General features: G+C 38.1%; 1 protein-coding gene, 2 long non-coding RNA genes, 3 other non-coding genes and 3 pseudogenes across 15 annotated transcripts; 6 read left to right on the top strand and 3 right to left on the bottom strand.

Moving 5' to 3' along the window:
* Positions 1-17,458: 17,458 nt before the first annotated feature.
* Positions 17,459-17,562, top strand: LOC112423377 (U6 spliceosomal RNA). The gene has a single exon (XR_003013851.2). It is a non-coding gene; the product is annotated as a U6 spliceosomal RNA (small nuclear RNA).
* Positions 17,563-17,864: 302 nt separating this feature from the next.
* On the top strand, positions 17,865-20,456 carry LOC105500022 (N-acylneuraminate-9-phosphatase pseudogene; annotated as a pseudogene).
* Positions 20,457-21,364: 908 nt separating this feature from the next.
* On the top strand, positions 21,365-21,928 carry LOC105500021 (cation channel sperm-associated protein 2 pseudogene; annotated as a pseudogene).
* A 394-nt stretch (positions 21,929-22,322) lies between these two features.
* Positions 22,323-45,410, bottom strand: LOC105500023 (uncharacterized). 3 transcript variants are annotated; one of them, XR_011624751.1, is made up of 6 exons: positions 43,789-45,410; positions 38,017-38,123; positions 29,280-29,443; positions 27,416-27,475; positions 23,082-23,202; positions 22,323-22,568 (listed from the first exon to the last, which is right to left on the bottom strand). It is a non-coding gene; the product is annotated as an uncharacterized lncRNA (long non-coding RNA). The 3 variants fall into 3 exon arrangements; XR_011624750.1 differs by lacking the exon at positions 43,789-45,410 and having other exon boundaries at positions 38,017-38,652; XR_011624752.1 differs by lacking the exon at positions 43,789-45,410 and having other exon boundaries at positions 22,323-23,041; positions 23,130-23,202; positions 38,017-38,652.
* A 7,304-nt stretch (positions 45,411-52,714) lies between these two features.
* LOC139363789 (uncharacterized) lies at positions 52,715-67,669 on the top strand. Its single transcript, XR_011624749.1, has 3 exons — positions 52,715-52,777; positions 58,984-59,076; positions 67,553-67,669. It is a non-coding gene; the product is annotated as an uncharacterized lncRNA (long non-coding RNA).
* A 12,672-nt stretch (positions 67,670-80,341) lies between these two features.
* Positions 80,342-80,440, bottom strand: LOC112423385 (small nucleolar RNA U13). The gene has a single exon (XR_003013858.2). It is a non-coding gene; the product is annotated as a small nucleolar RNA U13 (small nucleolar RNA).
* Positions 80,441-82,048: 1,608 nt separating this feature from the next.
* LOC105500026 (Dmx like 1) lies at positions 82,049-257,835 on the top strand. Of its 8 annotated transcripts, none has more exons than XM_011772923.3 (46): positions 82,049-82,161; positions 82,619-82,720; positions 107,484-107,609; positions 111,105-111,176; positions 114,068-114,146; positions 119,074-119,206; positions 123,375-123,441; positions 125,053-125,231; positions 128,042-128,231; positions 130,156-130,324; positions 137,242-137,454; positions 141,742-141,995; positions 142,104-142,788; positions 142,878-142,999; positions 153,066-153,155; positions 153,765-153,867; positions 156,089-156,208; positions 156,499-156,720; positions 158,176-159,858; positions 161,362-161,469; positions 174,063-174,232; positions 174,749-174,846; positions 176,161-176,326; positions 177,129-177,390; positions 179,523-180,613; positions 181,416-181,607; positions 184,788-184,864; positions 186,896-187,023; positions 187,514-187,762; positions 188,095-188,208; positions 199,416-199,594; positions 203,887-204,023; positions 206,426-206,511; positions 207,802-208,003; positions 213,329-213,446; positions 216,505-216,567; positions 225,386-225,472; positions 229,245-229,366; positions 229,713-229,854; positions 233,485-233,545; positions 242,136-242,263; positions 246,539-246,631; positions 248,277-248,368; positions 249,691-249,743; positions 253,104-253,321; positions 255,729-257,835. In XM_011772923.3, the coding sequence occupies exons 2-46, from the start codon at positions 82,634-82,636 to the stop codon at positions 255,951-255,953; spliced, it is 9,255 nt and encodes a 3,084-aa protein (XP_011771225.2). In that variant the 5' UTR covers positions 82,049-82,161; positions 82,619-82,633; the 3' UTR covers positions 255,954-257,835. The 8 variants fall into 8 exon arrangements, with proteins under 8 accessions (XP_011771225.2, XP_024642897.2, XP_024642896.2 ...); XM_011772924.3 differs by lacking the exon at positions 82,049-82,161 and adding an exon at positions 82,176-82,321; XM_024787128.2 differs by lacking the exon at positions 188,095-188,208 and having other exon boundaries at positions 82,153-82,321.
* On the bottom strand, positions 134,941-136,473 carry LOC105500025 (septin-7-like; annotated as a pseudogene).
* Positions 147,483-147,590, top strand: LOC112423391 (U6 spliceosomal RNA). Its single transcript, XR_003013863.1, has one exon. It is a non-coding gene; the product is annotated as a U6 spliceosomal RNA (small nuclear RNA).
* Positions 257,836-280,704: the final 22,869 nt, after the last annotated feature.

Genomic DNA, 280,704 nt, shown 5'->3' with positions numbered 1-280,704 from the left:
GACACCAGAAAGGGAAGTAAGATACCCTTTATGGGATACAGCCAACTTACTAGTGTCAAGATAATGTATTGAGATGTTAATGTATGTTTTGTTTGTCTCCCAACTTCAGGTAGAAAACCAGACTTTTATGTTCCTTTGCCTCAGGGGAGTTTGGGTAGTAAAGACTGAGGACAATCTTAGGACCATGCCTGGGAAAAGGACCATCCTGGGAAAAGGAGATCCTGTTACTGGAAGAGGAAAGGGCCTCAGTAGTGTAAGGGATTGAATATTGTGCCAGGCCTGCAGTATGAGGATTCGGCATTGTATAAGATTTGATTTAAATGAAATAAAAACATGGTATTTCTTGCTGTATTCATTTTCTATCACTGTGAAACTAATAACCACAAATTTAGTGGTTTTCTCCTTTTTTTTTTTTTGAGATGGAGGCTTGCTCTGCTGCCCAGGCTGGAGTGCAGTGGCGCGATCTGGGATCACTGCAACCTCTGCCTCCTGAGTTCAAGCAATTCTCCTGCCTCAGCCTCCCAAGTAGCTGGGACTACAGGCTGCACACTGCCACACCCAGATAATTTTGTATTGTTAGTAGAGACGGGGTTTTACTGTGTTGATCAGGCTAGTCTTGAACTCCCAACCTCAGGTGATCCGTCCGCCTCGGCCTCCCAAAGTGCTGGGATTACAGGAGTGAGCCACTGCACCCGGCCACTTATTTTTCTTTTAAGTGAAAACCAAGTTTATTAGGAAAGTAAAGGAATAAAGAATGGCTACTCCTTAGGCAGAGCAGCAGCTTAGGCTGCTCCACCAAGGATAGTTATTTCTTGATTATATATTAAACAAGGGGTGGATTATTTATGAGTTTTCTGGGAAAGGGGTGGGCAATTTCCAGGACTGAGGGCTCCTCCCCTTTCCAGACCATATAGGATTACCTCCTGACATTGCCTTCGCATTTGCAAACTGTCATGGTGCTGATGGTAGTGTCTTTTAGCATACTAATGCATTATAATTAGCATATAATGAGTGCTGAGGACGACCAGAGGTCACTTTCTTGGCCACATTGGTTTTGATGCAATTTGACCAGCTTGTTTATCACATCTTTATGATCTGTACCTTGTGCTGACCTCCTGTCTCATCCTGTGGCTTAGAATGCCTAACCTCCTAGGAATGCAGCTCAGTAAGTCTCAGCCTTATTTTACCTAACCCCTATTCAAGATGGAATTGCTCTGGTTCAAACGCCTCTGATATATTTCCCACCTCCCTTTTATAAGAGAACCCTTAATGCTAAGCATTGTAGAGGGACAAAGATCCATCTGTAGCTTCTTCAGGCTGAATAGGGGTGATGATATTCCTGCCTAACTACTAGGATCTCTTATATTTGGGGTAGAGAGGAGCTCAGTCAGAAAGCATCAGTATGGTGAGGGCCATCCATAACTCTGACAAAAGGTGATATCTGGAAGATTAATAAGTGTTTGCTTTAAGATAACATTGAGTAAACTTATCCTGAATTCTTACATGGAGAGTACAGCAGCAATATATTCCACAAGAGTAAAGCAAAATAAGCAAAATTATCCCAAGTAAACTAGATAAAAAAGCTTTCCATGAACTGGGCAATTTGAAACCAAGCTGATATAGTGTCACTACCTGATTCCAGTATATGCCCAGAATTAGAATATTGATCTAGATTTTTACATTATCCATCCCCCTTGTTTCATTTGAGCAGCAGCCAGAGATCACTGATTGGTTCACAGGAATAAGCAGTCAGTCTAAATTTCAGGGGAAAAAAATTCTCAAAAAGAACTGATGAGGTTAGAATCTAATAACAATTGTACCATAGTTCTTGAAACATAGTTTTTCTCTCTTCAGTCTCCCATTTTTACTAAATACAAATTATGGTAAACCGATTTGCCTTATTATACTTGGCCTGATTATTTGTATAAAGTGCAGCAAGAAGAATTATTTGCCACATAGGCTTATTTTAATTTGTTTTGATGGAACTTTTATTCCATCAAAGAAATCTTAGATAAGACTTTTTTTAAAAGCCCAACCCAGCTATGGGGTTGTGCTGTCAAATACCTATGAGTTGGGTAAGTTCCTCTTCTCTTGAAGTCACAAGATAATCTGGGGCTCCTGGGCCTGTCAAAAACTGACATTCTTTACTTATCACAAGTCCGGAACTCTATACAGGTACTATATAGACAAGGTATGAGGTGAGGGCAGTTTCCCAAGAGGCTTTTATTGGCTTTGTAAGTCAAATTTGATTCCTTAAAAGAAAGCATGCCATTCCAGTCAAAACCTTGGTAAGGTAACCAGTGTCTCCAATTGTGTCCTATTACAAAAGAAAACAGATACTTATTGCACTTATGCAAATAACTATATTGCCATAAGTTCAGAATGCTCGCAAATAATTTCCAATTCTGGAGAAATCAGGTAGAGATAAATAAATATGCTCCAAATTTTGTTTACAGGAATAGACTTTACTCAATTGTTAAAAGCTGTAAGTAGCTTGAAAGTTTTCTTGGCTCTGAAAAACAAAACAAAGTATCAGCAATGTTTTAAGCAAAAAAGTCAAAAAGATTACTTCAGTCTTCTATTAGTTCAGTCTATGCAATTAACTCCTGTTCTGCTTGATATTCATGAACATTTCAGCTCTCCATGAGAGTCCTGAAAGTTTTTTCTTCTACTCTAATGTTACAATATCCAAAGTTATTAGAAATGTGCACTTAAGAGCACCTGTCAAAGTCCTATAGCTGATTATAAACCATCTTTTGAAGAGGATCAAAATAAGACAATTGTCTGTGGATGACAAAGTCTTAGGACAGCCACTATTAAAAACCACAGTTGAAAAGAAAATTTGGTTACTTCTGTAGCATACAACAATTTTACATAACAATTATAACTATTAATAATATACACTAAGTCATATTAGAATTATAAGAGTTTACATGATTTTGGAATACATACCAATTACATTTATACAAGTACAGCCTGAAGAAAGCCAAACACTATTTTATATTTGATAACACTTCCTGTATGATTTTTATTTTTATTTATATTTTTGAGACAGAGTCTCACTCTGTCACCTAGGCTGGAGTGCAGTGGTGCAATCTCAGCTCACTGCAACCTCTGCCTCCTGGGTTCAAGTGATTCTCCTGCCTCAGCCTCCCAAGTAGCTGGTATTACAGGCACACACCACCACACCCAGCTAATTTTTCTGTTTTTAGTGGAGACAAGGTTTCACCATGTTGGCCAGGCTGGTCTCGAACTGCTGACCCCAGGTGATCCATCTGCCTCAGTCTCCCAAAGTGCTGGGATTACCAGTGTAAGCCACCATGCCTGGCTTTACATGATTTTTATACCAAATAAGCCAAATATGTCTCTGTAGAACTTTAGGGGACCTAATATCTAAAAGATTAATTGGGTCAGAAAAAGACATAATTTAGAGTATGATTTTGGAAAGTTTGTCAGACATCAAAGGTTTAAAACACAATATCACAAAATAGAATCCCAGGCCACCATAAGTTATTCATTCAGGCAAAATGATGACTTAAAAATATTTTTAAAGGCAAAAACCTTTATTCATTAAGAGGGAAGACTTAGCTTTCTAAACAATCTGAGTCTTCTTTTTCTTTCCTTTCTTTTTCCTATATTTTATTTAAAAGGCAAACAAAAATCTTTCTTTTTTCTTTGATAGTATGTGAAAATCTTGTTCAAGAGAGAAAGCCAAATTTTACCCTTTGCATTAGTGTACTATTAATGTCAACCCCAATCTTTAATAAAACTTTACAGACAAATCTATCCAATTTTCAGGTCTGGCCATAAGATAAGATTCTCATAAACCTTTTATAAATCTTTACAAATTTTTGTTAAAGAACAGATTAGTGCTATAAGAAAAACCTATCATGCTTCTATTCCGATGTTCAAATTATGAAAAAACTGAATACCCTTTTAACTTTAGCCAATATGTTCACACATAGAATTTCTTTTACAAGATTAATCTTTCACAAACTTTCCACAACTTACTCAAACCTTCAGCTTTATTTTACTTAACTTAAGACAATCCTTTAACCCTTTAGGCACACACAAAAAAGCTACATTCCCATGACATCTTATAATCTTTTTTTTTTTTTTTTTTTTTGAGATGGAATCTCACTCTGTCACCCAGGCTGGAGTGCAGTGGCACAGTCTCGGCTCACTGCAAGCTCCGCCTCCCAGGTTCATGCCATTCTCCTGCCTCAGCCTCCCAAGTAGCTGGGACTACAGGTGCCTGCCACTACGCCCGGGTAATTTTTTTTGTATTTTTAGTAGAGGTGGGGTTTCACTGTATTAGCCAGGATGGTCTCAATCTCCTGCCCTCATGATCCACCTGTCTCAGCCTCCCAAAGTGCTGGGATTACAGGTATGAGCCACCGCGCCTGGCCGACATCTTACTATCTTTTATAAAAAACACATTTCACTTTCCTTACACGTCTTGCATGTAAAGCTGTTTTTATTTCCAAGATTCAACACTCCACTGTCAACATTAGACAGATCAACGAGACAGAAAGTTAACAAGGATATCCAGGAATTGAACTCATCTCTGCAGCAAGCAGACCTAATAGACATCTATAGAACTCTCCACCCCAAATCAACAGAATATACATTCTTCTCAGCACCACATCGTACTTACTCCAAAATTGACCACGTAATTGGAAGTAAAGCACTCCTCAGCAAATGTACAAGAACAGAAATTATAACAAACTGTCTCTCAGACCACAGTGCAATCAAACTAGAACTCAGGACTAGGAAACTCGATCAAAACCGCTCAACTACATGGAAACTGAACAACCTGCTCCTGAATGACTACTGGGTACATAACGAAATGAAGGCAGAAATAAAGATGTTCTTTGAAACCAATGAGAACAAAGATACAACATACCAGAATCTCTGGGACACATTTAAAGCAGTGTGTAGAGGGAAATTTATAGCACTAAATGCCCACAAGAGAAAGCAGGAAAGATCTAAAATTGACACTCTAACATCGCAATTAAAAGAACTAGAGAAGCAAGAGCAAACACATTCGAAAGCTAGCAGAAGGCAAGAAATAACTAAGATCAGAGCAGAACTGAAGGAGATAGAAACACAAAAAACCCTCCAAAAAATCAATGAATCCAGGAGTTGGTTTTTTGAAAAGATCAACAAAATTGACAGACCACTAGCAAGACTAATAAAGAAGAAAAGAGAGAAGAATCAAATCGACGCAATTAAAAATGATAAAGGGGATATCACCACTGACCCCACAGAAATACAAACTACCATCAGAGAATACTATAAACACCTCTACGCAAATAAACTGGAAAATCTAGAAGAAATGGATAATTTCCTGGACACTTACACTCTTCCAAGACTAAACCAGGAAGAAGTTGAATCCCTGAATAGACCAATAGCAGGCTCTGAAATTGAGGCAATAATTAATAGCCTACCAACCAAAAATAGTCCAGGACCAGATGGATTCACAGCTGAATTCTACCAGAGGTACAAGGAGGAGTTGGTACCATTCCTTCTGAAACTATTCCAATCAATAGAAAAAGAGGGAATCCTCCCTAACTCATTTTATGAGGCCAACATCATCCTGATACCAAAGCCTGGCAGAGACACAACAAAAAAAGAGAATTTTAGACCAATATCCCTGATGAACATCGATGCAAAAATCCTCAATAAAGTATTGGCAAACCGGATTCAGCAACACATCAAAAAGCTTATCCACCATGATCAAGTGGGCTTCATCCCTGGGATGCAAGGCTGGTTCAACATTCGCAAATCAATAAACATAATCCAGCATATAAACAGAACCAAAGACAAGAACCACATGATTATCTCAATAGATGCAGAAAAGGCTTTTGACAAAATTCAACAGCCCTTCATGCTAAAAACGCTCAATAAATTCGGTATTGATGGAACGTACCTCAAAATAATAAGAGCTATCTATGACAAACCCACAGCCAATATCATACTGAATGGGCAAAAACTGGAAAAATTCCCTTTGAAAACTGGCACAAGACAGGGATGCCCTCTCTCACCACTCCTATTCAACATAGTGTTGGAAGTTCTGGCTAGGGCAATGAGGCAAGAGAAAGAAATCAAGGGTATTCAGTTAGGAAAAGAAGAAGTCAAATTGTCCCTGTTTGCAGATGACATGATTGTATATTTAGAAAACCCCATTGTCTCAGCCCAAAATCTCCTTAAGCTGATAAGCAACTTCAGCAAAGTCTCAGGATACAAAATTAATGTGCAAAAATCACAAGCATTCTTATACACCAGTAACAGACAAACAGAGAGCCAAATCAGGAATGAACTTCCATTCACAATTGCTTCAAAGAGAATAAAATACCTAGGAATCCAACTTACAAGGGATGTAAAGGACCTCTTCAAGGAGAACTACAAACCACTGCTCACTGAAATAAAAGAGGACACAAACAAATGGAAGAACATACCATGCTCATGGATAGGAAGAATCAATATCGTGAAAATGGCCATACTGCCCAAGGTAATTTATAGATTCAATGCCATCCCCATCAAGCTACCAAGGAGTTTCTTCACAGAATTGGAAAAAACTGCTGTAAAGTTCATATGGAACCAAAAAAGAGCCCGCATCTCCAAGACAATCCTAAGTCAAAAGAACAAAGCTGGAGGCATCACGCTACCTGACTTCAAACTATACTACAAGGCTACAGTAACCAAAACAGCATGGTACTGGTACCAAAACAGAGATATAGACCAATGGAACAGAACAGAGTCCTCAGAAATAATACCACACATCTACAGCCATCTGATCTTCGACAAACCTGAGAGAAACAAGAAATGGGGAAAGGATTCCCTATTTAATAAATGGTGCTGGGAAAATTGGCTAGCCATAAGTAGAAAGCTGAAACTGGATCCTTTCCTTACTCCTTATACGAAAATTAATTCAAGATGGATTAGAGACTTAAATGTTACACCTAATACCATAAAAATCCTAGAGGAAAACCTAGGTAGTACCATTCAGGACATAGGCATGGGCAAAGACTTCATGTCTAAAACACCAAAAGCAACAGCAGCAAAAGCCAAAATTGACAAATGGGATCTAATTAAACTAAAGAGCTTCTGCAGAGCAAAAGAAACTACCATCAGAGTGAACAGGCAACCTACAGAATGGGAGAAAATTTTTGCAATCTACTCATCTGACAAAGGGCTAATATCCAGAACCTACAAAGAACTCAAACAAATTTACAAGAAAAAAACAAACAACCCCATCAAAAAGTGGGCAAAGGATATGAACAGACATTTCTCAAAAGAAGACATTCGTACAGCCAACAGACACATGAAAAAATGCTCATCATCACTGGCCATCAGAGAAATGCAAATCAAAACCACAATGAGATACCATCTCACACCAGTTAGAATGGCAATCATTCAAAAGTCAGGAAACAACAGGTGCTGGAGAGGATGTGGAGAAATAGGAACACTTTTACACTGTTGGTGGGATTGTAAACTAGTTCAACCATTATGGAAAACAGTATGGCGATTCCTCAAGGATCTAGAACTAGATGTACCATATGACCCAGCCATCCCATTACTGGGTATATACCCAAAGGATTATAAATTATGCTGCTATAAAGACACATGCACACGTATGTTTATTGCGGCACTATTCACAATAGCAAAGACTTGGAATCAACCCAAATGTCCATCAGTGACAGACTGGATTAAGAAAATGTGGCACATATACACCATGGAATACTATGCAGCCATCAAAAAGGATGAGTTTGTGTCCTTTGTAGGGACATGGATGCAGCTGGAAACCATCATTCTTAGCAAACTATCACAAGAACAGAAAACCAAACACCACATGTTCTCACTCATAGGTGGGAACTGAACAATGAGATCACTTGGACTCAGGAAGGGGAACATCACACACCGGGGCCTATCATGGGGGGGGGAGGGGGGGAGGGGGGAGGGATTGCATTGGGAGTTATACCTGATGTAAATGACGAGTTGATGGGTGCAGCACACCAACAAGGCACAAGTATACATATGTAAGAAACCTGCACGTTATGCACATGTACCCTACAACTTAAAGTATAATAATAATAAATAAATTTATAAAAAAAAAAACACACACATTTCACTTTCCTTACACATCTTGCATGTAAAGCTGTTTTTATTTCCAAGATTTGTAAAGTCATGTGAACTAAAAGGCATTACAGTTTTTACTTTTCTGACAAAATATTTGAGTTAGGCATGTATTATTTTTAAAACAAATAAAGCTCTTTCATATGTAAACATCACATACACAGCCAGGCACGGTGGCTCATGCCTGTAATCCCAGCACTTTGGGAGGCTTAGACAGGTGGATCATGAGGTCGGGAGTTTGAGACCAGCCTAGCCAACATGGGGAAACTCCGTCTCTACTAAAAATACAAAAATTAGCCAGGTATGGTGGTGGGCGCTTGTAATCCTAGCTACTCAGGAGACTGAGGCAGGAGAATGGCGTGAACCCAGGAGGTGGAAGTTGCAGTAAGCCGAGATCATGCCACTGCACTCCAGCCTGGGTGACAGAGCAAGACTCCATCTCAGGGGGAAAAAAGATAAATAAATAAACATCACACACACATCACATATAAATATAGACAGAAGAAGATCCAGTAATTTTAAGATTTTTCATTTGCCAGTTTTTTAATTACTGACTCCAGGGTGGAGCCCTTGGGAGGAACAGGGCCAGGAAAACATGAAGTTTCTATGGCCTGATAAGCAGGCACAGCTGAAAGGCAAAACATCTCTCAGAATTAAGGGTCTCCTTTTTTACCAGATCCTGTATCCCAAAGAAAGAGAAATGCTATGGAATATGTGCAGTGATTTTTGCCATGCATTTCATTGCAAAGCAATACAAAACCAATCAGCCCATTCTGTGATTAGCTCATCTTTCATGAGAGCCTTATCTCTCGGTAGGGTGTAGGGACATTTTCATTTCTTTTAGGTAGCTAAAGGCATGTTTCTCTAATCCAAACACGCAAAGAGCTATCTCCCCATAACCGCCATTAGCCAGCCCCAGAAGTACATTTCCTATCTGGTTATTATACACCAAAGCTCTCTCATAGTGCGAAGTAATTTCTGCTTCCCCCAAAAGTCAAAACCATGAGATAAGGCAATGCAAAATAGAACAGAGCTTTAGATTTTGAGAAGGATTTATCTGCTTTCAATTCCAGGGATTTCATGAGGACAACAGAGGTTTTTCCCAAAACAGTGTCTGTGGTGCCTCCTCTGTTTTTCCCAAGGAGTCCCAGGCTGTTAAAGCTTGAATATCCACTTTTAAATAAGCTGATTTTTAACCATAGTGCTCTTTAAAAAATCTTTTTAAGTCTCTTATTACATGACTTTAGCCAGGCCAAACAGCCAATATTTTTGTGCTCAGAGAAAGGAAAATTCAAGACAGTTAGTAGAGGGGAAGAGAATCAACAAATAGTGAAGGTCACACAGACAAACCAGAAAGGACTCATTCCCTAAGCCGGGAATTGAACCCTGAACCTCGGCCACCATTAAGAAAAGATAAAGCCTTAACCGCTAAACTATAGCACTGGGCAGTTTCTGATGCTTTTTCCCAGAAGGAGCCTAAAGCAGCCAATTTTGTGCTTGCAATGGGTTTTAACTGCTCAAGACAACTTTTAGAGCTAACTATGACATGAACCCCAAAATTCCTGTTCCCTGGAAGGGGGAGACCAAGCAAAAGTACTGCCACATGGTTACAAGGTCAGGCTCCCAAGGACATTTTTCAATGTGTGGTCTCTGGGCAAGATGTTTGTCCTGAGTAACAGAAAAGAAAGGGAAAGGAAAGGGAGAAAAGCATTGCCTGAGACAGGGTGGGGAAGGCAAGGCACCCAGGGAGGCCAGAGAAAGACCCACCCAATGCAGTGACACTGAATCAAAAATTCAGGCAGCCACTTGTCAGTTGAAGAGGGATCTTTTCCAGCAGCCCCATCAGCTCTAAAGTTTCTCACTTTGGGGAGGAAAAAGCTCCCCATGACCCACGGTCCTGTACATGACTAACCCTGTCACCCATAGCCTTCAGCAAAGAATGCAAGGCAGATTAATCCGAAGAGAATAGTGGTTAACTTCCCATAATACCAAATCTATTTTTAACCAAAAGGGACTTTACTAAGAGGGTGGCCTCTAACCCCATAAATCTTAGGAAGGAGTCTAACCTTCCTAAGTTCAGCCTTGACTCCAAGTTTGGTCAAGCATCCTTGCCTTTTATTAAGAGGGGCTTTTAACCCACTCTGTCTTAGGAGAGACTCTAACTCCCCTAAGTTGGGCCTCTAACCCAATCCTATCCTTTACCCAGTTACCCCACCACTCACCCAAAGTCAGCCAATCCGGTGCTGCAGTCTGTTTCCTTTGAGTCCAGGGTCTCCTCTTTGGGGTTCATCAGGAAGATGTTACTGGAAAGGGGTCCTGATCCAGACCCCAAGAGAGAGTTCTTGGACCTCACACAAAGAAGAGTTTGAGGCAAATTCATAGAGTAAAGTGAAAGCAAGTTTACTAGGAAAGTAAAGGAATAAAGAATGGCTACTCCATAGGCAGAGTAGTCAATTTAGTGGCTTTTTAACAGATACTTTTTTCCTCCACCCCCTCCTACATATACATACATTATTTATCTTACAATTCTGTTATGTCAGAAATCTGACATACATCCCACAGGACTAAAATCTAGATATTGGCAGGCTGGATTCCCTTGGAGGCTCTAAGGGATAATCTATTTTCTTGCTTATTTAGGTGTTGGCAGAATTCAGTTCCCTGTGGTGGTTATTTTCTTGGTGACTGTCAGCTAAAGGCTAGTCTCAGCTTCTAGAGGTAACCCACGTTCTCTGGCTCATGGCCCCCATCCTCCATCTGTGAAGCCAGCAGGGGCAGGTTGAGTCCTTCCCATGTTCGGAATCTCTCCTGCCCCTTTTTCCATCACATCTTTCTTTCTTTTTTTTTTTTTTTTTTTTTTTTTTTGAGAGGGAGTCTCGCGCTGTCGCCCGGGCTGGAGTGCAGTGGCCGCATCTCAGCTCACTGCAAGCTCCGCCTCCCGGGTTTACGCCATTCTCCTGCCTCAGCCTCCCGAGTAGCTGGGACTACAGGCGCCCACAACCGCGCCCGGCTATTTTTTGTATTTTTTAGTAGAGACGGGGTTTCACTGCGTTAGCCAGGATGGTCTCGATCTCCTGACCTCGTGATCCGCCCGTCTCGGCCTCCCAAAGTGCTGGGATTACAGGCTTGAGCCACCGCGCCCGGCCTCCATCACATCTTTCTAACCAACTCTCTGCCTTCCTTTTCCACTTCCGTTTCTACCCAGATAATCCAGGATAGTCTCCGTATGTTAAAATCAAATGGTTAGCAAACCTAATTCCCTTTTGCTGTGAAGTAGCATATTCACAAGGTTTTATACCAGAGGACAAAGATCACAGGGCTCAAAATTCTACCCACCATAAATTTGCTCACCGGAACTCCTGCTTGCAAATTCATACAAACTACGTATGAAAAAAATGGAAATACATATACCAAAACAATCAATATTTCTGTCAAGATACTGAGATTAAAGGTCTGGGTGTGGTTTTCTTATATCTTACAAATATTGTACACAATGACATGTAAATACTACTTTTAGAAGAAGAATATGGAACATTAACTAGACATCAAAATCTAACAATGGTCTGATTAATACCAAGTTATGTAAGTAGAAGATAGTTTCTATTAATTCCATTATTTGGTTTACTTGCTGACCTTTCCTTAATAATATATTTCTATTTTTTTTTTTTTTTTCTTTTTTGAGATGGAGCCTTGCTCTGTCACCCAGGCGGGAAATGCAGTGGCATGATCTCAGCTCACTGTAACCTCTGCCTCCCAGGTTCAAGCCATTCTCCTCCCTCAGCCTCCCAAGTAGCTGGGATTACAGGTGTGTGCCACCATACCTGGCTGATTTTTGTATTTTTAGTAGAGACAGAGTTTCACCATGCTGTCCAAGCTAGTCTTGAACTCCTGACCTCAGGTGATCTGCCTGCCTCAGCCTCCCAAAGTGCTGGGATTACAGCCATGAGCCACCATGCCCAGTCATATTTCTAATTTTTTAATGTGAATTAGTAGTGAGTCCAGTGATGCTAATATTTAATGCAAGGTCCTCACATATACCTATCGTGATTATTTTTATATATAAATTATTCTTAAGTGACTTTGTTGCTGATAGAGAGATGTCCTTCTTTCTGTCAACCTCCAGGTTGAGATAGTTTTTCTCAGGGCAGGGACTTCCTTCACAGCTTCATGCCTTTCACCCTTTCACCCAAATTGTCACCAATATGTCCTGAACCATTTCTTCATTAGTTATACCATTGGTATAATTCTTGTCTTTTTGTTTCTTTAAGTTTCCTGACACTAGCTATCTATAAAAATGTCTTTTTCTGCCTGATTTTCCTCAGGGATCTGTTCTAATTTTTGTATTTTTTGGCTGTGCAGTGTTGCTTTTATATTTTCTTAAAATTCTAGGTTAATTAAATTGGATATTTATTACTTCTTCTTTTCACATGTGAAGACCCACTATATTATTTCTTATCCATACATAGAATATATAATCTTAAAATAATCTTAGTTTTCTGCCTGCAGGAATTTTTTTTAGATGAATGTTTCCTAGGCTGAACTAGAACTCCTGGCCTCAAGCAATCTTTCTACCTCCTGATTAGTGGGAATTATAGGCACCGACTGCTGCACCCAGCAAAGGATTTTTTTTTCTTTTTTTTTTTTTTTCTTTCTCTATCTTGGTGAATACAGGGATTATTTTTTAAAGCACTTTATTTGCTTGGATTTGTTTGTTTCACCAATCAGTTTTATAACAGGATATATATAATATTATGTAATTATATATTATATATTATATAAATTTATATATTATATGTAATATAAATTTATATATATATATATTTTTTAGGCAGCGTCTCACTCTGTCACCTAGGCTGGAGTGCAGTGGCTTGATTTCCTCTGCGGTCAAGCCATTCTCCTGCCTCAGCCTCCTGAGTAGCTGGGACTATAGGTGCACACCACCATGCCCAGCTAATTTTTGTATTTTTAGTAGAGACAGGGTTTCATCATGTTGGCCGGGTTGGTCTTGAACTCCTGACCTCAAGTTATCTGCCTGCCTTGGCCTCCCAAAGTGCTGGGATTACAGGCGTGAGTCACCACACCCAGCCAATTTTATATTTTGAATTAAATATTCCTACTGGGAGTTAAATAATTAAAATTTTAAAACCAAATTCTGATGACTAGGAATTTAACTTAACTATCTGAATGAAATACAAATTAACTCCATTACTAGAATCATCTAATTCTCAAACAAGAATGGAATTTAAAGATTGCGTAGCACAGTAATCCTCTAGCCTGGCTCACATTGGAATCACGTGAGGAACCCCCAGGCCAATTAAATTAGAACCTGGTATGGGGGAAACTTGCAGGCATCAGTACTCCTAGGAAATCTGTCTTGTAGCTTGAATTGGAAACCACTGATGTAATCTAAGATTTTACTTCTACGGATGAGAAAGCTAAAACTCAGAGAGGAAAATGACCAGGTAGAAAATTCAAGCCTCCTGACTTCAAACCTACTGAGTTTTCTACTCCACAGATTGTTCTCCATCTTTGAGGTGTTTGAAGGTTTCTCTAGAGCATTCATAACTGTTCATAAAGTTCTAGGTTCTACCTCAAACCTAATGAAACAGAATTTGTCACTCCTTAGGTAATCCAGATGAGCACCAAAGTTGAGAACCATTGCAAGTTACCTAAAGTGATGAGGTTTTTATCATATGAAAACAATATAACTTACATTTCTCTCTTCCATTTTTTAAATTGATGGCTCTTTGTTTTTGTTAGATTACATATTGCTACTGTTTTTTAATGTACCACAATCCAATTTGGGGGACATTTTCAACACAGCAGTAATTCATTACAACAACCATTCTTCTTTCCTTTGTTTTTCCTCCCCTTTTGTAGTCCTAAATTCTACAAGATGTTGAACTGAGGCAGTAAGTAATTGAACTGGAAAAATATGATGCAAAATGATTAAAACTAGAATGTCTAAATAGCTACAAAGGCCTTGGCAGATATAATTGTTTAATTAGTCTAGAAAAATATAATTTAATTAATAGTTCAGTAAGTCTTAGCAAGAAGAACATTTATTGAAAACTTTCGCCGGACACAGTGGCTCATGCCTGTAATCCCAGCACTTTGGGAGGCCGAGGCGGGTGAATCACGAGGTCAGGAGATCGAGACCATCTTGGCTAACATGGTGAAACCCCGTCTCTACTAAAAAAAATACAAAAATTAGCCGGGTATAGTGGCGGGCACCTGTAGTCCTAGCTACGCGGGAGGCTGAGGCAGGAGAATGGCGTGAGCCCAGGCGGCAGAGCTTGCAGTGAGCCGAGATCATGCCACTGCACTCCAGCCTGGGTGACAGAGCGAGACTCCGTCTCCAAAAAAAACAAAAAACAAAAAAACTCTCCATTTGTCAGGCACTATACTAACCACTTTACATGTAATCCTAAGACTATCTCATAATCTCAGGATTAACCCTATAAGGTAAATATTATGTTTACCTCTACAAAGAAAAAGACTAAAGAACAGAGAGGTTAAGTAACACCAGGCACAGTGGCTCACACCCGTAATCCCAGCACTTTGGGAGCCAAGGCAGGAGGACCACTAGAGGCCAGGAGTTTGAGACCAGCCTGGCCAACATGGCAAAACCCAGTCTCTACTAAAACTACAAAAATTATCCGGGTGTGATGGCAGGCACCTGTAATCCCAGCTACTCAGGAGGCTGAGGCAGGATAATTGCTTGAACCTGGAAGGTGGAGGTTGCAGTGAGCCGAGATCTTGCCACTGCACTCCAGCCTGAGCGACAGAGCAAGACTTCATCTCAAAAAAAAAAAAAAAAAAAAAAAAAAAAAAAAAAAAAAAAAAGAGAGATTAAGTACCTTGGTCACGGTCACACAATAGTAACTTTCAGAATTTATAAATTGGAATCATTAACAAAGATGTCCAATGCCAAGGAACTTGTCTGTCTCCTTAAAAGCACTGAATAGACACAAATAGTTCTAGAAGTTAGTAGTATTGAGTACAAAGAAGAACTGCTGAGAAGGCACTGAGCTACTTTCATTTCCTATACTTTATATTAACTCAATTTTTCAAGAATTCTGGCTCTCCTCATGATTTTCTGGAAATTTTAGCTTCAAAACTTGACACAGGAACAAAATAGAAGCCCTGAATAGACCAATACCATGAAAAATGTGTCAAAGAACTGCCTCCAGTATACTCTAGGCTCAAGTAATTCTGCAAATGCATAATTTCAAACATTAAAAGATTAAATGTGATTAAAACTGTCTTGGAAACATGGAAAGCTATTTAGTTATTTATTTTATTTTATTTTATTTTATTTTTGAGGCAGAGTCTCACTCTATCACCCAGGCTGGAGTACAGTGTCATGATGACGGCTCACTGCAGCCTTAAATTCCTGGATTCAAGTGATCCTTCTGCCTCAGCCTACCAAAGTGCTGGGAGTACAGGCATGAGCCACCATGCCTAGCTCAGATCTTGGTTTCTAATATACTGAAATATATTAGTTTATATTTAATGCTGCTTAATTAAAGGAACAAGGGTTCTTTGGAGAAATGGTCAATTCTAAAAATGGGACAGGAAATAAACAAGATAAGGCTTGAGAATCTTGTAGTGCCAGAAAGTAAGAAAGTATAAAAATAAAGATAATTTTAAATAATTCGTAAGCATAATGATGGAGGTACATCAAAGGGACAGAGAAGCCAATGGAAAGAGCTCCCAGTGACCAATGCTGGAACAATTTGAGCCACAAAATGGCTTAATAAATACTGAGTCTGGGCACAGTGGCTCATGCCAGCACTTTGGGAAACCAAGGTAGGAGAATTGCTTGAGCCTGTGTTCCAGACCAGCCTGGGAAACATAGTGAGACCTTGTCTCTACAAAAAATTTTAAAAATTAGCTGGGTATAATAGCATGCACCTGTAGTCCCAGCTACTTGGGAGGCTGAGGTGGGGGGATTGCTTGAGCCCAGGAGGTTGAGGCTGCAGGGAGCCATGATTGCACCAGTGTACTCCGGTCTGAGCAAGACCCTGTCTCAAAGAAAAAAAAAAATGGAAAAATTGGATTATAACCCAATGTGTAAAATGAAAACCCATGAGTTTATAGTGATATAAATAAATAATTGAATAAATAAATGTGGGAGGAAAAACAAACCTCCCATGCAGAAGAATCCCAAGTAATTTATGTAGGTCCTCCATTCTCAAGGAGGGGGAACATAATTCCTCACTCCCTAAGAGTGGTCTGTGCATGGTAACTTTCTTCCAAAGAATACAGAATGGAAAGGGGGTGGGAAGAGAGTAATTTTTCAGTGGAAAAATTTGACAAACACTAACTCATGGTCAACATGAGCACTATAAGTCATGATGGTAGTGTGTGCCCTTGTACCATGTGATGAAAATGGCAATTGGTCTCTGTGGTCTTACTTCCAAAACCCATAACCCCAGTCTAATTATGAGAAAAACACCAGACAAATCCCAATTGTGGGGTATTCTATAAATTATCTTATCACTACTGCTCAAAACTGTCAAGGTTATTAAGAACAAAGCAAAACAAAAGTCTGAGAAACCATCACAAACAAGAGAAGCCAAAGAACACATGATTAGCAAATACAATGTGGTACCTTGGATGGAATCCTGGAACAGAAAGAGGACATTAGGTAAAAACAAAGGACAACTGAATAAAGTATGGATTTTAGTTAACAATAATGTATTAATATTGGCTCATAAATTATGATAAATGTACAAGACTAACTTAAGATGTTTATAATAGAGAAACTGGATACTGGATATGTAGTAACTTTCTGTACTACACAATTTTTCTGCAAATCTAAAACCAATCTGAAAAATATTTATAGTTTTAAAAAAGATAATTGTAGGCAGTTAAAACATAAACTAAAACAAAAATTAGCCGGGCGCGGTGGCTCAAGCCTGTAATCCCAGCACTTTGGGAGGCCGAGACGGGTGGATCACGAGGTCAGGAGATCGAGACCATCCTGGCTAACACGGTGAAACCCCGTCTCTACTAAAAAATACAAAAAACTAGCCGGGCGCGGTGGCGGGCGCCTGTAGTCCCAGCTACTCCGGAGGCTGAGGCAGGAGAATGGCGTGAACCCGGGAGGCGGAGCTTGCAGTGAGCTGAGATCCGGCCACTGCACTCCAGCCTGGGCTACAGAGCGAGACTCCGTCTCAAAAAAAATAAATAAATAAAATTAAAAAAAAAATAAAACAAAAATTATCTTCCATAATAGAAACATGAAATACTTAGGACTAATCCTAATAGGAAATTAATAAGACCTATGGGATGAAAAGACATAAAACTTCAGAGTGTGCTCGCTTCAGCAGCACATATACTAAAATTGGAATGATACAGAGATTAACATGGCCCCTGCACAAGGATGACATGAAGGAATTAAAAATTAAAAAAAAGAAAAACCAACTTCACTAAGTGATGTGAACATTTTTAATAACTAAAGTGTATAGCATTTGCCTCTATAGAAAACTGAATATCACTACCACGTTGTTTCTTCCCAAACTATATAATGTTAATTCAATCCTAAAAGGGGTTTATTCACTGCTGGTGAAAATGTAAAATGATAGTACTATGGCAGTTTCTTAGGATTCAAATATATACCTACCTTTGGACCCAGCCCTTTTACTCCTCTTCAAAAGAAATGAAAATACATGTTCACACAAACACTTGTAATTAAATGTTCATAGTAATTTTATTTGCAATATCCCTCTCAGTGGGGGCTGCTACAATAAAAATACCATATACTGCAGAAATTTATTCCTCACAGTTTTGGAGGATGGGAAGTCTAAGATTAAGCCACAGGTAGATTCAGTTTTTGGTGAGGTCCCACTTCCTGGTTCATAGACAGATGGCCATCTTTTCATTGTTTCTTCACACAACAGAAGAGGCAGAGGAACTCTCTGAAGCCTTTTTTATAAGGACAGTAATCCTATTCATGAGGCCTCCAGCCATATGACCTATGATCTCCAAAGGTCTCACCTCCCAACAACCATATGACCTATCATCTCCCAAAGGCCCCCACTCCAAACACCGTCACATTGGGGATTAGTTTTCAACATATGAATCTTGGGAAGACACAAACATTCAGCTTATAGCCATCTTAAAACTGGGGGAAAAATCAGAAATATTCATCAGTAGATCAGTGGATAAAGAATATGGTATATCTATACAACTGGAATAATACCCAATAACAAAAGAGGAATTAACTACTAATAACTGCAACAATATTGTTGAATCTCAAAATCGTTGTGCTGAGTGAAAGAAGCCAGACACACCATATAATTCCACACATAAAAAGTTCTAGACAATGCAAACTAGCATACACTGACAGAGAACAGATCAGTGGTTGCATAGAGCCAAGGGCAGAAGTGGGGTTATATGCAAAGTGGCTCCAGAAAACAGAGGTGACAGAAATGTTCCATACATTGTGTAATACAAGTTTCACAGGGGTTATACATCTGTCAAATATCGCCAAATTTTACCTTTTAAATATATGCAAGTTATACATACATTTGTATGTATGTAAGTTATACCTCCAAAAAGTTTTTTAAAAACCTAAATCAGGTGGGGGCCAGAGATGGCAAAATAATTTTTTCTTATTTGAGAATAGGAAAGAAAAAAATTTTATAAAAGGTAACGAGTGGGTCCTGTCAAATGAAAAGCAAATCCAGATTTAGTAAGGACACACTTTGCTGGAAGGATTATTATAAGAGAAAAAGGGTCTCTTTCAATAGGAGAAGGAGAGCTATTGCAATAATAGGAACTATTTGACCATAATACCTGCAAGCTTCTCAAGAGTTAGGTGAAAAGAGGTTTTCTCTTACAGAGAGGAGTAAACTAGATTAGAAAGATTTGGATGTGGGCAAGTGGGATAAGAGAATGGGGTTAAAGAATGTTTTCCCCTGAAGTCAGCCTTCTCTCCAGAGCTGCTGTTGAAGAGGGGTTACATGCTGACTCAGACTGAGGATGGGCCAAGGTTCAAGGACCTGGGGAATAGACAGAATAACTTAACCAAAGTGTGATTAACAAGCATTTTGTTCCCACTGATCATTAGTACAAACAAGTTTAGTTAATCATTTATGAGGCAAAGAGTGGGAATTTGGAGTCTGTTTCTGGCCTTGTCATAGGTGAACAAGGCAGTATACACGAGTTTTATCTAAATTATATGGGAAAAGGTGCTTCTTTTCAGCAAGGCCTTTCTGAAACACAAAAGGGTGGGGGATTTCTCCATCTTTGCTCTTTTCCAGGAGCACAGAACTTAGGTAAAATTCAACACTGTCAGTTTCTTCTAGACAAGGCTTCCATGTTGCACAATTCTAGAGGGCATTTTATTCTTTCCCAGATAGGCATATAAAGATATGGTAATTAAGACTAATCAATTTAAAAAAAATAGATAACTCTTGAAGAGAATTTATTACAGTACACAGAACAACCTAAAACATGATTTAAAAAAATTTAATACCCATCAATGAAAAAAAATCACATATTATTAAAAGTATGACATTGCCGGGATGCCCGCTTCACATGTGCAAGGGTGACAGGAGCCATGGGGGCTACGGGGATGAGCCACATGCTGGCCTCTTTCTTTGACCTAGACAACATGCTCATCGACATGGCCGGGGCAAGCAGGAGAGACCTGTCGGAGGTGTTAAAGTTCTTACAACCAAAATATAATTCTAAGAAAAGGCTGAAATCATCTGTGATAAAATTCAAGTTGAACTCAGGAAGGAATGTTTTCATCCTTACAGTACATGCATTACTGATCTAAGGACTTCAATTGGGAAGAAGCAATCCAGGAAACAAAAGATGGTGCCGCGAATAGAAAATTAACTGAAGAATGTCACTTCCTTGGGAAATCTACATGTTTACAGCTTATGACACTAGCAGAAAATATCAAAGTCATGCTCTCCGAACTTCGAAAGGAGGCCCGCCTACTTTTATTAAGGAATGGGGACAGACAGACCCAGAGAGAGAAGATTGAGGCTTGTGCCTGTCAGTCGTATTTCCACACTATTGGAGGTGGAGAGTAGAGAGAGAAGCCAGCACCATCCATATTTTATTACTGCTGCAGTCTTCTCAAAGTACAACCTGGGGACTGTGTGACAGTCAGTAACACATTAGAAACCGACGTCCAAGGAGGCCTCAGTGCAGGATTGAAAGCAATGGTCTGGATCAATAAAAATAGAACAGTGCCACTGAAGTCTTCCCCGGTTCTGCATTACATGGTTTCTTCTGTGCTGGAGTTACCTGCTCTCTTACAAAGTATACACCACAAAGTCAGTACGTCCAGTTAAAGCACATAAAAGGGCATGATTATAAACTTTAGAATCAATTTGCAGAGTTTGAACTAAGAAAAGTTAGGGCATTCCACTTACTATGGTCCAGAATAACTGTACTTATGATTTAATGATGAATATTGCAAAGGTCCTCCCAACCCTATTGCTTTTAAGTTTTAACAAACAACCATTGACTGGTATTTACATCTGAAAATTCAGATTGCATTAATAGAAAGTAGTATAGCCCAGAAAATTTGAGGAAATATATTATTTGTTAGTCTGTAACAGATTTTTAAAATAATTTTATTAATCTTTTAGTATCTTGGCTGCATGATACCAAGCAGGCTAGCTTACACATGGATGCACAAATGCCAAGTTTATCTTCTGGCTTAAAAATACATATTTTTTAAAAATAGATTTTCTAAAACACATAATAGATTTATCACAGCAACTGAATCTGGTTAATATGAAATAAGTTCTAAGTCACATGCAAATCAAGGTATTTCATCATGAAATTATTTTGCATGTTTTTAAAACATAAAACATAATTTTGCCTACTTTGGAGGTATACTTCCTTTTCTATTATGAATCTGATTTTTTGTCATGACCTTTTTTTTTTTTTAGAGGAGGACACAATTTTTTTTTTCTGGTGTGTGATAGATTTCTCCAGTTAAAAAAAAAAAAAAAGAAAAAAAAAAAACTTAAAATCTACACATGGTCGGCTGGGCGGAGTGAGGCGGCTCACCTGAGCGTGGCTGGGCCCAATCCTGGGCTAGGGCTTGGGCTGGGAATGGGGTGCAGTGAGGCTGGGGGCCGGCTCTGAGCTCATCCTGCGTGTGGGAAGCGGGGCTCAGGGGGTGCCAGAGCTGGAGGCGGAAGCGTGAAGCTAGCACTGAGTGGACCAAGAGAACCTGGGCTGAGCAGACATGGCCAGTTATCACCAAGAAGGGCAGATGCAGCTGCCCCTAGTTGACGCCATTGGTTCATGTCTCATCGATACTTTCTCATCTAGCATTTGCAAGGCTTGAGTCAAGCTGTGCCGTGGCACGCTATCAGCGAGTTACTTGATCCTTCCCGCCAGAAGAAACTTATGTTGGGAAATCAACACCAGCTAGTGTGCTTCTCTGTAAAGGCTCAACGTATACGACAGATTTCACATGCGCAGAGGCTGTTGAGCAGGCTTCATGTGCGCTGCAGTCAGAGGTCACCTCTTTCTTTGTGGATCAGATGGGTCCTTGGGTGTCCTCTCTTCACAAACTTCATCATCTTCCTCATCTTTTTGAATACGATCGTATTGATAGTTGAAATAGAATTGCTGGAATCCGCAAATACCTAACTGTGGCCATTGAAGCTGACCTTGGAGGTGGTAACTTGGTTATCTTGTTTATTTTCATCCTGGTGATCCTTCTTATGTGGCTATCCAGCTTTTCCCTTTTCTGGAAGAGTGGAATGTCTTTAACTTTGTTGTTACCATGTTGTGCAGGCACTGATGAACTTGGAAGACAAGTAAAGCGATGGATGGCTTCAATATCCTTGGGTCCAGCAAAAGATAATGAAGGGAATTGTTGGAAATAAAGAATTCAAAACATAAATGTCTGTTCAGATAGAAAAATAATCTACAGATGGTCCTTCTTTCTCACCTGTGCACAGTGAGCTTGTAGCTTCCCTGTAGTCTTTACCTCTCAAGGAAATGTTTTTACTATCTTTTCCTAGACACACAATGGGGTTGAGGGAGCTAGGCTGTCTTGCTGGAGAGAAGTGCAAGCCACATGGCACCAAAGGTCTTTTTTTCTTCAGCGTATTCATAAAAGCAAAATGTCTTTGGTGCAGCCTAACCATGCGGCCCCCCTTCTGTTCTCTACTGACAGTGGTTTCACCCATATGATGAACAGAATAGAAAATTCAGTTTTGCTATGAGCCATTTCCAGAATTGGAAATTCCATAGTTATATGGATGATTGCTCTGGTAGACTGGTTGGCATGTGTGATGCTGGGGCTCATTCTTTTAGCTGTCCCACAGGATGGATGTAGGCAGTGTCACATTCATTATGCTTAGGATAAAGGTTCATCCCTTTTACATAGTGGTGACAAATCTCAACAAGATTGTTCCTAGGATGTTAAGTGAGCAGTTCTTCAGCAAAAATGATGTAGGAGGAAAAAAAATGGAATTTTTTAATTTCCTTGTCTTCACAGTTTGTATTCTACATAGTACAGTAAGACAATGTTAAATTCCATTTGCACCCTTCCTTAGGCAAAAACTTTGTGGTTATCTACCTGCTGAGTGGAATGTTACTGAAGATATTTTCAAATATTGAAATAAACCTATGATTTTATTAATTTTTTTTTGTTTTAGACTAAGATTCCTTAAAATTAAAAAATTTTAAAACAGTGAAAAAAAAGTATGATGTTGGGAAAATGGAATCTTTGGATAAAAAGCAAGTTAGAACTAAACATGACATTAAAAAAAAAAAAAAAACAGGTCACAGAGAAAAAGTTGAATTTAAAAATGATACTACCAGGCCAAGCATGGGAGGTTGAGGTGGGTGGATCACGAGGTCTGCAGTTCGAGGTCATCCTGGCCAACGTGGTGAAACCCCATCTCTACTAAAAATACAAAACATGAGCTGGGCATGGTGGCACACACCTGTAGTCCAAGATACTCAGAAGGCTGAGGCAGAAGAATGAGTTGAACCTGGGAGGTGGAGGTTGCAGTGAGCCCAGATCATGCCACTGCAGTCCAGCCTGGCAACAGAGTGAGACTTCATCTGAAAAAAAAAAAAAAAAGATATCATATTTTGTAAATTCAGAAAAAATATACCTTAGTATTTGTTTGATATCTCTATAGGAAAGGTCTTTATAACCATAAAGGCAGTGCAACAAAAGCATAAACAAAAAATGTTTATTTGATTAATAAAACCATAAAACATTTGTATCCAAGACCAATGTAAACAAAATTTTAAAACACCTGATAAAATCTACTACTAAACCAGGCACCATGGCTCATGTTTATAATCCCAGCACTTTGGGAGACCAAAGTGGGATGATCGCTTGAGCCCAGGAGTTCAAGATGAGACTGGGCAACACAGCAAGATCCCATCTGTATTTTCAGTAAATTTTTTTTTAAAGATTTTTTTAAAAATCTGCTACTACACTCCCACCCATAAGGAGCAGATATATCTTTAACTTGGAAGTGGTTGCTGATATGGAGGAAGAAAAGATTTGGAGAAGTTACATCTTGAGACCATTGAACACAGACCTGATAATCAGCGAATGTGCACAGATGTGACCAAAAACCTGATTTGCAGTATCTCCTGCCTGGAGCCCCACTTTTCCTACTTTTGATCCAGCACCAAAGAGGAAAGGTTAGCACAGAAGGAGGCCTCTAGAACCCTAATCCAGCCCTGCTATTTGCATCCACTACAATTGGTCAGATGAATCCTAAGTGGTACTGATTCTTAAATGTTTTAATATTACCCTTGATTGTATAGCTATCACTCAAGAGCATTTTTAGGACCAGTAGGAAGAACCATCTCCTCCTTCTCTTTCTTCCTCCCACTTGTGCTATGATAGAACTATGTTAAAGAAGTTTACTTTTGTAATTACCCAGAGGGATGAGAATGAAAATTATTTACTGAAAATGTTTGGCATTAGGAGACTGGAATAATAATAAAATAATTATCTATTGTCAGGGGAAAACCCCACCCCTGATATTTATTGTGGATTCTTTTCTATTTCCTGAGTGTCTCGGCTGGTTTGAGAAATAAAGGGAAAGAGTGCAAGAGAGAAATTTTAAAGCTGGGTGTCCAGGGAAGACATCACGCGTTGGCAGATTCCGTGGTGCTCCCTGAGCTGTAAAACCAGCAAGTTTTTATTAGCAATTTTCAAAAGGAGAGGGAGTGCACGAATAGGGTGTGGATCACAGAGATCACATACTTCACAAGGTAATAAAATATCACAAAGCAAGTGGAGGTAGGGCGAGATCACAGGACCTCCAGATGGAGCGAAATTAAAATTGCTAATGAAGTTTCGGGCACACATTGTCATTGATAACATCTTATCAGGAGACAGGGTTTGAGAGCAGGCAACCTGTCTGACCAAAATTTATTAGGCAGGAATTTCCTCATCCTAATAGACCTGGGAGCACTACAGGAGACCAGGGCTTATTTCATCCCTTTGGCTTCGACAGTAAAAGGTGGCCGCCTTGAGGGGGCCGTCTATAGACCTACCCTCAGGGCGCATTCTCTTTCTCAGGGATATTCCTTGCTGAGAAAAAGAATTCAGTGATATTTCTCCTATTTGCTTTTGAAAGAATAGAAATATGGCTCTGTTCCGCCTGGTTCACCAGCAGTCAGAGTCCAAGGCCATCTCCCTTGTTCCCTGAACATTGTTGTTATCCTGTTCCTTTTTTCAAGGTGCCCAGTATTGTTCAAACACACATGCTCTACAAACAATTTATGCAGTTAACGCAATCATCACAGGGTCCCGAGGTGACGTTCATCCTCCTCAGCTTACGAAGATGACGGGATTAAGAGATTAAAGTCAAGACAGGCATAGGAAATCACAAGGGTATTGATTGGGGAAGTGATAAGTGTCCATGAAATCTTCACAATTTATGTTCAGAGATTGCAGTAAAGAGAGATGTAAGAAATTATAGAAGTATTAATTTGGGGAACTAATAAATGTCCATGAAATCTTCACAATTTATGTTCTTCCACTGCGGCTTTAGCCAGTCACTCTGTTCGGGCTCCCTGACTTCCCGTAACATCTATAATGCTAAATAAAACATTTGTCAATAGGGGTAAGAAATGAGGAGCGAGTGAGAGAAAAGCAAAGCTCAAAGACAACAGATGGGAAGGCACCACAAAGAGGTAATGGAAGATAGCCTCCTATTTGTCTGTGGCAACTCACACTACCTCTCATCAGGGATTCCAAAGCTGATATCAATAGTCTAGGCTTATGGATATTGTTCTGTATGTTAAACTATCTAAGGAGATAAAAATCTCAACCTTGGAATTCCTTGAGGAACATCCCCTCTTGAAATTTTGAGCCCTAGGAAGCACCTTGGTCTAACATGTCATCTGTTATCTCCTCATTCTAGCCAATAACTAAAAGTCATAAGCCCTGAATTTATCTCTCCTTTTGAATTATTCTGTTTTGAATTGAAGTGTAGACAGAAGTATAACTTCATTTAAAAGCATCCTGGCAGTTGCCTTTTGCTTTTTATCCTTAAAGCCTTGAGAGAAAATGTTGGAAAACAATTATTAGTAGATTTTGGGTTTTAATGTTCAAGTTCCATAATCAGTATACACAGAGTCAAGATCCTTGAGCAGAAAGAGGCACTTTTGCTCATCTGCTTCCTCCAGAGCAACAACCCTGTATGTGAGTTTCTATGGTAGCCTGAAAGAACCTTAAAATTAAGAACTGTCTTCCAACAACCCGCCCTTCATGTAGTGAACCTAACTATTAACAAAGAGCCTCAGAATGGTGCTAGAATTCAGTCTGAGACTAAAATATGGGGACACAAACCATCCTTATATAATTATGAAATTCTAGAACCACTGGGCTCCTCAGTGATAATCTTGTATAACCTTATACTTAAAGAAGCTAAGAACCAGATATTTTAAGTTACTAGTGAAAGATTTGACAGAAGGCAGTGGTATATAGAACCAAGCCCCCACGGTATAACAGAATGTCCTTGTATTTGGGAATTAAACACTGAAGTATTTTGGGATAATGAAGTAGCATGTCTGCAACTTATTCTTAAATGGCAAAAAGTTTGTGTGTGTGTGTGCGTGTGTGTGTGTGTGTATAGGGGGAGAGAGAGAGAGACAGATATTGCTTTGTAATAGGATGAAAACAGATGGAAAGAAATGCACAGATTAAATATGTTTTAAAGTCAAGAGATTAGCTGATGGTTTAAACATATAGGCTAAATGAAAGAGAATCATGGGAAACATAGATTTTGGACTGGAGTAACTGAGTGATAATGGTATCATCACATGAGATAGAGAAGACTGGGGTGATCAACACGTCTGGAGGAGAGGGGTGGCAAAATGGGATACCAAGAATTCTGTTTTGTTCGTGCTATGTTTAAAGTACCACATCAAGGTATCAAGTACACATTCATATATATGTGTATAGGTATGTGTATATACATATATATATATATATATATATGAGAGAGAGAGCATGGCTATATTATGAAAAAGTCAGAGATAAAAACAAAGATTTTAAATAAATGGTGGTATTATTCCATGTGATTTTGATTTTTTAAAAAACAGGCATTCAAGTGTGTCTTACAAATACCTACTGTTTGCCTGATTTCAGAAGGGGCAGCAAATAAAATGAGCCATCATTTTCCTATATATAGCCTTTACTAAAGCTGGAATAGCTCCATGAGATCTTTTCAAATCCCTTTGATTGTACTGTAAACTTTTAACAGATCTGGAACACAAAAATGACCATTGGTTCTTCTATAAACATCTGTTTTCAGAGCCGGGTGCAGCGGCGCCTGCCTGTAATCCCAGCACTTTAGGAGGCGAGGGAGGAGGGTCACTTGAGGCCAGAAGTTTGAGACTAGCCTGGGTAACTCGGCAAAACCCTGTCTCTACAAAAACCAAAAAATTAGCTGGGCATGGTGGCTCGCACCTGTGGTACCAGCTACTCGGGAGGCTGCGGCAGGAGGATTGCTTGAGCCCAGGAGGTCGAGGCTGCAATAAGCCAAGATTGCACTACTGCACTCCAGTCTGGGTGATAGAGTGAGAGCCTATCTCATAAAAGAAAAACAAGAACATCTGTTTTTAGTTTACTATTTGTGGGGGTGGGAGTTGGTGGAGAAAGGAATGGAGAACAAATGAATTAGGGGAAAATCTAGTAATTCTCAAAACAAAAGTAAATCATTGAAATAGTATATGTATGAGTTAACAGAAATGAGTCAGAATTCTAAAATAAATATCCTTTGAATTTCATCATACCAACCTAGAAATTCCTGCAGAGATGAATATGATATAGCCTTGCCACTGGCATACCCCTTTCAATCTGAAAGAGAGCAGCATTATGTTGAATTCCATGCTGTAGCAAATGGTACTATATCAAAGCCCTGGTGTTATTTCTGAAATTATAACTTTGCAATTTGTAAAGTCCTTTTACCAACACTATTTAATTTTGTACTTCCCTACAGCCTTAAGATAAAAATAAGATATGTATTATTACCTGTATCTGATAGATGAAGAAAATTACAGTCTCTGAAAAATGAAATGGCTTGTCTAAAGTAACATGGCAATCTTAAGTGAAAAGACTAAGTTTAGAAGTCAGATCTAATTCCTGGCCGACTGCTCTTTCTGTGACATCATAAAGCCTTTTTCATCCTTCCCACATTGTTGAATAGTTATTTACTAGCAGTTTCCCACATTTTATGAGATACAAAATCAAAATAACGTAGAGTAAAATGAATGGCTGACATCATGAAATTACATCAGAAATAGCTAAGATTAAAGTTTATATTTCCTGAGTCACTATTTCTTAACTAATCCATTAAATATTCACTGTTGATTCAGCTATAGATGTTTACCATTGTTTCTTTTGGCAGTAACTATGGAATACCTTGAGCTAAAACTATGGGGAAAATATGCCTGGCATTCCCAGCACTTTGGGAGGCCGAGGCGGGTGGACCACCTGGGGTCGAGAGTTCAAGACCAACCTGACCAACATGGTGAAACCCTGTCTCTACTAAAAATACAAAATAGCCAGGCGTGGTGGCACATGACTGTAATCCCAGCTTCTCGGGAGGCTGAGGCAGGAGAATCGCTTGAACCCCGGAGGCGGAGGTTGCGGTGAGCCAAGATCGTGCCATTGCACTCCAGCCTGGACAACAAGAGCGAAACTCTGTCTCAAAAAAAAAAAAAAAAAAAAAAAGAACAGAAAAAAGAAAAAGAAAAAGAAAGAATGCTTGGGCTGAGGGTGGTAGCTCATGCCTGTAATCCCAGCACTTTGGGAGGCCGAGGTAGATGGATCACCTGAGATCTGGAGTTCAAGACGAGCCTGGCCAACATGGTGAAACCCCTTCTCTACTAAAAATACAAAAATTACTTGGGTGTGCTGGCGTGCACCTGTAATCCCAGCTACTCAGGAGGCTGAGGCAGGAGAACCTCTTGAACCTGCGAGGCGGAGGTTGCAATGAGCCGAGATTGTGCCACTGCACTCCAGTCTGGGTGACAGAGTGAGACTACATCAAAAGAAAAAAAAAAGAATGCTTATAATTCCATTTCTCACTAATTTTACTATATATTTTTCCAAGTTTCCAAAGAGATAATGGTTATGTTGTACAAGCAACATACATGTTTTTACAACCTTTTTGCAGGAGGAAGTTTAAAAATTGCTAAAGCAGAAAAAAAAAAGGGGGGAAGTTTAAAGAAAAACTAAATATAGAAATAATGTTAGACTATCAGATGTTAGAATGCATGAGTAGAGTTATTGTGGCAGCCACACATGGGAAATCTTAGCTTTTACATTTTGGGACATGTTCTACACAATACCCCTATTCACTGAAAATGCCATTATATGAGCATATGATGGTTGATTGATTTTGTTTATTTTATGAGAGATGTGAGTGCAGTTTAAGTATAGCCCAAAGAATAGTAAGTTGAAATGTTTCTCTTCTAGATATCATGTTTCTCTTCTAAAATAATCTTTTTTATTAAAAAAAGCATTTATTCTTATATTCATATAATAGCTTTTGAATACAAGCTCCAAAATTAAAATTAAATATGGTAACAAGTCAGCTGCCAACAGTTAATTTTGCCCCAAGTCATATAATTACAGTCTCAATTGACTTGTTATTTACCCTTAGAAAGTCACTCTAAGCCGGCTGTGGGGATTCGTCCCTGTAGTCCCAGCTACTTGGAAGTCTGAGGCAGAAGAATCACGTGAGTCCAGAAGTTGGAAGCTGCAGTGAGCTGTGATTGTGCCACTGTACTCCAGCCTGGGCAACAGAACAATACTCTGTCTCTAAAACAAAAAAGTTACTCCTATACTAAAAACACATACAGTGACCCATAACTGTTACATAAAACAGACTAATAATTGAAGATTTAAAAGATTCATAATCTGCTATGCATATATTCAGTTAAACCAGAATTATTCTAAAACAGTATAATCCATAATGTGGAAGATCAGTAGTGTATATATAATCCAGAATAGTCCATAACCCTGAAAGAGAAATTAAGGACATGGATTTTGGTAAGATATGAATATTTGACATCCTGATAGTTCATACCTCCTTAAAAAGATGAAGGTGTATTATGAATACTAAAGATCTGACTAGATAAGAGCTAAGTTTTATATTCTGGCTCCTAACTACAATATAACTACAATATTTATTTTCTTTATTTTCTTTCCTTCCTTCCTTTCTTCCTTACTTCCTTCCTCCTTCCTTCCTTCTTTTCCTTCCTTTCTTCCTCCCTTCCTCCCTTCCTTCTTTCCTTCCTTCTTTCCTTCTTTCCCTTTCTTTCTTTCTTTCTTTCTTTCTTTCTTTCTTTCTTTCTTTCTTTCTTTCTTTCTTTCTTTCTTTCTTTCTTTCTTTCTTTGTTTCATGGAACCTTTCTCTGTCACCCAGGCTGCAGTACAGTGGTGTGATCTAGGCTTACTGCAACCTCCGGGTTCAAGTGCTTCTGCCACCTCAGCTTCCTGAGTAACTGGGATTACAGGCCCCACCACCATGCCTGGCTAATTTTTGTATTTTCAGTAGAGACAGGAATTTCACCATGTTGGCCAGGCTAGTCTCAAACTCCTGACCTCAGATGATCCACCTGCCTGGGCCTCCCGAAGTGCTGCAATCACAGGCATAAGCCACCGTGCCCAGCCATCCTAATTACAATATTTCAAATAAAAAAATTATGATAAATAATCTTAAAGAGTCTGAAATCAGTTCTGCTATAGATAATTCATAAAGGCTGCCCAGCCCATTTCTGGCTCCCAGTCTAGTTTCCTGTCCCCATACTCCAAAGTCCTCTTCCCAAGAGAGAAGTTCTTGATTCCCTGCCTGGCTCCAAGCTTTGGAAACAGTGCTGCCTTTCCTCAGGTAGGACAGCCCAAAAGTTATTTTTTTATTGTGCTTTTTCATATTTTCTGAATGTTCTATAATAAAGAATTTTAAAAATCAGTTTTTAAGAAGCAATAAAAATATTGTAAGGGATTTACATTCAATATGCTAGTGATTCAGTAATAAGTGATACGTGATGTTGTCATTTGTTGCATCCTTGTTCTGATTTCCCATAACAATTACCATATTCATAACCTAGGCCTTCCTGGTTGGAAATTGTCTTGTTCCCTCTGCCACCACAGAGGACTTAGAGCCCTTCACTGAGCCCTGCCTCCTGCCACTCTCATCCGTGGAACTGGGTCCCTGTTAACTGCTGGCTTACTTTTCCCATATTGCATGCCATAACAACACTCATGCTCAGGTTACTCCTGTTACACCTGTGTGAACCTTCCTGATAGGAACCATTTTCTGGCTCACCACTACTACCTGTTGCTGTTTTCCCTAGAGACCAAGTTCTGTAAGTCTTGAGGAGGTTGCAAACCGATGGTGGGTAGGGCATATTTAGCCCGCTAACATATTTGGTTTGCAACATTCAATGTTTGAAATGTTTACATTTGAATGTCCTTAGGCCAGACATATATTCCCCAGTTCTCCATAGTCTCTAGTACTCCCTACTGTATATCTGCCCCTTTACTGGTTTACTTACTTGCCTGGAACGTGAAGTCATTTAAGTTAGATCCTTACGGAGAGAGTCCCTCCTCTATCCCTACAGAACTTATCATCTCAGTTGGGCTCTACTTACCTAGTGCCTCAATAGAATATCTAATTCTAAGTCTCAATTTTGCCTAGTCTTTCCGGCTCCGTTGATGTCAGCAAGTCCATTGTGGGAAATAACAATACTGCCTCAGTTGCAAGAAGGAGAGCCAGGAAGATGGTAGATATTGGATGCTACTCTAGAATTACTGACTTGTTTACTACGTCCCTCCAAATTACAGCTTTACAGCTGCTCTCAGAAGAAATTAAAAAAGAAAGAAAGAAAGAAAGAAAGAAAGAAAGAAAGAAAGAAAGAAAGAAAGAAAGAAAGAAAGAAAGAAAGAAAGAAACTCACCAGAAGAGGGAAGCAAAGAACAGCCCAGATTTGCATAAACATACAAATCTGATGACGACTGAAGTAAGCATTACTGCACTTATTGATGACCTTTAGCAGCTATCACAAGGATGGATGTTCATTGCCCAACCTTTCCATATGTAGTAGGTCCCGAAAATGCACCCAGTCCCAGGCCCACATTCACTATGAATTTAATCCTTTATTCTCTACTGCATATTGAGAATTTGTTGAGTTTGAGAAAACATAGCATGTCAGTTAGGGGGAAATTTGGAGGGGGAAAGAGTCCAGATAGGGGGAAGATTGAAGGAGAATCAGAATAGAATAAGAAACAAGCAAGCAAGCATGCGTGGAAGTAAAGAGGAAGGTGGGGGCCAGGCATAGTGGCTCACAACTATAATCCCAGCATTTTGGGAGGTCTAGCGGGTAGGATTGCTTGGAACCAGGAATTCAAGACCAGCCAGGGCAACAAAGCAAGACTGTATCTCTACAGAAAGAATTTTTTTTTAATTAGCCAGGCATGGTGGAACACACATGTGGTTCCATCTACTCAGGAGGCTGAAGCAGGATGATCCCTTGAGCTCATGAGTTCCCAGGAGTTCAAGGTTACAGTGAGCTATGATCACACCACTGCACTCCAGGCTGGGTCACAAAGTGAGACCCCATCTCTGAAAAAAAAAAAAAAAGAGGAAGGGAGGAGGAAAGGCAGGGGAGCAGGAAAGCAAGTTAACAATTTATTGAGCATGTACATGTGTGTACTTGATCCTTTTATAGACATCATTTCATTTAATACTCACACCTTACTAAAGGTCACAGGGGCTCAAAACAACAAAGTTGGAATGTATGTGAAGCCAAATACGTGACTCACAAGTCCATACCCTTTTGATAACACAACAACTCTCTCAAAGGTGATTTATTTTAATCTGTGCAGCAAACTTTTACATAAGAGTTAACCAAACACTAGTTGAATGAATAGATAAATTTAACTTTGAAAACAATCCTGTGAGGTACAGTTGGCCCTCCTTATCTGTAAGTTTCACATCCACAGAGTCAACCAAACATAGATCAAAAATAGTTTTAAAATGAAAAACAATACAAATGTTAAAGACATATATATATAGAACAACTATTTACACAGCATTTACATTGTATTATGGATTATAAGTAACCTAGAGATGATTTAAAGTATACAGGACCATGTGCATAGGTTATATGCAAATACTATGCCATTTTATTTATATGAGAGACTCATTTATTTATATGAGAGACTTAAGCATCAGTGGCTTTTGGCATCCACAGGGGTCCTGGAACTAATCCTCCCCCTGATATGAGGGAAGACTGTATTGTATTTTTCATTTTCACAGATGAGGAAACTAAGGGTCACAAAAGTAAAATGTCATGCTGCCAGCCAAGGGCTCTTGCAAACATCTGCAGTATCACTGGGTGTGTATGCCACAGGCAGAAGGGTTACCCTATTCTCTGGGCATCTTGCAAAGAGGTGAGTGAGCTAAGTAGGGCCAGGGTGCAGCTGGATGCATAACAAGGCTGTGCTTAAAGAGAGGAATCCACCTTTGTTCCTCTCCCCTTTATAGGGCAAGATGAAAGTGGAATTATAAGCAAGGGACATAAAGTCTGGTCTGAGACACTAAATGGTCTGAATTTAGGTGCCAGTCATCTGGCAACACTGCTCATTAGTTCCTATGGAAAGTTGATTTTAGTCACAGTTCTGCCCACTGGAAGAAAGGGAGCAACAGGTACCAAGAGAAGTTGTTTCAGACATAGCCGCTTTCACTGGCAAAAGGAGAGGAGGCCCCAGCTTCAGCTAATTCATCCAAACAACCTAGAGAGAACTTCTACTGTCAAGATGTCTTTAATCATTCACCAAAAGTAGTGACAGAGCCAGGACTTGAATCCAGGTCTCTTTATCTCAGAATCCAGGTAGGAGCTATAAAGCTAGTCCTTCATGAGTGAAGGACAACAGCCATATCCAATAGCTATAGCAAATTTGAGGTTGTTTCACATGACTTATTTGAGATTTCAGTTGTTCAAATGGCAGGTGAGAGTCAAACAAGGAAATGGTTCCAAGAGAATGATCCATTCATAACACCCCAGACATGGCTAGGGACATGAAGAGGAAGAACTGGGAGGAAAAGGGTACCTCAGAGATTAACAAAGGAATCACTCAATTTTCTTATTTATTTATTTACTTACTTTATTTTTACTTTAAGTTCTGGGATACCTGTGCTAAACGTGCAGGTTGGTTACATAGGTATACATGTGCCGTGGTGGTTTGCTGCACCTATCAACCTGTCATCTAGGTTTTATGTCCCCCATGCATTAGGTATTTGTCCTAATGGTCTCCCTCCCCTTTCCCCTCACTCCCTGACAGGCTCCAGTGTGTTATATTCCCCTCCCTGTGTCCATGTGTTCTCATTGTTCAACTCCCATTTATGAGTGAGAACATGTGGTGTTTGGTTTTCTGTTGCTGTGTTAGTTTGCTGAGGATGATGGTTTCCAGCTTCATCCATGTCCCTGCAAAGGACATGAACTCATTCTTCTTTTATAGCTGCATAGTATTCCATGGTGTATGTGTGCCCCATTTTCTTTATCCAGTCTATCATTAATGGGCATTTGGGTTGGTTCTAAGTCTTTCCTATTGTTAACAGTGCCACAAAAAACATACGTGTGTGTGTGTCTTTATAGTAGAATGATTTATAATCCTTTGGGTATATACTCAGTAATGGTATTGCTGGGTCAAATGGTATTTCTTGATTTATAATCCTTTGGGTATATACTCAGTAATGGTATTGCTGGGTCAAATGGTATTTCTGGTTCTAGATCCTTGAGGAATTGCCACACTGTCTTCCACAGTGGTTGAACTAATTTACACTCCCACCAATAGTGTCTTCTTTTGAAAAGTGTCTATTCATATCCTTTGCCCACTTTTTGATGGAATTGTTTGTTTTTTTTCTTGTAAATTTGTTTAAGTTCCTTTTAGATTCTGGATATTAGACCTTTGTCTGATGGATAGATTGCAAAAATCTTCTCCCAGTCTGTAGGTCGTCCGTTCACTCTGATGATAGTTTATTTTGCTGAGAAGAAGCTCTTTAGTTTAATTAGATCCCATTTGTCAATTTTGGCTTTTGTTGCAATTGCTTTTAGTGTTTTAGTTATAAAGTCTCTGCCCATGCTGATGTCCTGAATGGTACTGCCTAGGTTTTCTTCTAGGGTTTTTATGGTTTTAGGTTTTATGTTTAAGTCTTTAATCCATTTAAGTTAATTTTTGTATAAGGTGTAAGGAAGGGATCCAGTTTCTCTTTTCTGCATATGGCTAGCCAGTTTTCCCAATACCATTTATTAAATAGGGAATCCTTTCCCTATTGTCAGGTTTTTGTCAGGTTTGTCAAAGATCAGATGGTTGTAGGTGTGTGGTGTTACTTCTGAGGCCTCTGTTCTGCTCCACTGGTATATATACTGTTTTAGTACCAGTACCATGCTGTTTTGGTTACTGTAGCCTTGTAGTATAGTTTGAAGTCAGGTAGTGTGATGCCTCCAGCTTTCTTCTTTTTGCTTAGGTTTGTCTTGGCTATATGGGCTCTTTTTCGGTTCCATATGAAATTTAAAGTAGTTTTTTCTAGTTCTGTGAAGAAAGTCAGTGGTAGCTTCATGGGAATAACATTGAATCTATCAATTACTTTGGGCAGGATGGCCATTTTCACAATATTGATTCTTCCTATCCATGAGCATGGAATGTTTTTCCATTTGTGTCCTCTCTTATTTCCTTGAGCAGTGGTTTGTAGTTCTCCTTGAGGAGGTCCTTCACATCCCTTGTAAGTTGTATTCCTTATTTCCTTTGCAGCAATTGTGAATGGGGTTCATTCATGATATGACTCTCTGTTTGTCTATTATCGGAGTATACGAATGCCTGTGATTTTTGCACATTGATTTTGTATCCTGAGACTTTGCTGAAGTTGTTTATCAGCTTAAGGAGTTTTGAGGCTGAGATGATGGGGTTTTCTAAATATACAATCATGTCATCTGCAGACAGAGACAATTTGACTTCCTCTCTTCCTATTTGAATACCATTTATTTCTTTCTCTGACTTGACTACCCTGACCAGAACTTGCAATACTATGTTGAATAGGAGAGGTGAGAGAGGGCATCCTTGTCTTGTGACGGTTTTCAAATGCTTCCAGCTTTTGCCTATTCAGTATGATATTAGCTATGGGTTTTCATAAACAGCTCTTATTATTTTGAGATATGTTCCATCGATACCTAGTTTATTGAGAGTTTTAGCATGAAAGGGTGTTGAATTTTACCTAAGGCCTTTTCTGTATCTATTGTGATAATCATGTGGATTTTGTCATTGGTTCTCTTTATGTGATGGATTATGTTTATTGATTTGCATATGTTGAACCAACCTTGTATTTTAGGGATGAAGACGACTTGATTGTGGTGGATAAGCTTTGTGGTGTGCTGCTGTATTTGGTTTGCCAGTATTTTATTGAGGATTTTTGCATTTACACTCATCAGGGATATTGGCCTGAAATGTTGCTTTTTTGTTGTGTCTCTGCCAGGTTTTGGAACCAGGATGATGCTGGCCTCATAAAATTAGTTAGGGAGGACTTCATCTTTTTCTATTGTTTGGAATAGTTTCAGAAGGAATTGCACCAGCTCCTCTTTGTACCTCTGGTGGAATTTGGCTGTGAATCCGTCTGGTCCTGGGCTTTTTTTGGTGAGTAAGCTATTAATTACTGCCTCAATTTCAGCATTTATTATTGTTCTATTCTGGGATTCAACTTCTTCCTGATTTAGGAAATCACTCGATTTTCAACCTTTTCAGTTAAACTCATTGTTTGAATTAAAAGACAACTTTGTAAATAACTGTACTCACTGTTCTTCACCAAAAGTCTCTTTATGAAGAAAATTTCTGTATAAACAAATATAAGAGCTCAAAGAGCGTTTCTACTCTACAACACTTGGCTCTCTCTCACTCATTTATGTCATTTTTGCTTTTAAAATAAAGTTGACTGTATATAAGAAGTCTTATTGTGAATATGCTTGTAAATACGTATTCCATAAATTTTTTAATTTCCAATACTTTTGCAAATACCTATCCTGTATATATCTATCTCATATATATGTATATATATATATTCTTTTTTTCTTTTTTTTGAGACGGAGTCCCTCTCTGTCACCCAGGCTGGAGTGCAGTGGTGTCATCTCAGCTCACTGAAACATCCGCCTCCCAGGTTCAAGCGATTCTCCTGCCTTAGCCTCCCTAATATGTGGGATTACAGGCACCTGCCACCATGCCCAGCTAATTTTTGTATTTTTTGTAGAGACAGGGTTTCATCATGTTAGGCAGGCTGGTCTTGAACTCCTGATCTCAGGTGATCTGCCTGCCTCGGCCTCCCAAAGTGCTGAGATTTCAGGTGTGAGCCACCGCACCTGGCCTTCAATTAATTTTGAAATCATAATTGAGCTCTTAAATACAGATTTCTTTATATTAGGCTCACAGAGTTCTATGACTATTATAATAGTGATTTACTTCTGTATAGATTTGGAGCAAAGACTTGCATTGTTTTTTTCTTTGAAAGGTTGAGAGCTGTTTTGTTATGTCATGTGAAGAGCTGTTCTTACTAAACTGGTACTGATCTAAGAAATCTCCTGTTTTTATTCCTTTCTATCCCAAAATTGAACCAAAGATGACAGGAAATCAAGTTTTTTCAATTCATTTGTTTATTCACAAACAGCTCATTTGATGAAGTCATATTACCTCCTTTTTGCATGAGATCAAAATCAGGGCCTTAGCATTCATTTATTCCTACATTTGCTCCTTGGAGGCACGGATCTGTGGATCAAATGACACATTGCTAGTGTTTATGAATCACAAAGGCCACTTAAAAACAGAACATTCACCCTGTAGGTAGATTTATTTTTTCTCTCCCTTCTTGTCTTCTATTTTCTCACCGCTTCCTTTCTTGCTTTCTTTCATTTTTTTCTTCTTTTAGCTGTACACACTATAACTCATAAACAAAACTAATATTAATACAATTATGTTTTATGATAACTGGAAATAACTGAGTATTAAAATATGATCATGAGAAAGTAAAGTTTTTCTTCCTAGATTTGTACTATATTTTACTGTCTAGATATATCTTATTATATTGCTAATGTAATATTATGCTTTGAATATTATAGTTTTTACAAGACCATTTGTATATGTGTAGTTTTTACAAGACCATTTCTTGGTACTTGGGATCAGTAGGTTAGTGAGTAGGGGGTGTGACTTACATGGTGTTTCCCCAGAAGCATGTACTGAGACAAGAATTTGAATATAGGTAGTTTACTTGGGAATTGAGTCCCAGAAGCACCAGTAGAGGAATAGAGCAGTGATCCAGGGAAGGGAAAAAAGAAAACCGATAATGTTACCTTCATCAAGCAGATTATAGTTGTGGACAGTTGAGGCTCAATTCTGTTGGATAACTCTGGCAGACGGGTAGAAGTTGTAGCTGAGTGATCCCACTGAGAGCCATGGTCTCCATGAGGGAGAAGAGAGATACAGATATGGAATGAGGGAGAATAAGAAAGACCCTGTGGCATGTGAATGCAATTATTGATATTTGTATGAACTCAACATTTTTTAAAAGCGTGTATGTGAATGTGTGTGTATGCATACACTTACATGTGCACAGAGCATAACTAGTGGGAGATTCAGGGTTTTGTCAACATTTGGATTAAAGTTTTAAAGGAAGGCGCCTATCTCTGAAGGAAACAAGGTAAATGGTAGTGACCTGAAACAATGAGAAATCCCCAAAGGGGAAAGCTACAGGTAAAAAGTTTTCTCCTCCTTTTTGGACAATATACTTTAAGAGGTCTTCTCTGCACTGAAGAGGAAATACTTTGCATTTTTATTTAATGAGGAGATCACTTAAGAAGTAATTTTATTTTCTTTTTTCTTCTTTTTATTTTAATACCACTATACTAATGAGGAAGAAATCACTTTTTTCTTAATCAGTTCAAGAAAGTAGGGTAACATTTGCCATAAAATAAAGTTGTCTTCACTTTTATAAAATAAACATAAATTTGCAAACTTAATATTTGATTTTTTTTTAAAGTGGGTTGTGGGAAGAGGGGGTGTAGCATTAAGTGAAAGATTCAGGCCAGGTGCAATGGCCCACACCTGCAATCCCAGTGCTCTGAGAGGCCAAAACAGAAGGATCACTTGAAGCTAGGAGTTCAAGACCAGCCTGGACAAAACAGCAAGACCCATCTCTACAAAAAATAAATTCGCCGGGCATGGTGGTATGCACCTATAATCCTAACTACTTGGGAGGCTGAGGCAGCAAGATCACTTGAGTCCAGGAGTTCAGCTATGATCTATGATTGCACCACTGCACCCCAGCCTGAGTGACAGAGTGAGTCCACATCTGTTAATAAATCAATCAATTAATTAATTAAAAGATTCGGGTCAGGCATGGTGACTCATGCCTATAATCCCAGCACTTTGGGAGGCTGAGGTGGGTGGATCACCTGAGGTCAGGAGTTTGAGACCAGCCTGACCAACATGGTGAAATCCTGTCTCTACTAAAATTACAAAAATTTGCTGGGCATGGTGGTGTGCGCCTGTAATTCCAGCTCCTCAGGAGGCTGAGGCAGGAGAATCACTTGAACCCAGAAGACAGAGGTTGCAGTGAGCCGAGATGGTGACACTGCAGTCCAGCCTGGGCAAGAGAGCAAGACTCCATCTCAAAAAAAAAAAGAAAGATTTGATTCTTTTTTTAAAAAAAACACAGTGTGGATATCTGATTCCAATAGTGGCAGACAAAGTGATATAGTTGACTGTGTCCCCCAAATTTCATGTGTTGAAAACTTAACTCCCAATGCAATAGTGTTGGGAGGTGGGGCCTCATGAGGTTGTCAAAAGACGCTAGAGAAAATTATCTCTAAATATGTTGAGTTTACTTGGGCATAGAAATAAGGATTATAATCTGGAATGCATGACATGGCAAATCACCAGTGCATTCAGTGAAGAAAGGGTAAGGAGAGCCTTTACTAGAAAAAAGATTTACATACGCTGCTTAGAAATGGCTCATTGGTCATAGAGTTTCTAAGCCAGAGTTGCTGTTAGTTCATTGATAGAAATGCCATTACTGGGCAAATGTTTTTCCAGGAATAGCTTAACTTAATCACTGCAGCCTTAAAGAATGTCTTGTGACAAATCTTTTTTTTTTTTTTTTTTGAGATGGAGTCTCACTCTGTCACCCAGGCTGGAGTACAGTAGCGCGCTCTCAGCTCACTGCAACCTTCACCTCCCAGGTTCAAGCACATCTCTTGCCAAAGCCTCCTGAGTAGCTAGGATTACAGGCGCATGCCACCACACCTGGCTAATTTTTGCATTTTTAGTAGAGACGGGGTTTCACCGTGTTGGCCAGGCTGGTCTCAAACTCCTGACCTCAAGTGATCAGCCCGCCTCAGCCTCCCAAAGTGCTGGGATTATAGGCATGAGCCACAGTTCCCGGCGGTCTTGTGATAAATCTTATCAAACGATGTATGAAAGAAGTGAAAGGAGTTTTAGAAAGTTCTTGGAAACAGTTGTTATCTCAGATATGTAAGCATGAGCCTCCTCTCCTTCAGGACTTGCTGTCCCTATTTTGCCCTGTGGGGATACAGAGCTAAACCATATCAATCCACCCCAGCCTCTCCCAAATCTCATGTCATTCTCACATTTCAACACACAATCATGCCTTCCCAAAAGTCCCCAAAATAAAAAAAAAAAATTTAAATAAAAAAAAAAAAGAGGCCGGGCGCGGTGGCTCAAGCCTGTAATCCCAGCACTTTGGGAGGCCGAGATGGGCGGATCACGAGGTCAGGAGATCGAGACCATCCTGGCTAACACGGTGAAACCCCATCTCTACTAAGAAATACAAAAAATAGCCGGGCGAGGTGGCAGCGCCTGTAGTCCCAGCTACTCGGGAGGCTGAGGCCGGAGAATGGCGTGAACCCGGGAGGCGGAGCTTGCAGTGAGCTGAGACCCGGCCACTGCACTCCAGCCCGGGCTACAGAGCGAGACTCCGTCTCAAAAAAAAAAAAAAAAAAAAAAAAAAAAGAAAATCATTGCCAGTCCCTTGGGCAGATGATATAACTCATACAAATACTTGTATAGCAGAAGCATATTCTGAGTATTCAAAATTGAATCACAGACTCAGAGGTAAAAAGATACAGCCTCAGAAAATGTGGCATACCTAAAATATCCGTGAATCTTCTTACTCATTTAAATAAACTAAATTTGAATATCAAATTCACTGACTTTTCCTACTTCTATGATGTGAGACAGGAAGCATCCTTCAAGATTTATACTTTTAAAAAAATAAATGACTACTATATGCTATTTTTCAACAGGACGAATGTTACAGGAAATGAGCATACAAAATAAGAAACAGAAAGTGGAGGCGGTTAGCAATGGCTTTAATTTAGCTCCTTACTTTCATACAGACAAAAACACCTGCTGAGAGCTTCAAATACTATGCATGTGCTGAGGATTCTCAAATTTACAACTTCTGAAAAAATCTTTTCTCTGACACCTCCATGTCCTCCTGTTCATTCTTCAGATCTCAGCCTAAAAAAGGTCAATTCCCAGAGAATCCCTTTCCTGAGATCCAAGACTAGGTCAGTTTTAAGACAGGGGTTTTCAATCCTTTTGACCTTGATCCACCATAGGGAATATATTTCATATCATGATCTGGTGCACATACATGCAAATATGCATTCTTAGACGATTATGTCTATCTGCCAGTCACTATTATAAAGCATTAGGGATACAAAGTGAATAAACGTATAAAAACTTAGTTTTAATGGAGTTTACATTCTAGTAATCCTAATTCTGCCTTTGCCTTCCTTAAAACTATTCTCAATCCTGCAGCCAAAGTGATCCTATTAAAACATAAATCAGATGTCACTTTTTTGCTCAATGCCATCCAATGACTTCCCATCTCAGAGTCAAAACCAAGGCCCTACCTACTACAAAACACATAGCCTTACATGATTTGCCCTGCCAACCCTGACTCACCCTCTTTCCCCGTCACCTGCTAGTCCTCCCCATGCACTCCCCTTCAGTCATGTTGGCCTTGCTTCTCTTCAGACTGGCCAGCCACACTCAGGGCCTTTGCACCAACTATTCCTTTTGCCTGGAATGTTCCTCCTCCAAGTATCCATATGGCTAACTCCCTCAATTCTTTAAGATCTTTAACCACAAGGTGCTTTCCCAAATAAGTCTCCTCTGGCTACCCTTTTTAAAATGTTAATCCCCACCCTTCACATTTTATATACTCTTCTTCCTTGTTCTTTTGTTTTTCAGTTTCTTGTCATCTTATAATATATTCTATGCTTTATTAATTTATCTTGTTTATTGTCTATCTTTCCTCTTGAAAGCATACTCTATAAGCCCCTGGATTTATATGTTTATTCACTGACAATGTAAATGGAAATCAAAGCTTCACAAAAGAATACTTATCCTTATTATCTGTGATTTACTAGGACTTTTTATTATTTATTTTGTTAAAAATACTGGTCTTAAGCCACTAGATAGATTTCATGACCCACTCATAGATCATGATCCACAGTTTAAATTACACTGCCTTAATGAAAGCTTTCATTGTATCTGATAAATTTGTTTCATAGCACATCACAACTCTGTGTGTGTGTGTGTGTGTTTATTGCCTGCCCTACTGTGGGTCCTATGAGGGGCTGAAAAGTCAGGGCTGCCTTACTCACTGCTGTTTCCAGCACCTAGCATAGTACCATAACAAGTCCATGTCATGTGCACACAGAAGTTAAAAGGGAGCAGAAACTGTAAGCGGAAGTCAGCCACCAGGAAGACAATGAACAGAAACACAGAGGGAAGTAGAAACCAACCCATGAAAGAGAGACACAGAGCTGTACTTCCAGTTCTCAGCCCATAAGTTTTTTTACCCCTGTTCTTTTAGACTGAGTTTTTGTTTTTTGGAACTAATGCTACATTAGTAGCAGATGAATTAAACATCTTGATCAATCAGAGCAAACAATCCAAAAACTTCAGTAAAATAAATATCAATAGTTTCTAAATTTTAGGAAAGTGATATTGGGTAAATGGAAGGATTAATTTTGTAGTCTGGAGACGGGGAAGACAGAAAACCATGTTTGCTTCTGTAGCCTGCATGTCCCTCTACCACCTAGCCAACTGGCTTTGCTCTGCGGCTTAGCTCTGCCACACAGAAGGGCTCTTGCCTGGCCCCTCACCCTATAGAAGGAAGGATAATCTACACTGTTTTAGGAAGATGCTTTCAAAGGTAAATGGAACTCATCGGAGTGATCTCTCTCTCGGTGTCCTCTCTTTTAGGAGGCTTAGGTAAAATAGGTCTGATCCTCACTCAGGGAAGTGTCTAGGTTAGTAATCCAGGCCAGCTCAAGTTTAGGTATTTGGACTTGCTCTTTTCCACTCTAGCACATTTCTCTCTACCTCATTTTGTATAAGAATTACAGGCCAGGCACGGTGGCTCACGCTTGTAATCCCAGTTCTTTGGGAGGTCGAGGCAGGCGGATCACAAGGTCAGGAGTTCGACCAGCCTGGCCAATACCCTGTTTCTACTAAAAATCCAAAAATTAGCTGGGTGTGGTGGTGGGTGCCTGTAGTCCCAGCTACTCGGGAGGCTGAGGCAGGAGAATCGCTTGAACCCAGGAGGCAGAGGTTGCAGTGAGCTGAGATGGCGCCACTGTACTCCAGCGTGGGTAATTGAGTGAGACTCTGTCTCAAAAAAAAAAAAAAATTGTATAATCTGAGATTCAAATTTGACCATTTAGATGGTCCAATCTAACTCACTACATTCTATATAGGAGATAGGAGACAAAACCTCAGACAGAAATAGTGTTCCTATGAATATGTTGTTTTTTGTTTCTCATATATATATATAAATATATATATATATGAAACCACACACACATATAATATATATTTTTGGTATTATTTTACATTCATTAATTATTTTACTTTCATAAATTTCCTTAGTAGTGACAGACTTATCCATAAAGCTAACAAATGTTAAGCTTCAGTGCTTCACATTGCTTGGGCCCCTTCTAAGAAATGAAACTAATTTTGTCTATTATTTTGAAGAGGGCCTCTCAAACTGCATAATCTTCACGCTCCATAAAGTTTGGATCTAACTATACCTTCACGAATGTTATCGGTTGTATTGGCTGAGTAGGGTTAAAGGTTTCAGGAACTCAGGTTTGACCAGCAGCGCTAGCTCTCATAAGGAAAAAAAGAGACAGTATAATAATAATATAATAATAATATATAGGCCAACAACAGAGAAGTCCAGTCCTTTAATGCTTACTATATCTAAGAACCTTCAAATCTGCAAGGCTATGTCTTTCTTTCTGAAAGCAAAAATTGGGGTATAATGTAGGGTTGCTATTTATCCCATCTATTACAAACTTTTGGTGGCAGGATAAAAAAAAAAAATCCTTGCCTTTCTCAGGAATGGAACTGTTCTGTTCACTAAGTTTCCTTCTGACCACAGCATCTCCAAAGCCTCTGCAGCATATGTGCAGTGAGCAGCCCAGAAGAAGGCTGAGTACAGTGTATGAGACTGCATCAATGCATATAAATTGACTTGAATGATAATTCCAGAGTCATTACAAGCTTCGTCTTTTTTTCAGTCAGTAAAGCTTAAACAGTGAGTTCTTACGTGGTCTTACTATCATGAGACAGCAGCAGAGCTGCCCTCAGGCTCAACACAGAGTCACCCAAGGAACCAGCAGCCTCTTGGAATCATCGAATATCAAATGGACCTTTCCTGCACATACTCAACCTTCCAAAGTAGTGTTAGATACCGGCAAGAAACACATAGTAGACCCAGGATGCACCACAGGACTTTATATTTATCTCTGGCCGTCTTTAGCCTGAACATTAAGGTTAAAACAAGTATGTTGGCTGGGTGCAGTGGCTCACGCCTGTAATCCCAGCACTTTGGGAGGCCGAGGCGGGTGGATCACCTGAGGTCAGGAGTTCGAGACTAGCCTGGCATGGTGAAACCTCATCTCTACTAAAAATATAAAAATTAGCCAGGCGTGGTGGTGGGTGCCTGTAATCCCAGCTACTCAGGAGGCTGAGGCAGGAGAATTGCTTGAACCTGGGAGGCAGAGGTTGCGGTGAGCTGAGATTGCATCACTGCACTCCAGCCTGGGCAACAGAGTGAGACTCTGTCTCAAAAATAATAATAATAATAATAATAAAGAAACCAATGTGTCAGGCACTCTGCTACATACTTTTGCTTATATTAATGCATTTAATATCATTCTTGCCATTTGTGAAAAGCCTAATATTATCTTGTTTTCCAGGCTATGACAGTGCTTTATAGCCTAAGAAATGTTCACATTTACTTGCATTCTTATAGACAAAATTATTCAGCTTTCTATGGTGAAATTGCAATTATCTGTGATGGTTGGGCATTTGAGTGTTTTATATACAACATTTGAGTTAATATTTTTTAAACGTAGACTATAGTATATAATATTAAAATTATACTTAACTGATGCCTGTAATCCTAGCACTGAGGCTGAGGTGGGAAGATCCCTTGAACCCAGGAGTTTGAGACCAGCCTGGCCAACATAGTGAGACCTTACCTCTACAAAAAAAAAAAAATTAAAAATTAGCATGGCAGCATGTTCCTGTGGTCCCAGCTACTCGGGAAGCTGAGGTATTAATAGGAGGATGGCTTGAGCCCAGGAGGTCAAGGCTGCAGTGAGCTGTGATCACTCCACTGCACTCCAGCCTGGGCAACAAAGAAAGATTCTGTCTCAAAAAAAAAAAATATATATATATATATATACACACACAGACACACACACACACACAAACATATACATATATATAATATGTTTAAATCTTTGATTCAGAAAACTTTTGAGGTTCTTGTCCAATCTTGGTCATTATTATAAATTCTACTATAGGCTGGGCATGGTGGCTCACACCTGTAATCCCAGCACGCTGGGAGACAGAGGTGGGCAGACCACTTGAGGTCAGGAGTTCGAGACCAGCCCTACTATAGGCCAGGCATGGTGGCTCACGCTTGTAATCCTAGTACTTTGGGAGGCTGAGGCGAGCGATCACATGGTCAAGAGAACGAGACCATCCTGGCTAACATGGTGAAACCCTGCCTCTACTAAAAATACAAAAAAAAAAAAACTTAGCTGGCCACGATGGTGGCAGCCTGTCATCCCAGCTACTTGGGAGGCTGAGGCAGGAGAATGGCATGAACCCGGGAGGTGGAGCTTGCAGTGCCTCCAGCCTGGGCGACAGAACAAGACTCTGTCTCAAAAAAAAAAAAAAATTACAGAAAACTGATTTGAATGCAAACTAATTTCATGATTATCTTGTAATATTAAATGCAGAAAAAATAGTTATTTGGATAATCTGATAGTTTGGATGAGAGATAAATAAAAGTGTATTATAATGGTCAATTCTCCTAATTAACAAGATATTAAAATACATATTTTTAATAGTGTGTTTATTTTTATTGTGATAAAATATATATAACATAAAATTTGCTATCTTAACTATTCTTAGATGTACAATTCAGTAGTGTTAAGTCCATTTACACTGCTGTGCAACCAATACATTATCCATCTCCAGAACTTTTTTATCTTCCCAAGCTGAAATTCAGTATCCATTAAACACTAACTTCCCATTCCCCCTTCTCACAGTCCCTGGAAACCACCATTCTACTTTCTGTCTTTGTGAATTTGACTACTTTAGGTACCTCATATAAGTGGCATCATACAGTATTTGACTTTGTGAATAGCTCATTTCACTTAGCATAAATGTCTTCAAAGTTCATCCATGTTGTAGCACGTGTCAGCATTTCCTTCCTTTTTAAGGCTGAATAATATTCCATTTTCTGTAATACCACATTTTGTTTATCCATTCATCTGTTCATGGACATTTTGAATTGCTTCCATCTTTTGGCTATTGTGAATAATGCTGTATGAATGTGGTTGTACAAATAGCTGTTTGAGTCCTTGCTTTCAATTATTTTGTGTGTATACCCAGAGGTGAAATTGCTGGGTCATGTGGTAATTAATTTTTAATTTCAAGAGGAAACACCATACTGTTTTCAACAATAGATGCAGCATTTTACATTCTCGCCAGCCATGCACAAGGGTTCCAATTTCTCCACATCCTAGCCAACACTTGTTTTCTTTTATTTCTTCCTTTTTTTTTTTTTTTTTTTTTTTTGAGACGGAGTCTCGCTCTGTCGCCCAGCCCAGGCTGGAGTGCAGTGGCGCGATCTCGGCTCACTGCAAGCTCCGCCTCCCGGGTTCACGCCATTCTCCTGCCTCAGCCTCCCGAGTAGCTGGGACTACAGGCGCCCACAACCGCGCCCGGCTAATTTTTTGTATTTTTAGTAGAGACGGGGTTTCACCGTGGTCTCGATCTCCTGACCTTGTGATCCGCCCGCCTCGGCCTCCCAAAGTGCTGGGATTACAGGCGTGAGCCACCGCGCCCGGCCCTTTTTTTTTTTATAATAGCCATCCTAATGGGCATGAAGTGGTATCTCAATGTGGTTTTGATTTGCATTCCTCTAATGACTTATGATGTTGATTATCTTTTTATGTGCTTATTGACCATTTGCATATCTTCTTTGAAGAAATTTCTATTCAAGTTGTTTTTCAGTTAAGTTTTTAATAGGCATTCTCTTTTTACTGATACAAAACATTTTGTGTATTTATGGGGTACATGTACATGTTAGTATTTGTTATATGCATAGAGTGTGTTATAGTCAAGTCAGGGTATGCCAGCTATCCATTACCTTGAATATTTATCATTTCTATGTATTGGTAACATTTCAAATTCTCTCTTCTAGCTACTTTGAAATATACAATACATTGTTGATAAATATAGTCACCCTACTCTGCTACATTGGGGCTTATATCTTCAAATGTATGTATGTGCCCCACTAATCAACCTCTCTTTATCCCCTCTTCCACCCACATCTTTATCCCCTCTTCCACCCACACACTCTTCCCAGCCTGTGGTATCTATCATTCTATTCTCTATATCCATGAGATCAACATTTTTAGTCCCCACATATGAATGTGAACATGTGGTATCTGTCTTTCTGTGCCAGGCTTATCTCCTTAACATAATGACCTCTAATTCTATCCATGCTGCTGCAAAGGGCATGATTTCAAAGAAGACATATTTTTTGAATTTGTCAGTTATGCCCAGATGACCCTGGAGCATCTTGAAGTGTCATAAAGCAAGGAAATGCTGAAACTAAACAATGAACAGATGGGCGCAGGGCTCTCACCTGTAATCCCAGCTACATAGGAAGCTCAGGCAGGAAGATCCCTTTAGGCCAGGAGTTCAAGACCAGCCTGGGTAACATAGTGAGACTTTGTCTCCAAAAAAAAATTTTTAATTAGCAGGAGGCCAGACATGGTGGGTCACGCCTGTAATTGCAGCATTTTGGGAGGCTGAGGTAGAGGATCGCTTAAGCCCAGGAGTTCCAAACCAGCCTGGGCAATATGGTGAGATGCCCCCCATCTCTAAAAAAAAAAAAAAATTGCCAGGAGTGGTGGCATGCCCCTGTAGTTCTAGCTACTCAGGAGGCTGAGGCATGAAGATTCCTTGAGCCCTGAGGCAGGATTCCTTGGGTCCAAAGCTGCTGCACTTCAACCTGGGCAACAGAGCTAGACCTTCTCTCTAAAAGAACCAAAAATGAAAAAATAAACAACAATGTAGGTATGTCAAAGCAACATTGGAGCTGACTGAAAGAATTTCCAATGGCCAAAGTTGAAACAGTTTGAGCCACAGTATAAAATGGCATTGGATTATAAACCAATGTATAAAATAAAATCTATGAATCCATGCTGATATAAACAAATGATTGGATAAATAAATGAGCAAGGGAGAAAAGACAAATCTCTCATGCAAAAAAAATTCCAGATAACTTATATAGATATTCCACCCTCAAGAAAGGGGAACTTAACTTCCAACTCCATAAGTGTGGTCTGTGAATAGTGACTTCTTTCCAAATAGCACAGTATAGGAAGGAGGGAAAAATAATAACTTTCCAGTGGAGAAACTTGACACAAACACTGTGTCAGCCAGGTGATCAAGGTCAACATGACCAGTGATAAATCAGTTGGTAAATGTAGCCTTAATATTATGTGACGAAAATAGTACTTCAGCCGGGTGCAGTGGCTCACGCCTGTAATCCCAACACTTTGGGAGGCCAAGGCAGGCAGATCACCTGAGGTCAGGAGTTCAAGACCAGCCTGACCAACATGGAGAAACCCCATCTCTACTAAAAATACAAAATTAGCCGAGTGTGGTAGCACATGCCTGTAATCCCAGCTACTCAGAAGACTGAGGCAGGAGAATCGCTTGAAACCTGGGAGGCAGAGGTTGCAGTGAGCTGAGATAGTGCCATTGCACTCCAGCCTGGGTAACAGAGCAAGACTCTGTCTCAAAAAAGAAAATAGTACTTCACCTCTGTGGTCTTCTCCCAAAATCGTATAACTTCAGTACAATCATGAGAAAACAATCAGAGAAACCCCCATAGAGGGATATACTATAAACTACTTTACCAGTACTCCTCAAAACTGTCAAAATAATCAAAAACAGAAAATATCTGAGAAAGTGTCATAGGCAAGAGGACCCTAAAGACACATAATAACTCAATGTAATGTGATATGCTTAATGAAATCCTGGGACAGAAAAAGCATATCAAGTCCAAGAAATATAAATAAACCATGGACATTAGGAAAGAACAATGTATCAATATTGGTTCATTAATTTTAACAAATATACTTTTTTTTTTTTTTTTTTGGAGACAGAGTTTTGCTCTTGTTGCCCAGGCTGGAGTGCAATGGCACGATCTCAGCTTACCACAACCTCCGCCTCCCAGGTTCAAGCGATTCTCCTGCTTCAGCCTCCCGAGTAGCTCAGGTTACAAGCACGCACCACCACACCTGCATAATTTGGTGTTTTAGTACAAAATTAGTACAAAATTCTCCATGTTGGTCAAGTTGGTCTTGAACCCCCAACCTCAGGTGATCCGCCTGACTTGGCCTCCCAAAGTGCTGGGATTACAGGCATAAGCCACTGCATCCGGCCTACAAATATACCATATTAATGAATGTTAATAATAGAGAAAGCGGTATGGGGTGTATGGGAATACTGTACTATCTTCTCAATTTTTCCGTAAATCTATAAGTGTTCTTTTAAAAGTCTATCATTTTAAAAAAGTTTTCAGTTATTCTAATAAAAGCATATCATTTACACATTAAATCATATTTTCTGTTTAGTTGAAGTCATTTTAGGAGGCTAATATTTGTGAATCTTTAAAAATTTATGCCACAAATAGGCTTCATTCTACTTTAAAGTGAAATAAGCAACTGATTTGATTAATCTAATTTATGGTATGCTTTTGATATTGTGTGGATTTTTTTTAATTAGCAAAAAAACTAAATTCAACAAGAAATCCTTCTTTCAATTTATTTTATTTGACAAAATTACCAGAAACCTACAGAAGCTATAAAATTTCTTAACTAGATATTTCATATGGAAGGGAGGAAAAGTTTTTATCCCTTACACAAAAAGGTTATTTCAGAATTGATCTATACCAAAATTAAAACATCTTTTGAAGTTTTATAAAACAATATGTTAACATACAACTCTCCAACCTTGTAATTTTCTAGCACCTTTTATCTGTGCAGTCAGGCATTTCACAGCACCTTACGATACATTTACAGTGACTTTTCCTAAATGGGAGAAGCAGAGGAGTCAAATGACTTATACTAGATTCTCCATGAGTCAGAGGTACAACTGTTCCAATGAGTCATTACCTATTAGTTCTAAAGTAATTGTCAGGAGAATTGTTTAAACATAAACCCCACAAATCATAGAAGGAAAGAACATTTTAAAACATAGCTATTTTCCTACCAGTTTTTAACAATAACTGGTTTGAGAATAAATTTAGAGGGATTCAAATACCTAAAGACATTGTTAAAATGAAATGCAAAGATATAGATTTTCATTTGTTTGTTTGTTTTGAAACGGAGTCTCACTCTGTCACCCAGGCTGGAGTGCAGTGGTGTGATCTCGGCTCACTGCAACTTCTGCCTCCCGGGTTCAAGCTATTCTCATGCCTCAGCCTCCCAAGTAGCTGGGACTACAGGTGGATGCCATCACACCTGGCTAATTTTTGTATTTTTAGTATAGAAAGGGTTTTGCCACATTGGCCAGGCTGGCCTCAAACTCCTGACTTCAGGTGACTCGCCTGCCTTGGCTTCCCAAGATATACTAATATCTGTTACATTTATGATAGCCTACATAGGAAGTACATTAGACAAGTCAATAGTTTTCTTTTTTCGTTTTTTTTTTTTTTTTTTTTGAGACAGAGTCTTGTTCTGTTGCCCAGGCTGTAGTGGTGCAGTGGCATGATCTCGGCTCTCTGCAACCTCTGCATTCCGTGTTCAAGTAATTCTCCTGCCTCAACCTCCTGAGTAGCTGGGATTACAGATGCCCGCCACCATGCCCAGATAATTTTTGTATTTTTAGTAAAGATGGGGTTTCACCATGTTGGCCAGGCTGGTCACGAACTCCTGACCTCAGGTGATCTGCCCACCTCAGCCTCCCAAAGTGCTGGGATTACAGGTGTGAGCCACTATGCCTGGTGACAAGTCAATAGTTTTCTACTAATTCCGTCATTACTATCTGGTATCCTGGCTTGTAAGATAACCACCTGATAAGTAATCTAACAACACTGTGGCAGAAAATATAATTATACAATTATTAGATGGTATAAAACAAGAACATCTGATCACAGAGTTTTTGCTACTTTGTCCTTTAGTGATAAAGTTTCTTATGAAAACACACACCAGAAATAAAGCACTAATATTTTGTATACAAGTCTAAACTTTTATAATCATTAGTTCTCACATAGACTAAAAAATAGGTTGGGCCCAGATACCCTTGTTTTCAAATGATGAAATGTAAGATTGTGCTATTAAGAGACTGTATTTCAGACAACCCATTTAAAGCAGTGTGGTTTTAAAAAGTGAATAATAAGTAGGAAAACACTTGATCTAAAACTCACTGGGAAAAAGGTACGTTAACATAAGAGATCCAATAATTCTAGAACGGTATGACATTGGCACAGGAATCTCTAACCTTGTTGGTGGAGGCCTATGAGGTCAGTAAGATTGTGTGCCAAGCAAACAGCAGATTCTAGTCAAATTCCTGGTTACCTGGTTACAGTATTTGATAATGAAAAATGAAAACCTTGTTCTTTTTAGTTAGTACATGTTCTGTTAGTATAAATTTATAGTGACAGTGAGACACAGGACTAGCTGGATTTCCCAGGCGGACTAAGAATCCCTAAGCCTAGCTGGGAAGGTGACCGCTTCCGCCTTTAAACATGGGGCTTGCAACTTAGCTCACACACGACCAATCAGATAATAAGGAGAGTTCACTAAAATGCTAATTAGGCAACAACAGGAGGTAAAGAAATAGCCAATCATTTGTTGCCTGAGAGCACAGCAGAAGAGACAATGATCGGGATATAAACCCAGGGATTTGAGCCCGCAAGGGCAACCCCCTTTGGGTCCCCTCCCTTTGTATGGGAGCTCTCTTTTCAAGTGCACTCTTCCGGTCCCTGTTGGTTACGGTTGGAGCTGAGCTTTCACTCGACATTCACCTCTGCTGTTTGCCACGGTGGCAGACCCGCTGCTGACTTCCATCCCTCCGGATCAGGCAGGGTGTCCGCTGTGCTCCTGATCCAGTGAGGCGCCCATTGCCGCTCCCGATCAGGCTAAAGGCTCGCCGTTGTTCCTGCATGGCTAAGTGCCTGGGTTCATCCTAATGGAGCTGAACACTAGTCACTGGGTTCCACGGTTCTCTTCCATGACCCATGGCTTCTAATAGAGCTGTAACACTCACCACATGTCCCAAGATTCCATTCCTTGGAATCCATGAGGCCCAGAACCCCAGGTCAGAGAACACTGATGGCTTGCCACCATCTTGGAAGCTCAGCTCTGGGAGCAAGGACCACCGCCTCCCCAACCCCCACCCCCTCCACCCCTTCCCCGCCCCCCAATAATAAAACTCTGGGACCTTGCGGTAAGAGTATATGTAACATAATATAAGGTAAGTAGATCCAGCAAAATGGTATTAACTACAGGAAATACCCAAAAGCCTTCATTAGAAAGGAATCTTGGCCAGGCGCGGTGGCTCACGCCTAGAATCCCAGCACTTTTGAAGGCCAAGGCTGGTGGATCACCTGAGGTCAGGAATTTGAGACCAGCCTGGCCAACATGGTGAAACCCTGTCTCTACTAAAAGTACAATAATTAGCTGGGCATGGTGGTGGGCACCTGTAATCCCAGCTACTTGGGAGGCTGAGGCAGGAGAATTGCTTGAATCCCAGAGGTGGAGGTTTCAGGGAGCCGAGATCGCGCCATTGCACTCCAGCCTGGGCCACAAGAGCGAAACTGAGTTTCAAAAAAAAAAAAAAAAAAAAGCAATAACCTTATCTTTAGCCTAGCTCCTCTATCCTGCCAGCATTTGCGTTTTACACATTTTTAGAGTTGCCCAGTGGGTCTATTCCTGTTTACCTCACTTCTCTGTTCTTCTTCCCTGTTTTCCAGTCCATCAAGGTCCCAGCATACAAACACAGAGCATAAATAATTAATTCCAGAGCAGTCACGTTGGATATTGCGGTGTTTGGGAACAAAACTTTTATATGGCACTTTCCATTCAGTATACTTTGTTGAACCACGTAAACTGCCTTACTATTCATGGGTAATTTGTTTGGATATGGGAATTGGTTCATAAAATAGAAACTTAAATTGAACAGGCATTTAGTGAAATTGCATTTTCCTTGATGATGCAGGTCTGTCTTAGACTCTAGTCTCGACAAGCTAGTCTCGAACTTCTGACCACAGGTGATCCACCCGCCTTGGCCTCCCAGAGGGCTGGGATTACAGGCGTGAGTCACCGCACCCAACCTACGATGATTCCTTTTAGAGTGCAGGGAGATGTAGAGATAAAAGAAGGGATAATGGGCTGGGTGTGGTGACGCACACCTGTAATTCCAGCACTTTAGGATGCTGATACAGGAGAATCACTTGAGTGTAGGAGTTCGAGACTAGGCTGGGGAACATATTGAAATCCCTGTCTCTACAAAAAATAGAAAAAATTGGCTGGGCACGGTGGTTCATGCCTGTAATCCCAGCACTTTGGGAGGCTGAAGTGGGTGGGTCACCTGAGGTCAGGAGTTCTAGACCAGCCTGGCCAACATGGTAAAATCTCATCTCTACTAAAAAATATAAAAATTAGCCGGGCGTGGTGGCAGGCACCTGTAATCCCAGCTACTCGGGGGGCTGAGGCAGGAGAATCGCTTGAACCCAGGAGGCAGAGGTTGCAGTGAGCTGAGATTGCGCCATCACACTCCAGCCTGGGGGACAAGAGCAAGACTTCGTCTCAAAAAAAAAAAAAAGAAAAAAGAAAAAAAAAATTATTTGGGCATGGTGGTGCATGCCTGTAGTCCCAGCTACTTGGGAAGCTGAGGGAGGAGGATCACTTGAGCCCAGAAAATTGAGGCTGCAATGAGCTGTGATCATGCCACTGCACTCCAGCCTGGGTGACAGAATGAAACCTTGTCTCAAGAAAAAAAAAAAAAGGCCGGGCGCGGTGGCTCAAGCCTGTAATCCCAGCACTTTGGGAGGCCGAGATGGGCGGATCACGAGGTCAGGAGATCGAGACCATCCTGGCTAACATGGTGAAACCCCGTCTCTACTAAAAAATACAAAAAAAAAAAAAAAAACTAGCCGGGCGCGGTGGCGGGCGCCTGTAGTCCCAGCTACTCCGGAGGCTGAGGCAGGAGAATGGCGTGAACCCGGGAGGCGGAGCTTGCAGTGAGCTGAGATCCGGCCACTGCACTCCAGCCTGGGCGGCAGAGCGAGACTCCGTCTCAAAAAAAAAAAAAAAAGAAAAAAAAAAAGAAAGGGCACTGTGCAAATGGATTAAGCCTAATCTGACATGAATTTTGTCCCACGTGACAAGATTAAAGCAACGACAAAGAATTTCTTGATATAAAAGTCATCTTCTTCACTAACAAACCAACTCAAGAAGACACTTGCTTTATTTTTTATATATATATATATATATATATATATTTTTTTTTTTTTTTGATAGGGAGTTTCGCTCTTGTTACCCCAGGCTGGAGTGCAACGGCACAATCTCAGCTCACTGCAACCTCCGCTCCTGGGTTCAAGCGATTCTTCTGCCTCGGCCTCCAGAGTAGCTGGGATTACATGCACGCGCCACCATGCCCGGCTAATTTTGTATTTTTACTAGAGACAGGGTTTCTCCATGTTGGTCAGGATGGTCTCGAACTCCTGATCTCAGATGATCTGGCTGCCTTGGCCTCCCAAAGTTCTGGGATTATAGGCAAGACCCACCACACCCAGCCATTTTATTATTTTTTAAAAAAACAGGCCGGGCGCGGTGGCTCACGCCTGTAATCCCAGCACTTTGGGAGGCCGAGACGGGCGGATCACGAGGTCAGGAGATCGAGACCATCCTGGCTAACACGGTGAAACCCTGTCTCTACTAAAAAATACAAAAAACTAGCCGGGTGAGGTGGCTGGCGCCTATAGTCCCAGCTACTCAGGAGGCTGAGGCAGGCTGAGGCAGGAGAAACCCGGGAGGCGGAGCTTGCAGTGAGCTGAGATCCGGCCACTGCACTCCAGCCTGGGCGACATAGCGAGACTCCGTCTCAAAAAAAAAAAAAAAAAAAATTTTGTAATCTACACTTTGAGCAACTGGCTTCTTTTAAACATTATTTAAAACCAACAATTTTAACATTCTATTAAGTTTGTTCAAATGGGAGTTTAACTATACCGAATTTTTCCATTTCATAAACTAATTTATAGCAAATGGCCAGTGGGGAGAAACAACTCTTCTAGGAAAAAACTGAATCTGGCATTTACGGGCTGAGCCAAATGTCTGCTTAGATTAAATGAGATGTGACAAAAATCAGTATGAGTGCTTGTCCTTGTAGTGAGAAAAAAATAATTTAAAAAAAATCAATCCAGGCATGATGGCTTATGCCAGTAGTCCCAGTTATTTGGGAGGCTAAGATGGGAAGATCTCTTAAGCCCAAGAGTTTGAGTCCAGCTTGGACAAAATGCAAGACCCCATCCATAAAAAAAATAATAAATCTAAATAAATAAAATGAAAATCAGTATTAGAATATGTCTAGCCCAGGCATGATGGTTCACGCCTGTAATCCCAGCGTTTTGGGAAACCAAGGCAGGCGGATCACAAGGTCAGGAGCCCAAGACAAGCCTGGCCAACATGGTGAAATCCTGTCTCTAGTAAAAATACAAAAATTAGCTGGGTGTGGTGGTACATGCCTATAATCCCAGCTACTCGGGAGGCTGAGCAGGTAGGAGAATTGCTTGAACCTGGGAGGCAGAGGTTGCAGTGAGCCAGGATTGCGCCACTGCATTCCAGCCTGGGGGATAGAGCAAGACTCTGTCTCACAAAAAAAAAAAAAAAAAAAAAAAAAAAAAAATTCGAATATGTCTAGAAGAATACCCAAAACACACAGTGATCAGCTCCAGGAACTGGGTGGCTGGAAGACAAGGGCAGGAGAAAAACATCTCACTATATACCCTTTTGAATTTTTGAATTTTAAACCATATTAATGTACTATCTATTCAAAAAAGGAAATATAATTTTTAAAAAATTAAACTAACAGTTTCCCTTGAAATATTATGAAGACCGATAACATAATCTACTGGGAAAACCCTATTCTTAAAACAGTAAAATACACAGCAAATGCCACCCTATCCCTCAGGTTAATGAGCTGTGCTATCTTGCAATCAGGAAGAATGCAGTCAATCAAGTGTCTTTTAGAGTCAAAGAGCAGTACTCCAAAAAGCCATATCCATAATTATATTTCATTGTGTGCCATCATATGTTATTTAATATGCTCATTAGGGTGAAAAATGGGTGTGGTTCCAAAATTAAATCTTTCAGCTTTATGGATAAAAGGGTAAGTTAAAGTACAAAGGGAAAATAATGTTAAGCTTCTTTTTCTTTTTAAACCTCAGAAGGTTTTATTAATCTCAAGACTGACAGACACAAAAACCAAACTTTGATAAAGGAGATGGACAAGAACATACACAATAGATTATGAATTATTCAGTATAGCCTATTTTAAATCCTGCATTTAAAAATACTTCTGACAGGCGCAGTGGCTCACACCTGTAATCCCAGCACTTTGGGAGGCTGAGGCGAGCGGATCACGAGGTCAGGAGTTTGAGACCAGCCTGACCAACATGGTGAAACACCATCTCTACTAAAAATACATAAAATAGCCAGGCGGGGCGGCGCAAGCCTGTAATCCCAGCTACTCAGGAGGCTGAGGCAGGAGAAATGCTTGAACCCGGGAGGCGGAGGTTGCAGCGAGCCGAGATCATGCCACTGCACTCCAGCCTGAGCAAAGAGCGAGACTCCGTCTCAAAAAAAAAAAAAAAAAAAATATATATCTATATATCTATATATATATGTACTTTCAGTATTGTTACTACTGATGGGGATTAAAATGATTGAATCTGCTAGTAACAACAAAGAAAATATCTTGGAATTACTTTTCTTTAATACTAGTATCAAGAAATTTGATAGAGACAAAACTGCAGGCAGCCGGGTATATGTAAGAGGCAGGAGAACATAATGGCAATAGCACTTTTTTAGGCCCACTTCTCTGACCCTATCTCTAGCTCTATGCCAACACACTTTTCTTCCCTTCCTTCCAATAGATTGTCCCAGGCAGCAGGAATTGTAGAAACTGTCTCTGGACAGGTATACAAATAACTAAACAAATATCATACAGCTAATAAATGATAAACACCAGGAGCAAAGTGCTATGGACGCACAGAAGCATAGCTGGTGGTATTCTGACCTGGCCACTTTCTAGTGCTATGAGTACTGGCGTTGCCATAGCAACATCCTGGTAAATGAAGATAAAGTTTAGATTAAGGGCTGTGGTAGAGGAAACAAAATTTAATAAACAATCTATTGTAAGTACAGTATATGAATGGGTACATATAACTTTGCTTCCCCTTGGGAATTAATGGCAATTTTTTTTCTGCTAAAATATTTTGTTTTCTCATCTTGGCACACATAGAGGAAGTAAAAAAATAAAAGAATATAAAAAAAGAAAAACAAATTTGTTAACTTATTACAATTTTAAAAAATGTTTCTCTCTTTAAATGATGGGTGGCAGTGCTATGAGTATTTGAGTGCAATTCATAATGTAAAACCTCTGTTGTGCTTTGGAATGCATTTGAGGAAGAAGGGAGTTAAATCTTCACCTTCCTTATTGCATTTTGCTTAAGCTAATACTACAATTAATTTTAATCTATTAAGACGTTAATGATGTTTAAACTGAGTAAATTGGATGAAGGAAAATGCTAACTAAAATTTCAGAGTTGGCCCATAGAGAAGGTAATTCAAACTCCAACATACATGTGAGGCATTTATGTCCAAGGAAAGAATATGTTCTTCTTTTCTTTTTTTTTTTTTTTTGGATGGAGTCTCGCTGTCTCACCCAGGCTGGAGTGCAGTGGCGTGATCTCAGCTCACAGCAACATCCACCTCCCGGGTTCAAGTGATTATCCTGCCTCAGCCTCCTGAGTAGCTGGGATAACAGGCGTGCACTGCCACACATGGATAATTTTTGTTTATTTAGTAGAGATGGGGTTTTGCCATGTTGGCCAGGCTAGTCTTAAACTCCTGACCTCAGATATTTGCCCACCTTGGCCTCCCAAAGTCCTGGGATTACATGCATGAGCCAACGTGCCTGGCTTCTTTTCTTATTACTATTAAAAATGTTTTCCTAAATCCTCCATACTTTCTCGATGTCTACTCTAACGCCAACTTGCTATACTTCTTTCAGCTGATTCTAACATTGAGCTAAGACGAGATTAGATACAGCAGGATCTAGTGATAGCATAAACAACCTCCCTCAGCTAAACTGGCTTGAAACAGTAAGGTAAAACAAAACAAAAATATCTTAGAGACTGAGCTGTGAGGTTCACAGAGAAAAGTTAAACATTCAGTGTACCAACAGGGGCATTCATCAACAATATTTATATGAGTGTCTACTATGGACCAAACTTAGGATTGTTCTAGGATTGTTTATAAATGTCTAAATCTACAATGAGAGGCCCTAATTCTGACCACATTTAAATTTGATAATGATAGTTAAAATGAGGAAATACCAGAAGGGACTTATATGCCTTGTTATTTTATTTATTTTTATATATTTTCTTTTGTCAATAGAGAAGAGATCTCACTATGTTGCCCAAGCTAGTCTAGAACTCCTGAGCTCAAGTGATCCGTCTGCCTCAGCCTCCCAAAGTATGAGGATTACAGGTGTGAACCTCTGCCTCAGCCACCTTGTTATTTTATTTAAAATAACAATGACAACCATTAACATTTACTATTAGTAACATAATATTAAGTATTTACTGTTAGTCAGAAACTGAGCTAATCACTTCACTTATCTAAACCTCTCTTACCTCTCTCTTATCTAACTCCATGATGAAGGCACTGGTTTTTGAGACAGAGTCTTTCTCTGTTATGCAGGCTGGAGTGCAGTGGCACAATCTTGGCTCACTGCAACCTCCGCCTCCTGGGCTCAAGTGATTCTCCTGCCTCAGTCTTCGAGTAGCTGGGATTACAGGTGCTCGCCACCACGCCCAGCTAATTTTTGTAGTTTCAGTAGAGACAGGGTTTCACCATATTGGTCAGGCCGGTCTCCAACTCCTGACCTCAAGTGATCCGCCCGCCTCAGCCTCCCAAAGTGCTGGGATTACAGGCGGGAGCCACTGCGCCCAGCCAAAGGCACTGTTTTATCATTTTACAGATGGGGAAACCAAGACGAGGACACATAGTACCATGGCTGACCAAAAAGCCCATGTACTTACCCTGCTGTACAAACTTTTGGGATTTTACTGATGAAGAGGAACAGATTGGTATGATCTATATGACTATGAAGTGATACACGCCGGTGGGGGTGACTCATGCCTGAATCCCAAAACTTTGGGAGGCCAAGGCGGGTGGATCACCTAGGACAGGAGCTCAAGACCAGCCTCCCAAAGTTCTGGAATTACAGGTATGAGTCACCACAACCAGCTCATATGCAAAATTCAGAGAAAATGAACTCTTAGAGATGTCAAATCATTTTTGTAAGATTATATGTTGATTAAGTGGCACAGAACCTAGTCTCTCTGACTCCAGAGCATTTCTAGGATTTCATTTTGATCTAAACCCTAGGGAATGGGAGAACACATGTAAAATATTTCTCTCACCTAAAACGTAAAACAAATGATGGCAATGTGCCATGAACAAGGAAGTTAGCTTAACCCTCTAAACCTGAGATCCAAAACTAAAAGGAAAAAAAAGGATATGACATGTTTCTGTTTCCACCATTAGGTTTTTCATTGCTCATACTCTGAAATTAATATATTTATACTCTTTATAATATTTATTTATATTATTTATATTAATATGACAATATCTTTGTATTACTCAGTAAAAGTACTGAGTAAGGCTGGGCGTGGTGGCTCCTGCCTGTAATTCCAGCACTTTGGGAGGCAAAGGCGGGTGGATCGCCTGAGGTCAGGAGTTCGAGACCAGCCTGGCCAACATGGCAAAACCCCAGCTCTACTAAAAATACAAAGATTAGCCAGGTGTGGTGGCAGGTGCCTGTAATTCCAGCTACTCAGGAGGCTGAGGCAGGAGAAGTCCTTACACCTGGGAAGCAGAGGTTCTGGTGAGCCGAGATTGTGCCATTGCACTCCAGCCTAGGCGACAGAGTGAGACTCTGTCTCAAAAAAAAAAAAAAAAGTTAAAAAATACTGAGTAAGGGCATTGAATTGTGGTTCAGTTGGCTTAGTGTAATACTTCTCTTCATGTACAGTGTTTACTAACAACAGTGCTCCATAACAATAATTAGAAAACCATCAGATGATAGCATGGAATGTTGGGTTTAGGTTACAAAATGATACTACAAAAACAGAAATGATATTTGTGTATACACATCCACAGATACAAGCACATACCCAGACACATAAAAAAACACATATTTGTTATTCAAGTATAGGAATACAGGCAGCCAGGCGTGGTGGCTCACGTCTGTGATCCCAGCACTTTGGGAGGCCAAAGAGGGCAGATTGCTTGAGTCTAGCAGTCCAAGAACAGCTTGGGCAACATGGCGAAACCCTATCTCTACTAAATATATATAAATTCGCTGGGCATGGTAGCATGAGCCTGTGGTCCCAGCTACTCAAGAAGCTGAGGTGGGAGGATTGCTTGTGCCCAGGTGGTGGAGGTTGCGTTGAGCACCACTGTACTCCAGCCTGGGCGACAAGTGAGAGACCCTGTCTCAAAGAAAAAAAAAAAAAAAAAGAATACAGGCCATCTTTGTAAATATTCTGAATATCCGAACATAACTGCTTTCCAATTGAATAACATCTGGTTAAAAGTAAACACATTCTCATGAATTTATGCTTATCTACAATCTAGAATGAGGTTTTAAAATACTGCAGCAACTGGGTTATGGTGGGAGAAAGTATGTCATTAGAACTGAATATGTGGCATGATTCTTAAGCTAAGTTTTAGGGCAATTAAGAAATAAGTAAGACTATCAGAATTAAGATACATTTATAATAGTAAAAATCAGAAGCTTTTCAGCTAAAACATTCTATGTACTAATACAAAATTATGCTTTTACCAAATCCTTCCCCTTACTCCAAATTTCTTTATTTAAGGTAGGGATCAAGGTACACATATTTTCCACATTTGGAAATTATGTTCTTTGGTAACAAAGAAAAGATAATACAAACTGTTTGTAGATCCCTGGACCTGCCACACAAAGTTTGCAGGTCCCTGGACTGGCCGAGCTGCTTCATAAACCTTGCTTAAGCTGCCTTTGCTTACGCTACCCACTTTGCCTGGAAAGCCTTCCCTTTCCAGAACAGTCCAGAAGAAACTGTTCCATATCCATTACTGTTCCCTTTCTCAAGAACTGATAATTTCCTTCATATGGCAAATCCTGTTTGCCTGACAGGTTACTTCTGTAAGATTATTTATATTGGTTACTGCATTTACTTGATCACATGCTTCTCCCACATAACTGGATTGTGAGCTCTGTTGAATGCTGGCATTTTGCAGACTCCTTGATTCTCTTCAAATATGTAGTTTTTGAAGTATCATGAGGGCTAAGATCTTAGTTAAGTGCCAGAGCATTCCTACTTTAACAATAGCTACCTCCTTAGGAAACACTACAATACTCAAAATTCTTTAATTAGCTGACCATTCTTTTTGTTGTTGTTAAGATAGGGTCTCATTCTGTTGCCCAGGCTGGAGTGCAGTGACATGATCATAGCTCACTATAGTCTCAAACTCCTGGACTCAAACAATCCTCCCACCTCAGCCTCCTGAGTAGCTAGGATTACAGGTGCATGCCACCGTGCCCAGCTACTTTTTGAAACAATTTTTTTTTTTTTTGTAGAGACAGGGTCTCACCATGTTGTCCAGGTTGGTCTTGAACTCCTGGTCTCAAGGCATCCTCCTGCCTCAGCCTTCCAAATTTTGGGATTATAGGCGTGAGCCACTGAATCCAACCCAGCTGGCCATTCTTAATTGGGCTCCTCCTGAGGTCAAGAACTCAGGAGCACTTTAATTAACGAACTATCCCCAAACATATCTACTTTCTCTGGAAATGTTAACATTCTAATCTAGCTAACAAGCTCTAGTGAGCACAGTGAGTTTAAAACTGTCCTTACAGGGTTAACAAGAATTCTGGAGAGAAATATAGTTATAGTTAAGCATTATCAGGCTGTACTTTGACCCACTTCCTTATACCCAAAAGTCATCTAACACTAGATGCTGACAATTTGCATTCCCATTTTTCCTTTCAATAGGATTTCTGATGTTAGAATCATAAGCCTTTGTTTAAGAATTGCTTAAGCAGGCCACGTGGGTGGTCACGCCTATAATCCTAGCACTTTGGGAGGCTGAGGCGGGCAGATCACCTGAGGTCAGGAGTTCAAGACCAGCCTGGCCAACAAGGTGAAACCCCGTCTCTACTACAAATACAAAAATTAGCCGGGCGTGGTGGTCGGTGCCTGTAATCCCAGCTACTCAGGAGGCTGAGGCAGGAGAATCACTTGAACGTAGGAGGCGGAGGTTGCAGTGAGCCAAGATGGAACCACTATACTCCAACCTGGGTGACAGAGCAAGACTCCATCTCAGGAAAACAACAACAACAACAAAAGGAATTGCTTAAGCACATCCTGAATTCCAGCAGAACAGCTGATGCCAACCACTTTAAAGACCCCCAGGAACCACAGAGGACTGAATCAGCATGGTAATACAGTTTCTTCATCTGTCGCATGACTTCACCCTGTATTCTTTGACCAATCAATGATATCCATATTTCAGCCCAATCTACAACCCTTAAAATTCCTAGCCCCCTCTTGCCTGCCACCATGTAAAATGTGACTGTGCCCCTCCTTCACCTTCTGCCATGACTGGCGAAGCCTTCCCAGCCATGTGGAACTGAGATTGAGTGCTTTGTGGGAGCAAGCCCTGCTTTTCCCTTCGGTTTCTGAACTGTACCTCCTTGGCAGATTAAAGCAATGAAAGGGGTCAGAATTTATTGGTGTTAAGAAGTCAGCCTTAGCACTAAGAGAAAGAAGGAAGGAAGGAAGGAAGGAAGGAAGGAAGGCAGGCAGGCAGGCAGGCAGGCAAGCAGGCAGGCAATGAAAGCATTGTAAGAAATATTTATATGGCAAATGTTATAGAGAAAAACCTCAAACCAAATTGTATTTCAAAAAATGTCGGAGGAAGTGTTATGTATTTTTATGTGCTTAGGAAAACAGTTAAAAAGAATTTCACAGCATTGGGTCTATTAAGTACATTTATTCCAGTGATTTCCTGGATATTTCCAAGTTCTATTTAAAATAGACATCTCCTATCAAGCAATCCTTTGAAATTATTTATTCTTTTATGGTTGTAAAGAATGGAAATGTAGTGCTTTTAATGGAAACCCTAATAAATGGAAGAAAAAAATCCTAGCCTCAAGCCCCTTGAGGAGATGGATTTAAGTTTCCTCCAGTCTCCTCATTTGGCAGCCTTCTGATTAAACCTTTCTCTGCTGCAACATAGTGTCTCAGCATATTGACTTGCTGTGTGCATGGGGCAATGGATCTATTATGGTTACAAGGTCTGCCACTTCTGGCAAGGGGTTATATTCTAGGGGTGAATTTAGTTTTTTTTTTTTTTTTTTTTTTTTTTTTTTTTTTTTTTGAGACGGAGTCTCGCTCTGTCGCCCAGGCTGGAGTGCAGTGGCGCGATCTCGGCTCACTGCAAGCTCCGCCTCCCGGGTTCACGCCATTCTCCTGCCTCAGCCTCCCGAGTAGCTGGGACTACAGGCGCCCACAACCGCGCCCGGCTAATTTTTTGTATTTTTAGTAGAGACGGGGTTTCACCGTGGTCTCGATCTCCTGACCTTGTGATCCGCCCGCCTCGGCCTCCCAAAGTGCTGGGATTACAGGCGTGAGCCACCGCGCCCGGCCGAATTTAGTTATTTTTTTAACAGTGTAGTGTAAGTGACATTTTTCTGTTTTAATATTAAAATATGACCCACCAACAAACAAGGTTAAGTCTGGATTTTCTAAAGGAATTTCTAATCTATTTAATGCACAGATATTTCACAAACACAGGTTAGACAATCAAGAGTTTCCTTTTCTTCAGGTGATGGAAGGAAAGTAATAGGATTTTCCAAGATTATAACAATGATTAGAAATACGTAACAGAGAAGGTAATAGGATTTCATAAGAGATAAGCTTATTTACTAAGAAATGTTGTATATATTCAGTGAGAACCAAAGATTATACAGCATGAAGGACCATGACATTTAAAGGAGACTCCAAAAACAAAAACAATTGCTGAAGTTTCTACTAGTTTAGCTGCTGTGGCTACTGTCAGACAAACCAAACAAAGCTGCTAAAGGGCTTTTTTTTTTTTTTTTTTTGAGACGGAGTCTCGCTCTGTCGCCCAGGCTGGAGTGCAGTGGCGAAATCTCGGTTCACTGCAACCTTGGACTCCCGAGTTCACGCCATTCTCCTGCCTCAGCCTCCCGAGTAGCTGGGACTACAGGCGCCCGCCACAATGCCCTGATAATTTTTTGTATTTTTAGTAGATTTAGGTTTCACCGTGTTAGCCAGGATGGTCTTGATCTCCTGACTTCGTGATCCGCCCGCCCCTGCCTCCCAAAGTGCTGGGATTACAGGTGTGAGGAAGGGCTCATTTTTAACTCAAGAAAGACTTGTTCATGTTTAGATTCCCAAAGAAGAGGTTTGTACAAAGACTGGTTAAGTCATATAGCTTCTTTGAACAGACACTTGTTGGAGCTCAGAAAATAATATCTGAGCTAGGAACGATGGCTCACACCTGTAATCCCAGGACTTTGGGAGGCTGGGGCAAGATGATTACTTGAGCTCAGAAGTTTAAAGTTTAAGACCAGACTGGGAAACATAGTGAAACCCTGTATCTACAAAAAATAAAATAAAAATTTAGCTGGGTGTGGTGGTATGTACCTGTAGTTCCAACTTCTTGGGCGTCTTGCTCTGTCACCCAGGCTGGAGTGCAATGGCACGATCTCAGTTCACTGCAATCTCCGCCTCCCAGGTTCAAGTGATTCTCCTGCCTCAGCCACCTGAGTAGCTGGGATTACAGGCGCCTGCCACCACACCTGGCTATTTTTTTTTTTTTTTTGTATTTTTAGCAGAGATGGGTATTTTCTGAAAATACATGAAAAACATGTATTTTCACCATGTTAGCCAGGCTGGTCTCCAACTCCTGATCTCAGATGATCCACCCACTTCAGCCTCCCAAAGTGCTGGGATTACAGGTGTGAGCCACTGTGCCCGGCCATTAGTGCCTTTATAAAAGACACACAAGATGGATGCAGTACCCTCTTAGGTACATCAATGGGGACCTTTCTTTTTTTGTTTTTGTTTTTACTTTTGCTCTACAGGTACAGAGAAGCTTCTCTAGTAATGATCTATAGAAATTATTCCTGGTAGCATAGTTTTAGGGTCTTTCAATTAGTATTGATCTATAGTAATGATCTCTAGTAATGATGTATAGAAATGATCATTTCTATAGTAATGATTTCCAGAAATGATCTATAGAAATTATCCCTGATAGCATATTAATGATCTATATAAATTAGTAATGATCTCTACTAATGATGTATAGAAACGATCATTTCTATAGTAATGATTTCCAGAAGTGATCTATAGAAATTATCCCTGATAGCATACTAATGATCTACATAAATTAGTAATGATCTCTAGTAATGATCTATAGAAATTATCCCTAGTAATGATCTATAGTAATGATCTACAGAAATTATCCCTGATAGCATAGTTTTAGGGCCTTTCAATTAAACTGACAAAAGGCAGATTACTACGGGGAATGAGGCTGGGTATGGTGGCTCACGACTGTAAACCCAGCACTTTGGGAGGCCGAGGCGGGCAGATCACCTGAGGTTGGGAGTTCGAGACCAGCCTGACCAACATGGAGAACCCCTATCTCTACTAAAAATACAAAATTAGCCAGGCTTGGTGGCATATGCCTGTAATCTCAGCTACTCGGGAGGTTGAGGCAGGAGAATTGCTTGAACCAGGGAGGCAGAGGTTGTAGTGAGCTGAGATCGCACCACTACACTCTAGCCTGGGCACCAGGGTGAGACTCCGTCTCAAAAAGAAAAAAAAAAAAAACGAAACATCATAGGCTAATGTGTTTCAGATGCAGATATCCAGGCTCTTGGCCTCCTGAGCATCTGGGAGAATTCCAGGAAGAGTTAGCCACTACTACAAAAAATCTGCAGTCCTCCCAAACTCAGTAGAAACCAAAACACAGAGCTACCTTAATCAGATTTATTTTCATAACCAGGTTCATGTTTTGGTTTTTGAAGTTTTGCTTGCTATTCAAGTATGCTACTCAAATCTCAAATCATTGCTCTCAGCTTCTGAGCTTTGTGAGTTTAAATGAAATCTGCTCATATCTGAGGTTCCTCAAGCAAATATTTCTTGGTTTTATTATCCTTTTTCCCAGTGAATTATACAGCAGACAGTTTGGTTGCCTACCCAACAGCCATTTCCAGCCCCTCCTTTCATGCACTCCTTTTTTTTTTTTTTTTTTTTTGAGACAGAGTCTTACTCTGTGGCCCAGGCTGGAGTGCAGTGGTGCAATCTCGGCTCACTGCAAGCTCCGCCTCCCGGGTTCACGCCATTCTCCTGCCTCAGCCTCCTGAGTAGCTGGGACTACAGGCACACGCCACCACGCCCGGCTAATTTTTTGTATTTTTTTAGTAGAGATGGGGTTTCACCATGGTCTCAATCTCCTGACCTCGTGATCTGCCTGCCTAGGCCTCCCAAAGTGCTGGGATTACAGGCTTGAGCCACTGCACCCAGCCCATGCATTTCTTTTTCTAAGGCTAAAAACGCTAATTTTCACTTCCCCAGCCACCCTTGAAACTAGGGGTTTGCAATGTGGCCCACTTCTGGCCATTGATATATAATAGGAAGTTTGCTTGGTAGCTTTCTAGAAAGATTTTTCTTCCTGATAAAAGAAAAGTAGAAAGTGAGAAGCATGCCTTTTTCCTTCCCCACCTTCCTGCTTTTCTGTATGTTGTCTGGTGAGAACAAAACATTTGGTGTTTCTATAGCCAATGTGTGCCCATCAGGGGAAAGCCTACACTTTGCTGCTGAACAATTCTGGAACTATCATTGTTGTATGGCTCAATTGTATGTCTTTATTTTTAATTTTTCAGAGACGGGGTCTTGCTGTGTTGCCCAGGCTGGCCATAAACTCCTGTCCTGGGCTGAAGGGATCCTCCTGCCTCAGCCTCCTCTAGCATACACAGCTGGGAATATGGGCACATGCCACAGCCTAATAATAAATATTCATAAAATATATATTTAATAACATATTATAATAATATATATTTAATAATAAATATTTTTTATTTAAGCCACTGCTAGTTGCCTTGTCTGTTATGTACAGCCTAACACAATATAAATATTATTTATGCATTAGAATATTTAGTATAGCCATCACATTTGCATTTGTTGATTAGTAAACATATGGTTAATGCTTCATTTGTTCCTTTTCTGGAATGACTGCTAGAAAGTTGAACAGTATATGGAAACCTTTGGAGCAATCTAATATTTCAATTAAAAAGGAAGAGAGAAACATACAGACTACTACATTCACTCTGTATAGAAACATCATTAAAGAGACCCATAACCAGGAATTGCCATCGTAATATGAATGTGATTTTTAAACTCAATACTTTTCTAATCCTATTCCATCTCTTACATTCTCTGCTTTTTAAAAATAGCTTTATTGAAAGATAATTCACATACTATACAATTCACAGTTCCTCTTTAAAAGGAATTTGCATCATACTTTGTAGAATGAAGACTATTAAGTTTAACCTTTCTGTCTAGATAGTCTCTATCTCTACATTTACCATGTCCAAGACCAACCCCTCCACCCTCGATTCCTTATCTCCTGGGTGTTTACTCCATTAAGAGTCTTTAATGTCCTTCCATTTATATAGGGAGCTACTTCTTAAATAGGCCTTTCCAAAGGAGGCATAGCAGTGGGGTGTGACACAAATGGGGTTAGCTAAGCCCTGTGGTCAGACAGTAAGAGGTCTGGGCAGAGCAAGATTGCTGACTAGACCCAGGCAGCAGGGCTTGGCAAGTTTAGGAGACCAAGCAGGCTTTAAAGCTTCTTTTAAAGGTAGCAATCAAGGTCAGAGAAGCAAATTAATTAGACTTTTCAAAACAGTGGTCCTGAGCCACTGCTAGAAAGGACTTGTTCTCTGCAGCCTAGGAAGCCACCGCCTTTTTATCTACTGTAGTGTAGGTATTCTCCAGTCATCATCTTTCCCTGTGACAGCCTTGTAGATATCAGGGCAATTTAAAAACTTCTTAGTCCCCAAAAAGCAACCAAACAAATAGATTTAAAAAAAAAAAAAGATTGAAGGAAAAAAAAAAAGATACTGTCTTCATCTATTCAAGGGTTCTCAGTCTCCAGGTCAGATTCAAGCCTCCAGTTGAGTCCCTCCTGGCGAGTTAATTCTTCAGAGTCTTGTCATTTTTTTCATAGATTTCCTACTTCAGGATCCTGCTTGAGAAAAGGACAGTAAGTAAGTAAAAGGGCAAAGACAATTTACACAATGAAGGTCTCTTAATGTCTTCATCATCTAATCTAACATTGATAACCCCCACTTTACCAAAGTACATTTCTGACAGTCACTAATGACTTTCTAAAATCCTAAATCCGATGTTCTCTTAGACTTCAATTCTTTTTACTCTCTGAGCAGCAACCTTTTTTCCCCACCAGGCCCTTCCTAAAACCATTGTTCCTCAATGCCTCTCCTATCCACCTGACTGCATTAGAAGAGTTGATCCCTCGACTACTAATATTGGGTAGTCACTAAGCTTTAGTTCGTAGTTCTCTCTTTTTTTTTTTTTTTTTTGAGACGGAGTCTGGCTCTGTCGCCCGGGCTAGAGTGCAGTGGCCGGATCTCAGCTCACTGCAAGCTCCGCCCCCCGGGTTTACGCCATTCTCCTGCCTCAGCCTCCCGAGTAGCTAGGACTACAGGCGCCCGCCGCCTCGCCCGGCTAGTTTTTTGTGTTTTTTTAGTAGAGACGGGGTTTCACCGTGTTCGCCAGGATGGTCTCGATCTCCTGACCTCGTGATCCGCCCGTCTCGGCCTCCCAAAGTGCTGGGATTACAGGCTTGAGCCACCGCGCCCGGCCAGTTCGTAGTTCTCTACTCCACTTTCTTCACTGTCTACCTTGGAAATCTCCATTCCTGAGGCTAAACTTTTGACAAAAGATAACTCTTGGTTTTGTATTACCTGCTCTGAGAGCATTCCTGAGTCCCAATTCCATCTGTCCAACTATCTTCTGTAATAGATGCCCCATGATTACTTCAGATTCTAATGCTAAAATTAGTCTTAGCCTTACCTACCCAAAATGGCTTATCCTACTATTTTCTCCCTATCTTACTACATTAGTAAAATATCATTTCCTTAGTCATCCAACCGTGCTAATACAGTGGCTAGTTTCCACTACTACTTTTCTTTTCTCTCTCTTTTTTTTTTTTTTTTTTTGAGACAGAGTTTCACTCTTGTTGTCCAGGTTGGAGTGGAATGGTACGATCTCGGCTCACTGCAACCTCTGCCTCCCAGATTCAAGCATTTCTCCTGCCTTAGCCTCCCGAGTAACTGGGATTACAGGTGCCTGCCACCATGCCCTGTTAATTTTTGTATTTTTAGTAGAGACGGAGTTTCACCACGTTGGCTAGGCTGCCGTCAAACTCCTGACCTCAGGTGATCCACCCACCTTGGCCTCCCAAAGTGCTGGGATTACAGGTATGAGCCACCGCACCCAGCTTCCATTACTTTTCTAAAATAAATCTTCAAAATGTTTTCCCTGCTTTTTTCCAAGACAAAACTTTTCTAGAAAAAATATTAAGCAAACAAATGTAATATGTCAGACACCAGACTGCATTATCGATAATAAAAATTAAAAATATGTAAAAATACCATTATATATTTTAACATTTCATTTTTAAAAAAATAGAGATGAGGTCTCTCCCTATGTTGCCCAGGCTGGTCTTGAACTCCTGACCTCAAGCTATCCTGCCTTGCCCTCCCAAGTTGCTGGGATTATAGGCATAGGCCACTGTGCTTGGTCAAAATATTTCATTTTAAAGAACACAAGCTTGAGGGTGAGATTTTTTTTCTCCCCAGAAATATATGCAGTAGAGCAACAATTACTTTTTCACTTATAGCAAAAGATATTTCTTTTATCTACCTTTAGCTCTTTAGATTTAGAGAGCAAAAGACCTACTTACTGAAAATCCATTATTGTTTAATTAAAGCAGTATGTGCAAACCTGGAGCTTTCCCTATACGGACGCTTTAAATCCAGGAACTGTAATCAAAAGCCTCTGCACAGAGAATATGGAAGTGTTCTTCTAGAATACAGGGAAAGGTATTGTGGATATTTGAATTTCTAGCAATTTCAGTGACAGAAATGAGTGTTTTCAGAAAGCTGCTTACTGAAATTCTTTCTTAAAAAAAGTTATCTCTTTTTTTTCCTTTCTGCTATACCAGGAATGAAAACTCAGCAGGCGATCCATCCTGGCTAACATGGTGAAACCCCGTCTCTACTAAAAAATACAAAAAACTAGCCGGGCGAGGTGGCGGGCGCCTGTAGTCCCGGCTACTCGGGAGGCTGAGGCAGGAGAATGGCGTAAAAACCCAGGAGGCGGAGCTTGCAGTGAGCTGAGATCCGGCCACTGCACTCCAGCCCGGGCGACACAGCGAGACTCCGTCTCAAAAAAAAAAAAAAAAAGAAAACTCAGCAGGCGAAAGATTAAGCAATTCACCCATTCCTCAACTCCGCTTTCTTCTATTCATTGAGAACTCTGTTACATATTTTTCTGTAGAATTTTCACCTTGTGTCTATACTTTTATTTTTAAAAATCCTTTTCCGGCCGGGTGCAGTGGCTCACACCTGGAATCCCAGCACTTTGGAAGGCCCAGGCGGGTGGATCTTGAGGTCAGGAGATCGAGACCATCCTGGCTAACATGGTGAAACCCATCTCTACTAAAAATACAAAAAATTAGCCGGGCATGGTGGTGGGCGCCTGCAATCCCAGCTACTTGGGAGGCTTAGGCAGGAGAATGGTGTGAATCCGGGAGGCGGAGCTTGCAGTGAGCCGAGATCGTGCCACTGCACTCCAGCCTGGGCGACAGAGCAATAATCTGTCTCAAAAAAAAAAAAAAAAAAGGTTTAAAAAATCCTACTGCTGGCAATTAAAGTTAGTTTTGTTAAGTCATGTATTAAGCACCTTTCAGGAATCATAATCTTGCTTTTCTCTAATCTCTGGTGTTCTTCTCTCTGTTAATTCACATGCTTAATATTTTCTAAAGATGCAGGAAAACGAACTCTCATGTTGGTGGGAATTTAAGTTATCATGTATTAATCTTGTGATCCAAAGTGACAGAAATAGAATTCAAGCCAACTTAAGAGAAAAAAAAAGTAGGTAGAGGTTGGGCATGGTGGTTCACACCTGTAATCCCTAACACTTTGGGAGGCCAAGGTGGGAGGATTGCTTGAGGTCAATATAGCATGACTCATCTCTCTCTCTCTCACTAGATAGATATATATATATATGTAAAGTAGGTGGGGAGGATTTTGTGCTCACATAATTGGGTAGAATGGACATTAAACAGGACTGGACCAAGAGTTCAAGTGAGGTTGTCATGGCTTCCTTTTACTCCCTATCAAAAAGTTCAGCTCTACTTTTCTTTCTTTATTCTTCCTAAAACACTCAGGGGTCATTTATGTTCAGGCACAATGTTTAACTACTTCAAAAATGCAAGAGTTCCCTGCTGGATGCAGCAGAAAATCCTGGAGAAAGATTCTGATTGACCCAACTGGGGTTCTTCCCTGAGTCAATCACAGTAGCCAGGGAAACAGAGTTGAGGCAGTATAGCCCTGATTGGGAAAGGGCATGTGTTCTGTGTTGCCGGACATAATGGACTTAAATCCCAGCTAGCTGTGTGACCTTGGGAAATTACTGACCTTTACTGTTTTCATTTCCTTATCTGTAATCTAGGGATTACATTGTAAAGATTACATTCTGTGTAGAAATACACAGAACAATCCCTAAAAAGCAGAATATACTGCATAAATCCTACTGAGTAATTTTATTATTGGTCATGTGTCTTTCCTTGTGGTTTGCGTGGGAGGGGTTGCTATGAGTAGGAGGTGGTAGTGGAGATGGAGAACAGTGTAGAGTGGTGGGCAACCAAAATAGATTAGCTGCTAAATACCTTTCTGAAAGGTAATTTGAAAATATTCATCAAAAACTGTAAAAATAGGGTCAGGCCCAGTGTCTCATGCCTGTAATCCCAGCACTTTAGGGAGTCCAGGAGTTCAAGGCTGCAGTGAGCTCTGAGCAGCACTGCTCTCCAGCCTGGGCAACAGAGATCCTGCCTCAAAAAAAGGAAAGAAAAACATTGTGAAAATATGCACACCCATTAGAGACTAGCTGCATAGTGTATGTTATATACACATAATGGATTACTATGTTGTCATTAAAAATGATGCTAGAGAAGTATATTTATTTATAGGCAAAGATGTTCACAACAAATTGTTGCATTTTAAAAAAGATTATAAAATGATTAAGCTATAATCCCATTTTTATTTTTTGGTAAAAAATGTGTATAACAGACATACAAAAACCTATTAATAGTAGTTACCTTTAAGTGGTGAGATTTGGATTATACTTTGTAATAAATAAATAAAGATGAAGTCTCACTATATTGCCCAACCTGGTCTGGAACTCCTAGCCTCAAGTCATCCTCCTGCCTTGGCCTCCTAAAGTACTGGGATTACAATTGTGAGTCACCATGCCCAAGATTTAAATGAGTTTTACCTGCTTTTTTTCTTCTGTATTTTCAGATTTTTTTGATAATGAACATATTTACACATACATTTTTTTAAAAAATTAAGTAAATATATTCCATCATTTTAAAGTAATTCTCTTCTTTCCAAGAATTACACTCCCACTTTCCACTTATAAGACAGATAATACTAATTTTTAAATTCACAATTTGTATATTTATTATTGTTCATATTTATTTTATCTTCTTCATTTGCTATCATTAGTTATTTTTGCAATTTCATAATTATTATAAATTTTCCTTTTACACCAGAAATTTTATTTTCAGCCTGGCACAGTGGTACAAGCCTGTAGTCCCAGCTACTTGGGAGGCTGAGATAGGAGGATCACAGGAGTTTGAGACCAGCCTAGGCAACATAGCAAGACTCCATCTTAAAGGTAGAGATAAAGATAAAGAAAGAAAGAGGTTTGATTTTCAGCCACACCTGTGTATTTCTTGCTCTAATTTAGTAATGTTGTAAAATTATGTCATTAATTTATTTAGTTCTGAAATCTTCCTTCTCTTCTCATTTTATTATCATCTCATCTCTGAGGTTTTAATTGAATTTGTATCATTACAGTACCATGCAAAGCTACCTGAGAAAATTTTCTTCTTTTGGGAGAGCTATGCTTCGTTTGCTTCTGGATTTTGCATGCTAGATTTTTTTTCTTTCTTTCTTTTTTTTTTTTTTTGAGACGGAGTCTTGCTCTGTTGCCCAGGCTGGAGTGCAGTGGCCGGATCTCAGCTCACTGCAAGCTCCGCCTCCCAGGTTCACACCATTCTCCTGCCTCAGCCTCCCGAGTAGCTGGGACTACAGGCGCCTGCCACCTCGCCCGGCTAGTTTTTTGTATTTTTTAGTAGAGACGGGGTTTCATCGTGTTAGCCAGGATGGTCTCGATCTCCTGACCTCGTGATCCACCCGTCTCGGCCTCCCAAAGTGCTGGGATTACAGGCTTGAGCCACCGCGCCCGGCGATTTTTTTTCTTTTTTAACCCTCCTCCTTCCCTTTCTTTTTTCTCCTCTACAGAGGCAGTATAGCATAACAGTTAATAACTTCTGCCTCTACCCCTTACTATGTGACTTGGGCAAGCAAATTTACTCTGTCTCAGTTTCCTTACTTGTACAAGGAAGAAAATAATAGAGGAAAATAATTGGGGAGGAAGGAATAATAGTATCCATCTCTTCAGATTGACATGAGGATTAAATGAGTCAATACAGAATGCTTAGAATAAATAGTACTTAGTTTACTAAATATTCACTTAATGTTAATGATGACAATGATTACATAATTGGTATTTCTTTTTAATGTGCCTATGGTATCTAACTGGCGTCTATACTGCTAGACTTGGTTCCCATGTCCCACTTTGTGAAATGTGTAGGATTTATGTAATCTACTTCTAATGAACTCTCTAATACTTGCCAGACTCATAATCCTCTTCACATGGGAATTACCACTGGAATTTGGACCATTCCGTTAATTCAGAGTAGGGCCCTGGAGCCTATGTGTCTGCTAACGAGAGGTAGCCCAGGTTGTGGTTGTTCATTTCTCTTTTTATTCATCTCTGTTGTCAAACTAAAAGAAAAGAAGCTGAGGCAGAATTAATATAGAGTTTATTTGGGCCAAAGTAGAGAACAGCTGCCTGGGACACACTTCCAAATTGTCTTGGGAAGTGCTCCGTTCAGACCTTTGCTACAAGCAGATTTTTGAAGGCAAAAAGGGGACAGGGAGTTGGCTTATCCAAAGTCATTTGTCAGGAATTCTCACCAGTTCACAGAAATAACATTGATTAGTGATTGGCTATATACTGTTGAGCTACAGTGTGTGGGTTATACTGTCCAGAATGCAGCATTGTTAGATTAATTTATAGTTACTTGTAGCAATAGCTAGTATAGCTGGTAGTCTTTTCTTTCCTTTTTTTTTTTTTTTTTGAGATGGAGTCTCACTCTGTCCCCCAAGCTGGAGTGCTGTGGTGCGATCTTGGCTCACTACAACCTCCATCCTCACCATAACCTCCAGCGGGTTCAAGCGATTCTCCTGCCTCAGCCTCCCCAGTAGCTGGGATCAAAGGCGGCTGCCACTACGCCTGGCTAATTTTTGTATTTTTAGTAGAGACAGGTTTCACCATGTTGGCCAGGCTGGTCTTGAACTCCCTACCTCAGTTGATCCGCCCACCTCGGCCTCCCAAAGTGTTATGATTACAGGCGTGAGCCACCAACCCCAGCTGTGAAAGCAGTTTCAAGAGATTACACAGTTCAAGGAGAGAGATAGGATATGAATGCTGTCTCATTTTAATGCCTTTCTGGGCCTGATAATTTAAAAGCGCTTACATTCCTCATATAAAAAGTGTGTGTGACCAGGCATGGTGGCTCATGCCTATAATCCCAACACTTTGGGAGGCCAAGGTGGGTGGATCACTTGAGCCCAGGAGTTTGAGACCAGCCTGAGCAACATGCCAAAACCCCATCACTACAAAAAATACAAAAATTTGCTGGGCATGGTGGCATGTACCTGTGGTCCCAGCTACTTGGGAGGCTGAGGCGGAAGGATCACCTGAGCCTGCCAGGAGGTCAAGGCTGCAGTGAATTGTGATGGTGCCACTCCACTCCCGCCTGGGTGACAGAGTGAGACTCTTCTCAAGAAAAAAAAAAAAAAAAGTATGTGTTTGTGTGTGTGTACGTGTATATAATTCTTTCTTTGTCCCTCTCTAGCAGCTATTTCCACTTCCCTCAGGCAGAAGACATAAAAAATAAGAATATACAGTAGTTCCTGTTCACATCTTTCTAAATTTGGATTATTTGTACAAATTCTTTTTTTTTCTTTTTGAAACAGGGTCTTCCTCTGTCATGCAGGCTAGAGTGCAGTGGTGCCAATCATGGCACATCGCCGCCTCAATCTCTTGGGCTCAAGCAATCCTCCTACCTCAGCCTCTAAAGTAGCTAGGACTACAAGCATGCATCACTACCCCTGGCTATCAAATATCTATATAATCTATACTATTCCTGATGAATTTTGCTGTAGGCAAGGTTGCTTTTGGCAGTAGAGGCAAGTTTCCAGAGTAACTAACATCTTCATTGCACAGAGACCCTCATATTATTTTTGTGAGATAATGAGGTTAGAATGCTTGTGAAATTCAAGCAACATACTGCCCTTGATTTAGGCTTAGTTATGAGACTAAGAAGTTCCCTTACTCCTAACTTCCCTCATCTATCAGTATTGGCAGTGGAGACCAAAGCCCCTATAGGTGGATCTAGTGACAGAGGCCCTGGGAGAATAGGGATTTTTTTTTTTTTTGAAACAAAGTCTCACTCTGTCGGCCCAGGCTGGAGTGCAGTAGAGCAATCTCAGCTCACTGCAACCTCCGCCTCCCAGGTTCAAGTGATTCCCTGCCTTAGCCTCTCGACTAGCTGGGACTACAGGCACGTGCCACCACACCCTGATAATTTTTGGTTCATTTGTTTGTTTATGAGACGGAGTTTCACTCTTGTTACCCAGGCTGGAGTGTAATGGTGTGATCTCAGCTCACTGCAACCTCCACCTCATAGCTTCAAGCGATTCTCCTGCCTCAGCCTCCAGAGCAGCTGGAATTATAGGTACCCGCCAGCACTCCTGTCTAATTTTTTGTATTTTTAGAAGAGACAGGGTTTCACTATGTTGGCCAGGTTGGTCTCAAACTCCTGACCTCATGATCCACCTGCCTCGGCCTCCCAAAGTGCTGGGATTACAGGCATGACCCACCGCCCCCGGCCCTAATTTTTGTATTTTTTAGTAAGACAGGGTTTTGCCATGTTGGTCTCTGGACCTCAGGTGATCCGCCCACCTGGGCCTCCCAAAGTGCTGGGATTACAGGCGTAAGCCACCGCCCCCAGCCAAGAATAGGGATTTAGATTGGTCTCTTTGGGGTAGGGGAGGAGGGTAATGACAAGGATTTCAAGAAATCAAGAGTGGGCAAGAGGCATGATTATTTCCCAATCTGACCTATCTTCCTATATGCTCCTTTTCTTTCCAAGAATCTCAGAATTTGGCCTGCTTGAGTTTCTTTACACTATCACTACCCACTGACTCTTACGAAACTCCCCCTCCTCCCGAGATCGCACCACTGCTCTCCAGCCTGGGCGACAGAGCAAGACTCTGTCTCAAACAAACAAACAAACAAAATCCCCTTCCTCTTGAAGACTAATATTGAAGACAACATAAGTTATCTTTGGCTTGCCAGTCTCAGAAACCACATAGCACTTCGGTTATGTAAGAGATCTTGCTGCTAGTAATAATGCAAACTATATAAGAAAAGACTTCCTTTATTTTATTTTTAATTTTTTATTTGGTTTTTAGAGACGTGATCTCACTGTTTTACCTAGACTGGACTTGAACTCCTGGACTTTCAACTGATTCTCCTGCCTCAGCCTCTTGGGTAACCGGGACTACTGGCGCTGCACGCAGCAAGACTTTTTTTTTTTTTTTTTTTTTGAGCCATCCTTTCTCTCTTATTTTTTTTAGAAACTAAAAAAGAAAACCACCGAAGTACACAGTCAGTGAGCATTCAAAGGATGGATTGATACAATTCAATTATAGTTGAGGGGATAATTAGACTCAATGATTCTCCAGGATTTTTTTTTTTTTTTTTTTAAAGACAGTGTCTGTTGCTCAGGTTAGAGTGCAGTGGTGTGATCATAGTTCACTGCAACCTGGAACTCCTGAGTTCAAGGATCTTCCTGCCTCAGCCTCCCAAAGCGCTGGGATTGCAGGCGTTAACTACCACACCAGGCCCTTCTCCTGGATTTCTTGGATTAGCAGGTGGATTTGTGAGCCTTGGGTAGAAGTAAGGTGGAGACTGTGAGCAAGTAGAATGGAGGCATGCAGTGCTGTTTTCTAGACCCGCAGTAAGGAAACAGGAAGGGAAGGATGAGGAGCAAACAACCTACAGTTTACTTTCACCTCCTCTACCTTCTTATTAATATTCCCATAAGGTCAGAATTCTGTCAAAGTCGCACAATAAATCAGGAATAGATTTAGGATTCGACAGAACCTTATTAGGGGAGTTTTACGACATTAGGAGATGATCCATGAGGAGCAGCAGCTTGGAGGCAAAAGGAATTTTGTTTGTTGTTGTTGTTTTTTTTATTTTTATTTTTTGTGAGACAGAGTCTCTCTCTGTTGCCCAGGCTGGAGTGCAGTGGCACAAACTCTGCTGGCTGCAAGCTCCATCTCCCAGGTTCACGCCATTCTCCTGCCTCAGACTCCGGAGTAGCTGGACTACAGATGCCCGCCACCATGCCTGGCTAATTTTGTTTTCTGTATTTTTAGTAGAGACGCGGTTTCACCGTGTTAGCCAGGATGTTCTTGATCTCCTGACCTTGTGATCTGCCCACCTCGGCTTCCCAAAGTGCTGGGATTACAGGTGTGAGCCACCGGGCCCAGCCTGTTTTTTTTAAAAAAATAGAAATAGGGCCTCACTATGTTTCTCAGGCAGGTATCAAATTCTTGGTTTCAAGCCGTCCTTCTGACTTGGCCTCCCCAAGTGGGACGGATTAGAAGAATGAGCCACCTCGCCCACCTCATTTTTGTTGTTGTTGTTGTTATTTTGTTTTTGAGACAGGGTGTCTCTCTGTCACCCAAGCTGGAATGCAGTGGCACCATCACAGCTCACTGCGGCCTCAAACTCCTGGGCTCAAGCGATCCTCCCACCTCAGCCTCCCAAGTAGCTTGGACTACAGGCATGCACACAACACACTTCATTTTTTAAAATCTTTTTTTTTTTTGTAAAGATGGGGTCTCCCTTTGTTGCCCAGTCTGTATTTTTCATAGAGCCGGGGTTTCACGATGGTAGCCAGCCTGGTCTGGAACTCCTGAGCTCAAGTGATCCTTTTGCCGCAGCCTCCCAAAGTGCTGGGATTACAGGCGCAAGCCACTGTGCCTGGCCAGTAATTTAAATAAACACTAACAGATGCACAGAGCTGTAGAAATGGCATTGCTAAACAAAATGTTGTGAATAATCAAGTTAAACTCCCTAATTTTACAGATGAGGAAAGTCAGTCTTAAAAATTAGACAAGCCGGGCGCGGTGGCTCAGTCCTGTAATCCCAGCACTTTGGGAGGCCGAGGCGGGTGGATCACCTGAGGTCAGGAATTTGAGAGGAGCCTGACCAACATGGAGAAATCCCGTCTCTACTAAAAATACAAATTAGCCGGGCGTGGTGGTGCATGCCTGTAATCCCAGCTACTAAGGAGGCTGAGGCAGGAGAATCACTTCAACCCAGGAGGCAAAGATTGCAGTGAGCCGAGATCGTGCCATTGCCCTCCAGCCAGGGCATCAAGAGTGAAACTCTATCTCAAACAAACAAACAAACAAACTTAAACAGGCTTTTTCATGGTCACACAGCTAGTTACTTTGAGAATCAGGAATGGATCATAGATTCCCTGACTACTCTTGTTGCTCAGTTTTTTTTTTTTTTTTTGAGACGGAGCCTAGCTCTGTTGCTCAGGCTGGAGTGCAGTGGCGTGATCTCGGCTCACTGCAAGCTCGGCCTCCTAGGTTGACGCCATTCTCCTGCCTCAGCCTCCTGAGTAGCTGGGACTACAGGCGCCCGCCACGACGCCCGGATAATTTTTTGTATTTTTAGTAAAGTCGGGGTTTCACCGTGTTAGTTAGGATGGTCTCAATCTCCCCTGACCTTGTGATCCGCCCGCCTCGGCCTCCCAAAGTGCTGGAATTATAGGCGTGAGCCACCGCGCCCGGCCTCTTGTTGCTCAGTTTCATTCTCATATATGGAATGCTCTTCAAAACTAACAACTAGGCAAAATAGAATGAGTAAACATGTAAATTATGGGCCAGTCACAGAATTTATGTGGGACCCACAGAAGTACATACAACAATCCTGATTCTGGTTCTAAAATATAAAATTAAAAAGCACTTGAAGTATAATTTGAAATAATAAAAGACAAGTCAAACTGTAGGTATATTAGACCTCAAAAATATATCTATTCTTAAAAAAGACAAATTAAGTTTTGTCCGTCATCTTATGAAAAGCCTGGAATACATAATGAAATTCATTATTTTTTGTAAGTTTCGGGATTTCCCCTCCCCCCACATCAGATGGGTAATGTGCAGATGGCACAAGGTTTGAGGGAGGGACATCTCACACAAGTGTGAACACACAATCATCACACTTATGAACTACAAAAGTAACTCGTAAGTAGCTTTTTATTACAAGACAAAGTAAATGTACATTGCAAAAAATGCAGTACAAATAAAAGGAAATAAAGTTACTAGTACTTGTCCCATCCAAGTATTATTATAGTTTGAAGTCTTTATACTACAAAAAAAAGCATATAAAAAACAAATTTAGTAAAATTCTAAAAACCACTTGTTTCATTTGGGGAGTTTCTTTCTTTCTTTTGTAGTTTCTCTCTTGTTGCCCAAGCTGGAGTGCAATGGCGCAACCTCGGCTCACTGCAACCTCCGTCTCCCAGGTTCAAGCGATTCTTCTGCCTCACTTTCCCGAGTAGTTGGGATTACAGGCGCATGCCACCACGCCCAGATAAGTTTTTTATTTTTAGTAGAAACGGGGTTTCACCGGCTGGTCTCGAACTCCCAACCTCAGGTGATACCCTCCCCCGCGCCCGACTTCCCAAAGTGCTGGGATTATAGGTGTGAGCCATCATGCCCGGCCTATCTGGAGAGTTTTTTGAGGGTTTTGTTTGTTTGTTTGTTTTGAGATGGAGTGTCTGTCACCCAGGCTGGAGTGCAATGGTATGGTCTTGGCTCACTGCAACCTCAGCTCCCGGGTTCAAGTGATTCTCCTGCCTCAGTCTGCCGAGTAGCTGGTATTACAGGCGGGAGCCACCACACCCGGCTAATTTTTGTATTTTTAGCAGAGATGGGGTTTCACTATGTTGGCCACGCTGGTCTCGAACTACTGACCTCGTGATCCGCCCTCCTCGGACTCCCAAAATTCTGAAATTACAGGTGTGAGTCACTGTGCCCGGTCTATCTGGAGAGTTTCTATACACATTCATGCAACGTTTACAGAACACCTTGAATGGGTGGGACTGGTGCGGTGCTAGACATTAGGGGCACACTTGTGTCCTGTTTCTCTCTATCCCAAAAGGGCTTACGTATACAGGGGGAGACATAAACAGATGTTTGTCAATTACAATACAAAACTTGTGTCAAAATACAATGAGAGTTGAATCTGTTTGTAGCTGTGACTCTGATCATTCCGGAATTCCTAGGTTCTTTTCGAAAACAAAAGCTTAATGCTGGGCTGGTGTGTTGTTATTGCCAGCACTATTTCAAATCATGTGTTAAGGTAACTTAGGCTAAGAAAATACCACTTTACTACTTGTCAAGTAAGTGTTCGAGCCTTTCAAAAACCATCCCGTTTAGGCACTTGGAAACACGCGCAAAGCTGGAGAAACCAATAAGCTGCTAACGTAGACGTTTCAAGGGTCACATTTACTTAAGAGACACTCGGGCCGCCAGGGGAGCGGTGCATATTGGGACTTGTAGTCATACCAGAACCGAGGAAACTGCAACTCCATTTAGGATGCACTTCTCCCCTTCAAATTTTCTGGCCCAACAGTTAGATTAAGCCCTAACCTAAAGCACAACTTACCACATCTCACTCATTCTGGGTTCATCAGGCTTCTGCCAGGTTTATCATGTTCAAGCTCAAACGCACGGCGTTCTCCTGTACAAGCCTCAAAGAGATTGGCTTATCCTCGGCGGTGGGCGGAGCCCTAGATGGACCGGGGATCGGGATTGGCCAGTTTCTGACTAGAAGAGGCGTTTTTAGGTTCACTTGCTGATAAGTATACTGTGGTAAAAAAGTGAATCCTTTACCACAGTAACAGCTACGTCGAGCGAAGTCTCGCGATATTTCGGCCGCAGGGATCCACAGTCGCGTAGTGAGTGGCGGAGGACTGCGGGGGTGGCGGGCACCGGAGCCGGGAAGGGACAGGTCAGGCGGGGAGTGCGAGCGCATTCTGCCTCCGCCACTCGGGCTGGGTCAGGAGTGGCTGCCCGAGGTCCAGAGGAAGTCTGTGGAGAGCGCGGCCTTCCTGGCCAGTGAGTCGGCCCCGGGTCGTGGCTGGTGAGGGGACCCTGAGCTTCACCTGGGCCAGCGCGGGCAGTGACAGGTGCGCTAAGGAGCCCGGCGCTCCGCCCGCTCGCCGACCCGCCCCCTCCGGGCCTCGCCCTCCAGGGCTCGGGATGAGTCGCGGGCCCCAGCTGAGCGGCTCCGGCTCCAGGCGCCTGTCGCTGCTTCTGCTGTCGCCACCGAAGAGCGGCCGCCGCCCCTGAGGGAAGGAGGGAGGGAAGCGGCCGCTGACCCGTGGCATGAGCTGGATGCGGTGTCCGTTGCAGGACTAGGGCGCCGACATGAACCTGCACCAGGTGCTGACCGGGGCTGTGAACCCTGGCGACCACTGCTTCTCCGTGGGCAGCATTGGCGACCAGCGCTTCACGGTGAGTGAAGGAGGCCCTCGCGTCGCCCGTGGCCCGGCCTTTGCCCGTCATTCTGGGCCAAGCTCGGCCCAGAACGACGGGCAGAGGCGCGAGCGACTTGTCGCCCCAGGGTTGTCCCTACCACCCAGAGCCGGGCAGACCTGGCCCTTGAGAACTAAGGAAGCAAAACCATTTCGGTCAGTGAGATACCGTTTGGAGCCTGAACTCAACTTAGAGAGTGTTTTGTAGGATTTTTAAAGTTTTTGGTCTGACTTCCTTGGACCGGGGTGCTTTGCCAAAGTCGTTTATCCAAAAATCTTTGTTGAGTAACGAGTTGGAGGCTTTTTATACCATTCTGTAGGTTCAAATTATTAAATTTAGGAATGATGGGGATTGGTTTCATTTTGTATTCTAAGTTAAGGTCAAGTATCTTTGTAGTTAAAAAAAAAAGTGGGTGTCTCAAAACAATTACCAATTGTTTGCTATCAACAACTAGCTTTGAGAACAGTGCTTTTCATTTATTTTCTTTTCAAATTCCCTGAGAAATAACTTCGGAAAGCAAAAAGCCTTTTCATTTTTAACAATGTTTCTTGGATATTTTACAGTAACCCGGTAATCCCAGGTTAAGGTTGCTTAACTTGCTTTTCATTGGTCACATATTGACAAGAAGAGAGCACCAGACTTCGGGCTACTTGTCAGTATAGTGGCATTTTCTGCCTTAACTATAGTTTTTTTTTTTTTTTTTTTTAAAGGTAACAGTTTCAAACTATAAGTCAGTAATTGCACATGATACTTTTGTCTACATAAATTTATAATGCTAATGATTTTTGCTACAATTTGTGTAGATACCTCTTTAGTTGTGATTAAAAGTAAAACTTGTTACTGCCTGGGAATACTGAGTGCTGTAGGCTTTTTTCCTTTAAAAAAAAAAAAAGTAAAACTTAATTTTGTATAAGTGACACAAAGTAAACAACGTAACCAATGCCCCAAGTTTAGGAGTCTTAAATTTCTAATCTTTTTCTCTGCTTTTAATTTTTCTGTGGTCTTCGTTGCTCAGAATAAATAATACTCAGCATTTAACATGGTGCAGGCATTTAATGCCTGAATTGTACTTTTAGAATTGTGCCAACAAGCATTTTGCTTTCAAATAGAGACTGTACCTCTCCTTTAGATTGACTTATACACATCTTAATTCATCGGGATTCCGATTCTAAATGTTTGCCCAGCCTGAATACTTGGGAAAAGAGTGAGCTCTGAGGGTCCCAGTGAGCAACTATAATTTCCTTACAGCTGGGCATTGCTCTCTGCTCTTGCTACTTAAGAGGGAAATAAAACATCATCCTTAGAAGGTTTTCCTACTGGGAAATTATAGGATAATAATGTTGCATTCTCTGTCATTTGCTAAAGTTATATGAATTCTTTCTCCAGTGTAAATTCTAAGAACTTTTGCTTTTTAAAAACTTTTGAAATGAGGGCCGGGCGCAGTGGCTCAAGCCTGTAATCCCAGCACTTTGGGAGGCCGAGACGGGCGGATCACGAGGTCAGGAGATCGAGACCATCCTGGCTAACACGGTGAAACCCTGTCTCTACTAAAAATACAAAAAATGAGCCGGGCGAAGTGGCGGGCGCCTGTAGTCCTAGCTACTCGGGAGCCTGAGGCAGGAGAATGGCGTGAACCCGGGAGGCGGAGCTTGCAGTGAGCTGAGATCCGGCCACTGCACTCCAGCCTGGGCGACAGAGCGAGACTGCGTCTCAAAAAAAAAAAAAAAAAAAAAAAAAAAAAAAAAATTTGAAATGAGGGCTCCCTCTGTCACCCAGGCTAGAGTGCAGTGGCATGATCACAGCTCACTGAAGCCTCGACCTCCCTGGCTTAAGCCATCCTGCCACCTTAGGCTCCTGAGTAGCTAGGACTACAGATGTTAATGACCACGCCTGGCTAAGTTTTCTATTTTTTGTAGAGAGGGGTCTCCTTATGTTGCCCAGGCTGATTTCAAGTCCCTGGGCTCAAGTGATCCTCCCACTTATGCCTCCCAAAATGCTAGGATTAGAGGTGTGAGCCACCATGCCCAGCCCTAAGAATTTTTTCTAAGAAGGCATTCACAATCTGTGTAAGCAGTGGTGTGAACTTCAGAGCATATACAGTATGATGGCCTATTTATATACCTGGATGCATTCCTCTATAAAACCTTGGTGAATGTCTCTGTATTATTTTTAAGGAGAGATCAGTTAATATGCCAAGGATTAGATAGATGGTCATCCTGTACCATCACGTAGCTTGTTGGTCAGTTCTGCTGAATTTTAAAGTTCATTTCCATAGAGTAAGATTTAATCTCCCACCAAGCCTACTGCAGATTTCTTCCAGGTCTCTGGAAGCATTCAGTAAATAAAGTAAAAATAATTTTTAAGTATAAAGAGAGCTCAGCTCTCTTTAGTTTTGATGGAATTTTAAGGATTTGACAGTCATGGTTTTCCTTTGCAGCCTATCCATCCCTGACTCTTTAAGTTGATTATGCTCATTATCCTGGACACTTATATACACCTTAAATTTATCTCTCTTGAAATCACCCTTTTTTTTTTCCTCTCGTTAAAAGGCGGAATCTATTGTTTACTTCTTGAGTAGTTTTTTTTTTTTGAGATGGAGTTTCACTCTTGTTGCCCAGGCTGGAGTGCAATGGCGTGATCTCATCTCACTGCAACCTCCGCCTCCTAGGTTCAAGAGATTCTCCTGCCTCAGCCTCCCGAGTAGCTGGGATTACAGGCATGCACCACCATGCCCGGCTAATTTGCATTCTTTAGTAGAGGTGGGGTTTCACCATGTTGGTCCGGCTAGTCTCGAGTTCCTGACCTCAGGTGATCCACCTGCCTCGGCCTCCCAAAGTGCTGGGATTACAGGCGTGAGCCGCTGCGCCCAGCCTTGAGTTTTGTTTTTAACCTCTTTTGATTTTGACTTTTCTTTGATAGGAAAATAGCAAACATTAATGGTAGATGGTATGTGAAGACTAAAATATCCCTCAGTTGCATTTTACTTGAAGTGGAGCATGACATCTTCCTCTTGTAGTTTCCCTTGAAAAATTCTTTTATTCCTTCTGGTACTTTGTGCCTTCTCTTAGGACAGTCCTGTTTTTGTAATTCCTCCCTTTGCGTGTTTGCAGATATCTTACCTGTTCTTGGTTTGAAAGATTACAAGATGTGAGATCTTGATTTACTCATAAAGTCTGACAGGTTTTAAATGGAAATGAAACTGAATGCCACTTCTCCTATTTTCTAGATTTGAAAATATGAAATTACCAGTGCAGGTTAATCATATCTAAGTATTAGATACTTTTTTTACTACCTCAACAGGCATCAAGCTGTTTTGACTTTGCTCTTAGTGAGAAACCCTCTTGTGGGCAATGACTATCTCTGCTGTGCTTTCAGAGCACTTTCTTTGCATCTTTATTATATCATTAACCAGTCTTGCCTTGTGTATTGTATGTGTGTGACTTCCCAGCCTTCATTGTGAGCACTTAGAACAGTGACTGAAAGAGTGTTTAAACCTAACAGTAAGGTCATTACTTGGAGTTGATTTCCAGTGTGGTCCCTTATAATTAGCTGTTTATCCCTTAGCAAGTTCTACTCTTTGAATTTCTTTTTTTCTCTGTGTAAAATGGGACTAAAATAGTATTATTCATAGAGTTGTTACATGAAAAAGTGCTAAGCTGTAAGTCTGTGGTTTAGCACATGAAAAACTCTCAAAAATGTCAGTTTTCATAAAATTAAGGTTATATTGTAATGCCTAACAACAGAAAGTACTTCATAAGTCATGGTCGAATTAATGAAAAATGGATAGAGAAACCTTACAGTAATATAATTAATAATTGCTGTATTTAAGAATAGCTTTAATCATTTAGATTTGAGTCCAAATGAATATTCCTGTTAGTTTCTTTTTTTTTTTTTTTTGAGATTGAGTATCACTCTATCACCCAGGCTGGAGTGCAGTGGCGCGATCTCAGCTTGCTGCAACCTCCGCTTCCCAGGTTCAAGCTATTCTCATGCCTCAGTCTCCCAAGTAGCTGGGATTACAGGCACACACCACCACGCCCAGCTAATTTTTGTATTTTTAGTAGAAACGGGTTTCATCATGTTAACCAGGCTGGTCTTGAACTCCTGACCTCAAGTGATCTGCCTGCCTCAGCCTCCCCACATGCTGGGATTACAGGCGTGAGCCACCGTGCCCTGCCTGTTAGTTTCTTTTTCAAAGTCAGTTGTTAGGCATTTTATCATCAACATCAAGTGAGCAACTAGGGGAGACTTCAGGTATACTAAGCAAAAATTCCTTATTTTTTCCTTATTTACTGGAATGCTTCCTTCATGCCTTTTTCCTTGTTAATTTCCTACTGCTCTTAGTAGGAAATTTTTTTAAAAAAAAATTAAAAAAAAAAAAAAAGGAGACAAGGTTTCCTTATGTTGCCCAGGCTGGTGTCTAACTCCTGGGCTCAAGTGATCCTCCCACCTCAGCCTCCCAGGCTGCTGGGATTACAGATGTAAGCTTCCATGTCCAGCCTACAATTTTTGTTTTTAGAATTGAATATATTCTGTTTCTAAAAGGCAGCAAGTTAAAAAGAAGACTAATTAGAATCTACATTTCTAGATTCTATTTTTATGCGTACTGTTGATATGATACATTTTTTTTCTTTTTCTTCTGTAGTTTATCCATACTTAGGGTTGAAACTGTGAATTGAATGACATGGAAAGGGAGATAATTTCTGAGACAGAAAGATTGTGCCAATATATAGGACTTCCTATCTCTGATTTGGAGTTATACCTTGGCTATGGGAGGGAAAGCAAATATGTTATAGCTCCAATTTCCCTTTAGTATTAGAAAACTCAATGTTTCCAGCTAAGGGAATCTAGATTAGAAATCAGAAGACTGCAATTATGAGAGTGTCATTAGAGAAATAGGGCTGAATAAGCAGTCTTCTTCATCAGCTTTCTGTAATAAGCACCCTTGAGTTTAGCTTTGTTGTGTTCACTTTAAGGAAACTTTTATTGGTAGCGGTGTGATTGTCAAATCAGGAGGGTGGGAAGGTTTTTTTTTTTTGAAAGGGGACATGTGAGTCTTTGCGATTGGGGAGAATATAGAAGGGGAAAGATTGCTACTGCTCATATGTGAAGAAAGAGAAAGATGTTTGTGGTGCATATAATAGTACAAGTACTAAATTGGACTTTAAAATATGTTGGCCTGTTTTAAAACTTAAAGTTTTTTTTTTTTTTTGAGACGGAGTCTCACCATGTCGCCCAGACTAGGGTGTAGTGGCGCCATCTGGTTCACTGCAAGCTCCGCCTCCCGGATTCAAGCCGTTCTCCTGCCTCAGCCTCCTGAGTAGCCAGGACTACAGGCACCCACCACCACGCCCAGCTAATTTTTTGTATTTTTAGTAGAGGCGGGGTTTCACCATATTAGCCAGGATGGTCTCGATCTCCTGACCTCGTGATCCGCCCGCCTTGGCCTCCCAAAGTGCTGGGATTACAGGCGTGAGCCACCGTGCCCTGCCAAAACATAAAGTTTTATAGTGTTAAAGTACCTTTAAAATAATTGAAATGGTACTAGTTCTCAATACTTTATTATATTTTAAAGATAATAATTACTGCATGCCAGACTTAAAACCTGTGTCATTTAAACAGGACATATACCAAAAGGATTTTTTTGGGGGTGTTTACCTGGTATTGTTGATTAAAACTAGAATGCTGACTGTTACAGCCTTGAATTTTAGAAATTTAGAATATTTGAGAAGATTCTCTGCCAAAATTTAAAGTTGAAAGTTATATTTTGATTATATGCTTGATAGCACATATGTGACTCAGGTTGAAAGTTACATTTTGATTATATGCTTGATAGCATACATGTGGCTCAGTTCTTCCTGTGCATCGTGTTTAGTTTTTTTTTTTTTTTTTTTTTTTGAGACGGAGTCTCGCTCTGTCACCCAGGCTGGAGTGCAGTGGCCGGATCTCAGCTCACTGCAAACTCCGCCTCCTGGATTCACGCCATTCTCCTGCCTCAGCCTCCCGAGTAGCTGGGACCACAGGCGCCCGCCAGCTCGCCCGGCTAGTTTTTTGTATTTTTTGGTAGAGACGGGGTTTCACTGTGTTAGCCAGGATGGTCTCGATCTCCTGACCTTGTGATCCACCCGTCTCGGCCTCCCAAAGTGCTGGGATTACAGGCTTGAGCTACCGCGCCCGGCCGTGTTTAGTTTTAAAGTTGATAAACCTAATGCTGTATGTGCCTAATAGAAGGATTTTCTTTTGTCAATTTAATTTTATTGGTTAATAATAGATTATTCTGATTACAGATCTTTTATTATTATTATTATTTAATTAAAACATTTTTAAATAAAAAGAGATGGGGGTCTCACTATATTGACCAGGCGTGACCAGGAACTCCCGGCCTCAAGTGATCCCCCCATCTTGGCCTCCCAAAGTGCTGGGGTTACAGGGGTGAACCACCAGGTCCAGTGCTATTTTATTTTATTTTTTTGAGGCAGGATCTTGTTATATTGCCCAGGCCAGTTTGGAACTCCTGGGCTCAGGTGAGTCTCCCTGTGATGACAGGTGTGCCCTACTGTGCCCAGTAGTTATAGATCTTTTGACAGAAGCAGCTGGTGACATCGACAGTTTATTTGATAGGCTGGTGCTCCTATTATTGTTTTGATAACCTCCTACATTATAGTCGGGGCACCTTGAAATGAATTTTTGTGAATAATTTATTTTAGACAGATCTGTAAAACCAGTTTTACATTTTGATTTAGAAGTTTCATGTGTTGTATTACATCTTAGGTTTTTTTTGTTTGTTTGTTTTAAGACAGGGCCTCACTCTGTCACCCAGGCTGGAGTGCAGTGGATCTCAGCTCACTGCAGCCTCTGCCTCCTGGCTGAAGTGATCCTCCCACCTTAGCCTCCCAAGTGGCTAGGACCACAGACACGTGCCACCATTCCTGGCTATTTTTTTTTTTTTTTTGTATTTTTTTCGTCTCCGTCTCTCTCTCTCTCTCTCTCTCTCTCTCTCTATATATATATATATATATATATAAAATTTTTATTTTTTTAATTTTTTTATTTTTTTTAAAGTACAGATAGGGTCTCATCATGTAGCCCGGGCTGTTCTCAAATTCCTGAGCTCAAGCAGTCCACCTGCCTCAGCCTCCCAAAGTACTGGGATTACAGGTGTGAACCACCATACCTGGGCTGTTTTAGGTTTTTATTTAAAATCAGGTAGACAGATTATTTTTATTTAAGAATTTAGTGGTACAAGGATTATTTTAAAATCATGCACAGCCCATTCTGTTTCATTTATTTATTTAAAACAATTTTTTAGAGATGGGGTCTCTTTGTGTTGCCAGGGCTAGTCTAGAACTTCTGGCCTCAAGCGATCCTACTGCCTCAGCCTCCCAAGTAGCTGGGACTACAAGCCTGTGCTGCTGCACCTGGCTCATATTTTCACTTTTATTTTCACAAACTTTCTAGTATTGAGAACATGGAAACTGGAGATTTAATATGTCCTTTTCTTTTAGAAACGAGACCACTTACATGGATTTGGAGCATGAATTATTTGTCCGGGCACTGATTCCTCTGTTCTTAGCACATATTTGTGAGATATTTATTTTATTTATTTTTTTGAGGCAGAGTCTTGCTCTGTCACCCAGGCTGGAGTACAGTTGTGGGATCATAGCTCACTGCACTGTCAACCTCCTGGGCTCAATCAGTCTTCTAACTTCAGTCTCCCAAGTAGCTGGGACCACAGGCGTGTGCCACACCAGGCCCAGCACATTTTTGTTTTTATTTTATGCGGAGATGGGGTCCCACTATGTTGCCCAGGCTGGTCTCAAACTCCTGGCTCAAGTGATCCTCCCACCTTGGCCTCTCAAAGTACTGGGATTACAGGCATGAGCCACTGCACCCAGTCTGTGAGATCAAGGAGTTCATATCATGCTTGTGTCGCAGGATGAAGATAACTATATGGAAATCAGACTTTAATTCTTGAGCTTATTACCTGTTGTTTCACAGTTATTGCTACACATTTTAACTTCCTAATTTATATAATTTAGCATGAGTTAATTTAGCAACACTCTTTGTTGCCAGTATCCTTTAACTCTCTTGACCCTTTTTATTTACACCAGTCTGATAAAATTCCACACACTTGATCAGTCTCATGTTCCTGTATATCTTGTGAGCACTACTAGACGATGTAAAGAAATTCCTGTGGAAAACAAAGTCATGTTTGCCAACCTCAGATGGGACCTCAAAGCTTTCCAGGAATCCTCCCACCCATCTGCTCATTTTTCCTTTCTTGCACCTTCTGAAACCTCCCACCCCAGTGCTCTCTTAACTCATGTAAACTTGTTGCCTGGAATCATTCAGATAGCAGCTCCCTCATTTTTGACTACAAGCCGAAAAATCGACTTACATCAGCATCCATTCTTTCCTTCTCTTCTCCTGGTACAGTAAAATAGATGTCCCCCAGAATTGTCCAGGGTTAATCCGTCTTCCTGGTGCCCTGGATCTTATCTCTTCAGGCTGTCTCTGGGATCTCAGCCCTAAAGTTATCTCCACTTTTTTCTTTCCAGAGGTTCTAAGACATGCTTTAAACTCTCATCTTGAAAAACAGCCAGCCAGAAAATCCTTTGATGCCACGTCCCTCTTTATCTTTGACTTCAGAGTCAAAGTCCTTGAGTTGTCTGTATTTGTTGCCACTTTTATGTCCTGCTCACTTCTTAACTCACTGTACTTTGGCAGCTTTTGTCTGCTTAGTCACCGGTAACCACATTGATGCTAATTTGAATCAACAGATCTCCTCTGTATCTTGCTTTCTCTTTGGCATTTGTCATGTTGATCATTTTCTCCTTCACTTTCCTTGGCTTAGTTATACCATACTCGCCCCCCAACCCCACCCTCTTAGTCGTTCTCAATGTTCTTTGCAAGATATCTTTCTTGTCTATACCTTAAATATTGGTGACCGTCAGGCCTACCAGGCCTTGGTCCTCTTCTTGTTTCATTCTACATGCAGCTCCTGGTGTATAGTCTGTGATGGTGAGATCCCTGTCTTGAGCTTCATATTGATAATTTTAAATACCTTTTGGATTGTTCCACTTGAAGTTACTACAAATAATCAATTTTAAAATGTTTTGCACGCCCATAATCCCAGCACTTTGGGAGGCTGAGGCAGGTGGATTGCTTGAGGTCATGAGTTCTAGGCCATCCTGGCCAACACGGTGAAACCTTGTCTCTACTAAAAATACAAAAAATTAGCCAGGTGTGGTGGTAGGTGCCTGTAATCTCAGCTACTCGGGAGGTTGAGGCAGGAGAATCGCTTGAACCTAGGAGGCAGAGGTTGCAGTGAGCCAAGATCGTCCCGCTACACTCCATCCTGGGTGACAGAGCAAGACTTCGTCTCAAAATTAAAATAAAATAAGTAAAATGTTCCATACTCAGTCAACTCCCCTACCTTGGTGCACCTTGCAACCCACACCCCCATTTGTTTTGTTTGTCCTCCTGTGTTCATTATCTCTGTGAATGGTTCCATTATCCAGCTATTTTTTTTAAGCCAAAGATTTGGAAATATCCTTAACACCTAATCCATCTACATTTTTCTTATACAATCAGTCAAGCCCTGTAGATTCTGTCTTCTGAGTAATTTTAATGTATTTCCATTTGTCTTTTCAGTAGTGCTGTTACTCTGTTGAAATAGCCTTTTAACCTGTGTCCCTGTATTTAATCATGCTTGTCTTCAACTTAAACAATACTGCCAGAGGGACCATTTTAAAAGGCAGATTAGGATAAAGTGTGAATTCTTCCCAATGCATTTTACTGTACTTTTCTAGTCTCTCATCACTTTTCCTCCTCCCTGCAGTAGTTGCCTCCCTAAACTTTAGCTGTATCTAACGTCTTTCCATTTATACAGTAAGAAATGCTTTCTTATTTCCAAGCCATTTCACAAGCTGCTCAGGCAGCGTTTCAATTCCCCCTCCCTATGCAAAAAAGGCGTAAATCTGGCTAACTGATCCCTAAAACCTTGGTTTAGATGTCGCTATTCAGACTAGATGATCTTCCTATTTGTAGCCTATCTTGTAATTGCTTTTTCAGTTGTTACCCACTAGAATTGTACTACCTCTAGGGGCAGTGACTTCATGTTGCATTCCAAACAGCTGGCAAGGTAGGGCCTAGTAAATACATGAGGACAAATGGGACAAAGAAAACCTGTGCTGGAATCAGAAGAGCTCCAAGGACTAAGCTGTCTGTTGTGGGCAAGGCAAAGAAGACAGCTGCGTTTGGGCTGCCTCCCCTTCTTCACTCCCAGCTTAGAATCCTCAAAAAGTCAAATCCAGATGACTTCTTGGAAGGCCTTGGGGTAAGGAAGTGTGATTTCAGCTTTCCATTCCCTCCCCACAGAAATAGCACTCTTTCTTGATTCATTTAACTAACATTTATTGATGCCGTATGTGTGCGAGGCATTGTTTATTGGTAGCTAAAATCTTTACCTGAGTCAGAACCTTTTTAAAATAAAACATATTTTAATGTGTAAAAACTGCTTGAGAACATACTTTGACTCAAACGTCTTCAGACTTAAGTCAATTAACAGGTATATATAGTTGGCGTCTGGTTACGTTTTGTTTTTATAGGAGGAATAAGAACCCCTAAGTATTGGATGCAAGAAGTGTAGATGAGAAGTTAATTTGAAGAAGATATAGAGCTGCAGAAACAAAGATTGAAGACCAACTTACACTTTACCAATTTTAACCAGAGGTGCCCTTGCTTAACCTTTTCGTTTTAACTAATGGGGACAAATTGAGTCTGTACATGGAGAATTTTGTTCTTGTGTGTATTCGAAGGTAATTTTTGTCCATAAGTGATAAAGGATTTAAGAAAAGAGTTCCTTTGGAATTAAAAATTGAGTTTTTACTGCATTTGGGGTCCTGCTATCTAAAAATATGAGAAAGAATTATGAATAAACATGATTCTTGCCCTTCGGGAGCCTAAGTTTATTGTTGTCTGAATTGATTGCTGACATAATTATTTCCCAGAGAAAGTTTTAAGATAACGTGTGTGTGTGTGTATGTGTGTGTGTATTAATATGTTCTTAGAATGCTTTATAAAATCAATTTTTATTTTTTTTATTTTTAGTTTTTTTTTAGAGACAGAGTCTTACGGTGTTTCCCAGGCTGCAGTGTAGTGGCGCAGTCATAACTCACTGCAGCCTCAAACTCTTGAGTTTAGACAGTCATGCTTCCTCAGCCTCTTGAGTAGCTGGGACTACAGACATGTGCCACCATGCCTGGCTTATTTTATTTTTCTAGAGACAGGGTCTCACTCTGTTGCCCTGGCTGGAGTGCAGTAGTGTGAACACAGCTCACTGCAGCTTCAACCTCCTTGGCTCAAGTAGATCCTCCCACCACAGTGTCCCAAGTAGCTGGGACAACAGGCACGTCCCACCATGCCTGGCTAATTTTTAAAATTTTTTGTAGAGTGGGGTCTCATTGTGTTACCCACACTGGTCATGAACTTCTGGGCTCAAGCAATCCTCCCGCGTTGTCCTCCCAGAGTGCTGGGATTATAGACGTGAGCTACGATGCCTGGCCTTATTTTATTTTTTAATTGATGAATAATAGATGTACATGCTTTCAAAGTGTGATAATTTAATACATTCATATAATTTGTAAAGATTAAATCACTGTACTTGGCATATCCAGCACCTTAAATATTTGTGTTTATGCTAGAACTATTCGAATTCTTCTAGCTATTTTGAAATATACAATGGATTATTGTAAACTACGGTTACAGTACTGATCTGTCTGACACTAGGTCTTATGACTTCTATCAAACGTTTATTAGTACCAATTATTCAATTTCTCTTCGTCCTCCCCACCAACACCCTTAGCCCTCTGGTAACCATCAATCTACTCTCTATGAGATCCACTTTTGTAGTTCCCACATATGAATGAGAACATGTGATATATTTGTCTTTCTGAGCTTCGCTTATGTCACTTAGAATGACCTCCAATTCCATCCTTTTTATTGTTTGTTTATTTCTTTATTTATTCATTTGAGTCAGAATCTCAAAAAGGCTGGAATGCAGTGGCCTGATCTTGGCTCACTGCAACCTCTGCTTCCCAGGTTCAGGTGATTCTTGTGCCTCAGCCTCCTGAGTACCTGGGATTACAGGCATGTGCCACCATGCCTGGCTAATTTTTTTTTGTGTGTGTGTGTATATATGTGTGTGTGTGTATATATATGTGTGTGTGCATATATATATGTCTGTGTGTGTATATATATGTCTGTGTATACATTTAATAGATATGGGTTTCGCCATGTTGACCAGGCTGGTCTCAAACTCCTGGCCTCAAGTGATCTGCCCACCTTGACTTCCCAAAGTGTAGTTCCATCCTTATTGCTGCAAATGGCAGGATTTCATTCTTTTTAATGGCTGAATAATATTTCATTGTGTACATATACTACACTTTTTTCATCCATTGATGGGCACTCACTTAGGTGGATTTTATTATCTTGGGTACTGTGAGTAGTGTTGCAATAAACATGGGCACATAAATGTCTTTTTGATGCATTGAATTCCATTCTTTTGGATATATACCCAATAATGGAATTGCTGGATCATATGGTTGTTCAGTTATTAGGTTTTTGGTTTTTTTGAGATAGAGTCTTGCTCTGTTGCCCAGGCTGGAGTGCAGTGACACAATCTCGGCTCACTGCAACCTCCGCCTCCTGGGTTCAAGGGAGTCTTCTGCCTCTGCCTCTGAGTAGCTGGGATTACAGGTGTGCACCACCACGCCTGGCTAATTTTTGTGTTTTTAGTAGAGATGGGGTTTTATGTGAGACAGGCTGGTCTCAAATTCCTGGCCTAAGGTGATCTGCCTGCCTTGGCCTCTGAAAGTGCTGGCATTACAGCCCTGAGCCACCGTGCCTGACCAGTTACTAGGTTTTGGAGAACCTGCATACAGTTATTCATAGTGGTTGTACTAATTTACATTCCCACCAACACAGTACAATGGTTCCCCTTTCTCTGCATCTTTTGAGAACATCTGCTGTCACCAGTCTTCTTGTTAAAAGCCATTTTAACTGGGGTGAGATGATATATCTTTGTAGTTTTTATTTGCATTTTTCTGATGATTTGTGATGTTGAACATTTTTTCATATATCTGTTGGCTATTTGTATGTCTTCTTTTTAGAAATGTCTGTTCATATCTTTTTCCTTTTTTTTTTTTTTAAGACAGAGTCTTGTGCTGTTTCCCAGGCTGGAGTGTGGTGGCTCGATCTCGGCTCCCTGCAACCTCTGCCTCCTGGGTTCAAGCGATTCTCCTGCCTCAGCCTCCAAGTAGCTGGGATTACAGGTGCGCACCACCATGCCTGGCTGATTTTTGTATTTGTAGTAGAGATGGGGTTTTGCCATGTTGGCCAGACTAGTCTCAAACTCCTGACCTCAAGTGATCCGCCCGCCTCGGCCTCCCAAAATGCTGGGATTTCAGGCATGAGCCACCGTGCCTGCCCTTTTCCCCAAAAGGGTTCTTTTTGCTTAAAATTGTTTTGGCTATTTGGGGTGTTTGTGGCTCCACATAAATTGTAGGGTCATTTTTTCTATTTCTGTGAAGAATGTAATCTGTATCAGAATACCAAAGACAGTCTTCACAGAAATAGAAAAAACGATCTTTGGCCGGGTGCTATGACTCACGCCTGTAATCCTGGCACTTTGGGAGGCTGAGGCGGGTGGATCATCTGAGGCTGGGAGCTCGAGACTGGCGAGTGACCAACATGCAGAAACCCCGTATCTCCTAAAAATACAAAATTAGCCAGGCGTGGTGGTGGCACATGCCTGTAATCCCAGCTACTCGGGAGGCTGAGGCAGGAGAATCGCTTGAACCTGGAAGGTGGAAGTTGTGGTAAGCCGAGATTGCACCTTTGCACTCCAGCCTGGGCGACAAGAGTGAAACTCCATCTCAAAAAAAAAAAAAAATCCTAAAATTGTTTTCGGTATGGTCATTTTAACAATATTAATTCTTCCAGTCCATGAGCATGGAATATCTTTCCATTTTTTGTGTGTCTACATCAATTTCTTTCATCAATTTTATAGTTTTCTGTGTAGAGATCTTTCACTTCTTTGGTTAAATTAATTCTGGCTGGTCACGGGGGCTCATTCCTGTAATCCCATCACTTTGGGAGGCTGAGGAGGGAAGATCACTTGAGACCAAGAGTTCAAGACCAGCCTAGCCAACATGGTGAAACCCTGTCTCTACTAAAAATACAAAAGAATTAGCCGGGCATGGTGGTGTGCACCTGTTGTCCTAGCTACTCGGGAGACTGAGGCATGAGAATGGCTTGAACCCAGGAGACAGAGGCTGCAGTGAGCCAAGATTGGCACCACTACGCTCCAGCCTGGGTAGCAGAGTGAGAATCTGTCTCAAAATAAATAAATAAAATAGTAATAATAATAATAATAAATTCCTGTATTGTTTTTTGTTCTTTGTAGCTGTTGTAATGGGATTGCTTTCTGATTTCTTTGGCAGATTGCTCACTGTTGGTGAGCATACAATGGTATATGCTGTTCTGTACACCATTGATGTATAGAAATGCTGCTGATTTTTGAATGTTGATTTTGCATCCTGGAATTTTACGGAATTTGTTTATCCATTCTAACAGGTTTTTTTGGTGGAGTCTTAAGGCTGTTCTGAGTATACAGTCATATCATTTGTGAACAAGGCTAATTTGACTTCTTTTCCAATTTGGTTACTCTTTATTTTTTTCTCTTGCTTAACTGCTCTGGCCAGGACTTCTAGTACTGTATTGAATAAAAGTGGTGAAAGTGGGCATTCTTGTTCCATATCTTAGAGGAAAAATCTTCAGTTTTTCCCTATTTAGAATGACGATAGCTGTGGGTTTTTCATAAATAATCTTTATTATTGTGAGGAATGTTCCTCCTATGCCCAGTTTGTTGAGGATTTTTATCATCAAGGGATGTTGAATTTTATCAAATGCTTTTCCAGGATCTATTGAAACTATCGTATGGTTTTTGTTCTTGTTTCTGTTAAGGTGATATATCACATTTATTGATTTACATATTGTATTCGTCTCTTTTCATGCTGCTGATAAAGACATACCCAAGACTGAGCAAGTTACAAAAGAGGTTTATTGGACTTACACTTCCACGTGGCTGGGGAGGCCTCACAATCATGGCCGAAGGTGAAAGGCACATTTCACATGGCGGTGGCAAGAGAGAGAATGAGAGCCAAGTGAAATGGGTTTCCCCTTATCAAACCATCAGATCTCGTGAGACTTATTCACTCCCGCGAGAACAGTATGGGGTAAACCACCTCCATGATTCAATTCTCTCCCACCTGGTCCCTTCCACAACACATGGAAATTATGGGTGTACAATTCAAGGTGAGATTTGGGTGGGGACACAGAGCCAAACCATATCACATATGTTGAAACATCCTTGCGTCCCTGGTATGAATGCCACTTTATCATGGTGAGTGATCTTTTAGTGTTGTTCAATTTGGTTTGTAGGTGTTTTATTGAGAATTTTTGTATCTGTCTTCATGTGTGATATGGGCTTGTAGATTTTTGTTGTTGTTGTTTTGTCTGGTTTTGGTGTCAGGATAATGCTGGTCTCCAGATGAGTTTGAAAGTCTTCCTTTCTCTTCAATTTTTTTTGAAGTGTTTGAGTAGATTGGTGTTAGTTCTTCTTTAAATGTTTGATAGAATTCAGCAGTGAAGCCATCAGGTCCTGAGCTTTCCTTTGATAAAATACTATTTATTATGGCTTCCATCTCATTACTCATTATTGATTTGTTGAGGTTTTCTATTTCCTTGTGGTTCAATCTTGGTAGGTTGTATGTGTCCAGGAATTTATCCACTCACTTCTGGATTTTATTGAATTTGCTGGTATATAGTTGTTCATAAGGATTCTTTTTATTTCTTTGATCTAGTTGTTATGTCTTCTTTTTAATTTGTTACTTATTTGGGTCTTCTGTTTTTTTGTTAGTCAAGCCAAAGGTTTGTTTATTTTCTTTAACTTTTCATTAAAAAGTTTCATTTCGTTGATCTTTTTGTCTCAATTTCATTTATTTATGCTCTGATCTTCATTTTTTCCTCGTATGAATTTGGGTTTGATTTGCTCGTGGTTTTCAAGTTCCTTGAGGTGCATTATTAGGTTATTTGAAGTCTTTCTACTTTTTTTCTTTTTTCTACTTTTTAAATATAAGCATTTATTGCTTTCAACTTTTCTTAGTACTGCTTTTGCTATATCCTATAGATTTTATGTTGTATTCCCATTTTCATTTGTTTTAAGAAAGTTTTAATTTCCTTCCTAATTTTGTTACTGATCCATTGGTCATTCAGGTGCATATTTGTGAAGTTTCCGAGGGTTTTCTTACTTATTTCTAGTTTTATTCCACTGTAGTGAGAAAAGATACTTTATATGATTTCTCCTTTTAAAAAAATTGTTCAGACTTGTTTTGTGACCTCAGATATGTCTATTTTTGGCAATAGTCTATGTGCTGATGAAAATAATATGTATTCTGCAGCCGTTAGGTGGATGTTCTTTAAATGTCAGGCCTATTAGATCTAGTGTATCGTTTAACTGATGTTTCTTTTGTTGATTCTTCTGTTAGATGATCTGTCTATTACTGAGAGTGGGGTGTTAAATTCTCCTACGTTTTGTATTGCATTCTATTTAGATCTATTCACGCTTGCTTTATTTTTATTTATTTATTTGTTTGAGACAGAGTCTCATTCTGTTGCTCAGGCTGGAGTGCAATGGCACGATCTTGGCTAACTGCAACCTCTTTCTCCCAGGTTGAGGCGATTCTCCTGCCTCAGCCTCCCGAGTTGCTGGGATTACAGGCACCCCCACCGTGCCCGGCTAATTTTCGTATTTTCAGTAGAGAGAAGGCTTCACCATGTTGGCTAGGCTGGCCTCTAACTCCTGACCTCAGGTGATCCGCCAGTCTCGGCCTCCCAAAGTGCTGGGATTACAAGTGTGAGGCACCATGCCCAGCAGTGTTTGCTTTATATGCTTGAGAGCTCTGGTGTTGGGTGATGGAGATATTTATAATTGTTATATCCTATTTCTAGATTGACTGCTTTATCATTATATAGCAATCTTTGTCTCTTTATAGTCTTTGATTCGTAGCATATTTTATCTGATGTAAGTATTGCTAGTCTGGCTATTTTTTGGTTTTCAGTTGCATGTAATATCTTTTTCCACCCCTTTACTTTCAGTCTATGTATGCTTTTATTGGTGAGGTGGGTTTCTTGTGGACAGTATATAGTTGGCTCTTTTTTCTTCATTTATTCAGCCACTCTGTGCCTTCTAATGGGAGAATAAAGCCCCTTTACATTGTGTTATTAGGTTGGTGCAAAAGTAATTGTGGGTTTTCCTTTTAAAAAAAATATTGGTAAGTAAGGATTTACTACTGGCATTTTGTTGTTTTTCTGGTTGTTTTTCTACTCCTCTCTTCCTTTCTTACTGTCATCCTTTTTGGTTAAATGCTCTTCTCTGATAGTGTGTTTTACTTTGTTACTGTTTATTTTTAAAGAATTTATTATTGGTTTTGGCACTGTGGCTACCATGAGGGCTCACATAAAACATCTTATTGAAGTGCATTATTGTCTTAAAGCTATGACAGCTTATATCTCAAAGAATAGAAACAAATAAAAATAAAATTCTATATTCACATTTTTGGCTTTCAGTTATCTTAATTTGCATGTTTTTATATTGCTTATCTCTTAAAAAGTTACTGTAGATACTGTTTTTGATAGATTTGTCTTTTGGGCTTCATAATAGAGTTATGAATAGGTTACACACCACAATTATAGTATTCTTCTAAATTTGTATGTGACTTAATTTTTCTATTGAGTTTTATATCTTCCAAAAAAATTTTTTTTTGCATGTTAATGGTTTTTTTGTTTCATGTTGAAGAACTCCCTGTAGCATTTTTGCAAGTCTTGAAGGTGGTGGATTTTGTCACCCTTTGGGAAATACTTTATCTCTCCTTCATATTTGAAGGATAACTTTGCTGGCTACAGTATTTGTAGAAGACAGTATTTTGTCTTTTAGCATTTTGAAAGTGTCACCTAGCTCCTTCCTGGCCTATGTGGTTTCCCTTGATGAATCTTTTGCCAGACAAATTGGAGCTCCTTTACACATATATATATTTTTGAGACAGAGTCTCATTCCATCACCCAGGCTGGAGTGCAGTGGCATGATCTCAGATCACAGCAACCTCTGCCTCCTGGATTCAAGCAATTCTCATGCCTCAGCCTCCCAAGTAGCTGGAATTACAGGTGTGCCCCACTTCACCCTGCTTATTTTTGTATTTTTTAGTAGAGATGGGGTTTTGCCATTTTGGCCAGGCTGGTCTCAAACTCCTGGCCTTAAGTGATCCACCCACCTTGGCCTCCCAAAGTGCTGAGATTACAAGCATCAGTCTTGTGCATAGCTGCTTCATTTTTGGTGCTGCCTTTTTTTTTTTTTTTTTTTTTAAATTTTGAGACAGAGTTTCACTCTTGTTGCCCAGGCTGGAATGCAATGGCACAATCTTGGCTCACCACAACCTCTGCCTCCTGGGTTCAAACAATTCTCCTGGCTCAGCCTTCCTGAGTAGCTGGGATTACAGGCATACGCCACCGCACCTGGCTAATTTTGTATTTTTAGTAGAGACGGGGTTTCTCCAGATTGGTCAGGCTGGTCTTGAAATCCAGACCTCAGGTGATCCGCCCGCCTTGGCCTCCCAAAGTGTTGGGATTACAGGCGTGAGCCACCGCACCTGGCTTTTGTACTGCTTTTAGAATTTTCTCTTTGTCCTTGACCTGTGAGAGTTTGATTATTTTATGCTTGGGGTTAGTCTTTTTTTTTATTTTGGAGAAGGAGTTTCGCTCTTGTTGCCCGCCCCCCCCCCCCCCCGCCCATGCTGGAGTGCAATGGCTAGATCTCGGATCACTGCAACCTCCACCTCCCGGGTTCAAGCGATTCTCCTACCTCAGCCTCCCAAGTAGCTGGTATTATAGGCGCCTGCCACCACACCTAGCTAATTTTTGTGTTTTTAGTAGAGATAGGGTTTCACCATGTTGGCCAGGCTGGTCTCGAACTCCTGACCTCAGGTGATTCGCCTGCCTCAGCCTCCCAAATGCTGGGATTACAGGCATGAGCCACTGTGTCTGGCCACTTGGGGTTAGTCTTATTTGGGTCAAATCTGTTTGGGTTTTTCTGGCCTTCATCTACCTGGATATTTATGTCTTTCTAAAGTTTTGGAAAGTTTTCTGTTATTTCTTTGGATAAGCTTTCTACTTCTTTCTCTTGTTCAAATCCCTCTTGAATGCCAATTCTTAGATTTCATTTTTCGAAGTAATTTTTTATATCTTGTAGGCAACTTCATTACTTTTCTTTTTTGTTTTTTTGTTCTCTGTATGTTTTTAAATAGCCTGTCTTTGAGCTCACTGATTCTTTCTTCTGCTTGATCCTTATTCTGTGGAGAGCCTCTAATGAATTTTTTAGTTCAGCAAATGTATTTCTCAGTTCCAAGATTTCTGTTTGAGTTTTAAAAAATATTTCAATATCTTTATTAACTTTTTCTGATAAATTTCTGAATTGCTTGTTGTGTTATCTTAGAGATCACTGAATAGTTGTTTCCTTAAAACTATTTTGAATTCTTGGTCAGAGAGCTCACATATTGCCTACTGGTTAGGGTCAGGTACTGGTTCCTTGCTTTGTTTGGTGAGATCATGGTTCCGTGTTTTCTGCATGCATGCATGTGTTTATTTATTTATTTATTTATTTGACAGTGTCTTGCTCTATTGCGTAGGCTGGGGTGCAGGGGTGAGATCACAGCTCACTGCAGCCTTAATTTACCAGGCTCAAGTGGTCCTCCCATCTCAGCCTCGTTAGTAGCTGGGACTGCAGGCACGTGTCACCACACCCAGCTAATGTTTTTATTTTTGTTTTTTGTAGAGGCAAGTCTTGCTGTGCTGCCCAGCCTGGTTTTAAACTCCTAGGCACAAAGGATCCTCCTGCTTTGGCCTTCCAGTTTTGGGATTATAGGCGTGATCCACTGTGCCTGGCCTGCTGTTTCTCGTGGATGCGTGCACCTGTGTCTTTGCATTTATGGATTAGTTATTTATTGTAGTCTTTGGCTTGTTTTGGTTTATATTGGGTATCTTTATTTAGAGATTCTTCACTGCTAAGCCACTGCCCCTTTTTAGGCTCCAGGTGTTGGCCTTAAGTCCAGGTTCACCGTGGCTGTAGTAAACCGTCAAAGGGCTGCGCTTCCTAAAGTGAGGAGATCCCACAGGAGGTATCTCAGCAGAGTGGGAATGCTGGCTAAGGGTTCATGTGCTGGAAACCTGTGGGACAAACCTCCTACAGGGTAGTGTTACAACTGAACAGCCTCTCTCTTGTGGCATGTCCTTTGGCTGAGTTATGGAGCAGTATTTTCAGGGATGCGGATAATAGTGCCTGCCCTCTTTGTTTCTCCCTGTCCTCAGAGATATTTCTTTAGGCACTTGTGATGCTTCTTATGGGTTAGGGCTGTTACAGATATCCTGCTAGAGAACCCAAGATGGTGGGGAAGCTAGCTGTTCACCATAATCTCACTTTTTCCAGTATAGAAACAATGTTTGGGGAAGTTTTCTATGCCCTAGGTGCTGGGCAGAATTGGGGGAGGGGTGTTGTGAATGTGGAAGTCTCTGTCTTTTTTCATTTCTGAAAATTGTCTTTTTTCTTTTTTTCTTTTTTTTTTTTTTTTTTTGAGACAGAGTCTCGCTCTGCCGCCCAGGCTAGAGTGCAGTGGCGTGATCTTGGCTCACTGCAAGCTCCGCCTCCCGGGTTCACGCCATTCTCCTGCCTCAGCCTCCCGAGTAGCTGGGACTACAGGCGCCTGCCACCTCGCCCGGCTAGTTTTTTTGTATTTTTTAGTAGAGACGGGGTTTCACCGTGTCAGCCAGGATGGTCTCGATCTCCTGACCTTGTGATCCACCCGTCTCGGCCTCCCAAAGTGCTGGGATTACAGGCTTGAGCCACCGCGCCCGGCCGAAAATTGTCTTTTTTCATTCCTGTGGCCCCAGAACTGTCTTGTCTTCATATTTGAGTTCTGGGTTATTTCTCGTGATAATTTCAGCACTGTATATTTGTTTTGGATTTTCTTTTTATTTAAGAAAAATTCTTTTTTTTTTTTCCATATGGGGTCTTGCTGTGTTGCCCAAGCTGATCTCAAACTCCTGGGCTCAAGTGATCCTCTCTCCTTAGCCTCCTGATTAGGCGGCATTACAGGTGCGACATTGTATGCATCTATGTTTCATTTCCTTTGGAGGTGAGTGAAACACCACCTTTTTGGAGCCACAATTATTATATTTTAAATAACAGCTTTTTTGAAATATAATTTACATACCATAAAGTTTACCCTTTCAAAGTGTCAATTTTGGTGGCTTTAGTGTATTAACAATGTCTATTGCCACAATCTGATTATAGAACATTTTCCTCACCCCCAAGAGAAATCCCGTGTCTATTACCAATCACTGTCTATTTGCCACTACCCCTAGCCACTGGCAGCTGCTATCTTACAGCCACTTACATTGCTTGTTTGCTTATTTATACCAACTGCCTTACTGACTCTATGAATCTGTCTATTCTGGAAAGTGAAATAATAAAATATGTGGTCTTTTGTAAAGTTCATCCATGTTCTAGCTTTTATTAATACTTTTTATGGCTTAATAATAATCCTTTGTAGGGATATATACTATATTTTGTTTAGCTATTCACAGTTGATAGACATTTGAGTTGTTTCCCTTTGTGGCCATTATGAATAATGCTGGTATGAACGTTGATGTACAAGTTTTTGTGTGGACATTTGTTTTCAGTTTTCTTGAATACAGTCATATCTTGTTTTCTTGCCGTTTCCTTTATTGCACTTCAAGTATTATGATTTTTACAAATTGAAGTTTTATGGCAACCCTTTGTTGAGCAAATCTGTCAGTACTATTTTTTCCAGCTGCATGAGCTCACTTTGTGTCTCTGTCGCATTTTGGTAATTCTCAAACTATTTCACACTTTTATTATTATTATTTTTGAACAGAGTCTCGCTCTGTCACCCAGGCTGGAGTGCAGCAGCACGATCTTGGCTCAGTGCCACCTCTGCCTCCTGGTTTCAAACAAGCATGTCTGGCCAATTTTTGTATTTTAAGTGGAGACGGGATTTCACCATGTTGGCCAGGTTGTTCTTGAACTCCTGACCTCAAGTGATCTGCCTGCCTTGGCCTCCCAAAGTGCTGGAATTACAGATGTGAGCCACCATGCCTGGCCTCTTTTAAAATTATTATTATACCTGTTATGGTGATCAGTGATCTTTGTTACTATTGTAATGGTTGTGGAGTGCCAATGAACTGCGCTCCTGTAGGACAGTAAACTTAATATATGTTTTGTGTATTGTGACTATACCACCAATTGGCTTTTCTCTCATATCTCTTTTCTGCTCAGAACTCCCTATTCACTTAGACACAATGATATAGAAATTAGAATAGTTACAACCCTACAGTGTCTTTTAAGTGTTCAAGTGAAAGGAAGAGTTGCACATCTCTTCCTTTAAATCAAAAGCTAGAAATGATTAAGTTTAGTGAGGAGGGTGTGTCGAGATGGGCCAAAAGCTAGGCCTGTTGTGCTAGTTAGCCGTTGTAAATGCAAAGGGCAAATTCCAAAGGAATTAGAGCAAATCTAAATTATAAACATGTAAAATTCAACACAATATTTTGAGAAACAGTGACAATTAGTATTCTCAAAATTTAATATCAAGGAGAAAAATTAGTTTCTAAATTATTTGAAAGACAACTTCTCTTAAAATTAGCCTTTGGAATTTATTCTTGCTAATGGTCTTATGACAAGTCCTATGATCCCATCATGGATATTTATATAGGAGAGGAGATCATCATGTGGTTTTTTTGTTTGTTTGAGCCAGTTCTTTTCACTTTGTGATACTAGTGGAATCATACTTGATTATTCTTTCTTATTTGTAGGTAAAATTCCAGGCAAACATGTTAAGTAGGGAAGGCCCTGTTGGTGCCATGGAAATAGCAGGAAACCAAGAATCAAGAGATCAGGTTCTGAAGCCCACTCTGCCGTTAAGACGCTATCAACTTATTTGGGCCTTGATTTTCTTTTCCATATAGCACATTCATTTGTATGTTCTCTCAAGTGCCATTTTAAATATTTTTTTGATAGCATATACAGAATAATTTTGGTTTTGGTAGGAATTAAGATAAAGTATATATGAAGTTTTTTTTTTTTTTTTTTTGAGATGGCGTTTCGCTTTTGTTGTCTAGGCTGGAGTGCAGTGGCATGATCTCAGCTTGCTGCAACCTCCACCTCCTGGGTTCAAGCGATTCTCCTGCCTCAGCCTCCCAAGTAGCTGAGATCACAGACATGCATGACCACGCCCGGCTAATTTTGTATTTTTAGTAGAGACAGGGTTTCTCCGTGTTGATCAGGCTGATCTTGAACTCCAGACCTCAGGTGATCTGCCTGCCTCCGCCTGCTAAAGTACTGGGATTACAGGCGTGAGCCACTGCGCCCAGCCTGAAGTATAATTTTTAAATATATGTGCTTGTGCAGAAATGAGGAGCAAGTAGAGAGTTGATAAAAACTTTATGAACTCAGGTTGGAAAACAGTTTGTGTTAAATGTTTTATTATTGTAACGTGTTCCAGCCTATAATATGAATCCTAGGAGAACAACCATGTACCTGTAATGGAAGAAACTCCTGTGATCAAAGAAGGTGGTAGGGAAAAGGATACACACAAAAAGAGTTCTAGTTGGGAGAGTTATGTTAACTGTTGTAAAATTGAAAAAGAGCTATGAAATGCCTGCCAACAAGTCTTGAACTGTGTATACTTTCTTTTGTTGTGGTGACTGTTTTTGTAAAATCAAATGTTTCATTTGTTCCATTTATAAATTATTAGCTGCATTCTAGGCCCTTGTTTTAGAATTGAAGACTAGAGTAGAGAAGATGAACTTGAATCCTTCCTTTTTGGAATTTAACTTTTAATAATAGATATGGACAATAAACAAGACATTTAAAAATTGTGATATATGCCATGAAGAAAATAAACCGTAATGTGATAGAAAGTAATGGGAGAGATAGTGGTTGGGAACTGTGACCTGAATGTTGGAAAACAGCTAACTAGAAAAGACCAGGCAGATAAACACCTTGAGATGGAAAAAGGAACAGAAACAAGAGCCAACTGAGAGAAGGAAAGAATAGCCTGAGATGGATTTATGGAAGGACCACCATTTAGGATATTGACCGTGGTAAGGTGTTGAGATTTTATTCCAAGTGCAGTGAAAAACTATTGAGGGGTTTAAGCAGGGAAAATTACTTGGTGCAATAAACATTTTTCAAATATCACTCTTTGTGGAAATGCATTAGAGGGAGGCAAGAATGGAAGTTCACTATTAATAGTAGGAAAGGAGAGAAATATCGTGGTTTGGTTTAGACAAGGGTCATTCATTGGAGATGAAAAAAGTGGACAAAGTTGATGCATATTTTGCAGATAGGACTGACAGAATTTGCTAATAGGCTGTATATTGGGAGGTAAGGGAAATAGTTCCAAGTACAGATTTTTTTTGAAGAAAACATCTAAAATTGGTCTTTTAAAACATTTATTCTCCCTGCCTTAAAACATGATAGTTAATACTAGTATTCTACATGGTAAATGTTTCCTTGACACTTCTATCATTTTTATTTTATTTTGTTTTTTAGGCTTATGCATCTGGATGTGACATTGTAATACTGGGAAGCGATTTTGAAAGATTACAGATAATCCCAGGAGCTAAACATGGAAATATTCAAGTGGGATGTGTAGACTGTTCAATGCAACAAGGCAAGGTTTGTAATCTTGTAATACACAAATTTGTTTGGAATATGGTTTTTGTCAGGATAATCTCTGAAGTATGTATTTCCTGTTGAATTAGAGACTTGGCTTTGTTTCAAAGATAGTGTAGCTAGAAAAATTTTTGGCTCTCTAAGATGCATTCCAAGAGTGCCAGAAATTCTATTCTTATATAATTTTAAATTATAGCATCATCTTCTCTGAGAAAGAAATATAGTACTTACTGATATAGAATGAGTCTAAAGCTTACGTATTTAAAAGGTGATTGGATTGGGGGAAAGGAGTAACAATAAATCTTCAACATTTACAAATAAACTAAAGGAAATGATTTAGAGTTTGTTTGTTTGTTTGTTTGTAAACAGGCAGTTATCTCCTTGTAACTTCTGTGTAACAAGGGCTGTGTAACTTTGTGGAAATGAAAAACTCTTCTAGAGTTTATAATATTCTAAGGCCATAAGAAAAGTGAAAAACTTTATCTGGACTTCTATTTGCATATGAAAAGTAAAAAGGTAGCCTTGAAAGTAAAATAGTAACAACAAAAACAGAGGAAACAAAGTATAAAATTCTTCTAGATCAGGTTAAATACAGTTCCTATAGTACCAGAATGAGAAAGTCATACTAGTAGGCAAGGCAGCATAATATATAGCTTAAAATAACTCCATGTAGGCATAGATGGTAAGGCCTATGTATAGTTGTAGCAAGACTGGACTGAACTTTGCAAATATACTCATATGGTTCCACTAGAACATTTTGTGTAAGGAATCAAAATCGTCATGTAAGAGTCCGTGAACCCAATCATTTGTTTTTAAATCTAATCTTCATTTGAGGTAAACCTTCTAGTATTAAAAGTTGCTTCCTGGGACCTAAAGATACTAATTATAAAAGGAGTTTCTGTTTTCTCAATCTTTACCTATTTGTTGGACTACTATTCTTTTTGTTACATGGTATTCCTTCCCTTTAATATAGTTACAAGTATCTCCTATCTTTTGTTGAGGCCTCTGATGACTTCTTGCTATACAACAAAAATGCTCTTTATTATGGAATGCTGAAAATCCTTTATTTTTTTATTTTTTTTTCTTTGAGATGGAGTCTCACTCTGTTGCCCAGGCTGGAGTGCAGTGGTGCAATCTTGGCTCACTGCTGCCTCTGCCTCCCGGGTTCAGGTAATTCTCCTACCTCAGCCTCACGAATAGCTGGGATTATAGGTGCCTGCCATCATACCCGGCTAATTTTTGTATTTTTAGTAGAAACGGGGTTTCACCATGTTGGTCGGTCTGGTCTCAATCTCCTGACCTGGTGATCTGCCCTCATTGGCCTCCCAAAGTGCTGGGATTATGTGAACCACGGCGCCCAGCCTATCCTTGAGATTTTTATTTTCATTCTCTTCATGTTTGTTTGGTCTCCTAGCTCTTCTGTTCTGTAATCTTTCTTAACTGTATAAAAACTTGCTTAATACTATCTAGACTCACATGGAGTTGGTTAATGTTAAAAATCTAATTTAATACTTTCCAATATGGGCTATCTTTTTGTAATAGACTATATGACAGTCCAGGTTAGAATGAAGAAATCATGGCCAGGTGTGGTGGCTCTTGCCTGTAATCCCAGAGCTTTAGAAGGGTCAAGGTGGGCAGATCGCTTGAGACCAGGAGTTTGAGACCAGCCTGGGGCAACCCTGTCTCTATAAAAATAAAAATAAAAAGTAAATAACCGGACGTGGTGGTATGCTTCTGTAGTCCTAGCTACCCGGGAAGCTGAAGTGGGAGAATCACTTGAGCCCAGGAGTTCCAGGCTGCAGTGAGCTCTGATTGCACCACGCACTGCAGCCTGAGTGACAAAGCAAGACCCCATCTCTAGAAAAACAAAAAGAGGAATTAAGAAGTCATTTGGTTTTATAATCATTCTAATGAAGAAATATTTTCTTCATTTACAGATATCGGTATTATCAGAGTGGTTCCTTAAAGTATCAGGAAGAAAATTGGCAGGTTCTGGTACCCGGGGACTTTTGACTGTTTGCATTTAAGAAGGAAATGTTCTTTGGGAAGCCAAGGCAGGTGGATCATGAGGTCAGGAGTTCAAGACTATTATGGCCAAAATAGAGAAACCCTGTCTCTACTTAAAAAAAAAAAAAAAAAAAAAAAATTAGCTGGGCATGGTGGCAGGTGCCTGTAATCCCAGCTACTCAGGAGACTGAGGCAGGAGAATCGTTTGAACTCGGGAGGCAGAGGTTGCAGTGAGCCGAGATCCCGCCATTGCACTTCAGCCCGGGTGACTGCGTGAGACTCTGTCTCAAAAAAAAAAAAGAAAAAAAAACAAAGGAAATGTTAACATCATAGGCACTTGTATTTTTATTACTGCTGTTTTTTTCTTCGTACTGTACTACCACCTAATTCATTTTTCTGAGAAAATTAATCCTCATTTATCCTGTTATTCATCAGCTTCAAAATATTCTTAGCCCATTACCTTGGAAAAGTTCAAATTGTTCACCTTGGTGTGAGGCATTTTACAACCTGATTCAGACCTGCCTTTTTAGTCTCAGGTACTCTATTCTGTTAGAAGGAGCACTCTCTTCTTGGTGGGATGGTGGTCATTCACCTCTAAACATATATTACCTCTTTTAATGTTTACACCTGTGTTCATACTATGCCCTATTTATAAAGTTGAATACTTGCTGCTTTTTGAAATCCCACCCATAATTAAAGGCCCAAATTAACACTTCCTCCAGATCAGTGCAGCACAAGTGAGATCTATATCCTAAGAACTCAGAACGCTTAAATTATCCATTCACGGTTTTTTTCTCCATATGTATGTTGTGTCCTCATACCTTCCTCTTTACTAGATCATATGTTCTTTTTTCTATCCATGATCCATTCATTTAATCTCTCTCTGTCTGTCTGTCTCTCTCTTTTTGATTTCTGATATTTTGATGTTCTTCATATGAGACTCACTCAAGTTTTAGTAGTAGTGACCTTATAAAACAGAGCCAGGAAAGGTTATGATCCATCAATTTAAAGAGTAAATTCAAAGGATAAATAAAGTAGAATATGTTTTAAAATGTACTCAGGAGTTTCCAGAGGAATAGACCTAAGTTATATTTTTGAAACGTTAATGTACACTGACAGAATTATGAATTTTGAGGATGGATGACAACAATTAACATTTACTGTGCATATTGTATATCACTTATTATATGCTAGGTGTTTTACAAATGTTATTTCAACCCTCAAAATAATGCTGTTAGGAAGATAGTGTTGTGCATATTATGAACACTGATATGGAAACTAATGTTTGGAGAGATTAAGTTGCTAGTTACGTAGTAAGTAGCAGTTTAGGATTCTAATGCAGATGTGATAGTCTTCAAAACTGACATTCTTAAGCATCAGTGAGTGAAATTGTGTGTATTGGCATAAAGTTACAGTATTCATTTCTTTGCTTTTTTTGATTCATAAGTAAGTTAACATATCCCTGATAAGTTCTTTTTTTCTTTTTAAAAGATTGCAGCATCTTATGGAAACGTTATCTCCATTTTTGAACCAGTTAACCTACCGAAACAAAAGAAAAATTTGGTCAGTAATTTATGATTTTTTCTTTTAGGAATTGAAATGTGTTAAGTATTAAAAGAGCATAAAATCAGAGTGATCATCGAGTACATCGGTATAACTTATATACTATAATTGAACCTACATGTTAAATTCCATTTTGATATTAAAAATATATTTAAATTTTTCATTGGAATAGTTAAAATAAATCGTGCTGATGAATTGTTAAAATGCTTTATTATTTTATTTCTGAAATTTTAAATTTTATAATATTTCAAGAGTCAGTAACCTAAAGTTTGGCACTTACTTTATTGCTAGTATCAAATACCCTCGTCCAGCCATATGTAGTACTTTTTCTTTGTTTTATAATCTACCTTTATACAGGTTTTTTGCCTCTTCAGGGCTTAACTTTCTTGCATTATTTAGATCATGTAATACAATCGTTAATAGGTCAGTGAATGTTTTTCTTTATAAGGAAGCTGTACTCAGAAATAGTTCTGAAAACTGGTTACCCAATAGTTTATAAATATTTGGATCATGTTAGTAGATTTTATAGGTTCTTTAATGCTCATGCCTGTAATCATCTCTACTTCAGAGGGTGAGGCAGGAAGATTGCATAAGGCCAAGAGTTTGAAACCAGCCTGGGCAACATTTTTAAAACAGTTTAGCCAGGCATGGTGGCGCATGCCTATAGTCTCAGCTGCTCAGGAGGCTGAGATGGGAGGATCATTTGAGCCCAAAAATTTGAGGTTGTGGTGAGCAATGATTGCAGCACTGCATTCCAGCCAGGGTAACACAGAGAGACCCTGTCTCTAAAAATAAAAATAAAAACAAACCATCTGAAAGAAGATAAGTATAGTGTCATTGAAAGAGCAATGTTTTGGGGGTCATAGGACTGATTTCTATTTCTGGGTCTGTCTAGCTAGTTGGTCTTAGGTAAGTCAGCCTTAGGAAATTCTTTGCTCAACTCTCAAATTGATTAATATCTATTCAGTCTTGATAGGAATATTATTAGGCTAACATGTCAAAGACCATTTAGAAATACATTAATTATAAAGGACTAAACTGTTTTAATAGCAGACATACCTTTATATATCTTTTGATAGTTTTCATATCATCTTCACTTAGCTCATTAGTATTTTACAAATTACTTCAAACCTAGTTTGTACAGCTATTATTTCTTCTTTTTACGAATAAGGCAGTAGAGTAGTCTCAAAGAATATAGTGACTTGACCAGTGAAACAGCTGTTAAGCCACAGAACTAAGAGTAAAACCATCTGTATTGATTCCTAGGTGTGAGCATCCTTTTCTTACCTTGTGTTGATGAAAACTATTTTCTGAGTTAATTGATATTTATCTTTAAATTTCACAGTAGTGTTCACACTTCTGATTTCTATTTGTTTTTACAGATTGCCTAGTGAATCCAATATTTGAGCCTCTTTAAGGCTTAAGAATTAGTAATTGGCAGTACTAAAAAGAAATTTTTTAGGTGATTACCCCACCCAGCCCAATTGAACAGTGTATTTCAATACTCAATAAATATTTATTAAATAAAATAAGTGGCTTTTGAAAATCACTATGTTATGTTAAAATGCCTTTATTGGGAAAGATAAAATAGAGAATTTCAGTGTTTGCCCATTTTCTCCTTTACTAATTATGAATATAATGTATAAAACTCAAAAAGAGGCTGGTTTGTTGGCTTATCAGCACTGACTTTGCAGAAGGGATAATAAAAACTTTAAGAAGGGCTAAAGTGGATCAAATGGTAAAGTTACAGACTTGAAAGATGTATAAAATATATGATTCTAGAATATAGTCTCAGAATCTTCAGATCCTTGTAAAAATATTTCCTTTTCTTTGTATATTACAGAGTATTCTTTTAAGATGGTGGTCTTCATGAGAATTGCACATCACAACTACTGTTGGGTATATGTGCCCAGATCCTGCCCTGGGAATTTCTAAATCTGTAGCTGTAGGATTGTGTCAATGCACTTATATGTCTTGTTCTAGAGAGGGTTCTGGTATGTACTGTGATTGGAAGACGTTCCTGCAAGACAGTGTTTCATGAAAGCATATTCTGTAGGTCACCTATGTCAAAATCACCTGGGGTGTTAAAGTACAGGTTTCTGTGCCCCATCCTGAAACTTTTGAACCTGAATTTTTGGGCACAGGTCTTGGAAATTTGAATTTTTAGTAACATCTCAGGCTATTCTTTGTTGTACCAAAGTTTGAGAGCCACCACATTAAGAGAGTATGAATCTCAATCTGTAATTGGGCTGTGAACTTAGCTTAGTGTAGGCCACAACCTGAATTTAAAAAGAGAATGAAAGTATCAGAGTATGTCACATGTAATAAGGATAAACGTAGGTTGTATTTATTTGTATGTGTATGTGTTCTGGGTCACAATACATTGTATATTTCTTACTGATTTGCAGGCAGAACAAAGGGGAAAATTTTGCTTTAAGAAGTTGTAAGGCGATAAATTATATAGTAGTATCAAAACGTTACATCTTTTATTCTGAATATTCCCACATACCATTATGATCTCAGATAGGGATAAAACAGTAAAGGAGAAGAAAACATCAAATTGTAAAGCCACAGACACATTTAAAATTAAATTTTTAACTGTAACTGTAGTAATAATAAATCAATAATTAAATCTGAGGTTAATAAGACTGTTATCCAAGGTAGCATATGGTTATTGGCTGTTTATACTAAAGATAGAATTTTGACCACCAGTAATGGATATTCTCTCACATGTCTTCTTTATCATATATTCTCTATTTTTGTTGACTGAATTGAACATTTTGTTATCTTTAAAATTGTGTTATTGTAAGAATAGCAAGCGTAAACGTACACATTTGACAGAGAAAAGATGCCAATCATAATGGGCTAAATGACTCTTTTCTTAATTTTAGGAATTATATAGTCAGTGGCAGAAAAGTGGCCAATTTTTTCTGGAATCAATAGCACACAATATAACTTGGGATCCCACAGGTAAGAAAATAAGCAGGATTAACTAAAATGAAATATCATTTGCCTAGTTGTTCTTATTTTTATTACTCTCATGTATTTTACTTCTGCTGTGTGTAAGATTGTGGGGAATACCAAAGAGGTAAAATGGATTACCCTTTTAGAGTTTATACTGAAACGAAGACAGATATGCACTGTAAGAAATGAGAGAATGTTCTAAGTGCCATAATAGGATACCCATTGTTTTTGGAAAGAGATATTTCTCTGGAGAATTAAGGTTTTATTGAAAAGGAGTCTTTGGACCTGAGAGTAAACAGACTTTAGCAATGAAGGTTGAGTAGATGGAACAGGAAAAAAGTGAAGTTTAAGAAAATATATGCCGGGCGTGGTGGCTCACCACTTTCCCAGCACTTTGGGAGGCTGAGGTGGGCAGATCACCTGAGGTCGGGAGTTCGAGACCAGCCTGACCAACATGGAGAAACCCCATCTCTACTAAAAATACAAAAAATTAGCCAGGCATAGTGGTGCATGCCTGTAATCTCAGCTACTTGGGAGGCTGAGGTTGGAGAATTGTTTGAACCCGGTAGGTGGAAGTTGCAATGAGCTGAGATCATGCTATTGCACTCCAGCCTTGGCAACAAGAGTGAAAATCCATCTCAAAAAAAAAAAAAGAAATAAAATACAATGAATATTTGTATCAATTATCTATTTCTGCATTAGAAATGCATCCTCCAAAATGATGGATGGCTTAAAACATCCATCATTTTGTTGCTTATGATTCTATTGGTCAGGAAGGCTCTGTGGGAATGGCTTGTCTATTGTTCCATGTGGTAGTGACTGAAGCAGTTTATCTGCAGCTAAAAGATCCAAGAAAGGCTTTGTTCACATATCTGGGCCTTGCTGCTTACTATTTACTGCAGTGCCTTTGTTCTCCTCCACATGGCCTCTTCTATGGCTCTCTCTAGCAGGGCAGCCTGGATTTTACATGGTGGCTGCATTCTGAGAGTGAAAGTGGAAGCCACAAGGAAGTCCCAGAATGTTATTCCTGCCACATTATATGGTCACAAGTCCAGCTAATGTTAAGGGATGGGAGACATAGACTCCACCTCTTGATGAAAGATATGGCAAAGTCATATTACATGGGGGCATCAACATAGGGAGACATAATTTATTGGGAGCCATTTTTACCATTCTACAAAAGTGACCGAAGGCACAGAGAAAGAAAGCATAAGATACATTATAATAAGGATTAGTACTTCACTGGGCTGAGTCTCAGTGGTGGTAAGGAGATAAGACCTTACCGTGTTATAGGAGACCTTTAAAGTCATGCTAAAAAATTTGAATTTAATTATTTATGGTTGTCTAAAAACTATAGATTTTCAAAAGAGGCTAGTAATGTAAGATTTATGGTTTTGCGAGATTGGTCTGCCAGCAGTGAGTTAGAAGGGTCAGTGGCAAATGGAACAGGAGAAGGAGTGACCTTTGGAGAGGTTGTAGTCTCATTAGTCTGGATGAGAAATAAGAACTTATTTCAATGCCTTTTCCATAGTAGGTGCTGAATTAATATTAAATGAATTAATGAATAGTGAAAGGTATACATGGATGTGAAATGTGTTTAGGCAGTAGAATTGACATTACTTGACAACTGGATTTGAAATACTTTGAGCGTATCTATGACCACACAAAGAGTAATATGTAGGAGTTAGAGGTAGTGGAACATAAGGTGTTAATTGGATATGTGGACCTTGAGAAGCTTGTATATCATAAAGCAATGTATAGACATTTGAATCTAGAACATAGAAAGTTATCTTTAGGGCTGGGCACGGTGGCTTACACCTGTAATATCAGCACTTTAGGAGGCTGAGTGGGGAGAATTGCTTGAACCCAGGAGTTTGAGACCAGCCTGGGCAAAATAGGGAGACTCCATCTCTACAAAAAAATTTTTGGCAAGTTAGTCAGGCTTGGTGGCCAGCACCTGAGGTCTCAGCTACTCAGGAGGCTGAGGTGGGAGGCTTGTTTGAGCCCAGGAGGTTGAGGCTGCAGTGAGCTGTGGTCGTGCTACTGCATTCTAGCCTGGGTGACAGCAAGACCTTGTCTCAGAAAAAAAAAAAAAAAAGGAAAAGAAAGTTATCTTTGGAACATAGAAATAGAAGTCATCAGAGAGAGAAAAATATTTTTAGATGGTGTTGGTAAACTGATTAATGCCTTTCTTTTGTGTCCAAATTTACTATTGTATCTTGCCTAAATCATAAGATTTTCTGTTTTAGACTTTTTATGCTTTTTTCCTGCTTTAATATCCGTAATATCCTGCTTTAATATCCATAATTTAATATCTGTAATATCTAATTCTTAGAGTTTGAAATCAGTATACCATATTGTATCTTACCTACTTTTGTTCCATTCCATACCTGGGATTAATTTTGTATTCTGTATTAAATTCTTAATCTTTTATGGGATATCTTAATTTATCTTCAGTTTATATTAAGCAAAATAAAACTTGTATTTGTTGGTAAGTTCAAAAGTGGAATAATCAACATATTTAAATGGAATGTTTCATTACTTCTTGTGCTTTTTTTCTTCCCCTGTCTGTGAAACCTTCTGTCTAGTTGCTCTACTATTTATTGAGCTTCTGCTTAGTACCTGGCCTGTGCTAGAGACTTTGTGCATATTATAGCTAATCCTTACAACAACTGTATTTAAACCTCAAATTTTGTAGATGAGAAAAATGGAAACTCAGAAATTGCCCAACTAGATCAAATTCACATGGCTAATTAAGCATCTTACCTGGGATTTAGACACAGGGATTTCTAATCTAAAGTCTATGCCAGAGATCCACTTTCCTTTTGAAACAAGAAAACGAGGGCCAAGCATGCTGGCCTGGCCCATGCTTGTAATCCCAGCAGTTTGGGAGGCTGAGGTGTGAGGGTTGTTTGAGCCCAGGAGTTTGAGACCAGCCTGGGCAACATAGTGAGACCCTGTCTCAGCAAAAAATTTTAAAAATAGTGATTATTCTAGAAATAAACAAATCTATAGTCTTTAATTGCCAAGGTGAATGCCATCTTTATTGTCAGTTTTTTTTGCCAAAATTGCTTGTCTTTTGTGTGGATGATAGCACGACCTTCTACTTAATTCCCAAGTCATAAAGTTGGGACTCTGTCCTTTAAACCTCTTGTTTTTTCCCTGTATTTATTTGGTGTCAAACCTTGGCAATTCTTTTTTTCATTTTTTTCTTGACACAAGGTCTTGCTCTATTGCCCAGGCTGGACTGCAGTGCCACAATCATAGCTCACTGCAGCCTTGACCTCCCAGGCTTGAGTGATCCTTTCACCTCAGCTTCCCTAGTGTCTGGTACTACAAACACATGTCTAACTAATTTTTGTAATTTTTTTTTTTGTAGAGACAGGGTTTCACTGTGTTGCCCAGGCAGGTCTTGAACTCCTGGGCTCAAGCAGTCCTCCCACCTTGGCCTCCCAAAGTGGTGGGATTACAGGTGTGAGCCACTGCACCCAGCCTTGACAATACTTTTTGAAATGGCTTTCAGATGCTTGCTTTTTAAATATTTGGTTGAGATCCTTATGATTTACCATCTGAATTTTTTATTATTTATTTATTTATTTTTTTTAGGCAGAGTTTCACTCTTCTTGCTCAGGCTGGATTGCAATGGCGTGATCTCAGTTCACTGCAACCTCTGCCTCCCAGGTTCAAGCGATTCTCCTGCCTCAGTCTCCTGAGTAGCTGGGTTTATAGGCATGCTCCACCACACCCAGCTAATTTTGTATTTTTAGTAGAGATGGGGTTTCTCCACGTTGGTCAGGTTAATCTTGGACTCCCGACCTCGGGTGATCCACCCGCCTTGGCCTCCCAAAGGGCTGGGATTACAGGTGTGAGCCACCATGCCTGGTTTACCATCTGAATTTTTATAGTTAATTAACCAGGTTTAATAGTTTAATAGTTGGTTAGCCACACATTTATGTTTTCCTTGATGTTGTCTGTCTCTGGAGTTGTTTTCTAAGAAATATTTTTAACCTTTGTATACTAGAGTCTTTGAAATCTCGATGAAAGTTACAGATTATCTTTCTGGAAAAATGCATATATTGTATGTGTGATTTTTGTATGTTATCTCAGTAGAGGGGGACTCACAGGCCTCACCATCCGTTGACTGCCCCTCCTCCAGTTAAGCCTTCTTGTTCTAAAATACAGATCCAGTTTTGTAACAACTCCCCCACAATCCCCCACTGCCACTTGAAAATCTTTTACTCCCAACTACCTATAACCTTGTCCAAATGCTATGAACTTGAAAAAGTCTTCACAGTCTCACCTTGGCATTTTTTCCATGGTAATTTTTTTTTCTAGCCTTTCCGTGTATGTTATTCCTTAACCTATACCAGGTTAAGAGGCATTCTTAGGAAAATATATGAACTTATATGTCTTCATGCCTTTGTTCATGTTAGGTTTCCTTTCTGAAATGCCTGTCTCTTCTGCTTATTCATCCATTAAGGACCAGGTTGCATTTCATCACTTTTCCTGGCACTTTTACTACAGGTACACATTAATGTCTCCTTCCTGTGGGCTTCCATAAAGCTTTGCACACATTTCTATCATGTATGTAACACTTTTACATGGTATCATATTTCCATGTCTTTCTACTGAAATATGAACTCATGAAAAAGGGCAATGTTTTATTTTTCATTGTATTTCCAATGTCTAGCACAGTGCCTGGGACAAAGAAGATGCTCATTAAATATTTGTTAAATGAGAGATTATAAGATTTCTTCCTTTCTATCTCAAGCTATTTTAACAAAATTAAAATACAGCCTTCTCCTCTGTTCCTCAAAATATATTTTTTTGATATTTGACTTTTTTAAGAAGTTGTTTTATGTGAAATTCTTGAACATGTAATTTAAGTCACTATTAAATATCTAAATATAAATGATGAATAATTTTTTTTTAGGCAGTCGTCTTTTAACTGGTTCGAGCTATTTGCAACTCTGGTCCAATACGAACTTGGAGAAGCCAACTGAAGATGAAAATTTAAATAAAACAGATCTTAACTTTGGAGATTGGAGATGCATTTGGCATTGCAAGTAAGCAATCAGGGGAGTAAACTGATAAACCTATTGTTCTATGTGGTTTTATTATAAATGTATTTTAGTTGTATAAAACCACACTGAAATAAAAAAGTGTTGCTTTTTAGTCTATGGTATGCTTTTTCTTATACATAGATAATTTTCTATTTCCTGTGTTCTACAAATACATTTTTTAAAAATGTCAAATAAAATAGGAAGAAACATAAATGTGTAAGGCCTATATGAAGACCATTAAATACAAACTTGCCAAATTATATAAAAGTTAGATGACTTTCATGCTTTTGAATGGAAGACTTCCTATTGTGAAGAAATCTATATTTCCCACATAATCTATATATTGAACATAATCCTTACCAAAATCTGAGTAGAATTTCTATTGAGCATAATTCTAAGCTCTGCTTAAAAGGACAACTATGGGAAAGTCAGATAAATTCTGAAAGAAAAGAAGAATAAAGATATACAGTATAGTAAAATGAATTCTCATGCCACAGATGATCAAGCATTTTGTTATTGATGTAGGAACGGACAGATTAGGATCCAGGATTAGACTCTGAAGTGCAACGATGTGAGGCTCACTGCAATTCTTACTGCCTCCCCGGTTCAAACAGTTCTCCTCCCTCAGCCTCCTGAGGAGCTGGGATTACAGGCACGTGCCACCACACCCAGCTAATTTTTGTATTTTTAGTAGAGACAGGGTTTCACCATGTTGGCCAGTTTGGTCTTGAACTCTTGACTTCAGATGATCTGCCTGCTTCAGCCTCCCAAAGTGTGCTGGCATTACAGTTGTGAGCCACCATGCCCAGCTGTAAGGTAGTATTTTATAGTAAGGAAAACTAGCTAGCTGTGTAGAGGGGAAATTAAGTTAGAGTCTTTCATACCTGATACCAAAACAAATGTGAGATGGAGGAAAAAATTTCTATAAAATGAAACAAAAATATTAGAGGAAAATACAGGTGAGATTTTGTATTTTAGAGCTACATTGTCCAGTATGGTAGCCACTAACTGCATGTTATTATTGAGCACTTGAAATGCAACTAGTCCAAACTGAGATGTGCTGGACTTCAAATATTTAGTATTTAAAAAAGTGTAAAATATCTCTAACATTTTAAAAAATATGTTGAAATTAAAATTTTATATATTAGGTTAAATAAAAAATATAATTAATTTTGCCTGTTTCAACTTTTTAAAAAAATGTGGCTGATAGGAAATTTAAAACTACATGTTTGGCTAAGTTTGTCATTTATGTTATATTGCTGTTTGACAAGAAATGCTGCTTTAGAGTTAGGGAAAGACTAAGAATGACTCCCAAACTGGAAATGGATAGGCTAGGAATAATTAATAGTTCTAACCGTATCAATAAAACGTTTCTATAAAGCAAAATGTCCACAAGGAAAGAAACACAAACATGAGGAGAAATATGTGCAGTTTTGGGCAAATGCGTTTTTAAAAGTAGACCTTAAATTAGTTAGAAAAGAACAGGTATCACAATACTAAGCAACTTTGGGCAATGGAGAGAAAATTTTAAGAAGGTATAGAACATATTAACAGTAAGTGCGATAAAAGGTGTTCTCACTTGAAATCAAGAATGTGAAATTTCAGAAAAAGGATGAATCTTATGTAATACTGTTTAGAGAAATAAGTACTCTTGTATACTGTCAATAAGGGAGTAGAGTACAGTTGGTATTATTTTTTGAGATGGAGTCTCACTCTGTTGCCCAGGCTGAAATGCAATGGTGCAATCACAGCTCACTGCAAGCTCCACCTCCCGGCTTCATGCCATTCTCCTGCCTCAACCTCCCAAGTAGCTAGGACTACAGGCCCCCACTGCCACGCCTGGCTAATGTTTTCTATTTTTAGTGGAAACAGGGTTTCACTGTTAGCCAGGATGGTCTCGATCTCCTGACCTCATGATCCTCCTGCCTTGGCCTCCCAAAGTGCTGGGATTACAGGTGTGAGCCACTGCACCCACCCTGATATTGTCTTTTTGGAGCACACTTTGGAAGTATGATTCAACAGGCTTAATTTTTTTCATGTCCTTTAAATAAGTTTTCCAGATTTCATTCATTCATTCAACAAATATTTGTTGAATGGTTCCAGGCAGCTTTAAAGATGCTTAGAATATTGCGATGAACAGATAGGGGTAGATAGAAAATAAACCAGTAGACTGGTATAATAGGATCTTAAGTGAAACTGACTAGATTTATATGAAGTGGTGATAGCATAAATATCACGTACCAAAGTAAGGCAGACGTCCCATATGTAGAATTTACAGAGGAGATTTCAAAGGAGTTGGTTCCATGTATTTTGCAATCCTCGAATAGGTAATGGGTTAACATGTAGAAAGGGAATAGAATTTTGCATAAATAATTCTTTAGAAAGAACTGTAGGCCAGGCATGGTGGCTCACGCCTGTAATCTCAGCACTTTGGGAGGCCGAGGTGGGCGGATCACCTGAGGTTGGCAGTTCAAGACCAGTCTGACCAAGATGGCGAAACCCCATCTCTACTAAAAATACAAAAATTAGCCGGGTGTGTTGGCACATGCCTGTAATCCTAGCTACTTGAGAGGCTGAGGCATGAGAATAGCTTGAACCCGGGTGGCAGAGATTTCAGTAAACCGAGATCACACCACTGCACTCCAGGCTGGGCAATAGAGTGAGACTCTATCTCAATAAAAAAAGAAAAAAAAATAGTATTTTGTCTTAAGGATATCCTTAGGATTAACCAGATGTTCTGAAAATGTGTGTGCAGGCATGTTCACTTCTCTTTTTGTTGTTGTTGCAGCAAAAATTAGAAAACAGCAGTGAAAAATTATTTGAAATCATTGTAAACATATACAATGGAGTATCATAAGCCAATAAAATAATGTAGATCTGTACACCTGGAAAAATATACACATCTTTTGCATCTATATGCAAAGATGTTCATGACAAATTTTTGTTGTTGTTGTTTGAGACAGAGTTTTGCTCTGTCACCCAGGCTGAGTAGAGTGGTGTGATCTCGGCTCACTGCAACCTCCACCTGCCGGGTTCAAGCAATTCTCCTGCCTCAGCCTCCCAAGTAGTTGGGATTACAGGGGCGTGTCACCACACCTGGCTAATTTTTGGTATTTTTAGTAGAGATGGGGTTTCATCATGTTGGCCAGGCTGGTCTTGAACTCCTGACCTTGTGGTCTGCCCACCTCAGCCTCCCAAAGTACTGGGATTACAGGCGTGAGCCACCGTGCCTGGCCTGTGTCATATTTTTAATGGGTGGTAAATATGACTTCAGTTTCTAGCCCTACTTCTCCCACCTTTTTCTGCAGAAAGTAGAGAGAGCAAAGAAAAGGATTTGGAAGTTTATGTATTAAAATGTTAAGATTGGCTTTGTCTGAGGAAAGGATGTGGCAGTATTGGTGAAAAATATGAAGGATTTCATTTTCTTTTTATCTACCTGTATCAACTTTTCTACAATGTATTATGCTTAAAATCAGAAAAAAAAAGTTATTTGTATCTGAAATGAAATGTGAGAGAATTCCTCTTTGGATATCTTTACAGATAAATTTAGTATTGACCTATCTAATCATGAATTTGGTCAAAGAAAAGGAAAGTAATGATAGTGGTGGGTGTCTTGAGATCAATATATATGAGTAGCTGTAAGGGAAGGCAATGAAGAGAAATGAACCAAAGTTCCTTTGAGAAGAAAAGGCAAGTATGTACCAAGTATATAGGTGAAGCTGGTAGGCTGAATCCCTAATTGCTGCAAGTCCCGTGTTAACCCACATATAATCTTTAATTAGGTAAGTATTACCCTAAGGCAAATTTATTATATATTATCCCTGAAAATGTATGTTGGCATATAGGGATCCATGGTTCTGGAAACTAGATTTCCAGATTTAAAAAATGAAACCATTCTCTCTCATTCTAAGGGAATGAAAGTTAAGACTTTTTTGTTTTAGACTTTAAAGATTTTGACAAGCCATTCCTTCCATGATTCTATGGATGGATGTTTTTATATTTAAAGTTTGTCTTACTAACTAGTTCATTTTTCAGGTACACAAAGATGTGAGTGTGAAACTTATAAAATTTTCTGTCTTTTGAACCAATTGCTGATGTATAATTTTGAGAATATTGAACTTTTTCTTTTTAGTTTTCATTGCAAATTTTTCCTTATCTGTTTAATTTACAGAACTGCTTCCCAAGTTCATTTAATGAAATTTTCACCAGATGGAGAATTTTTTGCCACTGCTGGGAAGGTAAATTGTGAAAATGCTATTGCCAAATTATGTGTTTATAGTTTACTTTGAAACTTTAAAAACATTAACTGGCTTCATTCTTTTATTTATTTAACTTGAAAATAATAATTTCCATTAACAATTTTTTGTTTGTTTGTTTTGAGATGGAGTCTCACTCTGTCACTCAGGCTGGAGTGCAGTGGCGCAGTCTCGGCTCACTGCAGCCTCCGCCTCCCAGGTTCAAGCAATTCTCCTGCCTCAGCCTCCCAAGTAGCTGGGACTACAGCCACGCGCCACCATGCCCGGCTAATTTTTGTATTTTTAAATAGAGATGGGGTTTCACCATATTGGCCAGGCTGGTCGCGAACTCCTGACTTTACAGGCGTGAGCCACCTTGCCCGGCCATTAAAAATTTTAAGTAGCAGAAATTGACTACATTATTGTGGTGTTAAAAGACTGTGTGATATAATTGAAATAACACAGACATAGGGGCAGATCTGGATATAAATCTGCCATTTACCAGCTTTATCCTCTTGGGCAAGTTAATCTTCTTGAGCCTTTCTTTTCTCATATGTAATATGAGGAAAAAAACACCTACCTCATAGATCGTTAATCATAGGATTAATTTAGACAATATAGGCAGTATAGAGTCACTGGCACAGTGCCTTTCATGTAGTATACAATCAATAAAGCATAGCTTCAACTTATATTACGTTTTAGCTGATGTATATTAGGCTGTTTTTAATATATAAGACTTCATAGGCTTTCTAGAAAGATACTAGTAACCATTTCTTTAGTGTGCATACTTTGTTATTACCTGTTGATTTTAAAGCAGTGTGTTGCTTTGAAGTTATTTTTATTCATTGGTTCATAGAGCATTCCATGAACTGCTAATAAGTCAAGTTATTGTTCTCATGGTTCAAAGCCTTCTGCAAACTAAGAGTGTAAGATACTCTAAAACCACAGTAAGGTTTTTGTTTTTTAGGAGAGAAGTGGAGCTGTTTATTCTGATTGACTTTACAGGTGGGAACTCAGTTATAGCTTAAAAGCAGTACCTGGTACATTCTAGTCTCCTTTGCTTTTCCCTTATTTCCCAAATTAGGACTATAAATTTGATTGTACATAGAGTATTTTATGTAGTATTTATATATTAACTTGTTATTTTCATCATCAACATTTTCTTTGAAAAGTCACATGAAAATTCATGAAAAGTACTTTGTTGTTTTTTTTTTTTTCCAATAATTAGCAGTCTTCATAAGTCTGCTAGTGGTATTGATTTCTTTTTTAATATTTGGCTTACTGGAAAAGAAATCCTTAGTTTTATCTTTCAGTCTTTCCTGAATGACTCCATTCCCCATACTCTAGTAATTAGCAAGCATTTTTCTTGAACACATTACACACATTCATGCACTTCAGTTTTTAAAGCACAATTAGGGAATGCTAATAGAAAAGTGCCAGAATCAGAATTTTGTTCTTAATTCCTCTGTGCCCAACGTCTCTTCCCATCCCCAAGTTCTTGCCATTGGGGAGAAGAGTCTTACTTTTGCTGTTTGGAGAAAAGTCTTACTTTTGCTATTTGATTTAATCTGTAATTCTGATCTGCATGTTTTTCTGGTTTCTTTTTTTCCTTAGGATGACTGTCTTTTGAAGGTATGGTATAATGTAGAAAACTGGCGGACAGCTGTTACTTCTCCAGATAGAAGTTCAGAAAAACAATCCCAAGGAGAAACTGACTTTTCTTTTGTGTATCTGGCCCATCCTCGAGCCGTAAATGGATTTTCCTGGCGTAAAACAAGCAAATATATGCCTAGGTCAGTGGATTGGTCATTTTCCCCCACGTATTAAGGAACATCATCTTTGTTACTTTTGATTGCTTCTCTCACTTTTGAGAGTTCGTAGTTAATAGGACTTCTGAGCCTATGAAGATTGGAGTAATATTAAATAGTCTCTGGCCTGCACATCTCTGGCTGTGGGTCAACTATGTTTGATGCTTAGGATAAGAGCCATATTAAAGGAGTTTAAGCTGGGATAATTTACTCCATATCAGATGTCTTTAAGTCACAGAGTTGTACATATTTTCTTTTTCTTTTTGTTTTGTGTCTAATCCTGTCATCTTTTTTCTCCAGATTGTTTGTTTATATTTTTACATAAATAATCTGTCATCTTGTACCTTCTAGTATCTCTTCCCTGGTTTTCTTTTAAAAAATAGCTTTATTAAGAGGATATACCATTAGTTCTTGTATGTTTATTTGACTGCACCCGCCATATCTGAGGAAAAGAAAGAGTAGGTTAATACCCTACATTATTCTTCTCTGAAATGGGTGTAAGTTTAACCACACAAGCACACAGTGACACACACATACATACCCCCAGTCCCTTCTTTTTTGTCTGTAGTTCTGGAAAGAGTTAATATCGTATTGAATTTTAGTAGGTTATAGAGACCTATTACTTAAATACAGGTAGAAATTCCCTATATTTTTTTTGTTTGTTTTTTGTTGTGTTTTTGTTTTGTTTTGTTTTGTATTGAGACAGGGTCTTGCTCTGTCATCCAGACTGGAGTGCAGTGCCCCAATCATGGCTCACTGCAACCTCCACCTCCTGGGCTCAAGTGATCCTCCCGCCTCAACTGCTCAAATAGCAGGGACTACAGGTGTGTGCCACCATGCTGGGCTAATATTTTTTTTCTTTTTGGATTTTTTGTAGAGATGGGGTGTTGCCATGTTGCCCAGGCTTGTCTTGAACTCCTGAGCTCAGATGATCTGCCTGCCTCAGTCTCCCAAAGTGCTGGAATTACAAGCATGAGCCACTGTGTGCAGCCAGAAATCCCATTTTGTACCATATGGCCATTTTCAATTTGGCCACACCATGTGGCATTTTTTTCCTAACTTTTCACTGTTTTGTGAATTTTGCTGACTAGATGTTCTGAGCTATAGTGTGGCTATAGCCAGGACAGGGATAGAGAAAAGAGAATGAGAAAAAATGGAGTGAGTTGGGTGTGAGGATGGGGAAAGGAGGAGAAACAAGGGGTTGGGGAAGGAAAGAAAAAAAGATGCTAGGAAGGGAGAGGTAGGGGACAGAAGGAGAGAGGTAGAAAGGGAGGGTGGCCTGGAAAGTCTGTGAAAGCAAAGAATGGTGGGAGAGGGAAGCCCAAAGAGGAGGTAGAAAGGGAGAAGAAGAGAGGGAAGTAGACAGAGGAGAGGGAGCCAGAGGGAGAGAGATGCAAGAATGGAGGAGGGAAGGAGAAGGAGAGAGCAACCAATACAAATCATGCTGTTCTCCCTTCTCTTCTGCAACTTCTTTTTTAGTCAGGTAGGTATGTATAACAAAGTGGCCACTAGGCAGTATTTTGATTTCTTTTCTCATTACTTTAACTCACTGAGTTGCTGATAAAACCTGCTAATTGTTCCGTTTTTAAAAATCAGGTATATATGCTGGAACAAGTTGCTACTACAAAATATTGTGACTTTTTCTTTCTCTCTTCTAAAGTTACTGAATTCCCTGATGGAAGGTAGTCCTTGTTGATAGGGTTTCAGCCTTTGAGTTCTTGATGCTTATGGGACTTATTAACATATATGTAATTGATTTTTGCTTTTATTTTAAGGAGATGGCAAAAAGGAAATTAACTGAAAGTCAAGAATGACTAAGGAGGGGAAGTGTTTAGTACTTACTTTATCATGAATATTCAATTCTTGCATTTCACTGCTTTGGGCATCTGTTAGGCAAGGAGAGAATAAGTGTACTCAGTAGTTACTGTCGGTTTTTGTGACTGTGCAGGTGCCTTTATAGGAAGTAGAAATGAAGCATATGATATAATTCAAAGAACTATCCACTCAATAAATCAGAAAATTTTATTACAAGATGTGGTTATTTCTTGTGTGTCAATTGAGAGATTGTGGCTTAATCTCAGTCTTTGTTTTTTTAGATGTAAAAAGAATCTTATTGAGAGCTGGGATGGTGGCACACACCTGAAATCCCAGGATGAGGCGGGAGGATTACTTGAACCGGAGGATTGCTTGAACCCAGGAGTTTGAGAGCAGCCTGGGCAACATAGTGAGACCACAACTCTTTTTTTTTTTTTTTTTTTTTTTTTTGAGACGGAGTCTCGCTCTGTCGCCCAGGCTGGAGTGCAGTGGCCAGATCTCAGCTCACTGCAAGCTCCGCCTCCCGGGTTTATGCCATTCTCCTGCCTCAGCCTCCCAAGTAGCTGGGACTACAGGCGCCGCCACCTCACCCGGCTAGTTTTTTTTTTTTTATTTTTTAGTAGAGATGGGGTTTCACCGTGTTAGCCAGGATGGTCTCGATCTCCTGACCTCGTGATCCGCCCGTCTCAGCCTCCCAAAGTGGTGGGATTACAGGCTTGAGCCACCGCGCCCGGCCGAGACCACATCTCTTAAAAAAAAGAAAGAACTTTTGGCAAGATTATTGAAACAAGAACTACTGAATTCTAGGCAGAAAAGACATAGGTTGGCAAGCATTTGCTGTGATGAAATCTATACATATTGATATTTTCTTCATTAGCATCTTAGTTGGTACATTTAAGTAATTACAGAAATATCGTAGAATTGTCTGTGATACTATGTGGTATTTGTATTTTTGCTTCTAAAATCTTTTCATTCCTTAGGGCTTCTGTATGTAATGTACTGTTGACTTGCTGCAAAGATAATGTGTGTCGTCTTTGGGTAGAGACATTTTTGCCAAATGATTGTTTGCTATACGGAGGTGACTACAGCCATTGGACTGGATCAATTAATTTAACAAATAACTTCAAGAGAAATGCTTCCAGTAAAGAACGAGTTCAAAATGCTTTAGAAGTGAGTGTTTTTGTTACATTACTTACTACAAGTTTTAAAACCTTTGATACATTGCCATTTTGGTAACAAAGTAATGTTATAAAAAAATCTATATCCTAGGAAAATCATTCTTAGAAAATTTTCAGTTCTATTTGGTTCAAAAATATCTTTTTATCTAGATTTTGTCTGAAACACAAAACTACCTGTAATTATGAAGTTAATCTTAGGTTTACTGATGATGATAAAAGGATGATTACATTTGACTTAGCTGAAATAACGTAAAGTAAAATCTGAGAATGCAAAGATTTAACTCTAAAAATAACTTATTTTTCCTTTCATAGAGCTTGAGTAGTTTATCCTATTCTGTTTTTCTACCATTTTATCTTTAGAAACCCCACCCCACCCCCCAGAACTTGGGGTCTTTACAAATTAATATTGAAAGTGAAAGTCAATTTTTGGTTTTTGGACATGCTAAAGGTAGAATAGTAATACATTTGATCATAGCCTAAAGGCTGAGAAACAATAGAATAGTAATACAGATTCTTTTTTTTTTTTTTTTTTTGAGGCAGATTCTCACTCAGTCAGGTTGGAATGCAGTGGCATGATCTTGGCTAACTGTATTCCTGGCCTTAGCCTCCTGAGTAGCTGGAATTACAGGTGCACATCACCATGCGCATGCCCAGCTAATTTTTGTATTTTTTAATAGGGAGAGGGCTTCACCATGTTGGCCAGGGCTGGTCTCGAACTCTTGACCTCAAGTGATCTACCTGCCTCGGCTTCCCAAAGGGCTGGGATTACAGGCATAAACCATGGCGCTCGGCCTATTATTTTCTTAATATTGAAAACAGGAGGTGATTTTATGTTTTGTGGATTTGTTTTTTGGCGGGGGGAGGGCTGCTTGTTGTTTTTTGAGACAGAGTCTCTCTCTGTCACACAGGATGGAATGTAGTGGCGTGGTATCAGCTCACTGCAATCTCTGCCTCCCGCGTTCAAGCAATTCTCCATCCTTAGCCTCCCAAGTAGCTGGGATTACAGGTGCGTGCCACCACGCCTGGCTAATTTTTGTATTTAAAGTAGAGATGGGGTTTGCCATGTTGGCTCAAGTAATCCTCCCACGCAGGCTGATCTTGAACTCCTGGCCTCAAGTGATCTGCCTGCCTTGGCCTCCCAAAGTGCTGGGATCACAGGCATGAGCCACCACGCCCGACCCTGAAAATAGAAGTTATTTTAAAACAATTTATCTTTGAATGCTTTGTATGATTATGCAGCAACTATTTTTCTAATTTGAATAGTATTCTCATGGCTCAGAATATAATAAATTCTATATTGATTCAACAACGAATAGAATGGTTACATGTAGTAATAGCTGAAAGAAGTTATTGACCAGGAATCTGAAGACTTGTTCTACCTTTTGCCCTGTCTCTTCTGAGCTAGATGATCTTGGGTTCTATATAGACTATTTTATCATATGAAAGATGAGAATAACAGTATTTACAAATGCTTTGTAAATTATGAAATGTCCCATGTGCAATGGTAATATTGTTTAATACTATGTGGTCATAAGGAGTTAGCTATAGACAAAAGAGGACAGTGTGTGTAGAGACGTCATTCACAAACAATAGTATTGGAAAAAAAAATTTTTAACATTTGATTTTAGGAACTACATTCTAAGAAAATAAGCCTAATAAAAATTGCAAAATATTGTGTGAGGATTAAGAGAACATCCAGGTACTTTAATTCATAACTTTATTCTTCAGGATTCAAATTTGCTATACCAAAATATTGAAAGATGTTTTTACATATAAAATGTTGAAAGGCGTTTTTACATATAAAATATATAAAATGTTCTGAACTAGGATATATGTAACTTCTGAAAATCATTATGTAACCTACACATGTACGACTTTTGACAATATAGGCATTAGTTTTGTTTCTATTCACACAGGTAAATCTGAGACATTTTCGAAGAGGTTGGAGGAGATCACTTGCACTTGTGGCACATACTGGATATCTGCCACATCAGCAGGATCCTCATCATGTGCACAGGAACACTCCACTGCATGCCAATGCACTTTGCCACTTTCATATTGCAGCCAGCATCAATCCAGCCACAGGTAATGAAACATTGTTCAAAACATGTTTCTGAAATTGAATAGTTTGATTTTATGACAAGTAAGTTATACTTTTAGTTTTCAAATAAGTAAAATATTGGAGGTGACTTTCTTAGCCCACTTTTCATCGTAGCAAGCTCACTGATTTCTGTTTGTTTGCCCTTTAAGACCATGATTTGACTTGTGAGTTAGGATCTTGATAAGGCATTGAAGTTCATTATTAGTTTATTCAAAAGATAATATTTGAACTGTTACTTAATAAAGGTTAGTACTACGGATGTAGTATTGTATTTTTTTACTTTTTATTTTTTGTCGCTGTGTTGCCCAGGCTGGTCTCAAACTCCTGGCCTCAAGCAGTCTTCTTGCCTTGGCCTCCCAAAATGCTGGGATTACCAGCATGAGCCACCATGTCCAACCTCTAAAAGTAGTATTTTATAATTATCGTATAGTTGTTAAAATCTTTGTGTTTGGTACTTGATCTTTGGATCCATTCCATAAAGAGGGCAGAAATATGTAAAAGTTATTACTGGGAGAATTAAGAAACTTATCTCTGTAGTCAAATATGTACTATTAGACTAAGAGATCTAGAATATCTGGGTCTACCTAAGAATTTGAAGATTTAAGTACTTATTATTTTTGAGATGGGGAATCCCTCCTGTTACCCAGGTTGGAGTGTAGTGGCATGAACATGGTTCACTGCAACCTCGACTTCCCAGGCCCAGGTGATTCTTGCATCTCAGCCTCCCAAGTAGCTGGGACTATAGGTGCATACCACCATGTCCAGCTAATTTTTTGTATTTTTAGTAGAAACTCAGTTTCACCATGTTGTCCAGGCTGGTCTCGAACTCCTGGGCTCAAGAGTTCCACCTGCCTTGGCCTCCTGAAGTGTTGAGATTATAGGCATGAGCCACTGTACCTAGCCAGGACTTACTATTTTAGTAACTTTTTTTTTTTTGGACAGAGTCTTGCTCCGTTGCCCAGGCTGGAATGCAGTGGTGTGATCTTGGCTCACTGCAGCCTCCGCCTCTTGGGGTCAAGCGATTCTCATGCCCCAGCCTCCTAAGAAACTGGGGTTACAGGAACGTGCTACCATACCCAGCTAATTTTGGCATTCTTAATAGAGACGGGTTTTCACCATGCTGACCAGGCTGATATTGAACTCCAGGCCTCAAGCATTCTGTCCGCCTTGAGTAAATAATTTTTATGATTCTAAAAACTAGTTTGTCATAATTGGAGCATGGAATATTACTTGAGAAAAATATTAAAGGCAATATTTGCATAAGATGTTATTTGTACAAAAAAGTGAAAAGTAAAAGCCTACTTTTCACCTCTACTCCACCTTTGTCCCTCTCTCTCTAGAAGATAACCACTAACAACTATTGATGAGTTTTTGTTTGCTATGAAATATTCTTTTTTTTTTTTGAGATGAACTCTTGCTCTGTTGCCCAAGCTAGAGTGCAATGGCATGATCTTGGCTCACAGCATCCTCTGCCTCCTCGTCAAGCAATTCTCCTGCCTCAGCCTCCTGAGTAGCTGAGATTATAGGTGCCCACCACCACGCTCAGCTAATTTTTTATATTTTTGGTAGAGACGGGGTTTCACCATGTTCACCAAGCTGGTCTCAAACTCCTGACCTTGTGATCTGCCTGCCTCGGCCTCCCAAAGTGCTGGGATTACAGGCAGGAGCCACCGTGCCTGGCCTTTCTTTACCTTTCTTTTAAAAAATAGATTTGGAGAAAATTGTTTATACTCCTTGAGTTCATTCTAGCCTTTACAGTTTAGCAGACACCAGCATGATCCAGGTTTGATTTAATGTGATACTTAAATTTTTGCTTACTTCCACTAATTAGGGATTATTTGCAACAACTCACTGGATTTGTACTTCAGTATACTCGTTTTTACATTCATATCAAAAGTAACACCAAGGAGCTGGGCACAGTCGCTCATCCCTGTAATCCCAACATTTTGGGAGGCTGAGGTGGGTGGATCACCTGAGGCCAGGAGTTCAAGACCAGCCTGCCCAACATGGTAAAACCCTTTCTCTACCAAAAATACATTTAAAAAAAAAAAATTAGCCGGGTGTGGTGGCAGGCACCTGTAGTCCCAGCTACTTGGGAGGCTGGGGCAGGAAAATTGCTTGAACCTGGGAGGCAGAGGTTGTAGTGAGCTGAAATTACACCACTACACTCCAGCCTGGGTAACAGAGCGAGACTCCATCTCAAAAAAAAAAAGAAAGTAATACCAAGGAACAAATGCTTTTTTAGCTGAGGTGACTGTCTTGAATGCTTTCCTTGAACATGAGAAGGGAACCTTAACTTCAGTCTTGATGCTAACAAATAAGCAGTCTGTCTTAGAAATAGCTCATTAAAGAGGTTGATAGGTCAGTCTATTAAGTAAAAACTAATTGTTGTTGATATTAAGATACATACGTTACTAGTTCTTTTGACATTATGGTGATGACTTTTTTTTTTTTTTGAGACGGAGTCTCGCTCTGTCGCCAAACTGGAGTGCAGTGGTATAATCAAGGCTTGCTGCAACATCTGCCTCCCGGGTTCAACCGATTCTTCTGCCTCAGACTCCTGGGTAGCTGGAATTACAGGCAGGCGCCAACACTCCTGGCTAATTTTTGTATTTTTAGTAGAGTTGATGTTTCAACATGTTGGCCGGACTGGTCTCGAACTCCTGACCTTGTGATCCGCACGCCTCGGCCTCCCAAGGTGCTGGTATTACAGGCGTGAACCACTGCGCCCAGCCAACTTTTTTTGTGTGTGTGTATCAGTTTAAAATTTGCTTGTTATCAAAATTCGTTATAAATTAAGATATTTCTATTAACAGAGCTACAAATTATAGACGTTATGTGAATATTTTTCAGTTTTAAAACATTTATGGTTAAATGAATTATGCTATATGACCTAAAATATGTAATTTAATTTCCTTTACAATAGATACATTAAATTTACCATTTAAATCTGTTACTACTAATAATAGTGGCAAACATTATGTTGGAAATCTTTTCTTTTACATCACATTGTTATGTGGATTTTTGACAGTAGAAACAAAAATACAGAAATGCAATATATGAATATAACTAAATGCAGAATGGTGACTTTTTTCTCTTCGAGGGTAAAAAGACTTTTTTTCTCTTCTAGTGAAATAGAGAGACAGCATAAATAGAAAAAGATTGGTTCGTTAGCTTTACAGTTTTGCCTAGAAATTATCTATGAATGCATTTTTCCCCCTGCTACTTACCGAGAGTATAAAAAGGGAGTTAAAGGAAAGTTTCCTTGTTGGTTACTACCATAAGAAAGATGCTATATTCTATTTTAGCAGGGCCAATATATGGAAAATATCTAAATTAAATGTTGTAAAAAAATGAATTAGTAATGAGATTCTAGCTAAGGAGGGCACTAAATGAGGATTATATATATATTTATTTATTATTGTTTTTTGAGACAGAGTCTCACTCTGTCACCCAGGCTGAAGTACAGTGGTGCCATCTCGGCTCACACCATTCTCCTGCCTCAGCTTCCTGAGTAGCTGGGACTACAGGTGTCTACCACCACTCCCGGCTAATTTTTTGTATTTTTAATAGAGGCAGGGTTTCACCGTGTTAGCCAGGATGGTCTCGATCTCCTGACCTCGTGATCCACACGCGTCGGCCTCCCAAAGTGCTGGGATTACAGGCATGAACCACTGCATCCGGCCAATGTATATTTTAAAAATCCAAAACAAACAAAGGTTACTATAAAAAAGCTCTGGATGCATTGTAAGCATATAGGTTTTTTTCTTTTTTCATGTGTATTTTTAAACAATGGAAGGATCAATTTTGTTAGACTAAATTATGTTATTGGCTGGGTGCAGTGGCTCATGCCTATAATCCCAGCACTTTGGGAGGCCGAGGCAGTGGTGAAGTCAGGAGTTCGAGACCAGCCTGGCCAACATGGTGAAACCCCGTCTCTACTAAAAATATAAAATTAGCCAGGTTTGGTGGTGCATGCCTGTAATCCCAGCTACTTGGGAGGCTGAGGCAGGAGAATCACTTGAACGTGGGAGGCGGAAGTTGCAGTAAGCTGAGATTGCGCCGTTGCACTCCAGCCTAGACAGCAACAGTGAAACTATGTCTCAAAAATAAAATAAAATATAAATATATGTATTTATTACATTATTGTATATGCTTCATTGAATGGAACCTTTGTATTATAATTATCGAAAAAGCAGTTTGCGTCATATTATGGCAATTTATCCTCATTGAAAATCTTGCAGTATCCTTTTATTTTGGAATATCCTGTCAACAGTCATACCACCAGGACATGAATGTATAACAACAAAATGTTCTCTTGCATTAAATTGAGGATATCTGTTCAATGAAAGACAAAAAGGAAAATGTAGGAAATGTACTTAGAGCTGTTATTTCTAAGTGCACAACACCATGGACAATTCAAGGCATCATAACCTCCATCAAGAACAATAACAAAAAAAAATTTTTGTCAGGCTGTTAAATCCATCATTATAGACAAAACTGGTGAAGATTGATTAGACAGATTCATCTAACACTGATGTCCAAGCTGGCATTGACAACTAATGCATAACTGGTGGTCAGTAGAGAATTTAAAAGATCTTCACTTTCTATTGTTCTTTTTCAGGGATCTTGAAGAGTTCTGTTCTAAAATATGTTGTTGAGTTGAGCTTCTCAGTTTGCTTTCTCATTCTCAAACTGATACCGTTTTTCCTCTAATTATTTGCCCTGTGCTTAAATTCCTTTTTGCTCTTGGCACCGTTGGAGCTCAGTTTCATGGTCCTTCAGTTTTTGAACTTTTTTTTTGACCTTCTCTTGAACACCTTCTCCATCTCTGTCTCCATCTTCTTCATTTTAGCTACATGCTCTCTTCTTTCCTCTTCCGTTTTTGCCAGAGGGCTCTTAGTAAGCTGCCCTTTATTCTTGTTGTTACCAACTCCATTGTAAGTCAGCTGCCAATTTTTTGCTTCTGTAGTTTTCGTAGTGGGCATTATCAGGAACATCTTTCAAGTCTTGTATGTGTGTTCCTATCAACATACTCCTTTGAATTGTAAAATTACAGTGTTCACCATATTCAACATCAGCAACACCCCTAGGATACTGCTTTCCTCTCACTCTCTTGCCATTAACTTCAATAGTAGTATTACTGCCTACCACAGCAAGAGGTACACAGTCCTTTTTCCTTTTTTTTTTTTTTTTTTGGAGACAGAGTCTCACTCTGGCTTCAAGTGATTCTTGTGACTCAGCCTCCCAAGTAGCTACGATTACAGGCACATGCCACCATGCCCAGCTAATTTTTGTATTTTTAGTAGAGATGGGGTTTCGTCATGTTGACCAGGCTGATCTCGAACCCCTGGCCTCAAGTGATCTGCCTGCTCCGGCCTCCCAGAGTGCTGGGATTACAGACATGAGGCGCTGCACCCAGCCAGTCCTTTATCTTTTTAACAAGTTTATTTTCTTCATCTTATGTTTTTGGAAATTCATATATTTAATTTTATGTTCATGGATTTCTTTCATTATCTGTTTTTAAACTATTGACGTTTCTCTGGTATCAGCATGTCTGCTTTGGCAATAAGTGGGATGATACTCACTTTTTCAAGCAAAAACTTCATAAACTTAGTATCCAATTGTTTAAGTCCATGTCCTGAAGGAGCAATGAAGTATAAACAACACTGTACCCTGTTATCAGGCATCTGACATCTGTTTTATCATGATTCTCCATTTAGGTGGTCCTCAATTTCCTGTCAGTGTAGTCAGTAACCAACAATTACTATTACCCATTGCAACTCTAAATCCTAGGATATCAACTCTTGTGAGCAGCAACTGAACACCACCTTCTTTGATTAAAACTTTGTGTAGTTCCACCTGCACAATCTTTTTAATTGTGTGAGAAGGATCTGGATACTCTGGAGAATACAAATCTGTGAGGAATAATGAGTCGATTAGTGTAAAGTTTCTGAATCCAGATTTACCAACTACCATAAGTATGAATTCCAACCCTCTTTTCACTGATTTTCTGGATATTTGATTTGGGAGATCGGAAAAATCCCACATAGACTTCAGGGTTCTTCTGTTGAGCTACGATGCTGCTGTTGATGCTTCTCTCCTCAGCAGCGGATCTCTTGCTGACTGGCATCTCCTCCCCACTCCATGACTAGCCCCAGCTGGAAATCTTATTTAGAGGTTAAATAAAATGTATTCCAGAGATTTAAAGATAAATATTATAAATTTATTCAGACCTGTAGAATGTACAGCACCAAGAATAAACCCTAAGGTAAACTATAGACTTTGGGTGATAGTGATGTGTCAGTGTGGATTCATCAATTGTAATAAATGTAGTAGTGGATGTTGATAATGTGGGAGGCTGTGCATATGTAGGATGGGGAATATGGCTGTACCTTTGAATTTTGCTATGAACTTAAAACTACTCTTAAAAAATAGTCTTTAAAAAAATCTCAAAATAGGCCGGGCACAGTGGCTCACGCTTGTAATCCCAGCACTTTGAGAGGCTGAGGCAGGTGGATCACGAGGTCAGGAGATCAAGACCATCCTGGCCAACATGGTGAAACCCTGTCTCTACTAAAAATACAAAAATTAGCTGGGCGTGGTGGCACATGCCTGTAATCCCAGCTACTCAGGAAGCTGAGGCAGGAGAATGGCCTGAACCAGGGAATTTGCAGTGAGCCAAAATCACGCCAGTGCACTCCAGCCTGACAACAGAGCGAGACTCTGTCTCAAAAAAAAAAAAAAACAAAAAAAAACCTCAAAATAAATTAAAAAGTGAAAGAGAAAGACTTTCAGGCAAACAAAATATAAATGTAATAGTAATAAAAATATGAAACATGGATGTTTTATATGCTAGAAGGTAAAAATTTTAATTTTACAATCTTTTTTTCTCTTACAGACATTCCACTTCTTCCATCTATTACATCTCTGAGTCTAAATGAAAATGAAGAGAAGACTGGACCTTTTGTTGTACACTGGCTAAACAATAAAGAACTGCATTTTACTTTGTCCATGGAAGTTTTTTTACAGCAACTTAGAAAAAGTTTTGAACAACCATCTTCTGAGGCCAGTGTAGAAGATTCTAATCAGGCAGATGTAAAATCTGATGAAGGTAAAACTTTAAGAAGAAAGAAAAATTTAAAGTTTTGTTCAAAATAGCAGACATTTTCGTATTAGGGTAAAACTAGCTACTTGTAGGAAATAAACTCCAAAATTGCAATGACGTGATCTAAACATGGACTAGCTCATTTAATAATCTAGTGTAGATATTTCTGTTCCAGGTGGCTTTCTTCCACATGGTTATTTAAGGACTCGGGCTTCTCATTCTTCTGGTTTTGTTAGCCCTTAGGACTTTCCTCTATAAAGGACTCTCTGTAGACTGGCAGCATTGGTGTTACCCAGGAGCTCGTTAGAATGCGTGTCTCAAGGTCCACACAGACCCACCAAACCAGAATCTGCAATTTAATGAAATTTCCAGGTGGTTTGTATGTACATTAAAGTTTGAGGAGCATTGGAACTAGTACCTTAAATTTCTCTGCCTTTGGCCTTCAGTTGGTATAGAGAGAGAGGTAGAGAGAAAGAAAGCATAGCTGTTTTCTCAGCTACCTTGATTGACACATATCACTTACACTGTCAATTCAGCTGACAAGAACTAGTCACAGGGCCCGTGTAGTTCCTGACTGTATAGGCTTTATATACTGAGAAATGGGAAGTAAGAAACTGTGGTGGGCAGCTAGCCATGTGTTTTGGTTTTTTTTAAAGTTTTCTTTTAATGTCAAGATTGTTCGTGATCATTAGGGAAGAAAAATCGAACAAGTATACACAAAGTTTCCACATTGTTAAGTTTGATAAGTATCCTTCCAGTTTGATTCTTTTCTTATGCTCATACAAACATCTAAATACAGACTCTTAAAAGTTGTACTGTGGGTGCTCATTTTTATACAGAAATAATGTTCTGTACTTTGTTTGTTTTTGTTTGTTTTTTCGAGATGGAGTCTTGCTCTGTCACCCAGGCTGTAGTGCAGTGGCGCAATCTTGGCTTACTGCAGCCTCCACCTCCTGGGTTCAAACAATTCTCCTGCCTCAGCCTCCTGATTAGCTGGGATTACAGGCACCCGCCACCACGCCCGGCTAATTTTTGTATTTTTAGTAGAGACAGGATTTCACCATGTTGGCCAGGCTGGTCTCAAACTCCTGACCTCACGTGATCCACCCACCAGGGCCTCCCAAAGTGCTGAGATTACAGGTGTGAAACACCACGCTCGGCCTGCACTTTGTTTTAATTCAGTCAGTAATGGGCAGTTTTTCATTTCATTGTATTTAATGGTTGCTGAGTATTCCATGTCTAAGGAAAATGTCTAATAGGTCTTCTATTGATAGACATTTAAATTGATTTAAATTGTTTTTCATTATTCTAGGTACAATGACTTGTCTTTTTAATTTTTGTGTGAGTTTTTCTATAACCTTGATTTCTAGGTGTAGAATTTCCAGGGAGTGTACCAATTTTAAATATCAATAACTTCTGACAAATTGCCCTCCAGGAATGTTTTACTAGTTTTTACTTCCTCTTAGTGTATCTAAATATATGCTTTACATCCTTATCAACACTGGATGTTTTCATTATATTACTTTTTTTTTTTGCCAGTTGATAACGGGACAATGGACAACTTGTTTTACTTTGCATTTTCTTGATGCAAATTAAGCAGAATATCTTTTATTATATTTTAGCCCTTCTGTGACTTGCCTTTTAATACCCTTTATCTAATTTCCTGCTGAGTTTTTTTTTTCTAATTGATTTGTATATCTTGACTTACTTTTTAAATCTGGTAAACAGTCAAAACTTTAAAAAAATATGTCTTTTCAGAGAAAGGCTCTATATTGCTAACCAGCAATTGGGGGAGGGTGAGGGGACTGGGATTTTTGAAAGAGGAAAGACTATACATATTTACCTGTATTGATAAGTTGATATACAGTTTATTTTTTATTACTGAGGTGTTGAAGGAAACCTGGAAATTGGCACCATAAATGCATTCCCTTGAAATGGTTTCTTTAAGATGCCATACCAGTTACGAGTCTGTACACCTAGAGGATAACTAGTGTAGCATACTGAGATTTGGATAGACTTGGTACTTTGTAGAAAGTACAGATTACACTCAAATAATGTATTTTAAAAACTCAGGCCGGGCGCGGTGGCTCAAGCCTGTAATCCCGGCACTTTGGGAGGCCGAGACGGGCGGATCACGAGGTCAGGAGATCGAGACCATCCTGGCGAACACGGTGAAACCCCGTCTCTACTAAAAAATACAAAAAACTAGCCGGGCGAGGTGGCGGGCGCCTGTAGTCCCAGCTACTCGGGAGGCTGAGGCAGGAGAATGGTCTAAACCCGGGAGGCGGAGCTTGCAGTGAGCTGAGATCCGGCCACTGCACCCCAACCTGGGCGACAGAGCAAGACTCTGTCTCAAAAAAAAAAAAAAAAAAACTCAGTCCCGGCTGGGCGCGGTGGTTCACGCCTGTAATCCCAGCACTTTGGGAGGCCAAGGCGGGTGGATCATGAGGTCAGAAGATCGAGACTATCCTGGCTAACATGGTGAAACCCCGCCTCTACTAAAAATATAAAAAAATTAGCCGGGTGTGGTGTTGGGCGCCTGTAGTCCCAGCTAATTGGTAGGCTGAGGCAGGCGAATGGCGTGAACCTGGGAGGCGGAGCTTGCAGTGAGCCAAGGTCGCGCCACTGCACTCCAGCCTGGGCAACAGAGCGAGACTCCGCCTTAAAAAAAAAAAAAAAACTCAGTCCCAATTATAGTTCTAATTCCAATTCCCTCTTATTAGCGTGAGCAAAACTGAGGTCCAGAAAAGTAGTGTGTGTTACTAAACGTTAGCTGAGTGGTTAAATATAGAACATCTGGATCGAGAAGCCAGTTTACTTATTTTCCAGTTGATACTACGTCTTCTATCAGTAATCCATAATCCACTGACTGAGTCCTGTGTGGCTACTGATTACTCAGTGAACTCCAGTGACCTTATATTCTGGAGCAAAGTTACTTTTAATGCAGAGCCCATTTCTTATTAATATGAAAACTGTTATGTTTTTCATCTTGAATCCATTTATAAAGATATTTGTGTGTGTGTTTGTACTAGTTGTATTACTTTTACTAAGGCATTTTATGTTCCTCACACTCAAGGCAAAGAAATAAAACATAATCTGAAGAAAAATATATACTTCTTCAAAATAAAAAGAGTCTTCTTCATTATGCGGATCTGGGCATATTGTACAGTACTTAATGGCTCAAGTGGATCAAAGTACCAGTTTGATGTTGATCCACTGAATAAAATCTCATTCATATTTGATGACTGAACTAACTCTTTGGGGGCTGTGATAGATTGAACCATTCTGGTGATATCCCCAGATCTCACTAAATAAGAAAAGGCTCTACACCAGAATATATAACAGTTGATCTTGTTATAAATTATATCTATAGGCTCTTTATTATTATAAGGTGGCAAAAGAGGCCCCTTCTTGAGCACATGGTTAATAAAAGTAGTATTGTTGTCTATAGATTGCTGGATTGATTTTGTGTTGTTATAATGAAGATAAAGTACATATACCACTGTCAGATTAAGAAACTTCCATAACTTGGCCAGGCATGGTTGCTCATGCCTGTAATCCCAGTACTTTGGGAGGCCGAGGCAGGTGGATCATGAGGTCAGGAGTTCAAGACCAGCTTGACTAAGATGGTGAAACCCCATCTCTACTAAAAAGTACAAGAATTAGCCGGGCACAGTGGCAGGCACCTGTAATCCCAGCTACTTGGGAGGTTGAGGCAGAATTGCTTAGACCCAGGCAGCAGAGGTTGCAGTGAGCCGAGATCACGCCACTGTATTCCAACCTGGGCGAGAGTAAGACTGAGTCTCACAAAAAAAGAAACTTCTACAACTTGTCTCAGTTGTTCAAATAATGGAGCAAGTTCCTTTTCTGGGTTGACAATTAGTCCTATACTGGCATTGCTGCTGGCTATGAAACTCACCACCAAAGGTAAGCGATTAAATTGAACTACTTGGTAGGTGTTATAGTAACAAATGATACTTTTATTTTTTGAAAGTCCCGAGTTTTCTCCTTTTGTCTGTGCAAGGGCAAAAGTAGATAAGAAACTAGATCTCAAAGCATGCTCTGGAGCATTATCATTAAGCATTGCCTTTACTAGTTTATTATAAAGGATATTGCAAAGGATACAGATAAAGAGATGTGTAGGGTAAGGTATGGTGGAAGGGGTATGGAGCTTCCATGCTTTCCTTAGGCATGAGACCTCCATGTGTTCAGCTATCCAGAAGCTTGGTAATTCTTAATTTACAGTAAAAGCCTGATTGTATTTACTTGGTTTATGAACTCTTCTGCTTATAGAAACGGATGATGGTGTTGATGATCTGAAAATAAATCCTGAAAAGAAGGAATTAGGCTGTGATAAAATGGTACCAAACTCAAGTTTTACGTCATTATCATCAGCTGCCATTGATCATCAGATTGAAGTACTTCTGTCTGAATGGAGTAAAAATGCAGATATGCTATTTAGTATTCATCCCATGGATGGTTCTTTGCTAGTTTGGCATGTGGATTGGCTGGATGAATACCAGCCTGGTATGTTTCGTCAAGTACAGGTACTTCTATTATTTCTGGAGAGCTACTTTCTTGTTTATGTGGGTACTGTTTTCTGATACCTCTTTATATAATTTTATATGTTCTAACACTTGCTTTCTTAATTCTAGGTGTCCTTTGTTTCCAGAATTCCAGTAGCTTTCCCCACAGGTGACGCAAACTCTCTCTGTAAAAGCATAATGATGTATGCCTGTACCAAGAATGTTGACTTGGCTATTCAGCAAGGGAAACAAAAACCTTCTGGCCTCACCCGTTCCACATCAATGCTTATTTCTTCCGGTCACAATAAATCATCTAATAGTTTAAAATTAAGTATTTTTACTCCTAATGTTATGATGATTTCAAAACACGCTGATGGTTCTCTGAATCAGTGGCTGGTCAGTTTTGCCGAGGAATCTGCTTTTTCTACTGTTCTCAGTATTTCCCACAAATCCAGATATTGTGGTCATCGTTTTCATCTTAATGATTTAGCTTGCCACTCAGTATTACCATTATTGCTGACAACATCACACCATAATGCATTAAGGACACCAGATGTTGATAACCCAAAGCAACCTTTTGATGCTCTAAATACTGAAGAATGCTCTTGGACACAACAAAATAAAAGCACTGTTGATGTGGCGTTTCAGGATCCCAATGCAGTTTACAGTGAGCTTATTCTTTGGAGGGTTGACCCAGTTGGGCCATTGTCTTTTTCTGGAGGAGTTTCAGAGCTTGCCCGGATTAATTCTCTTCATGTTTCTGCCTTTTCCAATGTGGCATGGCTGCCCACTCTTATACCCAGTTATTGTCTGGGTAAGTATTCTGGTTTTTATTTCAGTAATTTAGATTTGCTGACATTATCATTAAAGGGTGAAATTTTAATATTTGTAAATACTTTCTAGGTGCATACTGCAACTCTCCTAGTGCATGCTTTGTAGCCAGTGATGGACAATATCTGAGATTATATGAAGCAGTTATTGATGCTAAGAAACTTTTATCTGAGCTTTCTAACCCTGAAATTTCTGTAAGTAATGTCTTTTAAAACAGCTTAAGTATATAATGTTATGTTTTTAGATATTTTATATTTTTGGGGTATGTTCTAGAATTGTGACCTATAATTTGTAATAAGCATTTGTATCTTTGTTTTATTTTTTCACATTTGTATTGTACTCTTACAATGATTCTAAGCTCCTTTAAAAGGAAACCATTTCTTTCACTCTTTGAAAGAAAGTAGAGTCTGGTCTCCTAAAATATGTTTCTGTAACACTTCTTTGCTCGTAGATAAATGAGGACTACTGACGGTATAATGTAGAAGTTATATCGGCCCATCTGCAATTATTTTGTAGGCCAGAGGAGCTGGAACAACAGGAATAGAATTTTTATCTTAAGCATGAAAAGAAAGAGCCCTTAGCTTGGTTACGATTCAGACAAGAGTTCTTTCAGTATTATTGCAAGGCTTTTGCCTTATGACAGGCCACATTTGTTCTCATACCCACCTAATAACAACCTTCTAACTGCATTGTCTTGGAACATCCAACAAGCAAGCATTTCCACTTTTCTGGTTTTGACAATTTTTCTTTTGGTATCTCCAGAGGTAGCCTTCAGCTGTACCAAGCTTTCTATTTAGGAGATTCAAGCCATCTCCCTGACTGCCAATTAATGTATTTGTTAATGCTTGGCTTACAAAGTTGCATAAATGTCAGTGATCTGTTCCAATCCTGTTTTTTTCTGTAAGTTAATTTTAATGCATAACTTTGCAGAACACAAGGTTTTCCAAAACATGTATATAGTGTTACAGTAGAAATGTATATATTTGGGGGCGGGGGGTCTTCTATTTATCAGGCATTTTTAAGTAATGGGAATTTAGATGTGAAGAAAACAGTAAAAATTTGTATTGTAGAGCTTATATTCTGGTGAAGGGAGATATGAAGAAAACAGATAAAAATATATTAATTAAAAAATACTATGGAGAGAAACAGTGTTGCAGAAGAATTAGGGATTGCCAGGGAAGTTACTGATCAGGGAAAATTTCACAGAAAAAGTACCATTTGAGTAAAGATCTGAAGATGTGGGAACTAGATATGTAGGTATTTGTTAAAGGGAGAGTGATTTGGGAAAAGGGACAGCTAGTTCGGAGATCCCGAGGCCACAGCATGTTTGGTATGTGATATGGTTTGGCTCTGTGTCCCACCCAAATCTCATCTTCAATTATAATCCCCACATGTTGAGGGAGGGACCTGGGTGGGAGGTGATTGGATCATGGGGGCAATTCTCCCATTCTGTTCTCATGATAGTGAGGGAGTTCTCACAAGATCTGATGGTTTTAAAAGTTGCAGTTTCCCCTGCGCATGTGCTCTCTCCTGATACCTGTGAAGAAGGTGCTTGCTTCTCCTTTGCCTTCTGCCATGATTGTAAGTCCTGAGGCCTCCTGAGCTGTGTAGAATTGTGAATCAATTAAACTAATTTATAAATTACCCAGTCTGAGGTATTTCTTTGTAGAGTGTGAAAACAGCCTAATACAGATAATTGGTACCAGGAATGGGGCACTGCTATAAGGATAACGCAAAAATGTGGAAGCGACGTTGCAACTGGGTAACAGGCAGAAGTTGGAATAGTTTGGAGGGCTCAGAAGAAGACAGGAAGATGTGGGGAAGTTTGGAACTTCCTAGAGACATGTTGAATGACTTTGACCAAAATGCTGATCGTGATATGGACAATGAAGTCCTGGCTGAGGTGGTCTCTGATGGAGATGAGGAACTTACTGAGATCTGGAGCAAAGATCACTCATGTTATGCTTTAGCAAAGAGACTGGTGGCATTTTGGCCCAGCTCTAGAGATCTGTGGAACTTTGAACTTGAGAGAGATGACTTAGGTTATCTGGCAGAAGAAATTTCTAAGCAGCAAAGCGTTCAAGAGATCACCTGGCTTATTCTGAATGCATTCAGTTATATGTGTTTATAAAGAGATGGCTTGAAATTGAAATTTATGTTAACTTACGTTTAAAAGGGAAGCAGAGCATAAAGGTTTAGAAAATATGCAGCCTGACCCTGTGGTAGAAAAGAAAAACCCATTTCTGGAGAAGAATTCAAGGGCTACAGAAATTTGCATAAGTAACCAGGATCTGAATGTTAATAGCCAAGACAATGGGGAAAATGTCTCTGGGGCATGTCAAAGATCTTCATGGCAGCCCCTCCCATCAGAAGTCCAGAGGCCTAGGAGGGAAAATGGTTTCATGGGTCAGGCCCAGGACCCAGCTGCTCTGTGCAGCCTTGGGATTCAGTGCCTTGCCTCCCAGCTGCTCTAGCTCCAGCCATGGCTAAAAGGGGCCATGGTACAGCTCGGGCTTTTGCTTCAGAGAGTGCAAGCCCTAAGCCTTGGTGGCTTCCACATGGTGTTGGGCCTGTGGGTGAGCAGAAGATGAGAGTTGAGGCTTGGCAGCAACCACCTAGGTTTCAGAGGATGTGTGGAAACAGCTGCATGTTCAGGCAGAGGTCTGCAGCAGAGGCAAAGCCCTCATGGAGAACTTCTACTAGGGCAATGCAGAAGGAGAATGTGGAGTTGGAGTGTCCCACAAAATTCTACTGGGGCCTGCCTCATGGAACTGGGAGAAGAGGGCCATCATCCTCCAGACCCCAAAAAGGTAGATCCACTGACAGCTTGCACCATGTGCCTGGAAAAGCCATAAGCACTCAACACTAGCCCATGAAAGCAGCCACAGGCATTGTACCCTGCAGGAGCCACAGGGGCAGAGCTTCCCAAGGCCGTGGGAACCCACCCGTGTGTCAGTGTGCCCTAGATGTAAGACATGTAGTCAAAGGAGATTTTGGAGCTTAAGATTTAATGACTGCCTGGCCAAGTTTCAGACTTGCATGGAGCCCATGGCCCCTTTGTTTTGGCCAGTTTCTCCTATTTGAAACAGAACATTTACCCAGTGTCTGTGCTCCCATTGTATCTTGGAAGTAACCAACTTGCTTTTGATTTTACAGGCTCATAGGCAGAAGGGACTTCCCTTGTCTCAGATGAGACTTTGGACTTGGACTTTTGGGTTAATTCTGGAAGGAGTTAAGACTTTGGGGGACTATTGGGAAGGCATGATTGGTTTTGGAATGTGAAAAGGGGATTTGGGAGGGGCTTGTGTGAATTGATATGGTTTATTGCTATGTGCTCACCCAAATCTCATCTTGAATTGTAATTGCACATGTCAAGGGAGGCACCTGGTGGGAGGTGATTGGAACATGGGGGCCGTTTCCCTCATGCTGTTTGCCTGATAGTGAGCAAGTTCACACAAGATCTGATGGTTTTAAAAGTGGCAGTTTCCCCTGCGTGGTTTCTTTCCTGCCACCTTGTGAAGAAGGTCTTACTTCTCCTTCACCTTCCACCATGATTGTAAGTTTCCTGAGGCCTCCCCTGCCATGTATACCTATGAGTCCGTTAAACTTTTATTTATAAATTACCCAGTCTCAAGTATTTATTTATAGCAGTGTGAAGACAGACTCATACAGTATGTAAAGGAACAGCAATAAGGCCACCGTGGCTAGAGAAGAGCATGTGAGGTGGAAAATAGTCAGGGATAAAGTCAGAAAGTTAGCCTGGCCAGGTCATATGAAGGCTGATAGGCCATTGTGGTTACTTCAGCTTTTACTCTGAATAACATGGAAACCACAGAAGAGGTATGAAATGATTTAAGTTTTAAATGATTCCTCTGGTGGCTATATAGATTAGCCATGGGATGCAGAAGTAGATCTAAAGAGACCAATTTAGGAACCAATTACAGTAGTCTAGGAGAGGGAAAAAAGGAGCTTAGAATGTAGCTAGTGGTAACGGCAGAGATGATAAGAATGGCCAAATTCAAGATGATGTTTAGAACATTGAATAGCTATGAATGAACTGGATACGGTATGTGTGTGAGAAAAAAAGAGGACTCCCAAGGTTCATTGTTGAATATTAGGAAGAATAGAATTGCTGTAAATTGAGATGTGGAAGAATGTAGAAGTAACAGGTTTTGAGGGACAGGGAAATTCAAGAGCCTGGCTTTAATCATGTTAATTTTGAGATGCTTGTTTGACAGCCAAAAGACATAGTAGGTTAGTATCTGGAGTTCAGAGGAAGGTCTGGCCTGAAGATATGCAATAGTTGTCAGCATATAAATTTAAAGTTGTGGAAGTCGGTAAGATTGTCAAGGGTGAGACTATAGTTAGAAAAGGCGAGGAGGAGCGATGGCTCGTGCCTGTAGTCCCAGCCGTTTTGGAGGCCGAGGCAGGCGGATCACTTGAGGTCAGAAGTTTGAGACCAGGTTGGCCAACATGGTGAAGCCCCATCTATTAAATATATAAAAATTAACCAGATGTGGTGGCAGGAACCTATAGTCTCAGCTACCCGGGAGGCTGAGGCAGGAGAATCGCTTGAACCTGGGAGGCAGAGGTTGCAGTGAGCCAAGATCACACCACTGCACTCCAGCCTTGGACAACAGAGAGAGACACCATCTTAAGAAGTGATAGATTGAATGTGTGCTCACTTGAGCAGCACCATATACTAAAATTGGAATAATACAGAGAAGATGAGCATGGCTCCTGGGCAAGGATGACATGCAAATTTGTGAAGTGTTCCGTATTTCTCCAGAAGAGACTGGGGACCTATATTCAACATTGTTAAAGAAAAAAAAGTCTTCAACCAAGAATTTCATATCCAGCCAAACTAAGCTTCCTAAGTGAGAAGAAATAAGACCCTTTTTAGATAAACAAATTTTGAGGGAGTCTGCCTTACAAGAGGTCTTGAAGGGAGTAGTAAATATTGAATGGAAAGATCACTACCACCTGATAAAAAACACGCTTAAATACACAGACCAGTAACACTATAAAGCAACCACACAAACAAGCCAGCATAATAACCAGCTAACAATACAATAACACAATCAGATCCACACATATCAGTGCTAACCTTGAATGTAAACAGGCTTAATGCCTCACGTACACGGTATAGAGTGGCAAACTGGATTTAAAAAAAGAGTGGTATGTGGTCTTCAAGAGACCCATCTCACATGTAATGACACCCATGGGCTCAAAATAAAGGGATGGAGAAAAATCTACCAAGTAAATGGAAATCAGAAAAAAGCCAGGTTGCCATCCTGATTTCAGGCAAACCAGACTGTAAACCAACAAAGATTTAAAAAAGACAAAGAAAGGCATTACACAATGGTAAAGGGTTCAATTCAACAAGAAGACCTAACTATGGTAAATATACATACAACCAACACAGGAACACCCAGATTCATAAAACAACTTCTTAGAAACCTACAAAGAGACATAGACTCCCACATAATAATAGTGGGAGACTTCAATACTTCACTGTCAGTATTAGATCATGTAGGCAGAAAATTAACAGATATTCAGGACCTGAACTCAACATTGGACCAAATGTATCTGACAGACTGCTGCAGAACTGTCCACCCAAAACAACAGAATAGATATTCCTCTCATTGCCACATGGCACATACTCTAAATTGGACCACATAATTGGACATAAAACAATCCTCAGCAAATGCAGAAGAACCCAAATCATATGAAACACACCGTTGGACCACAGTACAATAAAAATAGAAGTCAGGATTTAAAAAATAGCTTAAACCAGGCAATTACATGGATATTAAAAACATGCTCCTGAATGACTTTTGGGTAAACTGTGAAATTAAGGCAGAAACCAAGAAGTTCTTTGAAAGTAATGAGAATGAAGATACAACATGCCAGAATCTCTGGGACACAGCTAAGGCAGTGTCAAGAGGGAAATTTATAGTACTAAATTCCCACATCAATAAGTCAGAAAGATCACAAATTAATAACCTAACGTCACAACTGAAAGAATTAGAGAAGGAAAAACAAATCAACCCCACAGGTAGCAGAAGATAAGAAATCATCAAAATCAGAGATGAACTGAAGGAAATTGAAACACAAAATACCATTCAAAAGATCTACAATTCCAGGAATTGGTTTCTTGAAAAAAATTAATAAGACAGATACATTTCTAACTAAGAGAAAATCCAAATAAACCCAATTAGAAATTACCAAGGGGATGTTACCACTGACTCTACAGAAATAAAAACAATAATCAGAAACTACTACAAACACCTGTATGGACACAGACTACAAAACCTACAAGGGATGGATAAATTCCTGGACACATACCCCCTCCTAAGACTGAACCAGGAAGAAATTGATTCCCCAAACTGACCAATACGAGCTCCAAAATTGAATCAGTAATAAATAGCCTACCAACCAAAAAACCCAAGGTCTGAGGGATTCATAGCTGAATTCCACCAGATGCACAAAGAAGAGCTGGTACCATTCCTACTGAAACTATTCCAAAAAAATGAGGAGGAGGGACTCCTCCCCAACTAATTTTTTGAGGTCAGCATTATCCTGATACCAAAACCTGGCAGACACACAAAAAGAAAGCCCAGTATCCTCTATGAATATCAATGCAAAAATCCTTGACAAAATACTAGCAAACCAAATCCAGCAGCACATCAGAAAGCTAATTCACAATGATCAAGTAGGCTTAATTCCCAGGATGCAAGTTTTGTTCAGCATACGAAAATTAAATGTGATTTATCACATAAGGAGAACTGCAGACAAAAAAACACATAATTATTTCGATAGATGCAGAAAAGGCTTTTGATAAAATTCGGCATTCCTTCATGTTAAAAACTCTCAATAAACTAGGTGTTGAAGAAACATACCTCAGAATAATAAGAGCCATCTTTGACAAACTCACAGCCAACATCATACTGAATGGGCGAAAGCTGGAAGCATTCCCCTTGAAAACTGACACAAGGCAAAGATTCCCTCTCTTACCACTCTTGTTCAACATTTTATTGGAAGTGCTGGCCAGAGCAATCAGGAAAGAGGAATAAAGGGCATCTAAATAGGAAGACAGGGAGTAAAACTATCACTGTTTGTACATGACATGTTTCTATATCTAGATAACCGTATGTCTTGGCCCAAAAGCTCCTAGATCTAATAAACAGCTTCAGTGAAGTTTCAGGATGCAAAAATCAATATACAAGAAATCACTAGCATTCCTATACGCCTACAACAGCTAAGCTGAGAACCAATTCAGGAAGACAGTCCCATTCCCAACTGCCACAAAAAGAATAAAATACATAGGAATACAGCTATCCGTGGGGGGTGAAAGATCTCTACAATAAGAATTACAAAACACTGCTCAAAGAAATCAGATAAGACACAAACATATGAGAAAAAGATCCTATGTTGATGGATAGGAAGAATCAGTATCATTACAATGGCCATACTGCCCAAAACAATTTACAGATTCAATGCTATTCCTATCAAACTACCAACAACATTCTTCACAGAACTAGAGAAACCTATTTTTAAAGTCATATGGAACCAAAATAAGAGCGTGTGTAGCCCAGGCAATCCTAAAAAAAAAAAAACAAAGCTTTGAGGTATCATGTTACCTGACTTCAAACTATACTACAGGGATACAGTAACCAAAACAGCAGAGTAGTGATACAAAAACAGGCACATTGACAATGGAACACAATAGAGAATCCAGATATAACACACCTACAACTCTCTGATCTTTGATAAACCTGACAAAAGCAATGGGGAAAGGATTCCCTATTTAATGAATGGTGCTGGCAGAATTGGCTAGCCATATTCAGAAAATTGAAACTGGATCCCTTCCTTGTATCATATACAGAAATCAACTCAAGATGGATTAAAGACTTAAATGTAAAACCTAAAACTCTAAAAACCCTGGAAGACAATTCTAGGCAATACCATTCTGGACATGGGAATGGGCAGTGATTTCACGACAAAGACATCAAAAGCAATCATAACAGAGTAAGTAGACAACCTACAGAATAGGAGAAAATATTTGCAACCTGTGCCTCTGAGAAAGGTCTGAATATCCAACATCTATGAGGAACTTAAACAAGTTTACAAGAGAAAAACAGCTCCATCAAAAAGTGGATAAAGGACATGCGCACTTTTCAAAAGAAGATATACATGTGGCAACAAATATGATAAACTCAGTATTACTGATCATTAGAGAAATGCAAATAAAAACCGCAGTGTGACACCATCTCACACCAGTCAGAGTGGCTATTATTAAAGAGTCAAAAAACAAAAAAAAAGATGCTGGTGAGGTTGTAGTGAAAAGGGAACACTTACACACTGTTGATGGGAGTATAAATTAGTTCAGCCATTGTGGAAAGCAGTACTGTGATTCCTCAAAGAGCTAAAAACAGAACTGCCTTTCGACCGAGCAATTCCATTACTGGCTATGTACCCAGAGGAATATAAATCATTCTGTGATAAGGGCACATGCATGCGAATATTCGTTGCAGCATTATTCACAATAGCAAAGACAGAATCAACCCAAATGCCCAAGAGTGACAAAGAGTAACAGATTGGATTAAGAAAATGTGGTGTGGCTGGGTGCGGTGGCTCAGGCCTGTAATCCCAGCACTTTGGGAGGCCGAGGCGGGTGGATCACGAGGTCAGGAGATCAAGACCATCCTGGCTAACACGGTGAAACTGCATCTCTACTAAAAAAGTACAAAAAATTAGCTGGGCGTGGTGGCAGGCACCTGTAGTCCCAGCTACTCGGGAGGCTGAGGCAGGAGAATGGCATGATCCCGGGAGGCAGAGCTTGCAGTGAGCCGAGATCGCTCCACTGCACTCCAGCCTCGGCGACAGAGCGAGACTCTGTCTCAAAAAAAAAAAAAAAGAAAATGTGGTGCATATACACCATGGAATACTGTGCAGCCATAAAAAAGAATGAAATGATGTATTTTGCAGGAACATGGGTGGAGCTGGCATTCATAAAGCAACTTCTTTATGGAGGCCATTCTTTAAGGAGGCCATTATCCTTAGCAAACTAACACAGGAGTAGAAAACCAGATACTGCATGTTCTCACTTATAAGTGGGAGCTAAATGATGAGAACTCATGAACCCAAAGAATGGAACAACAGACACTGGGGACTTCTTCAGGGTGGAAGGTGGGAGGAGGGAGAGGACCAGAAAAAATAACTGTTGAGTAGTAGGCTTAGTACCTGGATGATGAAATAATCTGTACAACAAAGCCCTGTGACATCAGTTTACCTGTATAACACACTTGCACACGTACTCCCAAACCTACAATGAAAGTTAAAAAAAATTAAAGATTGAATGCTGGAAAGCTCTGTTAAAAGTAGGGTGGGCCGGGCGCGGTGGCTCAAGCCTGTAATCCCAGCACTTTGGGAGGCCGAGGCGGGCGGATCACAAGGTCAGGAGATCGAGACCACAGTGAAACCCCGTCTCTACTAAAAATACAAAAAATTAGCCGGGCGCGGTGGCGGGCGCCTGTAGTCCCAGCTACTCAGGAGGCTGAGGCAGGAGAATGGCGGGAACCCGGGAGGCGGAGCTTGCAGTGAGCCAAGATCGCGCCACTGCACTCCAGCCTGGGCAACAGCGTGAGACTCCGTCTCAAAAAAAAAATAAAAAAATAAAAAAAAAAGTAGGGTGGAAATACAAGGGTGAATGTGGCGTATAATGGAAGGCAAAAGAGAAAAGTATTTCAAGGAGGGAGAAGGAATGATTACCAAGATCAGATGCTGCTGATAAAGCAAGTACTGTAAAGATTTGAAAATAGACCACTGAATTTAGCAGTGTGACCTTAACTAATGCAGTCAGGACATGAATGGCTCAAGAAATCAGCATACTTGAATAGTATGCAATCTTGTTTCTTTAGCTCTATCCTTCTTACCTCAAAATTAATGTTTAAAAAGCACTAATTATTAGAACATTTCCAGGAGATTGAAATCAGTTTTTCACATTTATTTATATAATTTTTTTCCCTTAACGGTTATCAAGCATTGCTTTTGTTTTTCTCTGTACCAACTGAGCTGTAATGCTTTTTCATTTGTATGTTACTTCCTATAAAGAGTGAAGACCTAGTATTTTTATAGTTGAAAGGGACTATATTTAAGCCCACTTGAATTTTATTATTTATCTGTTACGCCTGAAATTTTGTTACTCTTATTTGCATATGAATTGTGTAGTAAATTATCAATTTTTTAAAAAAACAGAAATATGTTGGTGAAGTCTTTAACATCGTCAGTCAACAATCAACAGCCAGGCCAGGATGCATTATTGCATTAGATCCCATTACCAAACTTGTAAGTATTAATTTTGGGGGGGGAGGTATATTTTAAAAAGTTTATGAAATCATTTTGCATAAAATCTATATATTAATGTAATTTGATAATTTGCTATATATTTACAGGTAAAGTAGATTCAGTAATTAACTCATCATATAATAGATAACATACTATTGTATATTTTACTTTCTAGACTTCAGACTAGAAAATAAATTATAATGCTCATTACTATATTCACAACCAAATAAATTTCAAACTTTGACTCAAACATATTATAAAAATATTACCATATTACCATTAGATTTAATAAAGTGGTGTTAGGTTCCTCATCCTTGGTTATGAAAATCACTGGAAAGAAAACTAGGTTCCAAATTGTGGCTAAATAAAAACTGGTGGATATTATTTCTTACTTATAAAGACTTGTTGTAATGAAAGCAAATGATCTTAACCTAGATTTTTATATTCATCTGTTTAATCTAATGGAGGTACCATACACTTACATTCTGCTGAACGTTTGAATCTTATTCTGCCTTTAAATATCTCATTATGAAGTATTATTTTTCTGGTTATTTAGCATTAGGTAAATAACACATAGGTCAACTTACGTTGATATGTATTTATATTCAGCATGGGAGAAAAACCCAACTGCTTCATGTTTTTCAAGAAGACTTCATTTTGAATAACCTTGAGAAGAAAAGCCTTGGCAAAGACAACATTTCATCTAATGCAGGTAAGGAAGAAGTGTTTATGGAATGAGAAATACTATGTACAGTATGTTAGGCAGTTAATAAAGATGAATTGGTGAAATGCTTCACATTGTCTGTTTGAAGGAAAAATTGTTTGGAGTAAGTTTGTTTATTAAATATTTATCATAAATGTGAGTATCTTTTTATTCTTAACCAGGTAAGAAATATGAACAAAATTAAAGGGGCATCTTGGTTTTATGTTTTTTAAACTGCATAATAGAAATGCTTTATTATTAACATGTGAGAGCTTTTGCATGGATGGGGTCCTACCCATCCATTTGGATATTATGGACCTCCTGCCTTTTGAAAATTTATAATTTAAAGAAGTAGCTTAAAACTTCAAGCTAGAAAGTCCTTAATTTAAAAACTAATTGTCTTAATTAATGTTTTTATAGTAAAACAGGTTTTAAAATGTTGTTAAACTCCTCTCATCAACATTATTACTTTACATGAAGGCACACCGAGTAAAATAAAGCTAAAATCTCTTGGTCATCACTTGAGATTATAGAGCCAAACCAAACTCAAAAATGGCATTCTTGAGGATCACAGTCTTATAAATCAGTTATACAGTATATGCCCATTACACAAAGAAGTTATCAAGATTCAAATGTTAAATATCTTCTGCATTTGTTCAGAATTTTTTCTCCTCTTGTACATCATGTCTTTCTGCCACCTTTTCCATTTTTCTTCTTTTATGAGAAGTACTCCTTAGAGTTCTGCACTTTTGACATCTAATTTCTTACCATTGCTTTTAGTCTTCTATCAGTTTTCCCTGAATTAATGAGCTGTGCAAATACACTTTATGTGTTTTTTTAACTCTGAACATGGTGGAAATATGCTAAAAATGGGGATTAAAGATATCAGACATAAGACATAGGATTATTTATTGTGTAAACAAAAATATCCTTTCTTTTCATATTAAAATATTAATGAACATGTTAATATTGTTAACAATTTAAGTCTCTTTAAAACTTTTAAAAGAAGTTACTCTCCCTTGCATAAGGTTGAGTTTTTCTATGATCTTCACGTATTCTAGTATTTTCTTTTTTCGGATTCTTCAATTTTTAATGTTTTTTTTCTCTCTTTAAGGCTACGATTTTTCTTAAAATATTCAGGAAATTTTTACTTTTACCCAAAAACTATTATGTTCATTATTAGAGTTTCCTAGAAAATACCTAAGGAGTTATGATTTCATTTCTTTTGCTCTATTATGAAGAAGAAAAATGTTTTACAAATATTTTCAGTATTGGAGCATTTTTTGTTGTTAGTGAAATTATCAAAACTAGGATTGATTTCTATTCTTTTTTCTTTTGTTATAATCTTTATCCTTTCTTTTCTCTTAATTTCTGTATTTTGGATGCCTATCTTAGAATACATTACCAAAGTTACCTTTTCATTTAGGCTGTCAATACAAGATGATTTAAAACATTTATGGTTACCATTTTTTATTTTTTTCCTATGCAGATTTATAAAAGGGCAAAATCTTTGTGCCCTTCTATACCTGCTTTCTCATGTTTTACATGTTCTGTGATTTATTTTGTTTTTATACTGTAATTTTCGTTTACTTAATTGTGCACATAGTGAATAATAACTTATAATGAAGAAAATTTGGATTAAAATCTCTTGTTAAAAAGGTTTTTTCAGGCAATAATAAATCATTGATTTTTTCTGATGTATTTTAAAAGGATATGTTTATTTTGAGTAACTTGTTTGCTGTTTAAACTGCAATTTGGGCGAAGACAAATTTTCTTGAATGATACGTTTTATAATGAATACTTATAATTTGGCCATTGGATAAATATCCTGAAGTCATCATCCATTATGGACCTTACTCATTTGAAAAATGTTTGGCACCACCATTTCATCATAATATGTTGAGTTTAAGTATATATTGCATAGTTCCTATCTGTTTAGAAATTTTCTGCTTCATATGGTTTAATCTTTGTGAACAATTTGATGATGATGACTCTAAACCTGTCAATTCAAACATGAAATAGCATACATATTATTGTAAAAATTTTAAGTTAATACAAATTCGTATGGTAAAGGATTTGAATATATTTTATAATACCACTTGTATTTGAAGCCTTAGGTAAAAGTTTTTAATTTTCTTTTTTTTAAAGTCCAATTATTTTAACTTGGCATATTTAGCAAGTTGTCTCTTTTATACATATTAACAGTGAAAAATTTCGTTAATACCAACAGGCAGCTCACCTAATGGATTTTCTGAGAAGTTCTACCTAATTGTCATAGAATGCACTCAAGACAACCGTTCACTATTACACATGTGGAATTTACATCTAAAATCAATTCCTGTCTCATTAGGTGAGTCATTTGTGTGTGTGTGTGTAATTTTAATAGGCATAAGTTAACAAATTACACAAAATTAGATAATTTGGTACATATTTCTTAAAGCCATTCTCATTAAATGGTGATAACTGTAGATCATTCAATTAATTTAAAAATCTTTTCTTATTTTCTTTATGTGAAGAATCATATTTATATGTTTACTATTTTCTCTTTTACAAGGCAGTTTCGGATTGTGAAATGTAGCAATCGTAATATTTATAGGGCTCCCCTGCCTCAGTTTTTGGTTCTTTTCTTATGTTTTATAGATGAAAAAGTAGACACAAAATTATCTGAAGCAGTTTGGCAGCCAGAAGAACATTATTCTTCTTCTCCAGAGAAGATCCTATCTCCTTTTTCACAAAAGTATCAGGCTTGCAGAGCAAATCTCCAGAGTACCAGCAAGTTGACTCTGTTTTCAGAAATGGTTTATAGCCAAGAATTGCATTTGCCAGAAGGAGTTGAGATAATAAGTATTAAGCCATCAGCAGGTTTGTAAATTTTATGAAAAGAGACTAATTTTGTAACACATGAGTATTTCCCAGGTATTTAAAAATAGGTGCTGCGACTACCTCTTAAATCCACACAGAACCAGAAATGGAAATAATAATATTCAAGTACCCTAAATTGAAGACTTATAGTTCTCATTATGTTTTCAGATTACTCTGACATTTATCAGCCAGTTCTAGTCTTAAATATTGATTTCTAAAACAAATTTCGTTTGTCTTTTGGGAAGACAAAGGGACAGTTTCTAGAGCGGAGATGGTAACTGAGTTGTCCCTTATTTGCAAACTTTGATGGTATTGGCAATAGCTTCCTGGAGCCATGATTCTGATTGTATGGTTTCTGCTATATATTTATTATCCTTATTCTAGAGCAGTGGTTTTCAAAGTGTCCCCAGGCCAGCAGCATCAGCATCCTGGAAACTTGTTAGAAATGGGCCACCCAGGGTTACTATATCTCAAACTCTGGGATGGGACCCAGTGGCCTGGTCTTACAAGCCTTTCAAGTGATTCTTATGCATGCAAAAGGTCAAGAACCACTGTTCTGGAGTATCAAGAATGCTAATCAAAAATAAAAATCAAGGCCCCTGTTTTAGAAAACTAATAGTGCTTGAGCCACCGCGCCCGGCACTTTGGGAGGCCGAGACGGGCGGATCACGAGGTCAGGAGATCGAGACCATCCTGGCTAACACGGTGAAACCCCGTCTCTACTAAAAAATACAAAAAACTAGCCGGGCGAGGTGGCGGGCGCCTGTAGTCCCAGCTACTCGGGAGGCTGAGGCAGGAGAATGGTCTAAACCCGGGAGGCGGAGCTTGCAGTGAGCTGAGATCCGGCCACTGCACCCCAGCCTGGGCGACAGAGCAAGACTCTGTCTCAAAAAAAAAAAAAAAAAAAAAAAAAGAAAACTAATAGTGCATGATTACTTTAAGTCTCAGCAAATGTTAAGTTCTAAAGTGACCATTCAGTACTTGAGTAAACATAGGCCATTCACATTTATATTGAAAAATGTAAAAGAGAAGGAGCCAGTGAGTATTGACAAATTAAAAAAAAAATGCATTGATAGCTTTAAAATTAGATTTATAATGTATAAAACTAGCAAAGAGCTGTGAAACAAATTCTGGATTGACTAGAATTCAACTTTTAAAATTCTGCCTATGCCGAAGTTGTTTGATTTAGGCCCAAGATGTTTAACCTTCAAGAATTGAAGTAAATTATCTCAGAGTTCCCTTTAAACTCTAGGTTTTGGTGATCCTTTCTTTTTTATACCTTTCTGATGTCATTAAAAGCCTCTTTCTTACTATTCTTGCTGCCTCTTCTTAAATAAATATAGGCTGTCATGCTCTTAACAGTAGTTAATACAAAAAGACTAAAATCTTAAGTACATAAAAACAGAAGTATTTAACCAAATTTGACATTTTGTTAATGGATTATTTTTATTTTAGGACATCTGAGTTCATCTTCTATATATCCTGCATGCAGTGCTCCTTATTTATTGGCAACTTCATGTTCAGATGAGAAAGTAAGATTCTGGAGATGCAGAGTAACAGATGGACCATCTGCCACATCAAAGAATGGAAAAATTGATCTTGCATACATTTGGGAAGAATGGCCATTACTTATTGAAGATGGACTTCAGAGCAATAGTAGTATAACTGTACCTGGTAGGCCTATAGAAGTTAGCTGTGCACATACAAATCGTTTAGCAGTAGCTTATAAGCAGCCTGCATCTAATAGTAGATCTTCCCAGGACTTTGTGATGCATGTAAGTATTTTCGAATGTGAGTCAACAGGAGGTTCATGTTGGGTCCTTGAACAGACAATTCATTTAGATGAGTTAAGCACAGTATTGGATTCTGGCATTAGTGTTGACAGTAATTTAGTGGCCTATAATAAACAAGAGATATATTTATCTAGTAAAGAAAATATCACATCAAACACAAAGCATTTAGTTCACTTAGATTGGATGTCTAGAGAAGATGGTTCTCATATCCTGACTGTAGGAATTGGATCAAAACTTTTTATGTATGGACCCCTGGCTGGCAAGGTACAAGACCAGACTGCTAAGGAAAGCCTGGCGTTTCCTCTCTGGGAGAGTACTAAAGTTGTGCCCCTTTCTAAATTTGTACTATTACGAAGTGTGGACCTGGTTTCTTCTGTAGATGGCTCCCCACCTTTTCCTGTTTCTTTATCGTGGGTCCGGGATGGCATCCTTGTGGTAGGAATGGACTGTGAAATGCATGTGTATTCCCAATGGCAGCCATCTTCTAAACAAGAACCTGTTATAACAGATTCGTACAGTGGGAGCACTCCATCTATAACAAGTTTAATGAAACAGAGTAACTCCAGTTCTGGGTTACATCCTCCAAAGAAAACTCTGACTCGATCCATGACCAGTCTTGCACAGAAAATCTGTGGAAAGAAAACTGCATTCGATCCTTCAGTGGATATGGAAGATTCAGGTCTTTTTGAAGCAGCTCATGTACTTTCCCCGACTCTACCTCAGTATCATCCCTTGCAGCTTTTGGAACTCATGGATCTTGGTAAAGTTCGGAGAGCCAAGGCCATATTGTCCCATCTTGTTAAGTGCATTGCTGGGGAAGTTGTGGCTTTGAATGAAGCTGAATCTAATCATGAACGCCGCCTTAGGTCTCTCACAATCAGTGCTAGTGGAAGCACTACCAGAGACCCCCAGGCATTCAACAAGACTGAAAATACAGATTACACAGAAATAGATTCTGTTCCTCCACTTCCTTTATATGCCTTACTTGCAGCAGATGATGATAGCTGTTACTCATCTTTGGAGAAATCTGGTAATGAGAGTACCTTAAGTAAATCAAACCAGTTATCAAAAGAAAGTTATGATGAGCTTTTTCAGACTCAACCTGTAATGACTGATACTCATATGTTAGAGACAGATGAAGAAAATACAAAGCCTAGAGTTATTGACCTTTCACAATATAGTCCAACTTACTTTGGACCTGAGCATGCTCAGGTTCTTTCTGGCCACTTACTTCATTCTAGTTTACCAGGACTCAGCCGGATGGAACAGATGTCTTTGATGGCCTTAGCAGATACAATTGCAACAACAAGCACTGATATTGGAGAAAGCCGAGACAGAAGCCAAGGTAAAACTAAACTCCATGCTGATAACATTTTTACTTATTTTCACAGAAAATAATTTTAAATAATTATTATTAAAATGATGCCATTAGCTAGGCACAGGGGCTTATGCCTGTAAATTCAGCTCTTTTGGAGGCTGAGGCAGGAGGATCACTAGAACCCAGGAGTTTAAGACCAGCCTGGGCAACATAATGAGACCCCCATCTCTATGAAAACAAAAAAAAAATTAGCAAGATATGGTGCCTCATGCCTGTAGTCCTAGCTGCTCAGGAGGCTGAGGTGGGATGATGCTTGCGCCCAGGAGGTTGAGGCGGCAGTGAATTGATTGTGCCACTGCACTACAGCCTGGGCAATAGAGCAAGACCCTGTCTCTTAAAAAAAAAAAATACGATTAAGGTTTTTTTTGGAAACATCCTTGCTACCTTCACAACAGTTTTAACTTTTTCCCCCCCAGACTATCATAAACAGTAAACTCTTAATATGCACTATTTATCCCATAAATCATAGTACTATGAGCAAGTGCACAAAGACTCCTTATGCTGGTCATTTTTACTAATTGTCTGCTTAGTATTATAAGAGATCCAACTGAATCTTTCTTAGTTTAGCAAAATTTAACAGATTCTTATTAAATAATTATTTTAGGTACCTAAAAGTAAAAGGTGATTTCTGGTTTTTTTCCCTCATTTTGTAATAATCCACTATTAACAATTATAATTCAGTTTTTAAAACATTGAGTTTTTTTTTTTTAAATTAGCATTAGTGTATGCTCCTACCTAGAAAAGCATAATGTAATTAGATCTTTTCCTCACCCAGAGAGCATTTTAAAAAAAACACTGCTGAGTTATGAACAGTTTCCCATCAAATCTCAAGTTCTGAAATGAACCAATTGAGCCTTGTGGACCATATATATGTCAGTATCCCTTTGAACGAAGCTTGAAAGGAAAATTTAGGGTAAATTTAATATAACAAAATTAAATTTAAGAAAAGTTGGTTATGAATCTTGACACTTTTAGCGATATTACTAGTAGATACTATTTTTGATGTGAATATGTTATAGGTGTTTTATGTTTTTAGTTTTTGCTTCAAGGAAAAAATACCAGGCCCTCCCACCATAGAACTATTTCTTCCATTGTTAACAGCAGATTATTGGGGTGGATGTATGATCTGAATAAACCGTATTGATTAAAGATATTACTGTACATGTGCCACAGAAAAGGTTAAACTGTTCAAAAATCAGTCACAATTTAAATAAGATTTCAATCAGAAGAGGTCACATTCTAAAGAGTATCAGACTCTCTTTATTCTCTTTTTTATTATTTTTCCAATTGTTTATACTGTTTTTTCTGTAATGTAAAATTGTGTAGAAAAAGATAAATGTTAGAAAATATTTTAGACTGATAACTTTTTTTTGGGGGGTCAGGTTAAGAAAGTTATATGCCTATATTTGGTGTTCTTTTGCTTACTATTTTTTTTTTTAAATATGTTGCTTCCCCTTTCTCCCATTGCAGGTGGAGAAACTCTTGATGAATGTGGACTAAAATTTCTTTTGGCTGTTCGACTCCATACCTTTCTTACAACTTCCCTTCCAGCCTATCGAGCTCAACTCCTTCACCAAGGTGATTTTGATAGTAATCTATTAAAGGGAAATAAAGCGAATAGAAAATGAGAGACTTGGGAGTTTTTAAACTTGTTTTTACCCAGACATGATAATGATGACAAATTTAACACATTTTAAGTTCCTTTATTTATTAGAATGTTTATTTCTTCATAATCTTTGCTTAAAACATTGGAATTTTTAATGGTAGACAAAAGGAGTTAATGAAGAAACAGGTACTGGGAAATTGGATATTCTGTGTTAAAGTTTTTAAATGCATGTTATGTTCAAGGCAAATTAGTATTGTTTCATTTTCTTTAATTTATTCTTTAGATTGGCTTTTTTCTCCTTTTTTGACATTTATCTAAATTCAGTTTTTCCACCAAACTTTGAATAACATTTTTGTTATAATACATTCTCAAATTTTAAATGTTTCACAAAGAGTACAGAATATTGAAAGTGTAAATTTACCCACAGTTAAAACTGTTAAAATATGTATTTCAGATATTAGTTTAGTATATTTCATGTATTCTGTATTTAGTGCTGTATTTCAGATACTGTTAGTTCTCTTACTTTGAACTGTGTTAGACTTTGAACTGTCTTAGCGTAACTTAATAGATTCTTATTAAATGATTATTGTAGGTATCTGAAAATAACATTGTCTTAGTTCAAAGTGAGAGAAATCTCACTTAAGTTCACTTAAACAAAACAGCATGTTTTTTGGCTCATCTCCCAGGAAGTTCAAGAAATAGAGCTGGCTTTCAGCATTATTGGATCTGTAGGTTTAAAAAGTGTTATTGGGACCTTGCAGTTTAGCCTTTTAGCCTCTGCTCCTTCGTCTCAGTCTCTTGCTCGTACCTTTTGTCTGTCTCTTTGTTTCTGTATTTTCTTTCTCTCATTTTGTATATAGCTTTGAAAAAAGTGAAGTTGAAAATTCTAAATAAAATTCTTTTTAGTTTTTTTTTTTTTTTTTCTTTTTGAGATAGAGTCTTGTTCCGTCATCCAGGCTAGAGTACAGTGGTGTGATTTCTGCACACTGCAACCTCCATTTCCCGGGTTCAAGTGATTCTCCTGCCTTAGCCTCCCGAATACCTGGGACTACAGGCACATGCCACTACGCCTGGCTACTTTTTGTGTTTTTAATAGAGATGGGGTTTCACCATATTGGCCAGGCCAGTCTTGAACTCCTGACCTCAAGTGGTCCACCTGCCTTGGCCTCCCAAACTGCTGGGGATTGCAGGGGTGGGCCACCTTGCCAGGCCAAATTCTCTTTAAAATTTTTAAATTGTAATTTAACACATTAAAATTGTGTATATTTATAGGGTCCAAAGTAATGTTATATGTATACAAAGTGCAATGATTAAGTCAAACTAGACATATCCATCACCTCAAATATGTAGCATATTTGTGGTAAGAATATTTGAAATGTACTCTCTTAGCAATATTGAAATATACAGTACACTATTATTAAAGATAGTTACCAAGCTGTGCAGTAGATATCAGAAATGTATTCCTCCTAACTGAAACTTTGTACTCTTTGACCAATGTCTCCCTTCTCATCTTGTCCCCAGCCTTGGGCAAATACCATTTTATTCTCTGTTTCTTTGATTTCAATTGTATTTGATTCCACACATAAGTGAGATCATGCAATATTTGTCTATGACTGGCATATTTCACTTACTGTAATGTTCTCCAGGTTCATCCATGTTGTTGCAAATGACAAGATTTCCTTTTTTAAGGCTGACTAATACTCCAGTGTATATACGAGCATACACGTTTTTGTTGTGCTTTGCTAGGTTGCATTTTGCAAATACAGCAGTTTTTACAAATTGAAGCTTTGTGGCAACCCTTTGTTGAGCAAGTCTGTCAGCACCATTTTTCCAACAGCATGTGTTCACTTCATGTCTCTGTGTCTCATTTTGGTAATTCTCACAATATTTCAAACTTTTTCTGTCATCTGTGATCAGTGATCTTTGTTGTTATTATAATGGTTTTGGAGTGCCATGAACTGCACCTACGTAGGACATTGAATTTAGTCAATAAATTGTGTACTGTGGCTACAACACCAATCAGCCATTCCCCTATATTTCTCCTGCTCAGACCTCTCTATTCACTGAGACATAACCAATATAGAAATTAGGACAGTTTAACAACCCTACAGTGTCTTCTAAGTGTTCAAGCAAAAGGAAGAGCTGCATATCTCTTGCTTTAAATCAAAAGCTAGAAATGACTAAGCTTAGTAAGGAAGGCATGTCGAAAGCCAAGATAGGCTGAAGGCTAAGCCTCTTGTGCCAAACAGTTTACCAAATTGTAAATGCAAAGGACAAGGTCCAAAGGAAACTAAACATTCTCCATTGAACACATGAATGATAAGAAAGCAAAGTAGCCTTATTGCTTATGTGGAAAAAGTTTGAGTGGTCTAGATGGATCAAACTAGCCACAAGATTTTCTTATGCCAAAGCCTAATCTAAAACAAGGCTCTAACTCGTCTTAATTTCATGAAAGGTGAGAGAGGTGAGGAAGCTGCAGAATTAAAGTTTGAAGCTAGCAGAGGTTGGTCCCTGAGGTTTAAGGAAAGAAGCCTTCTCCGTAAACTACAAGTACAAGGTGAAGCTGGATCTTCTGGATAACATGCTGAAGCTTCTACGTCATTCAGCACTTGCTTCAGCATGTTTTCCAGAAGGTCTAGCTAAGATAATGGATGAAGGTGGCTACAGAAAAGGACAGATTTTTAAAGTAGATGGAATAGCCTTCTTTTGGAAGAAGATGCCATCTAGGACTTTTATAGTTAGAGAGAAGTCAGTGCCTGGCTTAAAGGACAGACTGACTCTTGTTAGGGGCTAATGCAGCTGGTAACTAAGTTGAAGCCAATGCCCATTTACCATTCTGAAAATCCTAGAGTCTTTAAGAATTACGCGAAACCTCTTCTGTCTGTGCTATACGAATGGAACAACAAAGCCCGATGGCAGCACCTCTGTTTATAGCATAATTTAATATTTTCAGCCCACTATTGAGACCTTCTGTTGAGAAATAAGATTTCCTTTCAAAATATTGCTGTTATTGACAGTAACCTGTTCACACTAGAGCTCTGATGCAGATGTACAAGGAGATTAATATAGTTTTTATGCCTGTAACACAACATTCATTTTGCAGTCCATGAATCAAGGAATGCTTCCAACTTTTAAGTCTTATCATTTAAGAAATACATTTCATAAGGCTATAACTGCTATAGATAATGATTCCTCTGATGGATCTGGACAAAGTAAATTGAAAACCACTGGAAAGGTTTCACCATTCTAGATGCCATTAGGCACATTTGTAATTCATGGGAGGATGTCAAAATGTCAACATTAACAAGAGTTTGGAAGAAGTTGATTGCAGCCTTCACAGATGACTTTGAAGGGTTCATGACTTCAGTAGAGGAAGTAATTGCAGATCTGGTAGAAATAGCAAGGGAACTGGAATTAAAAGTAGAACCTGAAGTTGTGACTGAATTGCTGCAATCTCAGGGTAAAATTTTAGCAGAGCCAGGCATGATGGCTCATGCCTGTAATCTCAACACTTTGGGATATTGAGGTGGGAGGATCGTTTGAGGCCAGGAGTTTGAGGACCAGCCTGAGCAACATAGACCCCATCTCTGAAAAAAATTTAGGTAGGTTTAGTGATACGTGCCTGTAGTCCTAGCTACTCAGGGAGCTGAATGGGAATATCACTTGAGTCCAGGAGGTCAAGACTGCAATGAGCTGTGATCACACCACTGCACTCCAGCCTGGGCAACAGAAGGAGACCCTGTCTCCAAAAAAAAAAAAAAAAAAAAAAAAGCAAAAACTTCAGCAAATGAGGAGTTGCTTCTTAAAGGATGAGCAATGAATGTGGTTTCTTAAGGTGGAATCTATGCCTGGTGAAGATGCAGTGAACATGGTTGAAATTAAAACAAAGGATTTAGAATAGTCCATAAACTTAGTTGATAGAGCACTGGCAGGGTTTGAGAGAACTGGCTCCAATTTTGAAAGAAGTTCTAAATTCTATCAAATAGAATTACATGGTATAGAGAAATCTCACATAAAAGGAAGAGGCCATCTGTGTGGCACTCTTCGTTGTTGTCTTATTTTAAGAAATTGCTACAGCCATCCCAGCCTTCAGTAACCTCTACCGTGATCAGTCAGCAGCCAGTAACATGGAGGCAAGATTCTCCATCAGCAAAGAATATGACCTGCTTAAGGCTCAGATTATTGTTACGTTTTAGCAATAATGTGCTTTTTAATTAAGGTATGTACACTCATTTTAGACATAATGCTATTACACAGTTAATAGACCACAGTATGATGTGACCATAACTTGTGTAAGCACTGGGAAACAAAAAGTTGTGTTACTCATTTTACTGCAATATTTGCTTTATTGTGGTGGTCTGAAATTGAACCTACGGTATCTCCAAGGTATGCCTATATATGAGACCTTTTCTTTATTAATTTATTGATGGATACTTAGGTTGATTTGATAACTAAGCTATTGTGAATAAAGCCACACTTAACATTGGAGTGCAGATAACTCTTCAACATACTGATTTCACATCCTTTGACTATATACACATAAGTGGGGTTGGTGGATCATGTGGTAATTTTGTTTCTATATTTTTTCTTTCTTTTTTTAGTTAAAATTTTTTGCTTTTCTTCTCTTTTAATAAAACATTGTCCCAGAATATTTTTAAATATTTGAGGAACCTTCATACCCTTTTCCATAATGGCTGTACTAATTTATGTTCCCACTAGCAGTGTACCAGGCTCCCCTTTTCGCCACTTCTTTACCAAAACTTTTTTTTTCTCTCTTTCTGATAATAGACATTCTAGCAGGTGTGAATTGTTATCTCATTATGGCTTTAATTTGCATTTTCCTGATGATTATAGATGTCAAGCACCTTTTTCATTTATCTGTTGGACATTCATATGTCTTCTTTTGAGAAATATCTGTTCAGGTCTTTTGTCCCCTCTGGGTTTTTTTTCCCCCCCCAAGAGATGAAGGTCTTACTCTGTTGCCCAGGCTGCAGTCAAACTCCTGGCCTCAAGCCATCCTCCTGCCTCAGCCTCTCAAATAGCTGGGACTACAGGTGTGCACCACTTGTGCCTGGCATGTCCATTTTTTAATTGAGTTGTTTTCTTGCTATTGGGTTATTAGAGTTCTTGATATATTTTGGATATTAACTCCGTATCAGATATACAGATTGCAAATATTATTTCCCAATCCATGGCTTTTCTCTTCACTCTGCTGATTGTATTTTTTGCTATGCAGACATTTTCAGTTTGATGTAATCCCATTTGTTAATTTTTGCTTTTGTTGCCTGTCCCTTTGGTGCTGTGTCCAAAAAAAATCATTGCCCAGACTTATGACATGTAGTTTTCCCCCTGTGTTTTCTTCTAGTGGTTTTATAATGCAGGTCTTATGTTTAAGTCTTTAGTCCATTTTGACCTATTTTTGTATATGGTATAAGGTAATGGTCCAATTTCATTCTTCTGCATGTAGTTATCTAGTTTTCCCAGCACCATTTTTTGAAGAAACTATCCTTTTCTATTGTGTGTTCCTGGCACCTTTGACAAAAATCAGCTGAGTATAAATGTATGAGTTGATTTCCACGCCTTCTGTTCTATTCCATTGGTCTGTGTTTCTGTTTTTACACCAGTACCTTGCTATTTTGATTACCCTAGCTTTGTAATATAGTTTGAAATCAGGCAGTATGATGTCTCTAGGTTTGTTCTTTCATCTCAAGTTTACTTTGGGTATTTGGGGTTTCTTGGTATTCCTAATGAATTTTAGGGTTTTTTTTCTTTTTTTCTATTTCTGTGAAAAATGACATCAGTATTTTGATAGAGATTGCATTGAATCTGTAGATAATTTTGGGTAGTTTGAACATCTTAACGATTTAAAAATTAAATTAATTTTTCCAATCTGTGAACACTGGGTATCTTACCATTTTTTTGTGTCTTCAAATTTCTTTCATCAGTGTTTTACAGTTTTATTGTAGAGCTCTTTTACTTCCTTGGTTAAATTTTTGTTTTTAATGAGATGGGGTCTTACTGTGTTGCCCAGGCTGTTCTTAAACTCCTCAGCTCAAACTGTCCTCCCACTCTGGCCTCCCAAATGCTGGGATTACAGACGTGAGCCACCAGCCTGTTTTTTTTTTTTTTTTTTTTTTTTTTTTTGTAGCAACGATTAATGAGATTGTTTTATTTATTTTTTAAATCAGATCAGATAATTTGTTGTTACTGTATGGAAATGCCACTTCTTTTTGCATTTTAATTTTGTATCCTTCATGTTTAATGTAGTTGTTTATTAGTTCTGTTTCTTTGGTGGAGTCTTTTGTGTTTTCTGTATGTAAGATTGTGTTGTTAGCAAACAGTGACATTTTTACTTCTTCATTTCCTATTTGGATGCCTTTTTATTTCTTTCTTTTGTCCAGTTGCTCTGGCAGGGACTTCTAGTACTATCATAGTTGAGTAGAAGTTGTGAGAGAGTGCATTTTTGTCCTCTTTCTGATCTTAGAGGAAAAGCTTTTAAATTGTCACTGTTGAGTATGATGTTTAGCTCTGGGCTTATCATTTGTGGCCTTTATTGTGTTGAGGTACATTCCTTCTGCACCTAATTTTTTGAGAGTTTTTGTCATGAAAGGATGTTGAATTTTACTTGATGCTTTTTTTGCATCTGTTGAGAGGATCATATGGTTTTGTCCTTAATTTTGTTAATGTGAACAGAATGACATCAGTTAATTTGCACATGTTGAGCCAATCTTGAACCCTTGGCATAATTCCTACTTGATCATACTGGGTGATCCTTTTATTGTGCTGTTAATTTGGTTTGCTAGTATTTTGTGGAGGGTTTTACATTTGTGTTTATCAGGGATAATGACCTATAATTTTTATTATTGTTGTTATTATTTTGTATTTATTTTGCCTGGCATTGGCATCAGGGAACTCCTGGTCTCATAAAAAGAAGAACTTTTCTTTCCTCTTCTGTTCTTTGGAAGAGTTTAAGAAGGATTGGTGTTAGTTTTTCCTTAAATGTTTAGTAGAATGCACCTGTGATGTGATCAAATTCTGGACTTTTCTTTGATGGGTTGACGGGAGACGTGTGTGTGAGGTTTTTTTTTTTTTTTTTTTTTTTTTTTTTGAGATGCTCCTGTCACCCAACTCTGGAGTGCAGTGGTGCAATCTCGGCTCACTGCAACTTCTGCCTCCGGGTTTCAAGTGATTCTCCTACTTCAGCCTCCTGAGTAGCTGGGGTAATTTAGTAGAGACAGAGTTTCGCCATGTTGGCAAGGCTGGTCTGGAACGCCTGACCTCAAGTGATCTGCCTGCCTTGACCTCCCAAAGTGCTGGGGTTACAGGCATGAGACACCGTGCCTGACCTGATGGGAGACTTTGTATTACTGATTTATGTGCTTACCCATCATCAATCTGTTCAGATATTTTATTTCTTCATATTTCAGTTCCGGCAGGTTATCTGTGTTTAGGAATTTATCCATTTCTTCTGGGTTATCCAATTTGTTGGCAGATATCTGCATATTCATCTCTTACAATTATTTGTTTGTGGTATCATTTGTAGTGTCTCTTCTTTAAGTTCTAATTTTATTTTTAGTCTTTGGTTTATTTATTTATTGAGATAGAGACTTTCTCTGTCTCCCAGGCTGGAGTGCCATGGCGCCTCGCAGCTCACTGCAACCTGTGCCCTCCTGGATTTAAGCGATTCTCTTGCCTCAGCCTCTCAAGTAGCTGGGATTATCGGCTTGCTCCACCACACCCAGCTAATTTTTGTATTTTGTAGAGACAGGGTTTTGCCATGTTGGCCAAGCTGGTCTCGAACTCTTGACCTCAAGTGATCCTCCTGCCTCCATCTCCTAAAAGTGCTGGGATTACAGGCATGAGCCACTGTGCCTGGCCCTTCTTTTTCTTAATCTTGCTAAGGATTTGTCAAGTATATTTATCTTTCCAGAAAACTGACCCTTAGTTTTGTTAGTTGTTTTTCCCTGTCATTTTTCTAGTTTATACTTTATTTATTTCTCCTCCGATCTTCATTTCCTTTCTTCTGTTAACTTTGGGCTGAGTTTCTTCTATTTTTAGTTCCTTGATGTATAATAGTAGGTAGTTTATTTGAGAGAGAGAGAGAGAGAGAGATACGGGGGGAGGAACTGAATGCTGTGATTTTCTCTCTTAGAAATAGTTTTGCTGCATCCCATAAATTTTAGCATATTCTGTTTTTGTATTTGTTTGTCTCAAGATAATTTTTAATTTCTCTTTTGATTTCTTCTTTGACCCATTGTTTTTTCAGGAGCATATTGTTTAATTTCCACAAATTGGTGACTTTTCCAAGATTTCTCCTGTTATTTATTTCTCGTTTCATACTATTGTGATCAGCAAAGATACTTGATATGATTTAATCCACTTGAATTTTTTAAAACTTGCTTTGTAATCTAACATATTATCTATTCTGGGGAATATTCTTTGTGTGCACAAAAAGAATGCATATTCTCTTGCTGTTTGGTAGAGTGTTCTGTACATGTCTTTTAGGTACATTTGGTCTAAGAGACTAAACATTGGTCAGATCCAGTGTTCTTAATTTTCTGTCTGGATGATCTGTCCTTTGTTGAAAGTAGGGTATTGAATCCCCCTATTATTACTGTATTGTAATCTATCTCTCCCTTTACTTTCTTTAATATTTGCTTTCGAAGTCTAAGTGCCTCTGATGTTGAGTATGTATATATTTATAATTATTAATATCCTCTGGATGAATTGACCCTTTTATCATTATGTAACATACTTCTTTGTCTCCTTTTACAGTTTTTGACTTGAAGTCTATTTTGTCTAATATAGCTATCCCCATTCTCTTTCGGTTTCTATTTGAGTAGAATTTATTTAAATAAGAATAAATTTGTTTTAATTTTCCTCTATATATTCAAGTAGTTCACTGAACTTTTTAAGTGGATTATTCCAATATTCATCGGTCATTTCATAGATCTGTTTCCTTTGGGTTCATTATTGGAAATTTATTAGTTTCTTTTCGAGATATAATGATTCCCTGCTTCTTCACCATTCTCGTGTATTTGCTTTGGGGTCTCCACATTTGAAGAGACAGCAACCTCTTCTGTGATTTCTGGCCAAGATAGAGCTTCACTATTAAATCTAGCCTCTGATTATGCATGGTTTAGCCTGAAATGACCCCGGGGGGCAGGGCTTACAGTTGGGTTCTCTAGGTGGCTAGGCCCCTGCCTTTAGGTTCTGAGGTTGGATGATGCTGCTCTCTAGGTTCTGCTGTCTGGCAAGACCACTGGCTGGTCTCTGCAGTCATTCAGAGCTGCTGGCTGGGCACTGCGATAGCCTCTAATTGGGCTGGGTCACAGGATGTGTTCTCTGGCCAGGCAGTATTATCATTTGGGTTCTGAAGTTGGGCAGGGTTGCAGGCTGGCCCCGAAGTTAGGCAGAGTTGTTATTCCAGATGGACAGATTCAGAGGCTATGTTTTATAGAAATGCGTGTTTGAAGCTTGCCCTCCTGCCTGAACGGAGCCTTGGTGTGAGGTCTGGGGCTGGGCCAAGCCCCTGTTTGGCCTCACAGGTTGGGCAGGTCTGTCCTCTAAAGAAGTACACAGTGATAGGTGTCTCCCTGCCTGTGTGGGACCTTGGAGTGGTGTTCGAGGCTGAGCCAAGCCACTGTTTGAACTCTCTGGTTGGGCAGGTCTAGCCCCTGAGCTTTGCTGAAATATGCTGAGGTAGTTGTCTACCAGTCTGGGCAGGGCTTTGGGATAGGCTCTGAGGCTGAATGTGGAGGTTAGCCATCTAAGGACTGAAGCCAGGTTTAATTTTTTACCATGCTTCTGGAAGCAACCAGCTTGACTTTGCAGGTAGGATATGCCATTGGCTGTTACCTCTAATTGGATGCTACTACTGGCAGGAACACAGAGCTACCACCAACATCTGTAGGCTAGTTGCTATAAGGTCTAACTCCTTTATCTGTTTCTACCCAACCCCAGATGATCTAGCTATGACATTGCCCACATTGTTTCCCTTGAGGTGAGACCTGCGTGAGCTTCCTGGGAAACATTTTAGAACTCTGGGGAAGCTCAGTGCCTGACTGTGGCTTGCTTTTCCCACTGTACAAACTGGATCTAGGGAATTTTCTCTTCGTACCACAAATCAGCTTGGACGGGAACGGATGATGTGCTCAAAGTGAGACTGTTACTTTTACCCTTCTACTGTAGTTTTTATTTGGTTCTATGGTCCACAGAGGTGTCTCAGCTCATTCCCACGTTTGGGGGTAAAATGGCATTTTCTTTTCTGTGGCTAGTTGCTACTTAAACTCTCTTTGTGCAGGGGTGTCTGTCTTTTGGGTCTTCTATAACAAATACCTTAGACTGGGTAATTTATAAATAGGAACAATTTATTTTTCATATTTCTGGAGACTGGGAAGTCCAAGATCAAGGCACCAGCAGATTTGGTGTCTGGTAAGGGCTTGATCTTTGCTCCATAGTTGGCACCTTGTTGCTACATCCTTAAATGATGGAACTGGTGAAAAGGACTACCTAGTTCTCTTGATCCCTTTTATAAGGATGTTAATCCCATTCATGAGGGCAGTGGCTAGTTATCTCCTTAAGGCTCTACCTGTTAATGCTGTTACATTGCAGGTTAAGTTTCACTGTGAAATCTGAAGGGATATAAATATGCAAATCATGGCAAGGAATGAAACCTGGGACTTCTATTCCTGCCATCTTACTGATGTCTAAATCAGATTATTTAATTATTTATGAAAATGTATTGAAGTTGCTAGAGAGATGACAGGAATCCAAAAATGATTTAGAATAATAGTCCATTCACAATGTAGGGTTTTTTTGTTTTGTTTTAACTTTTTATTTATTTTCAGTGTTCCATATAGAAAGCATTTCACATTGCTTGGCATGGGAGGTAATTCCTTGCTTGACTTAGGTTAAAAATTTGAGGCCGTGTATCTCAAAGCCACATCCTATAGTTAATTATTTACTTTACCTAGTCATGCTAAACAAAATATATTATGAAAAGTCAAAATAGAAGCAGAGCAATAAACATGTGTATTCCATCGGGTTGAGAGAATTACTGACATAAATGATGATGTATAAATATACAAATATCTTACTAATATGGTGATATGGAGTAATAATTACTGTGTGACAGATTCTATTCTAAATTTTATAACTATATTATTTAATTATCAAAACTATGTTATAAGATAGTTCCATGATTATTTGCATTTTATATACAGAGAAATTGAGGCATTTAGAGACAATGTATCTTATCTAAGATTATATGAAGATAGTTCCATGATTATTTGCATTTTATATACAGAGAAATTGAGGCATTTAGAGACAATGTGTCTTATCTAAGATTATATGAATATATTAGGCTGGTACAAAAGCAATTGCAGTTTTTGCCTTTTTTAATGGCCGAAACCACCTGCAGTTACTTTTGTACCAACTTAATAGTAACAATAGAGCTGGAATTTTATTTTTATTTTCATTTTTGAGACACAGCCTTACTCTGTCACCGAGGCTGGAGTGCAGTGGCATAATCTTGGCTCACTGCCACCTCTGCTTCCCCAGTTCAAGCGATTTTTCTGCCTCAACTTCCTCAGTACCTGGGATTACAGGCACATACCACCTGTCTGGCTAATTGTATGGTTTTGTTTTGTTTTGTTTTTGAGACAGAGTCTCGCTCTGTTGTCCAGTCTGGAGTGCAGTGGCGCAATCCCGGCTCACTGCAAGCTCTGCCTCCCGGGTTCACGCCATTCTCCTGCCTCAGCCTCCCGAGTAGCTGAGACTACAGGTGCCCACCACCACACCTGGCTAATTTTTTGTATTTTTAGTAGAGATGGGGTTTCACCGTGTTAGCCAGGATGGTCTCGATCTCCTGCTCTTGTGATCTGCCCACCTCGGCCTCCGAAAGTGCTGGGAGTACGGGCATGAGCCATCGCTCCTGGCCTAATTGTGTGTTTTTTAAGTAGAGACAGGGTTTTCACCATGTTGACCAGGCTGGTCTCAAACTTCTGACCACAAGTGATATACCCACCTACGCCTCCCAAAGTGCTGGGATTATAGGTGTAAGCCACCACTCCCAGCTGGAGCTGGAATTTAATGTATGCATTCAGATTCTGGAGTCTTTACAGTGCTATTCCTAATTCATCAACCTGAACTGCTTACTTCTTTTTTATTAATTCCTTGGAATTACATCCACAAAACAAATGTTGACCAAAGGAAGGTGAAAAGCAGCTTTGAAGATAGAAATATATCAACATAAAATAATGCTTTAAGTGTTTCTCATTTTTAAAAAAGGATCATAAATACATTAGCACAGTGGAATTTGCCATAAGCATTTTTTCTTTTCCTTTCAAAAAAAAATGCTATTTCTACAAAACATATATATGCTCGTTATAGTGATATAGTTGTTTGAAGAAGCAAAAATTTTAAAAAGCCCATATTTCTAATCTTAAACTGTGAATCTCATAGAAGTTTACACATTTATATTGAAAATATGGAACATACATTTCTGATAATCATATAAGCGTATTTATATTTTTTATAAACATCATTTTTGACATTTCTTCAGGCCTGTCTACAAGTCATTTTGCTTGGGCATTTCACTCAGTAGCAGAAGAAGAACTGCTGAACATGTTGCCAGCCATGCAGAAAGATGATCCCACTTGGTCTGAATTAAGAGCTATGGGTGTGGGGTGGTGGGTCCGGAATACTCGCATCTTACGCAAATGCATAGAAAAAGTAAGTGTTTTATTTTTGTATAAGTGAATTAATACTTTTTGGACATTTCTTTAAATGGCATTTCATATCTTCTCTGCCATTACTCCCTTTTGTTTTTGAAGCGGCAAAAGACTTTTGAATAGTCTTTATTTATATTTCATTTATAACGTATTTCAAAATACCTAAAGTTTTAAAATGTGTATTCTAATTCCCAAGTTTTTAATTGACACACTTGTTAGTAGTATATGTCTGATCTTTAGAAAATAATATGTGTATATGTTTAGAAAAATGTAAAAATAGTACAAAATAACTTGTAATGAAAGGCAATAGTCCTATTATTTCTTCTCTGTAACCATTGAAGCCACCACTATAAGTCACTTTTGTTACTATTTTATATATACATGCACACATTATTCATGTACATATTTTTAAAATTTTATTAAACATTCAGTGGATATGTGCCAGCCTTGCATATGAAGGAAATTACTTGTTCAAAACTGTTTCTGTGAATTTTTGATCAATATTTTTTGATTATAGGTAGCTAAAGCAGCCTTTTATAGAAAGAATGATCCTTTAGATGCTGCCATTTTTTACCTTGCAATGAAAAAGAAAGCTGTGATTTGGGGATTATATAGGTAGGTAAAAAAAAAAAAAAAAAAAAAAAAAAAACCACTTCAATGTGAAAACCTGTTCATAAGAAGTAAATGAATGAAATAAGATTTGTTGTTCTTGATGTTGATTCATGTAGATTCTTAGTTGTTTTGTATTTAAGAGAGAGATTTCATAAGGAAAAAGCCCCAAGTGTTTTTCAGAGTGGAAGAAACCTGATGAGGTCAGTTTAATTAATTTTCAGATTTATCAATCCAGAAACAATATTTTGCTTAAGAACTTCTCATGCTCCTATAAAGCAAAGGTAATGTATTAGTCCGTTTTCATGCTGCTAATAAAGAAATACCTAAGACTGGGCATTTTACAAAAGAAAGAGGTTTATTGGACATACAGTTCCACGTGGCTGGGAAGGCCTCACAATCATGGCAGAAGGTGAAAGGCATGTCTCATGGCAGCAGACAAGACAAAAGAGAGCTTATGCAGGGAAACTCCTCTTTGTAAAACCATCAAGTCTCTTGAGGCTTATTCACTATCACAAGAATAGCATGGGAAGGACTTGTCCCCATGATTCAGTTACCTCCCACTGGGTCCTTCCCACAGCACGTGGGGATTCAAGATGAGATTTGGGTGGGGACACAGCCAAAACATATCAGGTAACTAAACCAGAAACTTATACTTGGGACATAGAAGGAGAGGAATTAATTGGTGGAGTCTGGAACAGGCACCTTCCTCTGTGCTATGGGCCAGCGTACCCCACAAAACTACCTCCTTCCTGTGGGCCCCACCTTCTTTCTGAGCTGAATTCGCTTAGAATTTTTCTCTCTCATTTCTCAGCAAGACTGGTGAACATGATTACCATAAATAGTTCATCATTTGTTTGAATTTATTTTCAGATGACCCACATGAGCAGCAACCTTTGGGGGGAAGAGACTTGATGATTTATGGTGGTTTTGATTCAAGGCACATTCTTTAGATTTTTATCTCTTAGGTCATTCTCAGATGGGCAGGGGTGAAAAGTTACTGATGAGTTTCAATGGTGGCACACAAGTTAATATAAATTAAACATTTTGCATGGATGTAAAAGTAATTTTCACAGTCCTGCTAATGTAGTTTTCTTTGTATTTTGAAAGAAAAACTTTTTGTAATCTCTGAGATTTATGTAACAAATGTTTACTTAATATAATTTTTACTGGGAAAAGAAGCAGATATATAGTAAGGTATGAACTGGCAGATGTTTCTATTGAGCCTTAGCCAAATCCTAACTTAAGAAAATTGATTCTGATGTAAAAAAAATTGTATTCCAAAATTTTCATACCGTTTTTTTTTTTTTTCGTGTATAGAGCTGAAAAAAACACCAGGATGACACAGTTTTTTGGACACAATTTTGAGGATGAAAGGTGGCGTAAAGCAGCTTTAAAGAATGCTTTTTCTTTGCTAGGCAAACAAAGATTTGAACATTCTGCAGCATTTTTTCTTTTAGCTGGTTGCCTCAGAGATGCAATTGAGGTAATTAATGAAATTTAAATAACAAAGAATAGCAATGTCATCTTTTAAAGCTCTATAGTGCTTAAATTTTAATTTTTTTAAATTCAACTTTATTGGAAATAACACAAGGCCAAATATCTAAAATAACTGTTAATATTTAGTAGAGACATTTAAAAATTTGTTAACTTGAATGGTATTTATACAGAATTAAGATTAACCAAATGGTGTTTGTTAGTTGGTTGAGATAGGTAATTGATTTGACTCTTAAGAATATTCAAAAAGTTAAAAGGTTTGTCCTACCAATTTAAACTTATTTGAACCCCGTATCTGGCTCTGTATTATTTGATGAATGTTAGAAAATCCTTAACTGATTATTTCTTAGTAAACTTTTAAAAAATTATGAATATTTAAGATATAACATTTGTCTCAAATTGTCCTTTTGCTCAGTTTCATACAAGTAATTCAAAATATCCTTTTAATATGGAGACTCAAGTCTCCTGGGGTGGATGGAAACTAATAGAGGTTCAAGACAAAAATAAAATAATATAGCTTAAATTGATATCATTTAAATTATCCATTATTTCCTCATTTAGTTTAATTTTTGCACATATATATATTTAGTACTAGAAGGTAGATTTGCAAATATTAAATGTTGTCAAGTAGATTTGGTAAAAGCAAGCAGCATATGTTTTGTTTCTTATCCTTCTTTGCTAATTTTGGATATTTATAAAGCCTTATATTTTTCCAGTTATTAGTGAGTTAACTGAATTTATACTAAAATGAAACCTGCTCCTGCTTATTTAAAAACAATTTTTTTTTAAAGGTGTGTCTTGAGAAATTGAATGACATTCAGTTGGCTCTTGTAATAGCAAGACTCTATGAGTCTGAATTTGATACATCTGCAACATATAAATCTATTTTACATAAAAAAGTTTTGGGAATCGATTCTCCTGTCAGCAAACGGTGTTCATTGAACATAAATATGCATCATGATCCTTTTCTTCGGAGCATGGCATATTGGATTTTGGAAGATTATAGTGGTGCTCTGGAAACATTAATAAAGCAACCTATCAGAGAGAATGATGGTAAGCTGCACTTCTAAGATGTTAATGATTAAGAGTATTATTGGTAATTGCTACATGAGCAGATCACTCTATTAGGTGGTAAGGGTAATACAAACAAATTGAATTCATGGTCTTTATAACAGTTTTTGGTTGGTTGTTTGGTTTTTTCCTCCAGAAAGATAAATCCTTTGAAAACAAGTAACTTTGGATTTTCTGTTTTTACAAAATAGATTTATTGAACATAAATATTGTCAACACTTGAATGTAAACATATTGAAGAAATACTGCTATAAAACCAGTTTTTAAATCTTAGGTTGAATTTAGTGTGTTTGTCAATCAGTTTTAGAATTCTTATAGTGAAAAATGTGTTCAGTGTAAAAAAAGGTTGACTTAAGTGATACGATTAGAAAATCTTTAGCTAGATAAACTTTTTGACTGTCTTGTTATGAACTGGTAGAGCTTATGTACTCTTTTGAGTCTACTAGTAACTTTTCTTTTAGAAATCCTCTTTGTTAAAGCTTTCTCAGAGGCCAGTATAAAATGGAATTCTTTATATAGATGCGTATAAAAAGGAGATTTACTGTTCAGATATTTTTTCATAGATTGAATTGTGTTTGGTAGCTGATAAAATACATATTATATTATTTGGAATACCAATTGGAAAAGGGTCTAGTTTATAGATTGTGATGTGGTATCATTTAATCAGGAAGTGGCCTTTGTCTTACTTTCTAAACCTTTGAGAAAGCTGGTTGACTCATTTGTTTAAGTCTCCTAGCCATTTAAGCTAAAGATTTTCAAACTAGCCTCTGTGTAATGAAGGAAAATGTAAATGCCTTTTCCAGCCACTTTCTAAGTGTTTTTATTTAAAAAAAAAAAAAATTTAGATGCCGTATCTTGCTTTGTTGCCCTGACTCATCTCAAACACCTGGCGTCTCATGCCTCAGCCTCCCAAGTAGCTGGGACTACTGGTGCCCCCAACCACACCCAGCTAATTTTTTGTATTTTTAGTAGAGATGGGGTTTCACCGTGTTAGCCAGGATGGTCTTGATCTCCTGACCTCGTGATCTGCCCGCCTCGGCCTCCCAAAGTGCTGGGATTACAGGCGTGAGCCACTGCGCCCGGCCTGAGCCATTGCACCTGACCTTTTCTCGTACTTACACGTATTAATGTAAAAATTGTATTTTGATTTGGGACTAGTACATTTGTACATTTTTATATACTTTTATTATCAATTAAACTTGTATTATTCTAGAAGAAAATTGCAAAAAAATAATAATAGTGGCTTTAACCAGAATGATTGGAATGGAGGCAGAGAGAGGTGGTTGGGTTTGGGATATGATTTTAAGATTGATTAGATAGGACTGGATTTGATATGGAGTGTAAAGGAATTAGGAATCAAAGGTAACTCTTGGCTTGTTAGATTGAACAATAGGTAAATGATACGGGGAAGTACTGTTTTAGATCATGAAGCTTTCTCTGATAAGGTGAACTTTGAGCAGAGAACTGGTTGAAATGAGTTAATCAATGTAGATATAGGTAAAGAGTGGTTTTAGTCAAGGGCACGCTAAATAAAAAGGTCCTGAAGCAGTACATGTAAGTAGAAATGAAATGTAGGCTTTTGGATACAGGAGTTTAGATTTTCAGTGTGAAGTTGGGACTGGAGATAGAGATGACGTCCAAGTTATCAGTGTGTAGATGTTATTGAAAGTCATGGGACTATATGAATTCAACTCAGGAAATATATATAGAAAATAAGTCAGCAGTTAAACCCCAGGAGACTCTCAGCGTTCAAAGGTAGAGAAGATGAGGAGGACTAGCAAAGCAGACTGAGGAGAAGTATCCAGGGAAGTAGGAGAAAAAGAACTAAGAGTCTATAACTGGATGTTTTAAATTATCCTAGAATGTTACCTGAAGAGATTTGTTTCAATGGGAAAGAAGCATAATCTTTGTTTTCCTACTTTGTTAGAACATGTCCATTATACATATGATGCTGTCTCTTCAGTGCCATGGATCATTGTGGCCTATTAGTAAAATTTTGTCAAAAGACCCTGTAGATGAAGGTGTCATAGTAGAGAGAAAAGACACTGTGATACACACACACAGTTCAACTCTTGAACAACTTTTCTTGGCTCATAAAATGAATTTACTTTCAGATCAAGTTTTATCAGCCTGTAATCCTACAGTTTTTAATTTCTACAATTATCTAAGAACACATCCTCTTTTGCTGAGACGTCATTTTGGATCATCTGATACATTTTCCACACATATGAGTCTAACAGGAAAAAGTGGACTGGCAGGAACAATTAATTTAAGTGAAAGACGATTATTTTTTACTACTGCCAGTGCTCATTTAAAAGCTGGCTGCCCGATGTTGGCTTTGGAAGTATTATCAAAGATGCCTAAAGTCATCAAGAAAACAAGACCTTTTTGTAGAGCTTCTAGTTTTCTGGATACTAGTAAAGACAGTTCTCCTTCTTCTCCATTAAAGTTGGATGCAAGGGAAGATAAGTCTTCTGCCATTGATTGGTCACAGTCACTGATAAATGGTTTTGGATCTTCTTCAGAGGGTTCCTCAGAGAAGCAATCAAACTCTACTCTTTCTTTTGACTGGAGCCAACCAAGTGTTGTATTTCAGGATGACTCTTTAGAGTTAAAATGGGACAGTGATAATGATGAAGAAAATGAGGATGTCCCTATTTCAATGAAAGAACTAAAACCTTTACAGAGAAAAACAGATAAAAAGTTAGATGATGTAAGTTCTAACTACACAGAATCTTTCAGCACACTAGATGAAAATGACCTTATAAATCCATCAGAAGATATAATTGCAGTTCAATTAAAATTTAGAGCATGTTTAAAGATTCTCACAGTAGAACTTCGTACTTTATCTACCGGCTATGAAATAGATGGTGGAAAATTGCGTTACCAACTATACCACTGGCTTGAAAAAGAGGTGATAGCTCTTCAGAGGACTTGTGACTTTTGCTCAGATGCTGAAGAACTACAGTCTGCATTTGGCAGAAATGAAGGTGAATTTGGATTAAATGAAGATGCTGAAGATTTGCCTCATCAAATGAAAGTGAAACAACTGAGAGAAAATTTTCAGGAAAAAAGACAGTGGCTCTTGAAGTATCAGTCACTTTTGAGAATGTTTCTTAGTTACTGCATACTTCATGGATCCCATGGTGGGGGTCTTGCATCTGTAAGAATGGAATTGATTTTGCTTTTGCAAGAATCTCAGCAGGTATGTAATTTACTTGATAGTCAAAAATAGTACATGTCTAAATCTGTTTTTGGTGTTGCTTTTCTGGTTTTGAATACTAAGACTTGATTTTCTTCATTACAGTCGCTTTAGGGAATGCTCCCTTTTGTGTGGTCCTTCATATTATGAATTAGTAAAGATGGGTATTTATAGTAGTTTCAGGCAGTTCAGTATCAGGCCTTATGACCTGCTTTATTCACACTCCAAAGTGTTGTCTGAATGCCTTGTAGGGTGACAGACTTCTTATTGCAAAAGGATATTGTCTTGTTTTTGTTTTCCTTCTCTGTCCCCCCTCAAATGTCTTTTTTTTTTTTTTTTTTTTTTGAGATGGAGTCTTGCTCTGTTGCCTAGGCTGGAGTGCAGTGGCACTGTCTCGGCTCACTGCAAGCTCCGCCTCCCAGGTACAGGCCATTCTCCTGCCTCAGCCTCCTGAGTACCTGGGACTACAGGTGCTCGCCACCAAGCCCAGCTAATTTTTTGTATTTTTAGTAGAGACGGGGTTTCACCATGTTAGCTAGGATGATCTCGATCTCCTGACCTCATGATCCGCCCGCCTCGGCCTCCCAAAGTGCTGAGATTACAGGCGTGAGCCACCGCGCCTGGCCAATGTCTTGTTTTTAAATATGATTATTGGAATGCAGACTTCTTCACATCCCTTCTAAGTTTCTATTATGCTTTTATTTTTTAATTGTTTTGAAGTGTTTTAGAGAGCCCTTGATTTACTGAAGTAATGGTTTGTAACTATAAATAGTTGGTTAACGTTTTATCCCTCTTTGTTTTTAAGGAAACGTCAGAACCGCTATTTTCTAGCCCTCTGTCAGAGCAAACCTCAGTGCCTCTCCTCTTTGCTTGTACAGCCAATGCCAAAACAGTAGTTGCCAATCCATTATTGCACCTTAGTAATCTAACACATGATATTCTCCATGCCATAATAAACTTTGATTCACCACCCCACCCTGATATCCAAAGCAATAAAGTAAGTATGCTTGGTTTCAAGCTTTCAATTCATCTATACAGTGATAGAACTGCAAGATAAATATTAAGGTTGTTTTTTTTTTAAAAGTAATTTTAAACATCAGACTAAGCATAGCAATTGTTACCTTATCAAGTTTATGTTGATTCCTATTAAAGAAATCTTCTGGTTGTAGACTGGCTTATCTTACTCATGTTACTTATACCCAATAGAGTTCTTGAAATTTTTTTTTTATCACAGTGCTTATTTAGTCTAGCTGCTTTGAGAAAAATAGGTGAATATGAGTGATTGCTTTAGTAGTACATTTAACCAAAAAGCTCATTGTTTTTTAAATATAGAAATTTAATATTTTAATGTAAAGGCACTAGTATGCAAATGAAGTTTTCCCTTATTAATATTAAAGAAATCCACATTTTAGGGATAATGTGAACTATTTGCCCCCATTATTCCTCTAGGGTAGGCAGTACTTTGTGAACCAGCTACAACAGAATCACCTGCAGTGCTTGTTAAAAGTCTGGATTCTCAAGTTCACTCCAAACTTATTGAATCAGTCTGTGAGAGTATGTCCCAGGAATGTATATTTTTAAAGATGCTCCTTGTGTGATACTAATGCATGCAACTAATTATATTGTTATAGTTAATTGTCTAATCCACCAAAGCATCCTATTCATCGTTACTCTATCTGCTGTTAATGTCGCATTTTATCTTTACTTTCCAGACATATTGAAATCTTTTGAAGTATAACTGACATTGACTATTTTCATATATCCCTAGAGTTGTTTTTGAGTGTTCGTTTGTTTTTTTAATAGACTATCATGTAGCTCTCATCCACCTCACAGGTTATATCACACCAATTTGATTTTCTGTTTGCCTGATGGTGGACTCTCCTACAATTTTAGCCTCTTTAGTTACCTTAATCCTTGCAATTGAATTTCACTACTTATTTTTCTGTACTGCTCTGTAGTATAAATGCCCATAGTGCTTATTATACAGTTTGGAATTTAATTTCTTTCAGATTGTGCTCATTTTAGCCAAATTATATTTCATATTTAAAACTCAAATTATAGCATACCTGTGGTGTATCAGTTAGCTTTTGCTGCTTAAGAACTGTCCTGAGGCCAGCGTGGTGGTTCATGCCTCTAATACCAGCACTTTGGGAGGCCAAGGTGGGCAGATCACCTGAGGTCAGGAATTGGAGACCAGCCTGACCAACATGGAGAAACCTTGTCTCTACTGAAAATACAAAAAATTAGCCGGGCATAGTGGCACATGCCTGTAATCCCAGCTACTCGGGAGGCTGAAGCAGGAGAATTGCTTGAACCCAGGAGGCAGAGGTTGCGGTGAGCCAATATCGCACCTTTGCGCTCCAACCTGGGCAACAAGAAGAAAACTCTGCGCCCACCCACCACCCCCGCAAAAAAAAAAAAAAAAAAAAAAAACCTATCCTGAAACATTTGTGGCTTAAAAAGCCATCATTTATTTTGCTCATGATTCTGTGGGTTGGTTCATTAGTTCTTTGGTTTGGGCCAGCTGTACTAATGTCTGGACTCTCTCATTCATCTTTGGTCAACTGGTGGATTAATTGGGTTCTAGATGATTTAAGATGGTATCATTTACATTTCTGGTGGTTGGCACATGTTGACAGCACTGACAGGAGAATCTGAGTCATATATATCTCATCCTCCAGCAGGCAAGCCTAATATATTGGTCTGGGTTCACCAAAGAAACAGAATCACTATGTATGTGTATGTATATAATGAGAGATTTATTATAAGGAATTGGTTTATGTGGTTTTGGAGGCTGAAAAGTCCCAAGATCTGCAGTTGGCAAGTTGGAGACCCAGGAGAGCTGAAGGTGTAGTTCCAGTCCAAATCAGAAGGCCTGAGAACCAAGAGAGCTATGATTTAAGTTCAGGTCAGAAAGTCAGCAGGCTGAAGACCCAAAAAGAGTTGATGTTTTAGTTCAAGTCTGAAGACAGGAAAAACAATATTCCAGCTCAGTGCAGTTAGACGCGAGTTACTCAGCCTTTTTGTTCTTTTCAGGTCTTGTCAGTTGAGTCTACTCACATTACAGAGCACAATCTGCTTTAATCAGTCTGATTCAAATGTTTGTCTCACCTGAAAACATCTCACAGACATCCAAAATAACGTTCGATCAAATGTCTGTGCACCCCATGGCCCAGTCACACCTAGATTTTTTTCACGTGGTGGTTTCAGGGGTTCAAGAGCAGCAAGAATATAATTTGCAAGGCCTTTTGAAGTATAGATTCAGAACTCACACTTTACTTCTGTTGGGTCCTCTTGGTCGAACAAGTCAAGCCCAGCTTAGATACAGTGAGTGAAGTAGGTCCAATTCTCTCTTGCAGAAGCTGCAAAATATTGTGATCATTTTTGCAAGTCCCATACATAGTTTTTGTCATCTTCAATTTTATATTATCTTTTAATTCATACCACGTTTTATTGACATTTCAAGGAAAATTTGGCAATTAGATTTGATATGTCATTCTCCATTTTTATCTACAAAAAGACTGGCATACTTCACAATCAGAATATTCTAGTCTAGTTTGCTTTCTTACCTAGCTGAAACTTCTCCTTCATCCTCAGTTCTACCTAATGTGACGGCACTTGCCATGCCATGTTTAGAGTCTTCTCTTCCTTAAAACAAATGCCTGACTTCACTGCCTTTCAGTTACTGCCTTTCATACCTTATATCCTTTCTCTTTTCTCTAGTTTCAGTCTCTTCAAATTGTTTTCTAAGGTAACTAGAATATGTGGTAGCATATTCTTCAGTGACCTGTCCATTGGTGAACTGTCAGTTATCAGACTGTCTCTTCGTATTTTGGTTGAGGAAAAAGCAGATTGAGTGTTGGAGGGCTTACTTTAATACACGGTTCATGCTCTACTGGAGAGCTGACATCTGTTCCCCTTTGCTCTAGAAAAAGAAATTGGGCAGCAAATGTGTGTTTTATAATTTCTGCTAAAGGCTTCAGTGTGTTTTGTTTAAATTTTCTGTAGTGAGACTCATGTAGATAAAAATGAGTGTTATAGAAAAAATGGAAATAGTTTATGAAGGCAAAGAATCAAAAATTTTTTCATTCTTTTAAGAATGCTGATTATAGTAGGTCTTGAAAAAAAAAATCTGTACTTTAAAAAGGTTATACTTAATTTTGTTTTTGTTTTCCAGGTATATGTAATGCATACTTTAGCAGCCTCACTTTCTGCTTGTATTTATCAGTGCCTTTGTGGTAGTCATAACTACAGGTAACTATCTGTTTATGAAATTTAAGAATGCTTACAGTAAGCAATGAGGTTTCATATTTTGTATGTTAGTGATTTAGAACTATATAAAACAGTCTATTTTAAATAATGCAAACAGCGTATGGTTGAGGTTTTGAGTACTTTTTGTTCATCTTTGAAATTTTTATGGCAAATGAATCTCAAACCTTTATTCAGTATAACTTATTTAGCAGCCTATTACTGATCAGTGCCTTATGTCAGACATTGTGATTGGCACTGAGAATTTTAATGCAAATAATAAAATAAGGTCTATTTCTTAGGGTCAGTCTAGTTAGAGACAAACATGTGAGCTGATAAATGATATGTATGTAATATGGCATAGTACTAAAATGGTAACTACAATGAAACGGTAGATAGTAACGGGTTCAGGGAGCACAGGGGAGGAAGTAACTTGGAATTGAGAAAATTTTACCAAATAATTGATGTATGGGATATTTCTCTGTATTTCTCTTTATGTTATAAAGTTTTACTGTAATTTATCTAGGCTTTAAAAAAATAGTTTGTTACCCTCTGGGGTCTTTCTGTATCTATCTTTAGTTCTTTGAAATACTCTATTTCTTCAAATATTGTCTCATCTCTTTTCTATCTTTCCTGTTAAACAGATATTGCAACTTCTGGGTCATTTCTTAATGTTCTTTTAACTTTCCCATCCTATGTTCCTTTTCTTTATCTCTTTTTGTTTCATTTCAGGATAAATTCTAGCTTCATTTTCCAAACACGGATTCATTATTCAGCAATGTCCTGTCTTATTTAGCAAGAATTTATATTTTAGAAATACTGTTTTTCGTTTTCAAGATCTCATTGAATTTAATAGTTGCTTCTGTTTCTATAACATTTCTTGATTTAAAAAATTTTTTTTAGTATGAAGTACTTTAATTTACTGATAAATTGGGTTTCTCAGGTGAAGATCTTTTGTTAAGTTTGTTATTTCTTACATGGTGTCAGCCTTCCTTATTGATTTTTGGTTGTCTATCAATTTTGTTTTTGAATTTTCTGTGGGTAGCCTTACTTACCACCCTGGTTGTGTATTTCCCAAGGTAGCTTCAACTTGATTTCGTTAACCCTGATCCTTCAGTAATTCAGTTTCTTATTATTTAGACTTTATTTTCATTAACTTCTTTTTATCTTTCCTATCTATGATTTCTGTAGGAATGAGGGAGGTTTTTTTTGTTGTTACTCTGCCATCTTGAAACTGGAAAGTAAAGAGAAACTACAAAGGCATCACAATGTTATAACCAATGAGATTTGCCGATCATAACACATTTACACCAATAAATGTGATATATTTAAGTATTATATTCATGTACTTAATGTATGATGTAGGCATTTCTAAAGGACTTAACATAATTCCTTACACCATTTTCTGTCAGAATTATTTCATAGTGTATGTCAAGCTGCAAGTTTTTTTGTTCATTCATCTGTTAGTCTTCGCTTTGCATCTTTTACTTGGGGAAGCTTATTCTGAATTCTCAAATTGTGTGAAATACTCCTCTATTTTGCCTTGATAGCATCGTATGCATAGGTTTCATCTTTTAAGAGCAGTATGATAACATTATTTGTGTTTTGTTCCCCTATTAGAGTAAATTTTATAGGGACAGAAACATTGTTATTCCTTATATGCCTAGTACCTGCTACAGTGCCTGATGTAGGGTAAACTAGCCATTATACATAAAAGGAAGCCTAAAGTGACTTCATTTTCAACCAGATAACTATGTTTTTAAGTCAAATATGTAAGCTTGCTACTTGTGGTACATAGCGATTTAGTTTTCTCATTTGTACTTACTCTATCTCTTAAAATGTGTTTTAATTTAGAAAATGTGTATATTTACACTTAAAGAATACTTTGTTTTCATATAGCACTAGACTGTACAGTATAGTACTTAGATGTACTAGCAGTATAATCAATAAGCAGAAATTGATAGTCTTGAAATTAGATCTGAAACATGAAAATATTATATACAGTTTATAGATTTAAATATTGTTTTCTTCTCTTAGTTCATTTCAAACAAATCAGTTTACTGGAATGGTGTATCAGACGGTACTGCTTCCTCATCGACATTCTTTGAAAACAGGAAGCTTAGATGAAGCAATAACTCCCAATACATCACCAGCTCAGTGGCCAGGTATAATTTTTATGTGTAGATCATTTTTTTCTTAGTCTTGTTTATAATCTTAGATAAGTAAAAAGACGATTTTAGTTTTGCCGCTTGATAATCATTATTAAATATTGTTAGAATTGATACCAGTTCAGTATTCACCACTCATTCTGAATTATACAGTTACTTAACATTAGTATTCCGTGATCGTTATACTAATATGACTCAAATGTTTTGTAATACCGTTTTTTAAATCATTTTGCTTTTGTCATACTGGAAAAACATGTCTATGAAATTTTATCTATCAGATCTCAGTCATTAAAGATTTTAATGTTTCTCTCAAATAGCCTATTTGTGCATTAACTGTAATAACTGCTACTACTCTATGAATCTAGGGAAGAACATACAGTATTAAATCCTGATACAATACATTTTTTCCTAAAATTAGGAAAATATAGTTAATTTTTAATTTTAAAAATTTATGGTCGGTGACAGCTATGTTTGTTTGTTGTTCTAGGAATAACTTGTCTAATTCGACTTTTGAATTCTTCTGGCGAGGAAGCCCAGTCAGGGCTTACAGTCTTGCTCTGTGAAATTCTCACAGCAGTGTATCTTAGTCTCTTCATCCATGGCCTGGCCACACATTCAAGTAATGAGCTATTTCGGATTGTGGCCCATCCTCTAAATGAAAAAATGTGGTCCGCTGTATTTGGTGGAGGTGCACATGTTCCTAGCAAAGAACAGACACATTCGAAAGCTTTACCTGGTGAGTTAAAAAAAATTTTTTTAAGACTGAAGCTTTATTTATCTGAGTGATATCATTCTCAAATGTAATTACATTTTAATTTAGTTATAGAAAGTTCTTGTTACAGACCATTTGTGAAAGCATGAACAAATAGTTATATGGTAAAATGCAGTATTAAAGTTTCTGGTGCAGTTTTTAATCTTTAAGATATTCCTGTACCAACAATTAGAATGATGATCTTATGTAAATTTATTAAATATTTTACTATTGAAACTTTCATCTGTTTTGAAACACACTGTAATATTGGTTTTTGTTCTATCCCAAATACAGATTCTTTCTTCTTTCTTTGGCAGGAAGGCACTTTGCTATGCCTAGCCCCCACCAGGTAGTGGTATTCTCCATGGAATGTGTGGGCTTTTCCAAAGCTCTTTCAGCCATCAGTTCTCATAGCCCTCCCAGTCTTGCAGGCAAGATATGAGCTTTAGAAATAGGCTTTTATCATTCAGCTTGCTTTGTGTTGTTTTGAGGGGCTGGGGTACAGTGGGCCAGTTTTATTTTGTTTGGCATTTATAGAAAATTGAGAAGTTTCCTTTGATCAAGCCATATTTTTGATTTAAAACAATGATTAGCAGTTTAGAAAACTCTCTCTGCTATTTTATTCTGCTTTTAAATTCTTTGTTTTTTATATCTCTGACCCTTAGACTTTAACATTTTAAAATGTGTAAAAATGAAACACTGTCAGTGCTAATCATAGAAAATCAGACTATGGCTTGAAATGACTAGAAAAACATTTCAAATTAGGCTGCTTTATGATTTGCATAGTATGATTCCGGCCATTAGAGTTTTTGGATTTCTAAGTGTTCATGATGAAAAGTAAATATTTTAAGTGAATATTTAAGTGATTTAAGTGATGAAAAGTTAATATTTTTTTCTAAGTGAAAAGTAAATATTTTAAACAATTATATCCCCTTTTAAAAACTTTCTAATGTTAAAATTGTATTTTTTTTCATGTGTTAGCCCATGTGTGATAATCTTGGTTTTTCAATTGTGGAGGGCATGAGGAGTAGGTTTATTTTTAATATATAGTACCTGAAAACTTATTTCATTCTCTACTGATGTTGAATAAATTGAAAATGTTAAATGTTTTTCAAAAAAAAAGCCCTATGCGTACATTTAAGAGAGAAACTCAGCAAAATGATTTATCTCTTCATGAATTTTCATTCACTTCTTCCCTGACGTTTACACTGAACATATGCTTGGACATATAGGTGTATGTGGGCTTGGATATATATATGTTTTGGGAGGTTAAGCAGTTGGTGAGGGACATGAGAGAATAAGAAAAACTTGAATTCGGCTTCATTATTTAGGAGAAAATTATTGCCAAAATCTATACCATGATTGATAAATATTCTTTGAATGAAGCTATATTAAAAAGAAGTTAGAAAAGTTACTATCTCGTTAAAATATTTAAAAGTTATTAGTAGCAATGTTGGCATAAATTATACTTTTCAGAAGCAGTTTCCACTAAGCTGTGGCCCTGCATGACTATATAGCAAAAAATCATGATGGCCTAGCTTCTACTTCCTCTCCTTAATTGAAATTGTTTCTTCAGTTACCTAGGACTCTCATACTTTCTAGTCTGGGTCCTGCCTCTTTTTTCCACCAAGAAAAAACAGGCAGGAATTCCTTTATGTATAATACTTACCATGAGGCAAATTCAGTTTATAACTTAGAGCAGAGTTCAATCAGCTTTTTCTGTAAAAAAGCAAATATATATTTTAGGTTTTGGAGTCCATTTGGTATCTCACAACTATTTAGTTCTGCCCTTGTAGCACAAAAGCAACCATAGACCATTTGTAAACAGATGAGTATAGCTGTGTTCTAATAAAACATTATTTATCTGTTGGATTGCAATTTGCCAACCCCTGTTTTACAGGTAGAAACACTTTATTATTGCTCTATTTGGAATAGAATATTTGCCTTCCCTGTTAAAGGAATTTCAGGTTTTAAGAACAACTAAAGTTAATATTTTGGGACATAGAGTTCACCATGAGTCTCTTAAAGTATTTGACCTAACCACAAATTGTACTTATGAAATAGTATAAATGGCATCAGAGGGATCATTTATAATCTTCCCTGCCATGGCCCTTAGCTTCCTTGAACAAATCTAGGGGCTAATACAGTTTTTGCTGTTGCAAAATTCTGAATATGTAGAATGCTAACATGACTTCTCCAGAAGCCTGATACCATCCTGCCTAGTACTCATCCACCTATCACACTTCACTTACTACTTTGATGACAGTTTTATCTCTCTGGTCCCTGCCATTTGCCTTAAATTAAACTTATTTACTTCTTCTTTTTCTTCTTATGCATGTCAGATTTCATATGCAAATTTATCTTATTTAACAAATTTACCTTTGCTTATTAAAATATTAAGTATTTTTAGTTTTTGTAACATTCCTTTTCTGTTTTTTAAAAAGTTGCTTATTGTGCTTTTTGTATAGATTTTTTTTTAAAGACTAATTTCACATGAAATTTGCCTTGGACTGTATTTATACTTGAGATATCTGAATTCAATTAAGGAAAAACTTTCAAAGTCAAGGGAAGTAAGATCCACAGCTCTGTTGAGTTTAATTTTAAATTAAAAATTGGTAAATTAATTTTGACCATGTTTTTAATATGTTCTGAGAAAAATTCATTTGTTAAGACTGTGATCTTGTTGATGTAAAATGTTTACAAAGGGGTAAATTATTGCTAAGGAATGTCCAGATATCCATAAAAAGAAAATGAAAAATCTGTTCTTATTAACTAGCCATCAGGTCTCAATTTCTTCTATTTTCCTGAGCACAGATGTATGTAAAGAACCTGACTGAAAGTCCAGGTTGATCTTTGTATAAGGTTGGTGCAAAAGCAATGGCAAAAACCACAGTTACTTTTGCACCAATCTTATTAACCCCTCTAGTTGTTGGTTGTAGGCAAAAATACCATTACATAAATTATTTTGGGGAGCCATTATAAGTCCGTCATAAGCTGTATCCTACCACTTATTTAACCCCAAGTAAAAAATAAAGTGACCTAAAATTTAATCTGCATCTATATGTTTAGCCTCAATCAATAATAAGGAATACTGAAAACATATTGTTCACTTAGTGGTAGGGCTGGATAGAGTCATATCCAGGTTATATGGTGCTCATCTGTCCTTGAGTACCCAGAAAGTATTCTAAATACAATCATGGAAGTAACTGAAGGAGTACTTAAAGAAAACATGAATGGTACAATTTGTCCATTTGCTAACCAGAAAAAAAAGGAATATATTCACTGAATAACGAAAACTAAAGGACTGCTGGTTTCAAAGCCGATCTAATTGGAAAAGGAGCAGGAAGGCTGGGTGTGATGGCTCACACCTGTAATCCCAGCATTCTGGGAGGCGTAGGTGGGCAGATCAGCTAGGTCAGGAATTTGAGACCAGCCTGACCAACAAGGTGAAACACTGTCTCTACAAAAATTAGCCGGGTGTGGTGGCGCACGCCTATAGACCGAGCTACTCGGGAGGCTGAGGCAGGAGGATCGCTTGAACCTGGGAGGTGGAGGTTGCAGTGAGCTGAGATTGTGCCACTGCACTCCAGCCTGGGCAAGAGAGCAAGACTCCATCTCAAAAAAGAAAAGAAAAGGAGCAGGAAGAAAGAGAAAGGGAAAGAAGTGAAGGTCCTATGGAGTAGGGATCCACTGAAAACTAGAGAGAGAAAATTTCAGAACAGAAAGTCAATCAAGACAAGGAACTACTAGCAGCATTGGCTTTTAATATAAAGTTCAGAAATCTCAGTTTTTCGAAGGCATTATTATGTTGCCCTGAAAACTTACCGAGGCAGGACAGCAACCTGATAAATTTTAGGTTGTAGGTAAGCAGTTCTGTGTGTTTGGATTACTGCTAATCGTAATTATGATGTCCCAAGAGTCTAATTGCATTAAGTAATGTTCAATATACATTGTTGACCAAGGGAATAAAACAGTGTATTTTAGAAAAGTCAACTTGAGGCCGGGCGCGGTGGCTCAAGCCTGTAATCCCAGCACTTTGGGAGGCCGAGACAGGCGGATCACGAGGTCAGGAGATCGAGACCATCCTGGCTGACACGGTGAAACCCCGTCTCTACTAAAAAAAATACAAAAACTTAGCCGGGCGAGGTGGCAGGCGCCTGTAGTCCCAGCTACTCGGGAGGCTGAGGCAGGAGAATGGCGTAAACCCGGGAGGCAGAGCTTGCAGTGAGCTGAGATCCGGCCAGTGCACTCCAGCCTGGGCGACAGAGCGAGACTCCGTCTCAAAAAAAAAAAAAAAAAGAAAGAAAAGTCAACTTGAATCCAGTTAAAATTAATGTATATTTAAAATTTTTTATCTTTTATATTTGGCCAATGAAAGCTGATAAATCTAGAATATTTCATCTTCCTGACGACTCAAACCAGTGTCAAAGCATTGTATATTGAAGATGAAGTACATGTATGTTGAAATACATTGTATATTGAAGAGGAAATACATTGTATGTTGAAGATAAAATACCCTTAAACATGTTTTCTAAAAAGTGTTCCATAAGTTTCGGTACTGTATTATGAGAGGAATTTGAAAGCCATCATTTCTTTTCCTTGTTCTGTTATAAATTTGGATTTAAATTTTCTTTGCAATGATGGCCTCATGAACTAGATTATATTTCATTCTATATAGCTATTATATACTTAATGTATTCTTGTAGTAACATAATATTTAAAGATAACTTAAACTTCATAACTGAAGAAAATGATAGATTTTTATTAGATGCTAGTCTGGCAGGTCAAAATTCTTAACAAAAATGTTAATGTACGTGAATTAATTTTTAATTAAATCTTGTTTTGTGAATTCCACTTTATATGTTATGGAAGAATTTGATTTTTCTAATTAACTAAAACTGTAGTGCAGGTATATGTTCATGGAGCTCTGAATTATTTTGTTACTGTGGTCGATTTTTAAAGAAGATAACCAGCTAAGAAATAGCAATTTTCAAAAAATTACTTTTTCTGCTAACAGTTAGAAATCCATACTTTTGCTTTTTATTCTATATTATAAATAAAACAACGTTTTAAAGAAATTTTATTGTGTTTTGTGATACTTGCATTTATATGAACTGTGAATTATCTATCTTAATAAATTCATAGTAATGATTTTTTTATGTCTCCAAGTTGAGGAATGGAAATATAAAATAAATATTTTATTTGTGGTAAGCATGTCATATATTTTTTACTATGAGATTGCTAATGATATTCTAGACATAAAGTTTATTTCTGACTTATTATGCTAAAACAGATCAGAAAATCCATGTTTTGCTTTTTCTTATAAAATTTTTATAAAAATAAAAGTTCTCTATTCAGTATTCAAAGATTATCACATCATTGCTATCATTCCTTTAGCAAAATAAGCAAAACGGCAAAATATCTTGACTGGAAGAGCTAAGACTTGAGCATAGTAAAATGTAAAACAAAATAGGTGATTTAAGATATAATTGAATATGCCAAACATTTAACTGGTGGTTTATTATAAGGAACTTTTAAAAGACTGCTGAACTTCAAACTAACTAATTCTGTGGAAGGGAATACTTTTTTTTTCTATTCTTTTCTTTTTGAGACAGAGTCTCATTCTGTCGTCCAGGTTGGAGTGCAGTGGCGTGGTCTCAGCTCACTGCAGCCTCCGCCTCCTGAGTTCAAGTGATTCTCCAACCTCAGCCTCCCAAGCAGCTGGGATTACAGGCATGCACCACCACACCCAGCTGATTTTTGTAGTTTTTGGTAGAGACGGGCCAGGCTGGTCTCAAACTCCTGACCACCAGTGATCTGCCTGCCTTGGCCTCCTAAAGTGCTGGGATTACAAATGTGAGCCACCACGCCTGGCCAGGAGTACATTTTTTTGTTAGACTTTTCATGGAAGACCATAAAATGTAAATTTTAATTTAAAGTTTAAAAAGTATTCTATTCATTAATTTTACAAATGACTCAGGAAGGCAAATTTTTATATAAGAGTAGAGAAAGCATAGAAGATAAAAGAAAGTCCAAGAAGTGTGCATGTATAGATTTTTACATGTAATTATTGTTTTATTTCACTGGTAAAGCCGGATGACAAAAGAAGAAACTAACCTTGTAAGAAATACAACATTGATTTATCTGACCTAGACTCCCTCATTCCTGTTTTCTTCTTTTTTTTTTTTTTTTTTTTTTTTTTTTTTGAGGCAGGGTCTTGCTCTATCGCCCAGGCTGGAGTGCAGTGGTGCGATCACAGCTCATTGCAGCCTTGGCCTCTTGGGCTCAAGTGATCCTTCCACCTCAGTGCCCCAGGTAGCTGGGACTACAGGTGCATGCCATCATTGATTAGCCTAGTCAATTTTTTAAGTTTTATTTTTGTAGAGACAAGGTCTCACTATACCCAGGCTGGTCTTGGACTCCCGGACTGAAGTGATCTTCCCACCTCAACCTCCCAAAGTGCTGGGTTTACAGGTGTGAGCCACCATGCCCTGCTTCATTCAATATTTCTGTGTACCTTACTGAGACCAATCATGGGATCTCTCTCTTCAACCCAGTTTTCTAGTATTTCTGGCAGTCCTAAGTCCTGCAGCAAAATGGCTTGAATATATTTTCTCCATTCTAATTTTTTTATTATGACTAAAAACACATGATATAAAATTTACCAAGTGAGCCATTTTTAAGTATATAGTTTAGTGGTAAGTCTATTGTGATGAAACAAATCTCTGGAACTTTTTCGTCTTGTGAATCTGAAACTATACCCATTAAACAGTTTCCCTACTTCGTACAATCCCTGGTAATCACCATTCTACTCTGTTTCCAGGAATTTGATTACTTTATATACCTCATATAAGTGGAATTATATAGTGCTTTGACTTTTTGTGACTGGCTTATTTCACCTAGTATAATGTTCATCCATGTTGTAGCTTACAACAGAATTTCCTTTTTAAGGCTGAATATTCCATTGTGGGTGTATACTCCATTCACATTTTCAATAAGTTTGTTGAGTTTGGGTGATATCTTATATACAGAACCGTATTGTGGCATTCAGGGTGATTGAAAAGTAAGTACAACTCTAGGGCAGTGACTTCAGGCTTTTGAATACATTACCTTATCCATAAAACATGCTTGACCAAATTCTCAATATATGTATATTTATGTCTACTGCTATCTATCCAGATGTTAAACATTGACAAAATTTAGTTTCTTCTCCTACTTTCCTTCCTCCCCTTCTTTCCTCTGCTTTCCTGTCCCTCTGCTCCCATCTCTCCTTTCTTCTTGTCCCTTCTCCTTTCCCTCTACTTCTTCCCCGTCCCTTTCTTCTCCTGTCCCTTTCTTCTTCTCCACTACCTCATTCCCTTCTCCTTCTGCCATTTTCCCCTATTTATCAAAAAATAAATCTAAATAGAAGTTGTGGTATTTTCCTTCCATAGTCCAGTGAATCATTTTGTACACCAACTACCGTGGAGACTGCCTTGCTCTGTGTTTTGGAGACAAATCATCACTTTTTATTATTTCATTTTTATAGATATTTATGGAGCCATGTTCAAGATACTGTATATGGTAATGATACTAGGAAGACTTTGAGGGTCAATCTTTCTAAAAGCTGGATAGTATCATATTCCAGACTTTTTTTTTTTTTTTTTTTTTTTTTTTTTTTGAGACAGAGTCTCACTCTGTCACCCAGGCTGGAGTGCACTGGCATGATCTTGGCTCACTGCAACCTCTGCCTCCCAGGTTCAGGTGATTCTTATATCTCAGCCTCCCAAGCAGCTGGGAGTACAGGTGCACACCACGACACTTGGCTAATTTTTGTATTTTTGGTAGAGACAGTGTTTTGCCATTTTGGCCAGGCTGGTCTCAAACTCCTGGCCTCATGTGATCTGCCTGCCTCAGCCTCCCAAAGTGCTGGGATTACAGGCATGATCCACTGTGCCTGGCCAGACTTCTTTTTTTTTTTCAATCACTAATCTTATTCTTTGAGGATTAAGAAGTACGTTCAATTAATTGCTTCTTTAATCCTTTTATTTTTGGAATAGTTGAAGTTTAGTTGGAAAATCATGTTTTACATTTAATTTTGAGGATTTGTTTTACACTTAGTGTTCATGTACATTTGTAGTCCTCACACTTTTTACCTGAAGATAAAGAAAGGTTAATATATACCTCTTAGGAGACTGAAGACTTAGACTGAATTGGCTTGCTGAAAGCAAGAAATAAATTTGAAATCTGTTTTGCCTTAAACTTACATGATTTTTATCTTTTCCATATTTTGGGGCTCAGTTTGAAGGCCCAGACTAATGTTTCTCCTGAAGCTTCGTGTATCCTCTGGCAAACTCATGAATAGCTCTGTGGATATGGGTGCCTTAGATTAAGAAGTAGAGAATGAGGCCTGCTGGTTACTTTAAGTTCAGTTTTTTTGTTGTTTGTTTTGTTGTTGAGACGGGATCTGGTTCTGTTGCCCAGGCTGGAGCGCAATGGTGTGATCTCAGCTCACTGCACCCTCCACCTCCTGGGCTCAAGAGATCCTCCCAAGTAGCTGGGACTACAGGCATGCGCCACCATGCCCAGCTAATTTTTGTGTTTTTTTGTAGAGACTAGGTTTCGTCATGTTGCCCAGGCGGGTCTTGAACTCTAAGTTCAGTTTTTAAAGAAATGACATTTAAATCTAGGTTCAGAATATTAATTTCGTTGTGCTGATTTTAAATGATAAACCTAAAAATAAATATTAACTTAACCTTCCCCTTATATTTTAGTTTTAATCACAGCAATATATGTGTGTGGTAACGAGTCTAGTAGTACAGAAAAATTTATAGAAAGGAATGTTTTCTTATTCCTCTGCTCCTCCCCTTCCCTGTGTGTAGCCTGTTAACCATTTCTCCATTTCTGTTTTGGGTTCTTTGGGGAGTTACTTTTATAATTATTAGAAAACCACATTACAGATATTCTGAGGGTGAGGAAACGATTCTTAAGGGAAGGAAGGTATATTTGTCTGTACAGTCTACTGTCTTGACATGGAAACTTTGTTTTAAAAAGTACTTCCTGGGAAAGCAACTGAAACTTATTTTTTAAATTTATGTCAGGACATGATTCTGTTTTTCCTGTGAATGCCTTAGTTTTTCTTCAGTCACTTTATAGCCTCCCTACACCTCTTAAAATTCATAAACTCTGTGTTCAGGTTGCTCTTAATTTCTCCCTAATACTATTTTTTTCTTCTGTTACTAATAAAGTAGCTGTTTTCCCATAATAATAGAACAGTAGAGTTAGTTTTCACCCAAGGAGTGGCAAATGTTCTTGATATTTGATTATTAGCATTTTCAAAAACAACCAGTTGAACACCCCAGCAGCTATAGTTTGAATTGGTGCCCCTAAACTTCACAACCAATCTGACCTAACAGGATTCAAGCATAAAATTGCCTGAAGTCTTCCTACAATTGGAGGACAAAGAAGAGGGAGTAACTACCCTATTGACAAGTCACAGGTCATTTCTTGTTTGCTGGGTGACATCACTAACGTCCTTTTAGTTAAAACATCTAAAGTAATACACGTTCATTACTGTAAAACTGCCAATTTTTTTTTTCCTTTGGTCCTGCTTCATGAAAAGGGTGGTGGTGGTGGTGGTGGTTGTTTGAGACAGAGTCTTGCTTTGTCGCCCAGGCATAATCTTGGCTCACTGCAACCTCCCCCTCCCAGGTTCAAGCAATACTCATGCCTCAGCCTCCTGAGTAGCTGGGATTACAGGCACATGCCACCACGCCTGGCTCATTTTTGTATTTTTAGTGAAGTCAGGGTTTCACCATGTTGGCCAGGCTGGTCTCGAACTCCTGACCTCAGGTTATCTGCCCACCTCTGCCTCCCAAAGTGCTGGGATTACAGGCATGAGCCACCGCACCCAGCCAAAAAGTGTTTTAATAAGTGGTTTTCTACTTCCTGGTGTTGAGTCTGTAAATTTTAAATGTTTGCTCCCAGTGTGGTTAATATTTTCATGTCACATGACTGGATTCACAACTTGTAGTTTCAAGTGTTTTCTGTCTTTAAAAACTCTCATGTTTTACCTTTAAAACTATTTTTATCTACCAATGGGTCAGTAAAAGAAAAAAAGAAAACTATTTTTATGACATAGCAATCTTGGCAAAAATCTATTAATTTAACATTGTACATTTTATTTTTTTCAGAGATTGTCTATACTCCTTGGTTCACATGCTTTTTAATAACATAAAATCAGCCAGGTGCAGTGGCACCAGCCTGTAGTCCCAGCCACTCAGGAGTCTGAATTGTGGGTATCCCTTGAGTCCAGGGATTAAATCCAGCCTAGGCAATATAGGGAGACCTCCATCTCTTAAAAAAGACAAAATAGTAATGTTAAAGCCAAATTATGAATTGATAAATTTACTTTAAAACTTAGCATTAAGTTTTTGAAAGGTAAAAAAAATACTTCTATAGTTCTCACTTTTCACTTGATGAGAAGTTGGTAAACTACTGTTTAAGTTTTAGAATGTGTGTTAATGTATGCAGCAGTAATACTGGAAACTTGATTGTTGGTTATCAAATGTTAGTACGAACAAAGAAAAAAATTTACACATTTAATCTAACAGTTCCTTTTAAAATCATTTGAAAGGTTAAGTAATAATCTTTTTATGCCACTTTTTAGTAGTCTCCTAGAATACTAATATTTTTTTCATCTTTCCCTTTTTCTGAAATAACCAAATTACTATATTAAACTCAGCTTGACTATAGCTTGTTATAATGCATGTGCATGCTGTGTCTGCAAGCTGAGACGCTCAAACAATAAAACCAAATTGTATTACAGCACAAGTATTTTCTTTCCTGTGGAAGGTAAGTAAAATCTCATTGGAACCATCAAAGGAGAATATTGGTGTGCCTTAATGTGGAATTGTTTGCCTGTGTATTAGATCATGCCTTTGCAAAATCCTTGATTATCTACTGGTGATTTGCATTTTGTAACTCAAGGTTGATTAAAGATTTGTATAACTTTTTTAATGCTAATGTCTTTAGTATTCTGAGGTAATATACTAAAAAAATACTGCCTAATTGTGGAGTGTTCACAAAATAAAACAGCAAGATTGCATTATTTTCTTCTTTGTCATTCCATTGACTAGAAAATTCTATCTCTGAGCCATTTCCAAAAGTTTGAATTAGTTTAAGTAGTTATGGTGCCTGAATTTTGTTTATATTTTCTAATGAAAAATATAGTTTTAGATATGAGGCCACATGATTACCGAAGAATCTCAGAAGGGAGTTGTTGCTTTTAATTAACACTGACATCCCATGATAATCTTTAAAAAAAGCAAAGTAGAAGGATGTTGGAAATTTCCTATCGTGTTCATAGTTAAATTGTGGACTGATTTATGGGTGGATATTACATCCTTTTATCTTTCACATACAATAGATAAGTCAGCATTTAGAGAGAGAGAGACAAATTGAGGAAAAAGCAGAGGTTGCTAGACAAAAATGTTTGTCTTCCTCTATTTATTTTCTTACCTGCTGTGTACTTTCGTAATCTTAATCTTATTTTTTTGTGCGTGCTTATTTGTAGTTAACCTTAGATCTTATATAAACACAGGTGAAATAAATGCAATGAAAATAGTACTTCAGTAACGTTTTATTTTCTTTTTATTAGTTTCTTCACTAGTTGAAGAAGGAGAAAAACAGAACAAACGTTTTAGATCATCAAAAATGTCTTGCAGAGAATCTGCCCCACTGACCCCTTCCTCAGCACCAGTAAGCCAGGAGTCACTGGCAGTTAAAGAAAAGTTCATCCCACCCGAGCTCAGCATCTGGGACTATTTCATAGCTAAGGTAATTAAAATGCTATCTAGATCAATATTTTCATAGTCAAATAGAAATGAGAATATCAGAAATAAGTGTAATTTTTGGTGCTTCCAAATGTTTTCACACTTTGGTTTAGAAAATTTTCGTTAGTATCAGGCTACATTCCAAAAATATATACCCTAGAATATTTTGACCATATTTCATAGAGTTTTTGAGGCAGTTTTTTGGTAAATTATGATGTTTGCATTTTAAACAACTTTTGCATTTTATTATATTTTTATGAGATAAAAGATAATTTGCTTAACACTCTCATGTTAATGTACTTGATGGTGATTAAGAAATCAAAGTGCTCTGGTCATCTATCATCCATATACATTTTTTTTTATACTACAGCAGTCTTTCATTATTCTGAAATGCATAAATTTCAATTACCAGTGTTTAGTTAAGTAACATTATTCCCTCAACAACATGGTTCAAATTTGTTACCACAGTATATTAAATATGAGTAAACTTCCCTGCTTCATTCTAGAAATCACTATGTAAATATGCACTTTTTGATCAGTGACCAATCATATCAGTTCTTTTAAAGTCTTTCAGTGATTGATTATGTAGCACCTGTTACTCAGTTCATACACAGCAAAGCATGCAGTTGTTTTGTTTCTTCTCCTGTGATAAACCCATATGATAGAGTACAAAATTGGATTTAATCAGAAGAGGGAAGTGGCCAACTAAGATGAAAGTGCATCCATAAAAAAAGTGATAGTAGTGAGAGTGATATTCAAGATATTCAAGTTGAACATAAGTGAAATTAGAGAACAAATAGCCAACTGTGGGTATGTTGACAATGCTGCCATTTGAAAGACTCTAGATGTACAGCCAGAGGAATTTAGTGAAGGTGAACTTATAAATGTAGAAAGTAGTTGTGATAAAATGATGAAGATGTTCAGAGATAGTGACCTTGCCAAAAAACTTTACATTGAAGGGATTCACAGCATTGAAAATGCAAAGAACAGTATGTTGGAAGCTGATAAAATCTTAGAAGTGTGACAGTTTGTTTAAGGCACAGAAGAAATGCTTGCTTCATATCCTAAGTTACAGAGATAAAAGGCAATCGCTACTCAAACTACTCTTGATAAGTTTTTTACAAAGAAATAAAACATGTTATTTCTTTGTATTCCTAATATTTTAATTACAGTATGTTAAAATTAGTTTATTTAAAAAATTTTTTTCTATTCATTTATAGCTGATGGTAAGAGTTTTTAGTGTTTTGACAAATGTTTTTAAAGGTCACAAAACATTTGTAATTTTTCCCATTGATTATTATTGCTCTGTATAGTTTCTGCATGCATGGTCATTTTTATAGTCATGCAATACTGTGTGAAACAAGGACTGCCTATATAAGTATCTTTAACTTTTTGTGTCATCAGCCACATCCCTCACATTCTCAATTTCCAGACGTTCTCCTGCACAAATTGACATCTAACTCTAACTGTTCTCTGGTGACAAAAGTCTTCCAGGCCTACTAAGCTATGGCTTTTATTTTTCTCATATCCTACATGCTTAAGGGTAATGAAGGGAGTTTGTGTCTCCTTGTTCCTCACTGCCCTTTTTTGAGTGATTTATTTATTCATATATTCAACAAATATTTATTAAGCACTTCATTTATCTAGGAATATCTTTATTTCACTTCTATATTTTGAAGGAGAGTTTTTGCTGGATATAGGATTGTTGGTTAGCAAGGCCTTCTTTAGCTGTCTTGTTTCTGAATCTTTTTGTTAAATGTCTAGGGTCTGCCCTTACACCCAGTCAATATCACAACTTCAAAGTAGTTGAGATGTTACCTTCCCTAATTGTTTGCTCCTGAGATCTCTGTTACTTTTGATAATGCCTCTGGGCCTAGAATTTTAAAGACAACCCCTCTGACAGGGCATCAGAACTCTAGTCTTCACAGCCTGCCCTGCTGACGCTGGTGGAACACCTACACCACAGAGATTGGGGTAGAATGGGAACAGCTCCTAACCAAGTTCTCACTGTTTTACCCAGATCAAATCCCATAGATTTTTTAAAATAAATACTTCTCTATGTGTTATATGCATGGGTCAACCATTGGTTGTTTTCTACAACTTTGTTCAATTTTATTGTTGCTTTTTGGAGAAAGGACTTACCAAGCTGTTTACTCAGCTGTTCCAGAAGTTCCACTCTCCCTGCTATGTTTCTTTGTTGGTCTTCCAAGGTTTTACAACCTTTTTTTCAAACTTCCCACATCTCCCTTTCCATCCTATCCTCACTCTTAATTGATGACCTCACCTTGTAAGTCTCTGAGAAAGATAGAATCAGACAAAACTTTTTCATCATCCCAATTTAAAGTTACAGATCAATTACATTTGTTCCTGGCTTATTCCCTCCTGTTACAGTGGAGGAAAAGTCCTTCTATCAAAGACCATTTTCTCGAGTTCTACTCTGAATCGCATTCTTTCTTTTCTTCTCTACTCTTCCCTGTGTTTTCAGTTCTCTTCCTCTCTGTCGAATCCTTCACATCAAGACAAAAATGTGCTTTAGTGTCTCCCATCCCAAACCCCTGCTTTGACCCTGAAATATTTTCCAGCTGCTATCCCATTTTTCCCACTCACATTCAGCTTTTCAAAACTATAGACACATGTGGTTTCTACTGCCTTGTTTCCCTTTCATACTTACTTAGCATATAACTTTCTGACCCAGTTACACCCATTAAAACTGCTCTTGTTGAGATTCAGGTGATATCCATGTCAAGTATAGTGGAAACTTTTTAATTATTTCTTAATCTGTCTTCTTAGCATCATTCAACATTCTTCACTACTCGTGCCTTGAAATGCTTTTCTCTCCTTTTCTCTTGATGCGAGTTTCTTGTAGCTTTTTTTCTTAAACTTACTATTTATTCCTTCATAATCTTCTTTCTTCATCCTTCCTCTTCTATTTGACCCATGAATGTTGGTCTTCTTCGTGATTTGTACATTTTATATCAGTTTTCCCCAAAACCTTCCCTCTCATACCCAGTCTTTCCATTTTATGAAATTATATATTCATCCTTATAGTTGCTCAAGCCAAAAACCTGGGAATCATTTGTTTTTCCCCCACCTTCTCTTGCTCTCCAAATCTATCAGCAGATCTGTCGGTGCTTTCTCCAAAATATGTCTTGAATCTACTATTTCTCTCCAGCTTCATTACTAACCACCTATATCCAAGCTGCCAACTCCTGTTTTAGTTACTGATGTCTCCATTTCTACTCTTGCCATTTAGCTTTTCTCTCATAAGAGAGTGATCGTAATGATATACTTAGCATACAAATCTCAGAAGCTGTCTTCTACCTACAACTTATTGGTGGCATTCCCTTACATTCCTTTACCATGGCCTGCGAGACCCCATCTGAGCTGTCATTTGCTATTCTCTCCAATCTTTCTCCCAACATTTGTCTTTCTGCTTAGCAGACTCAATCAAACTATTTTCAAACCAAACTCTTTCCCAAACTCTTTCTGCATTCTTTTTCCACTGTCTAAAATGCTTTTCTTCCCCCTTGTTGTATGGTTTATTCCTTCTTGTCCTTTAGTTCTCATACTTTTCTTTTTTTCTTTTTTTTTTTTTTTTTGAGACAAAGTTTGGCTCTGTTGCCCAGGCTGGAGTGCAGTGGTGCGATCTCGGCTCACTGCAACCTCCCCCTCCTGGTTCACACCATTCTCCTGCCTCAGCCTCTCAAGTAGCTGGGACTACAAGTGCCCACCACCACGCCCAGCTAATTTTTTGTATTTTTAGTAGAAACGGGGTTTCACCGTGTTCACCAGGATGGTCTCGATCTCCTGAACTTGTGATCCGCCCACCTCGGCCTCCCAAAGTGGTGGGATTACAGGCGTGAGCCACCGCGCCCGGCGTCTCGTACTTTTCAAAGAGGACTTCCATGATCACCTTATCTCAATTCTCCTTATTCTCCATTTCTTTTCTTTGTAGCACTTAATACAAGTTGTATTTAGTTTTCTGTTATTTGCCTATTTTTTCCACTAACATGTAAAATGTAAATGAGGGTGGTGATTGTATCTGTCTTAAAAATTCTTAAATCAGGTAGAATTCTTGCCGCACAGTGAATACTTAATAAATTTTTGTTGAATGGATGAAAAAATAATGGAATTGTATCAAGTGATGTCAAAGGCATAGGATGGTAAGATAATAGTTACTTACCTCTCTTATAGTGAAGTATCTGCAAATGAGATGAATTATTACTGTTAGACTATATGTTTGAATGTATTAAATTAGATATTTGGCTGATAAATTTCATGGTTCCTTTATTTTAGCCTTTTCTACCCCCTTCTCAAAGTAGAGCTGAATATGATTCAGAGGAGAGTCTGGGAAGTGATGATGATGATGATGATGATGATGTTTTAGCATCAGATTTCCATCTCCAGGAGCATTCTAATTCAAATTCATATAGGTATGGAATATTTTATTTTAAATTTCTTTTTAAAAATCATGGTTTATATAAATAATATTTTTGAAAAAATACGTGTGAAATTAATAGCTTGTTGACTTTATAACACATTATAACCCAGATTTCTTTAGTTGAAATTGTTAAATTCCTTTCCTTAACAATAATTTATTTCTATGTTGACTTTATAACACATTATAACTCAAATTTCTTTAGTTGAAATTGTTAAATTCCTTTCCTTAACAATAATTTCTCATATACCTTTGTTTGTCAATTAATGGACTATCCGTAATTTGCATCATTCCTCACAAATCTTGCTCCAAGATTATACCTTGCATTTTGGGCTCTAACATAAACAAGTTCTACTGTTTTAGTCTAGAAAATATAAAGTATTTTCAGTAGAACACTAGTACTATAGGATATCAATAGGCACTATCTTCAAAAAGTACTCTGTATACCATATAAATGTTCTAAATGCTCACCTCTGGCTCCAGTACTGCGTTATTCTTACATTCATGAATGATGGAATATTAACTTGTCTCTGTTGATATGTTTACATCTAAAACATATATATGTTTTACTAAAACATGGTATGTTAATGGCGTGATAAAAAAATGTAAATTTTCCAAAAGAGATAAATGTATGAGGACATTGAAGTCATTCTTTATTTAAAAGTTACTATGAGATTATTTACTTCCTGGTTTATTGAGAGTTTTTTTCCCCCTGCTGAATGAATTTTACTTTTTCAGTATATAAATCATTTAAAAGTCAAACTGCACAACTCAACAACAAAAAGACAAATAATTTAAAAAATAAATGATGGGCTGGGCATGATGGCCTATACCTGTAATCCCAGCACTTTGGGAGGCCAAGGTGGTCAGATCACTTGAACCCAGGAGTTCAAGATCAGCCCAGACAACATGGCAAAACTCCATCTATATTTCTAAAAAAAAAAAAAATGTTAATGAACAAAGGACTTGAATAGACATTTCTCCAAAGATGATATGAAAATGGCCAATAAGAATATGAAAAGATGTTTAATATCATTAATCATTAGAGAAATGCAGATCAGTTTCCCAATGAGGCAACATCTCATATGCATTAGGATGGCTACAAAAAAAAAAAAAAAAACATAACAGTGCTGGCAAGGAGGAGGAGAAATTGGAATCTTTGTGCACTTTTGGTGAGAATGTAAAATGGTGCAGCAACTGTGAAAAACAGTATACTGGTTCCTTAAAAAATTAAAAATAGAAATTAACATATGATCCAGCCTTTCCACTATGGATATATACCTGAAAATATTGAAAACAGGGACTGAAACAGATATTTGTACTTCCCATGTTCTTAGCAGCACTAGTTACAGTAACCGAGGGGAAGAAACAATCAAGTGTGTTTTAACAGGTGAATTACTAAACAAAATGTGCTATGTATGTTCAACGGAGTATTATTCAGCCCTAATTAGGAAGGAAATTCTGACACATGCTACAACATGGATATAATGCTAAGTGACATAAATCAGTCACAGAAAGGGTTATAGTATGTGATTTCACTTATATGAGGTACCTAGAATCGTGAAATACATAAAGACTAAAAATAAAATAGTGGTTTTCAAGGGCTGGTGGTGGGGGGAGAATGGGGAATGAATTTAGAGTTTCAGTTTTGCAAGATAAAAAGAATTCTGGAGTTGGATGGTGATGGTGGTTGCACAGCATTATGAATGTACTTAATGCCCCTGAACTATAAACTTAAAAATGGCCAAAATGGTAAATTTTATGTTTTTGTACTACTGTTAAAAAATAACTAAAAATTCAGTCCTTTAAGAAATAAATATGTTCCACTTGAAATAAAAGAGAAGCTGACTTTTTTTTTAATCAAACTATATAAAAATGTGAAATCACAAGTTTTACTTAAGCTTCTATTTACTCTATCCAATTTCTTCTGCACATCCTCTACAGCAAATCACTTTTATTAGCTTCTGGTTTATCCTTCTGTTTGCAAATAAGCAAAAGCATCTGTCCAAACTTATTCCCCCAGATTTCTTGCAGAGGGTAGCATACTACATATAGTGTTCTGCTACCTGCTTTTTATTATTACTATATATGAAAACTTACTCCATATTAACATTTAGAGATCCTTCTTCATTACTCCTTATGGTTACCCTAATATTCCTTAGGTCAAAAATAGTTATTCAACGAGTACTCTCGTCGTGGACAATTTTGGTTATTTTTGCACTTCTGCTATTGTAGATAATGCTGAAACGACTAACTGGATGTGTGTATTATTTTGTTTTCATAGAGGGGTATATTCAGGTTGATTCCTAATAGTGGAATTTGTTGAATCAAAGGGTAGTATACTTTTCTAAATTCCTATAGAAATTGTTAACAGATCTATTGTTGCTTTATTTTTAGTTGGTCCTTGATGCGGTTGGCAATGGTGCAATTGGTGCTCAACAATTTGAAGACTTTTTATCCCTTTGCAGGTCATGATCTTGCAGGTAATAAATAGCTCCACTTGAACTCATGGTACCATTGCTTTTGACTTACTACCTTTTTTTTTTTTTTTTTTTTTTTTTTTTTCTGGAGTGGGGGAAAAGTTTAGTGACATCCTGTTATAGAAGTTAGATTTCTTTTAACTAAACCAACCGTCTGTAAATGTATCTGTCATACTGTTAGGTGCTTGAGGAGGGCAACATCCAAGAAATCAAGGGCACTGAACGTGATATGATTGACTATATTGAGACTCTATACTCTAGCCAAGTGTTAAGGGATTTTACAATGGAGAGAAAACTAAACAAATGCAAAAGCTAGCAATTATTAACTTCAAAGGAGGAAAAGATTGTACAGGAAAGAAAGGGGCATGATAACATTCTAAGTGATTCTGCTATGAACTATAGTTCTGTATATACGATACGGTAAACACAAAAATACCAATTTAACGAAATATTTTTATGAGACTCTATCATAATGATGACAGAGGAGTTTATTCTCATTATGCCATAGTAGTAAATCAGTAGATCATTTCTGAAATTGAAAAATTAAGTATTAAGCATGTTATTTAGATATAGAGAGGTAAGTAGTAGGAATAACTAAAAGTTGAAAGTGAGATCAGGACTCCAGAGTATGGATGGGCAGAATTGCAAAGTGCTGAGTTCCATGGCAAGTATTATTTAATTTTAACTTTATGTTTTGTTTACATTTTCTATAGCTCTTAAAGAGTTATATGCCATACAGAAATTAGTCCGATACAAATTAAAGCAGGAGTGTCCAATCTTTTGGCTTCCCTGGGCCACACAGGAAGAATAATTGCCTTGGGCCACACATGAAATACATTCATACTAACAACAGATGATGAGCTTAAAAGAAAAATCACAAAAAATTTCATAGTGTTTTAAGAAAGTTTACAAATTTGTGTTGGGCTTCATTCAAAGCTGTCTGGGCCATATGCAGCCTGTGGGCCATGGGTTGGACAAGTTTGATTTAAAGCAATTAATTTTCCCCACATACATATTTTCAAAATCTTCAGATACATTTTTCTTGTAATATTGAAGTCAGAAGCAGTAATGTTGAAATACTTACACAGATTTATGGCATACCTTTTGTAATCCTCTGGGTTTCTTTGCCCATCTCACCTTGCACATCTTCCCTGCCAAAGTGTATGTTAATATTTAATCTCAGTGTTTTTTTTTTCCTGCATCCGCTCTCCCTGCTCTCATTTCAGTCTTCCTTAAAATTGAATATGGCATTTTACTGCATAAGATTAATATGAGTCAGTGTTCCCATTTTAGAGCTTCCAGTTAGTTCACCTCTTTGTCATGCGGTTCTAAAAACTCTTCAATGTTGGGAACAAGTTCTTCTCCGACGACTTGAAATCCATGGTGGGCCACCTCAAAATTATATCGCAAGTCATACCTCTGAAGAGAGTTTGTCTGCAGGTCCTGCAATTCTTCGCCACAAAGCTTTACTGGAACCTACGAACACTCCTTTCAAGTAGGTTTTCTTATGAATATTGTTTGGGTTTTTTTGTTTGTTTTTTGAGATGGCATCTCGCTCTGTCATCCAGGCTAGAGTGCAATGGCACAATCTCAGCTCACTGCAGCCTCTGCCTCCTGGGTTCAAGCGATTATCCTGCCTCAGTCTCCTGAGTAGCTGGGATTATAGGAGCCCACCACCATGCCTGGTTAATTTTTGTATTTTTAGTAGAAATGGGGTTTCACCATGTTGGCCAGGCTTGTCTCAAACTCCTGACCTCAGGTGATGCACCCGCCTCGGCCTCCCCAAGTGCTGGGATTACAGGTGTGAGCCACCACACCCACCCTGAATACTGTTTTTAAGATAGGAGTTTTACTTTTTGGGCTGCACATTCTTGTCATAACTACTCAACCCTGCCAATGTAGAGTGAAAGCAACCATAGACAACATGTACACAAATATATTCAGTTTTTGTCCAGTAAACTTTATTTCTTAAAATGGTAGGTAGACTAGATTTGGACTGTGAGCCATAGTTTATTGATGCCTGCTCTAGAGCAGTGCTGTTCAAAATAACTGGTTACAGAAGTGTTAAAAGTTTATAGCACTAAGCAGCAGTCAACAGATGCAGCACAATTCCTGTCAAATTACCAACATCATTCTTAACAGAATTAGGAAAAAACTATTCTAAATTTCACATGGAACCAATAGAGAGCTGGACTAGCCAAAGCAATCCTAAGCAATAAGAACAAGGCATCACATTACCTGACTTCAAACTATACTACAAAGCAACAGTAACCAAAACAGCATGGTACTGGTACAAAAATAGACAAATAGACCAGTGGAACAAAATAGAGAACCCAGAAATAAACTCATGAGAATTTGTTCTACAGATTATTTCATCACTCAGGTAGTACTAAGCCCAGTACCCAGTAGTTACTTTTCCTTTTTTGGAGACAAAGTCTTGCTCTGTTAACCAGGCTGGAGTGCAGTGGCATGATAACAGTTCACTGCAGCCTTCACCTCCTGGGCACAAACGATCCTCCTGTGTTGGCCTCCTGAGTAGCTGGGATCACAGGCATGCAACACCATGCCCAACTAATTTTTTGTATTTTTTGTAGAGATGGGGTTTCACCTTGTTACTCAGACTGGTCTCAAACTCCTGTGCTCAAGCAGCCCATCTGCCACAGCCTCCCAGAGTGCTGGGATTTCAGCTGTGAGCCACCATGCCTGGCCCCCAATAGTTATTTTTTCTGATCCTCTTTCTCCTCCCCCCTCCCCCCTCAAGTAGACCCCACTGTCTGTTGTTCCTTTCTTTGTGTTCATGAGTTCTCAACATTTAGCTCCCACTTTTAAGTGAGAACATACAGTATTTGGGTTTCTGTTCTTGTGCTAGTTTGCTAAGGATAGTAACCTCCAGCTCCATCCATGTTCTTGCAAAAGACATTATCTCATTCTTTTTTATGGCTGCATAGTATTTCTTGTATCTGTACCACATTTCCTTAACCAGTCTGACACTGATGAGCATTTAGGTTCGTTCCATGTCTTTGCTATTGTGAATAATGCTGCAGCGAACACTTGTGTGCATGTGTCTTTTACGTAGAATCATTTATATTACCCTAGGTATATACCCAGTAATGGGATTGCTGGGTCAAATGATAGTTGCATTTTTAGCTCTTTGAGGAATCGCCATACTGCTTTCCACAGTGGTTGAAGTAATTTACACTCCCACTGACAGTGCATAAGTGTTCCCTTTTCTCTGCAACCTTCCCAGCATTTATTTTTTATAAATAATCTGTTATTTTTTAATGATAGCCATTCTGACTGGTGTGAGATGGTATCTCATTGTGCTTTTGATTTGCTTTCTCAAATGATCAGTGATATTGAGCTTTTTTCTTATGCTCATTGGCATGTACGTCTTCTTTTGCAAAGTGTCTGTTCATGTCCTTTGCCCATTTTTTAATGGTGGTGTTTGTTTTTCTTTTGTAAGTCAGTTGAAGTTCGTTATAGATGCTGGATGTTAGACCTTTGTCAGGTACATAGTTTGAAAATATTTTCTCCCATTTAGGTTGTCTGTTTACTCTGTCGATAGTTTCTTTTGTTGTGCAGAAGCTCTTAAGTTTAATTAGATCCTATTTGTCAATTTTTGCTTTTGTTGCAATTCCTTTTGGGGTCCTTGTCATAAAATCTTTGCCTGTTCCTATATCCAGGGTGGTATTGCCTAGGTTGTCTGCCAAAACTTTTATAGCTTTTGGTTTAACATGTAAGTCTTTAATCCATTTTGAGTTGATTTTTGTGTATGTTGCAAGGAAGGGGTTCAGTTTCAATCTTTTGCATTTGGCTAGCCGGTTATCCCAGCACCGTTTATAGAATAGGCAGTCTTTTCTTAATTGCTTGTTTTTGTCAGCTTTGTTGAAGATCAGATGGCCAGAGGCGTGTCACCTTATTTCCCAGTTCTCTATTCTGTTCCAGTGGTCAATGTGCCTGTTTTTGTACCAATACTTTTCTATTTGGTTACTGTATTTTTGTAGTATACTTCAAAATCAGGTAATGTGATTCCAGTTTTGTTCCTTTTGCTTAGGATTGCCTTGCTATTTAGGCTCTTTTTTTTTTTTTTTTTTTTTTTTTTTTTTTTTTTTTTTTGTTCCATACTAATTTTAAAATAGGTTTCTCTAGTTCTGTGAAGAATGTTGTTGGTGGTTTGTTAGGAATAGCATTGAATCTGTAAATTGCTTTGGGCAGTATATCCACTTTAATGATACTGATTCTTCTTCTCTATGAACATGGGATGTTTCTTCCATTTGTTTGTGTCTTATGTGATTTCTTTGAGCAGTGTTTTGTAATTCTCATTGTAGAGATCTTTCACCTCCTGGTTAGCTGTATTTCTAGGTATTTTATTCTTTTTGTGGCAGTTATGAATGGGGCTGCCTTCCTGATTTGGCTCTCATCTTAGCTGTTGTGTATAGGAATGCTGGTGATTTCTTGTGCACTGATTTTTGTATTCTGAAACTTTGCTAAGTTGTTTATCAGATCTAGGAGTTTTTGGGCTGAGACATAGTGTTTTCTACATAGGGAATCATGTCATCTACAAACAGGCATAGTTTTACTTCCTGTCTTCCTATATGGATGCCTTTTATTTCTTTCTCTTTCCTGATTGCTCTGGTCAGGACTTTGAATACTAGGTTGAATGGGAGTGGTGAGAGAGAGCATCCTTGTCTTGTGTTTATTTTCAAGGAGAATGCTTCCTGCTTTTGCCCATTCAGTATGATGTTGGCTGTGGGTTTGTCATAGATGGCTCTTACTATTTTGAAGTATGTTCTTTCAATACCTAGTTTACTGGGAGTTTTTACATGGATTGATGTTGAATTTTATCAGAAGCCTTTTCCGATATAATTATGTGGTTTTTGTCTTTAGTTCTGTTTGTGTGATTCATCACATTTATTGATTTGCATATGTTGAACCAAACTTGCATCCTGGGAATTAAGCCTACTTGATCATGGTGAATTAGCTTTTTGATGTGCTGCTGGGTTTGGTTTGCGAGTATTTTGTTGAATATATTTGTGTTGACATTCATCAAGGATATTGGTTTGAAGTTTTCTTTTTTTGTTATGTCTCTGAAGGTTTTGGTATCAGGATAATGTTGACTTCATAGAATTAGGTGTGGAGGAGTTCCACCTCCTCAATTTTTGGAGTAGTTTTAGTAGGAATGGTATCAGCTTTTCTTTGTACATTCGGTAGATTTTAGCTGTTAATCCATCTGGTTCCGTGCTTTTTTTGGTTGGTATGCTATTCATTACTGATTGAATTTCAGAGCTCATTATTAGCTTTGTCAGGGAATCGTTTCTTCCAGGTTCAGTCTTGGAAGGGTGTGTGTGTCCAGGAATTTATCCATCTCTTGTAGGTTTTGTAGTCTGTGTGCATAGAGGTGCCCATAGTAGTTTCTAATGGTTATTTTTATTTCTGTGGGGTCAGTGGCAACATCCCCTTGGTCATTTCTAATTGTGTTTATTTGGATCTTCTCTCTTTTCTTCTTTATTAGTCTAGCTAGCAGTCTCTCTGTCTTACTAATTTTTTCAAAAGACCAACTCCTGGATTTGTTGATCTTTTGAATGGTTTTGTGTGTCTCAATTTCTTTCAGTTCAGCTCTGATTTTTGTTATTTTTTATCTTCTACTAGCTTTGGGGTTTATTTGTTCTTGCTTCTCTGATATTTTCCATTATGATGTTAGGTTGTTAATTTGAGATCTTTCTAACTTTTTGGTGTGGACATTTAATGCTATGAATTTCCTCTTAATGCTGCCTTAGCTATGTCCCAGAGATTTTGGTAAAGCATACCTACTTTTGTTAGATCCTATGGCCCTAGGCTAGGGATCAACAAACTATCGCCATCCCCACAGGTGAAATTCAGACCTCTCCTTGCTTCTTTAAATAAAGTTTTATTGAATTATAGCCATAAATGCTCTCAATTTTGCATATTGCCAGTGGTTGCTTTCCCACGGGAAGTCGACAGTCCCTAATTCAGTTCTGAAATGTTCCAAAATTCAAAATTTTTTGAGTACCAACATGATGCTATAAGTAGAAAATGCCACATGTAAGTATTTAACACAAACTTTGTTTCATGCATACAATTATTAAAAATATAATTTCTCACCTTCACTGCCTGTAATCCCAGCACTTTGGAAGGCCGAAGTGGGTGAATCACCTGAGGTCAGAAGTTCAACACCAGCCTGCCAACATGGTGAAACCCTATCTCTACTAAAAATACAAAAATTAGCTGGGCGTGGTGGCAGGTGCCTGTAATCCCAGCTACTCAGGAGGCTGAAGCAGGAGAATCACTTGAACCTGGGAGGTGGAGGTTGCAGTGAGCCAAGATCGCCTTGTTGCACTGCAGTCTGGGCCAAAGACTGAGATTCCATCTAAAAAAAAATATATACACACACACACACACACACACACACACACGTGTGTATGTATATATATATATAATTTCTTACCTTCAGATTTTGCATATAAGATGTATATGAAACATAAATGAATTTTTAATTTAGACATATATATTCAAATATTTCTAAATCTGAAAATAGATGAAATTCAAAATACTTCTGGTCGCAAGCATTTTAGATAAGAGATACTTTACCTGTACAGTATCAGACTTGAGTAGTTGTGGCAGAGACCATATGGTCCACAAAGCCTTTAAGGAAAAGGTTGGTGATATGATCTGCCTCCAATCATATAGTCTGATTGCAGTTAACTTATTATAATAAACATTTATATGGCACCAAGGAATTGTTGCAAGTTAATCAGAAATTTCTGAGGTTTATAATTAAATTTGCTGTCTCTCTCTGTAGATCCAAACACCATCTGGCACTGTCTGTGAAGAGGCTTTGGCAGTATTTGGTGAAGCAGGAAGAAATTCAGGAAACCTTTATCAAAAATATATTCACAAAGAAACGGTGTCTAAATGAGGTCTGTATAAGTTAAAACCTGTTTACTATTTTATTATTAAGTCTTTTATATTATTATGTAACCATTAAAATGAGATGTATTTTACAGATTTTATATGATAAACATAGGCAATTAATGCTTAGAAAAGTGTAATTTAGAAGGGGGCAGTATTTTCATAAATCAATTTAATTTAATTCAAATTAAAATGGGACTTTTTTCCTTGAAAAAAATGTTTAAGATTCCGCATCTTGTTTCTTGTATTTTGAATTGTCATGATCATCAATTTAAGAGACAAGATAGAAATTTTCTATGATTTTTCATGTGACAATTAAAAGAAGTCTATCTTAGAAGTTTAATTGTAACTGGGTTTATATACTGAAAAATTTTTATTTTATGTATGTATTTTTTTTGAGACGGAGTCTCTGTCACTCAGGTTGGAGTACAGTGGCACCATTTCAGCTCACTGCAACCTCTCCCTCCCAGGCTCAAGCAATCCTCCCACCTCAGCCTCCCAAGTAGCTGGGACCACAGATGCATGCCACCATGCCCAGCTGATTTTTTGTATTTTTGGTAGAGACAGGGTTTCACCATATTGCCCAGGGTGGTCTTGAATTCCTGCGCTCAGGCAATCTACCTGCCTTGGCCTCCCAAAGTGCTGAGATTACAGGCTTGAGCCACTGCACCCAGCCAACTTTTTAAATATGTACGTTTTCTTTTCTGTGGATTATGCTTAAATTAATGAAATTTTACAAACCCAAATTAACCTACACTGTAACTGGTTGCTTATACCTTGATATTATCATAATGGTTTTTTTTTTTTTTTTTTTTTTTTTGGTCATTTAGTTTAGTGCTAGTAATAAGTACCAGTTTCATGATATGGGGAACTTGCTTCTTTCATTTGAGAAGTTTTGTTACTAAAAAGTCCAGGTGAACTAAACAGTAGACATAGTGATGTAGTCAATTATTTTTGTCTCCTGGACTGATAACAAAGAGTTCAGAACTGACATTTGGTATGTGAACCACATTTTGCGTAGCACTGAACTAGTCTGAAAGCAAGCTTTGTACAGTTTTTTAAGTTGGAGGAAACACTGAAGATACTTCAGTTGAAGAAATAAATTGAATGGTTTCACAATAGACAAGCAAAAAGCAAGATGACATCTAACCTTTCTGCCTTAAAGGAAAATTACATATGTATCTCATTGTCTCTCAGTTTAAGCACCAATTTTAAGTGGAAACTGTATATGCTATTATTTACTATTTGCCTCATTTTGTAAATGTATTCAAATCAACCAAGTCGGGAAATAGTGTGTAGCATTCTTGCTGACTTAGAAGAATTTTGACCTGAGTACCTTTGTATAATATTGAAATTTAGACAAACATGAATGTATTTCATTTGTTTATTTGATCTTTTTTTAAAAAAAAATTGATATATTTGACTAATCTTACAAAAATCTTATTTTTCTACTGCTGATATGTTTGGGTATTTGGGAAATGAAGTAGTTCTGAAAACAATACAAAGAAACTATTGAACCATTATATTGTCTAGTTGATCCAGGAATAGAATCATTAAGGAAATAGAGTAGTATAATCAAGCCAGAATACATAAACGTAGCAAATAATAAATATAACTACACATTTTAAAATTTCTGTTATTCTTTGGAGTTTCATGATATCTCAAGAAATTTTTAAAATTATTTTTATTGTAATTATTTTAATCAGAAGCGTGAACATGAATGTTAGACTGACAGTTTTGTGACTATCATTAAGCTAAATGTTTTCTTTGAATTTTGTTTTTTTAATTCAAAATGACTATAATAGCCCTTACTTTGCAGTGTTTTGATAAATTTACTTAAACCTTGACACAATTAATTATAGTTATTAAAAGTTTGTTGTTATTGCTTTGTTGTTTTATTCTTGATAGTGATACTCTTAAAAATAGTGTCTTTTTGATAACGAATATGAAAAGAAAAATGTTGTATAGTAAAGCATAGATTTGAATGGAATTAAATAGAATCTTTATAGAGTTTGTGTAAAATTAATCTTTACTGGAAAGTTTACTAGTCTATTTTTAGTATTAACAAAATCACCTTCCATCTCTTATTTTTCTAAAATGATGATTATACTTAAATATTTTAATTGAAGTCACGTGATTTTCCAGGTGGTTAAGAGATACATATATGACAGGCCCTGTATTTTGGATAGCAGGTGATGGGAGAGTATTCTGAGAACTGCTCTTTCTTTATTTATGTGTTTGAAAATGAAATTTTATTTACAGTTTCTTCATCTGACCCTAAAATCCTGGTTTTCACAGATCTTTTCTTTTCCTGTATAGTAAGGTTTACTGGTACATGTGTTTTAAAATAGAATGTCTTCTCTCTTTGTATTTAAATAGAAAGTACAGACAACTGCAATTAGATTAAGTCATTCTTAATAAAAACTTGGGACTTGACAACTCCCATCATTGTTCCCAATTCCTTTTTCTGTTTTTTTGTTTTGTTTTGTTGAACTTTCTGAGAAGAACTAAAAGTCTTGGAACAACTCTTTCTTTAACAAGTACTGCTATTCCCTTTTAAGAAGTATATGTGCTTCCAAGCAATTTATTGACTGTTTCTGGCTTCATCAGTGGAAGAGAATTATAAAAATGTAGAAATTGAAATTTTCTAATCAAGAGATTTTCCTGAAGGTTCAGATGTGGAGATAAGACATAGCAGTGAGTAAGAGAATAATTCGACTTTGTTGATAGTGCTCTGACACCAGTAGCTCTGATTATTTTAATATAAACTACTTTGGTTTCAATCATGCTTTAATGTCAACATTTCGAAATTGAGTAAAAACTTCTTAGGGATAGAATAAAAATTATAGTGGTAGTTAATGAGTTCTGAGGGATTAAGTTTTGCTCATCCCCTAACCATGCACATGCTTCTTATAAGGTGTATGAAATTTTAAGAATAACTGTATATTATATAGTGTTCTTTTCTAGTAAATTTGGTTTAAAATATAACATTTAAACAATCCCCAGTATTTGCGTGTTACATGTCGTCTTTACTCTTTGTCATGTGGTTATTCTTTCTTGATGAAGTCATTAGAGGACAACAGTGAAACCATCAAAAATTCTATGATGGAGGAGCCAAACATCAATAAGGTACAAAATATCATTCAACTGAAATTAGAAATTGCATTCTTTCACAAAAGAACAAAGCATTTGCATTTTAGTTTTAAACTGGTCTTTGTTTCCAATGGATTTAAAGTATTGTTCCCTCAGATTATTCTCCTTTTATTTTAACAACTTAAATACTGCAGTTGTAAAAGTGATTTCTGTTTTGTTAGATAAGAGAATGCAATTTTAAAGAGAGTTGAATGTATCTTGTTTTGGCTACAAATTTTTCTGAGTAAATATAACTAAAGTTCTTAATACATGTGATTACAAAAGCAATTGTTTAGTAGTATTTTAATTCTACAAGTATCACTTTTGAAGTTAAAATTCTCTCCTATGATATTAATTCCTAAAAATATAGTAAATACTGTTACATAGCGTTTATTTTACTGGTAGCAACAGCATGTAGCAAAGTGCCTTAAGGGTACATAGTAAGTACTCATGGTACTTGAGAATCAAAGCACAAAAGATGAGAATCTGTATAATTATGAAATAACTCCTAGGTGTTCTGTGATTGCATATTCAACTATGACTTTATTTTATTTTATTTTTGAGACAGAGTTTCACTCTTTCGCCCAGGCTGGAGCGAAGTGGCACAGTCTCAGCTCACTGCAACCTCTGCCGCCCAGGTTCAAGCGATTCTCCTGCCTCAGCCTCCCTAGTAGCTGGGATTGTAGGCAGCCACGACCACACCGGGCTAATTTTTTTTTTTTTTTTTTTTTTTTTTTTGTATTTTTAGTAGAGACAGGGTTTTGCCATGTGGGCCAGGCTGATGTCAAACTCCTGACCTCAGGTGATCCACCCGCCTTGGCCTCCCAGAGTGCTGGGATTATAGGCGTGAGCCATCGCGCCTGGCCAACTCAACTGTGACTTTATGAGGTTGATATTTAACTCATGTTTTTCATATTCTCATGTTAAAACAATCTCAGCAGTGATTTTTAAGTGAAAAATTTCTCAAAAAAATTGTTAAAGTTACTAATTTCTACCTCTCATTCTTTCCAACGGGAGTCCTTTGGTAAAATAGGAGAAATAATTCTGTGCAATTACTTAAAAAGCCTGATTTGATATCAGGTGTATTTTATAACTAAAACTTTTGCAAAATAAGTATATGTGATTCATACTTTGAAAATTTCTAGTGGCCTTTGGGGGTTTTGAGGGAATATAATTCAAACTTTTAATCAATTAACAATTTTCCTTGCCTGGGTATTGATGATTACTTACTACTGTCACTGTCTACACGTTATCAAGAATTCTTTTTTTTTTTTTTTTTTTTTTCCTGAAGACAGAGTTTTGCTCTTGTTGCCCAGGCTGGAGTGCATGGCACAATCTCAGCCTATTGCAACCTCCACCTCCCAGGTTCAAGCAATTCTCCTGCCTCAGCCTCCCGAGTAGCTGGGATTACAGGCATGTGCCACCACGCCCAGCTAATTTTTGTATTTTTAATAGAGACAGGGTTTCTCCATGTTGGTCAGGCTGGTCTTGAACTCCCAACCTCAGGTGATCCACCTGCCTTGGCCTCCCCCAAAGTGCTGGGATTACAGGCATGAGACACTGCACCCAACCACATATCAGGAATTCTTATACAAACATTTTTGTTTTGATACTGTTTATAAAATGTTAATAATCAATGTTGTATTTCTATAGTCATCTTCATGCTTGACTTGACATCATGTCAAAATGCAGTCTTTTTGAGGGGTGGGTTAACATCATTTTGGCCAGCATTTTCCAAGCCCACTGCTATATAGTTTTTTTAAAAACTTTATAATATATGCCTGACCTAAAATAACTACATATATTTAAAGTGTAAAACTTGTTCAATTTTGGCATGTGTATACACTAGCGAAACCATCACCACAACCAGGATAATGATTATATCCATCAGTCCCCAGAATTTAATCCCTCCCTTCTTTTTCTGTCTCACCTGTGCCCTCTTCCCCAAGCAACTACCGAATTTTTTCCTGGCGTTAAAGATTAATTTGTTGTTTTCTGGAATTTTATGTAAATAGAATCATATAATATGTCATTTTTGATTTATAGTCTGTGTCTGTTGACTTAGCATAATTATTTCAAGATTGATCTATGTTGTGTGTTTTAGTTGTTCATTCCTTTTTATTATGATGCTTATTACATTATATGGATATACCATAGTTTACCTGTTAATGAACACTTGAGCTGATTTTATTTTGGACCTATTCCAAATAAGGCTGCTTTGAATATTCATGCACAAGTCACATTGTATGGAAAAATGCTTTCATTTCTCTTGTGTAAATGCCTAGGAGTGGAAAAACTGGATCATGTGGTAGGTGTATGTTAAACGTTTTATGAAACTATTCAAATATTTTCCAAGGTGGTTGTACCATTTAGGTACATTCTCAATGGGTGGTGTACAAAATCCCATTCTATTTTTTTTTTTTTTTTTTAAGGCAGGGTCTCACTTTGTCTCCTAGACTGGGTGCAGTGGTGTGATTATGGCTCACTGCAGCCTCGACCTCCCGGGCTCAAGCAGTCCTCTTGCCTCAGCCTTCTGAGCCGCTGGGACTACACACATGCATCACCATGCCCAGCTCATTTTTATTTTTTGTAGAGGTGGGGTTTCTCCATATTGCGCAGGCTGGTCTCAAACTTCTGGGCTCAAGCAATCTTCCCACCTCACCCTCCTGAAGTGCTGGGATTACAGGTGTGACCCACCATGCCCAGCCTTGCCTTACATTCTTACCAACAGTTGATGTAGTCTATATTTTCATTTTAACCATTCTAGTAGGTATGTAGTAGTAGTTCATTGTGGTTTTAATTTGCATCGAGCATCTTACCACATGCTTATTTGCCATATGTCTATCTGCATAAATTGCCTTCAAATGTTGTGTTTTTTGTATTAGGTTGCTTGTTTTCTTAATTCAGTTTTAACAGTTATTTGTATGTTCTGGATAAAAATCATTTATCAGAAATGTGATTTGCAAATATTTTCTCTTATTCTGTGGCTTGTCTTTTCATTCTCTTTACAAAGTGCTTTCATTTTATTTATTTATTTTTAAACAAAGTCTTGCTCTGTTGCCTAGGCTGGAGTGCAGTGGTGTGATCTTGGCTCACTGTAATCTCCACCTCCCAGGTACAAGCCATTCTCAGGTGTGCACTACCACACCTGGCTAATTTTTGTGTTTTTAGTAGGTGAGTAGAGTGGATTTCACCATGTTGCCCAGGCTGGTCTCGAACTCCTGGCCTCAAGTGATCTGCCCACCTTGGCCTCCTAAAGTGCTGGGAAGAGGGGCATGAACCACTGCAGCTGGCCACAAGTTCTTTTGATGTGCAGAAGTTCTAATTTTGATGATGTCTAATGTATTAGTTCTGGTTATTCATTTTCTTTTGGTGTTGTATTTAAGAAATCTTTGCCTAGCCTAAGATCACAAAGACTTTCTCCTATTCTAAGTGTTTTAGAGTTTTAGTATTACATTTAGGTCTATAATACATTTCAAGTTAATTTGTTTACATGGTGTGAAGTATAGACCTCAGTTCTTTGTTACTGTTGTTGTTTTTGCATCTGTATTTACAGCATTATTTGTTGAAAAGATTATCTTTTCTTTCACTAAACTATCTCTTTCACCTTTTCAAAACTGACGCAGATGTGTAGGTCTAATTCTGGAGTGTATTTTGGGCCATTGATCCATTTTTATGGTAATAGCTCACTGTCTTTATCACTATAACCTTATAATAAATCTTGAAGTCATGTATTATAAGTCCTTCAAATATATTCTTCATCTAAGTTCTTTTCTTTTCTTTTCTTTCTTTCTTTTTTTTTTTTTTTTTTTTTTTTGCCTTATCACTCTGACTTAGAACTTCCAGTCCAGTGTTGAATAGAAGTGATCACCAGCAGACATTATTACCTTGTTTCTGATCTTGGGGAAAACAGTCTTTTATTATTAAGTAAAATGTTTCCTTTAGGTTTGTTGTAGATGTCCTTTATAAGTTTGAGGACGTTTCTTTGCATTCCTACTTTGTTAAGAGTTTTTAATAAGAAAAGGATGTCAGATTTTTATCAAATGATTTTTTTTTGTGCCTACTATTGAGATGATCATGCTTTTTTCTTTTTTAATATGATAGGTTAATGAATTTTTTTAAATGTTAAACCAATCTAGTATTCCCAGCATAAGCTATACTTGGTCATGATGTGTTATCCTTTTTATATATATAGTTACATTTGATAAAATTTTAAGAATTTTTACATCTATGTTCATGAAGGATATTAGTTTGTAGTTTTCTTACAATGTTGTTTGTGTTGGTCTCAGATTAATGCTAGACTCTTAGAATGAATTGATGAAGATTCTCTCTTCTTTAATTTTTGGGAAGAATTTTTATAGAATTAGTGTTATTTCTGAAGTGTTTGGTAGAATCCTGAAGTTTTTTAAATGGCAAAGTTGTGTCTGTTTTGGTTATTGTGAATGATGGTGCTATGAACATTGATATACAAATATCTCAGTCTCTGCTTTCAGTTTTTTGGGGTATATACAGAAGTGGAATTGCTAGATCATATAGCAATTCTGTGTTTAGTTTTTGATCTGCATAATCTCTTTAAATCTCTTTTAGCATTAATATTTGGATTCTTTTTTCCTCACATATCCAGCCCAATCAAAGCATGGCATCTTTACAGAGTGTGACTTGAAACTTTAGGAGATCTTTTGAGACCATATTCATTGTGATTTTTTTTAACTATAATGTTATGTTGTGAGGCCTTTAACAAATAAAATTATGTTCATAGCACACGCAAGTTCCGTCTCTGTTTTTGGCTGACTGTATCATGTTCCTGCTTCCTTCCCTTCCCCAGCTTAGATTTCATGATCCATCATGGAATCAGTCAATCACTTGCAAACATCCTTATCTCTGTTCTTCCTACACTATACTTCCCTTGAAATTTCCCAAATCTGCTTAACCCCAACTCTTTGTCCTATTCTGTGCTTGCACTCAAGCAGCTGAACATGTTTGGAGGAAAAGCACAAACCCTGGAGCTTGCCTCACTTAAATAGCACAAATCCCAAATTAACATAAAACTTACCCTGCAGTCATAATAAATTGCTCTATAGCAAATTTGTTTTTTCATTTTCATTTTCATACTTTTTCCATTTCCTCAAACTTCCAGTATTTGTTTCCCACTCCCCACATATCAATATATTTTGCTGTTAAAATAAGTGCAGTCAGCCGTGATTTAGCCTAACCTGCCCATCATCATCTAATTTCTGCTCTATAGGCAGATATTTTCTTCTGCCTCCTTTAACAGTGAGTGAACTGTCACCCTTTTATTCAAGAGCAGATCTTTCACTTGTGCACAGATCTTACCTGCTTTCACCTACCCGAGGACTTGTCTTCAGTTCTTAATAACTGAAGCCCATCTCCCTCTCTCCTCATCAGTAAATGTTTACCTCTCTCAAATTATTCTCATTAGCATGAGCAAATATATTTTAATGTTTTGCCTTTAAAAAATACTCCATTTCTCTAGTCTCCAATATAGCAAAATTCACTTAGAGTTGCCTATAAAGTCATTCAAGATTTAAGCAATAATGTTGAAACACTGTAAACAAACCACCTAGCTTAAGAAATAAAACATTATCAATTCCGTTGAATGTATCTATGATCCTTTCCCGGTGGACTCCGCTTCTTATTCACCAGATATCACATTCTGTCTAATTTAGTTATTATTTCCAGCCCACTCCACTGAGATTGTCATAGACATGGTCACCATTGACTTCCAATATACTAAATTTAGTAGTCAGTTATCTGTCTTCATATGATTCAACTTCTTAATAATCATTTGGTAGTGTTGACCCATAACATTTTTCTAAAACTGTTTCCTCACTTAGTTTCCATAATATCAAACTCTTCTATTTCTTATGTTAGCTAATTGATAACTACTGAATTGTCTTTTTCCGGTCCTTGAAATATTGGTTGCCCCAGAATTCAGTTCTCTTAACTTTTTATCTTTTCTATCTTTACTCTCTCCTTGGGTTATCTCACGATTTAAATATTAATATAATCTGTATACTGACAACTCTCTAATCTCTCTAGTCCCAACTAATTTCCCGAATCCAGACATTGACTGCTGCAAATCTACTCCCCACTGTTTCCTTCACTTATGTCCATCTCAGTAAATGGTACCTTTACTCACCCAGCTGTCAGGCCTGATAACTAGGATTCATCCTTTTTCTTTCCTTCTTTTACTCAGACTATGATTACAGCCCATTAACAAAATGTATCCCAATTCCAAACACTTATCACTGTCACCATTCCTACTTCCCTAATCCAATCCACTATGATCTCTCACTTCAGCTACTGTAGTTGCCTTTTAACTGGTTTTCTGGCAGTCATTCTCAAACCCTTTATGTTTTGTCTCACAATAGCCAGACTTTTCAAAATCCACCAATGGTTTCTCTGACTTAGAACAGGATGTGAACTCTTTATTATTTCTTTTGAGGCCCTGCAGGAGCTGAACTTCTACCTTTATCTCCAGTCTTACCTTCTGCCACTTATGGTCATTCACAAATTTAATCTAAGACTTCTGAGATACCACCATTTCTTTGACCTACCCTCATGATGTTCTGATTATGTATCTGACATGGGGTTCAGAGTCTTTGTATTTAAAAAAGAAAGAAAAAGTCACCTCAGTTGACTGTTATTCAGGTTATCTTGACACTACCTTATTGAGAAACAATGTTCTTAGTAAATAATGAGGACAGGAATGTATTCCTACATAGAGAAAGGTTTTCTGAAGTTCATACCTGCAGGAGCTTTCCTCCCATACATGTAAAGTTTAAAAAAATTCCCCAGGTGAAACTGGTATGATCCCCCATCCTACCATAACCAGCAAGTAGCACATCCCTCTATTCCATGGAGCCATCATCTTTCTCTGTCGCCAATTTCTTCAAAACCTAAGAATGAACATTTAGTATACTTGAGATACGAGGCAGATTGGTAGGTAAGTTGGAATTTTGTCTTAAAATTATGGAATTTGTTATGTACATCATTAAGAGATGATCAGCCTTTTGTAGTCAGAGCTGAGACTTCCCTTAGAAGACAAGTTGATCCTCAAGTCAACCAGAATGTTCAGCGAATACTGAAATTCTTCATAAGTAAATTATACTTTAGATTAGAATATATTTGGCTCTTTATATATGGTGACTGATTTTTGTTTCCGTAGGGGTATTTTGGTTTGGTTATCTTGTAAGTCTCTTTCAGCTTTCCAATTGAACACTCATCTTAATTGCCTTCATTTTATTTATTTATTTATTTTTTTGAGACAGGGTCTTGTTCTGTTGCCTGGGCTGGAGTGCAATGGCTCAATCTCGGCTTACTGCAGTCTCTGCCTCCTGGGTTCAAGCAATTCTCTTGCCTCAGCCACCCAAGTAGCTGGGATTACAGACGCGCACCATCACGCCCAGCTAATTTTAGTATTTTAGTAGAGGCAGGTTTTCTCCATGTTGGCCAGGCTGCTCTTGCACTCCTGACCTCAAGTGATCCACCTGTCTCAGCCTCTGAAAGTGCTGGGATTACAGGCATGAGCCACCATGCCTGACCTTAGTTACTGTTTTTAAAACACTGCATATTCTGATCAGTTCTGTGGTCAATGGCCAGGCATTGGTGATATTTCTATCAAAATTTTGCAGGAAATAAATTTATTGTATGCTGATTTCAGATAATGTATGTGTTTCACAATAAGTCTGTGAACCTAATTAATTTTAAAAGATTGAAAGTTAGGATGACCAGGCATGGTAGCTTACGCCTGTAATCCCAGCACTTTGGGAGGCCAGGGCCGCCAAATCACCTGAGCTCTGGAGTTTGAGACCAGCCTGGCCAAAATGGTGAAACCCCGTCTCTACTAAAAATACAAAAATTAGCCGGGCATGGTAGCAGGCGCCTGTAATCCCAGCTACTTGGGAGTCTCAGGCGGGAGAATCGCTTGAACCTGGGAGGCAGAGGTTGCAGTGAGCTGAGACTATGGGCCACTGCCCTCCAGCCTGGGTGACAAGAGCAAGACTCCATCTCAAAAAACAAAAAAGATAATATGAAATAATGTCCTATATTAGGCAACAATTCAACTCTTTAATTGCCTCCTCTTTTCAACTTATTTTAGTAAGTGTTGAATTTACATAGTGTTCTTTTCTAAGTCCAAAGATGTATACACTTTGTCTGAAGTAAGCAGAAGGTCAAATATATGTCCCCCATCTAAAGTACATAGAATTGTGGTTTATTTAGCTACTAAAATGATTACTCACTTGGGCAAGTTACTTTGCCGTTCAGGATTTCAGGTTTCTCTATAAATTGAAGGTTAACTACAACCAGCTGGCCAAATCTCACCTGCCTCTAACCCATGAGCTGAGAATTTTTAAAGGTTTGAAAGAAATTGCAACAGTGACACTTTGTGGTCTGCAAAACCTAAAATATTGACTGTCTGACCTTTTAAATTTTTTAAAATAATATTAAAGAATTATAATGCTAAGAAACTTGGTAAATACATTTTGCTTTAATAGTTAGAATGTGTTGATCCTTTAAAGTTACTTCACTGTGTCTTGGGCGGATAACCACTTAATGAAGTTGTGTGTTCTATCAGCTGTTTTTTTATGTGTAAAAAAGCAAGTTTGAAGAAATTTCAATTTCCCTTGTCAAACTTTGTTTTAGGGATAATTAGCATATACAATAGTCCTTTAGAATTGAAATATCTAGTTTCTTAAAATAATTTATGAAGTACTAATTGATAGATAGGCACATATTATTAGTTCTATTACTAAAATCACTGCATTTTTGGATTTTGTTTCCTTTTATTTAGATAGAAGCAGATTTGGGATATCCTGGAGGTAAGGCAAGAATTATTCATAAGGAATCTGATATCATTACTGCGTTTGCTGTTAATAAGGTAAGTACATAGACATTCTTCTTTTGTTTATTAAGTATTTATAGTTGGATAATATATTCTGTTTTATCAGTTTATCCAGTATTTCTTTCCCAAAGCTGCTTCCAGTTCCTTAAATTGCAACCTGGATACTTCTTTTATTTTATAAAATGATATTATTTGATAATGTGATTTTGTTATTATATGATTTTGGATATGTAGCTGATAAAATACATAATGTTTTATTACTATGCAGAGAGAAGTACCAAATATATAGACAATCGCTTTTAGAATTTATACAATGTAGTACAGTAGTTAACTAGTTAACCCACAGAAAAAGTGACATATTATGAATATGTCAAATGTGCCGGGCGCGGTGGCTCACGCCTGTAATCCCAGCACTTTGGGAGGCCGAGGCGGGCGGATCACAAGGTCAGGAGATCGAGACCACGGTGAAACCCCGTCTCTACTAAAAATACAAAAAATTAGCCGGGCGCGGTTGTGGGCGCCTGTAGTCCCAGCTACTCGGGAGGCTGAGGCAGGAGAATGGCGGGAACCCGGGAGGCGGAGCTTGCAGTGAGCCGAGATCGCGCCACCGCACTCCAGCCTGGGTGACAGAGCGAGACTCCGTCTCAAAAAAAAAAAAAAAAAAAAAAAAAAAAAAAAAAAATATGTCAAATGTGGTTCTGGGTATTTGGTAAGATTTAAGCTTATATGTGACTCAAATTCTCCCTCTTTGATGTATATCTCCAATAGCTGCCGAACATGTGTATTTTCTTAGTATTTCTTAAATTTCTACTTAACATCCTCCTTAGATGTCTATATGCTCCTTACAGAAGAGGTGGCCTTAGGTAATATAGTCCAAGATTGAAATCTGTCTTAATCATTTTCCCCTTCTATCTCCCCTAATTGCCTTGCTGTATAGTTCCTGATGACTTCTAATTATTCTTTTGTTTTCCTTCCATTAACTTAAAGGATATGTGTATCTTCTTTTTGTGTATTCATAGAAGATACCTAAAGGAGATATTGTATACATATATATAAAATAAATAAATTTAAAATAATTTTTAAATATTATATAGATATATACCCTGTAATATATACAGGGAAATGTGATATACAGGAAAATTACCCATTTAGTAATCGTTTCACCAATTTGTTTTCTATCTTTCTGTGCTATGTCTGTCTTCTCTGAATTCTTCTGGATAGTATCTTTGTTGTTCTGCGTCCTTCACTTCATTTCCCTCTTAGACACCATTGAGCAATGACTGGTTAAGGGGCTGATTCCAGATTTGCCTGCTTCAGACAGTTCTGTTGTCAAAGAAACAGTTCTGTGTGAAACAGGCAAATCTGGAGTCAGCCCCTTAGCCAGTTGTAATATCTGTGTAACGTGATATTATATATACATGTCAAATGCAAAATTATTAGCCAGGTGTGGTTGCTCACACCTGTCATCCCAGCATTTTGGGAGGCCAAGGCAGTAGGATCACTTGAGGCCAGGAGTTTGATAGCAGCCTGGGCAACATTATGAAACCCTGTCTCTACAAAAAAAAAAAAAAATTATTATCTATACCTGCATTACCTGCTCTTTCTTGAAGAAAATATTATTTAAAATATTCTGTACTATAAAAGAAACTAGTTGTTTTCTTCTTGAGTGTTTATATATAAGTACTGGTAATGAATAGTTATTCACATATATAAAGTCTACAGGTTACTGTCTATGAATATGCCTTTTTAATTTTTATTTCCCCAGATTTGCTATTTTTATATTTTTATTTATTTTTATTTTATTTTATTTTGAGACAGAGTCTCACTCTGTCGCTTGGGCTGGAGTGCAGTGGCACAACCTTGACTCACTGCAACCTCCACCTCCCAGGTTCAAGCGATTCTCCTGCCTCAGCCTCCCAAGTATCTGGGACTACAGGTGTGCACCACTACGTCCAGCTAATTTTTGTATTTTTAGTAGAGACGGGGTTTCACCATGTTGGTTGGCCAGGATGGTCTCGATCTCTTGACCTCGTGACGCACCCACCTCGGCCTCCCAAAGTGCTGGGATTACAGTTGTGAGCCACTGCGCCTGGACAATTTGCTATTTTTAATATCCTTACTAAATTTGCAGCTGAGAAATAATACCTTTGCTTTAAATTGCATTTTTTAAAATGCCATTGAGATTTTTTTTGCCATTTGTTTAGTTGGGAACTACCTGTGTTGAAAACTATGAAGGGTCTCAGATTTTACCTTAAATTAAAACTAACAGTTACCTTTCTGTTTCTGTTAGTTGCCACAGAAACAGTTCTCTTTGAGGCAGGCAGTGGATTGTTTAAACAGTCCATTTAATTGATCCATTAAACAGTTTAATGGATGCTGTTAGAAGACATACGATTCTTTGATCAGAGACAAACGACAGTTTATGTCTGACAGCAAAAGCAATAACCAGAAAATCAGCACTTTACACTGGTTCCCTGAGCCACAATTTCCAGAGAATGACGGGAAGAGGGCCAGATGATACCTACCTTACCTACACACATAGTAGGTTATATTATAGGAGAGGATCACCGAGTTTAGGGAAACCAAATCTTTTATAATAGATAGTAAGTATTCTTGCCCTTTGCTCTGGAGGGAGAGACGATAGTTATACAAACATCCTGGTAATTATACTGCAGAAAAAAGGGCAGACATGACTCACTGATAAAACATGCAGAATTTGGGAGACCTGTGGAGAATTACCACCCAATAATCTAGCTATATCATTTTTTCATTTATTTCTAAGATCTCAGTTTTTTCTTAATAGTTTGTGTTAGAATCTTACATAGCAGTAATGGTAATCCTATTTTCTCTTTGATGTCATTATCTTCCTGTTTTCTGTTTTAAAGATATGCATGCATTCGTCTGTTTGTTTGTTTGTTTATTTATTTATTTATTTATTTATTGAGACAGGGTCTCATGCCTGGTGCCCAGTGCTGTGGTGCAATGTCAGCTCACTGCAGCCTCGACCTCCTGGGCTCAAGCAATCCTTCCACCTCATTCTCCCAAGTAGCTGGGACTACAGGTGCATGCCACCATGCCCAACTAATTTTTGTATTTTTCGTAGAGACAGTGTTTTGCCATGTTGCCCAGGCTAGTCTGGAACTCCTGAGCTCAAGCTATCTGCCTGCTTCAGCCTCCTAAAGTGCTAGGATTATAGATGTGAGCCACCACACCCAGCCAAGATGTACATTTTTGATTCATAGGCATTTAAAATGTCATGTCATTTAATCTTAGCAACTTTTCATTTGTGATCTTTTTCTGGCATACTTCTCCCACTATATTTCTGCCCCCACACCTTTTTTCTGTGACCCTTTCCCACTTCTTTTTTTTTTTTTTTTCCTAAGATTGAAAAGCTTTAGGAGAAAGTTGTTTTATTTGAATAATTAATAATTATTTTTTTAGTTTGGAGTTCCTTATTGCCCTCACCTTTCTGTACCCTACAGGGCTCCTATCTTCCTCCACATTCCTGAATTTTGCAAACCTTAGAAAGATCATAGCATTCTAGCAGTCTAGAAAGACAGTACTAGGAGAGGAAATAAAATGCTGCATGTATTGCCATTTATACTGGCTTTCTATTGGATGTACTTTTCCTAGAACATAAACATATCTCCAAACTGAAGCTTATTATTTCACTAAAAGTAAGAATGCTGTATATCTTGTACTTTAGTTTTCACTGTTAGAGGTCATTACAAAACTACCATTTTCAAAAGCAGCTTATATACCTATTTTGCCTGTTTCTTTTAAAATTACTGTTTGACTTATTTTTCAGGCAAATAGAAACTGCATAGCAATCGCTTCCAGTCATGATGTTCAAGAACTGGATGTTTCTGGAATTCTGGCCACACAGATCTACACTTGGGTAGATGATGATATAGAAGTGGAAACCAAAGGGTACCTTCATACTTTGTTTTTATTTAGTAATGTTGCAGTATGAATAACTATATTTACTGAACTATCACTTTCAAAAGATTCTTTAAAGCAATTTATAGATTGTTAGCAGAGTAGAAGCTGATACACTAAATGAGGGGTGGCAAGAACTTTAAATAAGGGAATTGAGAGAAGAGTAAGTGAAGGGAACAGAAATTGTTCAGGTATGAGGTCATTGTGTGTGAGTTACGAATAAGAACTGAGGAAAATTAATTTTAAAGGGAACTATAAATTCAAATTTTAGACCTTTCAAGTGTAAATAAGAAAGAAATGATGAGTTGTTTTTATTCTAGTTGACATTCCTTTATAGATCAGAAGACTTCTTGGTTATACATGCTCGTGATGATTTAACAGCTGTTCAAGGTACAACTCCATATACACATAGCAATCCTGGCACTCCAATCAACATGCCGTGGCTTGGTAGTACACAGACTGGCAGAGGAGCATCTGTGGTATGTAAAGTTAAAAATAAGTTTGAGTTATATGTAACTTTTTTTTTCCCTTTAGGTTAATGGGTAAAGGATGATTTAAAACATTTTTCTTAATTCCTAAAGTTTTAGTAAGTCTTACATGTTGGAAATTGTAAATTTTGGTAATGAAGAATAGTATGTTTTCATTTGAAAGGGTAATAACAAATTGTTTCAAAAATATACTTTGCTTGAAAACCAAAGAGCTATATTTTAATTAAGAATTATTTGAAACATAATGGTTCAGATCAGGCTTCAGCAAGCTATTCCCCATAGATCAAATACTACCCATGACCTGTTTTTATGTAGCTAATATGCTAAGAATGGTGTATACATTTTAGTGAAATGGTATACATGTTGTTTTTTCAGTGGTTGAAAAAACAAACATAGTATTTTTTTGGCACATGAAAATTACATGAAACTTGATTTCAGTGTCTTTTTATAAATAAAGTTTTATAGGAACACAGCCATAGTCATTTGTTTCTATTTTGTCTGTGGATGCCTTCACACTACAGTGGCAGAATTGAGTATCTGCAACAGAAAGTAAATATTCATAAAGCCAAAACATTTGCTATCCAGTCCTTTATAAAAAAAGGTTTGCTAACCCCTTGTCTAGGTATCTTTTAATGGATATCAATTAACAACTATATCCATATTACCACTTTTTTAAATGCCAGGACAAATATTCTTTTTTTTTTTTTTAACAAAAACAACACAATTTTTTAAGTTAAGCAAAAAGCAATATAATGATGAACTGAAACATAATTTTTCTGTAGTGATGGAGGATCTGTTTTAACCCTGATTGCCTAGAGATGTGATTCATGTTTGTACTTCCAAGAGTTTCCTTTATTATTACTTAGGGTATAGGAACTAATGAACAGATTAGAAGAAGCAAAAAAAGGTGGTAGTTTTTCAGAATTTCATAAGTCCTGTAGAATGCTTTCCTTGACCAAAAAATACATATTTTTTTTTCATTAATTAGTATGGGTAATTGTTCAAGTAAAGGCTCAGTCATCTTTAATAATACCTTGTAAATATTTTGTACCTAATGCAGTTCCTTTATAGTTGATATTACCTTATAATTTGCAGTGTCTGTTGTAGTTGTTATTTACTCGTACTTAAACATTCTTCAGATGAAGCTTGAGATCCAGAAATGTCAAGTGGTTCAACTTAGGTCACTTTGTTAAATGTGTCTTGGTGGAGCTTGTTTTAAAGACTTCTGTTCTCCTTAGTTCAATGATTTCAAGTAGCAGTGTTTTAAGGATTAAAATGAACTTGAAAAGCAATCTAGTAATTATTCAGATGAAATGACTTGGCTCAGTAGTGGTTAAATTCTTTTTCCAGCTGACAGGTGTGTTACAATTCATTTGTAAAACTTACTGATATTATAATCTTTTAAAGGAGAACTCAAGGGGAATATGCCAAAGAAGTGAATAGGACTAATAGGCACTTTTTGAACTCCAGCTTCAGAGATTACAATATAGTTTTTCCTGTAACATCTTTCTTGCTGGTCTCTTCCTCCTCCTGTTCTTTACACAGCAGCAGCCAGTTACTGTTTTCTAAAACATCGAGATTGTCACTCACTTTCTAAAAAATTTCAGATTTCCCAATACAACTTTTAAATAACATTAATATGGCCCTGCAGAATTTAACCTTCTGCCATCTCACCTCCCTATATTCTACATCTGATTCTCTTTGCTGTAGTTACACTGGCTTCTTTCTGTCTCTTGAACGTATTAAGCTCATGGTCATGTCAGGAGCCCTTGCCTTCCCTTCTGCTTAAAATGCTGCATCCCTCTGTTTTACCATTCACATCTCAACTCAAATCCCCCCAGATTTCCCTGGCTTCCCTAATTAAGGCATTTGCTCCTACCCACTCTACCCCAACTCAACTTATATTTTATCATCTTTATCATCCCTAGCACTTACCAGTTATTGAAATTATGCATTATTTAGTTGTCTTTTTTTTTTTTTTGAGGTGGAGTCTCGCTCTTTTGCCCAGTCTCTAGTGCAGTGGCGCAATCTTGGCTCATTGCAACCTCCACCCCCTAGGTTCAAGCAGTTCTCCTGCCTCACCCTCCCTAGTAGCTGGGATTACAGACATGCACTACCATGCCCAGCTAATTTTTGTATTTTTAGTAGAGATTAGGTTTTGCCATGTTGGCTAGGCTGATCTTGAACTCCTGGCCTCAAGTGATGCACCCGCCTTGGCCTCCCAAAATGCTGGGATTACAGGCATGAGCCACCGTGCCCTGCCTTAAGTTGTCTTTTTTATATGCCCTGGAATCTAAGCTGTTTGAGAACTTGGATTCTGCCTGCCTTGCAGATTGATGATTTCTAACTAGAATGGTATCGGACATATAGTAGGTGTTCAGAAAAATGTGTTTATACTCCAAAGCTTTGTAATACAGAAATCTACCCTAGGCATAACACTAAGGATTGAATTTTCTTCCTACCTAAATCTTAGAAGGTCATCTTTTTATTTTGAATATAATTGTGATTTGTTAACATAAGGGTTGGGATTGCCTCACTCTACCCTCAACAGAAAGACACCAGTAGAATAAGGTTGTTCTTTTTTACGTGGATCTTCTAAAATAATGATTTTACATATTCTACATACGCTTTCAGAAACTCTTTTAAACCTGTGTTTGTGTATTTTTTTACTCATGGTTCTCCTGTGAATATTAAAAAAGAAGACAAAAGCAAGATAGGAACCTTCAAGAATTTCTTTAAGAAGAACATGGGATTTAAATATGAAGTTTACTAACCAGAAGTCATATGCAGCAGGTTTTTATTTTTTCTAGAGAATTGATAAAATATTTTCTTAATCCTTTCAGTTTATCAAATGATAAAAATTAATAGCAAAAAAACAAAAACAAAAACATTATGACTAGCTTCTGCTATTTTGGAGTATAACTGCATCCATATATGTGTTTCAGTTTTTTTATCCCTCACCTTTTCTCTGGCCTAGTCTCTGTCCTCCCTACCAACTCCCCACCTTCTCCACAACTTTAGACTAATTGAACCATTTAAAATCCAAAAGAATAACAATAACAAAATCTACCTGAGACTGATGCTACAAACTTAAGATAACATATATTTGTAGTTATGATGCTATATAAATAGGAAATGTTCTATAAAGTTTTCCTTTAATTTTATGTATTTGTTTTACTCTTATTTGACAGGCTAAATTATTCAAAGCATAACTTTAAAATGAATAAATACATAGTTCCAAACTATCAGTTTTTAAATTTATTTAATTTTATCTTCTTTTATTTTCACATGCTTCTGTCTTTTAAACTTATACTATTCAGGATTATTACTGAATAATAAATTTAATGGGATCAGAAAAGAATTGACAAGAAAGGAGGGAAGACTAAATTCTTGAGAGGAATTTCTCTTTAGATCTTAGTCAGTAATGCCCAAAATATATGTACAAATATAAGAGCTGCACTATTAAATCTCTGTTATCATGTTTAGTATTTTCAGCACCTATAATGATCGTTATGAACTCACGTAAAAATAACTACATGAATGTTATTTGAATTTCCTGTCACAATTTACATGTTTAATCCTTTTTATTGTGGCTGTAAAATAATTTTTCTATTTTACCAGATGATTAAGAAAGCCATTAATAATGTTAGAAGAATGACTTCTCATCCAACTCTTCCTTACTGTAAGTTGAATAATAATTAGCAATTGTCCTTTCTTATTCTTAAATCTATTTTTGGTAATTTTATTATAAGAAATGTATGGGAACCTTTTTGTTTTAATTGAAAGCATTTATTAGACTTTTTTTCTAGAGAATATTTGCCAGTAAATAGAATCTTGATTTCAAAACTGGGTAAAAATAGAAAAAGATATTTCCCTAAAAGAGAAGACTGATTTAATGAAGTAAATTTTTTGGTGTTTTGACTACCAATCAAAATTTGCGACTACCAATACACAAAATTTGTGTATTTCTAAGTTAACACATTTTATCTTTGAACATTTCTGGATTTCTTTGATCATGCTAAATTATAGTGAATAATTATTTTAATAATAGAACCACTGCCAACCTTTATTACATAAGCCACAACCATACCTCGATTATTTATTACCTCATTATACTCAGTTTGTATTTTATTACTTTTTTTTCAGTTTGTCTTTTATGAGACACATTAATAGTAAACATAGGAAGTTATTATTAGTAAGTTTTTATATTCTGAGGCAGAATATATTTGTTTTCAGTTAATCTTCCTAGGAATCTCAAAAGTTTCTCTTCCTTCAGCCAAGAACTTAATTAATGGGGAATTTATTGGAGGTATTGATTCTGGGGGGTTGGAATCAATACTCATTGGTGTGTGAGTATTCCAATTTTTAACATTTTTTTTTAAGTTATGCCCTTCATCAAGTTGTCCTACATAGTAACAAGAATAGTGCTTGTTAATTAATGAGTATTCATGTCCCCCCAGTTTAATAGCCTATTAAAAACTTTAGAAACTTTTGTCTTGGGAGATATTCTGATAAAATGCTGTTAACAAAATCAGTATTCTTTTCTGCTTCATTTATGATAAATGCTCAAATGATCTATTATCAAAGTTGTATACTCTGTACAAAAAAAAGGCTCAAGAGAACCATATATGTAAAATGAAGAGAATAACATCTGTTACTTATGCTAGAGGTATAAAATAATATAAAAAATTTGTCTGTTTTCAGTATGTCAAATTTATTCATCACTAGAAGTGTGTATTTTTTACCCACAAGTTTAACGTAAAGTGAGAACTGAAAAACAGTCATGAAGCCTGTAGTATTAAGGAGTCAAAATGTGTTTTATATATAAAATTTAAATAATATTACTCCACATCAAGAAATACTTGATACTGCTTAAAACTACCCTATTCTAAGCAGTCTGGTTTGGAAGTTTTCTGAGATACTGAAGGGACCTCATTTTTCTCTCAATCCCATACCATGTGTCCTGGCAGGTGTACATACCCTATACCTCAAGCCCATAAACTTTAAAGTGTCCACCCTCGAAGCTTCAAAGGTTCAATGGACCTATTGTCAGAGGTGTTAGACAGCATCAGTTACTGCTGTTGCTGTCTTGAGAGATAAGTACTTTCTCTGTTTAGAGAACTGCTATAACTAGCAGATAAGACACCTGAAAAATTAAAAGCTAATTTAATTACTGGATTTTTTTTCCAGTATATCTTTTCATGTCACAAACAAGTCCCACAGATAATAATTTAGTTTGATAAGAAACACTTTTCGTGTTGTGAAAATGTTATGAGACAGGATTTTTTTTTAAATATTAGTCTGAAGTTCAGATACCTCAGGATAGCTGTTTTCTTTCCTTGGAACAGATCTTTTGAAAAATCCTTAAACAACTTTTTAGAAGTTAGCCTAGTACATTTATAATTTTCTGAGTAGAAAACACACTGTTTCTTTATACTGTCATGTACACTTCTGATACCAGATGTGGTTGGCTTTTGTCCACCCCAAACCATTCTCCACCTCTCCAAGTACTGGCTGGGTGCCTTGTAATTTGGTTTAATTATGACACAGTCTGCCTGGAGTCAGAATCATATCCTACAGGTTAAGGGCTCAGTCCCACAAAACTGCTCCTTATTTCAGACACCAATTGCAGGTTATCAGTTGTCACCTACACATCTGACATACTGGCTATAAATCAGAGTGCCCACCGCCCCCTCCTTGGGTTGGATTAATTTGTTACACTGAATCACAGAACTCAGGAGAAACACTTTACTTACATTTATCAGCTTATTATAAAAGATAATCATAAAAGAAACAGATGAAAAGTACATAGAATGAGGTCTGTAAGACTCCTAAGCAGAGGAGCTTCTGTCCCCTTGGAGTTGGGGTGCGCTACAAACCTGGCACGTGGATGTGTTCACCAGCCAAGAAACTCATAAAATCTCCTTGTTCAAGAGTTTTTGTAGAACTTAATCTCCAGCTCCTTTTCCCGCCCTTTTCTGGAGGTTGGCGAGTGGCACTGAAATTTTCAATGCTTTACGCTATCTGTGGGACCCCATCTAAGTCACTGCATTAGCGTAAATTCAGGTGCTATTCTATGGATTTTAGTAGCTGTATGCCAGGATCCAGGGACAAAGACCAAATATATATTTTATGTCACACTGGATCATTTTTTCCCCTTCTAAAATGTTTAATGTGTTTTCCCTTTTTAATAAGTATTTGTTGAAATCATACTACATGATAGGTTCTATATAAGCCTAGCTGAGTAAAAGTGAAGTCTGCTCTGCTGAAACATTAATAAGGAATCTCAGATAAGACTTTTAAAAACCTCTGGAGGCTCGGAAGCCAAGCCAAGGACTTGCCATTTGATTTCACCTGCAATCCTATAGATTTGGGCGATTTCCTCTTTTCTTGAGGTCCTCAGAAAATCCTGGGATTCCCTTGTCTGCCAGGAAGTGATAGTCCTTACTCTTCTGTAAGGCAACCATGTAAGGGACTATATGTGTACAGTACCAGGTCAGTTTTTCCGGCTTTTTGGGTTTTTTTTCAAGGTGCTTTATTTGCTCTGTCAGCCTTTGGTTCCTTAAAACTTTCTGGGTCATATCTGATATTGTGCATAGTCTCCAATATGATGTATGAGTCAAAGCCTTGGTAATATGACTGATATTTTCAATTATGTCCTGCTATAAGAAGGACAGGTTCTTCTTGCTTTTACTCCTGGCAAGCTGTAAAGAACAGATTCTTATTGAACTTACGCAAATAACTATATTGCCATGAAAATAAAAATACTCACTAATAGCTTCCAAATTCTGGAGGGATCGGGTAGGGAGAAAAAGTAATTGTTTTATCTTTGTTCATGAAGGCATACTTTGCCAAATTGCCATAAACTATTGAATAACATAAGAGAAAATAAAGTTTTTCTTAAATCTGGAAAACAAAATATTAAAGAACTAGCAAGGTTTCAAAACCACAATTCTTAAAAAACCATAATTTTTCTTCAATAAGTTACTAGCCTCTCATACTTAATTCTTGTTCAGCTTGATCTTGGTTAGCAGTTTAATGAATTTATAAGTTTTCTCCCTTAGAGTTCTGGAAGTTCTTACACTGTCCAGTGATAGAATCTAAACGTTATCAGAAACCAGTACCTTTCAGAGTCTTTTCTATGAATCTCCTTGAAGACAGAGCACTTTAGGATTATAGTTACTTGCAAACACTTTCAGTGAAGATCAGGTGAAACAATAGCCATCTGTCAGTGACAAAAGACTTAACATGGCCATAGCTAAAGATCAGTTCATTATCATAATGCACAATAGACAAGTAAATTTGATTGCTTCTGTGGCATACAATATTTTAACAGAATAACTGAAAGTATGGCTAATAACATTACACCAGAATATATCAGATTTTTAGAAACTTCATACAATTTCTGGAATACTCATCTAATATCATATACCCATACAAATATAAGAAGGTATCACCTTTATTTGACAATGTTTCCCATGCAATTTAACATATCAATTAAGCCTAATTAGTTTTAACAAAGCCTAATTATTATAACATTTTTCTTTTTAGAGGGAGAGAGAACAAATTTTTTTGAGATATTCCAAGGGCCCTTTGGAAACTCGCAAAGTTAGAGTGAGGTCAAAAGTACTTCATTTATAATGTATTTTTGGGAAATTTGTCAAAAATACCAAACGGTTTAAAACACTTGATTATAATAAGATTTTTGTGGAAAAATATTTAACCAGAGTGATAATTTAAATACTTCAAAGGCAAACACAGAAAGTTACATTGTTGTAGAAAAAATCCTTAGCTATTTTAATGTTGTAGGAAAAAACCTTAGTGATTTTAATATTGAAATATAGCTAATTTAATAATAATGTTAATATTAACATTAAGCCTTAGGTAATCAAAGACCTAAAAAGACATGAAGCACAGGAAATTATCTTGATGAAACAAAATCTCTGCTGGGCGCGGTGGCTCATGCCTGTAATCCCAGCTCTCAGGGAGGCAGAGGTGGGAGGATAGCTTGAGTCCAGGAGTTTGAGACCTGCCTGGGCAATATAGGGAGACCCCGTTCTCCACAATAAAGAGGAAAAAAAAAAAGACAAAGAAACAAAATCTCGATTTTGTAGTCAGATTACTTAAAAGGTAAAAATAATAATATTAACATTAGGTCTTAGGTGATCAAAGACCTAAAAAGACATGAAGCACAGAAAATCATCTTGATAAAATCTCGATTTTGTAGTCAGCTTGCTTAAAAGGTAAAGGAAAACTTTTCACAATCTCTTATCAAGAGAAAACCAATACTCCAGTAAAACTTTGTGCCAATGTACTTCTGATATTAAGACTCATCATTCTTTTAATAACATATATAAATACATATTAGCCAGCTTGGCCATACATAACATTATTTTTCCAAATTCCTCTTACACAAACCTTCTATAGCATTCTTGTATCCGTACATATTTTGTTCTGTACTCTTCCTCTTTCCCAGTATGGAACAGTCTGCTTTGGTACAAAAATTATTCTTTTTCCCATAAGAAAAACATCCTTCACACCTCATAGCTTCACATTCCAAAAACATCCTACTTTCCTGACATACAAAATTATTTATTTCAGTAGTTTTCATTACATATATTGATTAGAATTCTTAACTGTTAGTGATGTTAGTTTCTAGTGAAAACTAGGTAATAAGCAGTTGTGCAGTGTCAGTCACACCAGCATTCTATAGACTAGCAGATCTATACTCTTTCATAATTTACAGAAGCATGTTCTTTTTCATAGTATAGTTTTTCAGTGTGTCACAGGACATGTTTACTAACAGACCCAAATATCTTTATTCTTCTGTAATAAGAAGCCAAAAGTAGATAAACTTATGTTTAGCAATTAATGTTTTAGTATTTTATGTAATTTGGAAGTTATCTAGATATTCAATTAATATCTATCATTTAATTTAACTTAATGAAATACTTAGGGTATAAGTTGTCAAAGGGATTTGGAAAACTGTTTTGAAGTAGACATAACACCAGACAAGGCCAGCCATCAAGTTAGTTATTATTTATTTTTTACTAACAAATTTTGTAACAAAGATAACATGAGTGTATTTGACTAGTAAGCATAAGTAAAATAAAAGGTGTATATCACATTATATTTAGTGCTGGTAACTCTAAGGATATGCCTGCTTTAATTAAACCAACAAACTTAAATTAGCTTTCTTTTTACCAAAGATTATCTGACATCAGATGGACTTGAAAAACATTTGGGTCTGTTTCTATCTTTCTAAAAGTTTAAGGAATACTTAATTTATATAAGTGCTTATTTTTCTTTAAGCCCATTATATATAATTATTAAAAATTTTGACAATACCATCTGGTAATAGAAAAATATCACATATATTTAACATATATGTAGTCATACACAAACATACAGGCAGAAGCAGATTCTATAGTTTTCATTCTAAATTTTAGTGATCTGCCAGATACAAAATATCAAACTCAGTAGTTTATAAAAAGGATATTTGGGCCGGGCACAGTGGCTCACGCCTGTAATCCCAGCACTTTGGGAGGCCAAGGCGGGCAGATCACAAGGTTGGGAGTTTGAGACCAGCCTAGCTAACATGGTAAAACCTCATCTGTACTAAAAATACAAAAAATTAGCTAGGCGTGGTGGCATGCACCTATAGTCCCATCTACTCAGGAGGCTGAGGCAGGAGAATCGCTTTAACCCAGGAGGCGGAGGTTGTAGTGAGCCAAGATCGCACCATTGCACTCCAGCCTGGGCAGCAGAACAAGACTCTGTCTCAAAAATAGATAAATAATAAATAAATAAATAAAAAGGATATCTGGATCCAAATTGTGTTCCTGAAAATGGGACAAGATTACCCACCCAGATTGCTAAAACTTTACTAGTATTTGTGGAAGAAGACTTTTAAGATTTCTCATTTGTCTTTTGTGAATACTCTTCTAGAGAGACAATTTGCAGTTCATTTAGTCTTCTAGTAGCCTCTGCATACCAATAAAAAATGCCTCCCAGTTTGTGAAGCATTAGAGATTCCCTTTTATTTAGTGCTTCCTGTAGATGGACAATTTTGTATAAGTTAAAAACTTCCCTGTTGTGGTCACCATAATTCTAAACTGTCTTTGGTAAATATACTCATTTCTCTAGGAAAGCACAGGTTCTGGGTCCATAATGTTTATACATAAAATTAGCTGGAGTTCCAGTTGGAGGAGTTCTTGAATTCCTTAAATTCAGAAGAACCCATGATTTTTTGTCCTTCTAAAATCTTATCTACCTGAGGCCTCTTACTGGACCCAATCCAGTCAGGTTCAGTCTGACTTCCAGAGCCGATCTGGATGAAAAATGCTTAAAGGGTAAAAGTTGCAGGTTTCAGCTCAAGTGGCAACCTTCAAATGCACAATGAGAAACAGTAAGCACAAGGGACCTACCGGGAGGTACCTGTGCCCTGGTTACTTGTTGCTCCTGGAGGTCATCATCAGAGGTCTCCTTCCTGTTCCTCTGCTGAGAACTCTTAAAACATAGGCACATTAAAAATGTAATGAGTTTATTTGAGCATTCAGCTCAAATTCATGAATTGGGCAACACCAGACCAGAAGCGATCAAGGTTTCACCGAGGTGGCATGAGGGGAAAACTTTTATATAGTGTTCAAGGAAGCAAAACAAAGACAATATTTGATTGGTTAAAGTGGAACGTCCTTAGTTAGAAGTTAGTTGGGGGTTTCTAATTGATAAGCGTCTAGTTAGAAGTTAGTTGGTGGTTTTTGATTGGTTAAGCTTAAGCTTCATTCTACTGTTTACATTGAACTGAGTTTTGATTTGCTCATATAGGCACACAAGGCCCTGGACCTGTCTTAGCCTAATAGCCTCCCAATTAATTTCTTTTTTTTATTTTATTTTTTTAAAGAGACTGGGTCTCATTATGTTGCCCAGGCAGAAGTTTTATGGCTACTTACAGCACAATCAAGGAACACTACAGCTTTGAACTCCTGGGCTCAAGTGATTCTTCTGCCTCAGTCACCTGAGTAGGACTATAGGTGTGTGCCACCAAACCCAGCTCTTAATTTTTTAACATCATAAAATAATAATAGAAAAGTTCAGTGATTTTTTTTTTTTTTTTTTTTTTTTTAGTACAGCTACGCTAATTTATTTTTCTGATTAAGCTATGCAAGCGCATTGGGGGAAAGGGAGTAGAGCCAGTCAAATACCTAGTCTCAAAAAACTCTATCTACCCTCCTACCGCTGCCCAATGGTAAAACATTTCAAACCCATCGAAGTTCATTTATTTTAAATATTTGATAAGGAATGAGGGAAACTTGACTGATATGTGACTAGCAAGTGCTAGATGTTTTATATAAATGTAATTTTTTACTACCTCCATACCACATTAATATTGATAATTATACTCTATAAATTGAGTGGTATATGATAGGCATATTTCTGAGTGATCTCATTTACTACTCACAACTGTCCAGTGACTTATATATCATTAGTCCCTTTTTACAGGAAGGAAATAGTCTCAGAGAGATTAAGTAAATATCCTAGTATAACACAAATAATAAATGGCAAAGTGAAGAATTAATAGTCATTAGCTTATTCGTATTTATCAGTGAAACAAGAAGTCAGGTGCAGTGACACATTCCTATAAATCCCAGCCTCTTAGAGGCTGAAGTGGAAGGATCACTTGAGGCCAGGAGTTAAAGACCAGCCTGGGCAACATTGCAAGACCCTGTCTCTAAAAAAAAAAAAAAAATTAACTACAAAATTAAAAAATAAACATAATACATATTTGAGATACTAGGCCAATCAGGATAGCTTAGAACTGATTTTTTTCTTTAGCATGGCATTTAAAACCTTCTTTAATCTGATTTTTTTCAAAGAAAAATATATACACATTTAAACATTAATAGTATGATAAGGATTGGTTCTACCTAAGAATTTGTTATAATGAGTAATATATAATTCATTATAAAAAATAAAAGGCTATTAAGACATCACTGAGATAACTTTAAAGGGAAATAAAATTTATAGAGTTATGATCTAAATGCTCCTATTGTATTTGAGGATGTGTTCTTAGTCAAAGGAAAATGTATTGTATAACTATTTTTATGATGAAGAGTATTCAACTGAAATTTCATACAAAGGTAAATTTATATAAATTGACTGATTTATTTCCTAGATGTTTCTTTCATAAAGATTTTCACATTGGATTAAGAAATAACTTTTCCCAAAGATGCTTGAAATAAATATGCAATCTTTGCCCTCTTGTAATGCAGATCTGACAGGCGCTCAAGATGGAAGTGTAAGAATGTTTGAATGGGGCCATTCTCAAGAGATAACCTGTTTTCGATCTGGTGGCAATTCAAGAGTTACAAGAATGAGATTTAACTATCAGGGAAATAAGGTATTATATAAAAATGTAAATGGTAAAAATAATTTATTATGTTGGAGGTTTATAAATATCACTAGTTTGGGTTTCTGAAAAGAACAGCTCAGTGGGTAGTAGTAAAGTATTCATCTAAATAGATTTTTTTTAATTCTTCTCAAAGAACACTTCGCTTGTTCTTCATGGAAGTATGTTATGTAGGTGTCCATTAAAACTCATTTAAGTGATTCTTAATGACCAAACGATTATCAATTCACCTTATATTACACACTTTTTATTATTAAATGCTCCTACTCTCTTTATCCCTTGGAACCTACTCAACATGTGATCCAGCAGCAAGTAACATCTAGAGCTTATTGTAAATGCATATTATTATTCCTTCTCCAGATGTACTGAATCACTATCTGCATTTTAACCTGATATTGTTGTGATTGTACAAATATTAAAGTTTTTTAAGAGGAAGGGGTACTGCTCCAGAACAGAACATCAGCAAACTACATCCTAGCCACCTGTTTTATAAATAAAGTTTTATTAGACCACAGTTACCCCCATTCATTATTTTTCTTTGGCTACTTCCTACTACAACAGCATACATAGTTCAGGAGGACAAAGATCTTATAGCCAGCAAAATAAAATATTATATGGCCACCTAAGAAAAAGTTTGCCAGCCCTGCTCTAGAGCATCCTTTACTGTCTTCACTTCTCATAATCCTACTTTGTTCAAACTGCCCCCCGCTTTTGACGTTAGACAGCAATCTTTTATTGAACAGTACTCCTTGTGAAGCAGGGCTAATTCAGAGGCAGTGCACCCACAACCAGCCCAAACTGCCTCTTTTTGCTCCTAATATCTTATTAGGCCTCTACAAAATGATTAAAGGGTAAATCAATCTTCTTTTTGTTTTCAGGGCCATGCTTCACCAAAAATTACTCTCACAGACTCTAACTGATAGTTTACCTTGCCTTTTCTTTCCCCTCAGTCTCCCAACCTTAAAATTCTCACATGTTCCTTTTATCATTGTATGCTGCAGCCTTTTTTGTCTACCATGTTTATCACATGACTGTATTTTCATTTCACAAAAGTCAATATAGTTTTATGTAGTTGTGAAAGAAAATTTTGAGAGCTTGTTTCTTAATACCAGTTAGCAACGTTCTTATCTTCTTAATGGGAAATTAAGGGAACTTAGTACAGAAGCCTTTACAATTCTACTGTACTTTCAATTGTATTCTGTATCAGTATGCTTTTTGTGGTCATGCATTTCCACTTTGGTTGTCAGTTTTATATTGCTCCTAACTAATCTCTATACCTGAACCCTTATCTCTCTAATGCATCTTGCCAACATATTATATAACCAAAAACATAGTTACATGATTACAATATAGATGAGATCACATTATTATTTTTTTCAAGAACCCTTTAAGGCTCCTCATGTCAAATTCTTTAACAAGTATTTAAGACCTTCTATAATGTGACTTTATTTTTCACCTTTAACATTCACTACAGCCTTCTGCATAGGCCATTTTAAGGCACAAAAAACTGCTTGTCTTTGCCTGCCCAGGTATCTTTGACAGGCAGCCAACTTACTATTCATTCACCTTAGCCTTGATGAAGTCTAATAGCACAACCCCTAAGCATGCTATCTCTTCTAGTAGGGAAGCCTCTTAAGGTAAATGGAAGAGATGACCCACACTGTATCACAATAATTCTGATGAATTTGATATTCAATTATGAATAGAAATACAGTGCCAAAAGCCAGTGAATATTTCAGAACTACTAAGTGTCTGGAAAGGGGTATTAAGCAGAATAAATAATAAATAACCTATGAGGACTAATTCCACAGAGATTCAAGAATATATTACATTTGTAAAACAAGAACAGACTAGCATTAAACAAGGACAGTAGGAGAATAGAAAAGAGTTATTGGAAATTAAAAATATGATTCCCCAAAATGTGGTCAGTGGGGGAACTACTTATTAGAAAAGCTGAACGGCAGAATGGAAATAGTTGAAAATCGGGTTTCTTGCTGGGAAGCACAAATTAAGAAATTATCCCATGATGATGATAATTTAGGAAATATTTCAGAAGAAAAAATGGAGGAAAAACAGTAGTCAAAGGAATAATAGATATTTCCCCAAACCAAATTGAGAAATAACACATACCTGCACTCATCCTGTTTGTATATCTTTTGGTTTTTAGAGTTAAAGAGAGAATCCTATAAGGTTTTAAAAAGGAGTGAGAATGAAAATGGTTACTTACAACCCACATCCCACCCTGCCACTAAATGTCATTGGCCTATTACAAATAGATAGGAGAACAGTATTCACAGAATTCCGATGGACAAGGAATGGGAACTGAGTCGATGTCCATCCAAACTATCATTCAAATTTGCTGGCAAAATAAACATATTTTTAGGTATATAGAGACTTAACACATTCTATGTGTATACCCTTTCTGAAGAACATACCTAGATCTACTCCAGAAAACATAAGAGAAACTAGAAAAAGGAATAGACCTGGGAAAATATTATTAACAAATATAAAAACAATAGGTTAAATATTCATAATATTCATCCTGTCAGTCAAATTTTTTATAAGACAAATAATAGAGAAATAGATAAAAGATATTAACAGTTTACCAAGAAACTATGCCTGGCCAATAGCCCTCAACCCTCACTAATAATTGAAGAAATGCAAATAAAATGAGACTTATTTTTGTCTGCATAAAATTAACAAGTATTTTAGATTTTAATAATACCCCATGTTAACTAAAGTGTAAGAAAAATGACTCAATTTATATTACCACATAGGATTTAATTTTGGCATAGTCTGTTAATTTTAAGTGATGCTCTTTAACAAAACTTTCCCATTTCTAGATGTCTATCCTACATAATTATGCAAAGGTATATGTATATATAGGAATGTTCAAAGCAGCCCTTTTTATATTAGAGAAAATTGAAAACGATATGGGAAAAGTTTTAAATTATAAAACCACTATACAGTGTAATACTACACACAGCACAAGAATGAGCTAAATGTATGTGTATTTACATGGGAAAGACAGTTACAATAAATCAAAAATGTAATTGTGTAACGGTATTATGATCCCATTTTTTTAATGCTATGTTGTGAATTTTTGAATATTCATAGAAACAAATCTGAAAGGAAACATATCAAATTGTTAATAGATGTTAGGTCTAGAGGCAGAGGAGGGTAGGAGTCCAAAGCAGACATTTGTTTTATTTTATATACTTTATAATAAGCTGCATTATGGCCGGGCGCGGTGGCTCACCCCTGTAATCCCAGCACTTTGGGATGCCAAGGCGGGCGGATCACAAGGTCAGGAGATCGAGACCATCCTGGCTAACACAGTGAAACCCTGTCTCTACTAAAAATATAAAAAATTAGCCAGGCGTGGTGGCGGGCAACTGTAGTCCCAGTCACTTGGGAGGCTGAGTCAGGAGAATGGCGTGAACCCAGGAAGCGGAGGTTGCAGTGAGCCGAGATCACACCACTGAATGGCGTGAACCCAGGAAGCAGAGGTTGCAGTGAGCCAAGATCACACCACTGAATGGCGTGAACCCAGGAAGCGGAGGTTGCAGTGAGCCGAGATCACACCACTGCACTCCAGCCTGGGCAACAGAGACTCCGTCTCAAATAATAATAAGAAGAAGAAGAAGAATGAGAAGGAGAAGGAGAAGAAGAAGAAAAGAAGAAGAAGCTGCATTATTTTTATAATCAAAGGAAAAAATTTTTGCTGTCTTATCCTTCAAGATCTGTATCACATACCTCCCTTATTGGATTATTTTGACATCTTACCAATCAGAGTTGCCCTGAGCGCCCATAGAGGAATTATTTTACTTTGGTAATCCTTACGTTATTTTACTTTGTACTCTTGTTCATGTGTTTTCCTTATTGTTTGTTTCTGAAAGTCCTTATTTTGTCTTTTTGGAAATGAACAGTTTTCTTTCTTATATATGATAAAGTTCTGTCATTTAGCATAATCTGTTAATCCAGTATCCTATTTTTGTAATACTTATAGAGAATATATAGACTGTGCTAGAGGCTAGTATAATAAAATGGGTGTCTAATGTTTGTTCTCTTTATGTCCACCCTGGGATTTTGAAAGTAGTAGCTGAATGGTTTTCTGAAATAGATCCATGTATAGGTGAAGTGAAAAATCAAATGACATACAATCAAATGTTTAAGAGTCAAAATATGAGTGTCACACTGAGGGTAAGGATAAATATATGCTTTTATATTTATATTAAATACTTTTAAATATTTTCTTTCTCTAAGTTTGGAATAGTTGATGCTGATGGATATTTAAGTCTGTATCAAACAAACTGGAAATGTTGTCCAGTTACTGGAAGCATGCCTAAGCCATACCTGGTAAGCCAAGAATTTCTACCTTTAAATAAAATTTGAATTTTCATTTTAAATAAGCCAAGAATATGTATTTGAGACAAGAATTATAGAACTAATAAATAAAATGTAGTCCTGTGTTCTTAGTCACTTTACTGTAAGATTCTGTCCTTGTGTTATGTGAAAATTACCCTGTGAAGCATAAAATTCTAGTCTCTGGTAATTTGGAAAGTTGACATGTATAGAAGCAACATGATGCCCCCAGATACCTATATATCCTGTTTATTACTACAGCCCTTTTCTAAGCTCACTAAGCTGGTTATTATATTATGCCTAAATAGAATGATTACCAGACCAATGCATCTGGTTTTCTGCAATTATCTCTTATGAACAAAGTGAAAAGGACATCCTATAGCTGGTGCTGTTGTTATTTTCCTGTTCATCTCTTGTTTTAACAGAATATTGATACATCTCTATTCAGGACTATGCAGGCTTTTATGAACTTTCTATGGCTTCATAGAATACTGAATTTGTATTTTATATCCTTCAGTGAAGCCTTTTATTAGGACTAAGCAATTCCTATCAGAAAAAAGTTAAGAATATAGATTAATCGCTTCTTGGCTTTTTTGCTAGGATCAAATGAAGAATATAGGTTAAGATTCTGGTAATTTGCCCAAGGTTAATTGCTAGAATACAGTACTGATCTTAGTAAACGCAATCTAGCATGGGAGGATTGATTAGGGTACCTTGAAAGAATATTAATACTGTTTCTCATATTTTTATTAAGCCTAAAGATTTAGATGTTTAAGTTTATGTTCTCTAAGGGACTTTTTTTTTTTTTTTTAACTTTTAAAAAAATAAATTGGTTTAAATTGTGAATGAGTGACTTTTGGAGATTAAGAGGATTTTGTCTGTTTTAAGGATACATAATCTAGCACAGCTCCAGTAGTGTTCCAGGGGAAATGGGGAGGTGGCTGAAAGGAATAATCCTTGGTGTAGTGATTTTGGGATACTTAAAAAAATTCATTTTTTATTAAAGAGAAATATCTAAAACATAATTTTGAAGCTTTTATAAATGATGAAACCTCATAATTGTTTGGTAGAATATTGAAAAATGGTATATGTTTTCTAATTTCGATAACTATTAGTAATTTTTTCATGTACTTGAATTTTTAAAAGCTTAAATATTTTTGAAAAATACCTGTCAATTATTTAACAAAGATAATTTAGTATCATCTAAAATTCTAGTTTCTATGTTCTAAAACAAAAATTTTCACTATACTGGGGAAAATCTTTAAGTTTAACCTCCTTGTGTTTTCCTTTGAACTTTTGGTTGAACAAAAGCAGAGAGATTCATAACAGGTCATGACATGTGCTGCCTACTTAAATAGTTCAGGAAAAGTGTGTGTATGTGTGGATGTCTACAAATATGAAAGAGAAGTAGAAGCAAAACCAATGTGCCAAAATGTTAAAAAGTTGTTGCATCTGGGTAAAAGGTATATGAAAGTTCTCTGTATTACTTTTACAATTTTTCTAAAGTTCAAAGGAAAAAAAATGATACAGAGGATTTAAGAAAGCCAGAAACTACATGATCACTTTTTGAAGAATACATTTGCCTGGTTATGACATTTTTAGTGAGAGCAGTAACATGTATTGTTTGTAACCATTCCAGACTTGGCAGTGTCATAACAAAACAGCCAATGATTTTGTCTTCGTTAGTTCCTCCTCTCTGATAGCTACAGCTGGTCTTTCAACTGACAATAGGTAAGAGATGATAGCTAAAATTGAAGTATGAGAAAGTATAGCTGAACTTTTTTTTATTGTTCCTGTCCTTGTGTTTCATGAAAGTTTACTTACGGCTTTAGATACAGTATTTGTATTCTAAAAACTATTATTTATTGGCCATGTTATTCCAGCCCCACCCCCAAAAGCTGTGGTTGTAAGAAAGTGTCATCTCCTGCCCTAATGTCTGTCTGCCTCTTTTGATTTCTGTCATATAACTGAGTTCTGAGATCAAGGCCCACTGAGTTTGCTTAGCTTTTATATTTATCCGTAATGCCTCATTTTGCACTAGAAACAGGATTGTAAGACTATAGATTCTTCAGCTCGTCTTCCGTAGATATTTCTTATGTATGTTGGTCCCCCCACACAGTAGAAATAAATTTTCTTTGTGCTCAAGAAAATTCAGCATCTCTTCTATTATGTAGGTCAGTCCAACTGTTAGAGAATCAGTGAATACAAAAAGAAGTTTCCATATTCAGCCTTCATGTATTATTATTTGTAAATGCTTGTTCATCTAAAGTTACTCAAATTTTTAAGCTATAATAGTAGTTTTAAATTTTCTGTAAGACTTGTGGGTCGGGCACGGTGGCTCATGCTTGTAAGCCCAGCACCTACTTTGGGAGGCCGAGGTGGGCAGATCACTTGAGGCCAGCAATTTGAGACCAGCCTGGCCAACATGGTGAAACCCCATCTCTACTAAAAATACAAAAAATTAACCAGGCATAGTGGCGGGTACCTGTAATCCCACCTACTCAGGGGGCTGAGGCAAGAGAATAGCTTGAACCTGGGAGGCGGAGGTTGCAGTGAGCCAAGACCACGCCGTTGCACTCCAGCCTGGGCGACAAGAGTGCGAAACTCCATCTCAAATGTGGCCAGAGCATGGTGGCTCATGGCTGTAATCCCAGCACCTTGGCAGGCTAAGGCAGGAGGATCACTTCAGCTCAGGAGTTTGAGACCAGCCTGGGCAATATAGGGAGACCCCATCTCTACAAAAAATTTTAAAAATTAGCCAGACATGGTGGCACACATCTGTAGTCCCAGTTACTCAGGACACTGAGGTGGGAGGATTGCTTGAGCCCGTAAGATCGAGGCTGCAGTGAGCCAAGATTCCACCACTGCACCCTTTTTTTATACAAAAATTAATGTCATATAAATTTGTTGGTTACTTGTATTTGTTGTTTTTATAAATTTAAGAACCTTCTGTGATTGCAAGGTTTAGTCACACAGTTATATATGACATATTTTTTATTCTGTTAACTTTTTGTGTCATGCAGAAGTAATCTTTTTTTTTTTTTTTTTTCCAGAAACGTATGTTTGTGGGATACTCTTGTAGCACCTGCCAATAGTTTAGTCCATGGTAAGTTTTCAAAGCATTTTATAAATTTTGAAAGTCAGGAAATTCATAAGCTAAGTATTATTTATAAATGGATTTGTTACTAATGACACTTGTATTTATTAACCCATGAGATTTATTTTGCCCATGATGGTAGGATTTGAAAGCAAAAGGATGCAATATACATAATTAACTCTTCACTATACCTTGATGGGGGGCATTGGGACATAGATAATATAAAAATCATTTGTCTTTACTTTGAATCTGATAGCCAAAGGTTATTGTAAACATGATGTAAACTCAATATTATGTCCCCTCTCACCACTCCTATTCAGCATTGCACTGGAAGTCCTAGCTAATGCAGTAACACAATAATAGGAAATAAAATGTATATAAATGGAAGGGAAGAAATAAAACTGTCTTTATTCACAGAAGACATAATTTTCTGTAAAATATCCCAAAGAATCTACAAAAGAAACTCACAAGTATAGCAAGGTCCCAGGATACAAGGCCAGTATACAGTTGACCCTTGAACAACATAGGGATTGGGATGCTGACCCCTGCACAGTTGAAAATTCTCATATAATTTTTTATTCTCCCCAGAATTTAACTACTAATAGCCTAGTGTTTACTGGATACCTTGTTAATAATATAGCCAGTCAACACATGTTTTGTATATGTATTATATAGGAAGCTAGAGAAAAGAAAGTGTTATGAAAATCGTAAGAGTACATACAGTAGTGTACTGTATTTATTGATACTGTAAAGTTTATGTCATCTGTTTACAAGGTGAATTATCCGTCTGAAATGGCAGGCAACTACAGCTGCAGACCTTAATTTGTGGTGCATATCAAGCAATTCAACTTTTTTCGTGTAATGTCTTGACTTTTCTCTGCTTTTTGGGAACACTTCCAGCATTACTAGTGGCATGTTGTGTGGTTCCCATGGTGTTATTCAAGGTTTACACTATTGCACTAAATACAGTGAAGAATTCACAAGTACCACAGAAGATCACTTTTCACCGCAATATACAGTTTACTGGAGAGAGGACCTGCCCATGTGGAAATGATTAGCATCACACAGCATTTTAAGTGTATACTTGCAACACTTAGGAGCTAACTGCAATAGCAACAGGAGGTGGTTACTAAATTATAACAGTAGTACAGTATGTACTATAATTAATTTTATGCACTTAAGATTTCATACTGTATTTTTGTTTACATTTCTTGACTGTCAGTGTCACCACTTACAATCTATATTTGTGTGCGTACATTTCAATAAATTTAACTTTTTATAAAGATTTATGTATATTTTATGGTAGTAAATGATAAAATAGACTAGCATCTACATGTATTTTATGCATTCATAGCATACTTTTTCATAATTTTTTTGGTATTTCTTGGCTATGTGGGTTGTCTGCAAGTTTTTTCAAATTATCTCAAATCTTTAAAAAATGTTCCAATATATCTATTGAATAAATCAAAGAAGATCTAAATAAATGAGTGATACTCCACATTCACAGATTAGAAGACTTAATATTCTTAAGATGTCAGTTCGTCTTGATTTTATAGATTCAACACAATCCTAATCAAAATTCCAGCATGCTACTTTGTAGATACCAACAAACTGATTCTGAAGTTTATATGGGAAGGCAAAGGAATAGCCAACCAAATACTGGAGAAAAACACACTTGTGGGACTCACACTATGCTATCTGATTTCAACACTTATAAGCTACAGTAGTCAAGACATTGTGGTATTAGCTTAAGAATATACACATAGATCATGGAACAGAATGGAGAGCCCACTGATAGACTCACATATATAGTAGACTTATCTTTAATATGTCACAGAGGCAATTCAGTGGAGAAACGATAGTCTTTTCAACAAATAATGCCAGAACAATTGAGTGTCAACATATAAAAAATTGAACCCAGATACAGACCTCACCTTTCATAAAAATTAACTCAAACTGGACCATAAACCTGCATGTAATATGCAAAATAATAAAACTCCTGGAAGGAATGAATTGAATAGAAGTCAGAATAGTGATTGCGTTTGTTGGGGAGGAGAATCGACCATGAAAGGGCATGAAATTACCTTCTGGGATGATGAAAATATTCTGTACCTTGATCTTAGTGATGGTTACACAGATGTATTCATTTGTCAGTGCTCATCAAGGTATATACTTAAAACGTGTGCATTTTCTTCTGGGAAGTTATATCTCAAAGTACTGGTCAAAGTTCCTTCTCTATAATTAATTTTATTTCAAGTCTTACAGTAATAACCAAGTGCTTAGTTTATGCCATGGACTCTACATGATCTGCATATATGAACTAATTTAATCATCAGGAAACCCTATTAGGTTGGTGATAATCTCTTTTACAAATGATGAAACTGAGACTTAAGTAATTCAGCAAAAGCACACATTTAAACCCACACAGAAACCAGGATTGAAACCCAGGCGATCTAACTCCAGAATCCTCACTCTTCATTATGCAATATTCTCCTTAAGCTATATGCAGATTTTTTCCCTAAAATTTGTTAGGCTGGACTCTTTTTTAAAGAAAAATAGTATCGTATTTTTATATTTCTGATACTGATGTGTCTTCAAATTCATGAATCTTTTCTTTTACGAGGCTTAATCTGCTGTTAATCCCATCCAGTTCCTTTTTTATCTTGAGCCTTGCTGTTTTTAATCTGTTAAATTTTGATTTAGGCCTCTCATGCCTCTACTTAACTTATAATTATAATGGACTTTTACTTTCCTTACCTACTAATTCTGTCATCTCTGTCATTTCTGGGTTAGTTTCAATTGATGGATTTTTCTTCTCCTTATGGGTTATATTTTCCTGCTTTATTACATTCCTGTTAATTTATTATTAGATGCCAAGCATTGTGAATTTTACCTCATTAAGTGTCTATTATTTTTGTATTCTGTAAATGTTCTTGAGCTTTGCTCTGGGATAGGTCTAACTTACTTGGAAACAGTTGAATCTGGGAGACCTTGGTTAAACAGGACCAGAGCAACATTTGATCTCGGGCTGATTTTCCTCCACTACTGTGTCAAATGCTTCTGAGTACTCCACTGAGGCTGGTATGGAACCAGTTCAGCCAGGGTTCCTCTCCTAGTGCCATGGTCAGAAAACTCTAGGCAGTAAGCTTAGGGCAGTTTTATGACCAACCCAGTTTGTTTCCCATCTCTCAGAGATCATGCTTCATTAACTTACATCCAGTGTCTCATTGGTTTTTATATTTCATTTGATTTTTTAATTGTTTCAGGCAGGAGAGCAAATCTGGTCTATTATTTCACCTTAGCCAAAAGCCAGAAGTCTATGTCTTTTATTGTTAAGTGTTTTTGTTTTTGTTTTTAATTTACTTTCAGCTTTTACCTGCCATGACAGTGGAGCCACAGTTTTAGCATATGCTCCAAAACATCAGCTACTAATATCAGGTGGCAGAAAAGGTTTTACATATGCATTTGACCTTTGTCAACGACAACAGAGGCAGCTTTTCCAGAGCCATGATTCTCCTGTTAAAGCCATTGCTGTTGATCCAACTGAAGAGTACTTTGTTACAGGATCTGCTGAAGGCAATATAAAGGTAAACATAGTTGATGCCACAACATCTACAAAATGAAAAGAAATCTTCAGAAACCTTAGCTCTTTAATCATGTCGATGCCATCAGTCTGTTTAAATAATAGTTATATTAACTCCTTTGTAGTCAGCAATGGTAATTGCTATTTAATCTTTCAGTGAATGTAATAATATTTAACTTGAAAATTTTATATTTTTCATTTGTTTTAAAATATGTTTAATTCATACTAAAACACCAAATTTTCCATGGATATAAACATAATGCAGATATTAGAGTTTGTCTTGACTCCATGTTCAGAGTTACATAATTTACTTAATTACCAGGGGCTGAGAAATGTATTGATAATTTTCTTTTATCCCACATTGTTCCCCATTTTTTCATATATATTATTATCCAGTCACTCAGTGCCTAATTCAAGAATTGTGGATAAACCTTGCCTTTAGCAGTCCTTTTCAGAGTCCATTGTGTTGAAAACTTAAAGACAGGTTGTTTAAAATGTTAAGCAGCTTGTTAAAAATGTTAAACAGCTTATTAAATATGCAAATTGCTGGGTCTCATCCCAGAAATACTCAGTCTATAAGTAAGTCCAAGACTCAGGGATCTGCATTTTAATAACACATACCTAGTAATTTTAATGGAGGGTCCTTTAGCCCTGTTTGGTAATTGGTAAGTCAGTTTAGACTAATCCCCATGTTGTTTTAATAATCAGCAACCCTAGACTAGAGGGGTTTAGTTTCATTGAATTTATTAATTTAAACACTTACTTAGTAGAATCAGATGGGTTTTTTAGAGCCAGCAAATTATTTACATAATTCTCATCCAGGAAAAGACTAGAATTATAGAATTTTTAAAAGGCTTTTTCTTAAAATCAAATATATATATATACACACATATACACACACACCAACAGAATTATTTTCCTTTAGTTTGAAACTACTTTCTTATTTGAACTGACTGTCTAGTTTAGAATATGCCATAGTTACGTTGGTTCTTTTTTTTTTTTTTGAGACGGAGTCTTGCTCTGTCACCAGGCTGGAGCACAGTGGCACGATCTCGGCTCACTGTAACCTCCACCTCCCGGATTCAAGCGATTTCCCTGCCTCTGCTTCCTGAGTATCCAGGACTACAGGCGTGTGCCACTATGCCCTGCTAATTTTTTGTATTTTAGTAGAGACGGGGTTTCACCATGTTGGCCAGGATGGTCTCGATCTCCTGACCTCATGATCCACCTGCCTCTGCCTCCCAAAGTGCTGGGATTGCAGGCATGAGCCACCGCACCTGGCCTAGATTGGTTCTTTAGTTTGTACTTTGATCCTGCGGTTTATTGTTTAATCAAGGTTAAAAAAAAGAAAAAAAAAAAAGACTTGAAAATATACAATGTATTCATAGGTGGGGTAGTATGAATTTATGAATTTCTTAGAGTAAATAAACGTTTAAAAAAATGATCTCCAGTAAAACCAGGAAATAAGTTGGTTTCGCTAAACCTAAAATAGATGTCCTGAAAGCATTTAAGTTCTTCACATAAGTAAAGGTGCTTATAATATGCTTTACAAACAGACACATTTATTTTGATAAGGGCTGGAAATACAAAATCTTAGTAAATTAAGTATCCTGAAATTATAATAATTAACTTTGTCTTATAGTTAAAATATAGCTTTGCCTGGTCAGAGGGCCTCTAGGTGTCAAGTACTTCCCTCTTTCCAGCTGTTCTGATCCCTGGTTGAACATTCAATAATATAAAGAAGAGATTACCTTAATGTACAACTATACAGCAAAAGCTCTGCTAAGAGATAGGAAACCTTGATTTTAATCCTTATAGTATTACAAGTTTCTGTAGCATTGTACACTTAACCTCCTTGTTACCTACATTGTCTCTCTTACTGGATGAATTTTTAAGTATTTTGTGTTAAAGCGATTGGTAAATTACAACAGCCTATACAGAATCAAGGTGTTATGATCCTAGGCCTACACAGATTTTTCTCTATTTTTGTTTTGGAAGTTCCTTACTGCACAGGAATGCAGGCCTAAAATTTTCATTTGATTTCTTTTCTTTTTTTTTCTTTTCTTTGAGGTGCAGTTTCACTCTTGTTGCCCAGGCTGGAGTGCAGTGGTGCAATCTTGGGTCACTGCGAACTCCACCTCCCAGGTCCAAGCCATTCTCCTGCCTCAGCCTCCTGAGTAGCTGGGATTACAGGCATGCGCCACCACGCCCGGCTAATTTTGTATTTCTAGTAGAGATGGGGTTTCTCCGTGTTGGTCAGGCTGGTCTCCAACTCCTGACCGTAGGTGGTCTCCCCGCCTCAGCCTCCCAAAGTGCTGGGATTACAGGCGTGAGCCACTGCACCTGGACTCGTTTAGTTTCTTAAGGTCATTATCAACCCTAATTTTCCTTTCGTTCTTAATATCTTTCAGATTTGGAGTCTCTCTACCTTTGGTCTTCTCCATACTTTTGTCAGTGAACATGCTCGGCAGTCCATTTTTAGGAATATTGGAACTGGAGTGATGCAAATTGAGACAGGGCCCGCAAATCACATTTTCTCCTGTGGAGCTGATGGAACAATGAAAATGAGAATACTGCCAGATCAGTTTAGCCCTTTAAATGAAGTGTTGAAAAATGATGTGAAATTTATGCTATAACATTTTTACAATAAGATGTACAATTTATTACCTACATGGAAGTAGTCACCAGATGTAATATACAGTGATCATTCTCTATGCCACAAATTAGCTAATGCTTTCTTGTTTTTATATTTATTTTATGGAGCTTTGCCCTTGATGCACTGATGCCTTAAAAATTAACAAGGTCATTCAGAAGTAGATTACATTGCCTAAAGTAGAATGTGTAAGTAATGCTGTAATAATACATATCATAGTATATTATAATCAGTATGTCATAGTGTTAAAGGTGTTTTGTTTTCTTATTGATACTCTTCCACAGGCATCTCTGCATGAATTTCTTCCACAGTAAAAATACCTTTTTTGAAAAGGCAATTGTACATAATACTTATCCCTTAATTCACCACACTCTCACTTCCTTTATTAGCCTTATACATCTCACACTCTTCTTAATGATAGACATTTGAGTAAGAATGAAAAAAAATAATGAACATCTTCATTAAAATTGTCATTGAGATGTCAGTGATAAATGAGCCAGATGGCTCATTATGTAAGGTTTTCATCAGTTTCCCCTCTGGAGCCCAAGTTATATGTATGTATACTGTGTGTGTGTGTGTATCTTACATATCTTATTTGAACTTAGTTGTACATATTAGCAAAAACTGGTTTTTCATGTGTTTTTGTGCCATAACAACTACGGCCACTAGAATAACTTTTTTTTTGCAACTGTGCTTTTCATTTTTTAAAAATTTTTGAATTCCCATCCTAATTTTCAAATAAGTTTCAAGGAGACTTTCAGGATTATTGTTTTAAAGATTAGATTTAGTCAAATAAGTCTTAGCAGGCAATAAAGTTTCTGTGGTGGCATATATCATATAAGACACTTAAAGTAAGTTTGTGAATTTGTCAACTTTTGGAGCATCAAACATATCTTACTTAAATTTTATTTTATCTTATTTTTAGGTGCTTTTAATCTCAAAATTCTGAAAAGCTTATAGCAGTGTTTTCAGAAACAAATGTGAAAACAGTCAAATTAAGTAGACACTGTTTAGAAATGTAAAATACTCTCCAGATCTACCATTAATAGAAAATAAACTAAACCTTATATTTTATTTTTGCCAAAATATTTTATTATAAAGTATGACCAAAATATTTAAAATGCACAATGCTTTTAACTTAAATGCGCTAACCCTGTTTCTGTCTGTTTTGTGCTGTACCTTTTCTGATTCAGAATTATAGAAAACTTGATAAATACTTGATTTTAACCAATGAGACTACAGGCAGATGAGACTAAGTGTTTATGGGACAATTATATACTATTTAACTTAAATATATTTTGTTTAATAGGAAATATATAATAAGAGCATTTTATGTAATAAAATATGGGCAATGATTATCTTGGAAATTAAAGAGTCAAAGCAAAGAAATGAAGGGCTGATAAAATGAATTTTGTAATATCCTCAGGATACTTTTATCTTAAAAGTATGTTTGTAAATTGTATTTCAACAATTTTAAATGTGTTGAGCAAGTTGCAGTGAAAACACTGTCATTATGTAGAGAGTTTATATGCACATAATAACCTGTACCTATAAGTTGTGCAATAACCATGCGTGACTATTTTGCCATGGAGAAATCTGACAGCATTGCAAACAATAATATTGTTTGATGTAGTTAACCTTAAGTTATTTTTCAGCAATTTCTTCACAAATCAAGATTCAAACAGCTTTAAATACTTTCAATGAGATAAAATATTTACTATTATGCTTATTAGAACAAAAGGTGTTAAGGATGAACTAAATATTTTAATTGAGCGTTTATATGGATAATCATACATTATGTAAGCCCATATGTATTTACATCCAGAGTCATAATATTTTAAATAAACAATCATGCAGAAACTTTTTTGGGGGATATACTATTGTTTTAAGATCTCTGCCAATTTAGCTGACTTAAAATATGTGACATTTTAAAATCAAGAATTTCTACATTTGTATTTGGTTAATATAAGGAGGATGGAATAACTTTCCCAAATAGCCTGTTCTTTTCTACAGTCTTTTTAAGTTGATAGGTAAGCATTATTCAAGGAAGGTGGGAATAAAAATTGTTGAAATGTTTAAGTATAAAATGATGTACATATATGTAAAATTTCATTATCCACATTAATGGAATAGATACATCAAAATACATTTTTTAATTGTGTGTTTTCTAAGAATGTGGCTTTGTGATCATATAAGGATTCACAGCATTAACAAATCTTATTTTCTGAAATCTAGGATTTTTCTTAACTAAAACTATGGAACAGTCATCTCCATCCTCCTTTCTTGCTCTTTGCCCTTGCCCTCCCTTTGAAAAAAAAAAAAATTATTTTTTAAAAAAATTGCAGAAATTTCTCACATTGGTCTCAACAATGGAAACACAATACAAAGACACATTCAAAGAAAAGCCTATACAACCTTAGGGTGGAAGTGATCTTTTAACAAGATTGGAAACACAGACATATTTTACTTAATAAAAAATTTAAATGTCATATGGCAGGGACCACAGTCAAAGTTAAAACAACAAGTAGACTAGAAGAAATATTTGTATAGTAATAGGAAACATGTCAGTGTCCCTGTATACAAAGAGAAGTTTAAGTTATTGGAGAAGTGGTCAATAATAAGCAATTCACAGAACAGGACATTGAAAAAGTCAACAGATATAAAGTATGTTCATCTTCATTATAAGGGCTAATGGAATGTTTTTTTAAAAAGTATTATTGTAATACTAGTTTTTATCATATTGGTTTAAGGTTACATAGTGACAACATCCATTTTGGTGAAGATACAGGGAAATTGGCAGAAACATTGCTGACAAAGTTATCTGGGTGTGAATTAAAATTGAATACACATAACTTTCAGTGACCAACCTTTTGAGAAATTATAAAAATAAAAGCATCCATGCACAAAAATGTAAGCACACAGATGTTTATTGAAACATATTCTGGAGGCTGGGTGTGGTGGCTCACACCTGTAATCCCAGCACTTTAGGAGGCTGAAGTGAACAGATCACTTGAGGTCAGAGGTTCGTGGCCAGCCTGGCCAACATGGTGAAACCCATCTCTACTAAAAATACAAAAATTAGTGGGATTTGGGGTTGTGAGCCTGTAGTCCCAGCTACTCAAGAGGCTGACACAGGAGAACCACTTGAACCCAGGAGGTGGAGGTTGCAGTGAGCCGAGATTGTGCCACTGCACTCCAGCCTCGGTGACAGAGCAAGACTCTGTCTCAATAAAATAAAATAAAAATTTTAAAAACTGGAAATCTAAATGTTAATTAGCAAGTAAATGGTTGAATAAATTGTGGTACATACATGTAATATTATAGAATATTCTCTCACCACTAAAAAGAATGTTAGATGTGTATCTGTTGGCCTGAGAAGAGGTTGATGAGGAAAAATAATTACAAAGCAAAAGATACAATATCCTATATTGTTTAGATTTTTAAAAAATATAGATGAACAAAGAAATGTGTGTGGAAAAAATACACAAAACTTTTAACATTGGGAAAAGGAAGAAGGGTGTAATAATTTTCCAAACTCCTTTAAACCTCTCTCAGTAAAGTCATAATACCAAAAAGTTTTGTTGAATGTGTGTACGTGGGAAAAATTATTTTTAAACCAAGTAGTACTTCATGACTTTGGGAGCTGCTCTGTTGAATAAAGTGATCCAGTGTCAGGAACACTCCTCTTTGAATTGTTGAGATATTTTTGGTGAAATTTATTTAAGCTGAATGTTAAAATGTTACCCTTTGGAGCGGGAGTCCCGAACCCATGGGCCACAACTGGTACCGGGCTGCACAGCAGGAGGTGAGTGTCAGGGGAAGCTTCATCTCTATTTACAGCTGCTCCCCATTGCTTGTATTACCGCCTGAGCTCCGCCTCCTGTCAGATTGGTGGAAGCATTCGATTCTCATAGGAGCGGGAACCCTATTGTGAACTGGGCATGCAAGGGATCTAGGTTGTGCGCTCATTATGAGAGTGATGCCTGATGATCTGTCACTGTCTCCCATCACCCCCAGATGGGACCATCTAGTTGTAGGAAAACAAGCTCAAGACTCCCACTGATTTTATATCACTGTGAGTTGTATAATTATTTCATCATATATTACAATGTAATAATAAAAAAGCTGCACAATAAATATAATGCGCTTGAATCATCCTGAAACCATTCGGCCCCTGCGACCCTGGGTCCATGGAATAATTGTCTTCCCACGAAACCTTGTGCCAAAACAGTTAGGGATTGCTGCATTGGAGTACCTGGAAAAAGCTGATCATAGATTATTTGAATGTGCCTGTTAGTATTTAGAAATGTGTGTAGATTTTAGTACAGTTATTTTCAAAGCTGAATCTCTTTTTGAGCTTTGCAAGATGGTTTTCCTTTCCACTTGGCTGTCCCTGCATATATATGGTCCATTATTCAGGGAACTAATACTAATTGTTTCACAGGGGTCCTTGGAACAAGAACACTTGAAGTTCTCCCACTGCAAATACAGATGAGTAATAGAAACAATTGGTATGACAACACATTTCACTCGACAGTGGAAAAAATGCTTTATTCATGGACAGTCAGTTATGTGTTCAATGTACAGGTATGACCTGTGTAACAGAACTCAAGCCAGTATGGTGTATCAGCCCTGGACATATGTTAAATAAGTTTTAAAAATCCTTTGGAATCTACTCTTAGCATCATTTCTGAAATTGCAGCATATTTATTTTTTGAAGCCATACCTTTCTTTTCAGTTTATTCTGAACACAAGCAAAGATAATTCCTTAAAATAGTATCTGGTTGTCTGTATTTGGGTTGTTTCATTCTGTGTTTTGCAGAAAATGCATCAGATTATTATGGCTATTCAGACATGAAGATAACTAAGCAAGCTACAATACTTGCAATGTATTTTAAGATCTCATGGGGCTTTTTCCTAATGAGAAGCTTTATGGGGCAGGGAGGGTGGGAAATGCTCCATCTGGAGTTCACATTAGAGAAAACTTCATGTGTAGATGAATGTAGCCCCACAAATGAGGCATTTCTTCTGAGAATGCAGCTCCACAAGAAACAGCTTAGCAAATGAAGCAAGGGCTAGACTTCAGCCCAACAGACCCCCCTAATAAGTTATATAAGCATTCACCATGGCCCTGTACCTCATAGAAGCCTAAGATTCTTATACAGTGATGACAATCACGTAAATTTCAACTGTTCCACAAATCCCTTTAAAGAAGAAAAAGAACAAATCACTCAGATACTATACCTAAGCTATTAGATGGCAGAGAAGGCAGCAACCTTTAAATTACATATAATTTGGGAAATAAACATCTGAGTCTCCTAGACCTCACACTATAGCAGAAAATGATTGGAAAGGGGGTACATAGAAGAGTGCAAAAGGATTCTACTGGTACTGACACAATATGAACTGGAGTTTAGAAGGAGAGGGTCTCATTTTGAATGGTGAAATAGAACAAATAACTGGCTACTGAAAAATAGAGAGTTGGAAATTGTATGTGATTAGATGTGAATATTTTGGGAAATTAGTTCTGAAATAGGAGGCCATCTTCAGAGGAACTGATGTCCTCTGGAGGCTTATTGGTGAAGGGAAAAAAGGAAGTAAATGAAAGTGTCATTTAACAAGATACCAAAGAATCCAAAAATATCCTCCATAAAGATGTGTGATTTTTTTAAAGGAAATCATGATTCACTTTACAAATAAAGCACTGTGTTCCTGAATGAAAAAACAGCCCCCCATATTCTTTCCTACACTTGTCCATAAGATTATTTACTATTATAATGTGAATAGTTGACACCACATGTGAAAAAAAAAATCCACACAAATTTACTCTCAAAACTTTTTTTTTTTTTGGAACATATAAAAACACTCTAGGCCGGGTGCAGTGGCCAGTTCCTGTAATCCCAGCACCGGAAGGCCCAGGCAGGAGGATTGCTTGAGCCTAAGAGTTCAAGACCAGCCTGGGCAACATAGGGAGACCCCCATCTCTACAAATAATTTAAAAATTAGGCATGATGGCACGTTCTTGTGGTCCCAGCTACTTGGGAGGTTGAGGCAGGAGGATTGTCTGAGCTGGGGAGGTTGAGGCTGCAGTGAGCAGTGATCACACCACTACAGCCTGGGTCCAGAGTGAGACCATGTCTCAAAAAATGCAGGGGAGGAGGAGTGGCTCATGTCTGTGATCGCAGCACTTTGAGAGGTCAAAGTGGGAGTCCAGGAGTTCAAGACCAGCCTGGGAAACATGGTGAAACCCCTTCTACAAAAGAAAAGAAAACAGAAAAATTAGCCATGCATGGTGTCACGTGCCTGTAGTCCCAGCTACTCAGGAAGCTGAGATGAGAGAATTACTTGAGCCTGGGGAGGTCAAGGCTGCAGTGAGCCATGATTGTGCCATTGCACTCCAGCCTGGGTGACAGAGTGAGACAGTCTCAAAAATAAAAATGTAAGTAAACCACCCTCCAAAATAATTTCATGAAACAGAGGAAAGCAGTAATTCAAAACATTCTAACTTATTGATCAACAGGGTCTCACTTTTGCCTAGGCTGCATTTACAGGACCTGCATTTACTCAGGAATGAAAACAGCAAAATTATCTCATAAATCAAGGCTAAATTAGAAATGGCCCAAGGGAGAAGAGATATGACTGAAAGCACACACTGAACAGAGAGGATAGAAATTAAATGAGCCAAAAAATGAAGTAAAAAGCTGTTGTAGAGAAAATAATAGATATAGAACATAGACAAATATGCAACGTTTACAGGAAGGCAGAGCTCTGCGTGCAGAGCCAGGAGTTGTAAGCCCAGAGAGCAGAGCTTTGAATCACAGGATTATTCTCAGGCCTTGAAACTGAATGGAATTTTCCCTGCTGTACTTTGAAATTGCTTGGGACAATGTCGGCACTCCATCAAAAATTACTGGACAGGAACAGAAGCTGAAAAATGTGACTCATACGAGAGAAATATCAGTCAATAGACACAGAAAACATGGCAGACTAGAAGTTCTAGCACTTGTCTCTCTCACAAGGACAACCAGAACAATGAAAACTACATTTTAGTCTGGGCATGGTGGCTCACGTCTGTGATCCCAGTGCTTTGGGAGGATGAAGTGAAAGGATCACTTGAAGCCAGGAGTTTGAGACCAACCTAGGCAACATAGCAAGACCCCATCTCTACAAAAAATTATTTAAAAATTAGCCAGATGTGGGTGGTGCATTCCTGTAGTCCTAGCTAATAGGGAGGCTGAGATAGGAGTATTGCGTGAGCCCAGGAATTTGAGGTGTATCACGGTGAGCCATGATTGCACCACTGCACTCCAGCCTGGACAACAGAGTGGGACCCTGTCTCAAAACACTACATTTTAAAAACACCAAACAAAAATAAAACAGAGGGAGAGTGCCAGAGTGTCTCAGAGGAGTACCATAAATCTAGATGGGAACAGAAACAGCCACATAGAAAGCAGAAGAAAACACTGGGTCTCTACCACCCCATTCCCCAACTAGGATTAGGTGAAAACAAGGAGGAACTTCTTTCAGTAAGTAAGTAGGAATGAGGATTGTAGCAACTCCCATCAATACCTTGGGCACCAAAAAAAAAAAAAACCGGATAGGAGGCAGGACTAAATCACAGCTGCCGCTCATACAGAGCAGTGGGTGGAGACTCACACTGTGAACTCTTGCTCCAGGAACTACTGCAGGAATATACCAGGAAAGCTGAGCGAATCCACAGACCCTTTGAAGAAGCGGATTGCTCCTGCAGGACCCAGGAGATAGCCCAAATACTGCGAGTGCCTAAACTGTGAAAGTGGGAAAGAGGGATCATCTGCCCCTGAACACACACCCTCACTGGGAAACCCGAAAGTTCAGATCGTGGGAGAAGGATTTGACCTTACCTGGAGCTGAGACAATTTAGAAAGCCAAGTAAAATACATGGGTAGAGGAAGCAGTGGGAAAAGTCCTGTGGGCTCTCTGGGTCCCCATGGAAGCCATTTCTGACTTGTCTCACAGGGATCCTTGGAGAGGTCTGCCAAAGGAACAGGGAAAAGACCGCAGGGAGAAGGAAACCTCCAGCTGCACTTTGTAACAATTTCAACTGAACACAAAGTCTCCTGGCCAGAACGCGGGGGATGGTGTGAATCAGGTGTGCAGACTCCATAGGCGGGGAGGTGCGAAAGCCCTGCTTGCTTCCTCAGCCAAGAGGCTCGTAGCCTGGGGCAAGTTCTCAGCCCTGCTTGCCCACTGCCTGGAAACCAACTAGGTGCTGTTGGTTGCGGGGCATGGTGAGAGTGAGATCGGCCTTTTCGGTTACATGGGAAGTGGGTGAGGCCTGTAACTGCCAGCTTTCCTGCACTCCCCTGACAACCTGCATGACACAGCAGAGACAGCCATAATCCTCCTGGGAACACAACTCCATTGACCTGGGAGCCACACCCCCATCCCCAACAGCCACCGCAAGAGCCCTCCCCAAGGAGAGTCTGAACTCAGACACGCCTAACCCTTCCTGTACCTGATGGTCCTTCCCTACCCAATCTGGTAGCCAAAGACAAAGGTCATATTCTCTTGGGAGTTCCAGGGCCCTGCCCACTGGCTGATCCTCCTCTATACTACCACAGCTGATGCTCTCTTCAAAGGACCACCTCCTGGTAAAAGGTCAACCAGCACAAAACTAGTGCATTAAACAACTACAACTAAAGACACTCAGAGTCCATTTCACTCATCTGCCACCTCCACAAAAGCAGGTATTGATATCCATGGCTGAGCGACCTGAAGATGATTCATGTCACAGGACTCTGCACAGACACCCCCCAGTACCAGCCCAGAGCCTGGCAGCCCTGCTGGGTGGCTGGATCCAGAAGAGAAATAATAATCACTACAGTTTGGCTCTCAGGAAGCCACATCCCTAGGAAAAGGAGGAGAGTACTACATCAAGGGAGCACCTCATGAGACAAAAGAACCTGAATAGCAGCCTTGAGCCCCAGATCTTCCCTCTGACATAGCCTACCCAAATGAGAAGGAACCAGAAAAACAACTGTAATATGACAAAATAAGGTTCCTTAACACCCCCCAAAAATCACACTAGCTCACCAGCAATGGATCCAAACCAAGACAAAATCCCTGAGTTGCCAGAAAAAGAATTCCAAAGGTCAATTATCAAGCTAATCAAGGAGGCACCAGAGAAAGGTGAAGTCCAACTTAAGGAAATAAAAAAAAAATGACACAAGATATAAGCGGGAAAATCAGTATGTCAATTAAAAACAATAAAAGAAAAAAAAAGAGACTCAGAAATTACACATAATGGAATTAGAAAAGGGCTGTAAAACAGCTATAAATATGCACAAGATCTGAGGAAAAACATTAACTTAATAAAAGCAGATGGTAGAAAGAACTATATTGAACTTTTAGAGATGAAAAATAGAATATCTGAAATAATTCACTGGATGGGCTTAATTCTAAAACCCTTTGGAAGAAAAGATCAGAGAATTTAAAGACATGGCAAGTGAGGCTATTCAAGAGAAAGCAAACATAGTAAAAAACATAGTAAAAAAAATAGGAAATAATTAGGAAAAATTTAGAAAAAAATACAAGAGAGCAAGGAACACTGATCAATTAATGATGCTATAATACATCTACTTAGAGACCCAGGAGAATGAAAATAAGAGGAAGAAAAAATACTTTTAAAATAGCTTTAAAATTTTCCAAATTTAGTGAAAACTATAAACCTGAAGATACAGGAAACTCAAAAACCCATAGTTGAGACAAGGTCTGGTTCTATTGCCCAGGCTGGAGTGCTGTGGCATGATCTCAGCTCACTGCAACCTTCCATCTCCCAGGCTCGAGTGATCCTCCCACCTCAGCCTCCTGAGTAGCTGGCAGTGCAGGCACACACCACCATGCCTGGCTATTTTTTTGTATTTTTAGTAGAAATGGGGTCTTGCCAGTTGCCCAGGTTGATCTCAAACTCTTGAACTCAAGGGATCTGCCCACCTCAGCCTCCCAAAGTGCTGAGATTACAGGTGTGAGTCACTGTGCCTGGCCTCCATAACTGGATTAACACACACACATACCGCCATGATGCTTCATAATGGCATTGCTGAAAATCAGTGATAATGAGAAAATGCTAAATGTAGACAAAGAAAGCAATATATTATGCAAAGAAAAACAACATAAACAAGTCTTTTCTCAGAAACTATGCAAGTCAGGAGACAATGGAACAATACCTTTAAAGTGCTGAGGAAACAACAAAGACAAACAAAAAATCTATATCCAGCAAAAATATCCTTCAAATATGAGGGCAAAACAAAACCCTTTTAGACAAAAGAAACTAGTGTATTTGTAATTTGTTGCCAATGCATCTGAACTACAAGAAATATAAAAGGATGTTTTTTAAAGATTCAGTGCTATTCCTGTCAAACTACCAATGACATTCTTCACAAAACTAGAAAAAAACTATTTTAAAATTCATGCGGAACCAAAAAAGAGCCCAAATAGCCATGGAAATCCTAATAAAAAAGGAGTAAACTGGAGGGATCACATTACCTGACTTCAAACTATACCACAGGGCTACAGTAACCAAACCAAGGGAAAGGACTTCCTATCAATAAATAGTGCTGGGATAACTGGCCAGCCATATGCAGAACATTAAAGCTGGACCCCTTCCTTACACCATATTCAAAAATTAACTCAAGATGGATTAAAGACTTACATGTAAAAACCAAAACTATAAAAACTCTGGAAGACAACTAGATAATACCATCCTGGATATAGGAATGGGCAAAGATTTTATGACAAGGACACAAAAAACAATTGCAACAAAAGCAAATATTAACAACGGTGATCTAATTAAACTTAAGAGCTTCTGCACAGCAAAAGAAACTATCAACAGAGCAAACAGACAACCTATAGAATGGGAGAAAATATTTGCAAACTATGCATCTGACAAAAGTCTAATATCTAGGATCTATAAGGAACTTCAACAGATTTACAAGAGAAAGACAAACAACCCCATTAAAAAGTGAGCAAAGGACATGAACAGACACTTTGCAAAAGAAGACATACATGAAGCCAAAAAGGATATGAGAAAAGCTCAATATCACTGATCATTTGAGACATGCACATCAAAACCACAATGAGATACCATCATCATTTTTTGACTAATAAAGTAAAAAAATAACATGCTGGCAATGTTGCAGAGAAAAGGGAACACTTATACACTGTTTGTGGAAGTGTAAATGAGTTCAACCATTGTGGAAAGCAGTATGGCGATTCCTCAATGAGCTAAAAACAAACTATCATTTGACCAAACAGTCCTATTACTGGGTATATACCCAGAGAAATATAAATCATTCTACCATAAAGATACATGCACATGTATTCACAGCGTGTGAATTATTCACAGAGCAGCATTATTCACTATGGCAAAGACATGGAACCAACCTAAATGCCCATCAATGACAGAATGGATAAAGAAAATGTGGTATACATATGCCATGGAATATCATGCAGTCATAAAAAAGAATGAGATTGTGTCTTTTGCAGAAACCTGAATGGAGGAGAAGGCCATTATCCTTAGCAAACTAACGCAGGAACAGAAAACGAAATACTGTATGCTGTCACCTATAAGTGGGAGCTAAGTGATGAGAACATGTGGACACAAAGAGAGGAACAACAGACACTGGGGCCTACTTGAGGATGGAGGGTAGAAGAAAAGAGAGGAGCAGAAAAAATAACTATTGGGTCCTAGGCTTAGTACCTGGGTGATGAAATAATCTGTACAACAAACCCCTGTGACACAAGTTTGTCTATATAACAAACCTACACAGGTACCCCTGAACCTAAAATAAAAGTTAAAAAGGAAATGTTAAAACCAAAAAAAAAAAGTTCCTTTTTTCCTTTTTTCTTTTTTTTTTTTTTTTTTGAGATGGAGCCTCATTCTGTCACCCAGGCTGGAGTGCTGTGGCACAAACTTGGCTCACTGTAATCTCTGCCTCCTGTCTTCAAGCGACTCTTCTGCCTCAGCATCCTGAGTAGCTGGGACTGCAGGCGCCCGCCACCAAGCCCGACTAATTTTTGTATTTTTAGTACAGACAGGGTCTCACCATATTGGCCAGGCTGGTCTTGAACTCCTGACCTCGTGGTCCTCCTGCCTCGGCCTCCCAAAGTGCTGTCACAGTGCCTGGCCAAGAGTTCCTTTTTTTAAGGAGTCAAATTTTTTTAAAAAGAAAATTGAAAAAAGAATTTCTTGGAATCTTGGATCTACATTAAAAATTAGCAGTCCCAAATATACTAAATAAGTGAGTATATATTTTAAAAAGGTTTCTTGTGTTTTAATTTTTTCAAAAGATAGCTAGGCATGGTGGCTCACGCCTGTAATCCCAACACTTTGGGAGGCCAAGGTGGGCAGATCGCCTGAGGTCAGGAGTTTGAGGTCAGCCTGGCCAACATGGTGAAAACCCATCTCTATCAAAAATACAAAAATTAGCTGGGCATAGTGATATGTGCTTGTAGTTCCAGCTACTTGGGAGGCTGAGGCAGGAGAATCACTGGAACCCAGGAAGCAGAGGTTGCAGTGAGCTGAGATCACACCATTGCAGTCCAGCTTGGGTGACAGAGCAAGACTCTGTCTAAAAAAAAAAAAAAATTACATATATATAAAATTGTTTAAAGCAAAAAATAACTATTTTTACAGTTATATGCATAAGTAAAAGTAAACTATGTGACAATCATAATATAAAGGGTGTTATTTTTAATATCCTTTACAAAGATGATTGTTATTACTTGAATTGTGTCCCTGACAGAATTCATATATTGAATCCCTAAGCCCTACTGTGACTGTATTTGGAGATAGGCCTTTAAAGAGGTAATTAAGGTTAAATGAGATCCTACAGGTGGGGCCCTAATTCAATATGACTGATTTCCCTATAAGAACAGAGACTAAAGAGAGAGAGATATTTGATATGTGCATGCACAAACCAAAGACCATGTGAGGATACAGCAAGAAAATGCTCATCTGCAAGCCAAGGAGAGAGGCCTGTAGAGAAACCAGATGTATTACCTCGATCTTGGACTTCCAGTCTTCAGTACTGTTAGAAAATAAATTTATGTTGTTTAAGCCACCTGGTCTGTCGTAGTGATCATGTAGTTTTTTAGTTGTGCCAGAACAAACCAAAAGCGCTTCCACTGGTCAAATTTACAATAATTTGATCATCAAATGTAATGTTAATTAAATGTTAAACTTTGTATGCTGTGTAACCAACTACTCTCTAATTTAGTGATTTAAAATAGCAACCATTTGGTAATGTAATGTTCCATGGCTTTGTGAGTCTAGAATTCAGAGGACTCATCTGGGCAATTCTGCTGCTCCATGTGGCATTAAGCAGGGTCGCCCAGTAATATTCAGCTGGCAGCATAGCTAGTCTGGAGCGCCAAAGACAGGTTTACTAACACACCTTAGAGGGCATGACCGGAAGTCTGGGCTCAGGTGGGCCTCTCTCTCTACATGTAGTTTCAGGGCCTTTCCATATTATCTCTTCAACAGGGTCCAGACATCTTACATGATGGCTTAGGGCTCCAAGAATAAATGTCCCAAGAGATAGTTGAAGATAATAGTCTCTTAAGGTTGGACCTAGAAACTTGCACAATGTCATTTCTATCATATTTTGTTGGATAAAACTTCACAGAGCCCATCCAGATTTAAGAGAGGGGGCCGTACCCTCCATCTCTGATGGGTTAAAGTGTCAAAGAACCAGTTGTGTCCACTTAAAATCTGCCACCGTCCACCCTCTGTCCATAAATTATTTATGTTTCTCTTACATATAAAATAAACTCCCTCCTTATAAAACTCTAGCAGTTTCATCCTACTACATCATCAGGACATTAGGACCAGACTGAAGCCTCAAGCCTCAGGATCCCCATTATTTAAATCAAGTCCAAGCATCTATTAGGCATTTTTTTCCTTATTTTTTTTTTTTTTTTTTGAGACAAGAGTCTCGTCGCCCAGGCTGGAGTGCAGTGGCATGATCTCGACTCACTGCAACCTCTGCCTCCCAGGTTCAAGCGATTCTCCTATCTCAGCCTCCTGAGTAGCTCGAATTATAGGTGCCCACCACCACGCCTGGCTAATTTTTGTATTTTCGTAGAGATTGGGGTTTCGCCACATTGGACAGGATGGTGTCAAACTCCTGACCTAAAGTGATCCGCCTGCCTTGGCCTCCCAAAGTGCTCCGCCTGCCTTGGCCTCCCAAAGTGCTGGGATTGCAGGCTTGAACCACTGTGCCTGGCCTCTACTAGGCTTCTTAAATGAGGTTTTAAAAGTATGACACCTCTCATTCTGAAGACCTGTGAATGAAAGAGACAAACTGTGTGCCTCTTATACGCCAGCCATACAGTGATGAAACAAAGATAGAATAGCTCTCTCCCATTCAAAAAGAAGGAAACATTAGAATTACATAGCAGTCCCTGGTCCATAGAGATTCTAAAATTTAGATAGGCACGTGTTGGTGGTTCCTTGAATAACCCTTTTCCCTGGGAGTTACTCTCCACAGGTCTCGGCTCCTCCCTCTGGACTTCCCACCACCCAACCCCCACTCCCAGTCATTCTTCCTTTTCCATAAAAGTGGACCACGGTTTCAACTGATTAGTCTTCTCAGTCTCATTTCTGGCCATAGAAGCTTAAAGGCTCAAAGGCTTCTTTAAATTTTATACGGTTCCCATATTTTACAGTTCAATCTAGTAAAATTCTTTTAAAAACTTTGCGAATTTCTTATATATTGAATTATAAACCACTCCACTAGACAAAAACCACACCCATATTGTCTTTTTCTGAGACAGGCTATTCTCTACCTTGGGCCACCGGTAAAACTGCTGTGGTATACCACCTTCAGATTCCTAGAAATCCTGGTGTCTCACAGAAAAGGTCTACAAGGCACACCCTTATATGCCTCTGAGATCTTAACAAAGGGACTAACAACTAAAATCTTGGCCATATCTTTACTTTAAGGTCATTTTTAATCCACAACGATGTTGAATAAATTTTTTAAGTCCAGGAGGCCATTGCTATGAAGAGTGAGAACTCACACGTGATAGTAAGTATTACACCAACTCTTTACCCAGAGGATTGGTACTTACAATGAAAGAAGTAAGGCTATTGAAGGAGAACAATGTGGAAGTCAAAATCTACTAGGTAAGGGTGCTGTTCTTGGAGCAATACAGGACTAAGATGGGAACTTGTCTTGCTTCAAATCAAGTAGAGCATTCCCAACTTGGACTAGCATTTGGTGAGTAGAGGGAGTGGAGGCACACAAGAGAGCTCTATCAATAGAGCCAGGAATTTAAGGCATATTTATTTATTTAAAAAGGTCTTAAAAGGAGTTGAAAATGTAAAAATTGTGTCCTCAAGGACAAGACAAAACAAAACTGGTCACTGTGATATTTGGGATAGGTTCACATGAGATTTGAGATGGTCCAAAAGGAGAAAATAATTCAGGTGGGGAAGAACTCACACAGAGAGACCAATGGTGCAATCATAGAAAAATAAGGATTCCAGCTAGAGACAACACTATAATTCCTAAGAATGTCTTAAGGGGTGGCCAGTTAGAAACACACAAAGAACTTAGTTTCATGGGGAGTGTGGCTGACCCAATTGGGGACAGTTGTAGATAAAGTCACGTTTTGAAGCAGCTTATAGTTCTAGCAAGCTTTCCTAGCAAGAGATGTGTTTTTGTGCCTACGTTATCGTAGGAGGTAAATAATTCTGCTTAAAGAGTGAAAAATACTCTAAAATGGAGGTACAGCCATTAGTGATACGTAATAGCCATGAGTGGCGATTGAGGTCTATTAAAGCAATGGGAAAAGATCACTGTCTTAAAACCTTGATTCTTATTCTATCCCAGAGTTTCTATTATTTAATAGAAAAAAAACTATACTCTTTATCTCACTCATCTGGTTACTTTGAGGACAAGATAAGGTTTTATGATAATCCTCCAAAAATAAATAGAACTTGAAAGATAGAGTTGAAACAGTGGACAATTAAAGAATAATTTGGAAGAATGGTGAAATTATAGCCATGCTTTGAATCAGGCATGTTCATTGGCACATTCCCACAAAGATGTAGTTAAGGCACAAAGGCAACATAAACCTTTCTGTGGGCTGCATTTAAGTTGCACATCTTTGCTTCAGTACTTTGCAGCTTGCTGGAAAATGTTAAACCTATCTTTCCCTTTTCTCTTACTTTTGCCTGTAGTATCCTTCTGTCTGCTTGGCAAACTCCAGTTCATCCTTTTGACTCAAATGGATGGAATGTCCTTTGTGAAATCTTCCCCATTTTCCCAGGGAATGTGAGTTACTTCTTTTCTCTCCTCCCAGACTATTCGTGCGTACATTTTTATTGCATGTATCACAGTGCCACACAATTATTTCCTTACACTCATAAAGAAGATGCTTTCACTGAGTAAGCAGAGTAAGGGCTTGGAGCAAAAGAGAAGAGTACACAAGCAAACCGGGACAGATATATATATATATATATATATATTTTTTTTTTTTTTTTTTTTTTTTTTGAGACGGAGTCTCGCTCTGTCGCCCAGGCTGGAGCGCAGTGGCGCGATCTCGGCTCACTGCAAGCTCCGCCTCCCGGGTTCATGCCATTCTCCTGCCTCAGCCTCCCGAGTAGCTGGGACTACAGGCGCCCACAACCGCGCCCGGCTAATTTTTTGTATTTTTAGTAGAGACGGGGTTTCACCGTGGTCTCGATCTCCTGACCTTGTAATCCGCCCGCCTCAACTTCACAACTTTCTCTGGAGTTAGTTTCCTTACCTTCAGCTGGGCAGAAGCAAAAATAGAAGGCATGCACAGAAGTATTTTTGGCATGCAGCTACAGTAACAGCTATCTCTACTTGATGTGATTTACGGAGTTTGGGGGTTTTTGGGTCTGAGAGGATTCATCAATTTAGATGTAGCTACAATTATTTTAGAATATATTTAGCCATTGAGTAATGGACTAGTTATTAGGAGCTTCTAGATTCCAATGTGTTTTATTGGCCCCAAATTGGAAACATGCAAGAGCTAGCTTGAAAAGGAAATGACCCAAGTATCTATTGGCCCAAATAAGACAGCAAAGTTAGTTATCTCACTAATTTCTAAACATCACCACAATATGAAATAAGGCAGAGAGGGAAAAAGGCCCTATTCAATTTCGTTAGTAACAAAATGATGAATTGATTTTCAGTGCAAAGGACCCCAGGGTTGCAAGTCAAGTAACCTGAGCATGCCCAGATAAACTAAGTCTTCCCAATTCACGACCCTGGAGCCAACCACAGCAGAATCTAAGTACTCAGAATGAGGAATGGGGATGGAATTAAGAAGTGAGGGGTACTGTGTTTTGCTGCAGTGTGGATTTAAGGGCCAAGGACCCAGCATCACCTCTTTGCATGACCCAATCAGATCATGCCTCCTTGCATTGTTCTGTCTCTCTCACAGTTATCCTCTGCCTATAAACCCTGCCTCCAGACCCCAGCCTGGGGAGACAGATTTGAGCATTGCACCCTATCACCTTGCCAGTCAACTTGCAATAAAGCTTTCTCTGTTTTCAAAAGCCGGTGTCATAGAATTGTTTTCTAAACACATTGGGCGGTGAGCCCACTGATAGGATGCAAGTTGCCTAAGATTTCAGGGGTTCCCCACTCTCCATTCCTCTCCAAAAGTAAACACTGAGACAGTGGTCACTCTGCATTGTTTCTACCATTAGAGTCTCTGGTCTCTTAGGTTTACATGGTTCTAGAAAGTGGGTCATGCCAACAGAGAGTGGGACCTCCATGTAGAACTTTAAATTTTGTATTTTTTTTTTAAATTTTAGCATTTTTATATTTTGCAGGGGAAGTATAGAAATGAAAGATTGAGGATAAAAGGGAATGAATAGTTAATGGAATACGGCCTCTGTAGATAAAAGAAAGTGATTGTGGAGGACCCAGAGAACTGGTGAATGAGTTTGCTCTGATCCATTGAGACAAGAAGAAAGGAAGTCAAGATGAATGTGAATGCAGATAGCATTTTGGGTGGCTGGGGCATGATGTCAAGAAAATTCTCTATTGATGATCTCTAAATTTCCCATGAACTAGGAAGTGAAATCATATATTAAGAGAGTGGGAAAAGTGTCTTGAGGACATGGTAAAAAGATTAAACCCCTTCTCCTTCCCATCCATGATGCTGGAGGATATGCAGGCTGCAGGATGGCTTAGTGGAGACTCAAGGTCATAAATCTGTAGTGGTTCCCAGTTTCACACTTTTTGTTTGTTAAGTAGTCCATATGAAAAATGTGGATGGCTAAAAAGATTTGCCAGGTAGGTACAGGGAAAGGACAATGGGATAAAGGAATAGGGAGGACTAGCAAGGGAGTGACTGATGTGTTGACTCTTGGAGTTAGGCTGGATAGGAAAAGAGGCTGAGTGGAAGAAATGCAAATCTAGATCAGATAAAAGAAGAGTGTGGATCAAGGGTGGGAAGTTGTAGTTGGGGTATAGAATGTCAGAGATACAGATAAGAAAGGTAGAGGTGGATCTGAGGGTGCTGCTACAGGGTGCAGCCAGGGACAAGGGAGACTAAAATCAAGCAATGGTGAAAGTTACTGGGGTTGAGGTTTCAAACACCATGATATCCTGGGTGACTGTCACAGGAATCCTGCAGATGGAACTTCTCCTTCTATCTCACACAGTAGAAGCTAAGTCTCATTAAGGTTTTGTGCTTTGTCCAGAGTCATCCAGCTTACACAGGGCAGATCCAGTATTAGAACTCTCAATTGGTGGTAACAAATATCACTATCCATGGGCATTCAGAGATAGTTTCTGATTATTTGGGGATGGGAGAGGAGAGGTGTCTACAAACCCTTTTAATCCTTTAAATCCTAGTTTACACTGCACTCCAGCCTGGGTGACACAGCGAGACTCCGTCTCAAAAAAAAAATAAAAAATAAAAAATAAAAAATAAATAAATCCTAGTTTAGTTGCACTACTGCAGAATCCAGAGGTATTTAGAAAGTACCTATCTTTGTCCTTCTTTCCACTGAATGACATCACCAATGACTGACCCTGCCAGTCCTGAAACCCTTTAAATCTACCTCCATGACTCACCTTCCTTCACTCCCTCCATCCCCTCAATCTCCAAGCTTTGATAAGTCTTGAATGCATATTCTCCTTTCCATCCACATAGTTTAGGCCCTCAGCATCTGTGTTAGTTTTCTACTTTTGCCATAGCAAATGATCATAAATTTAGGAGTTTAAAATGTAGGCCATAAATTAGTATTAGTCTCACCAGGATAAAATTAAGGTATCAGTAGAGCTCAATTACTTTCTGAAGACTCTAAAGGAGGATCCATTTCCTTGCTTATATGGGTTATTGGCAGAATTCGGTTTCTGCTGTTGTAGGACAGTGGAAGAAATGCAAGTCTAGACAGATAAAGAAAGTCAGTTTTTTTGTTGGCTGTCAGCTAAGGTCTTTTCCCAGTTCCTGGAGGCTATCCACAGTCCTTGGTTCATGGTTCAGGTTGAGTCCCTCTCATGCTTTGAATCTCTTTGACCCACCCTTCTTCCATTTTAGGGGATTCATGTGATTAGATTGGGCTCACTGAAATAATCCAGGATGATCCCCCATCTCAATGGCATCAATCTTAATCACACCGGCAAAATTTCTTTATTTTTTTTTTTCATGACCGAATGAGAAGGTAATACCTGCAATAATTCTTTTGCATGTAAGGTAACGTATTTACAGATTCCAGGGATTAAGAAGTGGACCTCTTTCTGTAACTCTACTAATTCTGCCTACTGAAGTATCTCACCCTGACATATTTCAATATTTCCTAAGCAAGTTTCTTGGTTCTGGGATCTTCTATGTTTCCAGATTAAACTTTCTAGAACCACACCTGACATATCTCCTGTGCTTAAAACCCTTCTGGCTTCCTACCTATCAAAGGTCAAATTCATGTTGTTCAGTTTCTATAGGAAAACAGCCCTTGAGTTTCGTCCTGTTTTACTGTTTTAGCTTCATTCCGGCCACCATTCCACTTCTCCTCCATCCTTATTCGGGCTTGAAAAAGTTTTCTGTGATTCTTCTTCACTTATAGCTGCCTTTGAAGCTCCCATTTCTTCTTCCAAACCCAGCTCAGATATCACCTACTCCAGGAAGATCTCCCTGACGCCCTTCCCCAAAGTTACAACCACAGGACAAAGTCCTCTTTTAAAAATCTCCGTACCTTGTGTATGTTTCTATCTTTTGCATTAAACCCAAATGTGTTGTGATTTTGTCTATTTCACCTATCAAGAGTTTACTTTCCTCTCTCCAAGCCAAACTCGGCCATTTCCCAAACGTGTAACTTTCTTTGGGAAGGCTATTTACTTCACGATGTCTCCCTTTCCCTTTGTAAACCAGCGATAGCAACAGGATCTATATCACAGATTGTTGTGAGGAGTAGAACGGTGACCTACACATATTAAGTTTTACTAGTATTGAGGAAAGAGAGAGACCCTCTCATATTGTTTTATATTGTTTTATACTCAGTACCTGTTGTAAGAAAAAACAAGGAAGTAAAACCAAAGACAGGCAGCCGGCGCCAGGCCTGAAACCAGGCCTGGGCCTGCTTGGCCTAAACTCAGTAGTTAAAAATCAACTCATAACTTAGAAACTGATGTTATTCATAGATTCCAGACATTGTATAGAAGAACATCGTGAAACTCCCTGCCCTGTTCTGTTTCTCTCTGACCACCGGAGCATGCAGCCCCATCATGTACCCCCTGCTTACTCAGATCAATCACCACCCTTTCATGTAAAATCTTTAGTGTTGTGAGCCCTTAAAAGGGACAGAAATTGTGCACTCGCGGAGTTCGGATTTTAAGGCAGTAGCTTGCCGATGGTCCCAGCTGAATAAAGCCCTTCTTTCTACAACTCAGTGTCTGAGAGGTTTTGTCTGCGGCTTGTCCTGCTACATTTCTTGGTTCCCTGACGGGGAAGCGAAGAGATTGACAGACGGACAGCCGAGGCAGCCCCTTAGGATGCTTAGGCCTGCCCTGTGGAGCATCCCTGCCAGGGACTCTGGCCAGCCTGAGTGGCGCGATCCAAAGAGCGCTCCCGCCTCGCCAGAGAAGCGTGTAGCAGGCCCCCACGGAGGATTAACACAGTGGCTGAACACCGTGAAAGAACTGGCACTTGGAGTCCAGACATCTGAAACTTGGCAGGACTGGTCTTTGGAACTTGCCCACTCCATTTGAGTGGAAGCGTGGCCTGATCACCTACGGCGTGCCTTTATTGGCACTTGGTTATTGGTTTTGGTTTTGACTTGGTTTGAATTGCTTGACAGGACTGGTCTTGGGAACTTGCCTACTCTATTTGAGTAGAAGGATGGCCTGATCACCCATGGCATGCCTTTACTGGCACTTGGTGGACTGGTCTTGGGAACTTGCCTACTCCATTTGAGTAGAAGCATGGCCTGATCACCCAAGGTGTGCCTATACCGGCACTTTGGTTTTTGTTTTTGACTTGACTTGGATTGCTTGATACTTTGGTTTTGGTTTTGACCTGGCTTGGATTTCTGGATACTCTGATTTTGGTTTTGATTTTGGTTTGGTGTAAACTGCAGAAGTGTGTGTGTGCCCTTTTCTACCTGTTTTTTTGTTTTGTTTTGTGGTGTGCGTGTGGTATGAGTGTGGTGTTTTGTCTCGAAGAAGCATGGGTCAGGCACAAATAAGCCCCCCCAACTAAGAACAATGTTAAAAAATTTCAAGAAAGGGAAAAAAGGGGGGAGGCAGAATTTATATAAAAAGAATGTTACATGGTAAATTCTTATCTTGAAATACATTAACTGGTTGTTTAAAAAAATGTTTGTAATAAGTCAGAAAGTTGAAACATGTCGAAAAATTGTCTGCAAAAGTTGTAAAAGAAAAAAGTTATAAAAAAATTTTTATGCAAAAAATGTTGTGTAATTGAAAAGTAATTAGGCCTCCTGAGTACTATTGAAAAAACAGTTTATGTGCAAGCTGTATAAGAAAAGTAAAATATACCTTTGGTAAAAAGATTATAAGGAGGCATAAATAATGTGGATTTTTACCTACATTAAAAGGTTAACAAAATTATTGTTTTAAAAGTTTAAGCAAGTTTTAAAATGTTAATTGTAAAGAAAATTCTGTGTGTAAACATATTAGCTAAAGTTAAAAAGATATCATCCAGTTTTTCTGTGAACTGGACATTAAAGTAAAAATGCAACAGGTTTTTCTTAAAGCATCAACCTGCTCTTTAACAAAAATTATAAAAAGTTAAAAAGAGTCTATAAAATCTTACCTTATGGTCAAACATAAAAAATTGGAGAAATATATCTACAAGGTTTTATTAAAATCAAGTTCAACATTAATAACACACTAATATAAAGGTAAAATTTAGCTTATCTGGTATAAAAATCATACAGGAAGCATTATTAAATATAAAATAGTGTTTAACTTTCTTTGGTCTAAAAACTAATAAAAAGAGATCTAAAGAAAACATTCATTTTACTAGAGGATCATAGAAGTTAAAGACTTAAACTTTGCCAATTAACACAACATACCAAGATGCAAATGCCTGGATGAAATGGATCAAAAATTCCATCTGCACGTTAAACAAAAGCAATTGTTATGCTTGTGCACATGGCAAGCCAGAGGCCCTGACTGTCCCCCTTCCACTAAGGTGGTCCTCCAGTCGACCAGGCATGGGCTGCATGGTAGCTCTGTTCCAGGATTCTACAGCCTGGAGTAATAAGTCATGCCAAGCTCTCTCTGCTATATCCCGAAGTCCCTGCGGGTCAGCCCCCAAGGGACATCCAGCTTCCATCTCCCAACACTAAGTTCACTTCGTGTCTCTCACAGCAGGGAGGAAACTTAGCATTCCTTGGAGACCTGAAGGGATGCAGTGAGCTTAAGAATTTTCAAGAGCTTATCAATCAGTCAGCGCTTGTTCATCCCCGAGTGGATGTGTAGTGGTATTGTAGTGGACCTTTACTGGGCACTCTGTTGAATAACTAGAGTGGGCCTTGTGCTTTTGTCCATTTGGCTATCCCTTTCACCCTGGCATTTCATCAAGCAGAGGAAATAATAATAATAATAAGACATTGTAAAGCGAGAAAAGCCCCTTATAGGTCTTTCAACTCTCACATCTATTTAGATGCAATTGGAGCCCCGCAAGGAATACCAGATCAATTTAAAGCTTGAAATCAAATAGTTACAGGATTTAAGTCAATATTTTGGTAGATGACAGTCAATAAAAATGTAGATTAGATAAACTACATCTATTACAACCAACAGCAATGAGCTTTTCAAGAGTTAAAAAGAAAAACTCACATCGGGCCCAGCCCTGAGGCTACCTGACCTGACAAAACTTTTTACACTCTATGTGTCAAAAAGAAAAAAAAAAAAATGGCAGTTGGAGTTTTAACCCAGACTGTAGGGCCCTGGCCAAGGCCAGTGGCCTATCTCTCAAAACAACTAGATGGGGTTTCCAAAGGCTGGCCCCCAAGTCCAAGGACCCTGGCAGCAACGGCCCTGTTAGCACAAGAAGCAGATAAGCTAACTCTTAGGCAAAAACTAAACATAAAGTCCCCCCATGCTGTGGTAATTTTAATAAATACCAAAGGACACCATTAGCTAATGAATGCTAGACTAATTAGATACCAAAGCTTGCTCTGTGAAAATCCCCGCATAACCACTGAAATTTGCAACACCCTAAACCCCACCACCTTGCTCCTGGTATCAGAGAGCCCAGTTAAACATAACTGTGTAGAAGTATTGGGCTCAGTTTATTCTAGTGAGCCCAACCTCCGAGACCATCCTTAAACATCAGTAGGCTGGGAGCTGTACGTGGATCGGAGCAGCTTCAGCAGCTCCTGCAAAGTCACTCTGAAGAAGATGACAAGCCCTGCTCCAGTCACACCCGGAAGCTGACTGGTCCATGCACGGCCGAAGCATGAGGAAACTCATCGCGGGACTCATTTTCCTTAAAATTTGGACTTACACAGTAAGGACTTCAACTGACCTTCCTCAGACTGAGGGCTGTTCCCAGTATATACATCAAGTCACTGAGGTAGGACAAAAGATTGCTACAGTACTATTATTTTATGGTTATTAAAAGTGTACCAGGACTCTAAAAGAAACTTGTTTGTAAAATGCTATTCTATCCAAGGTATGTAGCCCAGGAAATAACCAATCTGATGTGTGTTATGACCCATTTTAAGCCTCCCATGATAACAGTTTTAAAAATAAAATTAAGAACTGGTCCTTTTCTAGGCGACACAAGTAAAGTAATAGCTAGGACAGAAGAAAGAGGGGTCTCCAAGCATATAACCCTAAAATTTAATGCTTGTGCCACTATCAATAGCAATCGGCATAGAATAAGCTGCAGTTCTTTAAATTAAAAAAAAAAATAAGTATAAGCAGGAAATAAGTATATCTGCCATGAATTAAGCACATGTGCAAACGTGTGTAATTACTGGTCTTGTGTCATCTAGACTACTTAAAAAAAGGATAAAAAAGATCCTATTTAGCTCCAAAAAGGAGAAGGCAGCCCCTCCTGTATGAGTGGAAGCTGCAACCCCATTCAAATGAATAGTTACAAATCCTTTAAACCCAAGGTAAAAAAAAAAAAAAAAAAAAAAAAAAGGAGAACATGTATCTCTGGGCATCAATAGAAAAGAACTAGGTCCTAAAGTAAGTATCTCAGTAAAAGAGGAGGTTTGTAAACTCTTT

The sequence above is a fragment of the Macaca nemestrina genome, chromosome 6 (genome assembly GCF_043159975.1).
Source record: "Macaca nemestrina isolate mMacNem1 chromosome 6, mMacNem.hap1, whole genome shotgun sequence".
Classification (NCBI taxonomy): domain Eukaryota; kingdom Metazoa; phylum Chordata; class Mammalia; order Primates; family Cercopithecidae; genus Macaca; species Macaca nemestrina.
Note: the sequence above shows the minus strand (reverse complement) of the source record. Positions and strands in the feature narration are given on the sequence as shown.

Excerpts from the sequence above, each read along its gene's own strand:
- LOC105500026 (XM_011772923.3), top strand. The coding sequence starts at position 82,634 with ATGAACCTGCACCAGGTGCTGACCGGGGCTGTGAACCCTGGCGACCAC. Across the intron at positions 111,177-114,067 it reads CGAAACAAAAGAAAAATTTG|GAATTATATAGTCAGTGGCA; the intron begins GTCAGTAATTTA and ends TCTTAATTTTAG. Across the intron at positions 174,847-176,160 it reads GTGATTTGGGGATTATATAG|AGCTGAAAAAAACACCAGGA; the intron begins GTAGGTAAAAAA and ends TTTCGTGTATAG.